Raw genomic sequence first — 288,358 nt, 5'->3', positions numbered from 1 at the left:
TTATTGAGAATGTTTATTAATTCTTCTTTTGACTTTTCAAACATATTTTCAAATTCCATTTTACACGGCTAGTAGGTTTTTTTCACATCTGAATTGTAAAAACAATACTTTCCGACTCTGTTCTTTACTCTCCGGCCACACTCAAGCAAGTGTCCCATCTTTTATTATTAATCGTTTTTCTTAAACGTATCGATACAATGTGTTTCTTAAGACTATCGGTTACATTGTTGTATTTTTGATTATCAGTTACTTTTGAATTTATTTACATTATTTACAAGATAAGACTTCGAAATTGGCAAGACTCTTCTCTGCAGCGATCCCGTGTTGCAATATCCGGGCTTCTCGAAACCATTCATTCTGACGATGGACGCTAGTAACGTGGCGATTGGGGCAGTTCTGTTGCTAGGTAGCTTAGGTAGTGATAGACCGATATCGTTCGTTACTAGAACGCTTTTGGAATCATAAATAAATTACTCCACGTTTAAATAAGAAGTGCTGACCATCACCTGGGCATCGATATACTTCCGACGGAATCCGAATTTCAGAAAAGGCCTTTAATGAGTTCGCTACAGTCGAACAAGCCCGACAGTGAAATATCCTGTATCCAGACAAACTTTCAGGACTGAGCTATATGCGCCCATACCAGAAGCAAACAGAAATAGAAGACATCAATTATTCTCTTCTGCAACTTGTGGGGGTAGTACTGGAGTGAAATTATATCTTACAATTTGGATAAAACATGAAAGAAAAAATAATTATTATATATATATATACTTCTAACAAGTTTGGTTTGACGTGTTGATGAAATTCTGTAGCCCGGAGAGGGGATAAATAAAAAACTCTCCTGGCCTAAGTTCATCCAGAACATGTCGAGATTGATTCGTCTTCGTCGCTTCCTTCTTCCTGTTACATACTTTGCACAAACCTATTATATCTTTTGTACCCTACGGGTACAGGGTATAACAAGACAAAAAAAAACACAGGATTAGGAATGGGAGTAATACTTAAAACTTTCTATTATTTTTTTCTTTCTTAAACATGCAAATTCACACACACAATGGCAGTAAATTTCCCATTAGAATCTTAGTATTCTGAGTTTGAGTTTCATCAAACAATCTTTGTTTGTCAACATAATTTAAATAAAATAGTGGATAGCACACGCGCACACCAAACAAGAGGTCGTGGGTTAGAGCACTACTTATGACGAGAGTATGACCCAAATTTTCTCCTCTCGAAAAAAATCTCCTAAATTAATGCCTTCAACGTCGTGGTCAATATGTACACCAAAAAAAATGCATCCACGCTATCTGGATAACACAATAAGACGCCTCTCCCCGGCGACAGGTGGCAGCCCCACCATTGGGATAAGTCGCATCTGGCCAATCACCAGATCCACTGACAACTATATGATTATGGAAATTATGCAAGAGAAATGAATCCATCCTTTAGGAATTATCATAGCAACGACACCACAAAAGTTCTTGTAGAACCTTAAGCTCCCAAGTGGGGTAAAGACACAACCACTGAAGGCCCAACCACTGAAGATCCAACCACTGAAGACTCTGAAGACGCGGTCTTCGAAATAAACAGGATGTGCAACGTAGTGCTACATGTTGAGCCGCACAAAAAATTTAATGACTTGGCTCTGTGCCACGGATGCCTGAACTTCGGGCACACTAAAACGGCTGTCTCCCATACAGGTGCATCAAGTGCGACGGTAGCTTGCCCAGTGACGGCTCCGACAACATGGACATCCTGTCGCGTCTGGTCACGTTCGTGAAGACGGTGGGGCCAGAATATCGCCCTCGTCTGAAACAGCTATCGGCCCACTAAGAAAGCGTCAGTGCCTGTGGTCATAGCCATCACCTTCGCGCCAGAAGCGTCACCGACGACAGGTGCAGCCATTGCTTAAGTGTGACCACAAAAGCAGCAGCTCTTCGTAGCCGGCAGTGGCCTCGAATATGACAGCTTCAGCGACCGTTTCAGCGGCATCTGCAATACCGGCTTCTCCATGGAGGCTATCGACAGTGATACCTACGGTAGCTGTAGGCACCGTAAATATTGGTGGATACCAACACCGTCAACCAACCCCACAGTACGCTCACCATTGGTGACCAGACGCTGATACACAGCCGATACACTGTCATGACAGCCACGAGAGGTGGACGGTCCACACGGAACCGGTGCACAGTGGGGCCTTAGGCCGAAACAGCTTGCGAAAATCAAAATTTTCATGAACGCTTTGGGAGTAATGAATAAACGTGTCTAATAGTTTTTTTTTCCAAAGATTACGAAAATCTTACTCTCAAAAAAATCGGAATTATAGTTTAGGACATATGTGCACTCAAAGTCGACCCTTTTTTAAGCTCGCAACAATTAATTCAATTTGATGCAAATACTTCATCTTTCAGGTATAATATTAGCTAAGTTATGAAACGAATCATTGATGTTTTGATTTGTATTGCTAGATGAATTAATTTTATGCATTATTTAATAAAAAATATGTCTTTTGTATTTGTAGTTATCTAGAAAACGTTATTTTTTAAACTACCTATTTTTAGGGTGTTTTTCAACTTTGATGGAAAATAAAAAAAAAGTACCCAAAAGTACCTCGCCCATATTTTCAAAATATGTTCCTTAAATATTCTTTTACCTAACGGATTAAAACTTTCATCCGCCCGGATCCGCCGGTGTGCACCAGAGCAAAAAGAGTGCCGCAACTTCGGAAAAAAATCAGCGAAAAAGGCGCTGCCGCGGGTATAAGAAGAAGAATGCATTGCAGGTAGATTCGCTGTAACGGCTATTAGGAACATTGTATTTAGCATTATGGATACAAAAATATACCTAAGCGGTCCTATTTGATCCACATTTAATATTGTGCAACCAAAATTATGCACAACATTTATTACAGGTAGTGTAATTTACAATATCAGGTGAAGGTCTTGCAATCTTTTTGACCCTTTCATGAATTGTAATTTCTTTGCTTTAAAGCATTTGAACAGGCAAAAAGAGGTTTTAGTTTATTATCTTAGGTATGCGTTTAGAAATGGTATATATTGCCAATATTTTTGGTGCAGCGTAATAGTCGAATTTTGACTTAAAAAGCAATCAGTTGTGTCTAACTAGCAGTGAATAGTATTTTTCAATATAATTTACGTTTAAATACCTTAAAAGTGATTTTTCTTTAACATGGTTGTGCAAAATGCAACATTATTTGATCTATTTAGGAATTCCAATGATGAGAAGGAATTTGAAGAAGCTGTTCTGGAAGAGCTGTATGATGCTCTGGAAAGTGCAGATCAGCAAAAAATGTTGAGAAATAAGCTTAAATTAATTTATTCTAAAATCAAACAGAAATGGATAAGCGTAGGATATAGCAAGCAGAAATTTGATTTAAAATATGAAATCTGGCTATCAACGACTACGTACTTGGATACATCAATGGACGATGTACCCTCTACATCAACTGGACGAACCAGAGGAAGACCAACGAAATCCATTGAAGAATGCTCGGATTTTACAAGAAAAAGAAAGCTTGTCGATGTCACAGAAGCCATAGCTACGGATCACTTGTCGGAGGCGCTGTCCATGAAATACACCAAGGATCAGGAAAAAATAAAATCGCAAATCACAAAAGCGGCTGCTGACGCAAGCCCAGTGCGACTTAAAAGGATCAAGGAAAGCATTCCTACTCCGCCAAACTTACTGCCAAAGCAGTTCAGTGCCGATGAGGCTTTGGCATTGTTTATGGATTTGGGATTGTCAAAGGAAAAATATCTAATATTGCGACATTCCCTAATTCGGCATAATGTTGATGTTCTTCCTGGGTACAAACAAATAGGATCGGCTAAGAAAGAGGCAGTACCTCAGCCCACAATAGTGACGGAACAGTCAGTGCAAGTAACACTTCAGGACCTTATGGATCACACAGCGAGACGTCTTATTGAAGGATTACCCAAAAATGAGATTGAGGCTTTTCCAGAAAGTCTTACACTTATCAGCAAATGGGGATGTGATGGATCTTCTGGTCAAAGTGCTTACAAGCAGACAATAGCCACGGACGATGAGACCATTACAGATGCAAACATGTTCATGGCTTCGGTTGTCCCCCTGCGATTGAAGAGTGATACTTCGGAATATTGGAAAAACCCGCGACCTTCATCTGTGACATATTGCCGCCCAATTATATTCAAATACGCCAAGGAATCCTCTGATGTAATTAAATCAACTGTAAGTGATATAAGCACTCAAATTGCAAATATAAGGCCAATGCTGCTTGAGATCAAGGAGGGAAAAGCGATTATTGTGAAATATGAATTTTTCCTTACTATGATTGATGGTAAGGTCCTCAATGAAATTACGGACACAAAATCGACATTGACATGCGCTATTTGTAAAAGACACCAGAAGGACTTCAACAATTTGGATGATTCACTAGTTGATGAGAAAACTCTTGAATATGGCATATCTCCATTGCATGCAAGAATTAGATGCATGGAGTTCATTTTAAAACTTGCATATACCATTCCACGGAAAGGAGAATCTTTTGAGGACAGCACACAAGCAAAGGAAAAACAAAATATCCGGAAAAAAATGATTCAGGATGAATTTTTCAAGGAACTTGGACTGAGAGTCGACTGCCCCAAATATGGATATGGCAACACAAATGATGGAAACTCATCTCGGATATTCTTCGATTCTGACGAAATAACAGCAAGAATCACTGGAGTGGACAATGAAATAATCAAAAGATTGGGCACCATTTTGAATGTCTTAAACTGCAAGGAAAAAATCAGCGGATCTAAATATGGTGAATACGCATCGAAGACTGCAGAGCTGTTATATCAAAAATATCCTGACAAGAAGCTAACTCCCACGGTACATAAAATTTTGGCCCATGGTCAAATTTTAATAGAATTTCAGTGTCTACCAATTGGAGAAATGTCAGAGGAAGCCCAAGAGTCGAGGAACAAGGACTATAAAAAATTCAGATATTTGAACACATGCAAGACGTCACGAATAAGGCAAAACGAGGATCTCTTCAATATGTTGTCAGCCTCTTCAGATCCACTGGTTTCATCCCTCAGACATGTGAGGTCTCACAAAGAATTAGTTAGTAATTATTTTTCGGACATGGTGAAATTATTAGATATTCCTTCGAATGTAGACGACTATTTTAAAGAATATTGTAAAAAAAATTTTCAATATTTTTAAATTAAAAAAAAAATTTGTAATATTTAAACAATTTTTTTTTCAATTTTTAATTTGTTAAAAACTAAAAATATAACATAACTGAAAATAATTGTATCATTAAATGTATTTTATTAGTTTGATTAGGCAAATATTGCACTGGCAACAAAATTCAACTTTGCGCAGCTCCTACAAATCACAGCACAATGTGCTATGACTTGTGTTAAAGCTTAAGAATTTTTCTTTCAAACAAAATTTGAATGACGAAAATTGCTTCAGCCGTTCAGAAGATATGATTTTTGCAACGAAAAAAGTCCGAAGGCCCCACTGTGCGGTGGTGCCAGCTACAGGCAGACGGATAAGGCGCCTGACAACAGCAATGCTCCACACCCCGAGAGGTACTGTAGATGCCATACCAGCGTCTCAAACCGCAACAATAAAAGGCTGGCAAAATTGCGGCCAGCAGCAGCGACTTCGTAGGTTCATTACCGCAGCCCAGACGAGGTAACACATATCTGCTAGTGCTCGTCGATAAGTTGGACGGAACTGGTCCCAATTCGCACGGACACAGCGGCGCAGTAAAACTAGCGCTGGGAGAGCGGATTCTGGTACAGTTTAGCACGCCGACAATAAGGCACAGTTCACGAGCCGCGCACTGAAACAATTCCTCACTGAGACGGGCATTGAGCAGTATCTGATAGTGCCATACACACCAAAGGAGAACTCCACAGCAATAGAACCATCAAAACTATCATCGCACAACTAGCTGATAGTCAGCATGCCGCGAGGGACGAACATCTGCCAGAAATCCATTTGGCAGGTAACACTGCACAATCGTAAGCTACAGGCTCGCCAGCATTCAACTTGTCCGGAAAGGACGGCCACATACGTTGCAGAAATACTTACCGAACGCCTCGGAACAGATTGCAGGCAACCAAGAAGTAGTTTTAAAATTGTATAAGTAGAAGTATAAAAAAGAGTTTTAGTCTAAGCTCAGTCACGAAGGCCTATGGTCGCTTTGTATTTTAAGCTCGGCTTTTGTATTTTGCACAGCGCCATTGAATGCCTTCCTTCCTTGACTTCATTTTTTGGGTGCTTATAATATTTTGTTGCGACTCTGGCCGGCGAGCAAATGCGGGTCAAAGCAACATTACAATCTTTAAACGTGCTAGTCTTTTTACAGCACGATATTTTCGACAACACAAGTTCATAGCGTTAAATAGGAAATAACACGAAATTTAAATCCGCGAGCACAAAGCTTGGACAGGGCTTGTTGTTGCTCTTTCACCTTATTTCTGTGCTGCATACATACACGCATATGCCCGATTCTGATGTAAATGTATGTATGCTGTTAAAACTGAATATAAACACTTATTTATGTATATATGTGTTGAATATTTTATATTTAATTTGATTAATTAATTACTTTTTTTAAAAATTAATTTTAAAAGCGAGCTTCTTGGAAAAGCTTGCAGCAGCCTGGCGTGTACAGGAAACAATGCAGGTCATAATTTTCTCGTGGAATTTTATATTGCAATTTTATTTGGCACGATGGCCCATGTTGGTTGCAATATTTTCGTTCTTGGCTTACAGAACTACACGATTATTTATTGTAAAAAACAAGTAAAAAAGCTAAAGTCGGGTGTCCCGACTTTGAAATACTCTGTACATATGTTTACAATAATTATAGAAAAAAATAAAAAAAAATTAGGAAAATAAAAAAAAAAATTTGATCGATTTTACCTCTTTTGGTATTCGAACTCACGTAAAGGGTGTATAATTGCACATATACAAAGCAATTGAGTCTATGTGAGTGTATGTATGTATATACTCGTATATTCGTGTCTGAGTAAACATGTTAGCAGATAACCAAACAGCAACACCAACAACAGCCGCGGGCAGCGCTTGGGCAGCGCTTGAGCAGCGCTGCAGCAGCAAATATATTTATGGCTATAACGTCTTGTTAAATCGGTCTATCATGATGAAACTTGGCGTACGGACACATAATTACTAACTGGGGGTATTCCCAGAATTTTAGTTCGAAATTCCAAGAATTACGGGAGCTAGAGAAAATCGCGGTTTGCGGTGGAGAGGGGGAAGAGAGGGAAATTTCAAAATGCACATTTTCCGCGTATTTTCATAAGGCACCTTGGACTAAAATTTGGTGTTCCTAGGTCTTATAGTCTCCGAGATATAGGCGATTATCGAAAATCGGGAAAACCCCCATAGGGGGGAGGTGGGGGGGAAAATCAAAAAAATAAAACAAACTCGTATAGAATACACACTTTAAGGCATAGTCTCTGAGATCCAGGTGTTCATACGGACGGACAGACGGACAGACAGACATACAGGGCTAGATCGACTCGTCTCGTCATGCTGATCAAGAATATATATACTTTATGGGGTCTGCCACACCTCCTTCTGCCTGTTACATTTTTCAGCTCCCACAAACCTAATATGCTTCTGTACATTTCATGTACAGAGTATAAAAACAAATGAACAATTAGCAAAAAAAAAAATGCAATCGAACACCAGTGCCAATACCGGCAATAATAATTATTGATCAAGGCAGGGGCTCTGATTTGAAAACACCGGTCAATGAACGCAATCAAACACGAGGGTTTCGATGAGTAGTTTATTTCATCTTTTTCTTGTGACAAACGCTGTTACATACACATACATATATTGTGCTTGAGACTGTACATGTGTGCATTGATATACAAGAATATATATATATACATTTTTCAACAATAATAATAATAACATGAATCGAACTAAAAGGCTGATTGTTTGGTTATTTAGCCGCAACAGATAAAATCCCACAAATCATAGTAGATACAGGGGTGCCACAGAAAACTCCAGTGTTTTCGGCTACAGTTGTTTTTGAAAAAAATAAGTCGGTGCCACAGAACTTCGAAAGATCTCTTTTTTTCGAACTTCCCCTCCAAGCCTGCTGTCAGCCGTGTGTCGACGCTCACATTTGACTGCCTAATTCTGTAAGAATCCTGTAACGCACTCAGTAACAACTGCCTGTCGACGAGTACATTTGACCGACTAATTGTGTTTAAATTCTGTAACGTACTATGTTAAATAGAAAAAAATATGACATTTGCATTAATATTAGCCTGCGAGCATTTCCGGAAATGCCAATTAATTGTTGAAAAAATACAGCACAACTGTTTAAGAAGCATCTGATCCCACAAACGAATGTTGCATATTAAAAATTAAATACATTTTACATTTTTTATAACATAATTTCAATTTTTTCGCAATAACGTGGTGTACTTCCATAAATTTGACGAACATTGCGTCCTGTTGTGGCGATCTATGTTTTGCACAAATTAGCATTTGAAATTGAATTCAGAAATTACAGAAAAATTACAAAAATGTACTTAAATTTTTTCCCTGGTCCTTATTCTATATTCAAATGGTAGTTTATGTGAATGGTCACATTTTTGCTAACAAACAGGAAGTTTCATACAATTATCGTCAAGTTTGTTTACTTAATACACAGTTATCTAGTACATATTTGAAACAATATTAGCGGCAAATATATATTTTATTTTTAGCTTTCGTTTAAATCACAAAATAAGACTTAATTCAGCAAAATGTGATGTTCGAAAAATGTCATTTTCTTGTTGAGCCAAGGGGGCATCTCTATTGCTTGGTTGTTTTGGATGCTGTGTGTGAATGCTGGTGTTTTAAGTATACATTTAGTTTGTTACGACTACGCTTTTCCTCTTGGACAACGCCGGCTGGCTCATCGGAATTCTCCTTGGGTGTGTGGTTCCAACCCTATGCCCGCGTGAGTTCAAAAATGTAAACAAACCAAAAATAACTAACATGACACAAACGAAACACTAACGTAACAAAAAAGAAACGGATCTACACGGATACGGACTCAAAAAAAAACAAAAGGAACTACATCTGTATGTGCGGACGGACAGGAATTGGTGGCATCGGACAACTGTATGGGATGCAGTTGTTGATATCCCAGGCGTACCCACCCTGCCTGTATCCAAAGGCAAAATGTTTCTTGGATACCCTAATTGGGCCGTGCTTGGGCTATTCCATGGCAAAGGTGAGTCTCCCGCCCCTACTGATGCTGCTTTAATGCATCATCATCAACGGTGCGACCATTAAAATTAACAATTAATTTTCAGTTTATATGGCTACAAACATACCTATATTTCAGTGTGATTGAGTGTGAGTGCAAACAATGTAAACATGGAACAAGAATTTATATAAAACAAAATAAAGAAGGCTTGCCAACGGCCAATGCGATTCTTTATGTGCGCCAACATGTAAGTATGTTTATGGCAAATAAATATGTAGATAGATATATGTGTATGTGTATGAAATATGTCTAACCAAATCCTAACGAGAGCTCTCGACGGTCATGGGCGCAATAGAAATATAAGGATACATATAAAACACTGCCCGCTACTGCAATTGGCAATCTTCGTACAATATAAGTGTGTATAAGAGTGTGAATTTTTTATTAATTAAATAGAGCGCCAAGCTCTGTCTTGGTGCCGCTTTCTGCCTCGTTTTCAGCTTAATTATATATGTATATATTTTTATTTTCTTTCTTTCTCCTGCAGAAACTTCAATGGGGCGGCGTGTGGGACCAGGCAGGTACAGCTCACATCAACATTATAGGGCAAACGGCGCGTGGGATCTCTGCCTGGTTGTTGCTGCTCAACCGCAAACAACAGGCACGGCGCGTGGCCAAGGCTTTTCTATCCTCCGCTGCTGATGGCGCAGACTGACGTGTCTGCTGTTGCGTTGTGGTGGCGCCGCTATTGCTGCTGCTACTTATTGGGTGGGCGCCTTTGCTCCGGCTGCCACTGTCGTTGCTGCTGCTGCCGTTGAAGATGCTGGTGCTGGATCTGCTGCTGTCGCTGTTGCTCCTGCTACGATGCAGCTCGTGCTGCTACTTATGACAGCCGCTGCAGCTGCTGTGTACGGTTCCACCGCTGTCCAAAAACTTGGCGATATGCCGGAAAATCTTCGAACGGCTTCTGGTTCTTCCTTTCCTTTTTCAGGTTTCAGCACCGCCTCCAGTTCACAAAAGAAAACACAGCCTCGTGGGTCTGCACAGTCGCCCCAAAAACAGGAATGGCGTGTTGCGGCTTGCCTTTTATAGGCCGGATGTCGTATGTCTGCGGACTTTTACGTCCTTGCGCATCCGTTCATCACGGCCTTGACGTTTCCCCACTTTGAGGTGCCATCGGGACACAACCCTGCGCCTGCGTGGCTGCAGTTGCCACCATGGTGCCTCGCTCGGTACCGCTAGATGGCGCTGCAGTGCCTTTATAAATTTTCGGCGCCTTCCGTAGCGCTGCCACCTTTTATTCTTCGTGACCAGCCCGATGCAACACCACCGGAAATATCCAAGTGGGCGGACGCTCGTGCCCCGAAGTGATATTTGCGCGCATCAAACGGCTGGTGTTGTTGGTGTCATCTGCTTCGAGTCCGGCGCCCAACGTAGGCCACACCCACTCTTGATCTTCAGGTGAGTAGCTCTGGCTGCATCCTCCTCCCTATATTCATCCATTCTGCTTTAGGACAGGCGTCACACTCGGATATCCTTTGCGTGGAATACCCCCAGCAAGTTTCCTTGCAAATCTTCCAGCTCGTATGCGTTGGTACCGATGGATTTCCTTACGCGAGCTTTTAGAAATTTCCGCGCGAATTTCGCATTGAACGCGCGGCTGAAATCACTCAATGCAAAGTTTCGCCGGTATACCTCCTGACCGGGCGCTAGTCTTAGCCGCCGCGCACGCCGGTTATAGCGAACGCTACTGCGCTCATACGCCGCGTGAAATTGTGCCTGGACTTTCTGTTGCACCAGGGATTGCCTGTTTGCTGTACTCAACGCTGCGAATTCGTGCTCGTCTAAGGACCTTAATTTCCTCGCCAATCGGTACTGCGAACCGTGCAACATCATATGTCGGCCGAATAGTGCGAAAAAAGGCGTTACTCCAGTCGCAGAATGCACGCTGTTTCTGATGGCCACTTCAATTTCCGGAAGGTGTAGGTCCCACTCGCGGTGATCCTGCTCCAGATACGCCCGTATCGCGGACAGTATCGTCCGGTTCACCCTTTCGGACGCGTTGCTTTGCGGCGAATGCACCGGTGTCCGCAGATGCTTAACACCGTAGCCCTCCATCATGTCTGAAAACTGCTTGGACGTGAATTGCTTACCATTATCGGAGTGTATGACTTCTGGAACGCCGAACGTATGGAACACTTCGTTCACCAAGAAGTCGACGACGCTCCGAGTGGTGGCCTCCCGCATCGCCTTCAGGAACGTGAATTTGGTGAAGTGATCTACCACTATGAATATGAAGGCGTGCCCCTTCCTTGATCGCGGATACTTGCCCAAGAAGTCTATGTACAGCTTTTGGAACGGCCTCTCCGTGACGACTTCTGCACCAATTCCCACCAGCATCCCGTAATTGGTGGCTTTCGTCTCTTTGCAGACCACGCATTTTCGGACCACTTCAGCAACGTCTTTGGCCATTCCCGGCCAATAAAACTGCCGCCGCAACCAGGACAACATCTTCAACACTCCTCCATGCGTTGACGCTTCGGTATGGGCCTTCGATATAAGCATGCCGGTTAGCGCACGCGGAACCCACAGTTTCCACACACTGCCTTCGAGCTGATCTTCTAGCCGATTGAAGGATGTCTTTTTGTAGATCACCCCGTTTTCAATTTTTAAATCAGGTAATTTAGGTCAGGTCTCCTGGAAAGAAATCCAACTCCTCTAAAGTTTCGGCTTCGGTGCTCCTGGACAGCATATCCGCCACGATGTTGTCGGAGCCCTTCCGGTGCGTGATTTCAAAGTCGAAGCCTTGGAGCAGCAACGACCAACGTGCCAATCGCCCGGACAAATCCTTCATGGACATCAGCCATTTCAAACTGGCGTGATCGGTTATGACCGTGAATGGCATCATTTCGATGTATGGCCGGAATTTTTGTATCGCCAATACCGCCGCCAAGCACTCCTTCTCGGTCACCGAGTAGTTCACCTGGTGCTTGTTCATCTTGGCAGAAAAGAACGCAATGGGCCTCTCGTTTCCCTGCAAATCCACCTGGAATAATACGGTTCCGACGCCAATATGGGATGCGTCACATTGTACAAAAAATGGGCGTGAAAAATCCGCGTGTACCAGCACTGGCGCAGATGTGAGCGCCTTCTTCAACGCCTCAAATGCTGCAATAGCTTCGCCATCGAGTGGGAACCGGCCTCCCGATCGCTTTTTCAAAGCCTCAGTGAGCGAAGCCGCTAAGGTGGCAAAATCTTTAATAAATCGCCTGTACCACCCGGCGGTTCCTAAGAAAGCTCGAACCTCCTTTACGGATCTTGGCACCTGTATGCGCTGTATCGCCTGCACCCGGATCTTTCGAAGCACGCCGCCGCCCACGATAAATCCCAGGTATTTCAACGTTTTAAAGCAAAACTTCGACTTTTGTAACCCTATCGTCAGATTCGCCTTCTTGAGGCATTCAGCGACTCTCTTCAGGTAATCCAAGTGCGTATCAAAATCAGCCGCGAAGACTACCAAATTGTCCAGATATACTTTAACGTTGGACCTCAGTTCATTCGGTATGACCTTGTCCATCAGCCGGCACAACCTTTGAGCGGCGTTACACAATCCAAATGGCATCATGCGGAATTGGTACAACGGTCGCCCTGGTACCGAAAATGCAGTGCACCTTCTACTGGACTCCTCCAACTCCACCTGCCAAAACGCAAATTTCAGGTCCACACTGGAAATATAATATGTCTGATCGATTCCAGATAGGATTCCCTCCACGCATGGTAGCGGATAGGCATCTTTGACTGTCAGTTTGTTCAACTTGCGGGCATCGAGGCAAAAGCGGTTCTTGCCCGGCCGTCGCACTATGGTGGTGCGGTTACTCCACGGACTATCGCTTACCTCGATGACGCCAAGCGCCATCATGCTGTCCACCTCATCCCACACAATCTTCTGCATAGCGGGTGATAGAGGGTAGTGCATGTCTTTCACTGGCTCTGCTCCGCTGACCAATTCAATACGGTGAGTCTCCAAAGTAGTCTTGCCTAATCCCGCTTCTTCGAAAGTTAAAAATTCTTTTTTTACTTGTTCCAATTTCAGCTTTTGTTGTTCATTCAATTCCCACATATCTGGTTCCGGCCTTACTTCATCCTGGTCCGCATAATGCGCCACTCTATCAGCTAGCAATTCATCGAGGACAAGTCCTTTAACGGCTGGCTTTTCCGGAGGAATTAATAGTGGTGCCAAATTAAACCGCCGCCAAAAGTCGATGCCGAAATACGCGTTCTGTTCAAGTGATGGTCATACGTAAAATTCCACTTCTTTGGCCTCCTCTCGATACACCACTGGTAAACGCACTCGCCCAATTACGGCTGTCTTCCCCGCCTGCTGTTTTAATTCTTGAAATGTATTTTCTGGGCTCCACGCCAATCTGTTTCAGCAGTTCGAGACCGCCTTTGCCTAGCACGTTTACCGAGGCCTCGGTATCCAGCAAACCGCGTAGCACATGGCCTCGTACCAGTACTTCAGCAAAAATCCTCGGATCTGCTGCTCCTTCGCGTCGCACTGCCTCGGCTACCAGCTTCTTCGTCTGCCTCCTCACTCGGAATCGTGCTCGGGCCTTTTTAACTTTGGCTGTCACCATCCTCATTCCATCTAACTGATGTTGAGCAAAAATTCTATTGCGCGCCTCCAGATATGCCCGCATCTTTTCCTCGTACGGTAAAAATTTCAACTTATTACTATATTGGGTATTTTTCTTATCAAATTGTTCTTTCATGACCGCTCCGCTGTCATCCTGGTGGGCACCTGTGTCGAGCGCGATTCGCCCACTTGCTCCGCACTCCGACGGCCGTTTCCCGTGCAATCGGGGCATGTTGGACTATAGGTGTCGGGCCTGCCACACTTATAACAGAAGACGCGCCTTTCCGGTGACATGCAGTCGCGGAAACTACGGCCGGCTTGTCTGCAGTTCCAGCAAACTAACGCCTGTTGCGGACGCCTTGCCATGCGCGCCTCTTCAACTATGCCGAAATCCGCCGACTCCTCGCCGTTAGTGTCGTCGACCAACTCCTCCACTGCCGGTGGACGGTTTCCGCCACTAAAACGTGTGCCGCTGCGTGTTGGGAACAAGCCTTCTCGCCGCTGGACCATAGCTTCCACCTCTACGCATTCGTCACGTAAGTGGTCTACCGTGTACACGCGCATCGCATACACATAACGAGCTAGTTCTATTTTTAATCCTTTTTTTTATATATTTCATCATCCCGTTTTCAGATGGTGCTGTGTGGAGACGCGACGCCAGTTTCCTCATGGCATGGAAGTACTCCTCCACGCTTTCGTTTGCCTTCTGCCTCGAATTCATCGGCGGCGCCTTTAAAACGGGACAGCATGCTTCGCTTTAGTTCTGGCCAGCTGTCTGCCCGGTGGTCCCTGACATATTGCCAGTACCACTCGCGAGCGTGCCCAGTTACTAACAGATGGAAACTGTTTCATACTTCGGACCATGCGCAGCGACACTGCCTCTGAAGGAACTTTATTTGGAAAACGAAGTCTTCAACAGCCATTTTTTCCTTATCGCCGCTGAAAACGATGTCCCACTTTTCAACGCGGCACCATCCGGATCTGCCATTCGCCGCTACATACGGAGGAGGTGGGTCCAGCTGACCACTCCAATCGTTCCGCCTGTTGCCTCTTCGACTGGCCGACTGTGCTGCGGGATTTTGCCAATTTCAAGCTGTGTTATCGCCGCTATTCGCTCGCGGTTGCAATACTTCTTTCAACGCGCCCATCAAGTCTTGAAACCCCATTCGGATTTCCTCCTGCAACACTTTGTTGATGCCCTCTTTTTGCGATTGGCGGCATGTTTCGTTCGTCTGGACCACTGCTGCTTCTACCGTCGACGCGACTGCTGGCTCGGCGTCCCAGTGTACTGCTGGTGCTATGGACGGCCTCGGAGGAGTGTGCATGAGGCCACCGGTGGAAAAACCCACGGCTCCTTCTAGGTGTTCCTCCAGATCATCATTTCTGGTTCTCGACCTGTTCTCGACCTGGTGTTATACGCACGCGCAGAATCTTTTTCCATTTCAATCCAAAAAAATACGCTCTGTTTTTTTATAATATTTATTTATATTTTGGATTATGAATTTGTTCAGCTTTCAAGCAGGCCCCGAAGAAAAATTCGTTATTCAATTGAATTGAAGTATATATATGTATTCCAAACAATGAAAATGTTTGCAAACGCCCAAACAACAAAACAAAACTGATTATGTATGATGGATAATTAAATAAATAAATAGGTACAACAATAAATAGATAAATATGTGAATTGGAATAAATAAATATGAATATAGTAGTAAAAAATAAAAAAAAACAAATCTTTAAATAAATTCACGTCCAACTTTGCACGGAAACCACAAAAAAAATATATACGCTCAACCACAAGACAAATGTAACATATGTATATGCACCAACCGTAACCAAAAAGACTTAATATAAGCAACAATTTAAACAAAAAAAAAACCCGATTTCAAACTATTAACAGGCACTAAAAAGTAAAAAATAATTGCGTTTTCTTCTACAACTTAATATTCAATATGTAATGTAGATACAATTATTGTTATTTTTGGAGTCGGTGTCAGCGGTCGCGCGCCGCGCCAGTCAAGAGAAAGAGGCCCTTCATTACGAACCATTTCAGATTCTTTTCTCTTTCTATATATACTACGTCATTCTTACGGTAATTCCTTGTGTTTAATGTTGACTATATTTTCGTATCAGCATTTCCTTGATTACCCGTATGTCTCAGCATAGTATCGTATTAAAATTCGTTTAATTCGTTTAACTAGGTACCGGTTTATTTGTTGTTTCAAGGTAGCAGATATTGTCACAGTAGTTATACGTGTATTGTCCTATAAAAGTTAATTTGAAATTGGGTTTAATTAGGTATTGGTAATCTATCACAGTATATTGTCGTTCGTATAAAAGTTAATTTGTAAAAAAAGTATTTCTTAAAGTATTCTCATATTATTACTGGTAGATTGATTGATTGATTGATATATTGTAGTGTTTCCTTGGCTGACACCGACTCCAAAAATAACAATAATTGTATCTACATTATATATTGAATATTAAGTTGTAGAAGAATACGCAATTATTTTTTACTTTTTAGTGCCTGTTAATAGTTTGAAATCGGTTTTTTTTTTGTTTAAATTGTTGTTTATTTTTGGATGTTTAGTGAATGTGAAGTACACTAACTAATGTGTATGAATATGGGTAGACCTAATAAACGTGTTTCTCATATGAGACAGCGCCGCTTAAATGAAGCAAAAGAAGTCATGGAGAAACTCCTCTTTCAACAGAGGAGTCTTGCGAACTTTTCATGTTCTAAAGAATTCGTCCTGGATATACAAAGACTGAATCGAGCATTTTTTGGTTAATAATAACCATCTTTACAGAGATGTTCGGGTGCATTTTGAGACAACCTTAAACATTAATACCTCACTTAGTCCAAATAGTCAAAATTCCTGAACACGATGCTGTTACTTTAGAATCATCATTGTATCACTTTAAATGACAACAAGGAATTAACAAACAAACATAAAATTCAGTCGAATTTAGAACATTCTCTTCTTTTGAATTTGTTAAATTACTTGGAACATTAATTCAAGGTGATTTAAATTCAATTTATTTTAAGGTAAGTGAATCTGAAGTACGTTAACGAATTTGTCTGAATATGGGAAGACCTACTAAGCGTGCTGCTCATATGAGACCGAGCCGCTTAAATGAAGCCAGCGAAGTCAAGGAGAATCGCCTATTTAAGCAAAGGAGATCTACCTTGAACATTTCAAAAGAGACTTGCGGAGAGCGCAAAAATAGACTTTCGAAAATGCGGCTTTACATGAAAAAACGTTTGAACAGTGAAAATATCGTAAGCCGTAGTCACCGTCTCAGCGTGATACACGATCGCCTATCTAATGAGACGGAGGAGCAACGTGCCCATAGAATCGAATTAATCCAAGATCGGCTATCTAATGAGACGGAGGAGCAACGTGCCCACCGACTCCGATTAATCCAAGATCGCCTATCTCATGAGACGGAGGAGCAACGTGCCCACCGACTCCGATTAATCCAAGATCGCCTATCTCATGAGACGGAGGAGCAACGTGCCCATAGAATCGAATTAATCCAAGATCGGCTATCTAATGAGACGGAGGAGCAACGTGCCCACCGACTCCGATTAATCCAAGATCGCCTATCTAATGAGACGGAGGAGCAACGTGCCCACCGACTCCGATTAGTCCAAGATCGCCTATCTAATGAGACGGAGGAGCAACGTGCCCACCGACTCCGATTAATCCAAGATCGCCTATCTCATGAGACGGAGGAGCAACGTGCCCACCGGCTCGGATTGATTCAAGATCGCTTATTAAACGAAACACCTGAAACTCATTCACTTCGACTTAGTAGAATGCGACATGTCAGGCATATCGCAAATGAACAATCTTTTGAAACGGCTATTAATATTTTCGCTGATGTACCTTGTGCCGTTTGCAAAAGAACTCTTTATCCACAACAGCATTCCAATTTACGAACAGGTTTGTATTGTACGATATTACCTGAAGAACTGATTACTTTAGGTACAATAACAACCTGCACTCGGTGCTACAATAATATAAGAAAAAGGAAAATTCCAGCAACTGCATATTGGAATAAAATGTTGCCTTCAGAAGTACCGCCAGAATTATCCAATTTGACACGCGTTGAAGAACGGTTTTTAAGTCGCATTACACCATTTTTAAAGATAGTAAAACTTAATAACCGGTTCTGTCAAAATTGGTGTAAAGGGCAAGTCATTTTATTTGCAAAGGATGTTGTGGAAATAGCTGAACAATTACCACTGACACCACATCAAGCTGGTTTAGTTTTGGTGGTGGAAAGCCTCGAGAACCTTTCATATTACAAAGAATTCGTCGTTGATATGGAAAGACTAACTCGAGCATTAACTTGGTTAATTTCTAATAACCCCCTTTACAGAGATGTTCAGGTGCATTTTGGAACTACTTTAAAAATACCTCATTTAGTCAAAATACAAGTAGCTGAAAATTGTATTTCTGAACCGGATGCTGTTAATACAGAATCATTAGCGAATCATTATGTATCTTTAAATGATTACAGGGCTATATTACGCGGATCATTTAATCAAGGTGATGTAAGATTCAATGTATCACGAGGTAAACAATGCACTGCAATAGCGGCTGTTGCTTGTGCAGCCTTCACAGTGTTGGATCCGAACAAGTGGTCCAAAAGCGATATCGATTACATTGTGATCGTTGGCGATAAATACTATAATGACTGTATTGCTCGTAGAGATAATCCTGCGCCCGGCGAAGTGAACCCTGAGTACCTTGCTGTAAGAGATCTTAGTCCAAGACTTATATACAACAGAGAAAATTTTTTCACATCAGTACTCGAGGAAACAAATTATAATGGTCATATAGACAATGACAACAGTTCGGATAGATTCCCTAACTTGAAAAATGCATTAGTAAGTTTTTTCGGCGAACACTCGAATGGTATACTTACAGCAAATGCCATGTCGATAGCAGTTCATTGCAAAACTTTGGGTGACAATCAAACTTACTTTTTGCTTGATTCCCACGCACGGGGTCCCAAGGGAGCTTCTGCTCCCATAAATGGCACCGCTTGTTGCATGCGATTTAATGATGTGGACGGTTTGCATTCAATTTTACGTCGCAATTTATTTCTGTCGCCAAATAAGGTGCTAAAAGGAAATTTTGGTGATACTCTTAATACATTCTCGCTAACATCATTAGTTATAGCTCGAGACACCCAAATACAGTCGTTTGCGCCCATATTGCAACAATCGACAATAGTAAGGGAAGAGAATCCAACAATTCCAGTAGCATCAAGCCAAGTTCAGTTACCAGTCAATGATTCCTCAGACACCATTTATGTCGAATCGACAAGTATGCTCCAAAAAATAGATGCTAATATACCGAATTTAGAAAATGTTGTAAATATGAATAACACTTCATCAGATGATATAATGAGATTGGCCGCTATCACAAGGAAAACTGCACCACCCTTAAATTTGGAGCGTGAACGCCGTATGGAGGAATTGTGTTGGTACTTTCTTTTTCCAAATGGCAAAAATGGCTTTGGCGAGGAAAGAGACAATGCCTGTACCCCCCTTGACTACTTCCAAAACCGGGTAATGAGTGTTGACAAGAGGTTCAACAGAAATGATTATTTATTTTATGCTCTATCCATTGTTGAATATTATCGTGCCAAATCAAGTGTATCTGTGTCATGTAGGATGCGACAAGGCCACAGAGAGCAAACACCACAGGGACTTGTGGATAACATGCATCTCACCATGAGAAATATTCGAGGTTCGGCATCATATTGGCAGAAATGTTGCTCTGAATTAATTGCAATGGTAAGAACTTTAGGGCCTCCCACATGGTTTTTAACATTTTCCTGCAATGATTTAAATTGGTCAGATATGATAAAAGCCTTGCTAATCGCCGATGGGGGTAACATTGATGACGCCGAACGCCTGTCATTCCCAGAGCGTTTGAATCTAGTGCAAAAACATCCGGTAGTGGTGGCACGACAGTTCACAGTGCGTGTTAACGCTCTCATGCGATTCTTAAGGAGAAATAATGTTTGCCTGGCTGGTCCTATGGAAGACTTTTGGTACCGAGTGGAATTTCAACACCGCGGAAGCCCACATCTGCATATGTTGGTCTGGTGTAGTAATGTTCCAGAATTTTCTACTCCAGAAGGAATTGCCGTAATTGAAAAGGTGGTTTCATGTTCACTAAATCCCAATGACTCTATGTTGCGTAAATTAGTCGAGGAATTGCAAATTCATAAACACACAGCGACATGTAAAAAAAACCGTCAAGCTGATGGTTGTCGATTTGATTTTCCAAGGCGAGCAAGTGATAACACAGTTTGTCTAGGACCAGATGAAGCACTTGCTAACAACGGACGATTCTGTTTATTGAAAAGAACCTCAAAAGAAACCATGGTCAACAATTATAATCCAGTTCTTTTAGGACTATGGAAGGGGAATATTGACGTCCAACCGTGTGGTAGTGTCACCGCTGTAGCCTACTACGTCGCAAAATATGCGAGTAAGTGCGAACCACATGATACAGGTGATGTAATTCGAGAAGCTATTTCGAATGCTAAAAGACAAGGTGGTGATATTTGGAAACAATTGTTTTCAGTATCAATGACTATTTTAAGTCAACGCCTGGTGAGTGCGCCCGAATGCGCATACAGATTATGCCATTTGCCATTGAAAATGTCGTCGCGAAAGACTGTTTTTGTAAATAGTTGCAGGCCGGAGGAACGTTTCAGACTTCTAAAATTCGATAGTGATGAAACCAGCATTTATAATAACATTTTTGATCGTTATATGTTACGCCCAAACGAGCTGGAGAATTTAAGCCTTGCGGAATTTTCCGTCCGTTTTGAAACTATCCCTAACACGACATGGTCAGAGGACAATGGAGATGCAGAACTGAGGGACGAAGATACTACACTAGTGAGGTACATCGGATTGCAGGACAACACTAGAATGCGTGTAAGAAATAGACCGGCAGTATTACGTACCCGCTATTATACAATTAATAGTGACAAAGAAGCATACTATTACAGTTTAATAGTATGCCACATACCATTTCGTAATGAAGGCGAGTTACTATTGGCAAATGAAACCACTGAAGGCTGTTTTATAAGGCGTCAAAGTGATCTTCGCCCGTTGCAGGGCAATATCAGCGCAGAACAATTCGGATACGCTGAACTAATTATTCAGCAGGCTGTTGCTCAAGCTACCGCACTTAATGCTGCGCGTGATACCAATGTCGACAATGCAGCCATTTTATGTGTTGGGGAACAAATTGTACATGACGATGATGACTTTTGTGAAGACATGGAAGAACGAGCCGTCATGACAGATGAATTGTTCCTGGGAGTCATTCGCGGATTAAATGTACAACAGAAGAATTTATTTCAGAACGTTTCAACGGCGATCGAACACGATTTGCAAAGACACGAAAGTCAGCTGTTACTTTTTATCACGGGCGGTGCAGGTAGTGGTAAATCATTTCTTTTAAAATTGATCGTGGAGCATATTAAGCGTTATTACGCACCAACAGTAAATATACTTTTGAAGCCTAACTTTGTAGAAGTTGGGTCTTTAACCGGAGTTGCTGCTCGTCAAATTTTTGGAAAAACGCTACATAGTATATTTTTTCTACCGATAGAAAAAACAAGTAAAAAAGCTAAAGTCGGGTGTCCCGACTTTGAAATACTCTGTACATATGTTTACAATATTTATAGAAAATAAAAAAAATTTAGAAAATAAAAAAAAAAATTTGATCGATTTTACCTCTCTCGGTATTCGAACTCACGTAAAGGGTGTATAATTGCACATTTACATAGCAATTGCGTCTGTGTGAGTGTATGTATGCCTATGCGCATCAATTCATGTCTGTGTAAGCATTTTCGCAGTCAACCAAACAGCAACATCAACAACAGCCGCGGGCAGCGCTTGAGCAGCGCTGCAGCAGCAAATATATTTATGGCTATAACTTCTTGTTAAATCGGTCTATCATAGTGAAACTTGGCATACGGACACATAATTACTAACTGGGGGTATTTGCAATTTTTAGTTCCAAATTCCAAGAATTACGGGAGTTAGAGAAAATCGCATTTGCGGGGGAGAGGGGGGAGGGAGGGAAATTCCAAAATATACATTTTCTGCGTATTCACACAAGGCATCTTGGACTAAAATTTGGTGTACCTAGGTCTTATAGTCTCCGAGATATAGGCGATTATACGAATGGAAAATCGGGAAAACCCCCATAGGGGGAAGTGGGGGGGAAAATTTAAAAAAATAAAACAAACTCGTATAGAATACACACATAACGCATCTTTGTGCAAAATTTGGTGTCTCTAGCTCTTATAGTCTTGAGATCCAGGTGTTCATACGGACGGACAGACAGACAGACAGAGCTAGATCGACTCGTCTTGTCACGCTGATCAATAATATATATACTTTGTGGGGTCTGCCACGCCTCCTTCTGCCTGTTACATTTTTCAGCTCCCGCAAACCTAATATACTCTTGTACATTTCATGTACAGAGTATAAAAATACTATGACATACAAAAAAATGACAGGTCAAAGACTCGAGAATGTAAGGCGTAAATGGCGCTATATAAATTGGCTAATCATAGACGAAATTTCTATGGTCTCTTATGAGAATCTAAGAATAATCCACCTGAGACTTCAAGAATATAAAAACAACGACAAATTATTCGGTGGAGTCAATATTTTGGTGTTCGGTGATATATTTCAGCTTCCTCCGGTGAAAGGGAATTGGTGTTTTGTGCAGCCATCGTGGTATTCAGCGGAGATTAATTTGTGGTATCAGTTTTCTTTTTGTGAACTAACCATAAACATGCGACAGCGGGATGACAGCGAATTCATCGATTTATTGAACAGCTTACGGGTAGGTGAATTGACGACGGCTCAGCTTGAGTTATTATGCGAGCGAACCCACGTGCCTTTAAATGGTGAATTTGCGGATGGAGCCGCCGTTCGCATTTTTCCCACGGTGAAGCAAGTCGACGATTATAACGACAAAATTAGCAAGGACAATGCAAAGCTGCATCGAACTTATCAAATCAACGCAGTAGATGAGTCTCGTGAAGTAGCGACATATGGAAGAACACCACCAGAGAACGTAATTCCCAAAGACGTTAATAGCTGTGGTGGTTTTCTGCCATCGATAAAAATTGGCGTCGAATCCCGAGTGATGTTGAGACGCAACATCGCCGTATCAGAAGGACTTGTGAATGGAGCTATGGGTATAATACAATATATCAAATGGCCGGCTTTGAGGAGAGATCAACTGGAGGATGGAGAGCTACCAGAAGCCGTGTACGTAAAATTTGATGACGAATCTCTTGGGCTTAGGCTTAAAGATAATAATGGTTGCATACCCATACCTCCATCTAGTACTACGTTTCAGGCATTGAGAGGTTACGGAGATGTGGAGCGCCGTATGCTGCCTCTAATATTAAGCTGGGCGGTTACAGTCCATAAACTACAGGGTACAACCCTCCAAAGAGCTGTAATCGACCTTGGTAAGAAGAACTTTGCAAAAGGGCAAATATATGTTGCACTAAGTCGTGTCAAAAGTTTGGAGGGCATAGCTTTATCAGATTTGGTTGCCAACAAATTATTAAATAGACCACACGATGATAGATCATTGACGGAAATGATGAGACTACGAAATCTGTCTTCCGACAGTGAAGATCACACTTAAATGAGACAGTGGAGTAGGCCTAAAGGGGATACCACGTTAAAAAAAGCGCATCGAATCCTCTACCTCTAAGGTGGTGTGGAAATGAGGAAATGTGATTGATTTGTTTAATTAAAATGCTATTTATATATAAGAATATGTAATCGAAGAAATAACTAATAAAAATAATAATACCTACTAGTAATCATATAATTTTGTTTTCATTTTATTGATTATATAAAAGCGCACCCTTTAGCTCTACGGTGGTGTGGAAAGGAGGAAATATTCAAATGGCCATTATATATTATGTAAGTCTGCAGCTCAATGCCAATAAAATAAGGATTGATAAGTTATAGTGGCTTTAGTTGTACGTTTATAGTTATCCAGAAAGAAGGGATTTTAAAGGTTCGGGTGGCGTAGGAAGAGGTGACAGCACAAGATTCCTAATGCGCAACACATACAGGTTGCTTCAATACGGATTTTATTGACATATTTTATCCATCGCACCAATTGTAATCCTAGAATGTGTACAGTAATTAATTAAATTGAATTAATTAACGCAAGGCAAAGGAATGATGCACGTGTAAAGGCACTACTGGCCTTCTTGTCTCTCTCTCTCTCTGTCGCTTTCACTGGATGTGCCTTTATTCAGTTTTCGCGCAGCTCTTGTTCTCAATATATTTTGTTGATTTGTTGAGTTGCGGCTCTTGTTGCAGTTTGTTCTTCTGACTTTTGAGCTTTTAGAACGCTGATAGATTTTTTCGACGGCATTATACTGAAATTGAAATTCTATTTCACATGATATCTCATTTAAATGTGACATTCATCTACCGGGTGCCTTCGCATGATATCTAAAACCCATGAACATTTTGTATGTTTTAAGAATTATATGGATTTCTCATGGATGCCATTGTCAGAATTGGACTAAATTGAAATGGGACCACATGGGAATCATCAGCTTTCAAATACAAAAGGAATCATCAAAATCGGTTTACACAGTCGAAAGTTCTGAGGTAACAATGAACAATACAGTCGAATTGAGAACGTCCTCGTTTGCAGAACCTAACCAAACTCTCATCAAAGTACCCTTGAAGTACATCCTTTCCAATAAAAAAAGAATCATCGAAATCGGTTATCGTGATATAAAGTTATTCGTTCATTTGTCTTGCACATACTTAATACAAATTTAAGACTTATGCTGTTTTCTCATGGATGCCATTGTCAGAATTGGACTAAATTTATATGGGACCATTCTGGAAGCACCAGCTTTCAAATGGTATAAGAACCATTAAAAACAGTTCACCCAGTCGAGTGTACCGAGGTAACAAACATAAAAAAAAACAATAATAATAATAAAAAAAAAAAAAAATACAGACGAATTGATAACCTCCTCTTTTTTGAAATCGGTTAAAAATGTAAGCAATCAACAAACAAATTTTCTTTTAAACTTCTGTATATAGGGGCTGAGACTCACACTCAGCCGGAACCCAAACACGGCTCCTATAATATATACGCCTGTTACAGCTGCCCTACGCCACAATCCTGCAATATTTGTTCGCTGCTACATTTCTCGCCTTGATGGCGATGAACGACAGCCAACAAATTAAATGGTTGCTTCTTGACACCCAATTCTGTTTTGTGCACCATCTGCTCTGGCTCACCGTGCGTAGCGGTGCATCGCAGGCGACTTTCCTTGTCATCCTGGGCCACCGGTACTCTACGTCCACCAGGCAAACACGATGACACCACAGCGACAGTGCACCAACAAATTGACGCAAGAAATACAACAAAAAACACTGAAACGAAATAACAAAAAAACACGCATTGGAATCCCCCCATAGTACCCATTGCCTAGCGTCGTTCCAAATGGCAGTCGCAAACGAAGGGCTCATACTCGCACCTTCGTGACTTACTGTCCATGTCACACACGCTTGCAATTGGTGCTATAAGGGATTCCGTCCCTAGCCAACCGATCAAGCGCACCCAGCCATCGGCTTCATTTGTTTTTTTTTCTCTCTCAATTCTCAGCCTGCGTACGGCGGCTGCCTAGACTCCTCCCCAAAAGTGGTACAGGGCCCTAAACAACTACACCTACTCCTTGGCATTAAAAATTCAAACATCAAATTGGGCGCCATATTGTTACGACTACGCTTTTCCTCTTGGGCAACGCCGGCTGGATCATCGGAATTCTCCTTGGGTGTGTGGTTCCAACCCTATGCCCGCGTGAGTCGTACAATAACCGATAACACGGTTCCTCCATCGATTTTAACCAAAATGCTATCACTTACAATAAATTCGACGCGCAACAAAATTCAAAAATGTAAACAAACCAAAAATAACTAACATGACACAAACGAAACAATAACGTAATAAACAACAATTTAAACAAAAAAACAAGAGAGAACGCTACAGTCGAGCAAGCCCGACAGTGTAATACCCTGTACCCAGGTAAACTTCCGTCACTGAGTTATATGCGCCCATTGCAGCAGCAAAAAGAGGAAGAAGAAGAGCGAACTTGTTGCTGCAGTTTGGGGGGGTTGTACTGGCGAGAATTTGTTTTGCTAATAACTTTATTTAGAATTGACCGAATTGAATACAATTTTGAACAACAGTAGACAATTATATATAAATTATGTGTGCAAAGTTTGGTTTAGGTAGCATTTGAAATGTGGACGCTATTGATGAAATTCTGTAGCGGGGGAAGGGGGGGAAAATTAAAAAAAAAAAAATAAACTCGTCCTTACTCGGACCTAGGAGAATCTGGATGCCAACCTTGGTTATTCTAGCTTTTAAAGTTTCTGAGATCCTCGCGTTCATCCAGACGGACGGACAGACGGACGGACGGACAGACGGACGGACGGACGGACATGTCTAGATCGATATCTCTCGTCATGCTGATCAAGAATATATATACTTTATGGGGTCGGAGATGCTTCCTTCTGTATGTTACATACTTTGCACAAACCTAATATACCCTTTTTACCCTACGGGTACAGGGTATAATTATTGTTATTTTTGTATTCAATTCGGTCATTTCTAAGAAAAGTTATTAGCAAAACAAATCCTCGCCAGTACAACCCCCTCAAACTGCAGCAACAAGTTCGCTCTTCTTCTTCCTCTTTTTGCTTTTTTTGGGCGCATATAACTCAGTGACGGAAGTTTACCTGGGTACAGGGTATAACACTGTCGGGCTTGCTCGACTGTAGCGTTCTCTCTTGTTGTATCTACATTATATATTGAATATTAAGTTGTAGAAGAATACGCAATTATTTTTTACTTTTTAGTGCCTGTTAATAGTTTGAAATCGGTTTTTTTTTTTTTGTTTAAATTGTTGTTTATTTTTGGATTTTTAGTGAATGTGAAGTACACTAACTAATGTGTATGAATATGGGTAGACCTAATAAACGTGTTTCTCATATGAGACAGCGCCGCTTAAATGAAGCAAAAGAAGTCATGGAGAAACTCCTCTTTCAACAGTCTTGCGAACTTTTCATGTTCTAAAGAATTCGTCCTGGATATACAAAGACTGAATCGAGCATTTTTTGGTTAATAATAACCATCTTTACAGAGATGTTCGGGTGCATTTTGAGACAACCTTAAACATTAATACCTCACTTAGTCCAAATAGTCAAAATTCCTGAACACGATGCTGTTACTTTAGAATCATCATTGTATCACTTTAAATGACAACAAGGAATTAACAAACAAACATAAAATTCAGTCGAATTTAGAACATTCTCTTCTTTTGAATTTGTTAAATTACTTGGAACATTAATTCAAGGTGATTTAAATTCAATTTATTTTAAGGTAAGTGAATCTGAAGTACGTTAACGAATTTGTCTGAATATGGGAAGACCTACTAAGCGTGCTGCTCATATGAGACCGAGCCGCTTAAATGAAGCCAGCGAAGTCAAGGAGAATCGCCTATTTAAGCAAAGGAGATCTACCTTGAACATTTCAAAAGAGACTTGCGGAGAGCGCAAAAATAGACTTTCGAAAATGCGGCTTTACATGAAAAAACGTTTGAACAGTGAAAATATCGTAAGCCGTAGTCACCGTCTCAGCGTGATACACGATCGCCTATCTAATGAGACGGAGGAGCAACGTGCCCATAGAATCGAATTAATCCAAGATCGGCTATCTAATGAGACGGAGGAGCAACGTGCCCACCGACTCCGATTAATCCAAGATCGCCTATCTCATGAGACGGAGGAGCAACGTGCCCATAGAATCGAATTAATCCAAGATCGCCTATCTAATGAGACGGAGGTGCAACGTGCCCACCGACTCCGATTAATCCAAGATCGCCTATCTCATGAGACGGAGGAGCAACGTGCCCACCGACTCCGATTAATCCAAGATCGCCTATCTCATGAGACGGAGGAGCAACGTGCCCATAGAATCGAATTAATCCAAGATCGGCTATCTAATGAGACGGAGGAGCAACGTGCCCACCGACTCCGATTAATCCAAGATCGCCTATCTAATGAGACGGAGGAGCAACGTGCCCACCGACTCCGATTAGTCCAAGATCGCCTATCTGATGAGACGGAGGAGCAACGTGCCCACCGACTCCGATTAATCCAAGATCGCCTATCTCATGAGACGGAGGAGCAACGTGCCCACCGGCTCGGATTGATTCAAGATCGCTTATTAAACGAAACACCTGAAACTCATTCACTTCGACTTAGTAGAATGCGACATGTCAGGGATATCGCAAATGAACAATCTTTTGAAACGGCTATTAATATTTTTGCTGATGTACCTTGTGCCGTTTGCAAAAGAACTCTTTATCCACAACAGCATTCCAATTTACGAACAGGTTTGTATTGTACGATATTACCTGAAGAACTGATTACTTTAGGTACAATAACAACCTGCACTCGGTGCTACAATAATATAAGAAAAAGGAAAATTCCAGCAACTGCATATTGGAATAAAATGTTGCCTTCAGAAGTACCGCCAGAATTATCAAATTTGACACGCGTTGAAGAACGGTTTTTAAGTCGCATTACACCATTTTTAAAGATAGTAAAACTTAATAACCGGTTCTGTCAAAATTGGTGTAAAGGGCAAGTCATTTTATTTGCAAAGGATGTTGTGGAAATAGCTGAACAATTACCACTGACACCACATCAAGCTGGTTTAGTTTTGGTGGTTGAAAGCCTCGAGAACCTTTCATATTACAAAGAATTCGTCGTTGATATGGAAAGACTGACTCGAGCATTAACTTGGTTAATTTCTAATAACCCCCTTTACAGAGATGTTCAGGTGCATTTTGGAACTACTTTAAAAATACCTCATTTAGCCAAAATACAAGTAGCTGAAAATTGTATTTCTGAACCGGATGCTGTTAATACAGAATCATTAGCGAATCATTATGTATCTTTAAATGATTACAGGGCTATATTACGCGGATCATTTAATCAAGGTGATGTAAGATTCAATGTATCACGAGGTAAACAATGCACTGCAATAGCGGCTGTTGCTTGTGCAGCCTTCACAGTGTTGGATCCGAACAAGTGGTCCAAAAGCGATATCGATTACATTGTGATCGTTGGCGATAAATACTATAATGACTGTATTGCTCGTAGAGATAATCCTGCGCCCGGCGAAGTGAACCCTGAGTACCTTGCTGTAAGAGATCTTAGTCCAAGACTTATATACAACAGAGAAAATTTTTTCACATCAGTACTCGAGGAAACAAATTATAATGGTCATATAGACAATGACAACAGTTCGGATAGATTCCCTAACTTGAAAAATGCATTAGTACGTTTTTTCGGCGAACACTCGAATAGTATACTTACAGCAAATGCCATGTCGATAGCAGTTCATTGCAAAACTTTGGGTGACAATCAAACTTACTTTTTGCTTGATTCCCACGCACGGGGTCCCAAGGGAGCTTCTGCTCCCATAAATGGCACCACTTGTTGCATGCAATTTAATGATGTGGACGGTTTGCATTCAATTTTACGTCGCAATTTATTTCTGTCGCCAAATAAGGTGCTAAAAGGAAATTTTGGTGATACTCTTAATACATTCTCGCTAACATCATTAGTTATAGCTCGAGACACCCAAATACAGTCGTTTGCGCCCATATTGCAACAATCGACAATAGTAAGGGAAGAGAATCCAACAATTCCAGTAGCATCAAGCCAAGTTCAGTTACCAGTCAATGATTCCTCAGACACCATTTATGTCGAATCGACAAGTATGCTCCAAAAAATAGATGCTAATATACCGAATTTAGAAAATGTTGTAAATATGAATAACACTTCATCAGATGATATAATGAGATTGGCCGCTATCACAAGGAAAACTGCACTCCAGAAGGAATTGCCGTAATTGAAAAGGTGGTTTCATGTTCACTAAATCCCAATGACTCTATGTTGCGTAAATTAGTCGAGGATTTGTAAATCCATAAACACACAGCGACATGTAAAAAAAACCGTCAAGCTGATGGTTGTCGATTTGATTTGAAAGAAACCATGGTCAACAATTACAATCCAGTTCTTTTAGGACTATGGAAGGGGAATATTGACGTCCAACCGTGTGGTAGTGTCACCGCTGTAGCCTACTATGTCGCAAAATATGCGAGTAAGTGCGAACCACATGATACAGGTGATGTAATTCGAGAAGCTATTTCGAATGCTAAAAGACAAGGTGGTGATGTTTGGAAACAATTGTTTTCAGTATCAATGACTATTTTAAGTCAACGCCTGGTGAGTGCGCCCGAATGCGCATACAGATTATGCCATTTGCCATTGAAAATGTCGTCGCGAAAGACTGTTTTTGTAAATAGTTGCAGGCCGGAGGAACGTTTCAGACTTCTAAAATTCGATTGTGATGAAACCAGCATTTATAATAACATTTTTGATCGTTATATGTTACGCCCAAACGAGCTGGAGAATTTAAGCCTTGCGGAATTTTCCGTCCGTTTTGAAACTATCCCTAACACGACATGGTCAGACAATGGAGATGCAGAACTGAGGGACGAAGATACTACACTAGTGAGGTACATCGGATTGCAGGACAACACTAGAATGCGTGTAAGAAATAGACCGGCAGTATTACGTACCCGCTATTATACAATTAATAGTGACAAAGAAGCATACTATTACAGTTTAATAGTATGCCACATACCATTTCGTAATGAAGGCGAGTTACTATTGGCAAATGAAACCACTGAAGGCGGTTTTATAAGGCGTCAAAGTGATCTTCGCCCGTTGCAGGGCAATATCAGCGCAGAACAATTCGGATACGCTGAACTAATTATTCAGCAGGCTGTTGCTCAAGCTACCGCACTTAATGCTGCGCGTGATACCAATGTCGACAATGCAGCCATTTTATGTGTTGGGGAACAAATTGTACATGACGATGATGACTTTTGTGAAGACATGGAAGAACGAGCCGTCATGACAGATGAATTGTTCCTGGGAGTCATTCGCGGATTAAATGTACAACAGAAGAATTTATTTCAGAACGTTTCAACGGCGATCGAACACGATTTGCAAAGACACGAAAGTCAGCTGTTACTTTTTATCACGGGCGGTGCAGGTAGTGGTAAATCATTTCTTTTAAAATTGATCGTGGAGCATATTAAGCGTTGTTACGCACCAACAGTAGATATACTATTGAAGCCTAACTTTGTAGAAGTTGGGTCTTTAACCGGAGTTGCTGCTCGTCAAATTTTTGGAAAAACGCTACATAGTATATTTTTTCTACCGATAGAAAAAAAAATACTATGACATACAAAAAAATGACAGGTCAGAGACTCGAGAATGTAAGGCGTAAATGGCGCTATATAAATTGGCTAATCATAGACGAAATTTCTATGGTCTCTTATGAGAATCTAAGAATAATCCACCTGAGACTTCAAGAATATAAAAACAACGACAAATTATTCGGTGGAGTCAATATTTTGGTGTTCGGTGATATATTTCAGCTTCCTCCGGTGAAAGGGAATTGGTGTTTTGTGCAGCCATCGTGGTATTCAGCGGAGATTAATTTGTGGTATCAGTTTTCTTTTTGTGAACTAACCATAAACATGCGACAGCGGGATGACAGCGAATTCATCGATTTATTGAACAGCTTACGGGTAGGTGAATTGACGACGGCTCAGCTTGAGTTATTATGCGAGCGAACCCACGTGCCTTTAAATGGTGAATTTGCGGATGGAGCCGCCGTTCGCATTTTTCCCACGGTGAAGCAAGTCGACGATTATAACGACAAAATTAGCAAGGACAATGCAAAGCTGCATCGAACTTATCAAATCAACGCAGTAGATGAGTCTCGTGAAGTAGCGACATATGGAAGAACACCACCAGAGAACGTAATTCCCAAAGACGTTAATAGCTGTGGTGGTTTTCTGCCATCGATAAAAATTGGCGTCGAATCCCGAGTGATGTTGAGACGCAACATCGCCGTATCAGAAGGACTTGTGAATGGAGCTATGGGTATAATACAATATATCAAATGGCCGGCTTTGAGGAGAGATCAACTGGAGGATGGAGAGCTACCAGAAGCCGTGTACGTAAAATTTGATGACGAATCTCTTGGGCTTAGGCTTAAAGATAATAATGGTTGCATACCCATACCTCCATCTAGTACTACGTTTCAGGCATTGAGAGGTTACGGAGATGTGGAGCGCCGTATGCTGCCTCTAATATTAAGCTGGGCGGTTACAGTCCATAAACTACAGGGTACAACCCTCCAAAGAGCTGTAATCGACCTTGGTAAGAAGAACTTTGCAAAAGGGCAAATATATGTTGCACTAAGTCGTGTCAAAAGTTTGGAGGGCATAGCTTTATCAGATTTGGTTGCCAACAAATTATTAAATAGACCACACGATGATAGATCATTGACGGAAATGATGAGACTACGAAATCTGTCTTCCGACAGTGAAGATCACACTTAAATGAGACAGTGGAGTAGGCCTAAAGGGGATACCACGTTAAAAAAAGCGCATCGAATCCTCTACCTCTAAGGTGGTGTGGAAATGAGGAAATGTGATTGATTTGTTTAATTAAAATGCTATTTATATATAAGAATATGTAATCGAAGAAATAACTAATAAAAATAATAATACCTACTAGTAATCATATAATTTTGTTTTCATTTTATTGATTATATAAAAGCGCACCCTTTAGCTCTACGGTGGTGTGGAAAGGAGGAAATATTCAAATGGCCATTATATATTATGTAAGTCTGCAGCTCAATGCCAATAAAATAAGGATTGATAAGTTATAGTGGCTTTAGTTGTACGTTTATAGTTATCCAGAAAGAAGGGATTTTAAAGGTTCGGGTGGCGTAGGAAGAGGTGACAGCACAAGATTCCTAATGCGCAACACATACAGGTTGCTTCAATACGGATTTTATTGACATATTTTATCCATCGCACCAATTGTAATCCTAGAATGTGTACAGTAATTAATTAAATTGAATTAATTAACGCAAGGCAAAGGAATGATGCACGTGTAAAGGCACTACTGGCCTTCCTGTCTCTCTCTTTATTCAGTTTTCGTGCAGCTCTTGTTCTCAATATATTTTGTTGATTTGTTGAGTTGCGGCTCTTGTTGCAGTTTGTTCTTCTGACTTTTGAGCTTTTAGAACGCTGATAGATTTTTTCGACGGCATTATACTGAAATTGAAATTCTATTTCACATGATATCTCATTTAAATTTGACACTCATCTACCGGGTGCCTTCGCATGATATCTAAAACCCATGAACATTTTGTATGTTTTAAGAATTATATGGATTTCTCATGGATGCCATTGTCAGAATTGGACTAAATTGAAATGGGACCACATGGGAATCATCAGCTTTCAAATACAAAAGGAATCATCAAAATCGGTTTACACAGTCGAAAGTTCTGAGGTAACAATGAACAATACAGTCGAATTGAGAACGTCCTCGTTTGCAGAACCTAACCAAACTCTCATCAAAGTACCCTTGAAGTACATCCTTTCCAATAAAAAAAGAATCATCGAAATCGGTTATCGTGATATAAAGTTATTCGTTCATTTGTCTTGCACATACTTAATACAAATTTAAGACTTATGCTGTTTTCTCATGGATGCCATTGTCAGAATTGGACTGAATTTATATGGGACCATTCTGGAAGCACCAGCTTTCAAATGGTATAAGAACCATTAAAAAAAGTTCACCCAGTCGAGTGTACCGAGGTAACAAACATAAAAAAAAAACAATAATAAAAAAAAACAAGTAAAAAAGCTAAAGTCGGGTGTCCCGACTTTGAAATACTCTGTACATATGTTTACAATAATTATTAAAAAAATAAAAAAAAAAATTAAGAAAATAAAAAAAAAATTTGATCGATTTTACCTCTCTTGGTATTCGAACTCACGTAAAGGGTTTATAATTGCACATTTACGGAGCAATTGCGTCTGCGCGAGTGTATGTATGCCTATGCGCATCTATTCGTGTCTGTGTAAACATACATATGTGCAGTCAACCAAAGCACCAGCATCAACAACAGCCGCGGGCAGCGCTGCAGCAGCGCTGCAGCAGCAAATATATTTATGGCTATAACTTCTTGTTAAATCGGTCTATCATAGTGAAACTTGGCATACGGACACATAATAACTAACTGGGGTATTTGCAAAATTTTAGTTCGAAATTCCAAGAATTACGGGAGTTAGAGAAAATCGCGATTTGCATTGGAGAGGGGGGAGGGGGGGAAATTCCAAAATATAAATTTTCTGCGTATTCATACAACGCATCTTGAACTAAAATTTGGTGTTCCTAGGTCTTATAGTCTCCGAGATATAGGCGATTATACGAATGGAAGATCCCCCATAGGGTGGAAGTGTGGAGGGGGGGGGGGGGGGGGGGGGGGGGGAAATCAAAAAACTAAAACAAACTCGTATAGAATACACACATAACGCATCTTTGTGCAAAATTTGGTGTCTCTAGCTCTTATAGTCTCTGAGATCCAGGTGTTCATACGGACGGACAGACGGACAGACAGACAGACAGACAGACAGACAGGGCTATATCGACTCGTCTTGTCACGCTGATCAAGAACATATATACTTTGTGGGGTCTGCCACGCCTCCTTCTGCCTGTTACATTTTTCAGCTCCCGCAAACCTAATATACTTCTGTACATTTCATGTACAGAGTATAAAAATACAGACGAATTGATAACCTCCTCTTTTTTGAAATCGGTTAACAAAAAAGAAACGGATCTACACGGATACGGACTCAAAAAAAAAACAAAAGGAACTACAACTGTATGGGATGCAGTTGTTGATATCCCAGGCGTACCCACCCTGCCTGTATCCAAAGGCAAAATGTTTCTTGGATACCCTAATTGGGCCGTGCTTGGGCTATTCCATGGCAAAGGTGAGTCTCCCGCCCCTACTGATGCTGCTTTAATGCATCATCATCAACGGTGCGACCATTAAAATTAACAATTAATTTTCAGTTTATGTGGCTACAAACATACCTATATTTCAGTGTGATTGAGTGTGAGTGCAAACAATGTAAACATGGAACAAGAATTTATATAAAACAAAATAAAGAAGGCTTGCCAACGGCCAATGCGATTCTTTATGTGCGCCAACATGTAAGTATGTTTATGGCAAATAAATATGTAGATAGATATATGTGTATGTGTATGAAATATGTCTAACCAAATCCTAACGAGAGCTCTCGACGGTCATGGGCGCAATAGAAATATAAGGATACATATAAAACACTGCCCGCTACTGCAATTGGCAATCTTCGTACAATATAAGTGTGTATAAGAGTGTGAATTTTTTATTAATTAAATAGAGCGCCAAGCTCTGTCTTGGTGCCGCTTTCTGCCTCGTTTTCAGCTTAATTATATATGTATATATTTTTATTTTCTTTCTTTCTCCTGCAGAAACTTCAATGGGGCGGCGTGTGGGACCAGGCAGGTACAGCTCACATCAACATTATAGGGCAAACGGCGCGTGGGATCTCTGCCTGGTTGTTGCTGCTCAACCGCAAACAACAGGCACGGCGCGTGGCCAAGGCTTTTCTATCCTCCGCTGCTGATGGCGCAGACTGACGTGTCTGCTGTTGCGTTGTGGTGGCGCCGCTATTGCTGCTGCTACTTATTGGGTGGGCGCCTTTGCTCCGGCTGCCACTGTCGTTGCTGCTGCTGCCGTTGAAGATGCTGGTGCTGGATCTGCTGCTGTCGCTGTTGCTCCTGCTACGATGCAGCTCGTGCTGCTACTTATGACAGCCGCTGCAGCTGCTGTGTACGGTTCCACCGCTGTCCAAAAACTTGGCGATATGCCGGAAAATCTTCGAACGGCTTCTGGTTCCTTTCCTTTTGCAGGTTTCAGCACCGCCTCCAGTTCACAAAAGAAAACACAGCCTCGTGGGTCTGCACGGTCGCCCCAAAAACAGGAATGGCGAGTTGCGGCTTGCCTTTTATAGGCCGGATGTCGTATGTCTGCGGATTTTTACGTCCTTGCGCATCCGTTCATCACGGCCTTGACGTTTCCCCACTTTGAGGTACCATCGGGACACAACCCTGCGCCTGCGCGGCTGCAGTTGCCACCATGGTGCCTCGCTCGGTACCGCTAGATGGCGCTGCAGTGCCTTTATAAATTTTCGGCGCCTTCCGTAGCGCTGCCACCTTTTATTCTTCGTGACCAGCCCGATGCAACAAGTTATGTGCTAATTTAACATGTAAAAAAGCTAAAGTCGGTTGTCCTGACTTTGAAATACTCTGTACATATGTTTACAATAATTATAGAAAATAAAAAAAATTAAGAAAATTAAAAAAAAAAAATTTGGTCGATTTTACCTTTCTCGGTATTTGAACTCACGTAAAGGGTGTATAATTGCACATATACATAGCAATTGCGTCTGTGTGAATGTATGAATGCCTATGCGCATCTATTCGTGTCTGTGTAAACATGTGTGCGGTCAACCAAAGCACCAGCATCAACAACAGTCGCAGGCAGCGCTTGAGCAGCCCTGCAGCAGCAAATATATTTATGGCTATAACTTCTTGTTAAATCGGTCTATCATAGTGGAGCTTGGCATACGGACACATAATAACTAACTGGGGGTATTTGCAAAATTTTAGTTCGAAATTCTAAGAATTACGGGAGTTCGCAATTTGCGTTGGATATAGGGAGGGAGGGAAATTCCAAAATATACATTTTCTGCGTATTCACACAGGGGATCTTGGACTAAAATTTGGTGTCCGTAGGTCTTATAGTCTCCGAGATATAGGCAATTATACGAATGCCACGCCTCCTTCTGCCCAAGGGCGTACGCAGCTTTTTGCAAAGGGGGGGCCAATTTTCTGTACAACTTTTTTTCCAATTTGTAAAGAATTTTATTTACATAGATAAGTGTAATTAAATTAAAGTAATAATTTTCTTGGGTTTTTAGAAAACTCATCCACGATTGAGTCTTCTAGCTCCGTCTTTTTTTCGGCAACTTCGCTTCCTGTGTACGCTTAACATACATAATCCTTTAAAAAACAGATATAAATATATTTAAAGGGCTATTACATTTAATTTATTTCATTTCAATTACCATTTAAGCGAGATACGGTCATTGTAGTTCGAAGCCATGTTTTGACTCTTCTCAGCGTGCTAAACGACCGTTCCACCGTGGTCGTTGTGCATGGTATAGCGAGCACAATTGTCAACGCCTGTCTGATTTTTGGATAAAACTCAGATTTTTCGTAGGCACCCGCCAAATCTACATCTGTTAACTTTTGGCAAGCATAAACCATAATTTAAGCTCATGCCTATGCCTTTTATACCGTAAAAAACTGTTGCACAATCTATTTTCGCTTTTGCTTCGTCTAAAGATAAATTTTTTATTAGTTTTGGGTGCAAAGTAGTTAAAAAAAAGCGGGATTATTTTCTTCTGAAAATCGAGGATATTAAGGAATCAAGGTACGGGACAAAAATGGCTCTCTGGTAAAACAGAAGCACTGATGTAAATGGTGGATTTGGTCTATTTTTTTGCTTTTGTACTATCCTTGGAGTAGTTATTTCAACTGATGCGTCATTTGCTAACTCTGAGGCATTTTTATAAATATCATTGAAAACTATATCTGCGGTGGATGTTGGAGCACCCTACTTAGCTTCTAAGCCCTTTCTTTGCGCTCTCTATCGCGCCCTTTACTGCGCTCTCTGTGGCGATCTCTTTGTGCATTACTGTTCTTATGCCGGCCCGCTGACTTGTAGCGGCAGCAGGCAAATCACTTGCTAAGTAATTCTCGCACGTTTAACATCGTTTGTACAATTTCCAAGCCATTAAAAGCCATATTAATAATCGAAGAATACCGCGTCTCATTTAATAAATAGTTAAATATTGTTTGTTGCAATCACTAAAAAGCTAGCGATTTTTCATTGGCGCCCGAGCAGGGACATCGGTTTTCATAAGATTATTTCCTCGTTTGTTTGCGGTCTTTGTGGCTTGGTTTTTGTGCGCGGTCGTGTGATTACCTCGTTTAATTTGGATCTGGATACCATATACATACATTCGTTTGGACTGTGGAGCTGCTGTCTGCCCTACTTGTGGTACTGTCGTTTCGCTTGGCTAATGGGTGATCGTCGCTCGGAATCCAGGGAAGTTTCGGTGGACTCTTTTGAGAGCTTGCAGGTATTCTGTGCCAACAATTGAGCATAAAGCATTAATAAGTTTAATTGCTGCAAATTCGTGCAAGTGTAAAGTGGAGAAATATCTATTTACATACATACATACGTATGTACATATAGTACGTGTGTGCTTATGTCGACTCAATTTTTGGCACTTGATTTATTTTGTGCAACAACATTACATACACAAATCATATTATATACATACATACGTCATACCTTGCACAATTTAACACATTATACACCTTCATAAACATAATTATTAACCAAATCTCGAGGCAAAACAAACAACAATAATTAAAAAAGGGCTGTTAAGCTGATTTTTTAACATAAAAAACAAATATTTTGAAGTTATTTTGGTTCTATTGTGTTGGTTTTTTGGTAAAGATTTGTTACATCAGCTGCATACATAGAAACATAGCTTTTGTTGTTGCTTGCGCCGCTAGCGTAGCATAAGAATTTTGTCGCTCTCTCTTTTGTGCGCGCCTTTTTTCGGCTACACTTGTCGCTGGGCCAACGAACTTCCCCCCGCTACCCGTTCGGATTAGCGTTGCCTACAAGCGTGCTTGCGGTAATCGACGCCTATTTTCTGAGTACAGCTGAGACTGCTTGCAGATTTCGTTGTTGTTTGTGCGGTCGCTTGGACTGCTACTTTGCTTGCGTGCATACTGTATTGAGTGCGTGTGTACGTAATCTGCGTGCATTTCAGTTTGTCTCTTACTGTTTTAGCGCGTTGTTATTTGCGAGGGCTGTTAGGAAAGTTCGGCTTTCATTTTCTTTGATTTGCAACTTGTTTAGAGTTTATTTTGGTTATACTCTACCATGTCGGAATCTGAAAAGCAACAAGTAGTAGCGAAATCTAGTTCTTAACTAGTACAATGCTTGCAGAAATTTGATAAGGTTAGCGCTGATATTGCTCGTATGAGAACAGCATTTCAGTTAAAGACAATTTCGTTTGAACAAACAGAACTCGAGTGTCGTCTCGAGCTGTTAGAAGATTACATAAAGAAAGCTATGGCGCTTCAGGCAGATTTGGATAGTCTCAATCCAAGTAATGATAGTAGGGGGCCACTTGAGGATTTGTGCATTTCAACTAAGGCGTTGTATGTGAAGGCAACGAAACAAAAAGTTGAAAGTCAGACTTCTCATGACTGTTCTATGATGGCCAGTCAACGGTCCCAGTTACCCAAAATGCGGCTGCCTACATTCAGTATTAAGAATATTCAGAATTTAAGAATATTATGTGCTTATTTGAAAGCCTAGTTCATGACGATCCTTCGTTGACCAACGTCGAGAAGTTTAATCATTTGGTGTCGTGCTTGTCAGATGAGGCTCTAGGAGTTGTGAAACCGTTTCAGTTAACGGACTGCAATTACTCGAAAGCCATTGCTAGCCTCAAGTCTGTGTACGACAACAAATGTTTGATATTTTTCGACACTATCTCGCAATTGTTTGACATCCCAAGTATGACCAAACCTAATGCGTCTACTTTGCGGTCCATCATTGACACTGTTTCTGCCATTTATGCGTCTTTAACTTCGTTGGGAAGTGAAAAGGACATTTCGAATGCAATGATCATACATATGGTTATGGCCAAAGTTGATCCTGCAACCAAATCTCGTTTTGAGGAACAGCTCGATTATGACAAGTTGCCTTCTTGGGATGACTGCGCTAAGCAGTTAAACAGGCGTTACCAATATTTAGCGGCTGAAGAGACAACTCGGGTTCCAAATAAACCACGAGTAGAACCTGCAAGAAATAGTAAAGCTTCGTTTTCTTGCACAAAGGGTCCTTCAAAGCCTTCAAAACCGATTTCGAAGTGCACATATTGTAGTTCTGCGGATCACAATATTTATTCTTGCCCTTCCTTCGGTTCTATATCTGTTATGCAGCGATTTGAGTTTGCTAAGACTCAAAAAATGTGCCTCAATTGTTTGAATGTGGGGCATATAGTTTCCAGCTGCGAAGCTTCCAAGTGTCGGGTGTGTTCAAAACCACCCCATTCGTTGTTGCACAGATACTCTGTAGCTGTGCCAAATTCACCCGCTCCACACGCAGTCGCACCTCCCTGCCGATCAAGTAATTCTTGCCACAGCAGTGGTAAAAATTAAAGATAGATTCGGCCATTACCATCCTGCTCGTGTGTTACTTGATGGCGGCTCACAGTTGAACCTCATGACTGAGAACCTTGCGAAGCGCCTTCGATTAAAGCGTAAAGACACAGCTGTGAGTATTGTAATGGCAGGTGGAACCACTACTGGTAGTAGGCACAAGGTATGCGCTGATATTCAATCTCGTTTGAATTCTCACATCTTTGGCACTGATTTTTGGGTTCTTAAATCCATATCTATTTGTCAGCCTGGTAACTTTGTGCCCACATCGAATAGGAAAATACCCGCAAACCTTGAGTTGGCTGACCCAGAATTCTATAAGCCAGCCAAGGTTGATGTTTGATGTTGGTGTTTGACGCTTCTAGTAAAACGTCAACGGCCCTATCATTAAATGACACTTTAATGGTTGGGCCGACTATTCAGAGGGAGCTTTATTCAACATTTGTAAATTTTCGGTTGAATAAATACGCAATTACTGCCGACATCTCCAAGATGTACAGGCAAATAAACGTGTCTGAAAAAGACAAAAAGTACCAGCTCATTCTCTGGCAAGAAAGCGCCTCTCATGAGCTGCAGTCCTTTAAGTTGAACACTGTAACATACGGGACTGCATCAGCGCCATTCTTAGCTGTGCGCTCGTTGTTTGAATTGGCAAATATTTATGCTCGATGTCACCATGTCGCGTTAAATGTCATTAAAAATTGTTTTTATGTTGACGACATGCTGGCTCCTCATAATGATGTATTTCGTTATCATCTGCATGAGGATAGCTTTACTTCGTTGAAGCCGACAAAGCGGGATATATTATCTCGTTTGTCTGAGCAACTTGGACCTTTGTGCCCCATCGTCACAGCGGCCAAAACTCTGTGGCAAGAGCTGTGGCGATTTAAGAGGTTAGTTGGGCTGCAAAAGCAACAGATTTGGGTGATAAATACTCGTAGGTTTTGCTCAGCAGTTTTACATAACTGCCTTCGATGCAAGCCCAAGTTAGTTGAGCAAATAATGAGAAATTTGCCAGGTGATCGCCTTCGAGAAGGTCGACCTTTCAGGGTTTGTGGACTCGAACTTTGCGGCCCATTCCATGGTAGCTATCGCATACGCGGAAGACCGCCCGTTACAAATTACGTAGCGGTATTCGTTTGTTTTGCCTCGAAGGCCGTTCACCTCGAACTGGTAGCTAATTTATCCACTGATACTGTCCTTAACGTCTTTACAAGGTTCATCGGGAAGCGCGGCCTGCCGGAAATGGTCTTTAGCGACAACGTGATGAACTTCGCGGGAACAAGCGGGTTGCTGAAGGACATGCCGTCGGCTTTCGAGCGGAGAAAGGACGCCCTGACGGACTATGCGGCAGAGCGATGTTGGCGGTGCTCCGTGTGGATTTGAAAGACCGGGAGTCCTTCAAAGGGGCCGGAATGTTGGAGCACCCTACTTAGCTTCTAAGCCCTTTCTTTGCGCTCTCTATCGCGCCCTTTACTGCGCTCTCTGTGGCGATCTCTTTGTGCATTACTGTTCTTATGCCGGCCCGCTGACTTGTAGCGGCAGCAGGCAAATCACTTGCTAAGTAATTCTCGCACGTTTAACATCGTTTGTACAATTTCCAAGCCATTAAAAGCCATATTAATAATCGAAGAATACCGCGTCTCATTTAATAAATAGTTAAATATTGTTTGTTGCAATCACTAAAAAGCTAGCGATTTTTCAGTGGATCTGTGCATTTTGAAGCATTCCAATATATGGCGCATATGTTCGGCGCATTTAAAGATGTCATTATTTTTAGATTGCATCATATTTACAACCGGTTCAATAATGCCGTAGTATTTTGATATAATGCATAGACTCATTATAAAAACGCTTTTACACGCAGCAGTATGTAGCAGAAATGCTTGATTTCTTGTGGATCCATTTCCTTCCATGCTCAGTTTTTCGAGTCCAACAATAATTTCGTTAAAATATTTTGTAAAATCGCGTATACTTGCATATTTTTCTGACCAGCGCGTTTCACAAAATGAGTGAACATTGGGTACATACTGACGACGAATGACCGATTCCTTCAAAAAGTTTATGATGTCCTTTATTGTCGAAATGGCGTTGCGAATTTCCGGAATAGAATTTAAATCGTTCAACACCAAATTTAGCCTGTGACTGGCGCAGTGAAAATATACGCTCTTAGTGAATGTTTTCTTTAAAACATGTTGCACTCCGCCAATTTTCCCAGCCATTATAGCGCATCCATCAAAACCTAGCCCCACACATTTGTCAGGATCAAGGTTTATTTCAGCAATAAAAAGTTTTATATTGGCGGCTATAGTGTCAGCGTTCATAGCTTTTAGCTCCACAAATCCGATGAACTCTTCCAGAATAAGCAGTCTCGTCTGCCAGTATACTGTAAGCTGCAGCTTTTCGTATGTCTTCACATAAAAATGACTTTAAAACATTTGCACAAATATGAATCAGCTCGTTTTGGATTTTTGGAGACATATAAGACGCATTTTTTTTTTGCCTCCGATAATTTTTTTTAATATTTCGTCTCCAGCATTTATTCTCATCATCAATAAGTCGTAAAGTACACCTGTAGATAAAACAAATATATTTAATAGATATTTTTACCGCAATAGGCAATAATAGGTACCTTCGTCATTTTGTTTTCCTCGTAACGGAAGATCATGCGTACCGCAAAATATTATTGTGGAAACAATAGATTTTAAAAATTGTCTATTCTGTTGAATTATTTTTTCATGCCCAGTTTGCATTTTGACATCAACTGGCATCTGTTCCAAAAATAATTTTACAGACTCTGCAGCTTCTTTGTGCACATTAGATTCTGCGTGAGACTTGCAGTACTCATGCATATTTTTAATCTTTGTGAACGGTCGTATCACGAAAGAAAAAACCGTTCCACGTATTTTGTGTGGTTTAAACAAAACGCAGTATTTGCAAAAAACTCCTTTCAGTCTGCGTGAATACACCAACCAAGGCTTATACATTTCAAGCCAATTATAATTAAATTTGCGCTTTAGGTGAGTGGCATCAGCAGCGAAGTCATAATTGGGTGGTGGCACCCAGCAGTTGACAAGTAACTCTCGATTTTGTGTGGAAGTTATCTCACTAGGTGTTTTAATCCACATCCCTATATCATATAAATGATAGCCATCTTCACAATTCTCAATGGTAGCTGTAGTTGGGGGTGAATGATCAAGACTTTTTTGGCTGCCATCGGAGTCGCTAGGGCTACGTCTTCTTTTTGATGCTACAACGCGTACAAGCTCTAAAATTTACTATGTTACAATGTAAAATATCACACTTACATGAATTACTAATAAACAAGAATAGAATGCTAAAGTCGAGCAAGCTCAACTTTTAAATATCCTCCTGTACCTCCCACAAAAAAAGAAAAAATGAAAAAAAAATTGTTTAATAATTAAAAAAAAGTATATTAATTAAATTATTTAATTAAATTAAAGACATGTTCATGTACAGTTTCAACAGCATGCATTTACATCAGAATCGTGTCTCTGCGTGTTTATATGCGTGTATGTATGCAGCACAAAGTTGAACCCAAGCAGCAGCAACAACAACAGCTGCGGGCAGCGCTGCCGGCAGCGGTACAAGCAGAGCATGGGCAGCGATTTTATTTATGGCTATAACTTTCTTCAGAATTGATGATCATGATGAAACTTGGCATGCAGACACATAATCACTAACGGGACGTAGCTACCTAATTTTAGTTCGAAATTCCAAGAACTACGGGAGTTATGGAAAAAAACACAAATTGCGGGGGAGTGCGGGGGTGTATCAGAATAAAAAAATAAACTTGACCTGCCTAGGGCTTATGGGAATCTGGATACCGAGTTTGGTTATTCTAGCTCTTGTACCTTCAGAGATCCTTGCGCTCATACAGACGGGCAGACGGACAGACGGGCGGACAGGCGGACATGGCTATATCGACTCGGCTTGTCACCCTGATCAAGAATATATATACTTTGTGGGGTCTGCCACGCCTCCTTCTGTGTGTTACATACATGCGCACAAAACTAGTATAGCCTTTCACCCTTTGGGTACAGGGTATAAAAAATATAATTAATTATATCCAACAAAAAAGTGATATATAATAAACAAGAGAGAACGCTACAGTCGAGCAAGCCCGACAGTGTAATACCCTGTACCCAGGTAAACTTCCGTCACTGAGTTTATGCGCCCAAAGCAGCAGCAAAAAGAGGAAGAAGAAGAGCGAACTTGTTGCTGCAGTTTGTGGGTTGTACTGGCGAGAATTTGTTTCGCTAATAACTTTTCTTAGAATTGACAGAATTCAAAAAAATAACAATAGATAATTATTTATAAATTATGTGTGCAAAGTTTAGTTTAGGTAGCATTTGAAATGTGGACGCTATTGACGAAATTCTGTAGCGGGGGAAGGGGGGGAAAATTAAAAAAAAATAAATAAACTCGTCCTTACTCGGATCTAGGAGAATCTGGATGCCAACTTTGGTTATTCTAGCTTTTATAGTTTCTGAGATCCTCGCGTTCATCCAGACGGACAGACGGACAGACGGACGGACATGTCTAGATCGATTTTTCTCGTCATGCTGATCAAGAATATATATACTTTATGGGGTCGGAGATGCTTCCTTCTGTATGTTACATACTTTGCACAAACCTAATATACCCTTTTTACCCTACGGGTACAGGGTATAACTAGTATACCCTTTTATCCTTTGGGTTCAAAAATATTAATTCTGTTTTATTTTTAAAAAGTCCTGTTTGTCATAGATAAAACATAAAAAATTAAGTAGATAAAAAGATAGAACGCTACAGTCGAGCAAGCCCGACAGTAAAATAGCCTGTACGCTCCACAAAAAGGAAAAATTAAAAAAAAAAAAATTAAATAAAATTAAATTATTAAAAAAAATGAATGAATTAATTAATTAATTAAAATAATTAGTTAAATTAAATTAGAATACATGTTTATGTTCAGTTTAAACAGCATACATTTACATCACGTACCTATGCGTGTTTATATGCGTGTATGTATGCAGCACAAAGTTGAACAAAAGCAGCAACAACAACAACAGCTGCGGGCAGCGCTGCCGACAGAGCTGCAGGCAGCGCATGAGCAGCGATTTTACTTATGACTATAACTTTCTTCAGAATTGACCTATCATGATGAAATTTAGCAGACGCACACATTAGTACTAACTGGATGTACCTACCAAAAGTGATTTCAAAATTCCGAGAATTACGGAAGTTATAAGAAAAAATACGAATTGCGGGGGAGTGGGGGGGTGTATCAGAAAAAATAAACAAACTCGTTCTGCCTAGGGCTTATAGGAACCTTGATACCAATTTTGGTTATCCTAGCTCTTGTACTTACTGAGATCCTTGCGCTCATACAGACAGACGGACAGACAGACGGACATGGCTATATCGACTCGTCTTCTCATCCTGATCAAGAATATATATACTTTGTGGGGTCCGCCACGCCTCCTTCTGTGTGTTACATACATGCGCACAAAACTAGTATAGCCTTTCACCCTTTGGGTACAGGCTATAAAAACAAGATAGAACGTTACAGTCGAGCAAGCCCGACAGTAAAATAGCCTGTACTCTCCACAAAAAAGAAAAATTAAAAAAAAAAATCGCAACCAAAATATTATACCACAGACAGTTTGTTGGCTAAGGCGACAACCAATTGTAAACTTTTTTTTTTTTTTGGATAAACAGTTACATTTTAAACAAGTAAAAAAGCTAAAGTCGGGTGTCCCGACTTTGAAATACTCTGTACATATGTTTACAATAATTATAGAAAAAACAAGAAAGAAAGAAAGAAACTAAAGTCGAGCAGGCTCAACTCTTAAATACCCTGTACCACCCCACCAAAAAGTAATAAAATAAAATAATTAAATTAATTAAATTAATTAACTAAATTAATTTAATTAATTAACTAAATATTAACTAATTAAATATAAAATATTCCATGCATGCATACATACATTTACATTTACATCAGAATCGTGCCTTATGCGTGTTTGTGTACTTGTACATATGTATGTATGTGTGCATTGGGCCTGGTTATATGGCTATAACTTTCTTTCCGATCATTCTATCATAATGAAACTTGGTATACGGATATATAATTACTAACCTAATGTGACTACCAAATTTTACATGAAATGTACAAAAGTATATTAAGTTTGCGCGAGCTGAAAAATGTAACTGGCAGAAGTAGGCGTGGTAGACCCCACAAAGTATATATATTCTTGATCAGCATGACAAGACGAATCGATTTAGCCCTGTCTGTCTGTCTGTCCGTCTGTCCGTCCGTATGATCACCTAGATCTCAGAGACTATAAGAGCTAGAGACACCAAATTTTGCACAAAGATGCCTTATGTGTGTACGCTATACGAGTTTGTTTTATTTTTTTGATTTCCCCCCCCCCACTTCCCCCCTATGGGGATTTTCCCGATTTTCCATTCGTATAATCGCTTATATCTCGGAGACTATAAGACCTAGGAACACCAAATTTTAGTCCAAGATGCCTTGTGTGAATACGCAGAAAATGCATATTTTGGAATTTCCCTCCCTCCCCCCTCTCCATGCCAATTGCGATTTTCTCTAACTCCCGTAATTCTTGGAATTTAGAACTCAAACTTGGCAAATACCTTCAGTTAATTATTATGTGTCCGTATGCCAAGTTTCACTATGATAGACGGATTTAACAAGAAGTTATAGCCATAAATATATTTGCTGCTGCAGCGCTGCCCGCGGCTGTTGTTGATGCTGGTGCTTTGGTTGACTGCACATACACTGCCGCTCAACTGAATAGGTTCAACGATTCTCAAAAGTTCAAATGGTTATATCTTTTCAACCAAATCGTCGATTTTGATCAAATAAAATTTTGTAGGAAGAATAGTTTATTGTTGATAAAACAGCAAAGTTTGGGGCTTAAGGCAATTTGTTTTCCATTATTTTTTTAAATTTTTTCAAAAACATAACATTAAATGCCTATTTTTTTTGGCTCAATTGAATAGGTTCAGTAACTTAAAAACTAAAAAAGTAAATAATAAACGCGTTTTTCATGGCTTTAATAACTTAAAACATAAAAATAAACTAAAATAAAAAATAAACTTGACCTGCCTAGGGCTTATGGGAATCTGGATACCGAGTTTGGTTATTTTAGCTCTTGTACCTTCTGAGATCCTTGCGCTCATACAGACGGGCAGACGGACAGACGGACGGACAGGCGGACATGGCTATATCGACTCGGCTTGTCACCCTGATCAAGAATATATATACTTTGTGGGGTCTGCCACGCCTCCTTCTGTGTGTTACATACATGCGCACAAAACTAGTATAGCCTTTCACCCTTTGGGTACAGGGTATAAAAAATATATGTAATTATATCCAACAAAAAAGTGATATATAATAAAAAACAAGATAGAACGTTACAGTCGAGCAAGCCCGACAGTAAAATAGCCTGTACTCTCCACAAAAGAGAAAAATTAAAAAAAAAAATCGCAACCAAAATATTATACCACAGACAGTTTGTTGGCTAAGGCGACAACCAATTGTAAGCTTTTTTTTTTTTTTGGAAAAACAGTTACATTTTAAACAAGTAAAAAAGCTAAAGTCGGGTGTCCCGACTTTGAAATACTCTGTACATATGTTTACAATAATTATAGAAAAAACAAGAAAGGAATGCTAAAGTCGAGCAGGCTCAACTCTTAAATACCCTGTACCACCCCACCAAAAAGTAATTAAATAAAATAATTAAATTAATTAAATTAATTAATTAAATTAATTAACTAAATTAATTTAATTAATTAACTAAATTAATTTAATTAATTAACTAAATTAATTTAATTAATTAACTAAATATTAACTAATTAAATATAAAATATTCCATGCATGCATACATACATTTACATTTACATCAGAATCGTGCCTTATGCGTGTTTGTGTACTTGTACATATGTATGTATGTGTGCATTGGGCCTGGTTATATGGCTATAACTTTCTTTCCGATCATTCTATCATAATGAAACTTGGTATACGGATATATAATTACTAACCTAATGTGACTACCAAATTTTACATGAAATGTACAAGAGTATATTAGGTTTGCGCGAGCTGAAAAATGTAACTGGCAAAAGGAGGCGTGGTAGACCCACTTTGTGGGTCTTGATCAGCATGACAAGACGAATCGATTTAGCCCTGTCTGTCTGTCTGTCCGTCTGTCCGTCTGTCCGTCCGTATGATCACCTAGATCTCAGAGACTATAAGAGCTAGAGACACCAAATTTTGCACAAAGATGCCTTATGTGTGTATGCTATACGAGTTTGTTTTATTTTTTTGATTTCCCCCCCCCCCACCCCACTTCCCCACTATGGGGATTTTCCCGATTTTCCATTCGTATAATCGCTTATATCTCGGAGACCATAAGACCTAGGAACACCAAATTTTAGTCCAAGGTGCCTTGTGTGAATACGCAGAAAATGCATATTTTGGAATTTCCCTCCCTCCCCCCTCTCCCACGCAAATGCGATTTTCTCTAACTCCCGTAATTCTTGGAATTTCGAACTAAAATTTTGCAAATACCCCCAGTTAGTTATTATGTGTCCGTATGCCAAGTTTCACTATGATAGACGGATTTAACAAGAAGTTATATCCATAAATATATTTGCTGCTGCAGCGCTGCTGCAGCGCTGCCCGCGGCTGTTGTTGATGCTGGTGCTTTGGTTGACTGCACATATGTATGTTTACACAGACACGAATAGATGCGCATAGGCATACATACACTCACACAGACGCAATTGCTATGTAAATGTGCAATTATACACCCTTTACGTGAGTTTGAATACCAAAAGAGGTAAAATATATCAATTTTTTTTTATTTTCCTAATTTTTTTTTATTTTCTATAATTATTGTAAACATATGTACAGAGTACTTCAAAGTCGGGACACCCGACTTTAGCTTTTTTACTTGTTTATTAAGGAGATGGCTCCTAGGCTTTTCTATCCTAACTACACCATATCTATACTACTTTTGATGCGATTCCAGCACTTCTTCGAAGTGCTCGAACGCATTAGCGAACCCTTCGGGTTCGATTGAGTTTTGTAATAATTATTAACGTAATAAATAAAATTAAACTCATTGATAAATATGCTTCCTGATTTCAATCTTCACAGTTTTTCTTAACGCATTTAAAGGTTGCTTTCCTATATATATACTACTTGGAGCTTCAGCTGTTAGCTATTGTTTACTGCTTGAGCACACAATGTGTTTCAATACCTGCAGAGTTATTTATGACCTTTCTTTGGGTTGATTTGAAAATGGTCAAGTGTTTTAACTGTCTCTGAAATTGACAGACCATAAAATGATGAGTTTATGATTTTTGAGTTTGGGGAAAATATATATGAAAGAAATAAAGAACACCGCCCTTCTAAGTCCATTGCTTCTTACCTGCTACTGAATAAAACGCGAGGAACTACTCCGGTTCCTTTGCAGTTTACTGTAAGCAGTGCGCTACAACACTCAACGTTTTTTTCAAGTCTTAAAAATAAATAAGAAAAATATTTTTCAAAGTGGTTTGCGGGTATAAACAATTCCAGTACAATTTTATTTTGTTCAAGCAAAAACCAAAAAAAATCTGCAGAAGCGTTAACGTGATTCAGTGAGAAAAATAAAACAAAAGTTGTGTTTAAAATTGTTAACATTTAAAAAAAAACTAAAAAACCAATACAAAAATGGCATTAGAAGTTGTTTGTGATCAATGCAATACCACCATTGAAGGCGTTGAAGGAACACGTTGAAGGAACACTTCACTGAGTGTTCAGGACCAAGGAACGCATTCACCACAATGATGGAGGCGGCAGCTAAAATTAGTAAAAGGGCCTTTTCTGAGCAAGAAGAGGAATCCGCAAGCTTACGCCCTTCGAAGAAAATGAAAGAATCTGAGTCCGAAGTAGATTGCTTGATATGCAAAACAAAAGTTCCTCCTAAATTTTATAAAATTCATTTGAGAAGCTCAGCTCATGAAGATACTGCTTTTAAGCAACTAGATGACAACAAGAACGTCCTTGTAATTTCACCAACAAGTAATTTTCGCTGCAAAATTTATCGCATTAAGGGTGAACGTGAAAATATAATAGACGCAAAAGAATTTTATAACCACACGAAGCAAGATATTAAAACTCTTCTCGAACTAAGCATCAATGAGCATAATGCTATTAAGTACAGCTTAAAACTGTTCGGTGAATACGTGAAAAATTCAGACGAAGGAACTGTTGCATCGTAAAAGCACTTTGCCACTACATTAAATAGCATCTATAATATCGATGAAATTGATGCTGAATTAGATAAAACAATTGAAAATCTTGCTTTATTATCAAGTGAGTTTCAAGAAAAAGATAGTGGATGGGCAATTCAAAAATTTACATATTTCGAAATGGTAGTTACGAAATTGGAGCAGATTCGGGCTTCATCGTACTGCCCTTTGCCATCCAATATCAGAACCAAAGGAGCAATAACAAATGTTAAGAATAATGATGCATATTGCTTTAAATGGACAGTTTTAGCTGCAATAAGGTTTCGCAAATATCCTGAAGAGCCTCTGCATTCGTTAACAGCTACAAAAACATATAGCATAAACGACATATCATCAAACAAAATAACATATGAACGGGAGACGTTGGATTTTACTGGAATGACTTTCCCTGTTGATAGAACAGATATAGCTCGTTTTGTGTTAATATCTTTGTTCTGGAAAAACGCACTGATGGAAGTTCGAAGATCGTTGGACCACTTATCATACGAAACAGAAAAAAGAATTTCATATAAGCATGCTGGCATTTTATAATGAAAAAAAGCATCAGTACCATTATGCACTGATAAGGCACACAAAAAGACTCCTAAAGGCACAGTTTACAGCGAGTCACTCATCAGGTGGTACTTTTTGCGAGTCATGCCTTCATTATTATACCCAAGGCCATAAAACTCATAATGAAAAAGAGTGTGGTAAAGTAAGAGCTAGCTATCCTGCTCCAGGATCGTCAATTAAGTTTGAGAACTGGCGTAAAAAACGATCTCCACCTGTCACCATCTATGCGGATATTGAGGCTGTTTTGGAGAGATATAGCGCATCTTTAAACTCGCCCAATGTTTCGTCCACTACAAAGGCTCAGAAGCATACTGCTTGCGCGGTTTCATTCAATGTAGTGCATAAATATAGACCTGCATTAAATGAAACATATGAAGGTAATTTATATCACCATTTATCGTTTAAACAAGCTTTGAAGTATCTGAAACCTTGGATATGTTTTGTCTAGCCTTACAAGCTACAACAGACAGACTGTATGACCTATACTGGTCAAAACCTGCTAAGCCATTGGAGGAACTCCACATCATAGATGCAATCCTACAGGAGTATGAAAAATGCTGTGCCTGTGAAAAGGACATTCCTGATGGTGACAGGCAAAAAGCGTATAATTATTTTAATGGCGAGTATATGGGGCCTATACATAGCACTTGTAAAAATGAATACAAATTTAAGTTTCCAGCTTTCCCTGTAGTTTTTCATAAATCATTCGGGCTTGGCCGAGGGCAAGGGCCTGGATCCCGGCCAAGCCCACAGAGCCCGCAAAGATTCTGGAGCTCATCCAACTTTTCAACACGAAGGCACTAACCATACAACATATAGATGCGTCATTTCATACAACGAAAACGTCCCATCAAAATTGTTAGCGACAGCTCCCATAGCTGTTCGGGTATTTGCCAAATGGGAGCTGTCGCACTTCGGCTAACCCGACTGGGAGCTGTCGCATTCGTGCTCTCTGTGAGCGAATTTCATTTCATTCGCAGAGAGGCAGTCAACAGAGACGGTCGGTTCACGCCGCTTATGCTCTTTGTATGTGTGCGTGCACATATATACATGTATATGTTTATATGTATTTGAGCATTTGGTCTTTTGCTGTTTGCGAGCAGCAGCTTCAATTTCGTTTTCAGATTTTACCTGCTACATGGGCATGAGAATTTCATACACTATTGCCATATTTCTGTCGCATTGTATTTTGGGATGCGTATGCAAGTGAAGTTTGTCAATAGTGTATGGGTTTCTCATAATGCCTATAAAAGCACACATACATACAATTACATACATATGTATGTGTGCAAATGTTGTGTTCATATGCAGACACTTCATATATGAACGCGTGGCAGTAGCCTTGACATTGTCATGACCTGCCTCAACTTATATTTATGCACAAGCAATTTTGTTGATAGACTATTTCTTATTTTTATTTGACTTGCATATTAATTACAAAATATTTGGTAAAAATGTCAGTTGGCATTTAATTCAAAAATATTAGTTTAAAAATATTTTATTTTATTTATGTTCTTGGTAAAAATGTCGGGTGGCAAATTAGCCGATATTTATTATGAAAATAAGTACATTAAAGGGTCGCAAAATGTGGTAAAATTTGTAAAACAAGTGTAATTAAATAAATAAAAATACATATATGTTTATATGTATGTAGGTACATCTTTTGATAATTTAATATATATTGTTTTTTTTTTTTTTAATTCGCCGCTCAAATTTGTTACCGATCTAATATTGTATATGTATGAGCAAACATATTACATCGGTATCCAGGGAACACCACGTGGAGGCCATCAACATTTTAATGGGGTCGTAAATTAATAGGACCTTTGAGTCGACTTGAAATGACTTAATTTCAAAAATGCATAACATTTTAATTACTATTTATAAGTGTTTGAAATTAAGTCAAATCCATGTTCCCCACTTAATATTACCTTATTTGGTGTATTAAAGCTACCCTGGAGTTGTTACTACCAGCAATCCCATCTGTTATCCATTTAAAATTTTTTCTAATTAAAATCAAAATGAACTCATTAAGCAATTGAGTTTTGTGATTATAACACGGACCAGACTCTGAAAACCAGCATGCGTATTTATCTAACTTAGATGTGATGAATACGCATTTTTGAACTATTGTTTTTTTCAAATGGAATCTGTGAGACTTTGTCTCGAAATACCGTTTAAAAACATCAAAGTGTATTTTAATTAAAGTAAAAAAATCATCGGATGGAGCTTTAAGTTTAAGGTTACTATTAACGTAACCGAAGTTTTTATTTAGTATTAAATACTCGGAAGTGCATTGGACTTCATCGGACGGTTTCAACAGATTTGAACACACTTTGCAGTCGTGTTTCTTCAAGAGCTTATTCAAGAGATACCCTGCAAAATAATGCAAAGCATTCTCATTGAAAGCGTCTTGAATATTCAAATCTGTTGCTTCTATAGCCAATTCTAATTCTAATTCGTCATCACTGAAAATCAAATCATCATCTTCAGAAGATGTTAGCACTGGTGATGATTGATTTGACCCACAGTCTTGTATAATGTTAATCAACATAGTATCTTCATCGGGGGCACAGTTCCCAGATACTGTTGTTGATGTCAAGACTTTCATGGACAACATTTTGGACATGATGAGATTAAACTCATACAGAGTGGGATTGCTGGTAGTAACAACTCCAGGGTAGCTTTAATACACCAAATAAGGTAATATTAAGTGGGGAACATGGATTTGACTTAATTTCAAACACTTATAAATAGTAATTAAAATGTTATGCATTTTTGAAATTAAGTCATTTCAAGTCGACTCAAAGGTCCTATTAATTTACGACCCCATTAAAATGTTGATGGCCTCCACGTGGTGTTCCCTGGATACCGATGTAATATGTTTGCTCATACATATACAATATTAGATCGGTAACAAATTTGAGCGGCGAATTAAAAAAAAAAAAACAATATATATTAAATTATCAAAAGATGTACCTACATACATATAAACATATATGTATTTTTATTTATTTAATTACACTTGTTTTACAAATTTTACCACATTTTGCGACCCTTTAATGTACTTATTTTCATAATAAATATCGGCTAATTTGCCACCCGACATTTTTACCAAGAACATAAATAAAATAAAATATTTTTAAACTAATATTTTTGAATTAATTTGATTTAAATGCCAACTGACATTAATACCAAATATTTTGTAATTAATATGCAAGTCAAATAAAAATAAGAAATAGTCTATCAACAAAATTGCTTGTGCATAAATATAAGTTGAGGCAGGTCATGACAATGTCAAGGCTACTGCCACGCGTTCATATATGAAGTGTCTGCATATGAACACAACATTTGCACACATACATATGTATGTAATTGTATGTATGTGTGCTTTTATAGGCATTATGAGAAACCCATACACTATTGACAAACTTCACTTGCATACGCATCCCAAAATACAATGCGACAGAAATATGGCAATAGTGTATGAAATTCTCATGCCCATGTAGCAGGTAAAATCTGAAAACGAAATTGAAGCTGCTGCTCGCAAACAGCAAAAGACCAAATGCTCAAATACATATAAACATATACATGTATATATGTGCACGCACACATACAAAGAGCATAAGCGGCGTGAACCGACCGTCTCTGTTGACTGCCTCTCTGCGAATGAAATGAAATTCGCTCACAGAGAGCACGAATGCGACAGCTCCCAGTCGGGTTAGCCGAAGTGCGACAGCTCCCATTTGGCAAATACCCGAACAGCTATGGGAGCTGTCGCTAACAATTTTGATGGGACGTTTTCGTTGTATGAAATGACGCATCTATATGTTGTATGGTTAGTGCCTTCGTGTTGAAAAGTTGGATGAGCTCCAGAATCTTTGCGGGCTCTGTGGGCTTGGCCGGGATCCAGGCCCTTGCCCTCGGCCAAGCCCGAATGATTTATGAAAAACTACAGGGAAAGCTGGAAACTTAAATTTGTATTCATTTTTACAAGTGCTATGTATAGGCCCCATATACTCGCCATTAAAATAATTATACGCTTTTTGCCTGTCACCATCAGGAATGTCCTTTTCACAGGCACAGCATTTTTCATACTCCTGTAGGATTGCATCTATGATGTGGAGTTCCTCCAATGGCTTAGCAGGTTTTGACCAGTATAGGTCATACAGTCTGTCTGTTGTAGCTTGTAAGGCTAGACAAAACATATCCAAGGTTTCAGATACTTCAAAACTTGTTTAAACGATAAATGGTGATATAAATTACCTTCATATGTTTCATTTAATGCAGGTCTATATTTATGCACTACATTGAATGAAACCGCGCAAGCAGTATGCTTCTGAGCCTTTGTAGTGGACGAAACATTGGGCGAGTTTAAAGATGCGCTATATCTCTCCAAAACAGCCTCAATATCCGCATAGATGGTGACAGGTGGAGATCGTTTTTTACGCCAGTTCTCAAACTTAATTGACGATCCTGGAGCAGGATAGCTAGCTCTTACTTTACCACACTCTTTTTCATTATGAGTTTTATGGCCTTGGGTATAATAATGAAGGCATGACTCGCAAAAAGTACCACCTGATGAGTGACTCGCTGTAAACTGTGCCTTTAGGAGTCTTTTTGTGTGCCTTATCAGTGCATAATGGTACTGATGCTTTTTTTCATTATAAAATGCCAGCATGCTTATATGAAATTCTTTTTTCTGTTTCGTATGATAAGTGGTCCAACGATCTTCGAACTTCCATCAGTGCGTTTTTCCAGAACAAAGATATTAACACAAAACGAGCTATATCTGTTCTATCAACAGGGAAAGTCATTCCAGTAAAATCCAACGTCTCCCGTTCATATGTTATTTTGTTTGATGATATGTCGTTTATGCTATATGTTTTTGTAGCTGTTAACGAATGCAGAGGCTCTTCAGGATATTTGCGAAACCTTATTGCAGCTAAAACTGTCCATTTAAAGCAATATGCATCATTATTCTTAACATTTGTTATTGCTCCTTTGGTTCTGATATTGGATGGCAAAGGGCAGTACGATGAAGCCCGAATCTGCTCCAATTTCGTAACTACCATTTCGAAATATGTAAATTTTTGAATTGCCCATCCACTATCTTTTTCTTGAAACTCACTTGATAATAAAGCAAGATTTTCAATTGTTTTATCTAATTCAGCATCAATTTCATCGATATTATAGATGCTATTTAATGTAGTGGCAAAGTGCTTTTACGATGCAACAGTTCCTTCGTCTGAATTTTTCACGTATTCACCGAACAGTTTTAAGCTGTACTTAATAGCATTATGCTCATTGATGCTTAGTTCGAGAAGAGTTTTAATATCTTGCTTCGTGTGGTTATAAAATTCTTTTGCGTCTATTATATTTTCACGTTCACCCTTAATGCGATAAATTTTGCAGCGAAAATTACTTGTTGGTGAAATTACAAGGACGTTCTTGTTGTCATCTAGTTGCTTAAAAGCAGTATCTTCATGAGCTGAGCTTCTCAAATGAATTTTATAAAATTTAGCAGGAACTTTTGTTTTGCATATCAAGCAATCTACTTCGGACTCAGATTCTTTCATTTTCTTCGAAGGGCGTAAGCTTGCGGATTCCTCTTCTTGCTCAGAAAAGGCCCTTTTACTAATTTTAGCTGCCGCCTCCATCATTGTGGTGAATGCGTTCCTTGGTCCTGAACACTCAGTGAAGTGTTCCTTCAACGTGTTCCTTCAACGCCTTCAATGGTGGTATTGCATTGATCACAAACAACTTCTAATGCTATTTTTGTATTGGTTTTTTAGTTTTTTTTTAAATGTTAACAATTTTAAACACAACTTTTGTTTTATTTTTCTCACTGAATCACGTTAACGCTTCTGCAGATTTTTTTTGGTTTTTGCTTGAACAAAATAAAATTGTACTGGAATTGTTTATACCCGCAAACCACTTTGAAAAATATTTTTCTTATTTATTTTTAAGACTTGAAAAAAACGTTGAGTGTTGTAGCGCACTGCTTACAGTAAACTGCAAAGGAACCGGAGTAGTTCCTCGCGTTTTATTCAGTAGCAGGTAAGAAGCAATGGACTTAGAAGGGCGGTGTTCTTTATTTCTTTCATATATATTTTCCCCAAACTCAAAAATCATAAACTCATCATTTTATGGTCTGTCAATTTCAGAGACAGTTAAAACACTTGACCATTTTCAAATCAACCCAAAGAAAGGTCATAAATAACTCTGCAGGTATTGAAACACATTGTGTGCTCAAGCAGTAAACAATAGCTAACAGCTGAAGCTCCAAGTAGTATATATATAGGAAAGCAACCTTTAAATGCGTTAAGAAAAACTGTGAAGATTGAAATCAGGAAGCATATTTATCAATGAGTTTAATTTTATTTATATTATTATTATTTATATGGAATCGCATCAAAAGTAGTATAGTGTAGTTAGGATAGAAAAGCCTAGGAGCCATCTCCTTAATGAAAAATCGCCTTCGCGCCATTTGTCTGCAATCATCGTTTATTGGTTTCTTCCTTTGTTACTTTCTTAGCACAGGCATTTTCCGTATGGGTGTCACTGCCACACAAGTTGCAATAAACGAGTTTGGTGTAACCATCTCTTGAGGGGTTTTTCTTAAAAATTTTATCCATGGTTTTTTTTTCTAATTGATGTATTCGTACTTCAATGCTTTATGCACTAGTGCAGCAGATTAACTAACACTTATTATTAACTTTCAAAAATATATAAACATTGCCTTGACCAAAACACCAATGAACTATCCATGTCCAAAAAGTATTTCAACGCCATGCCGATTTGGGTTTATTTAAAATGTAACTGTTTTTCCAAAAAAAAAAAATGTTTATAATTGGTTGTCGCCTTAGCCAACAAACTGTCTGTGGTATAATATTTTGGTTGCGATTCTAAATATTTTTACCAATTGGTATTGAGCTGTATGTGATATTTCCCCATACAAGTTCAAGCAATTAGGTTAGTGGATAGGATCATGCTCGTACCTAAAAGTAGAATGTACATATTTCGATTAGTGGTTCGGATCCTGATACAACTTGAAAATATTTCTTTATGTATTGAGGTTGATATATTCCCCATACAAGTTAAACTAATTGGGTTAGTGGTTTGGTTCATGAGCCAACTTAGAAATATTACATAATCGGATCAGTGGTTTGGATCCTGATACAACTTACAATTATTTTAGTAAGTTGGAGTTGAGTTGCGTAAGATATTTAATTAGACTCGAATTGGATCTCCAGTTGGAAGTGAAATATGGTAAGATACTTTGATATTGAGGGAAATATATTTGAACAAGGTCGTATTGAGTTGCATAATAGGTTTGATTAGTCTAATTGGGTCACCAGTTGGAAAGTAGTGGTGAATATCCTTTTAATATCTACCACACCACATGGTGGGCGCCTTTGCTAAATGTGGGGAGTTTAGGTGAAAAAGAGTAGCGGTCCCATATCTATACTACTACGAACGCATTAGCGAACCCTTCGGGTTCGATTGAGTTTTGTAATCATTATTAACGTAATAAATAAAATTAAACTCATTGATAAATATGCTTCCTGATTTCAATCTTTACAGTTTTTATAGCCTGTACCCAAAGGGTGAAAGGCTATACTAGTTTTGTGCGCATGTATGTAACACACAGAAGGAGGCGTGGCAGACCCCACAAAGTATATATATTCTTGATCAGGATGAGAAGACGAGTCGATATAGCCATGTCCGTCTGTCTGTATGAGCGCAAGGATCTCAGTAAGTACAAGAGCTAGGATAACCAAAATTGGTATCAAGGTTCCTATAAGCCCTAGGCAGAACGAGTTTTTATTTTTTCTGATACACCCCCCCACTCCCCCGCAATTCGTATTTTTTCCTATAACTTCCGTAATTCTCGGAATTTTAAAATTAATTTTGGTAGGTACATCCAGTTAGTACTAATGTGTCCCTGTGCCAAATTTCATCATGATAGGTCAATTCTGAAGAAAGTTATAGCCATAAGTAAAATCGCTGCTCATGCGCTGCCTCTGTCGGCAGCGCTGCCCGCAGCTGCTGTTGTTGTTGCTGCTTTGGCCTAACTTTGTGCTGCATACATACACGCATATAAACACGCATAGGTACGTGATGAAAATGTATGCTGTTTAAACTGAACATAAACATGTATTCTAATTTAATTTAATTTAATTAATTATTTTAATTAATTAATTCATTCATTTTTTTTAATTTTTTTTTTTTAATAATTTAATTTTTTTTAATTTTTTTTTTTTTAATTTTTCCTTTTTGTGGAGAGTACAGGCTATTTTACTGTCGGGCTTGCTCGACTGTAGCGTTCTCTCTTGTTCTTAACACATTTAAAGGTTGCTTTCCTATATATATACTACTTGTGTTAGATAAATTCTTAAGTTTCTTAACAATTCATTGCGCATTGTACTACGATTTCTAGAAGCTAAGTTGACATTAAGCAAGTGGAGAAGCTTCATTCGGGTGTCCCATTATTAAACAACTCTGTACATAAGTTAACATGTACAATAACCATACAAATTTAAACAAGTAAAAAAGCTAAAGTCGGGTGTCCCGACTTTGAAATACTCTGTACATATGTTTACAATAATTATAGAAAATAAAAAAATTAAGAAAATAAAAAAAAAAATTTGATCGATTTTACCTCTCTCGGTATTCGAACTCACGTAAAGGGTGTATAATTGCACATTTACATAGCAATTGCGTCTGTGTGAGTGTATGTATGCCTATGCGCATCAATTCGTGTCTGTGTAAGCATTTTCGCAGTCAACCAAACAGCAACATCAACAACAGCCGCGGGCAGCGCTTAAACAGCGCTTGAGCAGCGCTTGAGCAGCGCTGCAGCAGCGCTGCATCAGCAAATATATTTATGGCTATAACTTCTTGTTAAATCGGTCTATCATAATGAAATTTGGCATACGGACACATAATAACCAACTGGGGGTATTTCCAAAATTTTAGTTCGAAATTCCAAGAATTACGGGAGTTACGATTTGCGGGGTAGAGGGGGGAGGGAGGGGAATTCCAAAATATACATTTTCTGCGTATTCACATAAGGCATCTGGGACTAAAATTTGGTGTTCCTAGGTCTTATAGTCTCCGAGATATAGGCGATTATACGAATGGAAAATCGGGAAAACCCCCATAGGGGGGAAGTGGGGGGGAAAATCAAAAAAATAAAACAAACTCGTATAGAATACACACATAACGCATCTTTGTGCAAAATTTGGTGTCTCTATCTCTTATAGTCTCTGAGATCCAGGTGTTCATACGGACGGACAGACGGACAGACGGACAGACAGACAGACAGGGCTAGATCGACTCGTCTCGTCATGCTGATCAAGAATATATATACTTTGTGGGGTCTGCCACGCCTCCTTCTGCCTGTTACATTTTTCAGCTCCCGCAAACCTAATATACTCTTGTACATTTCATGTACAGAGTATAAAAATTGGGCAAATAAAAAACAAGTGGAGAAGCTAAAATCGTTTGTCCTGATTTTAAAATACTCTGTATATATGTATTGAATGAATGCCTTTTGTGAATACGCAGAAAATGTGTATTTTGGAATTTCCCCCTCACCCCCCGGTCCTACGCAATAAGTGATCTTCCATAACTCACATTGCAATTGGCAAGTACCTCCAGTTAGTGATTATGTGTCCATATGTCAAGTTTTATTATGATAGACCGATTTAACACGAAGTTATAGCAATAAATATAATTACTGCTCAAGCGCTGTGCACTCAAAGTTGACCCTTTTTTTAGTCCGCAATTTTATGCAAATACTGCATCTTTCTGGTATTATATTTGCTAAATTATTAAACGAATCATTGTTGTTTTGATTTGTATTGCTAGATTCATTAATTTTATGCATTATTTTATATTTGTAGTTATCATGAAAACGTTATTATTTAAACTACCTATTTTTAGGGTGTTTTCCACTTTGATGGAAAATATGAAAAATATACCTAAAGACACCTCGCCCATATTTTCAAAATATGTTCCTTACATATTCCTATACCTAACATAATAAAACTTTCATTCGCTAGGATCCGTCGGTGTGCACCAGAGCAAAATAAATGAGCAAAAAAGGCGCTGCCGCGAGTATAAGAAAAGAATGCATTTTTTTAATTTTTTATTTTTTTATTCTTAATATCAACAATACTACTGTCGATTATATTATTAAACTTAATATAACAAGTTAAACTAAACAAAATAAAAGATAAGAAAGCCTAACACAAAGCTGCACAATCTATTAATGCCTCCGACACGTTGGGGGAATTTTATTTGCCAATTGGCCAGCTATGCCCCGATTCACATCCATATGTGGTCAGAGACATTAAAGACCTAAAAAACTATACAAAAAGTAGATAAAGGTGAAATTAATTCTATTTAACAACTAATTAGATAAAGTACGAAGTAGAACGAGAAAGAGAAAAAGAAAGAAGGAAAGAGAGATAGAGAAACAGAAAAAGAGAAAGGTGGAAAGAGAGACGAAAAGAACCCGGCGGGGAAAATTTTAAATGCCAGTCCGGCAAGCTGTGCCCCAACTCACAGCAGTAAGTGGTCAGAGATTTCCCCGAAGATAATTATAAAGAATAGATTTGATAGAACAGAGAGAGAGTCCTGTCGAAAGTAAATGTGCAAAGTGTAATCAGTTGTGCATCTTGCCAATATGAACGGCAAATAATTCCTTGTTCCTTGTAGACCAGGAACTGAGAAATTAAAGCGACCTAAGAGGGCAGAGGAGTCAACCTCACCGATAACCAACTTGTGGAGAAAAACTAGAGCAGTGTAAAGAAGCTTAGTGGTATAAGGGTCATTAAATTCCTTGGACCACCGTTTAATGTATCCAAGTAATCACTTGGCCTTATTACTATTACAATACTAGATATGTGAAGATTTTTTTTTTAAGCTTTCTTTATTTATCGGAGTAAAATCTTAATCTAATACAGTTATTTAATTTATTACAATTAAATTTATTTTTTTTTACGGCCCTAACTGTTATTGCTGGGTGGGGAGGTCTCTTCGCCGGAGTCGTGTATGGCTAGCCTGACAAGTTAAATTCTGTGCAAGTCTGTTCGAATGTTTTCGAAGCTTAAGCTGGTACTTTGCTTTCACCTTGGCGATTTCATCTTTAACAGATCCCACATTTAAATCTTCGCGGATATTATCCCTTCTTATGTACCTGGGTGCCCCAGTGATGGTTCTCAGTATCCTCAATTGAGCTCTCTCGATTAACTCTAAATTACTAATGGAAGCGTTTCCCCATAATTCAGAGCCATATGTCCAAATTGGTTTGAGAACAGCATTGTACAAGAGTACTTTCTACTCCAGTTTTAGTCGTGAACGGACGTTTATCAGCCAATGTAGATTAATAGCTTTTAGTTTTAGTTGATCTCTCTTCTTTTTGATGTGCTCACGCCAAGTCTATCCAAATGGACACCAACGTATGATACTTCGGTTTCTTGTGGAATATTGATGTTGTTTAGCGACAATGGAGGGCAGGTTTGTTTGTTTAGGGTAAAGGTGACATGTTTGCACTTTAGCTCGTTCGTCTGCTAGCCATTCTTGTATGGCCACGAGGTGAGATGATAAAAGTCTGTAGCTCTTTTTGGGCACTTGCAGCGACTTAGGATGGCAGTATCATCAGCAAATGTCGAAATTGTTGTACGACTGTTTGTCGGTATATCTGCTGTGTATATAATATACAGTGTTGGTCCAAGCACGCTGCCTTGGGGTACACCAGCTTCAATTGGATGGTATTCGGAGAGGATATCTTTGCATCTAACTGCGAAACTTCTTTGCTGTAGGTATGACTCCAGTATTTTGTGGATGTTCTGTGGAAGTAATATTTTGATTTTGTGAATTAAGCCATCCAGCCAAACGCGGTCGAAGGCTTGGGCGACATCCAGAAAAACAGCGGAGCAATACTCTCGTTTTTCAAATGCATTTCGTATCTCAGATGTTATTCGGTTGACTTGTTCAACGGTTCCATGTTTTTCGCGAAAACCAAATTGGTACAATGGGATTGCACTGTTGGTGTGTAGGTGCTGTTTGATGCGATTCAGGATCAGTTTTTCGAATATCTTTGATAGACACGGAAGGAGACTGGTAGGTCTATATGATGATGGCTGAGACTTGTCCTTTCCAGCTTTATGGATCATTTTGATGACCGATTTTCTCCATTGTTGAGGAAAATAGCTCCATTTCATCATGCTGTTGAAAATAATGGTGAGAAGATATACTGCACAGCTCGGCAATTCGATGATCATTTTGGGGGAAATTAAATCGTTGCCCGGCGCTTTTTTTTTTGCTTTGAAACTTGGTCCTTAATGACACTTGTAACTTCTCCAACTTGAAATACGATAGGCGTGGTAGCTTCAAGATAATTGGTTGGTGGGAGCACAAAGCTATTTGTTGCTGGATGTGGTTTGAAGACTTTTTCTAAATGGGCGGCAAATACATTTGCCTTCTCTTCGTTGCTGCGAGCCCACTTTCCTCTTTGTGTACGTAATGGTGATTCACTTCCGATTGGTGGATATACCCCTGATTTAGCTTTCCACAATGGGAATCGTTTGCTGTTTGGGGAGAGTTGCTCCATATAATCCATTTGAGCTCGGTGTTTTTCATCTTCTAGGGCTTTGCGTAGTAGATGGTTGGCTATTTTTAACCGCTCCTTCGATTCAGGTGATCTGTGGCTTGCCACTCGGACACATAATAACCAACTGGGGGTATTTCCAAAATTTTAGTTCGAAATTCCAAGAATTACGGGAGTTACGATTTGCGGGGTAGAGGGGGGAGGGAGGGGAATTCCAAAATATACATTTTCTGCGTATTCACATAAGGCATCTGGGACTAAAATTTGGTGTTCCTAGGTCTTATAGTCTCCGAGATATAGGCGATTATACGAATGGAAAATCGGGAAAACCCCCATAGGGGGGAAGTGGGGGGGAAAATCAAAAAAATAAAACAAACTCGTATAGAATACACACATAACGCATCTTTGTGCAAAATTTGGTGTCTCTATCTCTTATAGTCTCTGAGATCCAGGTGTTCATACGGACGGACAGACGGACAGACGGACAGACAGACAGACAGGGCTAGATCGACTCGTCTCGTCATGCTGATCAAGAATATATATACTTTGTGGGGTCTGCCACGCCTCCTTCTGCCTGTTACATTTTTCAGCTCCCGCAAACCTAATATACTCTTGTACATTTCATGTACAGAGTATAAAAATTGGGCAAATAAAAAACAAGTGGAGAAGCTAAAATCGTTTGTCCTGATTTTAAAATACTCTGTATATATGTATTGAATGAATGCCTTTTGTGAATACGCAGAAAATGTGTATTTTGGAATTTCCCCCTCACCCCCCGGTCCTACGCAATAAGTGATCTTCCATAACTCACATTGCAATTGGCAAGTACCTCCAGTTAGTGATTATGTGTCCATATGTCAAGTTTTATTATGATAGACCGATTTAACACGAAGTTATAGCAATAAATATAATTACTGCTCAAGCGCTGTGCACTCAAAGTTGACCCTTTTTTTAGTCCGCAATTTTATGCAAATACTGCATCTTTCTGGTATTATATTTGCTAAATTATTAAACGAATCATTGTTGTTTTGATTTGTATTGCTAGATTCATTAATTTTATGCATTATTTTATATTTGTAGTTATCATGAAAACGTTATTATTTAAACTACCTATTTTTAGGGTGTTTTCCACTTTGATGGAAAATATGAAAAATATACCTAAAGACACCTCGCCCATATTTTCAAAATATGTTCCTTACATATTCCTATACCTAACATAATAAAACTTTCATTCGCTAGGATCCGTCGGTGTGCACCAGAGCAAAATAAATGAGCAAAAAAGGCGCTGCCGCGAGTATAAGAAAAGAATGCATTTTTTTAATTTTTTATTTTTTTATTCTTAATATCAACAATACTACTGTCGATTATATTATTAAACTTAATATAACAAGTTAAACTAAACAAAATAAAAGATAAGAAAGCCTAACACAAAGCTGCACAATCTATTAATGCCTCCGACACGTTGGGGGAATTTTATTTGCCAATTGGCCAGCTATGCCCCGATTCACATCCATATGTGGTCAGAGACATTAAAGACCTAAAAAACTATACAAAAAGTAGATAAAGGTGAAATTAATTCTATTTAACAACTAATTAGATAAAGTACGAAGTAGAACGAGAAAGAGAAAAAGAAAGAAGGAAAGAGAGATAGAGAAACAGAAAAAGAGAAAGGTGGAAAGAGAGACGAAAAGAACCCGGTGGGGAAAATTTTAAATGCCAGTCCGGCAAGCTATGCCCCAACTCACAGCAGTAAGTGGTCAGAGATTTCCCCGAAGATAATTATAAAGAATAGATTTGATAGAACAGAGAGAGAGTCCTGTCGAAAGTAAATGTGCAAAGTGTAATCAGTTGTGCATCTTGCCAATATGAACGGCAAATAATTCCTTGTTCCTTGTAGACCAGGAACTGAGAAATTAAAGCGACCTAAGAGGGCAGAGGAGTCAACCTCACCGATAACCAACTTGTGGAGAAAAACTAGAGCAGTGTAAAGAAGCTTAGTGGTATAAGGGTCATTAAATTCCTTGGACCACCGTTTAATGTATCCAAGTAATCACTTGGCCTTATTACTATTACAATACTAGATATGTGAAGATTTTTTTTTTAAGCTTTCTTTATTTATCGGAGTAAAATCTTAATCTAATACAGTTATTTAATTTATTACAATTAAATTTATTTTTTTTTACGGCCCTAACTGTTATTGCTGGGTGGGGAGGTCTCTTCGCCGGAGTCGTGTATGGCTAGCCTGACAAGTTAAATTCTGTGCAAGTCTGTTCGAATGTTTTCGAAGCTTAAGCTGGTACTTTGCTTTCACCTTGGCGATTTCATCTTTAACAGATCCCACATTTAAATCTTCGCGGATATTATCCCTTCTTATGTACCTGGGTGCCCCAGTGATGGTTCTCAGTATCCTCAATTGAGCTCTCTCGATTAACTCTAAATTACTAATGGAAGCGTTTCCCCATAATTCAGAGCCATATGTCCAAATTGGTTTGAGAACAGCATTGTACAAGAGTACTTTCTACTCCAGTTTTAGTCGTGAACGGACGTTTATCAGCCAATGTAGATTAATAGCTTTTAGTTTTAGTTGATCTCTCTTTTTTTTGATGTGCTCACGCCAAGTCTATCCAAATGGACACCAACGTATGATACTTCGGTTTCTTGTGGAATATTGATGTTGTTTAGCGACAATGGAGGGCAGGTTTGTTTGTTTAGGGTAAAGGTGACATGTTTGCACTTTAGCTCGTTCGTCTGCTAGCCATTCTTGTATGGCCACGAGGTGAGATGATAAAAGTCTGTAGCTCTTTTTGGGCACTTGCAGCGACTTAGGATGGCAGTATCATCAGCAAATGTCGAAATTGTTGTACGACTGTTTGTCGGTATATCTGCTGTGTATATAATATACAGTGTTGGTCCAAGCACGCTGCCTTGGGGTACACCAGCTTCAATTGGATGGTATTCGGAGAGGATATCTTTGCATCTAACTGCGAAACTTCTTTGCTGTAGGTATGACTCCAGTATTTTGTGGATGTTCTGTGGAAGTAATATTTTGATTTTGTGAATTAAGCCATCCAGCCAAACGCGGTCGAAGGCTTGGGCGACATCCAGAAAAACAGCGGAGCAATACTCTCGTTTTTCAAATGCATTTCGTATCTCAGATGTTATTCGGTTGACTTGTTCAACGGTTCCATGTTTTTCGCGAAAACCAAATTGGTACAATGGGATTGCACTGTTGGTGTGTAGGTGCTGTTTGATGCGATTCAGGATCAGTTTTTCGAATATCTTTGATAGACACGGAAGGAGACTGATAGGTCTATATGATGATGGCTGAGACTTGTCCTTTCCAGCTTTATGGATCATTTTGATGACCGATTTTCTCCATTGTTGAGGAAAATAGCTCCATTTCATCATGCTGTTGAAAATAATGGTGAGAAGATATACTGCACAGCTCGGCAATTCGATGATCATTTTGGGGGAAATTAAATCGTTGCCCGGCGCTTTTTTTTTTTGCTTTGAAACTTGGTCCTTAATGACACTTGTAACTTCTCCAACTTGAAATACGATAGGCGTGGTAGCTTCAAGATAATTGGTTGGTGGGAGCACAAAGCTATTTGTTGCTGGATGTGGTTTGAAGACTTTTTCTAAATGGGCGGCAAATACATTTGCCTTCTCTTCGTTGCTGCGAGCCCACTTTCCTCTTTGTGTACGTAATGGTGATTCACTTCCGATTGGTGGATATACCCCTGATTTAGCTTTCCACAATGGGAATCGTTTGCTGTTTGGGGAGAGTTGCTCCATATAATCCATTTGAGCTCGGTGTTTTTCATCTTCTAGGGCTTTGCGTAGTAGATGGTTGGCTATTTTTAACCGCTCCTTCGATTCAGGTGATCTGTGGCTTGCCACTCCCGCCGAAGTTTTCTCTTATTTCGAAGCAGCTCTTCAACGTGCCTGGGAACACGGCTGCATTTGTGAAGTTTATTAGCTGTAGTTATTGGAGTCGAATGTTTTGCCGCCAGTGACATTACGAACACTAATGCTTCAACTGAGGTATTTATGTCATTTTTACAATAAATGCCAGGGCAGTCATCAATATGGGAACTTACGTACTTCCTGTATTTAAGCTAATCTGTTTTTCTAGAAGTTAGAAAATGTGGGCGTTCCAATAACTATGGATGGTCACAAAGGTGCAGAAGGATCGGCGAGTGATCCGATGATAGGTCTGATAAGTGCTCCACACGAATCTGAGCCTGTGGCACTCTTCTTGTAACAGCAAAATCTATCAAGTCGGGTTGCTTCTTTGGATCTGTGGGCCAATATGTAGGCCAGCCTGGAGAAATAAAATCAAGCTTGTTTCTTGGTGTTATTATGGCGTTATATAGTTGTCTTCCTTTCGGGGTGATGAGTCGGGATCCCCAATGGGTGTGTTTGGCATTGTAGTCGCCAGCTGCTATAAACCGGTCACCTAACGAAGAATTTTACAAATTCTGCTTCAGAAACGGAGAAGCGCGGTGGGCAGTATACTGCTTAAGTAGCCGCTTTGAGTTTCGATTGAATTGTTGTGCCCTGTAAATAAGTTGTAGCAAATGATGGCAGCGGATAGTGTCTGATGCGATGCTTTATAAGAATGCCAGTACCTCCATGAGCCTTACCATCGGGGTGGTTTGTCGCATATAAGTTGAAGCCATTGAGATGAAAATAATTTTTGTTCGTTAGGTGAGTCTCTGATATGAGCATGGCGTCAATGTCATGATGATCGAGGAACTGCAAGAGCTCGCATTTGTGCTGTGAAATGCCTTTTGCATTATTATTTATTATTATTATTATTATTATTATTTAATTAGATTTCTGTTTGATAAGTAATTCCAGGAGGAGATTTTGATTGCGCATAATTTCCTGCATCGTTTGTTGTATTGCTACCATTGTATTTGTGAGAGTTGCCAGAATTGATTCAATTCCACTAGGCAATTGGGATGGATTCGCATTGGGCTGCTGAGCAGTCATTTCTGGCCTCTGTTGCGGTACCTGATGGTGCATTGTTCCTGCAGTGGTTTGTTGAAGTTTCGGTTTAGAAACTGAGGCATACGACTCGTTAGTGTTACTTAACGCCTGAGCAAAAGATACTCCTGGAATCGTAGTTGGTGGTATATACGGCAAGTTTTGTCGGATGACAGGGCTTCGAGCTGCGGTTTTTTGTTGGCTTATGCGACTTTTTAACTCTTTGTACACAGGGCAACCCCTATAGTTGGCAGTATGGTTTCCCCCACAATTGCTACATTTCTTCGCAGATGGGTCCTCCTTATTTACGGGGCAGGGCTCAGAGGGGTGTACATCTCCGCAGGCAACGCAGACTGAGCATATTATAGCGGGCGAGAGAGAGCGTGCTCTCTCCGTGTCAACTTGCAGTGATGCAGTTGTTTCAGGTGCCGTTACCTCTGGTGAGCGTATGGTGAAGTATGCGTTGTTGGTACGAACAGCTGAAAGTCGACGGTCGTCTTGTTGTTGTTGCTGCTGAGCACGAGTTTTGCTCATTTTTTCTTTGGTGTTTACCGAGCTTGTGCTCTTACTCAACAGCATTGCGCTCTTACTCAACAGCATTGCTTTATTTTAAGCAATATTCCACCCTTTAACAGATAATTTATATGGGTAACACGTGCACAGGTGCTCACGCGTACCCTAAGCGTCTTTTCTCGAATTAAATTGGTGTTAATTGCACTTTAAATTTGTTACACGGCGGAGCGATAAAAGAACACGTCCTTCGTCGCTCAACATTCGATGACGAATGTGAAGGTTAAAGTTCAATTTGGAATCAAAAAGAACCCCAAGGTCTTCAACAACCGATATACGTTTCAATGGCACATTGTCAATCGTATATGTCCCTAAATAAGGCAAGGTTCGGTGAAATGTCATGAACTTACATTTAGAGCTATTGAGGTGCAAGCACCAAGATTGCATGCAGTTCAGATCATCCTGCAGGCGATGAAAATGATAAGGGTCTTTGTAAGACAGAATAAGTTTCACGTCATCAGCATACATAAGAATATGAGAGTGTGACGAGGTAGCGGGGAGGTCATTAATAAATAATGTAAAAAGTAAGGGGCCAAGATGGCTACCTTGAGGCACACCTGATGATGCAAACACAGGCTTAGAAATGTGCGACCTAAGCAAGATCCGTTGGGTCCTATTTTTTAGATAAGACGAAATCCAACACCGAAAAGCGGAGGGAAATCCTATACGACTTAGCTTAAACAGCAGAAGATCATGGTTCACAGAGTCAATGCTTTACTGAAGTCAGTGTAAACGACATCAGTCTGCATTTTTAGAATAAATGCTTCATTTACCAAGGAAGTAAATTCCAGCAAATTGGTCGTAGTAGACCGTCTCTTCATGAATCCATGTTGAGCTGGAGATATGACATATAGTATTTACAGAGGTGCTGCAAAGTGCTGCAAACTATTTTTTCAAATAATTTTGGTATGGCAGACAACTTTGCAATTCCTCTGTAATTTTAAATATCAGACTTACCACCCTTTTTATAAAGAGGAATAATAAAAGATTCTCTCCAAATAGTTGGAAAGATTGAGGAACCAAGTGACAGATTAAAAAGTTTAAGTAATGGTTGTAAAAGGGAACTAGAACACTCCTTGAGAACACAACTAGGAATGTTGTCTGCTCCAGGAGAGTATGAAGATGTTAAGGATTTGATAGCAGAGAGTAGACAGCTATCAGAAATTATGGGAGCGTAAATAGTGTGGGAAGATGAAGTGCTATAAGGATAAGAGGTATTACTAATAGAGACAGAGGAATAAGTTGATTGGAAGAAGTTGGCAAACAAGTCAGCAGCTTCAGAATCGTTGCTGGCTTTTTTGTCACCAAGGAAAAATGACGAAGGAAGGCAAGCAGATTTACGTTTAGAGTTAACGAACTTATAGAATTGTTTAGGGTTCTGTGCAAATTGCATCTTGCATCGGGCAAGGTAATTATTACAACATCGTGAATTAAGGAGAGCAAAATTGGATTTCGCTAAAGAGTATTTATAGAAGTCAAGAGATAGGTCCGACTGCTTATACTTTTTAAAGCATCTAGATTTAACATTTTTTAAGTTTGAAAGTCTTGGTGAAAACCAAGGAGGTTTTGGTGACGCAGACGATATGACACTATTTGGGATACAGACATCAAAAAGAGCATTAATAGTGTCATAGAAAAACTTGACGGCTATGTTGATATCAACCGCACTATACAAAAAGGACCAATTAGTTGCTAAAATAAGTTCGTTAAGCAAAGAAAAATTTCCTTTGCGAAAGCAACGACGTGTTTTGTTAGAATTAAGTGTAGGAATAAAGGTGTGATTTGAAAATGATAGGGAGATTTGTAAAGTAGAGTGGTAAGTATCTTCAGGCACTGACAGGGGTAAAGACCTAGAGACTACAGCGTTACTAGGGTCAGTGACATAGACGAGATCAAGCATTTTGCTGAGGTGATTAGGTATAGAATTTATTTAAAACAAAGAAAGGTCCCACAGGCAATCCAAAAATTCATGTTCTGCTGAGGGCACCAAATAATTGGACTCATTGAAAAATGACCATTCTATGTTACGCAAATTAAAATCACCTAGCACAACAAACTCATCTCCGTCACGGAGATGAGTGGAAATTGCTTTAATATAAGTTATATGTTGCATATAACTTTGAATATCGGAAGAGGGAGGTATATACGAGCAAGTGACAGTAAGAGCCGGGGGCTGGGGCAGAGCAGCAACTGACGCACAATCTGGAGGAAGCTTTCTTAGAAGCTTTCGAGGCCACTACTGTCTTGTTTACTGCAGGAGGTTCTATCAACGGGGCTAAGGTGACCTAAGCAGGAGAAGGCACAGGGGAAATTTCAAACAAATTTCCAGGGGAAGCAGACAACGAGATTGCTGGCGATAGATCAAGATCTACTGGAGAACTTGGGCGTAATGAGGTTGGCCGCGCCGAGCAAGGCGGTACCTCTAGAAATTGAGGCTTTAACCTACGTTTGGGCGGAGACACAAACTTATATTGACTAAGCAACTGTTCTCCAGAGTCGAACTCAGTTGAAAGTTGCTTAGTAAACTTTTGCAATTTTAAAAATTTATTTCGCACGATATTACACATACGTGAGAAATTAAATTGGATTTCAATGCATGACCACCTCAAACCACAGCAGCCTTTTTTAGGTGAGTACTCTTTGTCGAGGTCACGCCCACTTAATCCTGCACATTTAATATGCATAAAATTCTCGCACAACCAACAGTTAACAAACCGAAGTTGATCAGAATCAACTGCATCTTTAACTGTGCAAGACTTGTTGCAGCAAAACATTGTGGGCAGAAAAAATATAAGGATGAATGACCTAAATAACGTAGCTAGCGCAAAGCTTAAGAAGAATGCTGTAAGCAAAAATTGAGCAAAAAAAACTGAGCGGCACTAAGATGAGCTTTTTAGTACTGCGACAAACTGCAAACATAAACAAAAACAGAAGGCTGAGTGAGAGCAAATTGCACAATGAGAGGGCTACCGCGAACACTCACACAAACCTTTTGCACGCAAAGGGAGCTGCTTAAAAGCAAAGTGCAAAATAATTGCAAAAACAAAATGCAGTGCACTGACGCCGACACTATAAAATTATAAAATAAATACCTGTTAAATGCACAACCACTAAACTGAGCACAATACGGGACAAATGTAAAACAAAAATTACAAATTAAAAGCTGCTTTAAAAGGCAAAAATAATAAAAAACACAGAGCTCAAGAAAAACATGTCTTTCACTGACAAGAACTCTCAACTTTAAACTATTTTCATTGCAGGTAGATTCGCTGTAACAGCTATAAGCTTATGTATGTACGCTATACGAGTTTGTTTTATTTCTTTTATTTCCCCCCCCCCCCACTTCCCCCCTATGGGGGTTTTCCCGATTTTCCATTCGTATAATCGCCTATATCTCGGAGACTATAAGACCTAAGAACACCAAATTTTAGTCCAAGATGCCTTGTGTGAATACGCAGAAAATGTATATTTTGGAATTTCCCTCCCTCCCCCCTCTCTTCCGCAATTGCGATTTTCTCTAACTCCCGTAATCCTTGGAATTTCGAACTAACTTTGGAAATACTCCCAGTTAGTTATTATGTGTCCGTATGCCAAGTTTCACTATGATAGACCGATTTAACAAGAAGTTATAGCCGTAAATATATTTGCTGCCGCAGCGCTGCTCAAGCGCTGCCCAAGCGCTGCCTGCGGCTGTTGTTGATGTTGTTGTTTAGTTGACTGCGAAAATGCTTACACAGACACAAATAGACGCGCATAAACATACATACACTCACACATTGTAAACATATGTACAGAGTATTTCAAAGTCGGGACACCCGACTTTAGCTTTTTTACTTGTTTAGTCAATGTGTTTTGTCTAAAGCGGGCGTCACACACGACAATTAAAGCAAGAACGATCTCTTTTTAAATGTACATATGTATATTTTGCCGCGCAGGGCCAATTATGTTTGTCTATAAACCGAATTGATATACACGAATTTAAGAGGCCACCAACTCAAATAGTTGAGCCTTTAAACAATATGCGCAAAAGTAGAAGTGCGTTGTCTCGTACAACAGCACAGCGAGAAGCGTTAGATTGGTACGGCGAATCTAGGTCAACTAACTTTGATTGCAGCTGCACTGGCAGCTGCAGAGACTAATAAAAGGATAGCAAAAGAAAATGTACAAAGTACATAATTATGCGTCTGCTGCGGACGACTGCGCTGCCTGCGCCTGCTGCTTGACCAAACATCCTCCCCCCGTTGGAAGGCACGGGCTTCCAACCTCATCCTCTTTTGGCAATGCACACAATTTGCGCACCGCTCGTCTAATAATTTCAGTTGCAGTCTGCAGCACCGCGACCCTCGATACACCGTCGGCTCCAGAGATCAGCTCGACGACTCTTGCCAATGGCCACTTTAGAGGCGGCAAGTTTTCATCCTTGACGAGAACCACGTCGTTGACAGCGACTCCAGGGCATGGAGTACGCTATTTTGAACGTTCTTGCAGTAAAGTGAGGTACTCTTCGCGCCAACGATTCCAGAACAGCTGTTGCAGATAGGTGACTCGCTGCCAACGGCCCAAACGATCGTAATTGAGCTTGGTAACATCAGGTTCAATATATGTCAGCACGTCAAGGTCTGAAGGATGCTCTGAAACTGGAAGTAATAGTCGGGAATTAATTATAGCGCCGATCTGGCAAACCAAGGTGCGCATCTCGTCGAAGTTGAGTATTGCAGGGGCAACAGCACGGTAAAGATGATGCTTTGCCGTCTTCACCGCCGCTTCCCAAAGTCCGCCAAAGTGTGCTGAACGAGGAAGTATAAATCACCAGTCAATCGACTCTGCTAGGCTGCAAATGTGGTGATTATAAATAAGCGCTCTTGTCACAGGATGCTGCCTGGGTAAAATTGCTGGATGCTTGGTTGCGAAATCCAACGGAGAATTTTTCAGCCGTCCGCCTACGCGAAGCAATCCAACCTCATCAATAAATGGCGCGAGCGAGGCCAGGGAACTGGAGGGTTTCACTCGCTGTCCCGCCCGTAGCGCCTTGTAGTCCTCGAAAAGCGTTGATAGTTGAATGGAACGTAGCAGAATGTGAGTTCCATGATGTAGGCAAGCCAGTGTTAGGCCAGAGCACCGGATACGATGAATAAATTTGTAGACGAAACCAAAAACCCAAGGCACTACAAGGTACCAATGTGCCAGCGCGACTCCTCACGTTGACAACGACGGTGGTGAGAAGCAGAACATCAGGTCTGAGATTCTGGGCTGAAATGATGAGATGTGGCAGTCATGATGCTTGGAAATGACGACGATGTTGGCAATTGCGTTACTGCTTGCTGAGAGGAATCAGAAACTTGGGCATCAGATGCAAGCACGTGCGCTACGGATCCTTCAAAATGCAGAAGGCTGTGATGCCTTGCACCGCAGACTCTACAGGATCGAGCCTTGCAGGTTCTATATTGATGGCCCTTTTGGAGACAATTGAGACAGAGGGAAAGCTTTCTGGCCTCCTTATGGCGCAGAACTGACGACAGATTTGCGAATTGGGAGCAGGTGTGTATTGAATGGTCCGTGGCATCACAAAATACACAGACTTTCGTACTAGGGTTAGTAGCAACAAAAGACATTCTATTGTTGTTAGTATTTTTGCTACTCTTTCCCACCTGTGATCCAGAATTGTACACTGCGGTAGCCTGTTCTATATTTTCCAACTTCTGACATCGCTTTTCCAGAAATGATCTGAACCGTGGGACAGTTTCTTCCCATTTGGTCTGAGTCGCATTGTCCAATCTCTGCAGCAGCGGCAACTTTAGCTCGGGCAAGCGAGACAGATTTCGAACCACCATAGTTTGAGTCTCTGTAGTCAAGTCATTCCGCATAGTTGACGAAGAGGGCGCTTGAAACCGGCGCTTCCGTAACTCTATTTCCAGCAGCTACAGGCGCGGATTTTTTGCCAAACTCCTCATGTAGGATGAAGCTAGCGTCAGCACAGTCGAACTCTTCCAAACTACTGAGCGCGCGGTTAAAATTAATCTTCTTATCCTCGAGCAGTTTTACAACACAGAGCAACTCATATTACCTTGAGACTTTCACAAAGATATTCACATTTGCGCTTGAAAAATATTACCCGATTTCCAGGCGCAGCCACGGCAGTGGGTCCACGTTCAATCTGACGCTCACACGGCAGTACAGATGAATCATCACCATCCATTATTAGTGCAGTGTTCTAATACGAATGAAATGTAATGCACAACGAAAACACAAGTCTCGGTTTGGCAGCAACAACAACACGCAAATTGTCACTCGCGCCAAACACCGGCATATAAGCAAAGGCGAATGACCGCACAAAGCAAAGGCGCTTGCTTGCGGTTTATATGTACAAAAACTATGCGCTTTGTACAGTCAATTATCTACACACATACGTGCACTGATGCTGCAGCGGTATGTATGTATGTATGCACACTAACTTTGCACACACTTAGTGCTTAGTTAGTACACCAAATATATATCGTTTTGAGCCACAAATTATGGCTTTTCAAGGTCACCGGTTTTTTAATGTAAATCACGTCGGGGCCACCAAAATGTTGAGGCACCGAGCTTTTTCGGGAGCCTTTTTTAGTATATGGGTTTTGTCTAAAGCGGGCGTCACACACGACAATTAAAGCAAGAACGATCTCTTTTTAAATGTACATATGTATATTTTGCCGCGCAGGGCTAATTATGTTTGTCTATAAACCGAATTGATATACACGAATTTAAGAGGCCACCAACTCAAATAGTTGAGCCTTTAAACAATATGCGCAAAAGTAGAAGTGCGTTGTCTCGTACAACAGCACAGCGAGAAGCGTTAGATTGGCACGGCGAATCTAGGTCAACTAACTTTGATTGCAGCTGCACTGGCAGCTGCAGAGACTAATAAAAGGATAGCAAAAGAAAATGTACAAAGAGATATTAAACGTTTAGCGCTTCTTGCTTCGCAGAGCAAGGTACAATTTGTATATATGAGTAATTATGCGTCTGCTGCGGACGACTGCGCTGCCTGCGCCTGCTGCTTGACCAAACAGGTACCACAATATACATAAGCGGTCCTATTTGACCCACATTTAATATTGTGCAACCAAAATGATGCATAATGTAAAACACATTTCACTTTACTTGTAGATATCAAGACATCCGTCTTCTTGAGTTGGCTTTATTCAATTAATGCGAGTATATTTCTTAAATTCTACTTAGCTTAGGGCAGCGTAGCTGCGCTGCCAGCAACGCCGGCAGCGAAGCGGCCGCATTTATGTGTTTAATATATATGTATGTATATATGCCCAGCGCTGCTGATAGCGGGTTCCAGGTTGTTCTATGTCTATGGTCAATGGAGTATTCAAAACTGTTGGAATTGAAATATCCAAGTTGAATTTGTCTTGAATCGATATCAAATTTGATCGAAGTCTGATCAAAAATTTGGATACCTGCGACCAATGTTGTTCTTTTATGCGTTCTCTATTTTCATGTATTAGTTTACGTGCCTCGTTAAAACACTCAACCAATATGGTCGCATGCTTATTCACCGTAGCTCCTAGGATTGTCCTATTTTGTGTAAGAGATTTGTATGATTTGTCAAATCTACTTTTATTTTCTTCTAATGATTTGTAAATTTCCTGCCATTCCATTATTGGTTTTAAGTTTTAAATACTACAAAGTCAATGACTCTGCTATGTTTTTGAACAGTCCATTAAGGGCGAAAACTCTAACTGAAATGCACCCATGTACATATATTCGAGCTCTAATATGCTCCTCGGGGTCGTTAAGACCATTTGTAGAATTCTTTTCGTAAAATGTGGGTCCCTACTATAAACTTTCCTAATTGCGTTTAGAGTTGTCATACTTGCCATGTAGATAATTTATATTTTGTCTAAATCATTAGCCTTACTCAAATATTTCTTTTTAATGCATTTATTGTGTAGCTTATAAATTTTGAAAAATACGTTGGCACACATAATAACAACAATTATTATCAACAGGGTATTAGTAAATCCTAAATCAATCTCTTTTGATTCCACTTTATTAATTACATTGGCAGTGGAATCCACTGTCCTGGTGTCCACTAAACCCATGTTGGTTATAATTCTTGCTTTTCTATGAAGAAATATGCCATTTATATATGGCTCATTATTGGTATCATTTCCTAATTTACTTATATTATTATCCCTCATTCATATTAATTGATTGCAAAATTTGATTTTTGGCATGCGCTAATTATTCCTTCATTAATTTTTTTCTGTATATTCAATATCAATTCAAATTTCAATTTCAAATCTAAATTTAGAAGAACAAATTTTTGATAACATGAAGATAGTATGTGTTAGAGCATATGGCCGATTTACATTGGTTTTGCTCTATATAATTACAATATCAGCCATATGTTTTTAGTAAAAGCCTAACAGATATTAGTATTTTACAAGCAGCGTTTGCACGCATCGACTTGTGGGTAGAAGTTTTATAGGTAAATTATTGGTAATTCAGGCATTGGCATAAATGCAGCCCATATTGCGTTACTTTGCATCGCAAAGATTCCTGTTTAGGTCCTCCAGTTGGTTTTTTAATTTGTCCTCGTCCTCGCTGTTTGTAGCTGCTCGTAGTAGGTCTTGGACCAACCTACGTTGCCGGAGCAGTTTTATGCGTTTTCCTCCCCGCTTCTTCTTTTTCTTGGGCTGTCGTGGCTGCTCGCGTGCCCGGTACTCAGCTATTGTGAGTGGGCGCGGTCCATCGGATGGAAAAGCCTCTAAAGCCTCCTTTAGACTCGGCTTGTCCCTTTGCTCGATAGGAGCAGCGTTAAGGAGATCCGTCTCCAGTTTGTTTCCAACGATGGCGTAAGGGGCGACAGGCCTCTCACGTTTATATTTGTACGCTGCAGTTGTCCGGGGCCTTTGGGCTCAGGCGGGGCCGGTGCCGGTCATCGCACAGGTCATCTAAGTACGCTCTATGTAGCGTTGTCATTTTATTTTTTTTGCGTGAGAACTGTTTTTGTAGAATTTTTCTCAATGTCACATTTCTTTTGCGTGTAAACTGTTTTGCAGAATTATTTTCTTAATGTCACATTGTAAAACACATTTCTTTTGCGTGTAAACTGTTTTGCAGAATTATTTTCTTAATGTCACATTTTTTTTACGTGTAAACTGTTTCTGCAGAATTATTTTCGTGCCTCAATGTCACGGTCGCCATGTAAAACACATTTCACTTTACTTGTAGATATCAAGACATCCGTCTTCTTGAGTTGGCTTTATTCAATTAATGCGAGTATATTTCTTAAATTCTACTTAGCTTAGGGCAGCGTAGCTGCGCTGCCAGCAACGCCGGCAGCGGAGCGGCCGCATTTATGTGTTTAATATATATGTATGTATATATGCCCAGCGCTGCTGATAGCGGGGGGCGCGAGGGACATGCATGCACATTCAAACGGATCATGTTTGGGTGCCGTCGGTTACGTGAAAGACGCCGACGTTGCACTCTTGTCCGCGAAGCATATTTGTGCGATCGTATTACCGTCGCACTCAAGTTATTTATGATTACCTAAACACTGCAAGAAAGTGTTACAGTGTGTTGTCCCTTAAGTACTCTTGGTACAGTGGGTATTTCCTATGCATGCATACTACAATAACATTTATTACTGTTAGTGTAATTTAAAATATGAGATGAAGGGCTTTGAGTTTGGTGCAGCGCAATAGTCTAGTTTTGACTTAAAAAGCAGTCAGTTGTGTATAAAAAGCAGTGAATAGTATTTTTAAATATAATTCACGGTTATTATTTCAAAAACCTAAAAAGGTGATTTTTTATGAACATGGCTTTGCATAATGCAAATGTTTCTACATCTTATAGTCTCTGAGATCCAGGTGTTCATATGGACAGAGTGACAGACAGATAGACAGACAGGGCTACATAGACTCGTCTCTTTTCAGCTCCCGCAAACCTAATATACTTTTGTACATTTCATGTACAGGGTATAAAAATACTCTGTGGTTTTTCAGCATTTTGCAAGCCCAGCCCTTTCACGACGCCTGCGAGAGCCAGGATGAAAAATGTGCGAAGTGTGAAGGTGCCGGTGTCGATGGCTGATGCCTCACGACGAGCAGTTTTCGAGGAGACGACGAAGACGATAACGATGGGTAACAAACGCATCGCAGTACCACTGCTGACACTGCCGGGCTTCGAGGACGAGCTCACACTAGCTCTGGATTACATCAGCCAGGCCCAGGGTATGCTCACCATCGGCGGTCTCAAGCTGGATTTACGAGATGCGTGTGGGCGATGACGGCGGAGAAGGCGTCAGTAGCGAAGAAAGGTACGGTGTGCAGCTCTAGTAACAGCAGAGCCAACTGAGGCTCAGTCAGCGGCCCTGCTGACAGAGCAACAGGCTGCCAGAGTGGCTGCGTTCCTTCAGGAGGAGTTGCCGCCCTTCGAAAACATTGATGGTGACACACCATGTCAGTGGCAACACACACGATCCGCGTTAAAGATGACAGGCCCATCAAACAGCGCTACTATCCGAGAAATCCTACGATGCAAGCGGTGATTGACCACGATGTAGACGAATTACTGGGAAAGGGCTGCATTGAACGGCCCGATACCGAATACAGCGCACCCATAGTGCTGGTACGTAAGAAGAATGGGGCGTGGCGGAGAGAATCCGAAAATCCAACATATTCTCGAACTGCTACGGCAGGCGAAGTACAACAGCAGCATCGACTTACGAAACGGATATTGGCAGATCTCCAAGAAGCGAGACAGTCGAAAGTATACAGCATTCACAGTGCCCGGACGGGTCGTTTTCCAATAACGGGTGATACCATTTAGCTTACACTCGTCCCCAGCCGTCTTATAACAGGCACTCGACATCGTCATCGACCCAGATATGGCTCCACACACGTTTGCCTATCTGGACGACATAGTTGTATTGGGAAGACATTCGAAGAACACCTATGCAACCTAAGGGAGGTGTTCCGAAGACTGATAGCGAAAAATCTACGGGTAAATCAAGATAAGTGTGAGTTTTTTCGCAGGTCCATGCGCTATCAGGGGCATCTGGTGACAGAAGACGGGATACAAACGAATCCAGAAAATCCAGCAATCCAGCAACCACACGTGAATTAAAACCCCCAACCAACTTAAAACAGTTGCGGAAGTTCGTGCCTAATTTTGCGACAGTCGGGCCGCTCACCGAACTGCTGATGAAGGGCCAGAAATGGGCATGGGCACATATGCAATAACAGGCGTTCGACAGCATCTAGCTCCTATTTCGGCTTGTCCCAACTTCAGCCAACGCTTCTGTTTACAGACAGATGCTAGCGAGGACGAGCTGGGCGCAGTGCTAGCACATAACAGATATGGCCAGGAACACGTAATGTCTTATGCCAGTCGTAAGCTGCAAAAGGCCGAATTGAATTACAGCGTCACAGAGAAAGAATGCTTGGCCATTATGTGGAGCATTCGGAAATTACGACATACCTGGAGGGATACAATTTCACAGTCGTGACAGACCACCTGGTACTACACTCCAAGAGGGGCAGTAAAACTGGCGCTGCAAGAACGAATTCTGGCCCACTTTGGCACGCCGAAACAACTTGTCACTGGCAATGGCGCCAAGTTCACGAGCCGCACACTGAAGCAATTCCTCACGGAGATGGGCATTAAACAGAAGCTCACAGCGCCATACACGCCATAAGAGAATCCGACTAAGCGCAGCAACAGAACGGTCAAAACCATCAATGCGCAGCTAGCGGATGGCCAGCTCGCCGCGTGGGACGAACACCTGCCGGAAATTCAGTTGGCGATTAACACAGCAAAATCAGAAGCCTCAGGCTACTCACCAGCGCTTATATTGTTCGGACGACAGCTAAGACGGCGTGAATGGTGACCCCGCATCGGCGACGAAGTGCTGGTCAAACACCAATATTTGTTCAACGCTGCTGAACAGTTTGCAGCAAAGCTGGCTCCACCCTATGACGGGCCATACACAGTGAAAGCGTCCGTATCACCGGTCATTGTGAATTTACGGCCAGTAGCAGAAGGCAGGGGCAGAACGGCACACGTGCGAGACATCAAAACCACGGCTGCCGAGGCACAACAGCATTCAAGCAACCTCGCCAGTGTGGAGGAGCTCTGCCCAGGTGAGAGCGAAGAAATACATCTACTCACCAGCTCACGCCCACGCGAGGCAGCGGAAAGTGCACAGGAGTAATAGCAAAACTTTAAAATTACCAAATCTTAAATTGCGAAAGTCCCACAATACATGGTCAACAGGTTGGCAGCTTTTCCCATAGAGCCCCAGTTGACTGCTGCAGAATTCCAACGCATGGGATGGGTAGCGCTGTTGCCTAACACAACAGCTGGTCAACAAAAACAAAACGCAGGTAGCAGCAGATCGCAACTCAAAAGGGAGAATATGGAGGGAAGAGCAGCAGCCGCAGGTGTTCACACCTTACTGCTCTAAGGAGAAGAATGCTGTAAGCAAAAATTGAGCAAAAAAGCTGAGCGGCACTAAGATGAGGTTTTTGGTACTGCGACAAACTGCAAATACAAACAAAAACAGAAGGCTGAGTGAGAGCAAAGTGCACAATGAGAGGGCTACCGCGAACACTCACACAAACCTTTTGCACGCAAAGGGAGCTGCTTAAAAGCAAAATGCAAAATAATTGCAAAAACAAAATGCAGTGCACTGACGCCGACACTATAAAATTATAAAATAAATACCTGTTAAATGCACAACCACTAAACTGAGCACAATACGGGACAAATAGACATTAACTTTACGAGTTTGTTTTATTTTTTTGATTTTCCCCCCCACTTCCCCCCTATGGGGGTTTTCCCGATTTTCCATTCGTATAATCGCCTATATCTCGGAGACTATAAGACCTAAGAACACCAAATTTTAGTCCAAGATGCCTTGTGTGAATACGCAGAAAATGTATATTTTGGAATTTCCCTCCCTCCCCCCTCTCTTCCGCAATTGCGATTTTCTCTAACTCCCGTAATCCTTGGAATTTCGAACTAAAATTTGGCATGGAAATACCCCCAGTTTCACTATGATAGACCGATTTAACAAGAAGTTATAGCCGTAAATATATTTGCTGCCGCAGCGCTGCTCAAGCGCTGCCCAAGCGCTGCCCGCGGCTGTTGTTGATGTTGTTGTTTAGTTGACTGCGAAAATGCTTACACAGACACAAATAGACGCGCATAAACATACATACACTCACACATTGTAAACATATGTACAGAGTATTTCAAAGTCGGGACACCCGACTTTAGCTTTTTTACTTGTTTAGTCAATGTGTTTTGTCTAAAGCGGGCGTCACACACGACAATTAAAGCAAGAACGATCTCTTTTTAAATGTACATATGTATATTTTGCCGCGCAGGGCCAATTATGTTTGTCTATAAACCGAATTGATATACACGAATTTAAGAGGCCACCAACTCAAATAGTTGAGCCTTTAAACAATATGCGCAAAAGTAGAAGTGCGTTGTCTCGTACAACAGCACAGCGAGAAGCGTTAGATTGGTACGGCGAATCTAGGTCAACTAACTTTGATTGCAGCTGCACTGGCAGCTGCAGAGACTAATAAAAGGATAGCAAAAGAAAATGTACAAAGTACATAATTATGCGTCTGCTGCGGACGACTGCGCTGCCTGTGCCTGCTGCTTGACCAAACATCCTCCCCCCGTTGGAAGGCACGGGCTTCCAACCTCATCCTCTTTTGGCAATGCACACAATTTGCGCACCGCTCGTCTAATAATTTCAGTTGCAGTCTGCAGCACCGCGACCCTCGATACACCGTCGGCTCCAGAGATCAGCTCGACGACTCTTGCCAATGGCCACTTTAGAGGCGGCAAGTTTTCATCCTTGACGAGAACCACGTAGTTGAAAGCGACTCCAGGGCATGGAGTACGCTATTTTGAACGTTCTTGCAGTAAAGTGAGGTACTCTTCGCGCCAACGATTCCAGAACAGCTGTTGCAGATAGGTGACTCGCTGCCAACGGCCCAAACGATCGTAATTGAGCTTGGTATCATCAGGTTCAATATATGTCAGCACGTCAAGGTCTGAAGGATGCTCTGAAACGGGAAGTAATGGTCGGGATTTAATTATAGCGCCGATCTGGCAAACCAAGGTGCGCATCTCGTCGAAGTTGAGTATTGCAGGGGCAACAGCACGGTAAAGATGATGCTTTGCCGTCTTCACCGCCGCTTCCCAAAGTCCGCCAAAGTGTGCTGAACGAGGAAGTATAAATCACCAGTCAATCGACTCTGCTAGGCAAAACTCTTGCACCGCCTGTACATGCTCAGCACTCAGGAACAGAAGCTTTAACTCTGCCAATTCATTTTTGGCGCCAACGAAGTTAGTCGCATTATCGGACCATATCCGAGCGGGTCGACCACGCGGGGAGATAACGCGTTTTAAAGCACCAAGAAAAGCAGCTGTGGACAGGTCCTTGACGAGCTCTAGATGCACAGCCTTTGTCGCGAAGCATATGTAGACGCTGAGCTGTTGCGAACTTCGCTCGGGTAGAAAACTGGGCAGCAGTAGTCAACGTCAGCCACTCGGCAAGTCGGCCATCAGCGGCTTGGTTCTGAAGCATACTGTGCACTTGCTGACAACAGCTGAAACCGTCTTTCGGCGGCCTATGGGCCAGTATTGTAGACGAATCGAGGCCAACAACGCACTTGGCCCAGCATGTAAGCTGCAAATGTGGTGATGATAAATAAGCGCTCTTGTCACAGGATGCTGCCTGGGTAAAATTGCTGGATGCTTGGTTGCGAAATCCAACGGAGAATTTTTCAGCCGTCCGCCTACGCGAAGCAATCCAACCTCATCAATAAATGGCGCGAGCGAGGCCAGGGAACTGGAGGGTTTCACTCGCTGTCCCGCCCGTAGCGCCTTGTAGTCCTCGAAAAGCGTTGATAGTTGAATGGAACGTAGCAGAATGTGAGTTCCATGATGTAGGCAAGCCAGTGTTAGGCCAGAGCACCGGATACGATGAATAAATTTGTAGACGAAACCAAAAACCCAAGGCACGACAAGGTACCAATGTGCCAGCGCGACTCCTCACGTTGACAACGACGGTGGTGAGAAGCAGAACATTAGGTCTGAGATTCTGGGCTGAAATGATGAGATGTGGCAGTCATGACGCTTGGAAATGACGACGATTTTGGCAATTGCGTTACTGCTTGCTGAGAGGAATCAGAAACTTGGAAGAAGAATCTGTATGCCCAGTCTGGTTATTCTAGCTCTTATACTTTCTGAGATCCTTGCGTTCATACAAACAGACAGACGGACGGACAGGCAGACGGATATGGCTATATCGACTCGGCTTGTCATCCTGATCAAGAATATATATACTTTGTGGGGTCTTGGGGTCTACCACGCCTCCTTCTGTGTGTTCCATGTACACTCGCACAAAACTAATAACCCTTCTACCCTTTGGGTACAGGGTATAAACAGACGGGATATGCTGTTTTTAACGGGGTGCTTTGTCAACTACCTGTACCTCAACTGTTCTAAATGCAAGTTTATGACTTTTCACCGGTCCAGACCATATCTAGGTACTTATGCGATTGACAATATACCATTGCAACGTATATTTACAGTTGAAGATCTTGGAGTACTTTTTGATCCCAAATTGAATTTCAATTTTCACTTCTTCACTATCGATAACGAAGCTAAGGGTGTTCTTGGTTTTATTAAACGATGGTCCAGAGAATTTAACGTCCCCTACACCACTAACTTACTGTACAGTTCTCTAGTACGGCCAGTGCTAGAATACTGCTCATGTAGAAATTGCATCAGGATCGCATTGAGTCGGTCCAGAAACAATTTCTTCTTTTTGCTCTTCGTGGTCTAAACTGGAATCCTAATCTGCGATTAGCATCCTACTCCAGTAGTCTTCTTCTTATTAACCTGCCTTCTTTAGCTCACCGTAGGATAGTTCTTGGTGTTCTGTTCCTCCATTGATTGTCGGAAATGTTGATTCCTCTATGCTTTTAGGTTCTATCAATTTTTCTGCCTCTTCTACATATTAGATGCACTAGTGATTACGCCATGCACAATCCTTTTCGAGTATTTTGCAATAATTATAATACTTTCACTTTTTAATCTCAAGAGAGCTCTCTCTCCCCTCACTAAAATCTTCTATTTTCAGCTACCTCCAGTAGAATCACTGATCACCACTGCTGTGAGTAGGGGCATAGCTTGCCGGACTGGCTAATAAATTTTCCCTCAACGTGTCAGTGATTCTTCACCTTTAATTTTTAATTATATTTTATCTTTTATTATTTAAGTATTTTAATCTTAATTTGTTTTCTTCTACTTCCACTTCTTTTTTGATAGGTCCAACGTATCTGACTACTTTCTGCTGTGAATCCGTGTCGGATTCGTTATTAGACATTTTTGTCATTTTTATTTCTTTAGTTTTATTTAGCTTAAGTTCTCTATGGTATTGATTTTTTTTATGTACATCGACTGTCTCGATGCTACGGTTACTCTGGAGGAACACTTCCAAGGAAGCAGTCGGGTCGACAGACCTAAAAGACGACAACCTGGCGGCAGATTACACTTCAGAATTTAACCCAGAAGTCCAGACAGACGGCTAGAAATTGAGAGTCAGATGGAAAAATGTTCTTGTAGAAGCCCTAAGCTCCCAAGCGGAGTAAAAAGGAATAATAAAAAACAAACTCTATCCATTCTAAGGCAAACAAAAGAAATTGCTTTTTAACAGATTCAATGCAATCTTGTGTTGGAGTCCTCCAATTCCTTCGCCCAATGTTTAATAAAGCCCAGAGTGCCCTTTGCTTTATTAACAATGGTGGAGATGTGATCGTAAAAACAAAGTTTAGCATCAAACAGTACAGCTTAGTCGCTAATAGTGTAAATCCGTTCTAAAGGAATTTATTTATTTAAATAATATAAAAGAGCACAGAAATGTGAATGCACTGATGGCAAGCAACAACAAAAAGTCACTTGTTCACTGCACTTGGAGGTTTAGCGTTTATTAGACACAATCTTCTGGACTACACAGCAAGCAACCATGAGGCCATACTCTTCGTAGTAGAAAGCGAGACCCTACAGCGACAAACAAACTAAGTACCATCTACTAGGGTGTTTCGAAGCGAACCGTTCAACACGCGTGCCTTCTCAGCATCATTAGACCACCTTAGCCCCATATATTGATGGAACATGTACAATGCCGATGAGAGCCAGACGGCGATCAAGATGCTCAGCCGACTTCAGCGTACTACAGGAGGACTACCGCCCTAAAAGAAGGGCTCTCAAAGAGCTTATATAGGACAGCAAAAGGAGCTGCTTTCTTGAGCTTTGTGACTCCGCCGAGCATGATTCCTGGGGTAAATCATACCAACTTGTGGTGAAAAGGCTCCGGCCCCTACGCGCTAATGGTACCGTCGGATGCGTCGACCGTATCACGCATAGTTTAAGTGCTTTTCCCATGCAGGCATAGCAACATAGCGACATGTGGTCCCACATGGAGCTGGTGGCCCAACCTTTTTCATTGAATCGTTGACGACTGATAAATTACTCGCTATCGCCGGAAGTCTTAAACCATCCAAAGCGCCAGACCAGACTCGATCCCAATCAGAACCCTAAGATTACCCATGGTACTCCACCGTGAGGCATTCGTAGACCTCTACAACTAGTGCCTTAGGGAAGGAGTGTTCCCGGATAGGTGAAAACGACAGCAGCTTATTCTTCTGCCGAAGCCTGGAAGAAGAAACCTCATCGTACAGGCCCTTCTCCCTACTGGACTCGTTAGGTAAGGTGTTGGATAAGCTCATTTGACAAGCAGGCTGAGCATGGCCCTGGGGAGTGCAGACGAACTATTTTCAAGCCAATTTGGATACCTCAAGGAAAGGTCAACGATGGATGCCATCGGCAAGGTGGTGAACATTACTACGGAAGCCACTGCGGGAGAACGCTGGCACGCTGCACGTAGTCGGCTTCGCCGATAATATTGCCATAATCACAGTGGCTATGAAATGGTCAGCTGTGCAGCTATTGAGCAAGTTGCGCCCCACAAAACCGAGGCTGTTTAAATTATCAGCGGGAAGAAGGTGGAGACTGCAAGCATTATGGTTGATGAAACGACTGTGTAGTCCAAAAGGGCCATAAAGTACCTAGGTGTAATGCTAGATACCAGACTATGCTTTCGCGAGCACCTGGAGTATGCAAACCGGAAGGCATCGGAGTCTGGAAGAGCGCTCGCATGAATTATGTTGAACTGCAGAGGACCGAAACAAAACAGCTGAGCACTGCTAACAAGTGGAATGAGGTCGGTATTGCTCTACGCTGCTCCAGTCTGGCCCACGCCTTGGAGAAGGGGTCCTACAGACGCAGCCCCGATGCGACATATCGTCTAAGAGCGATCAGGATCTGCAGCGGATTCAGGACGATTTCTGATGAAGCAGCACTCGTGCTAGAAGGAATGATACTCCTCGAGGAGCTGGCTTTGGAGGCTGCGTTCGAAGGTGCACGTGCCTTAGAGCCAGACAGTCGATCAGCGGCCACTTTGCGCTAGGAGGTAAGGCGCCTAAGTTTGGATCGATGGCAATGGTGTTGGGACGCCTCGACTAAAGGACGATGGGCGTATCGTCTGATATCCAACATCCAGAAGTGGATTAGCAGAAAGCATGGTGAGCTCAACTTCCACATTACCTACATACATTTGGACATGCCTCTTCGGCGGAGTGCACTTGGTGCCGTAAGGGCGTGGCAGAAGATGCGGAACTCATGTTACTAAATTGCCCCAGGTTCCTAGCATAGTTAGGTCAACGTCGTAGATGTCCGACGTATTTTTATTTCGCTCCGCCGTGTGTTAAAAATATAGTGCAATTAATGCCAAATTAACCAAATTAATTCGCGAAAAGACGCTAAGGGCATGGGCACATATGCTAGTGTGACCCATGTAAATTGATCATATATTGTGATTAGAACTAAAAAAAAAAACTAAATTTTGTGAAAAAAATAAAGTAATGCCAACGAGTAAGAGCATAAGCTCTGTAAACAACAACGAAAAAATGAGCCAGAATCGTGCTCGGCAGCAACAACAACAAGACGAACGTCGACTTTCGTCACTTCGTAACAACGCGTACTTTTATACGCGCACTAGATGTAACGGTACCAACAACAACTGCATTACTGCAAGCTAATTCGGAAAGAGAACGCTCTCTAGCCCCTGCGTTAATATGCTCACCCAGAACATTGCAAAGTGGCTCATGGAGTGCCCAGTGCCCGTCTCCAGACCCCTACTGTCTTACCAATGAATTGTTGATAACAACAACGACGAGTACAATGTCCTCGTATACAACTGTGTCTTCGACTTCGACAACGACAACTGCAAAAGTAACAACAGCAGTCTCTCAGCGGCCGGTATTGTCAACTCAATGCGAGCTCGACCTGTCCCAGCCGAAAAGTACGCAAAACGCTAACGGAGCGTTAATACAGACTGGGCTCGATCGCTATGTGCAAATTAAACGAAAACTAAGCCTACAAGCGACTAAGAAAAATAACGCATCCAAAATAATAAAAACAGCTTAAAACACTGTGCCAACTGATGCGCCGAAAAACAATAGATTCGCAATTCTCAGTTTACCTAAAGAAGATAACGCCGAAACAGCTAAGGCCAAGCAACTTAAGCCACCACCTATTTATTTGCGCCAGGCAAATTGTACAGAATTAGTTTAATACACACTACTAAAATTGGCGAAAACAAATTCTATATTACGTCTATAAAAAGGGGTAGCATAAATGAAACTGAAATACAAGTCAATGATGAAAATACCTATCGATCACTGGTCAAATACCTCGACGATGAAAAGACCAACCAATAATGATTCGTCAGACATCGCAACAGGGGCCAGAAACTACTACCCAACATACCACTACAAATCCATCCCAATTGCCTAGTGGAATTGAGTCAATTCTGGCAACTCTAACAAATACAATGGTAGCAATACAACAAACTATGCAGAAAATTTTGCGCAATCAAAATCTCCTCCTGGAACTACTAATCAAATAGAAATTTAATTAAATAAAATTAAACTTACTCGCGACACTTCTCACCGCACCGTGTCAGTTCCCCCAAACATACATACTATACATCAAACTTTTTTACCCATATCACATATACACAAGCATTGTACATTACACTAACCACCAACATTGTACAAGCATTCAATACATACATACGCACCAGTGTACATCAAACATCTTCAAATAAACACTCACACAAAACCACATACCAGCCGTCTTCATTTGGGAAGTGAAAAGGCCCCCTGCGATAATACAGCAACATTTGGGTCCTTCTAGCTTCCTAGCTTCGGTGGAACCACTGGATTCAAACCGATAAGTACACAAGTGCAATTCATTCCTCGTTACTATATTCCTTAGTTGCACTTTGCGAGTGCGTTCCAAAAATAAGCAATTCGATTCAGTGTCAAGTTAACCTAAAGAAAGGGAAAATTGCGATATATATATATATATATATATATATATATATATATATATATATATATATATATATATACATATTGTTTAGAGGAGGCACTGGTTTGTACCACCTTTGGCCCGATTATAATCAGTTTGGTTTAATTTAAAATAATAGGCCGCGCTACGTTATAATCAGTGTGTATTTGTGCGTGATCAAATTGGGAGTAGTCTGGCTACCGCGGCTGCAGCTTCAGCTGCATGCGAAAGCTCAGAATGGATAGTGGACAAATATTGAGTGCGAATATTGAGCACAATGTGAGAATGCAATTAACATGAGCGAAAGCTTAGACTATTGTTTACATATTTTGGGAGTTTAACATTTCAGCCAATATTCGTTAATTTTCAGCGTTCTGCTCCGAACATGCTCCCCCCGTTGGAAGAGGCATTCTTCCAACTGAAGTGGTCTCAACGGGCAGAACAGCGATCTTGCCAACAGCTCTCTTGACCAGTCCATTTGCTGTTCGGATGATGGCTACGCGAGCGACGCCATCATTGCCGGGAATGGTCGAGTCGACTCGGCCCAGATGCCATCGAAGCGGAGGAAGATTATCGTCCTTGAGCAGTACGATGGCGCCCACTGGAGGATTCGGTGAAGAGAGACGCCATTTGCCACGCTCTTGCAGCAATGTCAAGTAACTGGTGCTCCATTTGCGCCAGAACGTTTGCTGCATTTGACACAAGCGCTGCCAGCGACCCAAACGATCGATGTCTAGGTGAGTGACATCAGGCTCGTCAATTGTGGCGTACGCCGCAGCATTTACGCAGCATTTACGGCGGCCTCCCACAAACCACAAAAGTGCGGAGAACGTGGTGGGATGAAGTGCCAATTAATTCCAAGTGATATGCAAGCGTTATTTAATTCGTTATTTTGGGGGTCGCTAAAGTATAGTGCCCGCAACTTGTTCAGTTCATTTTTTGCCCCAACGAAATTGGTAGCGTTGTCCGACCAGATGGCATTCAGTTTGCCTCTGATGCTTATGAAACGCTTGAGAGCCGCAATAAACGATGGAGTCGAAAGGTCTTCCACCAGTTCCAAGTGAGCTGCCTTTGTGGCGAAGCAGATGAAAACCGAAATGTAGCATTTTCTCGGCGCCTTATTTCTGGCTTCCGCTTTATAGAAAAATGGTCCACAGAAGTCGATCCCCGTCACGTAGAAAGGACGAGTAAGCTGCACACGAGTAATTTGGGCTTAAGACGAAAGCATCGCACGCACTTATTGAGAATAGCAGCGATAGTTTTGCGTCCTCCAATTGGCCAAAACCTTTGTCGTAGGATCGCGAGCAGGCTTTGCGGGCCAGCATGTAGAAACCTGTGGTGGAAGAACATGACGATTGCATCAGTGACTGGGTGGTGCTTTGGAAGCAAGACGGGATGCTTCGCATCATAATCCAAGTCAGCGTTGTGAAGGCGTCCGCCAACACGCATAAGTCCAGTGTGATCAATAATCGGATGGAGCGACAGCAATCTGCTTTTTGATGTAAGTTGCTTCTGAGGGAGCAATAGATTGCGCTCATCACCAAAGTGTACGAGCTGTATAGCTTTGATGAGCAGATACGTGCCTCCCTTTATGTCTTGCAATGTTAATGATCCACTAGTGCGAGGGCAACCCTTGTTTTTGAGTGATATGAAGCGATGTACATAGCCAAATACGCGATGCAGCTTGCTAAACGAATTTTGGTATTTGCAGCTAAAAGAAATATATCCAGTTGCTTGGATGCGATTAAGGCCTTGCGACGGCGTTCCGGTAAATCCAATATAGGTGGTGCGGATGCTGGCCAGTCTGAAGTATCAGAGCGCAGAAAAGCTGGGCCGATGCTCCATAGGCTTGATTCTGCTAGCTCAAGAGGTGTACATCCACGAGATAGGATATCAGCTGGGTTCATCTGTGATGGCACATGATGCCAAATCATTCCTTTTGTCAGCTCTTGGATTTGCGCAACTCTGTTGGAGACAAAAACATTAAAATTTGATGGTGATTCTCGTATCCAGGATAGTGCAATAGTTGAGTCAGACCAACAGTGCTCTTTGTGTTCAAATGCAATGGACTGAGTAATGCTACCGAGCAACGCAGCCAATAAATGCGCTGCTGCCAACTCCAGCTTTGGAATTGTAAGCGCCTTTAGGGGCGCCACTCGGGATTTCGAACAGAGTAAGTGCGATGCGAATTTTCCGTTCTGTTCTGATCGGGCGTAAATGCAGGCACCGAATGCGGATATGCTGGCGTCACAAAATCCATGTATTTCCCACGTAGCTTTGGGCAACAATACAAAGAAAGGAAATTTGATTGACGTCACGAATGAGATTTGCGCTGTAAGCTCCAACCATATAGAGCGCAGGGATTGCGGCAAACACTCGTCCCAGGCGAGCTTTTCCTTCCACAAGACTTGAAGGAATATTTTCAGCCTGGTGATTATCGGCGATATTAAACCAAGCGGGTCGTAGATTCTGGCAACAACAGACAGAATTGTGCGTTTTGTGGTTGGCTCGTCAGCCAAGATTTGTGAAAAGTTGAACAGTAAATTGACGGAGCTGGGATCCCATGCTAATCCAAGCGCTTTGGCCACATCAGTCCCATCATGGAATTTTAGCATGCTTTCCCGATCTGAGGCTGCCTCACCATGCAGTGCAGCTGGTTCATTGGAGCACCATTTCCGAATTGGAAAATGGCCCCGCCGCAGCAGCTGCTTTACCTCCTGGCGAATTTGGGATACCTCCTCTATGGCATCGCCTCCAGAGATCAAGTCATCGACGTAGAAATCCCTCCGAACAATTTTGGCTGCCATTGGAAATGCAGCCTCCACGTCATAGGACAATTGGTGCATGGCTCTGATATCTAAGAATGCTGCTGACTTCGTGCCGTAGGTTACGGTGTCCAACGTGTAGGCCTTAATCTCTTCAGATGGATTGTTGCGCCATAGGATGCATTGCAGATGCTGATCTGGGTGCGTCATACGCACACAACGATACATCTTGCATATATCGCCGCATAATGCAACCTTGAAGAATCTAAAACGAAGAAGTGTGATGAGAATTTTTGGCTGTATTGAAGGGCCCGCTAATAACACATCATTCAATGAAGCGCCTGATGTTGTTTTAGCAGATCCATCAAAAACAACGCGTAGTTTTGTTGTTGTGCTATCCAACTTTTGGACACAGTGATGTGGCAGAAAATATTGAGGAATATTTGATTGCTAAAGCCAACGACATATGGCCCAAGTCTATGTATTCCTGCATAAATGCCGAATATTGTGATTTAAGCGATGGATTTTTATTAAGTTTTGCTTCGAGTGTCCTAAATCGGCGGAGGGCCCTGTCGTATGAGTTGCCGAGATTATCGAAGTTTGTTTTTGCTGGAAGCTTAACCGAATATTGCCCTGATCCAAGTCTTGTGCATCCTTTCTGAAATAGCAGCTCACAAAGCGCGTCGTCATCGGAAATGATCGAAGAAAGACCGCAGCAGCTATCTATTTCCCAGAATCGTTTAACAATATCGGACAGCGAGTCAGCGCCTGACTGCAAACTGGGCTCTTTGCTTAGTGCGGCTAATGTAGAATGCCTTTCTTTGCTGCTTGAAAGAATTCCAGATACAATCCAGCCTAGCCTGGTCTTCTGTAGTAGCGGCAGGTGATCTGCTATTCTAATTTGCCCAATGCAAAGAAGATCGAAAAACAGACCTGCGCTAATGAGTAGGTCTATACGTTGCGATTTGAAGAAAAGTGGATCGGCAAGATTTAAGTTGCCTGGTATGTTCCACTCTGTTGCGTTTAAGTCGAAGTGTGGTTGATAGTCGGTAATTGTGTGCGTTACAACAGCAGAAAATGCAGCACGATAGCTGGCGTCTCGAGATTGTGCAAAAATGTCAACCGATTTGTCTGATGAGAGAGGCGATTCTCCAATGCCCGATATAGTGATGCTTGTGCGATATGTTTTGAGTTGAAGCTGGTCAGCCAGACGAGCGGTGACGAAGTTCAGCTGCGATGTCGAATTGGCTTTCAGGGCTGCTGGTTCTGTTTGAAGCGAAGCGGTTGATGCAAATATTGACGCCGAATGTGGCTGCATGGCCGTTGCAGGTGCAGGCTGCACGCCGTTGGTAGCTGAATCTTCACCCATATGAAGTAGCGTGTGGTGCTTTCCTGGCAGCGTCTACAATGCCCTGACCTACACTGCTGCAGGGAATGGCCCTTGCGAAGACAGTTGAGGCACAGATGCAGTCGTTTTGCCTCCTTATATCGCAAGATGGCGTTTAAGTTTAAAAATCTTGGACATTTGGTCAAATAGTGGTCCTTAGGGTCACAAAATATGCAAAGTGCTTGCGTGAAGTTAGTCGATACCATAAGTGTGTTACGGCTCGATCTACTTGAGCTCTTGCCCACCTGTTGGCTAGGTGTCTTGTGTACCATAGCGCTTTCCAAATTTTCCATCATCCGGCATCTCTTTTCCAGAAATTGCGACATGTCTGCCCATTTTGGAAGTTTACCGGTGGGCAAGGCCTCCTCCCACTTCTTATGCGTATGCTGGTCCAATTTGCCAGATATTAGATGAATAAGCAAGCCATCAGCAAGCTCCTGTGTGGTTGCCATTGTGCTTAGTGCTCGCAGATGGGAATTGATTTTATCGCTTAATGTTCGTAGACTGCTTGCGGAACCTGACTCAACGCCTGAAAGACCAAATATAGACCGCACGTGTGCCTGAAAATGGAGTAAATTGTTATCAAAACTTTTGGTTAGCAGTTCTATAGCCTTGTCGTAGCTCTTTTCCGTAGGCTCAAGAGCACGTATTGTGTCGAGGGCGGCGTCATCCAGACACGAAGAAAGATGTTGAAACTTTTCCACTTTGGCAAGATCGTCATTGTTACCGACGGCGGAGTTGTAGACAGCGTAGAGGTCAGGCCAATCAATGTAGGCTACAGAGAAATGTGGGAGCTGCAATTCAGGCAAGCGGGACCTGCGGGATGTTGACCTTAACAATGAGCTGTGATTGTCAATGCTTTGATGAACTGTTGTAGAGTTGGAGACTGTGGCTCTGCGCAGATGGTCGAGCTGCCTAGAAAGCTTGGATTCTACCTCGTAATATATTTGCGCGAAGTTCTCCCTCGAGTCGCTCGCCAATTCCAACAGATCCAATTTCTCGAGAGTTGACTGCGCACGATCAAAATCAGCATTAATGCGTTCGACACCCTTTATGCGCACTTGTAGGTCAGCCTCATCCAAATGGCTAAGCTCATCAGGCAGAAGGAACTGGTTCATTGACACAAGTTGTTTGAACACTGCAGCAGCTTTCGCCTTGTAAAAGTCAATGTCACTCGCGGCCAGATTTGGCTGTGCAGTGGCTGCTGGATCTTGAGCGATTGCAGATTACGTATGCACTTGTTTGTATAATATAAAAATATAAACACGAGAGCTCTGCTAGTAGCACGCAATTGTTCAAAAGCGGATTAAATTCGCGGATTATTTAAGAACAGCGACGTAAACAATTGGCCGGCCGGCAGTGCTAACTATGTATGTTGTAAGCAATAATGTCAATTAGCAGCGGAGACGCGAGGCTGAATATACATACATATGCAAGCAGCAGGCAAAACGAACTAGCGAAGTTCAGTATGCGCGTTGTTCTTTATCACTCTCTTTGTGTTTGTCGATTACAGCTACGCCTATGTACGTATGTACGTCAGTGCGTGTTGTACAGTCGCACCAAAATGCAAAAGAAAAGTGGCGTGCTTTATGCGACCGAAAGCCTCTTGCATGTACCGCCTATGCGAATGCGGGTGTAGCAGCAGAACGATTGTGCGAATGTGTGTATATGCGTACGTATACGCGTAAATCACCGTTTGTATGTTATATGTGTGCGTGGTCTTTTCACCGAAATGTGGCAAGACGCTCAACGAAATGTATTTAATTGTACCGAATTGAAACAATTATGCGAAATTGACTCCCAAAAGATCACGTCGGGGTCACCAATGTTTAGAGGAGGCACTGGTTTGTACCACCTTTGGCACGATTATAATCAGATTGGTTTAATTTAAAATAATAGGCCGCGCTACGTTATAATCAGTGTGCATTTGTGCGTGATCAAATTGGGAGTAGTCTGGCTACCGCGGCTGCAGCTTCAGCTGCATGCGAAAGCTCAGAATGGATGGTGGACAAATATTGAGTGCGAATATTGAGCACAATGTGAGAATGCAATTAACATGAGTGAAAGCTTAGACTATTGTTTACATATTTTGGGAGTTTAAGATTTCAGCCAATATTCGTTAATTTTGAGCGTTCTGCTCCGAACACATATATATATATCGCAATTTTCCCTTTCTTTAGGTTAACTTGAACTTGCACAGACACTTGAATCGAATTGCTTATTTTTGGAACGCACTCGCAAAGTGCAACTAAGGAATATAGTAACGAGGAATGAATTGCACTTGTGTACTTATCGGTTTGAATCCAGTGGTTCCACCGAAGCTAGGAAGCTAGAAGGACCCAAATGCTGCTGTATTATCGCAGGGGGCCTTTTCACTTCCCAAATGAAGACGGCTGGTATGTGGTTTTGTGTGAGTGTTTATTTGAAGATGTTTGATGTACACTGGTGCGTATGTATGTATTGAATGCTTGTACAATGTTGGTGGTTAGTGTAATGTACAATGCTTGTGTATATGTGATATGGGTAAAAAAGTTTGATGTATAGTATGTATGTTTGGGGGAACTGACACGGTGCGGTGAGAAGTGTCGCGAGTAAGTTTAATTTTATTTAATTAAATTTCTATTTGATTAGTAGTTCCAGGAGGAGATTTTGATTGCGCAAAATTTTCTGCATAGTTTGTTGTATTGCTACCATTGTATTTGTTAGAGTTGCCAGAATTGATTCAATTCCACTAGGCAATTGGGATGGATTTTCAGTGGTATGTTGGGTAGTTGTTTCTGGCCCCTGTTGCGATGTCTGACGAATCATTATTCCTGCAGTGGTTTGTTTAGAGACTGAGGCGTACGACTCGTTGGTGTAGCTTGACGCCTTAGCAAAAGATTCTCCTGGAATCGTAGTTGACGGTATGTATGGAAAGTTTTGTGACTAGATTTCGAGCTGCGGATTTTTGTTGGCTTAGGTGCAGTAGATATTGTAGCTTATATATTGGGTGAACTTCATTTTTACTTATAGGCATACAGTCAATAGTCAGTTCTACCTTGAACATTGGTTGGGGAATTTTATTTCTATTTATTATGTTCATTGCCATTTTGACTTCAAAGCCCTTGTCTTTAAGTCCATCTTTTATCTCGCTTGACTCCTTTGATAACCACTAGTAATCCCTTCCTACTTTTAAGTTGGTAGGTACAGTAAGTAGTTCATTTTTTCATCGTCGAGGTATTTGGTCACTGATCGATAGTTATTTTCGTCATTGACTTGTATTTTAGTTCATTCATTAGTTCAAAAGGGGTAGCATACCCTTTTTATAGACGTAAATTAGAATTTGTTTTCGCCAAAGTAGTGAGTTTCTTAACTAATTCTGTACAATTAGCCTGACGCACATAAATAAGTGGCGGCTTTAGTTGCTGGGCCTTAGCTGTTTCTTCAGATAAACTGAGAATCGCGAATTTATTGTTTTTCAGTGCCTCAGTTGGCACAGTGTTTTTAGCTGTTTTTATTATTTTGGATGCGTTGTTTTTCTTAGTCGCTTGTGGGCTTAGTTTTCGTTTAATTTGCACATAGCGATCGAGCCCAGTCTGTATTAACGCCCCGTTGGCGCTTTGCGTAATTTTCGGCTGGGAGGGGGAGGTCGCAGTGAGTTGAAAATACCGGGTGCTAAGAGACTGCTGTTGTTATTGTTGTTGTAGTTGTCGTTGTCGAAGACACAGTTGAAAGCGAGTGCATTATACTGGTTGTTGTTGTTATCAGTAATTCGTTGGTAAGGCAGTAGGGGTCTGGAGACAGTCACTGGGCACTCCATGACCCACTTTGCAATGGGATGGGTGAACAAAGTCAACGCAAGTCGACGTTCGTCTTGTTGTTGGTGCTGCCGAGCACGATTCTGGCTCATTTTTCTTTGCTGTTTACAGAGCTTATGCTCTTACTCCTTGGCATTACTTTGTTTTTTTTTTTTCACAAGATTTAGTTCGTTTCTCTTAGTTCTAATCGCAAAATATGATAAATTTACATGAGTCACACGAGCATAGGTGCCCATGCATTCCCTGAGCGTCTTTTCGAGAATTAATTTGTTAAATTTGGCGTTAATTGCACTATAATTTTAAGACACGGCGAAGCGATATAAAAATACGTCCGACGTTTCGTGAGCCTCTGCAAAACAGCAACAAAAACAACAGCTGCTGGCAGTGCTTGGCTTGAGATAATATTAATGGCTATAACTGTAAATCGGCCTAACATAATGGAACTTCGCAAACGGACTAATAATCACTAATTGAAAGTATTTGATAAATGAGAGTCCGAAATTCTGAGAATTATGGAAGGTATATAAAATCACTGATTTCGGGGGAGAGGGTGTGGGGATGAAAATTCTAAAAAACAAATTTTCACTTCACAATTTTCAATTCACATAAGGCATTTTGGAATATGGTGATCGACTTGTCTTCTCATGCTAATCAAGAATACTCTTCGTGGGGTCTGTCAAGCATCTTTCTACCTGTTATATTTTTCACCTCGCGCGCACCTAATATAGATTTGATGTGCAGAATATAAAAATCAAAGCTACATACGAATGACCATACGCGCACGGACAAATAAACAACAAATAACAACATTTATTTTCATTTAGTTAGCTGTTACAAATGTGGGTTTTTGAAGTTTTGCTTTTAATTGTTTTATATGTATCCCATTTCACCAAAATGCTAGAATTTTTCTAAAATAACAAAAACTAAAAATACAAAAAATAACAAATTATGTTTAAACGAGTATGTATGTGCATATAGCTTAAAGTGTAAGGCCATATTTTGAAATCCAATTGAGTCCTTCTACTGTAGTGGCTTTTGGTGTATATTCACATCCGATCCAACCATCATAATCTAACTCCAAAATCTTTTCAAATATATAGCGATAATTTAGTTCTCCTTGTGTATCCGGCTCATTGCGGTTTGGTACTTGAGCAATTTGGAAATGCCCAATTTCCGCTTGATATTCCTCCAAAGCCTTGGTAACATTTCCCCTTATGTGTTGAAGATGATAGAAATCAACCATTAGTTTAATGTTGTCGTTGCTTATTTCTTTAATGGCCAAATACGCTAAAAATAAAAAATTAAAAATTAAAAATATAGAAACATAGTGGCAAGCCAAACATGCTCTTGACAATTAAAATGCTATCAATGTCTATTGATATGAGTCGTATTCATATAGATAATTATTAATATTTTTTTTAGCCTGTACCCAAAGGGTAAACGGCTCAGAATGTACAAAAGCTAGAATTACCAATCTTGGTATCCAGGTTCCCCTAAGCCCTAGGCAGGTCAAGTTTATTTTTATAACCTATACCCAAAGGGTAAAAGGGTATATTAGTTTTGTGCGAGGGTACATGGAACACACAGAAGGAGGCGTGGCAGACCCCACAAAGTATATATATTCTTGATCAGGATGACAAGCCGAGTCGATATAGCCATGTCCGTTTGGCCGTCTGTCTGTCTGTCTGTTCGTCCATCTGGACGAGCGCAAGGATCTCAGAAGGTACAATAGCTAGAATTACCAAACTTGGTATCCAGGTTCCCCTGAGCCCTAGGCAGGTCAAATTTATTTTTATACCCTATACCCAAAGGGTACAAGGGTATAGTAGTTTTGTGCGAGGGTACATGGAACACACAGAAGGAGGCGTGGCAGACCCCACAAAGTATATATATTCTTGATCAGCATGACAAGCCGAGTCGATATAGCCATGTCCGTCTGTCTGTCCGTCCGTCCGTCTGTCTGTCTGTCTGTCCGTCTGTCTGTCTGTCTGTCCGTCTGTCTGTCTGTCCGTCTGTCCGTCTGTCTGTCCGTCTGTCTGTCTGCATGAACGCAAGGATCTCAGAAAGTATAAGAGCTAGAATAACCAAACTTGGTATACAGATTCTCCTGAGCCCGAGAAAGGACGAGTTTGTTCATTTTTCCCGATGCACCCCCCCCCCCCACTCCCCCCCTATTCAAGATTTTCTATAACTCCCGTAATTCTTGGAATTTTAAACTAAAGTATAGTAGACACATCTAGTTAGTAATTATATATCCTTATACCAAGTTTCATTATGATAGGTTGATCAGAAAGAAAGTTATAGCCATATAACAAGCATTTTGTGTTATTTTTTTCTCTTGCTCTCTTCGCTCTTATTAATATAAGAGTCCACATATATCGCCGCTCAGTGAGTGTATATTCGTGTTCATTTACCGTAATTTCATTTCTGTGCGCTCTTGCATTTACTTACATTTCTAACCCTCTACTTGCTCGTGTCATAACGTCGTGCTGCAATAAGTCATGCACAATTAAGGATGCAATTGATTCCGAACAACAACGATTTGTAAGTTGTTGGTTGTGCGAGAATTTTATGCATATTAAGTGTGCTGGACTAAGTGGTCGTGACCTTGATAAAATTTACTCGCCTAAAAAAGGTTGTGGTGGTTTGAAATGGTCATGCCCTGTTTGCATAGACATACAATTTAATTTCTCTCGTATGTATGACAATGTGAGAAATAAATTTTTGAGCTTGCATAGAATTACTAAGCAACTCTCAAGTGAGTTTGACACAGGGTTCGACTTGCTTAGTAAATATAAGTTCGAATCTCCTCCCAAGCGTAGGCTTGAACCTCAATTCTTAGAGGTTCCACCTAGCTCGGCTCAGATAGATTCTCCGATTCCCTCGCTATTAAATGTAGATGTGTCGCCGGCAATTTCATTGTCTACTTCGCCTGGAAATTTATTTGAAATTTCCCCTCTGCCTTCGCCGGCTCATGTTATGTTGGCCCCGTTGGTAGCTCCTCCTGTGCCTAATATATCTAAACCTGTAAGAACAAGGGCTTCTTCTAAAACGTCGGCACCACCTCCTATAGTTTCTTCAGGAGCTGTAGAAGGTGCGGTAGTCCCAGCCCTTCCTCTGCCCCCGTCTCTTACAGTGGTAGCTCCTAGAAAGCAAGTTTTCGTGTCTCAGTTGTCCCCTGATACTTCTTGTGAGACTATCGCTGCCTATATCGCAAGTAAGTCGACAGCTGCTGTAAAACAAGTAAAAAAAAATTAAGAAAAAAAATTTGATCGATTTTACCTCTCTCGGTATTCGAACTCACGTAAAGGATGTTAAATTGCTCATTTACATAGCAATTGCGTCTGTGTGAGTGTATGTATGCCTATGCGCATTTATTCGTGTCTGTGTAAACATGTGTGCAGTCAACCAAAACACCAGCATCAACAACAGCCGCGGGCAGCGCTTGAGCAGCACATATATTTATGGCTACAACTTCTTGTTAAATCGGTCTATCATAGTGAAACTTGGCATACGGACACATAATAACCAACTGGGGGTATTTCCAAAATTTTAGTTCGAAATTCCAAGAATTACGGGAGTTAGAGAAAATCGAGGGAGGGAAATTCCAAAATATACATTTTCTGCGTATTCACACAAAGCATCTTGGACTAAAATTTGGTGTTCCTAGGTCTTATAGTCTCCGAGATATAGGCGATTATACGAATGGAAAATCGGGAAAACCCCCATAGGGGGGAAGTGGGGAGGAAAATCAAAAAAATAAAACAAACTCGTATAGAATACACACATAACGCATCTTTGTGCAAAATTTGGTGTCTCTATCTCTTATAGTCCCTGAGATCCAGGTGTTCATATGGACGGACAGACGTCATGCTGATCAAGAATATATATACTTTGTGGGGTCTGCCACGCCTCCTTCTGCCTGTTACATTTTTCAGCTCCCACAAACCTAATATACTTCTGTACATTTCATGTACAGAGTATAAAAATAAAAAAATTTAAAAAAATTTGATCGATTTTACCTTTCTCGGTATTCGAACTCACGTAAAGGGTATATAATTGCACATTTACATAGCAATTGCGACTGTGTGAGTGTATGTATGTTTATGCGCGTCTATTTGTGTCTGTGTAAGCATTTTCGCAGTCAACTAAACAGCAACATCAACAACAGCCGTGAGCAGCGCTTGGGCTGCGCTTGAGCAGCGCTGCAACAGCAAACATATTTATGGATATAGCTTCTTGTTAAATCGGTCTATCATAATGAAACTTGGCACACGGACACATAATAACCAACTGGGGGTATTTCCAAAACTTTAGTTCGAAATTCCAAGAAATTCGGAAGTTAGAGAAAATCGCATTTGCGGGGGAGAGGGGGGAGAGAGGGATTTATAGGATTTCCCTCCGCTTTTCGGTGTTGGATTTCGTCTTATCTAAAAAATAGACCCAACGGATCTTGCTTAGGTCGCACATTTCTAAGCCCGTGTTTGCATCATCAGGTGTGCCTCAAGGTAGCCATCTTGGCCTATTACTTTTTACATTATTTATTAATGACCTCCCCTCTACCTTGTCACACTCTCATATTCTTATGTATGCTGATGATGTGAAACTTATTCTGACTTATAAAGACCATACTCATTTTCATCGCCTGCAGGATGATCTGAACTGCATGCTATCGTGGTGCTTAGCTAACCACTTGTACCTCAATTGCGCTAAGTGTAAGTTCATGACATTTCACCGAACTTTGCCCCATTTAGTTACGTATACGATTGACAATGTGCCATTGCAACGTATATCGACTGTTGAAGACCTTGGGGTTCTTTTTGATTCCAAATTGAACTTCAACCTTCACATATCTAGTATTTTCAATAAGGCTAAGGGGTTACTTGGATTCATTAAACGTTGGTCCAAGGAATTCAATGACCCATATATCACTAAGCTTCTTTACACTGCACTAGTACGCCCTGTGCTTGAATACTGCTCATGCGTTTGGTGTCCGCAGTATAGAAAGCAACAGGAACGTATTTAGTCTGTTCAGAAGCAATTCCTTCTTTTTGCTCTACGTGGTTAAAGCTGGGATCCCAACCTCCGCTTGCCATCGTACTCTAGCAGGCTGATGCTTATAAACCTTCCTTCTTTAGTAAATCGTAGGACTGTTCTTGGAGTAGTTTTTCTCCACAAGTTGATTATCGGCGAGGTTGACTCCTCTTCCCTCTTAGGTCGCCTTAATTTTTCCGTTCCTTGTAGACCAACAAGGAATTATTTGCCATTCGTCTTGTCTAGGTGCACAACCGATTACGCTGCGCACAATCGTTTTCGAGTCATTTGTTCCAATTATAATGAGCTTTCTCATTTACTTTCAACAGAACTCTCTCTTTATTCTATGAAAGTTCTTCTTTATAGTTATCTCCGTGGAAATCTCTGACCACATACTGCTGTGAGTCGCGGCATAGCTGGCTGGACTGGCTTAAAACTTTCCCCCACCGGGTTGGATATTTCCCTCTTTCTCCTTTTGTCTTTCTTGTTCCATCTTTCTCTTTCCCTGTTTCTCTCTTCCTCTACAGCTTTTTCGTAGACTTTCTTATCTTTTATGTTGAGACTATGTTATATTAATCATATTTGAATTTTTAATTTTAAATCTTTATATATATATATATATAAAATGTTATTACCTATATATTGTTATTGAAAAAATCGACAGATCCACTTGTTGATTTAAATAAATAAATAAAAAAAAATAACCATACCCAATGCACACATACATACATATGTACAAGTACACAAACACGCATAGACACGATTCTGATGTAAATGTAAATGTATGTGTGCATGTATGGAATATTTTATATTTAATTTAGTTAATTAATTAAATTAATCAAATTAAATTAATTTAAAATATATATATATATATATATATATATATATATATATATATATATATATATATATATATATATATATATATATATATATATATAATTTATTTTTTGTGTGGTGGTACAGGGTATTTAAGAGTTGAGCCTGCTCGACTTTAACATTCCTTTCTTGTTTTATTCTGATTCTCCCATTCCACTTCCCCGTAATTCTTGGAATTTTGAACTTCAAATTTGGCATATACATTATGTGTCCGTATATTAAGTTTTTATCATGATTGGTCAATTCTAAAAAAAGTTATAGCCATAAATAAAATCGCTGCCCGTGCCCTGCCTGCAGCTCTGCCCGCAGCTTTTGTTGTTGTTGCTGCTTTGGGTCAACTTTGTGCTGCATATATACACGCATATAAACACGCAGAGACACGATTATGATGTAAATGTATGCTGTTGAAACTTTACATGAACATGTCTCCACATTTGTATATATGTATTAAATAATTTGTATTTAATTAAATTAAATAATTTAATTAAATTAAATAATTTAATTAAAATATATATTTTGTAATTAATTAAATTTTTTTTAATTTTTTCCTTTTTGGTGGAAGGCACAGGGTTTTTATACTCTGTACATGAAATGTACAAGAGTATATTAGGTTTGCGGGAGCTGAAAAATGTAACAGGCAGAAGGAGGCGTGGCAGACCCCACAAAGTATATATATTATTGATCAGCGTGACAAGACGAGTCGATCTAGCCCTGTCTGTCTGTCTGTCCGTCTGTCCGTCTGTCCGTCTGTCCGTCTGTCCGTCTGTCCGTCCGTATGAACACCTGGATCTCAGAGACTATAAGAGATAGAGACACCAAATTTTGCACGAAGATGCGTTATGTGTATATTCTATACGAGTTTGTTTTATTTTTTTGATTTTCCCCCCCACTTCCCCCCTATGGGGGTTTTCCCGATTTTCCATTCGTATAATCGCCTATATCTCGGAGACTATAAGACCTAGGCACACCAAATTTTAGTCCAAGATGCCTTGTGTGAATACGCAGAAAATGTATATTTTGGAATTTCCCTCCCTCCCCCCTCTCCCCCGCAAATGCGATTTTCTCTAACTCCCGTAATTCTTGGAATTTCGAACTAAAATTTTGTAAATACCCCCAGTTAGTAATTATGTGTCCGTATGCCAAGTTTCACTATGATAGACCGATTTACCAAGAAGTTATAGCCATAAATATATTTGCTGCTGCAGCGCTGCTGCAGCGCTGCCCGCGGCTGTTGTTGATGTTGCTGTTTGGTTGACTGCGAAAATGCTTACACAGACACGAATTGATGCGCATAGGCATACATACACTCACACAGACGCAATTGCTATGTAAATGTGCAATTATACACCCTTTACGTGAGTTCGAATACCGAGAGAGGTAAAATCGATCCAATTTTTTTTTTATTTATTTTTTTTTTTATTTTTTATAATTATTGTAAACATATGTACAGAGTATTTCAAAGTCGGGACACCCGACTTTAGCTTTTTTACTTGTTAAGAGTTGGACCTGCTTGACTTTAGCATTCCTTTCTTGTTCGTAATTTTAGTAAATTAGCTACTTAACTTCAAATATTATTAATGAGTTTTTTAGACAATTAAACAGCTCTCGTTTCACTCATAAAAATCATCAACATAAAATTTAAAGTTATTTATTTATTTTAAAGTCAAACCATGCAATTCAGATTCTGTCACACAGGGCTGTTCTGTTATGCATAGAATTTATAACAACGGACTTGCCCATTCACCAAGACTCAATTTGCGCCAAGTTCTTTTAATTAATATGCAGTATATTGGTACTTATTTGAAACAAGAATTGCGCCTAATATAAATTTTATTCTTAACTTTCGTTTGAGTCACAAAAAAAGACTTTACTCAGCAAAATGTGATGTTCAAAAAATGTAATGAGCTTTGTCTTTGTTAATGTTTTTAATAAAATCTCTAGGCAAAACATAAGATATTTTAAACAGATTTCTGTGCCACCGAGAATTAGTTTTAATGCGAAACTTGGGCGGAAGAGATTTCTGTAGCACCCCTGAAAATATAGCCCCGAAAAGACTACGACTACAAGGAGCCACTCCTATGCAGGGTCTCCAAATCGGCTGGGCCGCAAACGACCATTACACTCAATGGGACAGCACTATACAATTCAGGATCAGATCCTACTTTTGGGATAAAGACCGAAGCCAGATACTCGACCTTACCATCGTCACCTTACCAATCACTTTATACAATAGCATTAAAGAATGAGAAGTTCTTTCCGAATACTCGCTCTCAGGCCACAGATACATTCAATTTGAAGTACCTCTAGGAAACAAGAAACCAATTGCGACTATCATCGAGAAATCCTCGCTCAAGGCCCAGGTACGGTTGCGTTCACCTCAACTCTCATAAACACGTTAACTACAGCTGGTAGAACTACTTTACAAAAATCATGCCCCGTAGGCAAGCTAAGGAAAAAACTCAAGCCTCCCTGGTGGACTCCCCACGTCGGGGAGTCAAGGAAAAATTAATTGTAAACGAGGGCACAGATGCTGTAATCTCTAGATCTTCACCTCTATCTATTCCCGAAGATCCGTATCACCCTACTATTGAAATTTCGATTTCTCTTTACGAAACCTCTCCTCCATTGGCTCATAAAAGTACACGCCGTTGTTTTCGGAAAGCCGATTTTAATAAGCTCAACAGACTTATTTCAGAAACTGATTGGTGATTTCTATACGAATCCGTTGACATTGAAATCGCGTCTACTTTTTTTATGAGACCATTTTCTATTTTTTCGATGCATTCACTATAGCATTCTACTATCTTCCTCCTTGGTTTAATCGGCAACTTTCCAATTAAAAGAATAGGAAATCCGGGTATTTTAAAAAATTCAAGCAAACTGGATCTTGTGTGGACTTTTCAAAATACTCTATAGGCCAATCGAACTTTCTTCTTCTCAATTCTAAGTGTTACACTGATTATCTTGAGCGCTGTAAAGCTCAATTTGTTCAAGACCCTAAACAGTTTTACAATTTTGCGAACTGCAAGCGTAAATCGTCAAATTTGCCTTATTCTTTTTTTCTTCATAATAAAAATGCAAGCAATGATTCGGCTATTGTTGACTTATTCGCTTTTTTCAGTCAACTTACCCTTATAAAATTCCTAATTCTAATTATATTTTTTCACCCATAATTAGGAGTTCCTGCATTCTGTCAGGTATTAAGGCAGTCAAATCTTCATACTCTCTTCGGCCAGACAACATTCCCAGTTGCGTGCTCAAGGAGTGTTCTACCTCCCTGTGCCAAACGTTGCTGAAGCTTTTCAATTTGTCGCTTGATTTTATGAAATATTGTTCGACAACATCCAATTTGCTGGACTTTACATCATTCATAACTGATGCATTCCTAGCTAAAGTGCAAACTCATGTTATTTATACTGATTTCAGTAAGGCATTTGATCCAGTGAATCACGACCTACTCCTGTTAAAGCTTGATCGTATTGGGTTTCCTTCAAATTTTTTGCTTTGGATTTCATTTTGGCCCATTGTTATTCGCTCACATACTGATGTATGCTGATGATGTGAAGTTCATTCTTTCATACAAGTATAACGATCCTCTCCTCCACATTCGTTTGCAGGATGATCTGAACTGCATGCAGAGATGGTGCTTGGTTAACCAATTGCACCTTAACTGCTCTAAATGTAAGTTTATGTCCTTTTATCGGACCAGACCTCATCTTGTCACCTATACGATTGACAATGAATTATTGCAACGTATTTTTACTGTCGAAGATCTTGGAGTTCTGTTTGATTCTAAATTGAACTTCAATCTTCACATTTCTTGTATTATAAACAAGGCTAAGAGCGTTCTTGGATTCGTTAAACGTTCGCCGAAAACTACTTTACAGTTCACTGGTACGGCCTATTCTAGAATACTGCTCATGCGTTTGGTGTCCGCAGTACAAAACGCATCAGGATCGAATCGAGTCTGTTCAGAAATAATTCCTTCTTTTTGCTTCCTTCTTCGCGGTTTAAACTGGGATCCCAACCTTCGTTTGCCGCCTTACTCGAGCAGACTTCTGCTTATTAATCTTCCGTCATAGGCTAATCGGAGGACTGTCCTTGGTGCTGTATTTCTCCACAAACTGATTGCCGGTAGTGTTGATTCTCCTTTCCTTTTAGGTCGTCTTAATTTCTCAGATCCTTCCAGAACGACAAGAAATTATCTTCCCGTTTTTCTTAGTAGATGTACCACTGTATTTTCACCTGCTCTCAACTGAACTGTCTCTTCCTATAATAAAAGCCTCTCTTTTCAGCCATCTTCGGAATCTCTGACCTGGATCGGCTGTGAGACGGGGCATAGCTTGCCGGACTGGCTAATAAATCTTCCCCCACCGGGTCAGACATTCCAATTTTTTTTCACTTTTTTCTTTTTAAAATTAGCTTTTAAGTATTTCTAAGCTTCTGCTCTCTGTTAAGCTTTTCTTTTTTTTATATCGGTTGATCTATTGACGCCACCGACCACACTTGGCTGTGAGACGGGGCACAGCTAGCCGAAGGGCTAATAATATTCCCCCACCGGGTCGGAGGCGTTAATTAGATATTATTGTAATTTTATTAGATTTCTCCCTCTTAGGCTTTTCTAGCTTATGGTGCTTTTTATAATTTTTATGTACTATTTCTTATGTCGACAGTCAATGTTTGTTAGCATAAATAAATAAATAAATAAAAATCATTTGAAACGGCCTCCATGCTGTTTTTTCAAATATTGAGAAATCTTTCAATATCAAGGAATATACTCTTGTCACCTTCTTAGATATAGGTCCTTTTAACAACCTATCCCCAAACAACATTACACGATCAGGCACTGATCTGGGCGTAGAGAACTCCGTCGTAGAACTTGTTAGACAGTCCTTAACCGAGCGGTCCAGCAGGGCTACGCTGGGATCGTCCACATTATCCAGTTTTCACCAAAAATATATCGCTTGAAACGCTAAATAAAGTTCAACGACAGGCTGTGCTCTTACAACTACACCATTCTAGATATACTCTCTATAATCATTTATGGGCATGACGTACACCACCCCGGCCGCATGGCACATGAGAGAAACTAAACAGTGGTCAGAAGGAGGCGCTGGCCACGCCAATATATTACGGTGAAACGACCTCATCCCCTCAGTCATTGACAACTGCATCAAGGAGTTAGCAAGATACGGCACCACTATCCTTCCTGATAAGGAATACAAAGAATACAATTTTCTTAGATAAAATTAACAGTGATTTGTATAGCCTACTTAACCTATTTTTATAAGATTAATTTTATTAATACAAAAATTTATGGTTTTTCCCTTTTTTTTTCTCTTGTTGTTATCATAGTAAAAGATCATAAGTAAAGCCAAATGAATGTCAATGTATTAGAATAGGTTAAGTGCTTTTTACTTTTTTCATTAGTTATACAACGTGCGTTCCAAAGTAAAGAGGACTTTTTGAATCTAGCGCCCCTGGTGGCGCTATCTATATGTCGACTGGTGCGTTAGAATCTGCTATCTTTATCGATTATCCAGTGAGAATTTCATGAAATTTCATCGATTGGAAGTGAAGTTATTGCGTTTTAACTTTAACCGAAACGTTTCAATTGATGGATCAAGTTTATGGCGATGATTGCCTATCCCGTAGCAGAGTGCACGAGTGGTTTCAACGTTTTCAAAGTGGTCTTGAAGACATAAATGACGATCAACATGTGGGCCAATCAAAATTCGTGATCACCGAAAATTATATCGAAACTGTGCGTGAATTCATCAAAAATCAGCCGAAATCATCATTGAAATTGATGGAAATGGAATTGAACATCTCCAAAACATCGATTTATTGCATTTTGACCGAACATTTGGGCTTACGAAAGGTGTGTGCACGGTTTGTTCCGCACAAATTGACTGACGACCAAAAATTGCTCAGAATCGATCGACGCTTGTGACCGATTATTTGACCAAAAATCACATTTTAACCATTAACCACTCGCCGTATTTACCTCATATGGCACAGTGCGACTTCTACCTTTTCGGAAAAATGCATTTGCCCATGAAAGGAAAGCGTTATGCAGACGCAGAGGCCATTCAAAAGACTTGCACCGGCATACTGGCGGACATACCGGCCAACGAGCTAAAACACTCCTTCGACATGCTTTTGGATCGTGCAAAAAGCTGTATTGAAGCAGAAGGAGACTATTTTGAATAAAATAAATTGATTTTGCCGAAAAAACCATTCGTTGTTTTTTTTTTTAAAGTCCTGTTTACTTTGGAACACACCTTGTAGTTCTAAGCTCGTTCCACAGACGAACAGCAAAGACGAAAAAGTGCCTTGCTGAGCTGGATAATCTATATCTTTTGCAAACTATATTATTGGTTCTCCTTGATAAACTAAATGAAATTTTTCCATACAGATAATTCGGTTCTTTTCGATTAATGGTTCTATGCAAGAAAATTAGAGTCCTAAGTTTTATCCACGAGTCCGTTTAATGCCATAGACATATCGCGCAATGCTGTTGAAGGCGACTCTTAATTTATTCTGTTTTGCGGCATCGCAGTTTCCGAATAATTCATCCCCATAATGAAGTTATCAGGTATGACTTTGCAATAAGGAGCTTGAGTTTGGCTGGGAGGAAATTCTACGTCAAAGAGAGATGCTTTAGTGCACTATATGTTCTTCCTACTGCATTATTGACGTGATTATGCCAGGATAGTGTCTCATTGAGATTATGCCTAAATTAGTTGCCTTCTTTACGTATTCGATATGATCATTGCTAAGTTTCCACTTCTCTAGATTGAGTGAGTTAATCTTCTTTTTATATAATACCAACCATATAGATTTTTCCGGATTTAACTGTAGATAATTAATTCTCGCCCATTCACTGATTTTTAACAGATCGTCATTACAGACACTAACACATTCTTCTATTCTATTTATCAGACGACTAACATATAGCGGGACATCATCTGCGTACATGTGAATCTCGCAATTTGATACGAAACATGGAAGGTCATTAAGATATATAGAAAATAACAGAGGCCCTAACACTGATCCCTGTTGGACACCACGTTTTACTAACATAAAAGACGAAAAACTTTACGAAGTGACAACTGCTTGATGGCAACAGGATAGGTACGATTCGACTACGATTGGACTGCCGAGTCAGAGAAGTTGAATAATCTTTTTAGTTTTGTGCAAAGTATGGTAGGGTTTACCGTTTCAAAAGATTTAGAATAGTCAAGAAGTGTTAGAAAAGTTACCAACTTGTCAACTTGCTCTGTAATTTTTGAATTTAATGGACGACTCTACCGCTGGTATTAAAACAACCGTGGCGTCTTTCGTGTCAACGGAAATGAACTTGCAACAACATGCAACATGGAACTGGAGAACTTAGATCCAGTATTTGATGTTGATGGGCCGTCCTCTTTCATGCCAGGGAGAGAAGTACCAACCCCACAGCAAATGAAAAAGAGCAAGGCGCTTGTGCAGAGGCAGCGTTATTCCCAAACTAAGAAGATAATCGAAATTGAAGAGCAACGGACCGAAGAGCTGAAAGGCATAAGAAAAGCTTGGGAACAATCGAATGAAATACAAATTGAGCGCAATAAACTGCTAAAGGAGCTTATTTCCACAATATCGAAAAAAGATTGAAATAAATGAAATAATAAAAGTATAAAAATTTATGTTTATCAATTTATTTAAAAAAAATTATAATTGTCCCTTTATATTGTTGCGTGTTGTTGCTAGTTCGGTGTTTTCTCTTGGATTTTCGGGAGCATATTCATCCGAATCAACTTCGTTGGATTCGAAGTCTTCAATGAAGTCATCGATATCACCGTTATTAATTATAAAACAAGTAAAAAAGCTAAATACTCTGTACATATGTTTACAATAATTATAGAAAATAAAAAAAATTAAGAAAATAAAAAAAAAAATTTGATCGATTTTACCTCTCTCGTTATTCGAACTCACGTAAAGGGTTTATAATTGCACATTTACATAGCAATTGCGTCTGTGTGAGTGTATGTATGCCTATGCGCATCTATTCGTGTCTGTGTAAGCATTTTCGCAGTCAACCAAACAGCAACATCAACAACAGCCGCGGGCAGCGCTGCTATAACTTCTCGTTAAATCGGTCTATCATAGTGAAACTTGGCATACGGACACATAATAACCAACTGGGGGTATTTCCACTGTGTACTTGGATCTTGTAATATGGCAATAATACTATTGTGCATTTCAAAATCAACCACGTTGTCATTTAATTCATTTAAAAACAAAGCGACTTCGATTTTCAACGCACTTGCTAGTGGCGAAACAAATACATGCATATGCGTATACAGCTGATCATCACAAATGTACCACTCTATTTATACTCTGTACATGAAATGTACACCATGCCAAGAGAGATCATATCATCCCTGCGATGATGTTCAGTTAACATATTGCTGTTAAAATCTCCAGCTAGGATAATATTGTTGTGTTTTAAAGAAACCGATTGAAAGGTGTTCATGAAATCGCTATAATCCGTTAACCTGTTTGGTCTACTATATAAGTACAACCGACAAGGAAGCTTTCAGTATTGCTGCGAGTTGTTATTTTCAAGAACATATTTTCAATATTGCTGCCCAATGGCTGTTTGCTAATCATTTGACTGTTTTTTACATATATGGCCACACCCCGCATGACCCTCATGATCAGAACGATAAACATTATACCCATCACAACATACAGATTGACAGGACTGCCTCCGATTTGTGTGGAGCCAGTTCTAAGTCCACTGCATTTATTCAGTCGTTGATCCTGCTGATGGCAACATTGCATTTGTTGTCGGCCTCTACCAGATCCTTCGCCACCGCCGCAACGTCGTCTGCGAATCCGATTGCTTCAGTACCTGTTGGTAGCAAAACGTCATCGTACATTATATTCCACAAGAGTGGCCCCAGTACTGAGCCTTGGGGTACGCCTGCGGAAATCTTGTGCGTCTTGATGCCTGTAGACGTTTCATACCGGAGCACCCTATTGTTGAAATAGCTTCGGATGAATTGGAATAGGTAAGCGGGGATGCCGTGTGCTGCAAGTGCGTCGAGGATGGAGACCCAGTCTGCGGAATTTTACGTCTGACGTACCACCAGGCAATACTTCTTGGTGCCACCCTTCCAGCGCGTCCCTTCAATAGCGTTCGAGGCTATCTCGACGACTTTACTGATGGCATCAATCGTTGATCTCGCCTTCCGGAATTCATCAAAAAATACAGCGAAGTAGCGGGGATGCAGCAATAGTGCCATCTTATGCGCTCGGTTTGGGATGGCGTCCGAGCACGGTGCCTTGTCCTTTAGACAACTTGCTACTGCGAGATTACCCTACGACGATTTGCTACGTCGAACATCAGCTCATCCAAGGCTGCTACAAACTCGCTGATCGTTAAGCTAGGGGCCAGGTAGCAGCTGTACAACCATAGGACACAAAATCTTGCTCGCACAAATATCGTGCATGCCCGGATCTCCTCCAGATAAATCTCTCGATATCCACAAACCCATAGCACCGCTTTGCCAGATTGGTCAGTACAAGTCATTTACAAGTTTCTGAGGCTCGCTCAGGATATCCAAGTCAACCGAGAGCTCCTGAACTAATTTGCACAGCAAGTCTTTTGCCGCACTGCAGTGGTTAAATTTCAGCTGGATGAAGCCATCATCCATTAATGTTCTTTTTTCTCAATGGAATCTGCGAGACTTTGCCTCTAAATACCGTTTAAAACATCATGTAGCTTTAAGTTTAAGGTTTCTTTTAACGTAACCGAAGTTTATATTTAGTGTAAAGTTAATTGGGCAGCAGTTGGGTATGCTTATCGTTGCTATTAGCACAGGAACTAATGACAGTTATACTGTCACAGCTGGCACTTTTGACCAGGTGGACTCAAAGTGGTTCTATGTTACAAAGAACACGCTGAGTTTTACTGCTAGTGGTGCCTTTATGTAGTAACTTTTAATGTACAACTGATTAGCTTAAAGATAGTTATGCTATTTATACATATTTGAGATGGGTCAGTTCTGCCGTAGCAGCGGCTCCAAGCGGCAGCATTGATGATGGTGGTAGCGTAGACGGCTGACAGCCGCAGTGGTTTGATTGCTGTGAATGCCACGGTAGCGACGTATTGTACAAGAACCGTTCCAAAGTAAACAGGACTTTTTGAATCTAGCGCCCCCTGGTGGCGCTATCTATATGTCGACTGGTGCATTAGAATCTGATATCTTTATCGGACAATCGATAGTGAGAATTTCATTGATCATTTCATCGATTGGAATTGAAGTTATTGCGTTTTAAGTGTCAGTATGTTTGTGTTATCGGTTCGAAAATGAGCTTCGAACAAAGAGCCAACATTAAATTTTATTTTAAAATTGGTAAAACTTTTACCGAAACGTTTCAATTGATGGAACAAGTTTATGGCGATTGATTGCCTATCCCGTAGCAGAGTGCACGAGTGGTTTCAACGTTTTCAAAGTGGTCTTGAAGACATAAATGACGATCAACATGTGGGCCAATCAAAATTCGTTATCACCGAAAATTCCATCGAAACTGTGCGTGAATTCATCAAAAATCAGCCGAAATCATCATTGAAATTGATGGAAATGGAATTGCACATCTCCAAAACATCGATTTACCGCATTTTGACCGAACATTTGGGCTTACGAAAGGTGTGTGCATGGTTTGTTCCGCACAAATTGACTGGTGAACAAAAATTGCTCAGAATCCAGCCAATTGTGACCGATTATTTGACCAAAAATCACATTTTAACCATTAACTACTCGCCGTATTCACTTGACATGGCACCGTGCAACTTCTACCTTTTCAAACCCCCGACTTTGAAATACTCTGTACATATGTTTGAATAAAAAAAATTTTTTTTTTAAATTTTAGGCATCTGAGAATAGTATTTGATGTCCCTCCATAGGTGTGAAGGGGGGAGGGGGAAATCAAAAAAAAAAAAAAAAAAAAAAACTTGCACAGCGTACACACATAAGGTATCTTTGTGCAAAATTTCGTGTCTCTAGCTCTTATGGTCTCTGAGATCCAGTGTTCATACGGACAGACAGACGGACAGATAGACATAGATCGACTCGTCTTGTCATGCTGATCAAGAATATATATACTTTGTGGGGTCTGCCACGCCTCCTTCTGCATACTGCATAATATACTCTTGTACATTTAGTGTACAGAATGTAAAAGCTACAAGTATTAGTATAGAGAAGATAGACACCTATGTACTAACACAAACACTGTACGATGTATTTTTCTTCTCTTTTTTTTTATCGAAACAAAAGCAACTCAATAGAAATACACGGTTCAAATTGCATTAAATTTTAAAGATTTGTTTACCTTTCTCATATGAATTGAGGAAATACGTTGATATAGCATATTTATTGATAGGTTCAATAAGACCAATCATATTGGACTTATTTAAGATTTCCGAAGCAATTTTAAGATTTGATATGTAGACTTTCAACTGTTCAGTGTTTAATCCGTTAACTACAATTCCGGCCATCAAGTGAATTCTGAAAAAATATAATATTCGAAAAACTATAATTGTGTACAACAGCCATTTGAAACAAAATATGCAATGAGAAATATTATATTCTGTAAAAAAGTCGAACAAGCTCAACTCTTAAATACCCTGTACCTCCCACCAAAAAGGAAAAAGTTAAAAAAAAAAATTTAAATAATTAAAAAAAAGTATATTAATTAAATTAAAAACACGTTCATGTACAGTTCCAACATATACATACATGTGAATCGTGTCTCTGCGTTTTTATATGCGTGTCTGTATACAGCACAAAGTTGAACCCAAGCAGCAGCAGCAACAACAACAGCTGCGGGCAGCGCTGCCGGCAGAGCTGCAGGCAGCGCATGAGCAGCGATTTTATTTATGGCTATAACTTTCTTCACAATTAACCTATCATGATGAAACGCGGCACACGGGCACATTAGTACTAGCTGGATGTACCTACCAAAATTAATTTCAAAATTCCAAGAATTACGGAATTTATAAACAAAAACACGAATTGCGGGGGAGTAGGGGGATGTATCAGAAAAAAAAAAAAGTTGACCTGTCTAGGACTTAGGGGAACCTCGATACCAAGTTTGGTTATTCTAGCTCTTGTACTTCCTGAAATCCTTGCGCTCATACAGACAGACGGACGGACAGACAGACAGACAGGGCTAGATCGATTCGTCTTGTCATGTTGGTCATGAATATATAAACTGTGTGGGGTCTGCCACGCCTCCTTCTGCCTTAATTTTTTTAAAATATATATTTTTTAATTTTGCTTCTTTGTGGAGAGTTCAGGGTATTTCACTGTCGGCCTTGCTCGAGCGTTCTATCTTGTTTTTCCTTGGAGTCTGAATTATTGAGGCCTTCATGGGGAACAAAAGGAAACAGCCCACTGCCCAAACGGTAAAAGCTAGGAAGCTGATATTTGGAACCAAGTATCCTTTTACAGTGTACGTGTGCACTAAGAAGGGGTTTTGGAAAATTCGTTTGAAAAATCTTTAATTAATCACCGATCACCTATGGCTTTTACAAGAAGTGTTCCATAGTAAACAGGACTTTTTGAATCTAGCGCCCCCTGGTGGCGCTATCTATATGTCGACTGATGCGTTAGAATCGACGCTTGTGACCGATTATTTGACCAAAAATCACATTTTAACCATTAACCACTCGCCGTATTTACCTCATATGGCACAGTGCGACTTCTACCTTTTCGGAAAAATGCATTTGCCCATGAAAGGAAAGCGTTATGCAGACGCAGAGGCCATTCAAAAGGCTTGCACCGGCATACTGGCGGCCATACCGGCCAACGAGCTAAAACACTCGTTCGACATGCTTTTGGATCGTGCAAAAAGCTATATTGTATGGCGATGATTGCCTATCCCGTAGCAGAGTGCACGAGTGGTTTCAACGTTTTCAAAGTAGTCGTGAGGACATAAATGACGATCAACATGTGGGCCAATCAAAATTCGTTATCACCGAAAATTCCATCGAAACTGGGCTTACGAAAGGTGTGTGCACGGTTTGTTCCGCACAAATTGACTGATGACCAAAAATTGCTCAGAATCGATCGACGCTTGTGACCGATTATTTGACCAAAAATCACATTTTAACCATTGACCACTCGCCGTATTCACCTGATATGACACCGTGCAACTTCTACCTTTTCGGAAAAATGCATTTGCCCATGAAAGGAAAGCGTTATGCAGACGTAGAGGCCATTCAAAAGGCTTGCACCGGCATACTGGCGGACATAAGGGCCAACGAGATAAAACACTCCTTCGACATGCTTTTGGATCGTGCAAAAAGCTGTATTGAAGCAGAAGGAGACTATTTTGAATAAAATAAATTGATTTTGCCGAAAAAACCATTTGTCCTGTTTTTTTTTTTAAAGTCCTGTTTACTTTGGAACACCCCTTGTATGAAACACGGCACTCGTGTCCACGCAGAGCAGCGATGTACCACGAACAATAAAAAGCACCGACTTTGCCCATCTATATTTGTGTCTGTGAGTGTGTCACTGTGTAAGTGTGTTTATCTGATGTCCCCAACTGTTTGATATTTTGCGTTCTTTGTTATTTATTGTTGCTGCATATGGCAAGTAAAAAACATATTTCTGTAGTTCGAAAATCGTTGAATGTCACTTTGTAGATATACTTGTAGTTATGTTGATTACGGATACAAAATTTGAAATCGATCAGACAACATTAATAACACAAGCTATTATTTGAAAACAAGAAAGGAATGCTAAAGTCGAGCGAGCTCAACTCTTACCTGTACCTCCCACCAAAAAGGAAAATTGGAAAAAAAAAATTGTTTATTAAATTTTACAAAATTATATAATTAAATTATTTAATTTAATTAAATACAAATTATTCAATACATATATACAAAATTGGAGACATGTTTATGTACAGTTTCAACAGCATACATTTACATCAGAATCGTGTTTATATGAGTATAGCGTGTAGCATGGGCAGCGATTTTATTTATGGCTATAACTTTCTTCATAATTGAACATACGGACACATAATCATTAACTGGATGTAATGACCAAATTTGAATTCAAAATTCCAAGAGTTACGGGAGTTATTGGAAAAACACGAATAGTGTGGCGGTGCATCGAAAAAAAAACTCATACTCGTACTTTCTCGCACTTAGGAGAATCTAGGTACAAAATTTTGTTATTCTAGCCCTTTACTTTCTGAAATCCTTGCGTTCATACAAACGGACGGACACACGGACATGGCTATATCGACTCACCTTGTCACCCTGATGAAGAATATTTACTTTGTGGGGTCTGCCACGCCTCCGTCTGTCCGTCCGTATGAACACCTGGATTTCAGAGACTATAAGAGATAGAGACACCAAATTTTGCACAAAGATGCCTTATGTCTGTACGCTGTGCAAGTTTGTTTTATTTTTTTTGTTTTTTCCCCCCACTTCCCCCCTATGGGGGTTTTCACGATTTTCCATTCGTACCAAGTCCAAGATGCCTTATGTGAATACGCAGAAAATGTATATTTGGGAATTTCCCTCCCTCCCCCCTCTCCCATGCAAATCGCGATTTTCTCTAACTCCCGTAATTCTTAGAATTTCGAACTAAAAATGCAACTACCCCCAGTTAGTAATTATGTGTCCGTATGCCAAGTTTCATCATGATAGACCGATTTAACAAAAAGTTATAGCAATAAATATATTTGCTGCACCCGGCGCTGCTCAAGCACTGCTCAAGCGCTGCCCAGGCGCTGCCCGCGGCTGCTGTTGTTGCTGGTGCTTTGGTTGACTGCGAACATGCTTACACAGACACGAATATACGAGCATAAACATACATACACTCACATAGACGCAATTGCTTTGTATATGTGCAATTATACACCCTTTACGTGAGTACGAATACCAAAAGAGGTAAAATCGATCAAAACATTTTTTTTTTAATTCTCCTTTTTTTAATTTCTATAATTATTCTAAACATATGTACAGAGTATTTCAAAGTCGGGACACCCGACTTTAGCTTTTTACTTGTTTTTTCAGTGCTGGAGTTTATTTTTATACTCTGTACATAAAATGTACGAGAGTATATTAGGTTTTCGGGAGCTGAAAAGGTAACAGGCAGAAGGAGGCGTGGCAGACCCCAAAAAGTGTATATATTCTTGATCAGCATGACGAGACGAGTCGATCTAGCCCTAACTGTCTGTCTGTCCGCCTGTCCGTATGAACAACTGGATCTCAGAGACTATAAGAGCTAGAGACACCAAATTTTGCACAAAGATGCCTTATGTGTTTACGCTGTGCAAGTTTGTTTTATTTTTTTGTTTTTTCCCCCCACTTCCCCCCTATGGGCGTTTTCCCGATTTTCCATTCGTATAATCGCCTATATCTAGGGACACAAAATTTTGGTCCAAGATGCCTTATGTGAATACGCAGAAAATGTGTATTTTGGAATTTCCTTCTCTCCTGAACGTGTGTGCGTGAGTGTGTGTATGTGATGTCCCCAACTGTTTGATATTTTGCGATCTTTGTTATTTGTTGTTGCTGCAAGTAAAATCATATTTCTATATTTTGAAAATCGTTGAATGCCAATTTGTAGATATAGTTATGTTTATTACTGATACCAAATTTGAAATCGATCAGACAACATTTATAACACAAAATTTTCATTTGAAAAATAGTGAAGAAATATTAAAACAGCAATAATTCAAGCTCCAATACAAATTTCGAAAAACACGAGTATGCAGTTTGGTTTGTATTTTTTTATAGATTATAAAAGTTGATCGGTGCAGAAATTCAGAATTTTCAAACAAATTTTGGAGCTCGTTTTCCCCCCTTTGGAGCTCGAATTTTTGAAAATCTTTTTTTATTGCTCACCTACACCATAAACCAACTTGTGTTTAAATTTCAGCTTCCTAGCTTTTACCTTTTGGGCTGTGCGTTGATTGCACATAGCTTTTCGTGTCCCGATTTTTCCACGGGAATATCCCTATAATTCTAACCCCAGGAAAAATAACAAAAAACCAAGTATACAGTTTTTCTTGTATTCTTTTTGAGAGTATACAAACTAAAATTGTAGATTTTTCATACAATTGTTGGAGCCCGTTTTCCTGCCTTTGGAGCTCGCATTTTCCAAAAGTGCTCACTTTCACTGTGAGAGGGATCTTGTGTCCAAATTTCAGCTTCCTAGTTTCTACCGTTTGGGCTGTGCGTTGGTTGCCAATCAGTCAGGACACACTGTTTTATATATATACATAGATATACTAGCATGTATTGCCCGTCTTAACCCGACTCAATATAATGTTTCCAATTGTATTTATTTTGTGTGTACATGACCTACCCATATGTTTTCACCTAATTAGTTACCAGTAGGAAGTCATTTAAGGTATTTAAACGAACATTACATCACATACACTGTGATATATAATACGAAAAGATACTTGAGTCCAAATATTAGGATCCTAACTTTTACCGTTTGGCCTGTGCGTTGATCCCCAATCAGTCAAGACAAACTGTTTGATATATATAGAGATAACGTAACGTTTTAATATAGACTATGTGCAAAAAAGGGGGATAATTATAAGAGTATATCCTAATTTTAAATCCACATTTGTGTCTTTTGGTACCTTATTGAGTCAATACGATCACGCACGAACTCGGAATATTGAACACGGCACTCGTGTCAATGCAGTGCAGCGATGAGCCACGATCAAAAAACACTGACAATTCTCATCTCAATTTGCTAGAGTAAAACTTTCGATAGTTGAATCCACCGATACTATCGATATCGATACATCGAAGTTTGAATGCAATAAACGGAATATCTAAATAATAACATCTTATAATTTATTGAGATCAATTAGAACAAATCATATACATATGTACATACATACATACATATACCCGCAATGCGAAGCAGAATATGCGTAGCTTCGTTATTCGGTTTCTGCTTTACTATCGCTTACTCAGTCGTTGCCTAGCGACGGTAACTGTAAACTTTGGGCATTTTGCCTTTGCAGTTAAAAGGCGTAGATGATCAAAAAATGTGACCGAAAGAATAAGAGCGTGCCAATGACTTGCAGTTTTTTTTCGTTTTAAAAATTTCGTTTATGATTTAAAACCATAGAACATTATTTATTACAATTAAACAACAGTGTTCGATGGACCACTGTATATGTATATACAAACATAAACATACAAGTATATGTATATACAAACATATACCTATGTACATTTGTGTATGTGTTAAATATATATGTATATACATATGCATGCGAGGGTTTTGTTTTGTTTCTCTTCACTGTTTTAACCGTACGTAGAGGACCGTGTATCGTATGAAAAACAAGTAAAAAAGCTAAAGTCGGGTGTCCCGACTTTGAAATACTCTGTACATATGTTTACAATAATTATAGAAAATAAAAAAAATTGAAGAAAATTAAAAAAAAAATGTTGATCGATTTTACCTCTCTCGGTATTCGAGCTCACGTAATACACCCTTTAATTGCACATTTACATAGCAATTTCATTTGTGTGAGTGTATATATGCCTATGCGCATCTATTCGTGTCTGTGTAAACATGTTAGCAGCTTGAGCAGCGCTTGGGCAGCACCTGAGCAGCACATATATTTATGGCTATAACTTCTTGTTAAATCGGTCTATCATGGTGAAACTTGGCATACGGACACATTATAACCAACTGGCGGTATTTCCAAAATTTTAGTTCGAAATTCTAAGAATTACGGCAGTTACGATTTGCGGGGGAGAGGGGGGAGGGAGGGAAATTCCAAAATACACATTTTCTGCGTCTTCACATAAGGCATCTTGGACTAAAATTTGGTGTTCCTAGATCTTATAGTTTCCGAGATATAGGCAATTATACGAACGGCGTTACGGAAAAACCCCCATAGGGGGGAAGTGGGGGGGGGGGAATCAAAAAAATAAAACTAACTCGTATAGCGTACACACATAAGGCATCTTTGTGCAAAATTTGGTGTCTCTATCTCTTATAGTCTCTGAGATCCAGGTGTTCATACGGACGGACAGACAGATAGACAGACAGGGCTAGATCGACTAGTCTTGTCACGCTTATCAAGAATATATATACTTTGTGGGGTCTGCCACGCCTCCTTCTGCCTGTTACATACATTCGAACAAAACTAGTATAGCCTTTTACCCTTTGGGTACAGGCTATAAAAATAACGAAACCGAAAGGTATTAGAAAAAAAATACAAACTCGTCCTTTCTCGGACTTAGAAGAATGTGGATACCAAGTTTGGTTATTCTTGCTCTTGTATTTGCTGAGATCCTTGCGTTCATACAGACGGACGGGCAGACTGACCATGGCTATATCGACTCGGTTTGTTATCCTGATCAATAATATATATACTTTGTGGGGTCTGCCACGCCTCCTTCTGCCTGTTACATACATTCGCACAAAACTAGTATAGCCTTTTACCCTTTGGGTACAGGCTATAAAAATAACGAAACCGAAAGTTATTAATGAAAACGCTAATGCTAAGTGTACTACACAACAAAAAAACAAGTAAGAAAGCTAAAGTCGAGTGTCCCGACTCTTTACATACTATAATAATTATAGAACTTAAAACAAGAGAGAACGCTACAGTCGAGCAAGCCCGACAGTGAAATCCCCTGTACCCAGGTAAACTTCCGACACTGAGCTCTATGCGCCACTAGCAGAAGCAAAAGGAAGAAGCGAACTTCATGCTGCAGCTTGTGGGCGTAGTACCGGAGTGAAATTGGTACTTTTCTTAGAATTAACCGATTTAGATGAAATTTGCAACAAAAGTACATTATTTTGTATAAATTATTACTTGTTTTTGTATTCTTTTATGAATCACAAAAAACAATTTGAAGTTGATCGGGGAAAAACGGGTGATTTTTCAAACAAACCTTCTAGGTCGTTCCCCCCCATTTGGAGTTCGAATTTTTAGTCTCCAAGATCAAGGTATTCATATGGACAGATAGACAGACATAGATCGGCTCGACTTGTCAGGCTAATCATGACATGCCTCATTCTGCCTGATACCTTTTTCACCTCCCTCAAACCTAATTGTGAGAGTATTGTACTTACTTTTTACAATTGACCAATGTTGCAAATTCAATTGTTTTATCCAATTGTTTTTTAAATAGGATTTCTTCTCCAGGTATACTTGCGGAACCAAACTTTAGATCATCGCGGGTTTTATCTAGAACAAAAATGAATTTTAATTTATAACATGTTAGCCTGAATAAATATTCGTTAAACCTGATTGACAAGAATGATTTGTAAACGTCGAACAAGACCGATTTGCGCTTAGCCGTTTCCGAAATCCAGGCATTCAACCAGGCGGACGGACGGAAGATGATGTCTAGATCAGTTTCTCTCATCATGTTGATACATGTATGATACATGTTACATACTTTGCAGAAACCTAATATGCGCTTTTTACTTTAGGGGACTAGGGTAAAAAAATATACATTTAGTGTGTTGGTGACGAGTAGATCTCTGCCCTGCTTGGGCAGGATCCTTCAAATAGCAAATAGTCAAGCAAGGTGTATATGTGAATAAGTTCGAGTTTTATGCAAAAAGAAGGTCAGCGCAAGAAGAGTTTGGCATAGATAAGACAATAGAAAGGCAAAATGCGAGATAAGTTCGAAAAGTTTCTAGTCAGGCTATAAAAACGATTTTCTTTATTAACCAAACTTTGGGACTATGTGTAACCACAGCCGAAAACATCGCCACAATTCACAATATGATTGTGGACGACCGTCAAATCAAAGCAGGAGAGATAGCTCAGATCACCATGGTGTCTAAAGACCGCGATTTCTATATTTTGAACGAATTGGACATGAGAAACAAAATTACAATCAAAACAGCAGATTGTGAACGGGGATCCGCCTCCAAAACAGACAATTATGTTATTTCGCCTGAAAAGGTGGTGGCGATAGTTCTTTGGGATAGTCGTGGTGGTAAAGTATATACCGATTATTTGGACAAACGAAAATCTACCCATCGCATTGGATAAGCTAAAGATAGAAAAAACTGCCTCAATTTCAGATTAAATACCCTCCTTATTCTCTAGACCTAGCCTAAAGTGACGTATTTTTATTCCTCAAAGTTGGGGTTAGCGGACAGAAATATGCATCAAAGTAGCAGGTCTTGTCCGTCTTTGCTGGCTCAGTATTTGTGCTTATACGTTTATTTACTATATGATATTTCTCTTCCGACACTCTCTAAAGTTTCTAAAGAGTTCATTTCCCAAATAGCAAATTACTTTGATACGATTCGAGAGCTAGGCTATAAAGTACAATAAATACTATGTATGGTTATATATGCATACATATATATATATATTTTTTTTCTGTTTAATCAAAGCATTGAAGCCGTGCATTCAGATTAGCACCTTAACAATACATTTTAACAAATATAAAATAGCCCAACCATACATAAGGTGCGCGAAATAATTAACTGGGACACTACGTTTTAGAGTATAACAACTAAACCGTTCAATTTATTTTCATGAAACAAATTACTGCTTAAACTTAATAAAATTATGAATAGACTTCAACTAAAATAAAACAAATAAAACTTAAGAAAATATATTAAAAAAATTAAACAAAATATTTTCAAACGAAATAATTAACTGGGACAATTTCATTATTTGTATCTTAAAACTGAAAATGAGTAAAACAAAGAATTTTAAACTATGAATATATTCTAAATGGAACACCCGTTGTTGTTTAACACCTTAATTATTCGCCCTGGCGTTGAATTGACCAAGTTTTGGAGCATTTGAATGTCCAATTTTTCCCATTCCCTAATTTTGGCTTCTTTGGTGAGATGTGCAGTATGAATTGGTGCATTATCCTGCTGAAAAGTCCAGGAATCACCGAAATAATTTTCTCCAAATTGCACTAAAACACTCTCCAATAGCTGTACATAATTTTGTGCATTCATTTTATGCGTTATAAAACACATCGGTGTCTATCCTTTGCACCCAAACGCTGCCCATATTATGGAAGTTTCGTGACACGCGGACTTTTTTTGGGCTTCGCACATCGCGGTAATAGTAACGGTAACCATCAGGACCATCCAAATTGAACTTTTTCTCATCAATAAAAATGATATTTTGCCACTCTAAATCCCAAAATTTGTACTTGTTGGCAAACTGCAATCGAGCAGTTTTGTGTCGTAGCAGTAGCTCCGGTTTGAGTAGTTTTTTTTCAGATATAATATTCTCTGAGCTTCTTAAAATTTGCTGCACACGTCTCGTGGATATCTCTAGAGACATTTTGCTGCATATTTGCGATGCGCTGATGTTTTCCTTGACCGCTAGATTTTTAATACGCCTTTTGTCCCGGTTATCAACCAAAGGAGGGCGTCCGGAATTGGTCTTTTTTCCATGGTTTTCGGGATGTTTTAACAGATTTTCCACCGTGTTCTTATTTCTGCCAACATTTACTGCAATTTTGCGTATTGACATCCCCATATCATGCAGTGCCAATATTTTTCCACGTTCTTCATTGCTTAAACGGGCGAAACTCGACATTTCTTAACAAAAAAAATCAGTTAGGAATTGCTACAAATAATAATTTTTGTTGAAACTTACTTATTTTTAATTAATATAATAGATTAAACAGAATTCTGTATAAAAAGTTTAAATTTTACGTCATGAACTATTCGCAAATGAAAGCAAACTAATCTGTCCCAGTTAATTATTTCGTTCACAAGCGTCAGCATTGTCTTCTAAAAATAGACATAACGGGACAACCTTGCGGTACTTTTGCAAAATTCTTTGCTTACAGCTCAAGCATACTACAACCAAAATATAGGAGGAAGAGGGAAAAAAAGAATTGCATTTTGTGGACAATATAATGTGCCAAGTCTTTGTCCCAGTTAATTATTTCGCGCACCTTATGTATATTTATGTATATAGTATGAAAGGGATACATCAAGGCAAGTAATTTCTAGAATTAAAAGCTGTACAATTTGGCAACGTTTTTTGGTAAACTTATGCAACTGTACAACATTTATCATAATTATTTCTTCTATTCTTTAATGAAAGGTTACAAAAATACAACGCAGTTTATTCTGTATTCTTTCTCAGAGTAAATACATAAACTAAGTTTAAAGTTAATCGAATTTCTAATTTTCTAAAACCACTTCTTGGTGCACCTACACTTTGAAGCTTTTTAACGCTTACCATTTGGTTTATTATAGCCTGTACCCAAAGGGTAAAAGGGTATATTAGTTTTGTGCGAGGGTACAGGGAACACATAGAAGGAGGCGTTGCAGACCCATGTACACTCGCAACTATTTTATATACATATATGTATGTACATACATAAACATGTATATACATAAAATATGCATGTACATACATATACACACATATAAGTGTATGTATGCAATTGTACAGCTCAACACTTATCCATATGAGTTTTTTGAATATGAATGTTGTGAGTGTATAATGCGTGTTTCTGCTTTTGTAAATCGCAAGAATACATTCACAGAAACCGCAATCCATAACTGCCGTATTTCTTGGAATTTCGAACTCAAACTTGGCATATACCTCCAGTTAGTGATTATAGGTCCAAATGCCAAGATTCCCCGCGATTTGCGGTGGAAATTCCAAAATACACATTTTCTGCGTATTCACAAAAGGCATCTTGGATTAAAATTTGGTGTTCCTAGGTCTTATAGTCTCAGAGATGTAGGCGATTATATGAATGGAAAATCGGGAAAACCCACATAGGGGAAAAGTGGGGGGCGGGGGTAAATCAAAAAATAAAACAAATTTGCACAGCGTATACACATAAGCCATCTTTGTGCAAAATTTGGAGTCTCTAGCTCTTGTAGTATCTGATATCCAGGTGTTCATAGACGGGCAGACACGGCTAGATCGACTCGCCTCGTCATGCCGATCAAGAATATATATACTTTGCGGGGTCTGCCACGCCTCCTTCTGCCTGTTATATTTTCAGCTCTCGCAAACCTTATATACTCTTGTACATTTCATGTACAGAGTATAAAAAGTTTGAGACCATCCCTCCACAAAGGCCGGAAGGAACTGAAAGTTCTGCATCCAGAGAAGCCGTGTCTCAACCACGCTCCGACGTTATAAAGACGAAGCAGAGCCAAAATGGCAAGCCCAGTCACCATGCTCAACCCTTCACCGCCAACCCAAAGCCCGTTCCGAGCATATTATCCACAATGAGCCCTCGGCTGCTGGCGTGCCCGAGGGAAAAGCGATGGGTGGGAAAATAGAAGCACAGATGCCAAGAGTAGGTCCGGAGGTGGCCGGATACAGCGAGCAACGCGCGGCAGCTCGGATCCTTCGTCAAGCCGACGCTCCAATCACGCCGGAGCAAACGAAGAAAGAAGAATTCGAAAGAATCCAAGCGGACATTCTATGAACGAAGCGGGTGTTACCAAACTTCGTATACAAACTTGAAGTAAGGCACCAGTGGCGTTGGATCCAAGTAGCGATAGCTACGGTCGCAGTGGAGGTGCTGAGGGACAACCCTGGTGAACACCCTCAGTGCACTGATACTGGATAGTACCAGGGCGGTGTGAAACTCATAACATGTGATGACGAAAGGTCGGCTGCGCTATATAAGCAGGCGATCAGCAGAGTGGGGGAGGTATAGGTGGAGAAGCCGACGCGACGCTCACGGAGGAGAAGATGGAGAACACCGATGATGCAGGTCCTCCAAATAAGCCTGCTTCACAGCAGCAACAGTTGCCTTGATGGTTCGTCTGGCAGCAGGCGATGCGGACCTAGTCCTAATCCAAGAGCCCTGGGTAAATAACAGCACAATCCGGGCTCTTGGATCACCAAGCTTCTGTAAGAGCGGTAAGGGTAAACATAGAACATGTATTTCAGCTAAGAAAGAACTTAACGCCATTCTAATTCCTCAATTCAGCGACGACAACCTAACAACGATGGGTCTACGAATAAGGGACAAAAATGGTGAGGCTAAAACTACCATACGAATGGCTTCTGTCTATATTGCCCACGACCAAGAAGGCAGACCCCCTCGCAGCTGCTGAAAGCCCTAGTCGGCAATAGCAGCGAAAAGAAAATTAGTACGATCCTGGGTAGCAGTGACATTAATGAAAGAGGTGAGTAATTATACGACAATATTATTAGTAGTAATCTACTGATCTGCAACATAGGGAACGACTATATTATTAGTAGTAATCTACTGTCAGGATTCCCGCTCGAAAAGAATGGGATAGCGTCCCACATTGCCAGAACAACGCCATCAACTTCTTTACAGATGGCTCGAAAATGAATCAGCGAGCCGGCGGTGGCATCTTTTCTCCAGACCTGGGGATACGGCTGTCATTTCGTCTCCCAGATCATTGCAGCGTCTATCAGGCAGAAGTGCCTGCGATACAAGAGGTCACAAAGCGCCTATCCTCCGACATAGCAGGCGGCACGCCGATTTTTATTTTTTCAGACAACCAGCGCTTAAAGCGTTTGACTCCAATGTGGATAACTCAAAAGTCATCACTGACTGCCGCAAATCTCTCAACGAGATGGCCCAGCAGGTCAGTACCAGCCTCATATGGGTACCAGCACACCGGAATATTGAGGGAAACTGCATTGAAGAAACGCAACCATTCTTCCCGACAGGGAAGTTTTGGAAATGCCGTTAGCATCCTTTCGGCTCCTTTCGCGCAACTATGCACGTTATATCGCACAGCAGTGCTGGGAGAGCAAAGCTCATATGTTCGTGCAAGACTTACTTGGCCATCATTTGATGTAAAAAGGGCTTGTAAAACTGAGAATGACAGAGATATCCATGGTGGTGGGAGCTTTCACGGGCCGCTGTCCGATTGGCAGACATGCATCAAGACAACATACCGTTCAATGACTTCTGCAAAAGCTAGTGAGACGAGGAGGAGGAGGAGAGTGTGGAGCACCTCCTCTGCTATTGCCCGGCGCTGCGCAGTCGCACCCTAGGAAAACCATTCATAAACGACCTCTCGGACATGAAAAATGTGGAGCTCTTTGACTTGGTAAAATTTCTAAATACCACCGGGTGGCTGAAGGCTGACCGGCAAAAGTAGGGACTATATGGTATCACAACGGGCCTGCTATGCCTAAGTGGGCGGTGATTATCTTCACCTCCGCCATTTCAACCTAACCTAAGTAAACCATGCAAGAACCACTAGCACCGGGGCCACTTTCCGAGACTAACATGTCTCAGGTGGCATACCAAATCCAGAACGTTGAAAGGTTCCACGGTGACCTGCATACTTTCTATACGTTCATAAAGCGTATGGACTTCATCATCTCGCTGTACCCGACCAATGATGTGAGGCAAAACGTTTTAATTTTTGGTCACATTCAGCACACATTTCTGGCAAAGTCATGCGAACCATTGGCATTATCAACCTTAATAGGTGGCACGAGTTCAGACGTTCGCTGATACTTAAATACAAGCCCCAGACGCCCAATCACGTTCTGCTGGAAGACTTCCGAAGTACACCATTCAGAGGGAGCGTGCCATCGTTCTTTGAGGAGGAAGAGAGAAGGCGACTATTGCTTACAAATAAGCTAGAATTAGAGGATAGTGTTGCAGAGACAACACTTTTTACATGATTAATTAGAAATAGTATTGAAAGTTTAGTTCAGAAATTACCAATTAACATTTATTTACGCGTCAATTGTCACTCATAATAATCCAGACCTAACGTCACTTATAAATTTGCTGCAAGAAAAAGGAATATATAATGATATAAGCGCTGTAAATAAAAACAACCGAACAAATAATTCGCCAGAAAAACCATATAAGCCATATTATACAAAACCAGTTTACAGCCAACCAAAATTTCCTACCCCATTCCAACCAATCATTATAACCCAATCATGCATCGACCGAATGTGCACTATAACCAAACTAACTGTACCAATCCATACCAACCATCATTCCAGTCTCATCTACACTAGCATCCAAATATTAATTATCAGCCAAGACCAATTCCACCGGCACCATTTTTTTCAAGACCCAATTCTATTGGGAGTAGACAACATACCCAGATTATTATGATCAACAACAGTAAAACTATGACAGCTATTACCCAAATATGTACGACCACCCATGCTCAAATAAAGAAAATCAGCTGGCACAGAGTATGGTGGAGGACGAAGGTGAAAAACAAGAAGTAAAGCTAGAGCAAGCAGCCTCGGAGTCAGTCAGTACATAGAAATTATATACAAAGGGAAAGAGCTCAAGTGTTTAATAGACTCCGGTTCCATCGTAAATATGATGACATGCAACATTTTCGGCTAGCCAGTGGCAACTACACAGTGTTATCAAATAAATTTTCCAAGAAAATCACGAATTCTTACTGCACCCGTTCTCCGAAAACTATGACATGCTAATAGGTATAAAAATGCTTTCGCAAGCAAAGGCCGTCATAAACTATGCACTGTAGTTCTGAATGATGAGAAATACAAGTTAATTAATAACACCACATCACCTGGCCAAAAACAATCCCAAGAAGAAACGAACCACAAGCTAGAACATTACCATGATGTACTGGTAATAGTGCAGAAACAATTATAAGACATCAACGATGTCTCATATCCAATCCAGCCTGACTTAGAGCCCTACCGTTTGGAGCATTTGAATTCGAAAGAAAAATCAAAATTGCTTCACTTATACAGACATATAGAATATCATGAGGGAGATAAGTTCACATTTACTAACAAAGAGAAAAACACTATAAACACAGTACAAAATTCACCTTTCTATTCAAAATCATTTGGTTACCCGCAGTCTTACGAGCAAGTGGTAGAAGAGCAGGTACAGGGCATGTTTGACCATTCGCACCAGTAACTCGCCATACAATAGTCCTATATGAGTGGTACCCATTCCTAATATGGATGAAATACTTCGAAAGTTAGGAAGATGTAATTATTTTACAACAATAGATATGGTGAAGGGCTTTCATTAAATCGAAATGGATCCTAAGTCCATACTCAAAACAGTTATAAAAAGTGGTCATTACGAATACTTGCTATGCCATTTGGCCTCAAAAATGCACCAGCCACCTTTCAGCGTTGTATGAATGACATACCTCGCCCTTTCTTAACAAAAATTGTCTAGATTATCTGGATGGCATAATCATAATTTCCACATCTCTCGATGAGCATCTGCATTCTCTGCAACTGGTTTTCGAAAAATTGGCGGACGCAACCTTAAAGTTGCAGCAGAGAACGCTACAGTAGAGCAAGCCCGACAGTAAAATAGCCTGTACTCTCCACTAAAAAAGAAATTAAAAAAAAAATATTAAAAAAAATTAAATCATTTTAACAAAATTTAATTAATTAACTAAATTAAATAAAATTTATTTAATTTATTTATACATAGAAGACATGCTTATGTACAGTTTCAAAAGCATACATTTACATCATCGGGTCTATGCGTGTTTATATGTGTATATGTATGCAGCACAAAGTTGAACCAAAGCAGCAACAACAACAACAGCTGCAGGCAGCGCTGCGGGCAGAGCTGCAAGCATGAGCAGCGATTTTATTTATGGCTATAACTTTCTTCAGAATTGACCAATTATGATTAAACTTGGCACACGGACACATAATCACTAACTGGATTATGGAGTTATGGAAAAACACTAATTGCGGGGGATTGGGGGGTCGCATCAGAAAAAAAACACAAACTCGATCTGCTTAGGCTTAGGGGGCTTGACATTCAGGCAAGTTTGGTTATCCTAGATATTGTAGTTGCTTAGATCGTTGCGCTCATACAGACAGACGGACGGACGGACAAACGGACATGGCTATATCGACTCGACTTGTCATCCTGATCAATAATATATATACTTTGTGGGGTCTGCCACGCCTGCTTCTATGTGTTACATTCATTCGCACAAAACTAATATAGTCTTTTACCCTTTGGGTACAGGCTATAAAAATGCGAACAACCGTGAAAAAATGCGAGTTTTACAGAAGTATCCCGTGCCAACCAGGGAAGTAAAAGCTTTGCTGGGCTTAACAGGTTATTATCGCTAGTTCATACCGAATTTCGCAGACATTGCTAAAGCTATGACCAATGTGTTGAGAAAAGGCTTAAAAATAAACATAAAGGACCCCAAATACATCCAAGCTTTTGAAAAATTAAAACGATTAATTTCTGATGACCCTGTTTTGAGAATGCCCGATGTCAATAGAAAATTTGTTTTGACCACCGACGCAAGCAATGATGCATTGGGATCTGTACTGTCACAGGACGGTCACCCCCTCAGCTACATCAGTAGAACATTAAATAAACACGAAATTAACTACAGCGCGATTATTAATCCTCGCGCGGAAGTGCTCGAGGTTGGGCTACTTTATATTTGTAAAAATGTATTGTTAAGGTGCTAATCTGAATGCACGGCTTCAATGCTTTGATTAAACAGAAAAAAAAACTACAGCGCGATGGAGAAGGAAATTTTGGCCATAGTTTGGGCTACCAAAACTATCTGACACTATCTGTTGGGCAGATATTTTGAGATAGCTAGTGATCACCAACCGTTGTGTTGGTTGTTTAAGATGATAGACCCCAACTCAAAGCTCGAGGGTGATTTCGACATAATGTACATAAAGAAAATTACGTGGCTGATGTGCTGTCACGAATAAAAATAGAACAAATATATTTCTGAGAACAAACACAGCATAGTGCTGAAGATGATGGTGGCAACCTCATATTTTTAACCGAGAAACCCAGTAACCACTATAGCAGGTAGATTATATTTTTCAAGGACCAGATTGCATTACATACGAAACAAACTATAAAAAGCCGATTTTTTTTACATTATTCTTTATTTATCGAATCTTTTCTTTCGGAGACTTACGATAAGTAGGCAAATCTTAATTTAATATAGTTATTTAATTAGTTACAATTAAGTATTTAAATTACGGCCCTAACTGTTTTTGCTGGGTGGGGAGGTCTCTTCGTCGGAGTCGTGTACAGCTAGCCTGCCAAGTTAAATTCTACGTAAGACTATTTGGATGGTTCCGAAGCTTAAACTGGTACTTTGCTTTCATCTCGGCGATTTCATCTTTAACAGATCCCACATTTAAATCTTTGCGGATATTTTCACTCCGTATGTACCTGGGTGCCCCAGTGATGGTTCTCAGTATCTTCGATTGAGATCTCTCGATTACTAATGGAAGCGTTTCCCCATAGTTCAGAGCCATATGCCCAAATCGGTTTGAGAACTGAATTGTACAAGAGTACTTTGTAGTCCAGTTTTAGTGGTGAAGGGACGCTTATAAGCCAATGTAGATTAATAGCTTTTAGTTTCAGTTGATCTCTCTTCGCTTCGCTTGCGCCAAGTAATCCGTCTATCCAAATGGACACCAAGGTATGTTACATCGTTTTTTTGTGGAATATTGATGTTGTTTAGCGACAATGGAGCACAAGTTTTTTTGTTCAGGATAAAGGTGTTTGCACTTTTGCTCGTTTACATGTATGCGCCAGTTTACGAGGTGAGATGATAAGAGTTCTGTAGTTCTTGTTGGGCAGCAAATGTCGAAATTGTTGTATGATTATTTGTCGGTATATCTGTTGTGTATATAATATACAGTGTCGGTCCGAGCACGCTCCCTGGGGGTACACCAACTTCAATTGGATGGAATTCGGGGAGGAAATCTTTGCATCTAGCTGCGAAACTTCTTTGCTGTAGGTATGACTCCAGTATTTTATGGATGTTCTGTGGAAGTAATATTTTAATTTTGTGAACTAAGCCATCCAGCCAAACGCGGTCGAAAGCTGGGCGACATCCAGAAAAACAGCGGAGCAATACTCTCGTTTTTCAAATGCATTTCGTATCTCAGATGTTATTCGGTTGACTTGTTCAATGGTGTGCTGTTTGATGCGATTCAGGAGCAGTTTCGAAGGGCACGGCATGAGACTGATTGGTCTATATGATGATGGCTGAGACTTGTCCTTTGACAAGTCAATGATCCTTTTGGGGGAAATTAAATCGTGACCCGGCGTTTTTTTTTTTGCTTTGAAACTTGGTCCTTAATGACACTTGTAACTTCTCCTGCTTGCTTCAAGATGATTGGTTAGTAGGAGCATAAAGCTATTTGTTGCTGGATGTGGTTTGGACGTTATCTAATTGGGCGTAAAATTGATTTGCCTTCTCTTCGTTGCTGCGTGCCCACATTCCTCTTTGTGTACGTAATGGTGATTCACTCTCGATTGGTGGACATACAACTGATATGATTCTTTTTGTATGTGAAAGCTGGTTCTTCCTGAATGGTCCCATGTCAATTTAGTCCAGTCTGACAATGGCATCCATGAGAAAACCATATAATTCTTAAAACATACAAAATGTTAATGGGTTTCGGATATAATGCGAAGGCACCCGGTAGATGAGTTTCAAATTTAAATGAGATAAAATGTGAAATAGAATTTCAATTTCAGTATAATGCCGTCGAAAAAATCTAAACTTAACAATACGTGTAACAAAAATACAGCGTACTTAGAGCTCAAAACTCAGAAGAACAAACTGCAACAAGAATCGCAGATCAATAAATCAAAACAGAAGATATTCACAGACGAGAATCTTAAGAACAACGTGATGAACGTTTGCGACAAAATATATTGAGAACGAGAGCTGCGCGAAAACTGAATAAATACACATTCAGAGAATTAATTACTCTGCACACCCTAAGATTGTTTTTGCATATACACGACGAATTCGTTAGGAAATGAAAAGGGTGAAAGGATCTCAAGACTCCTCTGTTGAAATAGACGTTTTCCCTGACTTCGTTTGTTTCATTTAGATGGCACTGTCTCATATGAGCAGCACGATTAGTAGGTCTACCAATATTCAAACCCATTAGTTAGTGTACTTCACATTCACTAAAAATAAAAAATAAACAACAATTTTAACAAAAAAACCGACTTCAAACAGTTCTAACACAAATTAAGATGCACTAAAATGTAAACAACTAGTTATGTATTCTTCTATAATAATGTAGGTAGAATTATTGTTATTTTGGACTCGGTTTCAGCCAAGGAAACACTACAATATACCTAGCAATAATAATATGAGAATACTTAAAGAAATATATTTTTACAAATTAATTAGAAAATATAAAATAATAAAATGACACAATATCTGCTACCTTGAAACGACAAAAATACCGATATGTAATCAAACCAAACAAACGAAATTCAATAGTACACTATACTTCAGTCTTGCTAATGCTATCATAGCTGATGGTTGTATCGGCGTCCGTATCGTTCGATATAATCATTGTCATTTTATCGCTTTGTTTTTGCACACGCAAACATTTTTCGAAAACATCGACTCAAGCCGGTGTGTGTAGCAGTCTAACGAAAAGTTTGCAAAGGTTTTGCTTGCACACTGGCCGTACTAATTTGTGTTTACATTGTTGGCGCAATATTTGTGGACTGAGAAAATCAGTGATGAGCTATATCACTAGCCATACAACATATAGATGCTTAATTTCATACAACGAAAACGTCCCAACAAAATTGTGAGCGACAGCTGCCTTAGTTGTTCGGATATTTGCCGAATGGGAGCTGTCGCATTCGTGCTCTCTGTGAGCGAATTTCATTTCATTTGCAGAGAGGCAGTCAACAGAGATGGTCGATCTGTGCCGCTTATGCTCTTTGAATGTGTGCGTGCACATATATACATGTATAGGTTTATATGTATTTGTTCTTTTGCTGTTTTGCGATATGGATCATTCCTTTTAAACAATATACTTCCGGTGGATACTTACATTCTTGTAAGTATGTTCGCATATCCAGCAGGGTTTGATGAACTATATTATTTTGTTTTAAGGCACATCTATAAGGATTTTTGTCATATAAAACAATTATAAACAAGAAAGGAATGCTAAAGTCGAGCAGGCTCAACTCTTAAATACCCTGTACCACCCCACAAAAAATAATTAAATTAATTAATTAATTTAATTAAATGAATTAACTAAATTAATTTAATTAATTAACTACATTAATTTAATTCATTAACTAAATTAATTTAATTAATTAACCAAATTAATTTAATTAATTAACTAAATTAATTTAATTAATTAACTAAATTAAATATAAAATATTCCATGCATGCATACATACATTTACATCAGAATCGTGCCTTATGCGTGTTTGTGTACTTGTACATATGTATGTATGTGTGCATTGGGCCTGGTTATATGGCTATAACTTTCTTTCCGATCATTCTATTATAATGAAACTTGGTATACGGATAAATAATTACTAACCTAATGTGACTTCCAAATTTTAGTTCAAAATTCTAAGAATTACGGGAGTTATAAAAAATCGGTAATAGGGGGGGAGTGGGGGGGTGGATCAGAAAAAATGAACAAACTCGTCCTTTCTCGGTCTCAGGAGAATCTGTATACCAAGTTTGGTTATTCTAGCTCTTATACTTTCGGAGATCCTTGCGTTCATACAGACAGACAGACGGACAGACAGACGGACAGACAGACGGACAGACAGACGGACAGACGGTCAGACGGACAGACGGACATGGCTATATCGACTCGGCTTGTCATGCTGATCAAGAATACATATACTTTGTGGGGTCTACCAAGCCTCCTTCTGTGTGTTCCATGTGCACTCGCACAAAACTAATATACCCTTGTACCCTTTGGGTACAGGGTATAAAAATAATTAAGGAGTAGAATTTTTTCTTTTATTATTATTATTTGGCATAAACAACCCTATTGGGTCTCTGCCTGATGCACAATTTCCCTCCACGCGCCTCTGCTTTGCGCGCGTCTCCTCCAATTGGTAACACCAAGTGATGTTAGGGCTTCAGTCACTTGGTCCTTCCAACGTATTGGGGGTCTTCCTCTCCTCCGTTGTCCTCCAACTACCGCATCAAATACTTTTCGAGCTGGAGCTTCTTCTTCCATACGTACGACATGACCTAGCCAGCGAAGTCTCATCGTATTTATTCGCCTGACTACGTCAGTGTCACCGGACAGCTCATACAGCTCATCGTTCCATCTGATACGGTATGTATCGCCAACGCAAATAGGACCGAAGATCTTGCGGAGAATTTTCGACACCCCAAGAGCAGCTGCATCTGATTGTGTGGTTGTCCAGGTCTCAGCCCTATATAAGAGCACCGGAAGGATGAGCGTCTTGTAGAGCGTTATTTTCGTCTGCCAAGAGAGAGAGCTCTACTGTTCAATTATCTACTGAGCCCATAATAGCACCTGTTGGCAAGGATTATTCGCCGCTTAATCTCCAGGCTGATATTGTTGCTGTTGTCAAGAGCAGAGCCAAGGTATATCAATTCCTTGACAGATTCAAAGTTATAGTTCCCTGCTATCAGATGAGAATCAAGACGCCGCGATTCTCTGCTAGGGCACACCATAAACTTTGTTTTGCTCATATTTACCGCCAGACCTACTTTGGCCGATTCCCTTTCGATCGCTCCAAAAGCACCAGTGCTTGGTCCGACCAATGATATCAATATCATCGGCATATCCAAGGAGCTAGACACATCTTTTTGTCAATATTGTGCCCGTCCGATGTACTCCGGCTTTCCTTATAATGCTCTCCATAAGAAGGTTGAAGAGCATACATGAGAGCGAGTCACCATGTCTGAGACCTCGCTTGGTAGTGAAGGTTTCGGAGAGGTCGTTTCCTACCTTAACGGAGCTGATGGTATTGCTCAACGTCATTCTGCAGAGCCGAGTTAGCTTAGCAGGGATACCAAGCTCAGACATGGCAGCATATAGGCGATCTCGCAATGGGCTATCAAAGGCAGCATTGTAGTCAACAAAAAGGTGGTAGGTGTCGATCTGACTTTCGTAGGTATTTTCCAGGATCTGGTGCAGTGTGAAGATCTGGTCAATGGTGGACTTGGCCGGTCTGAAACCGCACTGATAAGGTCCAATCAGTGTCTTTGCATGTGGCTTCAATCTCTCACACAGTACGCTCGAAAAAATCTTATATGCGATCGGAAGAAGGCTAATACCACGATAGTTGGTACGTAGAGTGGCATCGCCCTTCTTCAGAGTAGGGCAGATCCTTCTAAGGCTCCAATCTTCGGGCATATTCTCCACAAGCCATATCTCGCAGATGAGTTGGTGCATGGACCTTACTAACTCATCACCACCAGATTTAAACAACTCAGCAGGCAGTCCATCAGCACCTGGGGCTTTGTTGTTCTTAAGCCGCTGTATTGCAACCTTAACCTCCATATGGCTTGGAACCGGTACTTCTATACCATCGTCGTCGATTGGGGTTCGTGGATCGTCATTTCCGTCTGCAAGTAGACTTGAGAAGTAATCCCTCCATAGCCTTAGCACATTATCTGCATCCGTGACCAGGTTTCCGTCATCATCTTTGCAGGCAAATGCGCCCTTCCTAAAGCCCTGGGTCAGACACTTAACCCTCTGGTAGAAGTTTCGGGCTTCATTCCTGTCTCTGCTTCGCTCCACAATCTCACACTCACGCTTTTCAAGCTCCTTTTTTTTCCGTCTGAAAAGTCGCTTCTCTTCTCTCCTCTTTATTCTATAAGCCTCTACTACAGCTCGAGTAGCACCAGCCTGCAATGTTCTTCGGTATGCGACGTCTTTTGCTGCTGTAGCTTCACGACACTCCTGGTCGTACCATGGATTCCGTGGTGGGGGGCGCTGGAACCCAAGTACGTCTTCTGCTGTAGCACGTAGGGAGTGGGATATTTGCGCCCACATATCACTGATGTTTGCAGGCGTGGGAGAGTGCTGGCTGAGCATGCCAGAGAGTTGAGTGGAGTATGCGTCCTCTGTCTGTAGTGATTGCAGCTCCCCGATGTTCATCTTCTTCATCATACTTCGACGCGGCGTTTTGGGCACACATAGCCGCGTGCGTACCTTGGCTGCAACAAGATAATGGTCCGAGTCAAGGTTAGGACCCCGACACGAACGAACGTCGAGTATGGTGGATGCATGCCTTGCATCGGTCACAACGTGATCAATCTGGATCCGCGTTAATCGATCAGGAGACAGCCAGGAAGCCTTGTGGATGTCAGGATGAAAAAATCTGGTACTACTAACTACCATGTTATGCGCTGCAGCAAAGCCGATAAACCTCAGACCATTGCTCGAGGTGGTCTCGTGGAGACTAAATCGGCCGACTGTTGCTCCAAAGACACCTTCTCGCCCAACCTTGGCATTGAAATCCCCAAGAAGGATTTTAATGTCATGAGCTGGACAGCGGCCGTAGGCACGGTCGAGCTCCGCATAGAAGGCATCTTTGGTCCCGTCGTCCTTTTCTTCAGTGGGGGCGTGCGCACAGATAAGGCTGATGTTAAAGAATTTGGCAGTAATTCGGATCGTTGCCCGTCTCTCGTTTATTGGCTGAAAGTGAGAGACACGGCGTCGTAACAGAGCGCCAACAACGAAGCCACAACCAAACTCATGCCGTTGCGGGTGGCAGCTGTAGTATATGTCACATTTGTTTTTCTTTATGCAGCCCTGGATAGCAGTAATGTCAGCCTTACATTTTTCGAGAGCATCCGATAGTTGTTGAGCGGCACCAGGCCTGTACAATGTTCGTACATTCCAGGTGCATACTCTCAAATCATTGTCCTTTTTACGTTTGCCATGATCGTCAACTTTGTTTTGAATCCTATCCGAGGCTCCTCTTGCATCTTTCATTGAATTAGGGTTTTTATGTGGGTGGATCTCAAGTCCTACGCCACAACCTAGATTATGGTTCTAGGGAACCCGCCGCGCACTTTAGTTTGCCACCCAACGGGTGTTACGTGGCAATCCAGGAGGAACCACGTGGAGGTAGTGCATCAACTTAGAGAGAGTATTGACAAGGATCATGCTGGCATTCACCAAGTTGAATGCAATCAGTCACTTTGCTTTGTATAGTCAATCTCATCCGCATTTTTTCTTACTTTATGTTTAAATAGTTGCAAATATTTACTTGTAAGTTAAGAAACTAAATAATAAATAATATTGAGTGGGGAACATGGATTTGACTTAATTTCAAATATTAAAATGTTATGCATTTTTGAAATTAAGTCATTTCAAGTCGACTCAAAGGTCCTATTAATTTAGGACCCCATTAAAATGTTGATGGCCTCCACGTGGTGTTCCCTGGATACCGATCCCATTCGGCAAATATCAGAACAACTATGGGAGCTGTCGCTCACAATTTTGATGGGACTTTTTTGTTGTATGAAACGAAGCATCTATATGTTGTATGCTTAGTGGCTATATCAAATAGATAAGACCTAACAACACAAGTAAGGCCACGACGATCGTAAAGAAAAGGGAGAACTACGACTGCGTTTTATAGTTAAGAACATATACGTTTACTCAGGTGAAAGGCTTGCGAAGGACTGACGATGTTAAATGGAATATGCGAACACATCGCGATCTTGTTACATTGGGAATGGAACATTTAGCTTGAATTAACGACTAGAAGCATTTAACTTGCATATTTCAACACTTCCTCTCAAGTTAAATCCTCCTTTATAATTTAATTTACTCCTTCAAACCAAGCATTTTTAAATATTTTTGATGGCTAAATTTTTGCAAATTTGTAGTAAATATATCAGCCACATTTTCTTTACTGGGAACATAATTCATAGAAATTTCATTATTTGCTATAATTTCTCCAATGTGGTGATACTTTATATCGATGTGTTTAGTTCGTTTATGGTGCACCGGATTAGTTGCAATTTGTTGTGCACTCAAATTATCACCTTTGATTTCGATCGGCTCTGATGATGGATGGCATCGGATGTCTTCTAGCAATCGACGCAAATAAATAGCTTCTTTGGAGGCGGATGACATGGCCACATATTCCGCCTCAGTGCTGCTAAGGGCGACCAATGCCTGCTTCTTGGACTCCCAGTCTGCGTCAACATAACCATGCAATTGTTGATCAATTTTGCGATAATGAAGTTTTAAGTCGACCGTTGTCGACAAGTATCGCAAAATATGTTTAGCGCCCGACATATGCTCGATATGAGGATTGGAGTTACGTTGAGCCAGTTTGCTCACTGAGTGAATAATGTCAGGTCGAGTAGATATAGCCAGGTACATTAAGGATCCAATCAGTGACTGATTCTCGGTCGTATCCGCCTTTGTATATTTTTCTTCGACGCAGTCAATTTGACATCCTGGATCCAAGGCCTTTAACACAGAACGACACACGTTCATGTTGTATTTATCAAGCAAACATAGTATGTATTGTTTCTGACACACAGAAATAGCACCAAGCTCACCCTGTCGACATATTTCCAAAGTGATGTAGGGGCCCATTGTCGTGGATTTCGAACCTTTCGCAAAGCTTCCTCTTAATCCTCTCAAGATCATCTTTTTTCGAACACGGTTTCATTGATTCCTCCCACTCAAACGAATGTTTGCCTGTTAGCGCTTGTTTGACTGTTAATGGGGTTGCTATATCATGGTCAGCAACGATGATGTTAGGACTGCCTGGACCACGGCGACCTGCAGTGTTGTCTTCATCATCAGAAATGTGCGAGGAACCTGCTTCCTCTCCATCATACTAATTGCTTGAAGGATCAGTGTTGTCATCGAAGCTTTCAAAATTGTCATCAGTGTCGAGCACCGAATCTTCATCTCCTGGTTGTGGTTGAGTTTCGATTTCTGCCATCGTTTCTTTCGGTGTAAAGTATAGGATATAAGTTACTGGTTCATTAGTATTCGATTCATTTCTCTACGCCTTGCTTTGCATATCTGTCATACAGCCGATAAGCCTTGGCGGTAGGAGAGTAACCAACGACTACATACACTTTACCTTTAGGTCGAAATTTGAAATTATGCTTTTTATCGAGTGCATACGCAAGCGAACCAAATGTACGAAAATGTTTTACATACGGCTTGCGAGCACTCCAGACTTCAATTGGTGTGATGCTATTCTTCAGTGTTCAGGAGGGACATCTATTGCGTAAATAAACTGCTGTTGCGACTGCTTCTGTCCACAGTGACTCCTCGACACCTGCATGTACCATCATACTGCGCGCCATTTCAACAAGGGTTCTGTTTGCCCTTTCAGCAGCACCATATTTAAACTGGACCAAATGTCCGTAGCACATTGCTTTACTAACGGAAAAGAAATTCATTTGCAAACTCGGAACATATAGCACATCTTTTAACATGAATTCGCATTCACTTGTTTTTATACTCACTGCACCCTTTCCTTTGGACTCTATAAAATTGTTCGCAGTTAACATAATTTTTTCCGGTTGCTCTTCAAACGACACAAAAAATTTATTTTCGCAACACATATGCGAAGTTACACCACTGTCTAGGCACCATGTATTTTCCGAAACATTTACTTTATGTATAGCAGTGAAAACGGAATACGAAATTCTATTCTCGCTTTGTTTCTGTTCTTGTGAATTCGCCTTTTTCGCTTTGCATTTACCACAAATAAAACAATTGCCGACGAATTTACTATTTTGCTTTCTGTTCTTTCGTTGCTGTTTCTTTGCACCAGCATAGAATACTTGCTGATCCTTATTTTGACCGCATTTTTGCTGTATTCTTTCTGCTTCTTCTAGAAGCTTGACCTTGATAATATCAAATGCTGGAAGTATATCACGCGGTTCCATGGCAATAACGAACTGTTCATATTCTGCGCCCAAGCTGCCCGCTTGTAATGTACACGTCACGCAGCTTGTTCTAAGCCTCTTTAGCTGTTTTTGCGTTTTTTATGTAGTTTAACTGCGACGTTTTTACATTCAATATTAAGCATGCTAATTCCTAACGACACAAGTAAGGCCGCGACGAACGTAAAGAAAAGAGATAGCTACGACTGCGTTTTATAGTTAAGAACATATACGTTTATTCAGGTGAAAGGCTTGAAGGATGTGAACACATCGCGAACTTGTTACATTGGAATCATTTAATTTGAATTAACGGCTAGAAGCATTTAACTTGCATATTTCAACAGTTTACTCAGAGAAAGCAATTTTAGGCAATTGTAAAACCCCCACTTCTTCACAGCAGAACACTCTGCTGCCCGATTTTGAAGGATATTGCTGGTATAACATCCTCGGAACTATGCACTGAAATACGAGCCTTGATTAACCACATGCAGCAGCTGGGCTCCAACAACATGCAGTACTATATGCACTCTGACGTCGACAAGCTCCAGCTTCATACACCATTATAACATCCTTAAGTGGCAGTGTGTGCTTCACCTCAAGGTTTGTGGCATCAAATGCAGCTTTTTATACCCCGGAAGTAGAAAAAGCGAGTCAGAACACACCAAGCTGACAGACCCCCAAAACTAAACGCTAAGTGTTCAGTTCGCCCAAGCAAGGTAGAAAAAAAGGACGGTTGCTTAATTGTCATGCAGCCACGACCACTCCCACCAAAAAGGGCCCATCAACTTCCAGAAATCAATTCGCACTGCTGGAGGATCATAATCCAACGGATGCTGAAATCGCCCATAACGAGGCGCTCGCTGAGGAGAAGGAAGTTGAGAAAACCGATGGCAAAAGAGAAACCGTAACTGAACGTGGTACTTGGCATCATTTCTCCTATCAATTAAAAGAAGACAAGGCTTACAAGCTTATAGTTCGAAATCTGAGGAACAAATCAAGGAGGTATTCAGGCGGCATGGACATAGCGTCATCCGTGTCTATAACTCTCCTCCAAAAAAGCTTTCGCTTAAAGGAAATGGTGAAGTGCTTGAGGAACTTAGTCCCAACAATTTGTATGCTCTGTACTTAAAATGTACAAGAGTATATTAGGTTTGCGGCAGGTGAAAAATGTAACAGGCAGAAGGAGGCGTAGCAGACCCCACAAAGAATAAATATTCTTGATCAGCATGACAAAACGAGTCGATCTAGCAATGTCTGTCCGTCTGTCCGTCCGTATGAACACCTCGATCTCACAGACTATAAGAGCCAGACACACCAAAATTTTGCACAAAGATGCCTTATGTGTGTACGCTATACGAGTTTGTTTTTTATACTCTGTACATGAAATGTACAAGAGTATATTAGGTTTGCGGGAGCTGAAAAATGTAACAGGCAGAAGGAGGCGTGGCAGACCCCACAAAGTATATATATTCTTGATCAGCGTGACAAGACGAGTCGATCTAGCCCTGTCTGTCTGTCTGTCTGTCCGTCTGTCCGTCTCTCCGTCCGTATGAACACCTGGATCTCAGAGACTATAAGAGATAGAGACACCAAATTTTGCACAAAGATGCGGTATGTGTGTATTCTATACGAGTTTGTTTTATTTTTTTGATTTTCCCCCCCACTTCCCCCCTATGGGGGGTTTCCCGATTTTCCATTCGTATAATCGCCTATATCTCGGAGACTATAAGACCTAGGAACACCAAATTTTAGTCCAAGATGCCTTGTGTAAATACGCAGAAAATGTATATTTTGGAATTTCCCTCCCTCCCCCCTCTCCCACGCAAATGCGATTTTCTCTAACTCCCGTAATTCTTGGAATTTCGAACTAAAATTTTGCAAACACCCCCAGTTAGTAATTATGTAGTATAGTCCGTATGCCAAGTTTCACTATGATAGACTGATTTACCAAGAAGTTATAGCCATAAATGTATTTGCTGTTGCAGCGCTGCTCAAGCGGTGCCCGCGGCTGTTGTTGATGTTGCTGTTTGGTTGACTGCGAAAATGCTTACACAGACACGAATAGATGCGCATAGGCATACATACACTCACACAGATGCAATTGCTATGTAAATGTGCAATTATACACCCTTTACGTGAGTTCGAATACCGCGAAAGGTAAAATCGATCATTGAATTTTTTTTTATTTTCGTAATTTTTTTATTTTCTATAATTATTGTAAACATATGTACAGAGTATTTCAAAGTCGGGACACCCGACTTTAGCTTTTTTACTTGTTTTTTTATTTTCCTTCCCCACTTCCCCGATAATGGAGTTTTTCCTTAACGCTGTTCTTATAATCACCTATATCTCAAAGACTATAAGACCTAGAGACATCAAATTTGAAGTCCAAGATACCTTATGTCAATACGCAGAAAATGTATTTTTTTTTAATTTCCCTTCCTCCCTCCTCTCCACCGCAATCACTGATTTTCCATAACTCCCGAAATTCTTGGAGTTTTTCATTAAAATTCGGAAGTAAGGAGGCACTCCAAATTAAACAAATTGGAAGTCAAAGGGTCATAGTTGTGATACCAAGATACAAGCTCGAGAGAGTTGGTTGTGTAGTCTTTAGCCTGATATTTAGAAACCGTGGAAATAAATTCATCATTGGAGGAGACTTCAATGCCAAAAGCAGACTCTGGGAAACTTTAGAACGGATACGAGGAGCACAAAAAATGACCAACTTCTTGCTAAAGCTTCCACTAATGCAACCTCAAGGCATTCACTGTGGACTTTGGCTAAAAAGTACAAGCAGCAAGTGACTCCATAGTTTCCAAACAAAACGCCTGAACTTTCAATTTGGGTTTCGAAAATCCCACGGAACACCAGAACAATTAAATAGGGTAGTAAATTTCACTAAGGAGTACGTGGTGGCGGCGTACTTGGACATAAGGCAGGCTTTTGACAGGTCTCACAAAATTTTTTTCAACTTTTCTGGATACTACGGAGCTACCTCGCAGACAGGATTTTCACGGTGGTGAAGGCAGCGTCTTGGAGCCCACCCTCTATACCTTATTTACACACGATATGTCCAATGGCACTACGATTCCTATTGAAGACCCGCTAATCGCTACCTACGCAAATGGCACAGCCATCCTGACTAGAAACAATCGCATATTTGAAGCTACAGATATTTTGCAGCAGTACCTAGAGAGCTTCGAAATGTGGGCAAATCGCTGGAATATTGGCATCAACGCAAGCAAATGCGCCAATGTCACCTACGCTCTGCGCTAGATGAGCTGTTCTGGCGTCCCATTGCAGGACCAGCTGTTACATCATTTCAAGAGCTACAAATATTTGGGCGTACATTTGGACAGGCGCCACACGCGCCTAAGACACTAAGTGATAGAACTAACAAAATGAGATGGCTCCTAACCAGCAAAAAACTATCACTTAGAAACAAAATCACTGTTTATAAGTCCTGCCTCGCTCCCTCTTGGCGATCTGACTTGCAAGTATATGGAATCGCTGTAAAATCACACCTGGAGAAAATCCGGATCCTGCAAGCGAAAACCCTTCGCCTACTAACAGGTGCCCCCTGGTACATGAAAACGGGACACATAGAAAATGATCTAGGGGCGCAAAAGGTTGACGACATGCTAAATAAGCAGGCTGCTCAATATATGGAGTGCCTGCGAACAGACGCAAATGTATAAGCAAGGCGTCTGCTGAAACGACGAAGAAAAAGAAGAAGAATAGTGAGAAGGAGCCTAATCTTGCCAATATATATATTTATATAAAGTATAAATAATTAATAATTAAAGGAAATAAATAATTAAATAAGAATAAAATCTCAGTTTAAACTGCATTTGTATTTTTCTATAAGTTTAATTAAAGTTATTTTAAATAATAACAGTATAATTAAAATTTTTAAATGTAATAAAAAAACACTGTGCCGAGACATAATCTAGCAAATGGTGATGCGAAAATGAAGCCAACATTAAACACAAGGAATTACCGTAAGAATGACGTTGTAGATATAGTAAGAGAAAACAAGAAAGGAATGCTAAAGTCGAGCAGACTCAACTCTTAAATACCCTGTACCACCCCACAAAAAAGTAATTAAATTAATGAATTAATTTAATTTAATTAATTAATTAATTAATTTAATTTAATTAATTGACTAAATTAATTTAATTAATTAACTAAATTAAATATAAAATATTCCATGCATGCATACATACATTTACATTTACATCAGAATCGTGCCTAATGCGTGTTTGTGTACTTGTACATATGTATGTATGTGTGCATTGGGCCTGGTTATATGGCTATAACTTTCATTCCGATCGTTCTATCATAATGAAACTTGGTATACGGATATATAATCACTAACCTAATGTGACTACCAAATTTTTAATTCCAAGAATTACGGGAGTTATAGAAAATCGTTAATAGGGGGGGAGTGGGGGGGTGGATCAGAAAAAATGAACTAACTCGTCCTTTCTCGGGCTCAGGAGAATCTGTATACCAAGTTTGGTATAGCTCTTATACTTTCGGAGATCCTTGCGTTCATACAGACAGACAGACGGACAGACGGACATGGCTATATCGACTCGGATTGTCATGCTGATCAAGAATATATATATTTTGTGGGATCTACCAAGCCTCCTTCTGTGTGTTCCATGTGCACTCGCACAAAACTAATATACCCTTGTACCCTTTGGGTACAGGGTATAATAATCTGATATGGAGAAGCACGCGACCGTTGACACCGACTCAAAAAGTAACAATCATTCTACCTACATTATTGTAGGTGAATACACAATTATTTGTTTACTTTTTTTTTTAGTGAATGTGAAGTACACTAACTAATGTGTTTGAATATGGGTAGACCTACTAAACGTGCTACTCATATGAAACAAAGATCCTTTCACCATTTTCACCATTTCCTAACGAATTCGTCGTGGATATGCAAAGACAATCTTAGGGTGTGCAGAGTAATTAATGTCTGGTGCATATTCGAACGCAAAGCGAATGTTAATGCACTACTGGTTTGCTGCCTCTCTCTGTGGCGTTCTCTGAATGTGTCTTTATTCAGTTTTCGAGCAATTTATGTTAGAATTGTTTGAAGTCGGTTTTTTATACTCTGTACATGAAATGTACAAGATTATATTAGGTTGAGCTGAGCGGGAGCTGAAAAATATAACAGGCAGAAGGGGGCGTGGCAGACCCCAAAGTATACATATTCTTGATCAGCATGACAAGACGAGTCGATCTATGTCTGTCTGTTCGCCTCTCCGTATGTATGAACACATGGATCTCAGAGACTATAAGAGATAGAGACACCAAATTTTTGCACGCAGATGCGTTATGTGTGTACGCTGGGCTGAGACTATAAGACCCAGGAGCACCAAATAAAAAAATAAATAAAAATAAATAATAAATAAATAAAAATAAAAAGTTCAAGATGCCTTATGTAAAAATGTAGAAAATGTGTTTTCTGGAATTTTTTTGTTGGTCCTATTTATGTCAACCTACCGATATCATGGATTTATAAATAACTTTACTTTTAAATAATTAGCTGAAGGCAGTATGAGTCGAGGGACTTCGAACACCACCCACTAGCCGACGAACTCAAGCCGGAACCTAATAATAGCGTGCGTTTTCAATCATACACACACCACCTCGTCTAATCCAATGGGCTATTTTCTATACCCGTTACAATTTTAAGCTTTAGCTGGCCCACACCGGCCAGGGTACAACCCCTCGAGATTCTTTAGGAAACTGGTAGGAGACAGCTTAAATATCAAGTTGACTCCATCCTTAGTCAATATCCATCACGTCTAATGGAGCTGCAATTACATTAATCAAAGAGGTAAGTCCTCATTCGACAACGTATTAATTTATAACCTACTTATATGCAATAGCGGGAACGACCTAACATTCATCACTAAAAGTCCTTATTATGAAACTAGGGCACCACCACCTAGAAACCCAAAAAATATGAATTATGGGGTATTATGTGCGACTACTGACTAAGAACAACAGTGGGACTGTTGGGACTGCTGAGCTGAACAACTTGGTTGGTCTCTGCAAATACCTGTTTGGATTCGCTCTATAAGGTCTGTCCTAGTACGTCTCATAAGGAAAACCACAAGCCGCCTGGTGCTTAATTGATTTAGACATGTAGCTTGTCTAACAATCGACAGGATAAATCAATTTAACGAAGCTGATATACTCGCTCTAGAAACCAACTGGGAGCGCACTATATGGGAAATTTTCTTCTCCTCGCCATCCTTGCTATAGGATGAAGGCGGCAAATGGTTGGAGTGCTATTAGGGTTCACTCAACCCTCTCTTTCCGGGGTGATGAGATGGTAGGAGTTTCTCTCCCAGTATTATACTCTGGATTTATCTGACCATAATTCGACCTTTATTACTATGCAGGGACATATTGCGGTGGCCAGCGCTAGCGAATTGTACAAAAGCACTGAACAGAGCTTAATTACAGAGTTGAAGAAGGGGTCTACTTCCCAGGCCTGGGAAATCCAAATGTTTACATTGCAAAAACTCAATTTATGTTTGTCGCATAAATAGCAAAATATTTAAAATAAACAAAAAATATCTGAGTATCCTGCAAAGCGTGATTTTCCAGCCAAGAGCGGTTTCATCCGTGCATCTGAATAAATTAATTAAATGTCAATGGTAATCAGTGTTACCAACTTTTTAAAAGGAACTCCCGCCATTTGATTTTAAAACAACCAGATTTGACGGGAAAAAAGCCAAATTGGCAACACTGGTGGTGATCAACAATTTTATTTGTTGTTATTAGTTCTGTTCTTTTCCTTACCCAAAGCAATATTTATTAAGGAAACACATATTCCGGTCTCGTTAGTAGCCTTCACCACATCGTCAACTTCATGTTCAGGATATGGAATCTCAACTGCTTTAAACCCATAAATGTGTGCCTTTCTAATCCGTTCTGCGATTGAAGTTGATGATTCACCGAAAAGAAAATTAAGGTTTGCTGCAAATCTTAGCGTCATTCTGAAATGAAAGATGAAATTTCAGCATGGAAAAGGTCTAATAAACATAACAAACATAACATAATTAAATTTTGTGCAAAGTGCACAATATATCAGACAGAAGAATGTAGGACAGACCCCATCTATATATATATATATAAAACAGTTTGTCCTGACTGACTCATTGATTGGTGAACAACGAACAGGCCAAACGGTAAGAGCTAGAAAGCCGAAATTTTGGCTCAATTATTCTTTCATAACGAGGCGATAAGAAGCGGATTTGGACTCCAACGTTTGTATGAAAAATCCGCATTTTCAACCGATCGATTTCAAACTTAGTTTGTATACACTCACGTTCTTAGCTTTTTCAAATAGACACTCAGAAAACATGTATTCTTAGTTTTTTCTAATAGACTCCAAACTTTGTTTGAAACAAGAAAGGAATGCTAAAGTCGAGCGTGCTCAACTCTTAAATACCCTGTACCTCCCACCAAAAAGGAAAAACAGAAAAAAAAGGTTTAATCAATTTTAAAAAATTATATTAATTATATAATTTAACTATACATGTTCATGTATAGTTTCAACGGCACACATTTACATCAGTATCGTGACTCTGCGTTTTTATATGCATGTATGTATGCAGCACAATGATGAACCAAAGCAGCAACAACAACAACAGGTGCGGGCAGAGCTACAAGCAGAGCATGGGCAGCGATTTTATTTATGGCTAAAACTTTCTTCAGAATTGCCCTATCATGATGAAACTTGGCATACAGACACATAATCACTAACGGGATGTAGTTACCAAATTTTAGTTCAAAAGAATTACGGGAGTTATGGAAAAAACACGAATTGCGGGGGAGTGCGGGTGTATCAGAATAAAACAAGAAAGTCGAGCGGGCTCAACTTTTAAATAGCCTGTACCACCCCACAAAAAAAAAACAATTTAATTAATTAATTTAATTAAATATAAAATATTTAACACATGCATACAGACATAATTGCTTATGAACAATTTCAACAACATAGATTTACATCAGAATCGTGTCTATGCGTGCTTGTATGCAGTAAAAAAATAAGTCAAAGCAGCAACCCCTGTCGGCAGAGCTTGGGCAGAGATTATTTTTATGGCTATAACTTTCTTCATAACTAACCTATCAGAATGAAACTTAGCACACAGAGTACAAAATTCCAAGAAATACGGAAGTTATGGGAATAACACGAATTTCGGGGGAGTGGGGGATACCAAGTTTGGTTATTCTTGCTTTTGTACTTCCTAAGATCCTTGCGTTAATACAGACGGACGGACAGACAGACATGGCTATATCGACTCGCCTTGTCATCCTGATCCAGAATATATATACTTTGTGGGGTCTGTCACGTCTCCTTCTGCCTGTTACATACATTCGCACAAAACTAGCATAGCCTTTCACCCTTTGGGTACAGGCACGAACCTGAAAATGCGATAGAAACAAAAGCAACACGACCAAAATATAATTTAAAGTTGTTTTAATATTTATTTAATATTTATTCCAGTTTTTTGCACAAAGCGCTGCAGCAGCAAATATATTTATGACTATAACTTGTTAAATCGGTCTATCATAGTGAAACTTGGCACACGGACACATAATAACCAACTGGGAGTATTTGCAAAATTTTAGTTCGAAATTCCAAGAATTACGGGAGTTACAATTTGCGGGGGAGAGGGGGGAGGGAGGGAAATTCCAAAATATACATTTTTGGCGCATCTGGGACTAAAATTTTGTGTTCCTAGGTCTTATAGTCTCCGAGATATAGGCGATTATACGAATGGAAAATCGGGAAAACCCCCATAGGGGGGAAGTGGGGGGAGGGGGAATGAAAAAAATAAAACAAACTCGTATAGAATACACACATAAGGCATCTTTGTGCAAAATTTGGTGTCTCTATCTCTTATAGTCTCTGAGATCCAGGTGTTCATACGGACGGACAGACGGACAGACAGGGCTAGATCGTCTCGTCATGGTGATGAAGAATATATATACTTTGTGGGGTCTGCCACGCCTCCTTCATGTACACAAATTGTGGGGGAGTGGGCCTCCTTCTGTCTGTTACATACATTCGCACAAAAGTAGTATAACCTTTCACCTTTGGGTACAGGATATAAAAATTCTATTCATAAAACTTTTATAATTAAATTAAATACAAATTATTCAATACATACAAAGTAAACAGGACTTTTTGAATCTAGCGCCCCCTGGTGGCGCTATCTATATGTTGACTGGTGCGTTAGAATCTGCTATCTTTATCGATTATCCAGTGAGAATTTCATGACATTTCATCGATTGGAAGTGAAGTTATTGAATTTTAAGTGTCAGTATGTTTGTGTTATTGGTGCAAAAATGAGTTTCGAACAAAGAGCCAACATTAAATTTTATTTTAAAATGGTAAAACTTTTACCGAAACGTTTCAATTGATGGAACAAGTTTATGGCGATGATTGCCTATCCCGTAGCAGAGTGCAAATGGTCGTGAGGACATAAATGACGATCAACATGTGGGCCAATCAAAATTCGTGATCACCGAAAATTCCACCGAAACTGTGCGTGAATTCATCAGAAATCAGTCGAAATTATCATTGAAATTGATGGAAATGGAATTGAACATCTCCAAAACATCGATTTATCGCATTGCGACCGAACATTTGGGCTTACGAAAGGTGTGTGCACGGTTTGTTCCGCACAAATTGACTGATGACCAAAAATTGCTCAGAATCGATCGACGCTTGTGACCGATTATTTGACCAAAAATCACATTTTAACCATTGACCACTCGCCGTATTCACCTGATATGACACCGTGCAACTTCTACCTTTTCGGAAAAATGCATTTGCCCATGAAAGGAAAGCGTTATGCAGACGTAGAGGCCATTCAAAAGGCTTGCACCGGCATACTGGCGGTCATACCGGCCAACGAGCTAAAACACTCCTTCGACATGCTTTTGGATCGTGCAAAAAGCTGTATTGAAGCAGAAGTTGACTATTTTGAATAAAATAAATTGATTTTGTCGAAAAAACCATTTGTTCTGTTTTTTTTTTTAAAGTCCTGCTTACTTTGGATATACAAAAGTGGAGACATGTTTATGTTTAACAGCAACATGTTTAACAGCACACATTTACATCAGAATCGTGTCTCTGCGGGTTAATATGCATATTCGTATGCAGCACAAAGTAGAACCAAAGCAGCAACAACAACAACAGCTGCGGGCAGCGCTGCGGGCAGCGCTGCGGGCAGAGCTACAAGCAGAGCATGAACAGCGATTTTATGTATGGCTATAACTTTCTTCAGAATTGACCTATCATGACGAAACTTGGTACACGGACACATAATCACTAACGGGATGTAGTCACCAAATTTGAATACATGATCAAGAATATATGTATTTTGTGGGGTCTACCACGCCTGCCTCTGTGTGTTACATACATTCGCATAAAACTAATATAGCGTTTTACCCTTTGGGTACAGGCTATAAAAATTAAAAGAATTAAAAAAGAATTTGATCGATTTTACCTCTCTCGGTATTCGAACTCACGTAAAGGGTGTATATTTGCACATGTACATAGCAGTTGCGTCTATGTGAGTGTATGCATGTCTTTGTGTGTCTATTCGTATCTGTGCGAACATGTTTGCAGTCAACCAAAGCACCAGCATCAACAACATCTACGAGCAGCGCTTGAGCAGCAAATATATTTATGGCTATAACTTCTTGTTAAATCGGTCTATCATAGTGAAACTTGGCATACGGACACATAATCACTAAGAGGGGGTATTTGCAATTTGAATTCGAAATTCCAAGTATTACGATTACGATTTGCGTGGGAGAGGGGGAGGGAGGGAAATTCCAAAATACACAATTTCTGCGTATTCATATAAAATTTGGAAAATAGGGAAAACCGCAAGTGGGGAAGGGAGGGGGGAAATCAAAAAAATAAAACAAACTTGCACAGCGTACACACATAACGCATCTCTGGGCAAAGTTTCGTGTTTCTCTGAGATGCAGGTGTTCATACGGTCAGACGGATGGACAGACAGACGGACGGACAAATGGGCATGGCTATATCGACTTGTCCTGTCATCCTGATCAATAATATATATACTTTGAGGGGTCTGCCACGTCTCCTTCTGTGTGTTACATACATTCGGATCTCTGCCCGGGTGGTCTAACCCCTTCTCCGCCACACGTGGGAACCTAATATATATACAAAATGAACACTTCAACGCCAAATAAACAAGACAACAAAACAAGCAAGAAAAAAACGGAGCGACGCACAGCGGCTCGGATTCTTCGACGGCTTGCCAATAATGCAAGAGCAAGTGTCGAAGGAGGACTATGAGAAGGTCCAGGAGGACATTCGGTGGGCGAAGCTAGTTGTTACAAATTAATTTTAGTTTGAATTTGTACTGGTTTTAATTTGAATTTGAAAGTACTTGCCGATTAGTTGTTTATGAAACTCTGTAATATTCGATCATTAGTTTAGAATTAATTATCGAACTATCGCGTCAGTATTCAAGACGAAGTGAAAGGATTGGTATGTAAGCGCGTAAAAATATATAATTTGTAAAACAAAACTACTTTATAGATAATAAACCACCACCACAACCGCTCAAGATTTTCATTATAATTGCCAAGTGAAGTTGGGTTGGTTGTCGTTTTCGTTATTCGCGGACCCTTCGGAGACTGCTCAACATTTTTTATTATCAATCGCCGCCATCTTGGGAGACGCCGATCTAGTGCACCTGTCGCCGCGCTGTTTGGAGTTTGTTTTTTGGGCATTGTCTGCCGCCCAGTATTGGACTAATTCAGGAATGTGCATCGCCGCCGCACGATTAAGGAAACCTGAAGAAGTCACGTAAATATCGGAGTCTACCAAATATATCTACGTGCACAGTGAATTGCCTGCCGCACAGTGGTGGATATATAAGCAGTGGTGAAAAAGTTTTGTGCATTGCCCGCCGCACATCGACTCTTATGCCAAGAGTCAGTCATCGAACAACTAAAGGAAAGCCGCCAGTCCGTTTAGGACTTGAACACAACATGTCTCAAAGGTCAGACAATGAAGATGAGCTCGACGCTACCGTGGTTGCCCCCTGCAAGGTTGAGCAACTACAGCAAAAGGTTCTGGACTTGGAAAAGAAGTTCACAGAGGTGCTCAAGCGTAATGATGAGCTGAGTAAGTCCCTAGAAGAAAAACTGAACCGTAATGATGCCGAAAGTAAAGGTATGTTTCAAAATGGAATGCCCTTAGTAGATCATAACATTTTCCCAGAAAAGCAATTAAAAAGCCAGCAGCATGTAGTTAGAAATAACGAACCATATAATACCATTACAATGCCGCCACCGCCAAAACACACTGTTCTACAAGCTGCAAATGCTATGCCGCCACCGTCAGATTATACGCCTCTACAAGCAACGAATTTTTTGCCGCATTCGTTGCAACCTGTCCCTCATATCCCGCCGAGGTCTCCGTATACATCTTCGTCATCACAGAATAATAATTATGAAGACAACTCACACAGTCAACCTTACTTACGTAAACTACAGGATTTGCCTGAGTTTTCTGGAACACCAGAACAGTGGCCTATGTTTTACGTAGCCTATAAAGAAACATCGAAAGCGTACAAATATACTAATTTGGAAAACTTGACGCGCCTTCAAAAAGCTCTTGTAGGTGCTGCCCGGAATATAGTTTCGTCTTTGCTTATACACTCTGAGAACGTCGAAATCGTTATTGCCACTTTGAATCAGTATTATGGTCGCCCTGAAATTTTAATCCGAAGCCAAATTGCCAAAGTTCGTGCCTTTCCGACAGTAAAATATAATAAAATAAATGACTTAATTGAATTTAGTGTATTAGCCGCGAACTTGACAGCATTTTTAGAAAATTGTAATGCTATGCCGCATTTAAGTAATCCAACTCTCATTGACGAGTTGGTTAGTAAACTGCCTATGTCTAAAAGAGAGGAGTGGGCAAAATATACGACAGAAAAAGGATTGATATACCCAACAGTAAGGAATTTCTCAGATTGGCTGCAACAAGTTGCGAAATACTTAACAATTGCATTAGAAGCAACAACCGTCAAAGTTCAAACGAATGAATTGCGAGAGAAAAGACCTGAACCAAAGCAAACATTCACTTTATATGAAAATAACACGAAGTCTCAAAAGTGTCTCCTATGTAACGCCGAGCATCAACTCTATAAATGTAATGTCTTTCGCCAAAAAGAATTGGCCGATAGATGGGAATTTGTCAAAAAGAACCGATTGTGCTTTTGTTGCCTAAGTCTAGGCCACTCACTACAAAATTGTTCACGCCGAAGAGATTGTAATATCGACTCTTGTACTAAACCACATAATCGTTTGCTACATTATAACGCCGCGATGCAAGGTAAAAGGAAAATACATCCTACAACTATATCCGAGGAACCAAAATCAGAAGCCAGTGTTGTTATTACAACGGTCGTCGAAAAAGACTTGCCCGATAAAACGCTTCTTAAGTTTCTGCCTGTAAGTGTTTCGGGTCCAAAAGGTACATGCGAAATTATTGCATTCATTGATGAAGGATCAACTATTTCCCTGATTGAGAATGACGTCGCTGAATTAATAGGAGCTAAAGGAAATAAAAGCCTAATGACGCTAAAGTGGATTGGTGACAAATCCGTAAGCGAAATGTCGGAACAAGTTAATATAGAAATCAGAGGTATAAGCTGTGGGCCTATATCCTACAACTTGAAAAATGTTCGCACAATAAACAATTTGCTTTTGCCAAAACAGAGCCTGAACTTAAATAAATTTTACTCTCATTTCTTATCTTTGAGAAACTTACCAATTGAGAATTACACTGACGCCGCCCCTAAAATGTTAATTGGAATGCCACATACAACGTTGATAAGGCCGGAGAAGGTCATAAATCTTAATAACAATTTTGCCGTACACAAAACAAAACTGGGCTGGACACTTTTTGGTTCTAACGAATCAAAAGGTGGAGAAATCGTATGCCACTTAGTAAACGAAAATGACATTTCTACAGAGCTGCAAGAACTGATGAACGAATACTTGAATATAGAAAGCTTTGGGGTAAAATCGTTTAAGCCCGTTAAATCTAATGCTGATATTAGAGCCGAAGAAATTTTAGAAGTTACAACGAAGAAAATAGAAAATTACTATGAAACCGGATTATTATGGAAAGAAGATAATATTGAAATGCCAAACAACTATGAGATGGCATTGAAGCGCCTAGAAGCTATGGAAAAGAAAATGAATAATGACAATGCGCTTAAGAAGTGGTACACGGAAAAGATATCGGACTACTTGAAAAAAGGATATGTACGCAAGCTTTTACCAGAAGAAGAAAGACAAAGAGGACACAGAACATGGTACCTTCCACATTTTGCCGTCTGCAACGCAAATAAAAACAACAAGCTGCGTCTTGTGTTTGACGCCGCTGCTATGATGAATGGAGTGTCTCTTAATACGAACTTAATGAAAGGACCAGACGCTTACCAACCCGTACCGTTACCAACAATTTTAATGAAATTTCGCGAAGGAAGCATTGGCATATGTGGAGACATCAAGGAGATGTTCCATCAGATCGCCATTCGAAAAAAGGACCAGGGTTCGCAAAGATTTCTGTGGAGAGATAGTAATGTCAGCACACCTAGCACATACGTTATGCAAGTAATGATTTTTGGATCAGCCAGTTCGCCTTGTTCAGCGCAGTATGTTAAAAACACAAATGCCAAAACCTATTTAGATAAAAACAGTAGAGCCGTGCAAGCCATAATAGAACGCCATTATGTTGATGACTATGTTGATAGCTTTAGTAATATACATGAAGCTTATTCCGTTGTAAAAAAGGTTATTGAAATTCACGAAAATGCTAACTTCGAGCTTCGTGGTTTCGTTTCAAACTCAGAACAATTAATGCATTTGTTAAATAACAAAAATATATCACAGCTAGCAAACCTAACAGACCTTAATCAATGTAAGCCAATTACTGAAAAGATTTTGGGCTTACATTGGAATGCAAAAGACGATATATTTTGCTTTGTTCTTAAATTTAACAAAATACCCGAATCAGTCGTTAAAATGAAATCATATCCCACAAAGAGACAGGTACTGTCTATTATTATGTCTATTTTTGACCCATTTGGATTTATCGCACACTATGTTATAAAAGGAAAATTACTTATACAAGAGCTGTGGCGCTCTAAGACGCAGTGGGACCAGGTTATACCCGATCAACTAAAAAATTTATGGAATAATTGGTATACAATGATTAACGTAGTAAACTCAATACGAATACCCAGATGTTATCACTCGAAGTTTTTGGAAAATAATTGCATAATACAACTGCATATTTTTGTTGACGCCAGCGAAGAAGCCTATGCCGCCGTTGCTTACTGGAGGATTGAATATTGTGACGAAGTAACAGTTGCCTTCGTTTTAGGTAAAGCAAACTGTAGCCCTTTAAAGCAGCTATCTATTCCTCGATTAGAACTTCAGGCAGCCGTATTGGGAGTTCGCCTTAAAGATGCTATTGTCAACAGCCACGACATAAAACCAGACGAAGTCTTTTTATGGTCCGATTCAAAAACAGTTATCAATTGGATTCAGTCAGACAGCCGCCGTTATAAACAATTTGTCGCTCATCGCATATCAGAAATATTGGACAGCACTGAAGCACGCCAATGGAAATGGATACCTGGATCGCAAAACCCTGCTGATGTTGCCACTCGTATGGACTCGAATGTAAAATCAAAGAAATGGCTAGAAGGACCTTTATTCCTAAGAAACGACAGCGAAAGATGGCCTGTTTTAAACGAGAACATAAAGCAGTACGATCAACAAAATGAACAACGAATAAAATTCTTGTTTTCGACCGTAGAAGAGAATGGTCCAATATTTAGTTTAATTGAAAAAACATCTAAATACGAAAAGCTAATAAGAGTGTACGCCTATGTTCTTAGAGTCGTGGACACGTTCAAAAACAGAATTGGAAAAACTTCAGCATGTCTTCAGACATCGTTGATATTATCAGCAAGAGAATTACACCTTTCTGAAAAGCTTTTATGCCGCCTGGTTCAGCGTCATTGTTTCAGAGCCGAAGTAGCCGCACTTCAGAACGGACAATCCGTACCAAAAGCCAGTAAAATAGTTTGCCTAACCCCAGTAATGGACGAAGATGGAGTTATGCGTGTATCCGGTCGAATTAACAATGCCAACTGCGTGGATGACAATGTAAAAAGACCTTTGATATTGCCAAAGAATCATAAGTTGACATATTTAATTGCACAGCACTTTCACGAACAATGTAAGCATCAGAATATGGAAACTATAATATCAAATATAAGAACAAAATTTTGGATACCATCTGTTAGAGCCTTGGTCAATAAAGTAAAGTCAGGTTGCCAAGTTTGCAAAAATACGTACATATGTCCGAAGCCGCCATTGATGGGTCAGCTGCCCATAGATCGACTTTCACCATATGTAAGAGCCTTTACGTATACTGGATTAGATTATTTTGGTCCTATTGGAAGACGTCAAGAGAAACGCTGGGTTGCTTTGTTCACCTGTATGACCACTAGAGCAATACATTTGGAACTCGCTAAGGATCTCTCATCGGACTCTGCTATTATTTGTTTGCAAAATTTTTGTTGCCGCAGAGGCTTACCGCAGAAAATTAGAAGCGACCAGGGAACAAACTTTATTGGTGCAAGCAAAATACACTGGATTGAAGCCGTGAATGGGATGTCATCAGAGTGTGGCCGGTGCGGCATTGAATGGGAGTTTAATTCACCTGGTAATCCTGCTGCTGGCGGTGCTTGGGAGCGCATGGTGCGCAGTGTTAAAAGGGTACTAGCATTTACATTGAAACAAAAGGTACCGCAAGTTGAGACTTTGCAGAGCTTATTAATAGAAGCTGAAAACTTGATTAATTCTCGGCCATTAACACATATTCCTATTGAAGATTCCGAAGCAGAACCTCTCACTCCTAATCATTTTTTAATTGGTTGCCCTAACCTAATTCAAACGCCGCATATTGACGAGCGGCAATGCTTGAGAAAACAATGGCAAATACGACAACAGCTGAAACAGACATTTTGGAAGCGATGGATTTTAGAATACCTGCCAACATTGACTCGCCGAACCAAGTGGTTTCGACGCGTGGAACCAATTAAAGTTGGAGACATCGTAATCATCTGCGATGAGTCTGAAAGCCGAAGCCAGTGGAAGCGAGGTAGAGTAACTGCAGTGCAACTAGCTCGAGATGGACAAGTACGCAGCGCTTCAGTGAAGACGGGAACTACAACGCTTCAAAGACCAGCATCTAAGCTGGCAGTCCTCGACGTGTTTGGTGAATCTCCGGCTCCGCCTTTGTCGATTCACGGGGGCCGGAATGTTACAAATTAATTTTAGTTTGAATTTGTACTGGTTTTAATTTGAATTTGAAAGTACTTGCCGATTAGTTGTTTATGAAACTCTGTAATATTCGATCATTAGTTTAGAATTAATTATCGAACTATCGCGTCAGTATTCAAGACGAAGGGAAAGGATTGGTATGTAAGCGCGTAAAAATATATAATTTGTAAAACAAAACTACTTTATAGATAATAAACCACCACCACAACCGCTCAAGATTTTCATTATAATTGCCAAGTGAAGTTGGGTTGGTTGTCGTTTTGCTATTCACGGACCCTTCGGAGAGTGCTCAACACTAGTGCTTCCCAATTTCGTATACAATTTGGAAACTAGCAACTCCAAGCGGCAGCGCTCTATGGACGAGGACCTACAGAGAGCTACAAAAAGACCTAAGACGCAGGGAAAGTCCTGGTCTAAATCCTTTCCGGCCCTATAAATCTCCTGGGCCAGACGGCATCGTCCCGGCCCAACTCCAACACTCCCTGACGCACATCATGCCGTGGCTACTGACAATGCTCAGAAGCTGCCTAGGAATTAACCACATTCCAGCCAGCTGGAAAGAAGTTAGAGTGGTGTTCATCCCCAAAGCGGGAAAGGCATCACACGTCAAACCTAAAGATTTCAGGCCTATCAGCCTATCGTCTTTCCTATTAAAAACTCTGGAGAGACTTATAGAAATATACCTTAGGCAGACAATCAATCCGGTTCTAATGTCGAGTTCGCAGCACGCGTACAGCAAAGGCAGGTCCACGGATACGGCACTCCACTCTCTGGTCTCTAAAATAGAGAACTCACTTTCGGCTAAGGAGTATTCACTAGTAGCCTTTCTGGACATCGAGGGCGCCTTCAACAATATACTACCCTCGGCAATCACCCAATCCATGGCGGATCTTGGGGTGAACGTCTTCCTAATCGACTTCATCAGCCAGCTGCTCACTAGCAGGGCTGTGAATGCCGAACTGGGTGGACAGTCCTGCAGAAAGTTGGTAAGCAGGGGCACTCCACAGGGTGGAGTCCTCTCCCCACTACTATGGTTGCTAACAGTCAACCAGTTGCTTCGGCGTATGGAAGCGGAAGGCCATACGGTCATAGCCTATGCCGATGATGTGGCCATAATATGCAATGGTAAATACCCGCAGACACTGTGTTACCTAATGAAGGCGGCACTGTCGACGCTCTCGCAATGGGCGTCCCCTTGTGGTCTGGGAGTAAATCCCACAAAAACGGAGCTAGTACTCTTCACTAGGAAGTACAAGATCCCGGAACATGAGGCACCCACTCTAAAGGGGGTCCCCCTTAGATTCAGTCGTAGTGCTAAGTATCTGGGAGTCATCCTGGATAGCAAATTGCACTGGAACGACAACATAAATGAGCAAGTGAAGAAAGCTACGATTGCACTCTACACTTGCAAGAGAGCCATAAGCACCAGTTGGGGGTTATCGCCAGGCATAGTGCATTCGATTTACACGGCCATCATCCGACCGATTCTGCTCTACGGGATCTTGGTATGGTGGCCTGCGCTAAATAAATCGACCGCCCTCACCCTACTCAGCAGGGTGCAGAGATCGGCGGAAGTGAGCATCAGCGGGGCGCTCCGAACTACACCAACAGAGGCCCTTAACATATTTCTTAATCTTCTCCCATTGGACATCGCAGGGAAAGAACTAGCCACGAACTCGGCCCTACGGCTGAGAGAAACCTCTGCTTGGAAGAGCTCAACAAGAGGACATGCCAGCATACTCCGTCTGCACCCGAGGGTTCCCACCTACACGGACTACTGCATACCCAAACTTATTTTTGAAAAAGAATACGTAGTCAAAATTCCCACTCGGACAGATTGGGAAACCCTCCCACACAGGAGAGACAACGCCATCAACTTTTACACGGATGGCTCCAAGCTAGATCGGAGAGTAGGTGGAGGCGTCTACTCTCCGGACTTGGACATACGATTGTCCTTTCGCCTCCCAGATCACTGCAGCGTCTACCAGGTCACAAGGCACCTAGCACCCAGTATGACAGGTGGCAGACCGATATTCATATACTCTGACAGCCAAGCGGCCCGGGCACCGGGACATCGAGGGAAATTGCATTGCAGATGAGCTGGCAAGGAAGGGAACTACTGCATGCATCTTTTCAGACAGGGAAGGAACGGGCATGCCGTTAGCCTCCTTCCGGCTTTGACACGCAACCATGGGCGGTCTATGGCACAGCAGCGCTGGGAGAACACCAACACATGTGTTCGAGCAAAGCTCACCTGGCCAGTCCTTGACGCAAGCAGGACGCACAAGCTTGTAAAACTAAAGCGAACGCATATCTCATTGGTAGTGGGGGCGCTCACGGGTCATTGCCCGATTGGCAGGCACGCTGCGAGACTGGGAATCCCATAAATTGACTTATGCAGAAGCTGCAGAGACGAAGAGGAGGAAGAGAGCGTAGAGCACCTCCTCTGCTACTGAGTTAGAGAAAATCGCATTTGCGGGGGAGAGGGGGGAGGGAGGGAAATTCCAAAATATACATTTTCTGCGTATTCACACAAGGCATCTTGGACTAAAATTTGGTGTTCCTAGGTCTTATAGTCTCCGAGATATAGGCGATTATACGAATGGAAAATCGGGAAAACCCCCATAGGGGGGAAGTGGGGGGGGGAAATCAAAAAAATAAAACAAACTCGTATAGAATACACACATAACGGCACAAAGCAGGCGTAGACTACTTACCCTAGGGAAACCCTTTCTAAACGATCTCTCAGAAGCAACCAACATTGAGTTCGTGTGCCTAATTAGATTCCTAAAGACCACCGGGTGGCTAAGGGTAGACTAAGAAAGATTATATGGCATCACAATGGGCCTTATAGGCCTAAGTGGGAGGGTGAGCGCTATCACCCCGACCATTGCAACCTAACCTACATACATTCGCACAAAACTAGTATAGCCTTTCACCCTTTGGGTACAGGCTATAAAAATAATGGTAATGTTAGCCACATTTGCATTAAATAAATTAATATTTTACGAAAAAGTAATATTATGTACATATATCGGTCCTTGGAAATTGGACTACCTACCATATACACATGTATACAAGTATAAATTAAATATCGACCTTCTCCTAATTATTCGATTTACAATGAATAATTTGTGTGTTCATTCACCGTGGATGCACTTTCCTGTTTTTTGTATAGCCAATTACGTGATCGTGCAGTAAGTAGCCGAAAAAAGCCGACACATGCCCATCTCTAGCATCACAGCTGATCGCATATTTACAAGCGATTCATCGTTTGTGTTAAACGGTTTCGTCAGCTAACATCGCTACATATGTATTCCAAAGAAATCTAGGAGTATTTTGCGTTAAGCTTAATATGTATTCTTTCGATTTAAAAAGCAGAAACACGCCTTTTACACTCACAAGATATTATAATACATATTAGTGTTAAAGTGCAAAATTGAATACCTACATAGATAGCACCTGCATGAAAAAATAAAATAACTGTGTGTATTTATCAGCGTTGCCGGACGTTCCGATTTTTAAATCAAAATGAAATGTCCCGCGCGGGACTTACTCAGTCCCGCTTTTTGGGAATAACTCGATCGTGCGTGCAGCGTGCTGAGGAAGCGCACTGATAAGTGAGGGCTGGCAGTCTGCCCGGTGCGTAATGCAGTTATGTATATGTATGTATGTACGTATAACTAGTTTTGGAGCATTTGAATGTAAAAATTTTTCCATTTTCCAATAATGACTTCTCTTAACTGATTGCCTTTCGTTGACTTAAGGTTCGGGCCGGGTGCTGGCCACTCTAAAAGGGGAATTTTTGAATCTGTGCAGTATGAATGAGTGCATTATCCTGCTGGAAAATCTAGGAGTCGCCGAAATAATTTCTCCAAATTGGACTAAAACAGTCTTCAATAGGTCCACATAATATTGTACATCAATTTTATGCATTATTAAACACATTGGTATCTTTCCATCAAACCCAAAGGCAGCCCATATCATGAGGGACCCACCCTAGGGCACGTGTACTATCGGGATAATAGTATCGGTAACCTACAGGGCCCCCTAAATTAAACTTTTTCTCACTTCCAATCCCAATAAATAAATAAAATCTAGCTTACTCATTCAGCTGATTTAATAGGTTTATAAACCATTTTTATAAAAGGCTATACTAGTTTCGTGCGAATGTATGTAACAGCCAGAAGATGGAGACGTGGCAGACCCCACAAAGTATATATATTATTGATCAGGGTGGCAAGCCCACTCAATAAAGCCATGCCCGTCCGTCAGTCTGTCCGTCTGTATGAACGCAAGGATCTCAGTAAGTATAAGAGCTAGAATAACCAAACTTGGTATCCAGATTCTCCTAAGTCTAAGAAAGGACGAGTTTGTGTTTTTTTTCTGATGAATCCCTCACTCCCCCGCAATTCATACTTTTCCCATAACTCCCGCAATTTTTTGAATTTTGTACTCAGATTTGGCAAATAGCTTCAGTTAGTGATTATGAGTCCGTATGCCAAGTTACGATACGTGTATTATGAAGAAAGTTATAGCCATAAATTCTTTGCCGAAGCTCTGCCCGCAACTCTCTGCTGATGCTCTGCCCGCAGCTGATGTTTTTTTTGCTGCTTCTACTTATTCTTGTACTGGATACATACATGCATATAAACACGCATAGACACGATGATAAACATATGTCTCCACTTATGTATGTGTCGGAGTTGGGTCTTGGGCATTTGGTTCTTTTCCATATATTCGCTGCAATAGTATTTAGTACTTAGCGTTCTCACTCCCACGCACTGTAAATGAAGCCACACTCAACGTCAACATAAATGACGTCCCGCTCTTGTTGAATTCGCCGCTTCAATTCAAAGGAAACGGAATAAAGCCGTAATTCGCAGAATACCGAGAACAATGAATATGACACAACAGCTGTTAAACATTGTGAAACAACTGATACTCTACGTAATCGCCGACATATGTATGTATTGAATATACTTTTGTTAAATTTAATAAAAATAATTAAATTTATTTTAACTTAATTCAAACATTACAAAAAAAATGTTTGTTGTTGTGGGCGTGAGTACAGGAGCTTTCACTTTCGGGCTTGCTCGGCTGCAGCGTTCTCTTTTGTTTTAATTTGAAATATTCCCTGAGGTTCTTAAAATTTTGTACACGTCTTGTGGATATCTGCAGAGACAAATTTCTACGTATTTGCGATGTGCTGATATTTTTATTGGGGTGCATCCGGAATAGGGTATTTCCATAAATTTCGGCGTCCAATTTTCCCACCGAGACACTATTCCTGCCAACATTTTCCCCATTTGGGCGAATTGACATCCCCATATCACGCAGTGCCAATACTCTTCCACGCTCTTCATCTCTTTAACGGACGAAAACTCGACGTTTCTTAACAAACAAAATCAATTACGAATTACTACAAATAATTATTGTTAAAATTCAAGTATTTATAATTATTCTTATAGTTTGTAAGGAATTCTATATAAAAAGATCTAATTTGACGTAAAAAACTGAAAATCCGCAAATGAAAACAAAATAATCTGTTAATTGTTTCGTTCCCAAAAGTCAACGTTGCGGTACTTTTGCAAAATTCTTACTTATAGCTCAAGCATGACACATAGGCAATGTATAACCTGGCTGAAAATAGCGATAACATGGAGCATACTAGCGACGATGAATAGACGTCGACGCAAAAAGCCCCACCGAGGACACGGAGCAGGAGCATCTCGACGTAACTGACAGAGGAGCCGATGCGACTATTGCATAGGTGGGGTCCTTCAGATTAACCTGACCACAGAAATGCAGCGACCTCTGTTCAGGAACCCAGGGATCAAAACCAACACTTGGAGGCGATGCCAATGCCCACCACACACGGCTAAGGACACGCAATCATGCGCTTTCAATGACGCTGGGAAGATTCACATATGTGTGGTCGCGCACGGCTAACCTGTACACAGATGCCCTGTGATACATGCCCCACTTCCTCCCTATGGGGAATTTTCGGAAACGCCTTTCGTATAATCATTAATATGTCGGGGACTATACGAGCTAGAGACATCAAGATGCCTGATATGAAAACGCACAAAATACGGAATTTCTGAACTTTCCTCCCTCCCCCACTCCCCCACAATTAGTGATTTTAAGTGTATTTATTTATTTAAGAAAAAATCAACAAATTATGAAGATTACTATAAGATGATACAGATTACTATAAAATGTTCTATACTATATTACTGTTTGGTCATCCGGCCAAAAACAGCCAAAACAGGGTGCTGCGCAGCCGCCACATGTGTACTAATTATTCTTGCTAACTCTGCAAGTGAAGTTTCGTTTTCGTTATCGCATCTGGTACGGAGAAGCTTAGCTTTCCGTCTACCAGCATAAACTTTGTAAATCGCGCAAAACACACAAAATCGTAGTCGGTGATCGCTACCTATGCAAAATAAACATTTGTGAACCTCTTTTAAATTGAACACTTTCGTTTTCGCTTATTTTGCAATTATTTCGCCAACATCATTTCGCATATTTGGAATCATAAAAAAGCTTATGATTATACATTTGGTGACCCCGACGTGATTAATAATTCCACAAAACCTTGCTTAATCGCGTTAAAAAACAAAAGTGGACTTAATTGAGTTCATGTACACAAAAAAGATTCAAGTACATACATAAGTGCAAAAGTATAAGTTCAAAGTGCCTACTATACCGCCAATAAGCAGCCGTGTGAAGCGACGTTTTTGAGGACAACGAACATCAGAAGATAAAACAGTTATTTGCGCGCGTCATTTATCTCTGCTATTTTCGGTTCTCGTTCTCTCTCGCGTTCATAATGTCTGAGAGCGACGGTCAAATGCGCGCCTACCAAGCTGTCGCATCAGCTGCTGCTGACGCAGCTGATGCAGCAACGCCTGCGCCAACAGTTTCGACGTCAACAACTGTGGGCAATGCAGTGCAGGCTACAAACAATAATGTTGAGTTTTATAAGCACAAAGCGCAATCATTATATGCGTGGGCGCTTTCTATTCAAAATAAAATAAATGATTGTGAAATTGACAATATTTCAGAAAGTGAGCTGCGAAAACGTGTGGAAATGCTGCAAAGTATTCAGGCCTCTTTTAATTTGGTGCATGACAAATTAGAGGAGCTGGACTTTGACGAGATTGGCAGCAGTTTGCGCTGCAACTTTGCTGAGCTGGTGGTCTGCTTGGAGGGCCGCCTGCTAAATGCAATACAAAGGATGCAATCTGGCGCGCCGCCGTGTTCGACGCTTCGTCTACTATTGTGATAAATCGGTCTCGTATGCTTAAGTTGCCTACATACAGTGGTGGATATACTGAATATGCAGATTTCGCTTCGATGTTCACATCAGTGATTGCGAAGGATCCAGATCTCTCCGATGTGAAAAAGTTGCAGAATTTGAGGTCAAGCTTAAGAGGATCTGCGTTAGACACGATTCGTGCACTTCAGATAAGTGGTGCAAATTATTCAGTGGCGTTAGAGCTACTCGACAAGCGGTTTAACAATAAGCGTTTTATTTTCCAGGCACACATCTCCGAGATTTTGGGCATTAAAAAGGCTGAAACTACAAGCAAGCTGCGAGAGTTGTCCGACAAAGTCAACGCAAATATGCGTGCACTTTTGAGCTTGGGCAATATGCAAGATGTAGCTGGCAGCATCGTCGTTCAGACAAATTTGGGCAAGGTGGATGCTGCGACACAGGCAAAGTGGGAGGAAGCCGCCCCATTAAACGTCATACCGTCATGGGAGCAATTTGCGACGTTCTTGGATAACAGGTGCCAAAAATTGGAAAACATCGAGCATGCAATGGCATCATATTCGTCGAATTATCAGGTGGGAAAGAATAAAAACACTAACACCAAACGCTCGTTTGTCGCCACTAACCCATCCGCAAATGGTTGTCTGTTTTGTGACAATAATGCACACGAAATATACAGTTGCCCACTTTTTGGTAATTTGTCGCCTGTACTTCGTTTAAAGGAAGCAAAACGCCTCTCTCTGTGTATAAATTGTCTTAAAAAAGGACACAGAATGAAAACTTGCAATTCTGGATCGTGCAGAACCTGTGGTGCCGTAAATTTGATGCCTGAGCAATCGTCCGCTTCTGACTTACAGTCGCGGCTGTCTTCATCTTTACTGCCACGTAGCGCTCTCGCAGCTGTTTCGCCATCATCGCTTGCTTCATTGCCTGCCAAAAATCTCAGCTCAGATGTTGTGCTCTTGGCCACCGCTGTCATCAGCATTCAAAATCGCGCTGGGACTTGGGTACCCTGCCGTGCACTGCTCGATTCCGGATCACATTTGCACATTATAACTTCGCGATTCGCTCACCGGCTCCAACTTCGAAAGACCAAGTCGTCGGCCTCTGTGTCTGGTCTTGGTGACGTCAGTTTCAAGTCTGATGGTTGCACTGTGCACTTATGCTTGCAATCATTGGTCACTGACTATTCCGCAAATATTACTGTTTTGGTCGCTCCTTCCATTACTTAGAACCATCCAAATTTCACGGTTGACATATCTCATTGGAATATACCAAGCAATGTCCGCTTAGCTGATCCGGCGTTCTTCAAGCCACAGCAAATTGATATGCTTATCGGTGCCAATTTATTCTACGAGTTGTTGTGCGTAGGTCAGATTAAACAGGCTGATGGCCTGCCACTTCTGCAAAAGACTCGTTTTGGCTGGATAGTTACTGGAGGTGGCTTGCAGCGTCAGAAATCTGCTTTGGTTGCATCCAAGTATCCGTCTACACAGGATTGCAATACACGAATCGAGCAGATGGTTCGTTCTTTTTGGGAACTCGAAAGTGGTGTCGATCCGGCTGTAAAACTTACAAAAGAAGAGTTCGACTGCGAGGAGCATTTCATGGCTAATTACAGGCGCCTGCGTACTGGCGAGTATCCCGTCCGACTGCCTGTAAAGCTCAGCACAGATCTGCTTGGCGATTCCTATACGCAAGCCTATCGTCGGTTTATAAACTTAGAGCGAAAGTTAGAACGCAATCCACTTCTCAAAACACAGTACTCTGAATTTATTAAGGAGTATTTAGAGTTGGGTCATATGTCGCTTGTATCGCCAGTTTCGCTAAACTTGTGCAAGTATTTCCTTCCGCACCATTGCGTTCTGAAGGAGGACAGCACAACAACAAAGTTGAGAGTCGTGTTTGACGGTTCCGCATCCACATCCTCTGGTCATTCTTTAAACGACATCCTAATGGCTGGTCCTTCCATTCAGTCAAAGCTCGCAAACACGCTTGTTCGATTTCACACGTTTCCTATCGCTTTAACAGGAGACATCTGCAAGATGTACCGCTGCGTGCGAGTATCAAATCCAGATAGCTATTTTCAATGCATTCTATGGCGTGACTCGCCTCAAAAGGATATTCAAGTTTTCGGTCTTGATACCGTCACTTACGGTACAAAGCCTGCGTCGTTTCTCTCCGTTCGCACTATGCATCAGCAGGCTGAAGATGAGCATGAGCTATTTCCTATTGGCTCCGATATCTTGCGTCGCGATTTTTATGTTGATGATTTAATCACTGGTGGTGCTTCTACAAACGGAGTCATAGAAATTATGAGACAAACCACAGGGCTACTTGCCAAGGCTAATTTCAAGCTAAGGAAGTGGTGCTCCAGCAATCCTGATGTGCCCAAACAAGTTCCGGAAGAGGACAGAGAAACTCTAGTTAAGTTTGATGATGGCAGTAACATCACAAAAACTCTAGGACTGTCGTGGGATCCTGCAACGGATTTATTCATTTTCACGTTTCTGCCAACATTGACATCTGGTCGAATTTGCAAGCGCACTGTTTTGTCGACTATTGCCAGATTTTATGATCCGGTTGGCCTTATTGGACCAGTAATCGCAAAGGCTAAAATATTCCTGCAGGCGCTTTGGAGAGAAAAGCTTGATTGGGATGAAAGCCATTCAGCATCATTGACAACATCTTGGCATAATCTTATTGCAGATTTTGAGCGCACAAAGCAGCTGAAATTTCCAAGGCTGGCACTTTCTTCTGGTGGTTCCATTGAAGTGCATGGTTTTAGTGATGCCAGCATAGATGCCTATGGAGCTTGCGTCTACATCATTTCGACCACGCAAGGCCAATCTCGTGCGGAGCTGCTGTGTTTCAGATCTCGTGTGGCGCCACTCAAATCGTTGACCGTGCCCCGACTAGAGTTGTGCGGAGCCGTTTTTCTGACACAACTCATAAACGAAATATCTCGCATGGAGTTATTCGACTGCAAGTTTTATTGTTGGTCTGATTCTGCAGTAGCGCTATCTTGGATTCGCAGCGAGCCATCCAGGTTTAACATTTTCGTTTCCAATCGCATCGCAACTATTCCAGAGTTGACCTCTGGCATGGAATTGCGATATATTCCGATTTGAATCCTGCGGACATACTTTCACGTGGAGCATTGCCCAGCGAATTAGTCCAGTCCAACTTGTGGCTACATGGTCCCGCATTTCTGACGAAAGGTAAATCTTCTTGGCCAGAGTCTTGCAATTCCGTCTCGTCGCTTCCTGAGCAGCGCTCTAAAGTGTTTGTAAGCACCACACTGTGCGAAGACATTGCACAGTAATGCAAATATGTTAACACATTTGGAAAGCTGCAGCGCGTGTTTGCATATGTATACAAGTTCCTGCATCGTGTACGAATTCCTGGGCTATCGGTGGACTGCATTCGTATTGGAACACTGCTGTTGATGCGCTCAATTCAAATGTCTACGCTTCGAGACGAATACAAGGCCTTGCAGGCCGGATACACTTTGAAATCGTCTAGCTCCTGTCTTTCCTTATCTCCGTTTCTCGACAGCTCTGGATTGATGTGCGTTGGTGGCCGTCTAAGTAACTCTGCGCTCGACTTTGGAGCCCAGCATCCAATTATACTTCCAAGGCGTCATGCAGTCACGCGTTCAGTCATTATGCACTACCATGTCCGTAACCTGCATTCTGGACCTCGTGCATTGCTGGCCTCAATTCGGTTGCAGTATTGGCCAATTGGCGGTCGGAAAACAGTGTGCAGCGTAGTCAGCAAATGCACTATTTGTTTTCAAGCCAAGCCTCGTCTTGTGGAGCATGTTATGGCTGACCTGCCAAAGGATCGAGTTGATGCTTCATATACCTTTATGGTCACTGGTGTGGATTTTTGTGGGCCGTTTTTCTACAAAAGCGTGGTCCGCAATAAGGCACCAATAAAATGGTATATTTACATTTTCATTTCCTTTGCCACCAAAGCTGTGCATTTTGAGTTGGTGAAGGATTTAGCCACCGGAGCATTCTTAAATGCACTTAAACGTTTTATTTTGACGCGCTGTCGACCTACGAGGATCTGGTCTGACAACGCTACAAATTTCGTTGGCGCACGGAACGAGATGGCGGAGCTAAAGCGTCTTTTTGAATCCAGCGAGCACCTGCAGGCTGTGCAAGAATTTTGCCTTGCTGACTGCATTGATTGGCGTTTCATTCCGCCGCGCTCGCCTCACTTTGGTGGTCTATGGGAAGCGGCGGTGAAGACTGCCAAGCATCATTTCTACAGATCCGTTGGATTATCGCTGCTCGAATTTGATGAGCTGCGCACACTTATATGCCATATCGGGGCAATTATTAATTCTCGCCCATTGTTACCGTTCGTATAATCATCTATATCTCGGAAGCTATAAGACCTAGGGATATCAAAATTAGGTCCAAGATGGCTTATGTGAATACGTAGTAAATTTATATTTTAGAATTCCCCTCCATCCCCCTCTGAATTTTCCATAGCTCCCGTAATTCTTGGAATTTATGTGATACGTTTCATTATGATAGGCCGATTTAAAGTAAAGTATATGCTCAAACGCTAAACGCAGCTGTTGTTGTTGCCGCTGCTTTGGTTGAACTTTGTGCATCATACATGCTTACACAGACACGAATAGACACAGCCATGCATACACTCATATCAACAAATTTAATGTTGAATTGATGTAAACAATCAAAATTAAATAAAGCCCTGCCAACAGCTGTTGTTTTTGTTGGTGCTTTGGTTCAAATCTGTTCTGCATACATGCTCATCACACAGGCACGCATAAGCTCACATAGAAACAATTCCTAAGTATGTAAATGTGCAATTATACATCCTTTACGTGAGTTCGAATACCAAGGGAGGTGTTTAAATATAAACATGCTCAATACCAAGGTATTGTTTTTATGTGAAAATGTAAAATATTAAGTGAATGCAGTTCCCTTGTTGAAACCAGGCACAAATAGATACAAAAGTCACTTGCTCATACATATACATGAGCAAGTAGGTCGTAAATACTAGTACAAGAGATTTCAAGGAAAAACGGTCACTGAAACCCAAGCTAGACAGACCATAAGCAATGTAAGCATCTGGTATCGATTAGTGCGATATATGCAGGTCACAGATAGTTTAAACAACCAATAGGAAACACAGTCCACATCCACATTAGAGATGGAGTTATATAACAAATGTAGATGTAGAAGATAGAAAATAAGTGTAGATCCTAAGTAAGAATCTATATATAAAACAGTATGTCCTGACTGACTGACTGACTGATTGGTGATCAACGGACAGCCCAAATGGTAAAAGCTAGAAAGCTGAAATTTGGGGTCAAGTAAGTGCTATAGTGTAGGTACGCACTAAGAAGGAATTTTGGAAAATTCGAGCTCCAAAGTGGGAAAATAAACCCCAAAGTTTGTTTGAAAAATCTTCAGTTTTTCACCGACGAACTTCAAATTTAGTTTTTGCGATCTATAAAAGAATACAACAAAAAACTGCTTAGGCGGTTTTTTGAAATTGGTCTTGGAGCTTGAATTATTGGGGTTTTCATATTTTTACACTATTTTTCAAATGGAAAGTTTGTGTTATTAATGTTGTACGATCGATTTCAAATTTGGTGTCCGTAATCAACATAACTATATCTACAAATTGGCATTCAACGACTTTCGAAATATAGAAATATGTTTTTTACTTGCCATATGCAGCAACTATAAATAACAAAGATCGCAAATTATCAAACAGTTGGGGACATCACATAACCACACCTACACAGTGACACACTCACAGACACAAGTATAGATGGGCAAAGTCGGTGCTTTTTATTGTTCTTGGCACATCGCTGCACTGCGTGGATACGAGTGCCGTAATATATATGTATGTATATATTTTTTTTTATTAAATACAAAATTCTTAAGGTAAACCTAAAAACTAGCTTCGGCTGCTGAGGCCTTTAGCTACTTAAGAGTAAATGAATTACACATTATGAGTAGTGATTAAAATAAATGAGTGTGTACAAGAATGTATGTATGTATATGTATGTATATGTATGTATATATTAACACATATTAAGGCTTTTATATTAATTTGCATTATGAATAGTTATATGTAACAAAAGTTGGTGTTAAACAGAGAGCTTATTAAATCATTTTATGGAATATATCTGCGTGTCTTAGGAACCACAAAATCGTATGTTAATTGGTATCATTATGGTTTTCAAGTAAAGATATGGGGTTTTCCCCTTAAAAATATAGTTTCTAGATTGGGTGAGTGTAGGACAAGAAGTGAGTAGTTGTTTTATATTTGTGGTGAGGGGTTCATGACAAAGTTGGCAAGAGTTGGGAAAGTTCTGTTTCAAGTAGTGTTCGTGTGTAAGTTTTGTGTGACATAGTCTAAGGCGGATTATTTTGATGTTTGAAATGTGTGAGTTTGGTACCAGTTTGTAGTTAATTTTCATATGTTTTTGTGTATTTTTTTGATTCAATTGCTATGTAAATGTGCAATTATATAAATGTGCATTATCAAAAACCCACGTAATACGTGTATTGTTTTTGCATCAGTCTGCTTGTGCGTCTGATTGGTGCCGCTTGTGTTACAGGAAAGGTTGCCGTCCGAGCCGACAAAACCCTGAAATAAGACGTTTCACTTCAAAAAAATTTCAGCATGACTGTACCCAAAGGGTAACAGGCTATACTAGTTTTTTGCGAATGTATGTAACAGGCAGAAGGAGGCATGGCAGACCCCACAAAGTATATATATTATTGATCAAGGTGACAACTCGATTCGATATAACCATCTCAGTCTGTCCGTCCGTCTGTCTGCGCAAGGATCTCAGAAGGTACAAGAGCTAGAATTACCAAACTTGGTGCCCAGGTTCTCCTGAGCTATGGCTCAGATCAAGTTCGTTTTTTGTATTGTGATTCACAACTCCACTCCCCCGAAATTCGTGTTTTTCATAACTCCCGTAGTTCTTGGAGTTTTGAACTCAAATTTCGCATATACATCCAGTTTGTGATTATCTGTCTGTATGCGAATTCTGAAGAAAGTTGTAGCCATAAATAGAATCGATGCCCATGCTCTGCCCGTATCTGCTGTTGTTGTTGCTTCGGTTCAATTTTGTTCGGTATACATACACGCATATAAACAAGCAGAGACACGATTCTGATGTAAATGAATGCTATTGAAACTGTACATGAACACGTGTCCACTTTTGTATATGTGTTAAATAATTTGTATTTAATTTAATTAAATAATTTCATTAATATAATTTTTGAAAATTAATTAAACACGTGATGTAAATGTATGCTGTTAAAACTGAACATAAACATGTCTTCTAATTTAATTTAATTAATTAATTCAATTTTTTGTTAATAATTTAATTTAATAATTTAATTATTTTTAATTTTTCCTTTTTGTGGAGAGTACAGGCTATTTTACTGTCGGGCTTGCTCGACTATAGCGTCCTCTCTTGTTATTAAAGAACATGTACTCATCTATATTTGACCTGAGAAGCCGAGCTCGTAGATTATTTAAAATTGCTACTCGTTTACTTGTTTGAAAAGCTGTCAGGGATATTGACTATATGTCTTGATATTTGCCTTAGCAATTCCAATTATATTTATTTTTATTGTTTGGCCGGCTCGAGGTCAGAGTAAGAAAAACCAATTTATTTAATTTTCTTTTCTTTTTCCGATATATTTCGGTTACGCCACGGTAACCGTCTTCAGGGCAACTACAAAACATATAACATAATTAACATATTGAAACTATAACACAAAAATTTTTATATAATTACTTATTTAAGCAAGTCTGCTCTGTTTGACTTGGAGTTACTAACTAACAGGTGTCTGTAAATATGCGCGCAATTTTCGGTGTCTGCTTTGTAGTTAATTCTGTATTTGTTAGGTGTGTTGATAATGTGTAGCGTTTCGAGAGTGAATCGCTTACTGTAGTGTCGTTCTTGTTGAAGTACTTTCGTTTCTTCAAAGTTGGGGGTGTGTCCAGTCTCTATGCAGTGGGTTGTTAGAGCAGTTTTTTGTGTCAATGTTTGATGCCTTAGTTTGTAGTCTGACTTGTGTTGTGATATCCGTGTTTTTAGTTTCGACTTAGTGGTTCCAATGTAAAATCTCCTACATGGGTTGTCGCTGTCTCCGTCACATGGAATTTTATAGACGTTATTCAGGTCCATTTCTGCAATTTTTGCCTTAGTCCTATTAAAAATGTTCCTAAGTGTATTCTCCGGTCTGTGCGCAATTTGTATATCCTCTTTTTGATAGCAGTCTGACTGGGTGAAGCGTTCTGAGAACCCAGATACGTATGTCAGAGATTTGTAGATTTTTGGTGCTCTTGGTTCTTTTTTCTTTGGGTTCTTATGGTTCTTGATTAGGGAATACGTCAATTTGATAGGGAAGTCGTTTTGTGTCAGTATCCGTTTAATTTCTTCCTCTATTTGTTTATGGTAAAATTTGTCACTTGTCTCGAACATCCGTCTTATACAGTTCTTGGCTGTATTTATTATCATATTTTTCGGATGTTTCGAGTGATAGTTAATCAGCCTACCCGATGCCGTCGGTTTCTGGTACCATTTTGTTTTTAGCGTATTCCCACATCTATTTATAGTCAAATCCAAATAATTAAGTTTCTCGTCATTTTCTGTCTCTAATGTAAATTGGATGTCTTTGTGGTATATGTTGAGGGCGTCTAATGTCTTTTGCACCTGTTCCTTGTCAATAATTGCGAACAAGTCGTCAACATATTTGGTCAGGAGTCTTGGTCTATGGATCAATTTCGATGTTGTGTTTTCCAGAAGCTCCTCCATGACTATGTCCGCTATTACAGGGGACGCCGGGGATCCCATCGGTAGTCCAGGAATACGCTAAAAACAAAATGGTACCAGAAACCGACGGCATCGGGTAGGCTGATTAACTATCACTCGAAACATCCGAAAAATATGATAATAAATACAGCCAAGAACTGTATAAGACGGATGTTCGAGACAAGTGACAAATTTTACCATAAACAAATAGAGGAAGAAATTAAACGGATACTGACACAAAACGACTTCCCTATCAAATTGACGTATTCCCTAATCAAGAACCATAAGAACCCAAAGAAAAAAGAACCAAGAGCACCAAAAATCTACAAATCTCTGACATACGTATCTGGGTTCTCAGAACGCTTCACCCAGTCAGACTGCTATCAAAAAGAGGATATACAAATTGCGCACAGACCGGAGAATACACTTAGGAACATTTTTAATAGGACTAAGGCAAAAATTGCAGAAATGGACCTGAATAACGTAGTCTATAAAATTCCATGTGACGGAGACAGCGACAACCCATGTAGGAGATTTTACATTGGAACCACTAAGTCGAAACTAAAAACACGGATATCACAACACAAGTCAGACTACAAACTAAGGCATCAAACATTGACACAAAAAACTGCTCTAACAACCCACTGCATAGAGACTGGACACACCCCCAACTTTGAAGAAACGAAAGTACTTCAACAAGAACGACACTACAGTAAGCGATTCACTCTCGAAACGCTACACATTATCAACACACCTAACAAATACAGAATTAACTACAAAGCAGACACCGAAAATTGCGCGCATATTTACAGACACCTGTTAGTTAGTAACTCCAAGTCAAACAGAGCAGACTTGCTTAAATAAGTAATTATATAAAAATTTTTGTGTTATAGTTTCAATATGTTAATTATGTTATATGTTTTGTAGTTGCCCTGAAGACGGTTACCGTGGCGTAACCGAAATATATCGGAAAAAGAAAAGAAAATTAAATAAATTGGTTTTTCTTACTCTGACCTCGAGCCGGCCAAACAATAAAAATAACTATGAGGAAGGTCACCAAAATACTCAACAATTCCAATTATAGTTATATATTTCAAAATCTATTCTTGACCTGCCAGAAATTTTTTTTTGCATTATTAGTTTCCAAAAATTAAGAAAAGTCGTGTTGGCTATTTTTTATTACTAGAGTTGTTAATTTTTTTCGTGTTATATTCGTGATTTTTCGTGTTTGCTCGTGCGTGTTTTGTCGTGCCTTTTTAGTTCAACACGAACACGCACGGCCACGCACGAAATCGGAATTTGAGACAAGAACACGCGGGCCCAAGCGTGGCACGAAGTCCCACGACCGAAAACACGACAAAGGTTTATCAAATGATGACATTGAGAGGATTATCAGCTTCGATTGGGATGCCTCCACTGACGAAAAAAGTGCTGATCGAAGAAGAATGTAACCAGGAACCTAGTGCTGTGACTAATAGTTGCTTTGAAAAAGTTGATCCCAAGACACTAAAATGGAGGAAAAGGCAATTTGAAGCTCCAGGAAGTAATTGGATAGAAGGCGATAAACTCCAACTCGATAACGTGATGACACCCCTAGAGTATTTCTACACCTTTTTTTTTTTAAATAAAAGTAATTAATTTGATAACAAAGCAAACGAATTTGTATGGATTGCAAGAGCCCCGCATAGAGATTCCATGCACTGGAGATCATATCAAGAGATATATTGGAATTTTGTTATATTTGGGTGTAATAAAAGTTCCGCAACGTAAAATGGCTTGGTCAAAAGATTTAAAGCTTACTGCTATATCAGATTCAATGCCACGAGGAAGGTTTGAAAAAATCAAACAATGTTTACACTTCAATGATAATACTAAACAATCAAAAAAGGAGCTTTAAACTATGATAAGCTGTACAAGATACGTCTTTTACTAGATATTCTCAAAGATAGTTGTGGGTATACTGCCTCAAGAAGAACATCAAAACGTTGATGAGAAAAGGATTGCGTACAAAGGTATTCAAATTTAAATTTTATTAAAAGCTATATATTCAATTTAAATTTTGTTTTCAGGTCAATCGTCATATAAAAAATACAACCCGCTGGAACATATGGATTAGCTTCCTACTTTACGATGTATGTTAGTGAAGGCACCTGCCCTTGTTATGGATTGGGAATATCATCGGATGTAGTGTTGTATTTAGCAAAAGGACTTCCCAAGGCAAACCTTTCAAGCTTTATTTTGACAATTGGTTTACGCCAGTTAGTCTTTTGATTGCATTGAAGGAAATGGGTATATTTGCAATTGGAACTATCCGCAAAAATCTCATAAGCAATTGCACAATTCTTTCAGATGCAGAATTGAAAAAACGTGGAAGAGGATCTTTTGATACAAAATATGAAGTTAACAATAATCTTGTTTGTGTTAAATGGCTTTGCAATAAGTCAGTAAAACTTCAATCTTCGTGTGAAGACCATCAATCAGTTGGGATATGCAAACGATGGATTCCAAAAGAAAAAGTTTACATTAATGTATCAAGGCCTGCTATTGTAGCTTCTTACAATAAGGGTATGGGAGGAGTAGATTTAGCGCACATGGTCATGGAGTTGTACAAAGTCAACCACCGTTCCAGAAAGTGGTACATCGGAATTTTTTATTGGTGCTTGGGAACATCAATGACAAATGCATGGCTACTGTACAGAAAGCATTTACATTTGATAAACCTGAACCAAAAGTATATACCGTATATAAAATTTCAAATGGAAGTATCTCAAGAGCTGCTACAATATACTGACTCTACTTCGTTTAAAAAACAAGTAAAAAAGCTAAAGGCGGCTGTCCCGACTTTGAAATACTCTGTACATATGTTTACAATAATTATACAAGGTGTGTTCCAAAGTAAACAGGACTTTTTGAATCTAACGCCCCCTGGTGGAGCTGTCTATATATCAAGTGCGTTAGAATCTGCTATCTTTATGGATTGTCCAGTGAGAATTTCATGACATTTCATCGATTGGAAGTGAAGTTATTGAATTTTAAGTGTCAGTATGTTTGTGTTATCGGTGCAAAAATGAGCTTCGAACAAAGAGCCAACATGAAATTTTGTTTTAAAATTGGTAAAACTTTTACCGAAACGTTTCAATTGATGGAACAAGTTTATGGCGATGATTGCCTATCCCGTAGCAGAGTGCACGAGTGGTTTCAGTGGAAATCATCATTGAAATTGATGGAAATGGAATTGAACATCTCCAAAACATCGATTTATAGCATTTTGACCGAACATTTGGACTTACGAAAGCTGGGTGCACGGTTTGTTCCGCACAAATTAACTGACGACCAAAAATAGGACATCATTAAAGAGGTCAAAAAGGACAAAAACGTACTTTACAATATTGTGACTGGTGACGAAACGTGGTGTTTCCAATATGATCCCTAAACGAAACGCCAGAGTGCTGAATGGAAGGCACCGGGCGAGCCGAAACCCAAAACATCGCGCATGGAGAAGTCTAAAGTGAAGACAATGCTGATTTGTTTTTATGATTCCAAGGGTATTGTCCACAAAGAATTTGTTCCACCCGGCCAAAATGTTAATGCGGTATTCTACCTTGGAGTTTTGAAGCGTTTGGTGCGCCATATTCGACGTGTTTGGCCCGAATATCGCGAAGATGAAAGTTGGCGTTTTACCCCTTTTGACGATAATGCGCTGTCTCATCGATCGACGCTTGTGACCGATTATTTGACCAAAAATCACATTTTAACCATTAACCACTCGCCGTATTCACCTGATATGGCGCCGTGCGACTTCTACCTTTTCGGAAAAATACATTTGGCCATGAAAGGAAAGCGTTATGCAGACGTAGAGGCCATTCAAAAGGCTTGTACCGGCATACTGGCGGCCATATCAATACGGCTTTTGGATCGTGAAAAAAACTGTATTGAAGCAGAAGGAGACTATTTTGAATAAAATAAATTGATTTTGCCGAAAAAAACATTTGTTGTTTTTTTCTTTTAAAGTCCTGTTTACTTTGGAACATACCTTGTATTTATTAATGACCTTCCGTCTATCCTACTGCACTCCCGTAGATGTGAAGCTAATTTTTTCGTATAAAGATCCTCTTTATCATTCTTGTCTGCCGTACGATCTAAGCTGCTTTCAACGGTGGTGCTTGGTCAACCACCTGCACCTTAACTATTCTAAATGCAAGTTTAAGACTTTTCGCCGGTCCAGACCATATCTAGGTACTTATGCGATTGACAATATACCATTGCAACGTATATTTACAGTTGAAGATCTTATATATATATATATATATATATATATATATATATATATATATATATATATATATATATATATATATATATATATATATATATATATATATATATATATATATATATATATATATATATATATACATGACATTAAAGCAATTTACTAAAAATCTGTTTTAATATTATGACAAATTTTGGTCTGTTTATCTTAACAGTATGTAATGCTAATGAAAAATTAAAAAAATGTTCATCAAACTTGTATTTAATGGCTTTTTTCGATATATTCTTGTTACATGTTTCCACCGATGTGGCAACACTATATTATATATAGGCCTAATGATGATTTTGAGACCAGAACTTATGTTTTGACCATTTCGAGGACAGTGTCCCCACAATTTACGATGTGTGTAGTTCTTCACTGTTCTCAGGAACTGTTCCCAGTCCTTAAAATTATCGTTACGTCTGAAAATTTACTTTTGATGGAAAATTTCGTATTTCACATATGTATATACATATATAGTACATAATAAGTTTGATTAAAGTGGAATATATTAAGGTGCTTATACTTGTAGTATATCAGTGGTATATATGTATATACGAACTTGCTGAGAAAAATAATAAAATGACTGTAAATACTTTTCATAAAATACGTGCGTTTTAACTTTCCAACATGAATTAAAAGAACAGTTTTTATACCCTGTACCCGTAGAATAAAAAGGGTATATTAGGTTTGTTCAAAGTATGTAACAGGCAGAACGAAGCATCTTCGACCCCATAAAGTACATATGTACATATATTCTTGCTCAGCATGACGAGAGAACAGAATTTCGTATAATATTCATATTTCAAAAGCAACATAACCCAAACTTTGCACACGTAATTCGTATATAAATATCTAATTTTATTTTAAATATCATCCACAACGGTCAATTTTAAGAAAAGCTATTAGTGAAACAATTTCACTCCAGTATCAAGTTCGCTCTTCTTCTTCTTTCGGCTTCTGTAACGTTTTCTGTTGTTTTAAAATACAGTGATTTAAGCACCAATTGTTCCTTTGAATGCTATACCATATAGTGCTCCGAATTTGAAGCCATTTCAGATTATGTTAAGGCATAATATGAAATCCGTAAATAGATTTCAATGAGAAAATCATAATAAACCATATAGTTTTCTAAGACTAAGAGTGATTTATTCACCAATCGTACTTATGACAGTTATATAACATGCTGCTCAGATTGTGATGAACCTTCAGATTATGCTTAAGCATAATAAAAAAACCATAAATACACATTTTGGTGGAAAACTCGTCATATGATATACAGTTTTTAAACTAAAAGTGACTTATTCACCAAATGTTCCTTTGAATGCTATATGATATGTTGAGGCATAATAAGAAATCCGTAAATAGATTTCAATGAGAAAATCATAATAAAACTTATAGTTTTCTAAGAGTAAGAGTGATTTATTCACCAATCGTACTTATGGCAGTGATATAACATACTGCTCAGATTGTGATGAACCTTCAGATTATGTTTAGGTATAATAAAAAATCTATAAATAAACATTTTGGTGGAAAACTCTTCAATGATATACAGTTTTTAAACTAAAAGTGACTTATTCACAAATTGTTTCTTTGAATGCTATACGATATGTTGAGGCATAATAGGAAATCCGTAAATAGATTTCAATGAGAAAATCATAATAAAACTTATAGTTTTCTAAGAGTAAGAGTGATTTATTCACCAATCGTACTTATGGCAGTGATATAACATACTGCTCAGATTGTGATGAACCTTATTATGCTTAGGCATAATAAAAAATCCATAAATACACATTTTGGTGAAAAACTCGTCATATGATATACAGTTTTTAAACTAAAAGTGACTTATTCACAAATTGTTCCTTTGAATGATATACGATATAGTGCTCCGACTTATTCACAAAATGTTCCTTTGAATGCTATATGATATGTTGAGGCATAATAAGAAATCCGTAAATAGATTTCAATGAGAAAATCATAATAAAACATATAGTTTTCTAAGAGTAAGAGTGATTTATTCACCAATCGTACTTATGGCAGTGATATAACATACTGCTCAGATTGTGAAGAACCTTCAGATTATGCTTAGGCATAATTAAAAATCCATAAATACACATTTTGGTGGAAAACTCGTCATATGATAAACAGTTTTTAAACTAAAAGTGACTTATTCACAAATTGTTCCTTTAAAATGCTATATGATATGTTGTTTCTTTGAATGCTATACGATATGTTGAGGCATAATAGGAAATCCGTAAATAGATTTCAATGAGAAAATCATAATAAAACTTATAGTTTTCTAAGAGTAAGAGTGATTTATTCACCAATCGTACTGATGGCAGCTATAAATATGCATACTGGTTCAATTTGGATCAATATTTCAAAAGCAATATTAACCAAACTTTGCACTTGTAATTTATATATCAATATCTACTCTTGTTTTAAATTTTCAAATCGGTCTATTCTAAGAAAAGTAATTAGCAAAACAGTTTTACTCTAGTACTACGCCCACAAACTGCAGCTTCAAGTTCGCTCTTATTCTCCTTCTAGAACGACCCTAGGCATAAGCTTCAAATTAAATTATGAAAATCTTTTTTATACCCCGTACCCGTAGGGTAAAAAGGATATATTAGGTTTGTGCAAAGTATGTAACAGGCAGAGGGAAGCATTTCCAACCTCATAAAGTATATATATTCTTGATCAGCATGACGAGAGAAATCGATCTAGACATGTCCGTCCGTCTGTCTGTTCGTCTGTCTGGATGAATGAATAGAAACTATAAAAGCTGGAATAACCAAAGATGGTATCCAGATTCTCCTATGTCCGAGAAAGGACGAGTTTATTTTATTTTTTTGAAATTCCCTCCCCTTCCTCCGAATTTCGTCATTTCAAAAACTGCATAAACCAAATCTTGCACACGCAATATAATTAACTACTTTTGTTTCAAATTTCATCCCATTCGGTCAATTCTAAGAAAAGTTATTAGCGAAACAGTGTCGCTCCCGTACTTCGCCTCCAAGCTGCAGCATCAGGTACGCTCTTCTTCTTCTTTTTGCTGCAGCTAGGGGGCGCATATAGCTCAATGTCGGAAATTCACCTGGGTACAGGGTAACACTGTCTGTGCTCGACTGTAGCGTTCTCTCTTGTTTTATATTAAATTGGCTAAGGCTGTTTTATTGGTAATAATATTGTTAACAAAATGTTTTTAAATTAATTGTCCTTGTGTTATTTTATACGAAGATCTCGACTGCTATTAATGTACAGAAAGTTCCAAATAACCGATTCATAAAATAATAAGTATAAACTAAAAATATATTTCGAACAAATTTTTTACGTAGATGTAGCGCTTTCTGATGACGAAAACTTCCAGCCCGCAAATAATGACATAAATTATGAGGAGTATTGCCCGCAAAAACCTCTCGGTAAGTTTCTATTAGTATTTTTTTAAACCCTGTCTTAACCCAGACAGATCCAGTTTGTTCATTTTTTCTGATGCACCCCCACTCCCAAGCAATTAGATAAAATAGAGTAAAGCTCTCCACAAAAAAGGAAAATTTAAAAAAATGTATTTTAACAAATTTAATTAATTTAAATAATTAATTAAATTAAATATAAAATATTCAACACATGCATACATACATACAAAAGTGTTTATGTACAATTTCAATAGAATAAATTTACATCAGAATCGTGTCTCTGCGTGTTTATATGCGCGTATGTGTATGCAGCACAAAGTTGACACACAATCACTAACTACCAAATTTTAGTGCAAAGTTCCAAGAATTACGGGAGCTATAGAAAATCGGGAATAGCGGGGGGAGTGGGGGGTTATTCTAGCTTTAATATTTTCTGAGATCCTTGCGTTCATACAGACAGACAGACGGATAGACGGACATGGCTATATCGACTCGGCTTGTCATCCTGATCAAGAATATACTTATATACTTTATGGGGTCTGCCACGCCTCCTTCTGTGTGTTAAATGTACACTCGCACAAAACTAATATACCCTTTTACCCTTTGGGTATAAAAACACACCAAAAATAAATGCATTATTTTTCTTTTTGTGGTAGATGATGATCTCCTTTCTGAAGAAGAAAATGTTTGTAAGCCTGACAATCACAATACCAAAAATAATGATGAGGAATTTATTAAGCCCATACGCAAGCGCCGAAGCAGTAAGTTTGAAATTACCATTATTTATGTACAGTAGCCGCTAAACTGTAACAAACTATTATTGTATATCTATAAGATTAATTTTTTCGTATTATAACCCAGAACATGCATTATAGTCATATCATTATAATAATCACTTTTAAGCTCCATTCAGTACTGGTCGATGGTAACCATATTCAGGGAATCGATATTTAGGAAATTGGCCTGAGTAAGAAGAAATTTTTTAAATTCCATCAGAAAAGTAGGATTTATCGGCTGGCCCTATTTAAATGAAATCTCTTTTGACCTCGTCGTTTCTTTAATTTTAGAAAAATATAATACCCACAGGGCAGAAGAATGAAAAAGATGTAAAATTCATTCGAAGTCATGACGACTATGCAGGCAAGGCTTATTGAAAACAATTTTTTCCTTGCTATATGCAGTTAGTTTTGTATTAAATCCAGAAGAGATCTATCCAATAACTCATAATACATTCATCTTTTTTTCACCAGAAAATATCTTGGGTCTTTTCTGAGCTATCCAATATAATCTTGCCTAATAGCATCATACAGCAGTTTTCTAGATCTGTCCAGTACAAGCCAGTATTAAGTACAAGTAAGACTAGATACAAGTATTCTTATAGAAATATAAAATATTGGCATATGTAAAAAAGCGTTCAAACTATTATTTGCGGCGCAGCTGAGGAAAGCTGAGGCGAGAAAGCACATATAATGCTAAGAAATATGATTAAATTTCGTTTCTTTTTTGTAATAAACAATAAAATTGATATACCACACATATGTACGAAATCTATGTTATACAAGTATTAAGTACAAGTAAGACTAGATACAAGTATTCTTATAGAAATATAAAATATTGGCATATGTAAAAAAGCGGTCAAACTATAATTTGAGAGTGACTTTTCTATTGATTCTTTTATCTCACGATGGCTTTACTATGTTGGATAGAGGGAGAACAATGTACCGCCTACTGTTTTGTGAGTACTATTATTTAAAAAAGATTTTCATATTTTGTACCAAACTTGCATTATATGTTGTTTTCAGCAATCAATATTGTTCTACTAAAAAACCTTCCTTAACCACTGTAATGGTTGTATATACAAGTATATATGTACTATTTTGTACCAAACAATCATTATGGGGACTGGGAACAGTAAATAGGAACAGTTTCTGGGAACAGTATATATTTATTTGCTATGTATCGACAATTTTGGGGACTGCGGAGGGAAACGACACTATCAATTCAGGGACCCCCTCGGTCCTTAAAATTAACCTTTCGCATACTTATAAGCATCGAGTGGCAACTGCACATTTTTGTCCCCATAATCAACTTTACACATAATTTTTTTTTATACATATATTTGAGCTGTTGCGCAGTGCTGATTTCAGGGACGCCGCCCCAAAAATATACGTTACATAAGGTGTCCCCGAAAAATACATCTGGCCACATTATTACCTTTATTTTCCGACACAACAGTTCAATAGGTCCAAAATTTTGTGAAAGCCATCTTAAGTGCTCAATTTATATAATTTTATAAAAAAAATGGCAAAATTTAATGGTCCCCAAAATACATATTATACATATATATATATATATATATATATATATATATATATATATATATATATATATATATATATATATATATATATATATATATTATTACTATTAAGCCTGTACCCAAAGGGTGAAAGGCTATACTAGTTTTGTGCGCATGTATGTAACACACAGAAGGAGGCGTGGCAGACCCCACAAAGTATATATATTCTTGATCAGGATGAGAAGCCGAGTCGATATAGCCTTGTCCGTCCGTCCGTCTGTCCGTCTGTCTGTCCGTCTGTCCGTATGAACGCAAGGATCTCAGAAAGTATAAGAGCTAGAATAACCAAACTTGGTTTCCATATTCTCCTAAGACCGAGAAAGGACGAGTTTATTTTTTTTTTTTTTAATTTTCCCCCCCTTCCCCCGCTGCAGAATTTCGTCAATAGCGTCCACATTTCAAATGCTACCTAAACCAAACTTTGCACACATAATTTATATGTAATTGTTTAATTCAATTTAATTTAATTCAATTCTGTCAATTCTAAGAAAAGTTATTAGCAAAACAAATTCTCGCCAGTACAACCCAAACTGCAGCAACAAGTTCGCTCTTCTTCTTCCTCTTTTTACTTCTACTATGGGCGCATATAACTCAGTGACGGAAGTTTACCTGGGTACAGGGTATTACACTGTCGGGCTTGCTCGACTGTAGCGTTCTCTCTTGTTTTTTTTTTCTTTTACATCGACTGCATTGTTTGTCGATGTAATAAATAAATAAATAACAAGATAGAACGCTACAGTCGAGCAAGCCCGACAGTAAAATAGCCTGTACTCTCCACAAAAAAGAAAAATTAAAAAAAAAATTTTTCTTAAAAATTAAATTATTAAAAAAAGTTAATGAATTAATTAATTAAATTAAATTAGAATACATGTTTATGTTCAGTTTTAACAGCATACATTTACATCACGTACCTATACGTGTTTATATGCGTGTATGTATGCAGCACAAAGTTGAACCAAAGCAGCAACAACAACAACAGCTGCGGGCAGCGCTGCCGACAGAGCTGCAGGCAGCGCATTATACACACATATATATATATATATATATATATTATTACTATTAAGCCTGTACCCAAAGGGTGAAAGGCTATACTAGTTTTGTGCGCATGTATGTAACACACAGAAGGAGGCGTGGCAGACCCCACAAAGTATATATATTCTTGATCAGGATGAGAAGCCGAGTCGATATAGCCTTGTCCGTCCGTCCGTCTGTCCGTCTGTCTGTCCGTCTGTCTGTCCGTCTGTCCGTATGAACGCAAGGATCTCAGAAAGTATAAGAGCTAGAATAACCAAACTTGGTTTCCATATTCTCCTAAGACCGAGAAAGTACGAGTTTGAGTTTATTTTCGATGCACCCCCCCCACTCCCCCGCAATTCGTGTTTTTTCTTATAACTTCCGTAATTCTCGGAATTTTGAAATCAATTTTGGTAGGTACATCCAGTTAGTACTAATGTGTCCGTATGCCAAATTTCATCATGATAGGTCAATTCTGAAGAAAGTTATAGCCATAAGTAAAATCGCTGCTAATGCGCTGCCTGCAGCTCTGTCGGCAGCGCTGCCCGCAGCTGTTGTTGTTGTTGCTGCTTTGGTTCAACTTTGTGCTGCATACATACACGCATATAAACACGTATAGGTACGTGATGTAAATGTATGCTGTTAAAACTGAACATAAACATGTATTCTAATTTAATTTAATTAATTAATTCATTAACTTTTTTTAATAATTTAATTTTTAAGAAAAATTTTTTTTTTAATTTTTCTTTTTTGTGGAGAGTACAGGCTATTTTACTGTCGGGCTTGCTCGACTGTAGCGTTCTATCTTGTTATTTATTTATTTATTACATCGACAAACAATGCAGTCGATGTAAAAGAAAAAAAAAACAAGAGAGAACGCTACAGTCGAGCAAGCCCGACAGTGTAATACCCTGTACCCAGGTAAACTTCCGTCACTGAGTTATATGCGCCCATAGTAGAAGTAAAAAGAGGAAGAAGAAGAGCGAACTTGTTGCTGCAGTTTGGGTTGTACTGGCGAGAATTTGTTTTGCTAATAACTTTTCTTAGAATTGACAGAATTGAATTAAATTAAATTGAATTAAACAATTACATATAAATTATGTGTGCAAAGTTTGGTTTAGGTAGCATTTGAAATGTGGACGCTATTGACGAAATTCTGCAGCGGGGGAAGGGGGGGAAAATTAAAAAAAAAAAAAATAAACTCGTCCTTTCTCGGACCTAGGAGAATCTGGATGCCAACTTTGGTTATTCTAGCTTTTATAGTTTCTGAGATCCTCGCGTTCATCCAGACGGACGGACAGACGGACGGACAGACGGACGGACAGACGGACGGACATGTCTAGATCGATTTCTCTCGTCATGCTGATCAAGAATATATATACTTTATGGGGTCGGAGATGCTTCCTTCTGTATGTTACATACTTTGCACAAACCTAATATACCCTTTTTACCCTACGGGTACAGGGTATAAAAACAAGAAAGGAATGCTAAAGTCGAGCAGACTCAACTCTTAAATACCCTGTACCACCCCACAAAAAGTAATTTAATTAATTAATTAATTTAATTAAATTAATTAACTAAATTAAATATAAAATATTCCATGCATGCATACATACATTTACATTTACATCAGAATCGTGCCTTATGCGTGTTTTGGTACTTGTACATATGTATGTATGTATGTGTGCATTGGGCCTGGTTATATGGTTATAACTTTCTTTCCGATCATTCTAACATAATGAAACTTGGTATACGAATATATAATCACTAACCTAATGTGACTACCAAATTTTAAAATTCAAAATTTTCAAAATTCCAAGAATTACGGGAGTTATAGAAAATCGTTTATGGGGGGGAGTGGGGGGTGGATCAGAAAAAATGAACAAACTCGTCCTTTCTCGGGCTCAGGAGAATCTGTATACCAAGTTTGGTAATTCTAGCTCTTATACTTTCGGAGATCCTTGCGTTCATACAGACAGACAGACGGACAGACAGACGATTTAGCCAATCGACATAAAACTTGGTTTCTGAAATCAATAAATTATTTGAATTGAATTGAATTATTGGGGTTTTCTTGGGGCACAAAAGGAAACCGCGTCAACAGCCCACAGCCCACACGGTAAAAGCTAGGATGCTGAAATTTGGGCTCAAGTATCCTATCATGGTGTAGATGCGCACTAAGAAGGGATTTGGGAAAATTCGAGCTCCAAAGGGGGAAAACGAGCTCCAAAGTTTGTTTGAAAAATCCGCATTTTTTAGCCGATCGACATAAAACTTGGTTTCTAAAATCAATTAAAGAAAACTGCATACTTAGATTTTCGAAATTTGGATTGGAGCTTGAATTATTGGGGTTTTAATATTTATTCACTATTTCAAATGAAAAGTTTGTGTTATAAATTTAGTCCGATCGATTTAAAATTTGAGTAATGTAATCTACGTAACTAAATCTACAACTTTGCATTCAAGGATTTTCAAAATATGCATTTTACAAAAGCAGACAGAACAAACAATACAAAATATCAAACAGTTGGGGACAACTAAGTATACATACACACACACACACATACAAACAGCTGTTCGTGTAGTTGCGTGCAAACGATTGAAATAGCCAAAGCAAAATGTGAGACACTAATGTGTGAATGTCCATACATACATATGTGCACATCTATGTATGTACATATGTATCTACATATGTATGTATGTACATTCGTCTTGCACTGACAGAGCAAGAAATGTTAATTAATTGAAAACTATATAACATTTTTAAAAGTAATTTTTTCTTTGTTTAGTGCATTTGGCATTAGGGTTTTCATTAATAACTTTATGCAGCAACAACAAATATCAAATAGTTGGGGACATCACATACACACACAACAAGCAACAGTTCGTGTCTATGTGTGCGTTTCTCTACGTACGGTTGAAAAAGTAAAGAGAAACATACATATGTATGTACGTATGTATGCCTGTGTATAAATATAGCATGTATGTATGTACATTCGTATTAATGTATACATTGGACAATCGAACACAGTGGTTTGATTGTAAAAAAAATAATGCTCTAAAAACAACAACAACTGCAAGTCATTGGCTCGCTCTTCTTCTTTCGTTTTGACCATTTAATGTTAATTGCAAAGGCAAAACGCCTAAAGTTTACAGTTACCGTCGCTAGGCAACGACTGCGTAAGCGATAGTAAAGCAGAAACCGAATAACGGAGCTACGCATATTCTGCTTCGCATTGCGGGCAGATGTATGTATGTATATGATTTGTTCTTATTGATCTCAATAAATAATTAGATTTTATTATTTAAATATTCTGCTTATTGCATTCAAACTTCGATATTTTTATGGTATCGGTGGCTTCAACTATCGAAAGTTTTACTCTAGCGAATTGAGATGAGAATTGTCAGTGCTTTTTGATCGTGGCTCATCGCTGCACGGCATTGACACGAGTGCCGTGTTTCATATTCCGAGTTTGTGCGTGACCGTATTGACTCAATATGGCACGAAAAGACTCAAATGTGAATTTAAAATTAGGATATACCCTTATAATTATTCCCCTTTTTTGCATAGTCTATCTTAAAACGTAAAAGATTAAATTTGGACTCAAGTATCCTTTCATAGTATCCATTAGATTAAATTTGGACTCAAGTATCCTTTCATAGTATCCATCATAGTGTAGGAGTACACTAAGAAAGGCTTTTGGAAAATTCTAGCTCCAAAGGGGGGAAAACGAGCTTTAAAAAATATTAGTTATAGTGGCCATGTTCGTTTAACGAAATAGTTTGGCAACAACAAAAATGTAACGGACTACTGAACAATTTTTTGTCAAGAACAGAAAATGTTAATTTAAATACCTTAAATGCCTTCCTACTGGTAACTTATAAAGTGAAAACATATGGGTATGTTATGCACACACAAAATAAATACAATTGGAAACATTATATTGAGCCGGGTTAAGACGGGCAATACCTGCTAGTTAGTACATATGTATATATGTAAAAAAAATAAATAAACTCGTCCTTTCTCGGACCTAGGAGAATCTGCATGCCAACTTTGGTTATTCTAGCTTTTACAGTTTCTGAGATCCTTGCGTTCATCCAGACGGACGGACAGACGGACGGACGGACATGTCTAGAACAATTTCTCTCATCATGCTGATTCAGAATATATACACTTTATGGGGTCGGAGATGCTTCCTTCTGGATTTTACATACTTTGCACAAACCTAATATACTCTTTTTACCTTACGGGTACAGGGTATAAAAATTGCCGAGTGCGAGAGAACCCAATATTCAATTGATCGCTAAAATTTGGTGGTGGTCTTGTTGTGATTGCATTGATCTAAGTATAAGAAGGCCATGAGTATAATCAACACCACATCATTTTTTATGCGGTGTTTTGCATGATCGTGAATGAAATATTCTAAGTACGTATGCGGTGTACTTATTGTTGCGGTGCACCGCTGCAGGTCTCTGATGCATACAATGAATACACATAGCAATGTAAATCAAAACAACAATTATGCGTCACATACAGGGGTCCCACAGAAATCTCTTTTTCTCAAAACAAAATGTCGGTGCCACAGAAATTTTGGGAGTTTTCAAATATGTTTTTACTTATAGTTTTTCTGAACAATCTGCATATAAAATATTTTGCGTATCCTTTGTAAATATTAACATACAGCTTCCAAAACAAACAAATAATAGATATGCCAGCTTCGCCCAAATACAAAATTATATTTTTAGAACATCACTATTTTGTTTGCTGAATTAAGTCTTATTTTGTGACTCAAACGAAAGTTAAGAATAAAATTTATATTATACCCAATTCTTGTTTCAAATAAGTACCACATAACTGTGTATTAATTAGACAAACCAAAGACGACTTCTACGCTGCTCTCACAACTACTCTCACGGAAATACACCGAGGTGACATCACTATTCTCATGGGTGACCTTAACGCGAAAATTGGTCCCAAAAACAATCAGCAATGAAACGCATTTTAGAAATAGAATTCATGCGCACTATCAAGAAAATACCTAAATGAAATAAAGTAAGAGCACAATATTAATACATTTACACTTAGTAGGCAACATTTTTGGTCAGATTATAAAATAATAATAATATTAATAATACGAACCAAATACACTTTAAATTTATGTATAATTAAAATGTATCTAATATAAATAGGTTAAGTACTTGAATTTTAATAATATCTAAGGAAATTTAATTAATGTGACTAGTGCATTAATTTATAAGAATCATTCTTGTAGCACTAGGAATAAATAAATAAATAAATAAACAACCGACTACTGAGATCAGTCATGGGCCAACATAGAATCGGGACTCGTAATAACAATGGTGAAAGACTTACAGAACTTTGCCAGACATTCCAACTGGTCATTGGCGGCAGTTTATTCCCTCACAAAGATGTCCACAAATACACCTGGACATCTCCAAACGGGAATACACGCAACCAGATTGACCACATATGCATAAGCAGGAAATGGAGGCACTCGCTACTAGATGTACGGAACAAGCGGGGAGCATCGATAGACAGCGATCACGAGCTGGTCATAGGCGAACTTTCAATTAAGTTGAACCGGAAACGACCACGGATCGCGAACACCACAAGCCCACCGTTCCCCCTCAACCTTCACCTATTCGGCGACAACAACATCACTGCAAGACTGGCATCTACATTACGAGCACACCTGGCACCGCAACAAAATCACCCCTGGGAACAAACATGCAGGACGCTGAGGATGATTATTGGCACTCAACAACGCAGAATAACCAATTGGATATCTGACAGGACATGGGAGCAGGAGATTGTTGTGATTGCATTGATCTAAGTATAAGAAGGCCATGAGTATAATCAACACCACATCATTTTTTATGCGGTGTTTTGCATGATCGTGAATGAAATATTCTAAGTACGTATGCGGTGTACTTATTGTTGCGGTGCACCGCTGCAGGTCTCTGATGCATACAATGAATACACATAGCAATGTAAATCAAAACAACAATTATGCGTCACATACAGGGGTCCCACAGAAATCTCTTTTTCTCAAAACAAAATGTCGGTGCCACAGAAATTTTGGGAGTTTTCAAATATGTTTTTACTTATAGTTTTTCTGAACAATCTGCATATAAAATATTTTGCGTATCCTTTGTAAATATTAACATACAGCTTCCAAAACAAACAAATAATAGATATGCCAGCTTCGCCCAAATACAAAATTATATTTTTAGAACATCACTATTTTGTTTGCTGAATTAAGTCTTATTTTGTGACTCAAACGAAAGTTAAGAATAAAATTTATATTATACCCAATTCTTGTTTCAAATAAGTACCACATAACTGTGTATTAATTAGACAAACCAAAGACGACTTCTACGCTGCTCTCACAACTACTCTCACGGAAATACACCGAGGTGACATCACTATTCTCATGGGTGACCTTAACGCGAAAATTGGTCCCAACAACCGACTACTGAGATCAGTCATGGGCCAACATAGAATCGGGACTCGTAATAACAATGGTGAAAGACTTACAGAACTTTGCCAGACATTCCAACTGGTCATTGGCGGCAGTTTATTCCCTCACAAAGATGTCCACAAATACACCTGGACATCTCCAAACGGGAATACACGCAACCAGATTGACCACATATGCATAAGCAGGAAATGGAGGCACTCGCTACTAGATGTACGGAACAAGCGGGGAGCATCGATAGACAGCGATCACGAGCTGGTCATAGGCGAACTTTCAATTAAGTTGAACCGGAAACGACCACGGATCGCGAACACCACAAGCCCACCGTTCCCCCTCAACCTTCACCTATTCGGCGACAACAACATCACTGCAAGACTGGCATCTACATTACGAGCACACCTGGCACCGCAACAAAATCACCTCTGGGAACAAACATGCAGGACGCTGAGGATGATTATTGGCACTCAACAACGCAGAATAACCAATTGGATATCTGACAGGACATGGGAGCAGGAGAAACAATCTGAAGACTATAGCAGTCCAAAACAGCCACAATCGTGATGAACATCGCAAACTGTGTAAAGCTGTAAAGAAGTCCGCCAGAAACGATAAGAGAGCTCTAATGGATAGATTTGCAAACGATGCAGAACGAGCAGCCGGCGAAAACAACATGCGCTCACTATACCAGTTAGTAGCACGAATCTCTGGAAGCTACCAAAGGCAATCCCAACCAGTAAGAGACACACATGGAAACCTGCTGACCAATGATGAAGCCCAAATAGAGAGATGGCGTCAACACTTCATGGAGATCAGCAACACTGCCACACCAAGCAGTAGTGATGACTTCAGAGGTATTGCACCAACAAATGGGATACTGAGAATCTCGTCCGCACCACCATCAACCAGAGAAATCGGCAACGCAATAATGAAGCTGAAGCACAACAGGGCAGCTGGAGAAGACGGCATACCAGCCGAACTCCTCCAAGTTGACACCCAGCTGATGGCGGAAATACTGCATCCACACTTCGCAGGCATATGGGAGAGCGAACAGATTCCAATTACCTGGAAAAGCGGAATCATTGTAAAACTAGCCAAGAAAGGTGACCTTAGCGACTGTAACAACTGGGGAGGAATCACACTGTTGAATACGAGCTATAAAGTTCTAGCCACACTACTGAACGAGCGTCTTCAGGTAAAAATTGATGGCTCAATACGTGATGAACAGGCAGGATTTAGACCACACAGGAGTTGCGTAGACCAGGCAAACACACTACGCATAATTACCGAACAAGCTGTGGAATGGCGGGCCCCACTGTACCTCCTGTTCATCGATTTCAAGAAGGCCTTCGATTCAGTGGAAAGAGCGGCAAAATGGGGCGCACTTGCAAGGAGAGGAGCACCGACCAAAATTATCGCCATAATTAAGGCGATGTATGATGATGCCAACCTGGCGGTCTTGCACAATGGAGAAACATGTGCACCTTTCCAGACAAACACAGGAGTCAAGCAAGGCTGCCCTCTATCGCCACTGCTCTTCAACATCGTGGTAGACGAACTCATGAGGGAAATATGCAAGTCCAAGCGTGGCATCACGTGGAGCTTCAACAGACATCTTGAAGACTTGGACTATGCGGACGACATCTGTCTGATCTCTCACAGGCTCTGTGATATTCAATCCAAAGCTGATGACCTCGTGGAGTTAGCCAGTCGGGCTGGAAATAAACACGGCAAAAACAAAAGCGATGCGCTTCAATCGGCACCATTATCTCCAACAATGGTGGCGTAAACGAAGATGTGTCGAGCCGTCTTACCAAAGCCCGATCAGCATTCAAAAGACTGTATCGCATATGAAGCGGACAGTTAAGCAGAAAAACCAAACTCCGAATTTTCAATGCCTGCGTGAAATCCACATTACTGTATGGGAGCGAGACGTGGCTGACCACACAAAGAATGATCCAACCGCTGCATGCATTTATAAACAAATGCCTCAGAATTATATGCGGGGTATTCTGGCCGAACAGAATATCAAACGCAGACCTGTGGAGCATGACTGGTGAATCTCCAATCCACCTCCAGATAAGGAAGAAGAAATGGATGTGGATTGGCCACGCACTGCGAAAGGACCCACACAGCATTGTAAGGATGGCGGTAGACTGGAACCCCCAAGGAAGCAGGAATTATCCCATAACAACATCACATGGGACACAGCTAGACAGACGGCCAGAAATAGAGTTCGATGGAAAGTACTAGTAGAAGCCCTAAGCTCCCAAGTGGAGTAAAAAAGGAATAAAAAAAAAAAAAAATTAGACAAACTTTGAAAAAATGTGTTATGCCAAATGGGCAGGTCCGTTGTTAAATATGCTGTGCGAATCAGGACTATCATGTGAATTGTATAGCTTGTCGGAAAATAACTTTAAATTTACACAAGAGCCAGAGAAATCTCTCTCCCAAATTTCGCCCGAAAATCAAATCTCGGTGGCACAGATATTTTTTTGGGACTTTTCAAACCTAGTCTGTTTTGCCAGGAGTTTTGATTATAAGCACTAACAAATTCGAAATAAAAATAATCATTGGAATATAAATCTTAGAGTTTTTCTGAACAATCTGCATTAAACAATATTTTCCATATCCTATGAAAATATTATTAAATTAGCAATTACTAAATGTATACTTAAAACACCAGCATTCACACACATCATCCAAAACAACCGCACATAGGGGCATCTCTATTGGCCCAAATAGAACATTACATTTTTCGAACATCACATTTTACTGAGATAATTCTATTTTTTTTTTTGCAGGGGAAAACATAGATCGCCTGAACAAGACATCTCGGAACAAACGGAAAGCAGAATGCATGATGACAGATCAAGATAATACATTGATGACAGCAGTACCGAGATCCCACTCGAGACCGCATCCGAGAAGCCAAAAGGGAGATTTTGGCCATTCGTTTTGTGCATCGTTATCGTTACCAGTCTCATTATATGCATTGACTGGGATATCTCAGGGAAAATTAGATTCATTCCGTTGTCGGCAAATATTGTGCGGAGCACAGCACACATTAAAAATACAATTCCTTTTAATGGATGGTACAACAAAAAGCCAAGAATTGACTTAATTATACTTCTGAGTACACAAATCGTCCATTGCAAACGTCTCTTATATAGGTAATTATAGCGAAAGCTGTAAATATATGTACAGCTGTTGACAACTAATTAACAACTAGAATTGAAGGGATTTTTCGACTCTCATAATAACAACAATTTATCTAACGGTACCTAATCACCACTTATATCTTCTTTAACTATTCCTTTTTATAAATGTGTCGCAGTTTTAATAAGCACGGAAACTTTATTAATTTCGATTTTGAAGTTGAGTTTTTGTCATTTTGCCGTGCCAGCTAATTAGCAACGATTTCAAAAAAGGTTAAAATTTTTGTATAAAATTTCGGTATATTTTTATACAAATCAAGTAAGTTTTTGTAGATTATAGGTCTGAGAACGCATTTTTATCAAATTTTATCAATAGAAAATATGTTGGATATTATAACCTTTGGTGGCTATAATTTTAGAGCAGTTGGAGGAAGAAGTGAGACGCAGTTGCTTTAAAGTGTTTAGAGGTTATACATATTTTATTATACGCTTATGCGCGAGTTCATTCCTTAGCAAACGATTGATGAGAACTAACCTGTTATAGATACATAGCACAAAGCATAATGACAAAACAAGTGTGACCAAATATCAAGTAATAATAGTTGCCTTAATCTAACGGATTTCAATACTCCTTCTCAACCATTATTTACTTGATTTACATAGTACTAATAACAATTCATCTCATTGATACATTTCACATGTTTGTTTCTTTGCAAATTCTTAGTTAAAACATCTGAAATCATATCGTTAGTACATATGTATTCGACATCTATTTCATTGTTAGTATACATTTCTCGAACATGGTGGTATTTGATGTCAATATGCTTACTACGGTTGTGCAATGTTGGGTTTTTAGTTAAACATTGCGCACTCTGATTGTCACAATACAATTTTATGCAATTGACATCGTTGAAACCCATTTCAACTAACAATTTTTTCAAGTACGCTGCCTCTCGTGCTGCTGTAGACAAAGCGACGTACTCCGCTTCAGTGCTGCTCAACGCCACCAGACTTTGCTTCTTGGACTCCCATGAGATAGCACCGCCTGCTCCAATGAAGACGTATCCACTATACGACTTACGATCCGTGGTATCATTCGCCCAGTCTGCGTCGACGTAACCATGGATCGGTTTTCCCGTAGCGTTGTAATGAAGTTTCAGATCAGCTGTGCCTTTTAGATACCTTAGCACACGCTTTGCTGCAACTTCGTGTTCCTTATGGGGGTTTGCATTTCGTTGTGCCAACTTTACGACGGAATGCAAAATATCTGGCCTTGTCGTTATTGCCAAATACATCAAAGAGCCTATCAACGACTGATAACTCTTTACATCAACGGGTGTGCAGCCACTGTCATCACACTTTACTTGATCACCGGTTTCTAGGGGTGTAGCAACAGGCTTACACGTTGACATGCCCCACGCATGCAGCAGGTTTTCCACGTACTGCTTGTGACCAATAGTTATGCCGCCAGTTTCACCTTCGCGTTCTACTTCTATGCCCAAGAAGTGGTTTAGCTGGCCGCCATCAACTACATCAAACTCATCGCCAACTGATGATTTTATGTCTTCTAGGTCATCTTTCGTCGAGCTAGCAATTAAAAGATCGTCTACATATACAGCAATTATATTCATATTACCTTGCCTATTGCGTATATAGACACACGGCTCGCTCACACATGGCACAAAGCCCAGCTTTTTCAGCACATCATTTAGCCTGGCATTCCACTCTCTACCGCTTTGCTTCAGCCCGTAGAGAGATTTCTTCAACCTCAGCACCTTGCCTGGATGTTCAGCGTTTACAAACCCATCTGGCTGCTTCATGTAAACCTCTTCAGATAACTCGCTGTGTAAATAAGCAGACGACACATCCATTTGGTGCAGGAACAACTTTTTCTCCACTGCCAGCGCTATGATCATCCTGACGGATGAATATCTCACCACCGGTGAGAACGTTTCGAAGTAGTCGACTCCAAATAGTTGCGCGCACCCTTTTGCAACTAATCTTGACTTGAAGCGCTCTACGTTGCCATCCTTGTCAGCCTTTACTCCGAAGACCCATTTGCAGCCTATCGGTTTCTTGCCCACTGGCAAATCTGTCAGCTCCCACGTTTTGTTGGCTTCAAGAGAATCAATCTCCTTCTGAATCGATTCTGACCATTGCTGACACATTTCTGACTTCATGGCCTCTCTTACAGTTGTTGGAATCGGCACGTCTTCCACTCTCAATACATTTACCATATTGTATTGCTTACGAGGTCTACCTGGTTGACCTGTTCTGACGATTTTGAGCCGCCCTGGCCCACGGACTTCACTTCTTGCAGGCGACATCGCCTCATCGCTATTTGCGCTCTCGAATTCATCGCTGCCATCGGATGTGCTACCCTCTTCGGATACTTCAATGTCACCAGCATCTTGCTCACACACAAGACTTTCATTGCAGATCACCTCTGCACCCGCTGATTGACCCATGTTACTTGATGGCACACATTCGTCGAACAATGTTGTGTCCCCTACGCCCATTTTGCGTTCGCCATCATTACTTTCCATGAAAATAACATCACGGCTTTCTATAACCGTCTGCGACTTTGGACAAAACAGTCGATATGCTTTAGAAGTCCATGAGTACCCTACCATTAAGTACTCCTTGCCTTTTGCACCAAATTTCTTTTTATGCGCTTTATTTAGTGCCACTGCTTTCGAGCCGAATACCTTTAAATGCGCCACACTTGGTTTTTTACCAGTCCATGCCTCATACGGCGTTTTGTTGGCTAAACTTCTTGTTACTGACCTATTGCGTATATAGGCTGCAGTCTGCACTGCCTCGCCCCACAAACTTTCATTTACGCACGAATATACCAACATACTCCTAGCCATTTCTACAAGTGTGCGATTCGCTCGCTCAGCCACCCCGTTTTGCTGTGGGGTATACGGTACACTTAGCTGTCTCTGTATTCCGTTTTCCGACAAATATTTTTCAAATTCACGACTAACGTATTCACGACCGTTATCGCTTCGAACAGCTTTTACCCTTTTACCACATTGTTTTTCGGCAAACACCACAAAGTCTTTAAATGCCGCAAAAACTTGATCACGCGTTTTCAACATATACACAAAAATATAGCGTGAGTAATCATCGATAAATGTTGCGAAATATCGAGCGCCACCGGCAGACGCCTTGCTTATCGGCCCACAAATGTCTGTATGAATTAAGCTCAGTAACTCTGTTGCGCGATTCTCTGCCTCCTTTGGGAATGCCTTTACACAAATTTTGCTTTTCGCACATGTCTCACATAGGACGTTTTCTAAGTTCACTTTATTGTTAATCGCTTTTAACCCATAGACCATTTCGTCACATGCCATTTTCTTAATACTTTTCATATTCAAATGACCCAACCGACAATGCCATTTCCACAGTTCATCACTACTAGCGTTTGTATACATGCACTTCTTTTTGTGAATATCAGCAATGAACAAATCATTACACTTGTTTGCATGTAGAATATTCTCGTTTTGCTTGTCCTTTATTATCGCGCTTTGTTTATCAAAAATCACTTTATAACCCTTTTCGACCGCTCTGGAGACCGATATAAAGTTTGTTTGCAACTCTTTGACGTATAATACGTTTTCCATTTTAATGGTAGAGTTCTCATAGTTCACACACACAGTACCAATGCCATCGGCATATATGAAACTCTCTCCAGCAAGTAAGATTTTCTCTTTATGCTCTCTTAAATCGTCAAACCACGATTTGTCACAACACATGTGTTCAGTGGCGCCGCTATCTAGGCACCAAGTTGCTTTTGATAAACAGTTATTCTTTTGCACATTCGCTATGATTGCAAGCGCTTTATCACTGTCCTTCTTGTTCTCGCCACTTCTTACATTTTGCTTGCACTGAGCAATAAAATGCCCCTCACGGCCGCACTTGTAACATTTTCTGCTATGCTTCGCGCCGTTCTCATTTTGCGAGTTCCTTTTGCCTCTGTTTTGGGCACGCGTTACTAAGACTTGCTGTACACTGCTATCCACCTCTTCGGTGTTCACGCGTTGTCTGTCTCCCTCTTCTAACACTTTAACCTTGAGATCAGACAATGACGGCAACTGCTCGCGTGTCTCGACAGCTACCACAAAGTTTTCAAACGGCTTACTTAGCCCCGACAGCAACACAATTGTTAGAATGTCTTCAGAAATATCCATGCCTATTTCCTTGAGCTTGTCCACAACGTCAGAAAACTCACTTATATAGTTTTTTACATCTGAACCCTCTGACAAGCGTAACCGAAGCAATCTTTTAAACAATTAAATTTTTCTTGCAGGCCCACGCGGCTGATATACAGCTGCAAGCTTATCCCAAGCTTCTTTTGCCGAATTACAGTTCTTTATGAAATTAATTTCCGACGCTTTTACACCTAGTAAAATGTTTGCTAATGCCTTTTCGTCGCGCGTATCAAACTCAGCCTTTTGCTCAGCCGTATCGGACTCATTTTTTACCGATCTACCACACACGATTGGCCATAGGTCGTACTGTACCAACACACTTTTCATGTGCACCGACCACACCGCATAATTTTCACCATCCAACTTTTCGATGGAATATAACCCCTGCGCACTCATGTTTGCCTTTTCCCGATTACACACAGTAATCCACAAAACACTTCTGTTTGTCTTTACTTCTTCGCGGTCACACACAGTAATCCACGAAGCACTTCTATTTGTCTTTATACTTTCGCGATCACACACAGTAATCCATAAAGACACTTCTCACTTCCTCTATAGCTCTGGGCCCTGTTGGATATTATAACCTTTGGTGGCTATAATTTTAGAGCAGTTGGAGGAAGAAGTGAGACGCAGTTGCTTTAAAGTGTTTAGAGGTTATACATATTTTATTATACGCTTATGCGCGAGTTCTTTCCTTAGCAAACGATTGATGAGAACTAACCTGTTATAGATACATAGCACAAATCATAATGACAAAACAAGTGTGACCAAATATCAAGTAATAATAGTTGCCTTAATCTAACGGATTTCAATAAAATATAATCAATCATGGATGATGCACCCCGGCCTTACGTAAAGCAATTTTGAGCTTCAGGACATTGGCACGTCCTATCAGGAAATATCAACAGACCTAAGTTGCTTAAAAACGATGGTTTTCAATGATCGTAAGCATTTGCAAAAGTATGACACAATAAAAAATATTCCACGCAAAAAGAGACCACGCAAAACATCGGAGCACAAAGATAGCAAGGTTGTTCAAATGGGCAATTTAGATCCTCGTAGGGGATCTGTAGACATCCAGCTTGAATTTTGGTATCAAAACGATGCAACATGCAGTCGCTGGTCGTTTGCTTGAGGCTAGGATCCAGCGGCGAAACTTACGCATCACGCAAATGGTGACAATTGCGCAAAGACGACGACGCTGAAACCCATGTTGATTGAATTTTTAACAAATGGAAATATTTAGTCCGGACTTATGAAATAATTATTAACCGACTTGGTATTGATGGTAGAAAATTTATACGAACCCAAAAAGTAGTAAATCTTAATCCAAAGTGTATGCAACTGTCGTCAAGTATGGTCGAGGCGAAAAAAATATTTCAGAGTGTTTCTCATGGAACAGAGTTGGTCTCATATTCCGCATCGATAGAATTGTAACTTGGGAGAAGTAAGTCGATATATTGAGGGATGTCTTGATGGCATAGGCGAATATAAAAAAATTCCGGGTGCTTGGGCCTATAAGCAAGATAATGACTCTAAACTTGCGGCGCGTCCAACAAAACAATTATTGGACACAAGTTTTGTTTGGGCTCTTGAATGGCCATCGTGCAGTCCTGATCTGAATCACATTGAACATTTATGGAACAACGTTAAAAAGTGATCCCCCAACAGAATGTAGCAAATTTTGACAAATCATTCCAAAAAACAAGTAAAAAAGCTAAAGTCGGGTGTCCCGACTTTGAAATACTCTGTACATATGTTTACAATAATTATAGAAAATTAAAAAAAAAATTTGGAAAATAAAAAAAAATTTGATATATTTTACCTCTTTTGGTATTCGAACTCACGTAAAGGGTGTATAATTGCACATTTACATAGCAATGGCGTCTGTGTGCCTATGCGCATCTATTCGTGTCTGTGTAAACATATGTGCAGTCAACCAAAGCACCAGCATCAACAACAGCCGCGGGCAGCGCTTGGGCAGCGCTGCAGCAGCAAATATATTTATGGTTATAACTTCTTGTTAAATCGGTCTATCATAGTGACACATAATAACTAACTGGGGGTATTTGCATAATTTTAGTTCGAAATTCCAAGAATTACGGGAGAGGGGGGAGGGAGGGAAATTTGGTGTCTCTAGCTCTAGCTCGCGCAAACCTAATATACTCTTGTACATTTCATGTATATAAGAGGTAGAGACACCAAATTTTGCACAAAGATGCCTTATGTGTGCACGCTGTGCAAGTTTGTTGTATTTTTTTGATTTTCCACCCACTTCCCGCTATGGGGGTTTTCCCGATTTTCCATTCGTATAATCGCCCCTCCACTCCCCTGCAATTCGTTTTTTTTCCATAACCTCCGTAATTCTTGGAATTTTGAAATAAATTTTGGTAGGTACAGTGGTAGTTAGTGATAATGTGTCCGTTTCATCATGATAGGTCAATTCTGAAGTTATAGCCATAAATAAAATCGCTGCCCATGCGCTGCCTGGAACTCTGCAAGCAGCTGTTGTTGTTGTTGCTTGTTTTGTTTCACATTTGTGATGCATACATACACGGATATAAACACGCATAAACACGTGGTATAAATGTATGCTGTTAAAAGTGTACATAAACATGTCTTCTATGTATTAAGTAAATTTTCTTTACTTATTTAATTAATTAATTCAATTTTTTTATTAATTTATTTTTTTTTTAAATTTTCTTTTTTTGTGGAGCGTACAGGCTATTTTACTGTCGGGCTTGCTCGACTGTAGCGTTCTCACTTGTTTACTTGTTTTTACTAATCAAGTAAACGTTGTTAATTAGTTGTCTCGGTTAAACCCGTTGTATGGACAAGACATCACTCATAAAAAATATTTGAGTTAGAAATTTGAACTCGACTGTGGTTTGTTTTTAAGTTCATGGGTCTCACATATAGAATATGTAAACATTAAAAACATTTTAAAAAAGGAGAAAAATGATGAAATCCTCAACCGGCACCATCGTTGTTAATTAGTTGTCAACAGCTGTAAATATACCCTGATTTATGATTTGTAACCAGAAATAAAAAATTAACACATGCTATCTGAACTTGCAAAGGGATCAGATGCACTTCTTAAACATTTGCGTTGTATTTTTTCAACATTTAATTGGCGTTTTCGCACATTCTCGTTGGCTATTATTATTGCAAGTGGTATATTAGTGCTTAAGGGAATTTAAACACAGTCAAATGTAAACGTCGACACTCAGCTGTTAAAAGGGAAGTTCGAAAAATGAAATCTCTCAAAGTTCTGTAACACCTACGAATTTTTCGAGAGATTTAAAAAAAACCCCTAGCCGAAATCTCTAGAGTTTCTTGTATATTGAGATTTTTCATGAGTAAAGCAAGTGCTGTTTCAGGCAATCTTTAATATTTTACGTTATGTAGCAAATTTACTAATAAATGTGAAAATACGGAACTGCTAGGTTTAATTTCGATTCTCATAGACTACTTCATAGTCAGTCAATTGTTGGCTTACAAGGGAAGAAAAAATGAAAATTCTCGAAGTCCTGTGGCGCCGAAGGATTTTTTTTTAGATAATTTATTAAATATAATACCAGAAAGACGCAGTATTTGCACAAAATGGAGTATATCGTTGCCGACTAAAAAAAGGGTCAACTTTGAGTGAACATATGTATCTCCTAAACTTTCATTTCGATTTCTTTGAGTAAAATTTTCGTATTTTACTATTAGATACGTTTAAGCATAATCCTCAAAGCGTTCATAAAATGTTTGGGTTTTACACGCTGTTTTGGCTTGAGGCCCCACAGTGCAGCGGTCCACCGGGTCAACCTAACCTAACCCTTCTAACTTTAGAGAATCTAAAGTCGGGTTTCCTGACTTTGAAGTACTCTGTAAATTAAAACAGTATTCAAACTCACGTAAAGGTTGTGTAACTGCACATTTTTATAGGAATTGTGTCTATGCGTGACTATGTGGGAGCATGCATGCAGTAAAGAATTGAATCAAAGCAGCTACAGCAACAGATGGTTACAGATAACATGACTCTTTAAAATTGACATATCATGCAAAAACTTTGTAGTTCCATCTGCATTGTCCAGAGTTCAAAAGCTACATATGTATGTATGTATGTACACAAAACTAGTATATACATAACTAGTAACCCTGGGTAGAGGGATTAATAATTAATTATTTAATGTATGAAAATTAAATTATTCTGCATTGGCTTTTGAAAAAGTTCTCCACCATATGTACACTGTATACATTTGTATATGTATGATTATGTATTTATGTTTATACATACCTTTCCCAGTATATTTCAATACCAAAATCGAAAACTGTTTAAAATTCAAATAAACAAAGAACAATTTAAGAATCTGAATGGGTGTGACACGCGGTTTGATTTTCAGTTCTAATTCATAGCACTTCTCGTGCACTCAAATACATACATACATACATACGTATTTTTTTAATAAATATGCATGTGTTATCTTATCAGAAACCAAAAAATTTAATAACTAGGATTCCAGAGATGTATTACATTACAGCGTCATTACTTAACATCATAACGTGGCTGTTCTCATTTCAGGGAAAAATTAGTCAATATCGAATTGACAAAAAGTTAAGTTTTCACAAATACGATTTTTCCATGAAAGTCCAATTCGTTCAAAGTTGCTTGTAAAAATTGTAAAAACAATCCAATCATGACAAAATGTCTCTTCTTTTATATTGGATTTTACACCAACTTATCGATATATGTGAGCAGTTTCGAATTTAATGTTAAGGTAGCGCTGCTATTTGTCATCGATTAGAACTTTGTTAACCCATTGAAACCCAATGACCTTTAAAACCAACAGTTTTCCGTTTGAAAGTAACAAAAGCTACATAAATAAATTGAAAAATAATGTGTTACATTAAGAATTAAGTTGGTTTTTGACCTTGCAACTAGCGAGATTGGCCAAATACATACCATATTTTTTTCATTTTACGCAGTGCCATTTCGCATTGTTAGCCTATCTATTTTGACAGTGCATATTGGGCCAGAAGTCCAATTTTTTGGCATAAATTCCAAAATTTCATGGAAACAAATTAATATTCTGATATTACTTTCTTAAAACACATACCCTAACTACAATAAAAACATAAATATTTTTGATCTTTATGCAACAATGTAATGTTGATAACACTTCAAAGTCAGTTGTTCGATCTGCAAGGCGTTTTGGTAAAAAAAAAAAACACGCGTACAAGCTCTGGAATGACGGGCCCCGTTGTACTTCCTGTTCATCGATTTCAAGAAGGGCTTTCATTCAGTGGAAAGAGCGGCGGGGAAAGGAGTACCAATAAAAAAAAAAAATTCACTTTTCCAGACAAACACAGGAGTCAAGGAAGGCAGCCCTCTATCGCCACTGCTGTTCAACACCGTGGTAGACGAGTTCATGAGGGAAATATGCAAAACAAAGTGTGGCATCACTTGGATCTTCAACAGACATCTTGAAGGCTTGGTCTATGCGGACGACATCTGTTTGATCTCTCACAGACTCTGAGATATCCAATCCAAAGCTGATGACTTCGTGGACTTAGCCAGTTGAGTCGGGCAGGAAATAAACACGACTAAAACAAAATCGATGCGCTTCAATCACGCCAGGCAAGGAAACTACATATGTGGGAACCCAATCGAGTTTGTCGATTACTTCCCATACCTCGGCGCCATTATCTCCAACAATGGTGACGTGAACGAAGATGTATCGAGCCGTCTTACATATGGAAAAGCGGACAGTTAAGCAGAAAAACTAAACTGCGAGACGTAGCTGACCACACAAAGAATGGTCAAACAGCTGCAGGCATTTATAAACAAATGCATCAGAATCATATGCGGGATATTCTGGCCTAACAGAATATCAAACGCAGAACTGTGGAGCATGACTGGTGAGTATCCAATCTACCTCCAGATAAGGAAGAAGAAATGAATGTGGATTGGCCACTCACTGCGAAAGGACCCACACAGCATGGACCCACATAACCTGGCGACGGACCACCCTTCAGGAATTATCCCATAATAACATCAAATGGGACACAGCTAGACAGATGGCCAGAAATGGAGTTAGATGGAATGTACTTGTAGAAGCCCTAAGCTCCCAAGTGGAGTAAAATAGGAAAAAAAATGTATACCAACTAAAACCATTTTTGTCTATTCAAATTCACTATTTAACTAGCAGGTCTTGCTCGTCTTTTCTGGGCTAAGTAAAATGTGCTTATAATTATAAGTTTATTTACTATATGATATTCTTCTTTCGACGCTCTCTAAAGTTTTTTAAAGAGTTAATTTTCCAAATAGCAAATATAGTACAATAAGTACTATGTATGGTTATACGTACATACATACATATGTACATATATTCGTTACGCACCGGGCGAATGCCAGTCCTGACTTAACTGTGTGCTTCCTCAGCACGTTGTACGCACGGTCGAGTTATCCCCGAAAAGTCCGACGCGGGACATTTAATTTTGATTTATAAATCGGGACGTCCCACCAAAATTGGTGCGTTCATTTAAATTTTTCATGCAGGCGTTATCCGCCTATATACATACATACATACATATATAAGTATGTATTAAATTTTTTAATTCAACACTAATTTGTGTCTTCAATTCCAAATATGATTGTTGTGAATGTAAAAGGTGTATTTCTGCTTTTGTAAATCGCATGAATACACTCACAAAATTGGCTTAACGGTAAATGACTCTTAGATTTCTCCAGAATACATTTGTAGCGTTGTTAGCTAACACTAAAACGGTTAGTAGCTGTAAATATGCGATCAGCTGAGATGCTCATGTATCGGATGCTCTATGTGGTAGAGCATCAAAACGATCGATAGTTGAATCCGTCGATACAATCAATAATTCCATCGAAGTTTGAATGCAATTAACACTACATTTATAATCTTATAATTTATTTAGATCAATTAGAACACATCACATACAAACATATATATGTACATCTGCCCGCAACGCGAAGCAGAATATGCGTAGGTCCGCTTTCGGTTTATGTTTTACTAATGTGAGAACATTTTGCTTTGGCTATTTCAATCGTTTGCATGCAACTACACGAACAGCTGCTTGTATGTGTGTGTGTGTGTGTGTGTGTGTATGTATACTAAGTTGTCCCCAACTGTTTGATATTTTGTATTGTTTGTTCTGTCTGCATTTGTAAAATGCATATTTTGAAAATCCTTGAATGCAAAGTTGTAGATTTAGTTACGTAGATTACAGTCCCCAAAGTTGAAATCGATCGGAAAAAATTTATAACACAAACTTTTCATTTGAAAAGGTAAATAAATATTAAAACCCCAATAATTCAAGCTCCACCACAAATTTCGAAAATCCGAGTATGTAGTTTTGTTTGTATTCTTTTATAGATTATATTATATTACTAAATTTAAAGTCGATCGGTGCAGAAATGCAGAATTTTCAAACAAACTCGTTTTCCCCCCTTTTGAGCTTGAATTTTCCAAAATCCCTTATTAGTGGGCACCTTCACTATGATAGGATCCTTGAGCCCAAGTTTCAGCTTCATAGCTCTTGCCGTTTGGGCTGTGGGCTGCCCCATTTTTTTTACAGGAAAACTCCCATATTACAGTCCCCAAAAAAAAAATTTAAAAACCAAGTATACAGTTTTTCTTGGAATGAAAGTATATTTCTGAGAGTATACAAACTAAATTTGAAGTTAATCAGATGAAAATTGTAGATTTTGAATGCAAACTTTGGAACTCGATTTCCCCCCTTTGGAGCTCGAATTTTCCAAATAAAAGTGGGCACCTACACTATGAAAGAATACTTGAGTCCAAATTCCAGCTTCCTAGCTTTTACCGTTTGGGCTGTACGTTGATCACCAATCAGTCAGTCAGGACAAACTGTTTTATATATATATAGAGATGGATCAAAGAGCATTCAGGAAAGGGTGGAATATGTTACAAACGGTATTAATAACAAAATAATTATACGCATAGTTTAGGTTGCACAATATTTGATTTAGGCTAAATAGGACCCCTTAGTTAAATTTTGCTAACCATAATGCAATTAAACCCATAACAGCGAATCTATCTGCCAAGCATTTATGCTCTATATAGTACATGAAATGTAGAGTATACTAAATTTGCGGTTGATAAAAAATTTAAAATGCAGAAGGACGCGTGGCAGACCCCACAAAGTATGTATTATATTCTTGATCAGTATGACAAGACGAGTCGATCTCGCCCTGTCTGTCCGTATAAACACCTGGATCTCAGAGACTATATAGACTATATAAACTATATAGAGATATATATTTGCCCATATCTCGGAGAATATAAGGTCTACAACGGCCATTGCTAGAATACTGCTCATGTGTTTGGTGTCCTTAGTATAAATTGCGTCAGGACCGAATTGAGTCGGTCCAGAAACAAGTTGTTCTTTTTGCTCTTCGTGGTCTAAACTGTTCTTGGTGTTCTGTTCCTCCATAAATTGATTGTCGGAGATGTTGATTCCTCTATGCTTTTAGGTCGTATCAATTTTTCTGTTCCTTTCAGACCAACAAGGAACTTTCTGCCTATTCTACTTAACAGATGCACTAGTGATTACGCCATACACAATCCTTCTCGATTATGCGCTAATTATAATACTTTTTACTTTTAATCTCAAGTGAGCTCTCTCTCCCCTTACTAAAATCTTCTATTTTCAGCTACCTCTGGCAGAATCACTAATCACCACTACTCAACGGGTAAGTGATTCTTCACCTTTAATTTTTAATTATATTTTATCTTTTATTATTGAAGTATTTTAATTTTTCTTCTATATTTTATTGCTATATTTTTTCATCTCCACTTCATTTTTGATAGGTCTAATAACGTAGCTGACTACTCTCTGCTGAATCGGGGCATAGCTGGTCGTTTGGCAAATAAAATTTTCCCACCGTGCCGGATTTTATTTCGTTTAAGCTCTATATATATATATATATATATAGTATATATATATATATAATTATTTCATAAGTCCGAAATATATATATATATATATATACACTGCATTGTTTGTCGATGTAATAAATAAATAAATAAAAACTAGGGACACCAAATTAGCACTGCGTACTTGACACAAATAGACACGCATAAACATGCATACACTCACATAGACATAATTCCTATGTAAATGTGCAATTATACACCATTTACGTGAGTTCGAATACCAAGGGAGGTAAAATCGATCAAGTTTTTGTTTTTTTAATTTTCTTAAACTTAGACTTTAGCTTCTCCACTTGTTTGTTCGCGAAGTTGCTGCAGTTTTTTGCTATAGAAGCCAAAACCGGATCAACACAGATGTATATTTTTTTCGGGATATATAATATATTTTGAAAATATGAGCGAGGTAGACAAGGGTAGTTATTCTTCTGTCCACCAATAAATAACAAGTGCCACAGATATCTCTTTCTCCCAAATTTCGCCCGAAAACCAAATCTCGGTGGCACGGACATTTTTTTGGGACTTTTCAAACCTCGTCTGTTTTGCCAGGAGTTTTGATTAAAAACACTAACAAAGACATTATTCGAAATAAAAATAATCATTGGAATATATATCTTAGAGTTTTTCTGAACAATCTGCATAAAAAATATTTTCCATATCCTATGAAAATATTATTAAATTAGGAAATTACTAAATGTATACATAAAACACCAGCATTGACACACATCATCCAAAACAACCCAATAGAACATTACATTTTTCGAACATCACATTTTACTGAGAAAATTATATTTTTTTTTTTTTGAAGGGGAAAACATAGATCGCCTGAACAAGACATCTCGGAACAAACGGAAAGCAGAATGCATGATGCCAGCTCAAGATATACATTGATGACATCAGTACCGAGATCCCACTCGAGACCGCATCCGAGAAGTCAAAAGGGAGATTTTGGCCATTCGTTTTGTGCATCGTTATCGTTACCAGTCTCATTATATGCATTGACTGGGATATCTCAGGGAAAATTAGATTCATTCCGTTGTCGGCAAATATTGTGCGGAGAAAATATAATCAATCATGGACGATGCACCCCGGCCTTACGTAAAGCAATTTTGAGCTTCAGGACATTGGCACGTCCTATCAGGAAATATCAACAGACCTAAGTTGCTTAAAAACGACGGTTTTCAATGATCGTAAGCATTTGCAAAAGTATGACACAATAGAAAATATTCCACGCAAAAAGAGACCACGCAAAACATCGGAGCACAAAGATAGCAAGGTTGTTCAAATGGGCAATTTAGATCCTCGTAGGGGATCTGTAGACATCCAGCTTGAATTTTGGTATCAAAACGATGCAACATGCAGTCGCTGGTCGTTTGCTTGAGGCTAGGATCCAGCGGCGAAACTTACGCATCACGCAAATGGTGACAATTGCGCAAAGACGACGACGCTGAAACCCATGTTGATTGAATTTTTAACAAATGGAAATATTTAGTCCGGACTTATGAAATAATTATTAACCGACTTGGTATTGATGGTAGAAAATTTATGCGAAGCCAAAAAGTAGTAAATCTTAATCCAAAGTGTATGCAACTGTCGTCAAGTATGGTCGAGGCGAAAAAAATTTTTCAGAGTGTTTCTCATGGAACAGAGTTGGTCTCATATTCCGCATCGATAGAATTGTAACTTGGGAGAAGTAAGTCGATATATTGAGGGATGTCTTGATGGCATAGGCGAATATAAAAAAATTCCGGGTGCTTGGGCCTATAAGCAAGATAATGACTCTAAACATGCGGCGCGTCCAACAAAACAATTATTGGACACAAGTTTTGTTTGGGCTCTTGAATGGCCATCGTGCAGTCCTGATCTGAATCACATTGAACATTTATGGAACAACGTTAAAAAGTGATCCCCCAACAGAATGTAGCAAATTTTGACAAATCATTCCAAAAAACAAGTAAAAAAGCTAAAGTCGGGTGTCCCGACTTTGAAATACTCTGTACATATGTTTACAATAATTATAGAAAATTAAAAAAAAATTAGGAAAATAAAAAAAAATTTGATATATTTTACCTCTTTTGGTATTCGAACTCACGTAAAGGGTGTATAATTGCACATTTACATCGCAATGGCGTCTGTGTGCCTATGCGCATCTATTCGTGTCTGTGTAAACATATGTGCAGTCAACCAAAGCACCAGCATCAACAACAGCCGCGGGCAGCGCTTGGGCAGCGCTGCAGCAGCAAATATATTTATGGTTATAACTTCTTGTTAAATCGGTCTATCATAGTGACACATAATAACTAACTGGGGGTATTTGCATAATTTTAGTTCGAAATTCCAAGAATTACGGGAGAGGGGGGAGGGAGGGAAATTTGGTGTCTCTAGCTCTAGCTCGCGCAAACCTAATATACTCTTGTACATTTCATGTATATAAGAGCTAGAGACACCAAATTTTGCACAAAGATGCCTTATGTGTGCACGCTGTGCAAGTTTGTTGTATTTTTTTGATTTTCCACCCACTTCCCGCTATGGGGGTTTTCCCCATTTTCCATTCGTATAATCGCCCCTCCACTCCCCTGCAATTCGTGTTTTTTCCATAACCTCCGTAATTCTTGGAATTTTGAAATAAATTTTGGTAGGTACAGTGGTAGTTAGTGATAATGTGTCCGTTTCATCATGATAGGTCAATTCTGAAGTTATAGCCATAAATAAAATCGCTGCCCATGCGCTGCCTGGAACTCTGCAAGCAGCTGTTGTTGTTGTTGCTTGTTTTGTTTCACATTTGTGATGCATACATACACGGATATAAACACGCATAAACACGTGGTATAAATGTATGCTGTTAAAAGTGTACATAAACATAAATTTTCTTTACTTATTTAATTAATTAATTAAATTTTTTTATTAATTTATTTTTTTTTTAAATTTTCTTTTTTTGTGGAGCGTACAGGCTATTTTACTGTCGGGCTTGCTCGACTGTAGCGTTCTCACTTGTTTTACTTGTTTTTACTAATCAAGTAAACGTTGTTAATTAGTTGTCTCGGTTAAACCCGTTGTATGGACAGGACATCACTCATAAAAAATATTTGAGTTACTATTTGAACTCGACTGTGGTTTGTTTTTAAGTTCATAGGTCTCACATATAGAATATGTAAACATTAAAAACATTTTAAAAAAGGAGAAAAATGATGAAATCCTCAACCGGCACCATCGTTGTTAATTAGTTGTCAACAGCTGTAAATATACCCTGATTTATGATTTGTAACCAGAAATAAAAAATTAACACGTGCTATCTGAACTTGCAAAGGGATCAGATGCACTTCTTAAACATTTGCGTTGTATTTTTTCAACATTTAATTGGCGTTTTCGCACATTCTCGTTGGCTATTATTATTGCAAGTGGTATATTAGTGCTTAAGGGAATTTAAACACAATTAGTCAAATGTAAACGTCGACACTCAGCTGTTAAAAGGGAAGTTCGAAAAATGAAATCTCTCAAAGTTCTGTAACACCTACGAATTTTTCGAGAGATTTAAAAAAAACCCCTAGCCGAAATCTCTAGAGTTTCTTGTATATTGAGATTTTTCATCAGTAAAGCAAGTGCTGTTTCAGGCAATCGTTAATATTTTACGTTATGTAGCAAATTTACTAATAAATGTGAAAATACGGAACTGCTAGGTTTAATTTCGATTCTCATAGACTACTTCATAGTCAGTCAATTGTTGGCTTAAACGGGAAGAAAAATGAAAATTCTCGAAGTCCTGTGGCGCCGAAGGATTTTTTTTTAGATAATTTATTAAATATAATACCAGAAAGACGCAGTATTTGCACAAAATGGAGTATATCGTTGCCGACTAAAAAAAGGGTCAACTTTGAGTGAACATATGTATCTCCTAAACTTTCATTTCGATTTCTTTGAGTAAAATTTTCGTAATTTACTATTAGATACGTTTAAGCATAATCCTCAAAGCGTTCATAAAATGTTTGGGTTTTACACGCTGTTTTGGCTTGAGGCCCCACAGTGCAGCGGTCCACCGGGTCAACCTAACCTAACCCTTCTAACTTTAGAGAATCTAAAGTCGGGTTTCCTGACTTTGAAGTACTCTGTAAATTAAAACAGTATTCAAACTCACGTAAAGGTTGTGTAACTGCACATTTTTATAGGAATTGTGTCTATGCGTGACTATGTGGGAGCATGCATGCAGTAAAGAATTGAATCAAAGCAGCTACAGCAACAGATGGTTACAGATAACATGACTCTTTAAAATTGACATATCATGCAAAAACTTTGTAGTTCCATCTGCATTGTCCAGAGTTCAAAAGCTACATATGTATGTATGTATGTACACAAAACTAGTATATACAAAACTAGTAACCCTGGGTAGAGGGATTAATAATTAATTATTTAATGTATGAAAATTAAATTGTTCTGCATTGGCTTTTGAAAAAGTTCTCCACCATATGTACACTGTATACATTTGTATATGTATGATTATGTATTTATGTTTATACACACCTTTCCCAGTATATTTCAATACCAAAATCGAAAACTGTTTAAAATTCAAATAAACAAAGAACAATTTTTAAGAATCTGAATGGGTGTGACACGCGGTTTGATTTTCAGTTCTAATTCATAGCACTTCTCGTGCACTCAAATACATACATACATACATACGTATTTTTTTAATAAATATGCATGTGTTATCTTATCAGAAACCAAAAAATTTAATAACTAGGATTCCAGAGATGTATTACATTACAGCGTCATTACTTAACATCATAACGTGGCTGTTCTCATTTCAGGGAAAAATTAGTCAATATCGAATTGACAAAAAGTTAAGTTTTCACAAATACGATTTTTCCATGAAAGTCCAATTCGTTCAAAGTTGCTTGTAAAAATTGTAAAAACAATCCAATCATGACAAAATGTCTCTTCTTTTATATTGGATTTTACACCAACTTATCGATATATGTGAGCAGTTTCGAATTTAATGTTAAGGTAGCGCTGCTATTTGTCATCGATTAGAACTTTGTTAACCCATTGAAACCCAATGACCTTTAAAACCAACAGTTTTCCGTTTGAAAGTAACAAAAGCTACATAAATAAATTGAAAAATAATGTGTTACATTAAGAATTAAGTTGGTTTTTGACCTTGCAACTAGCGAGATTGGCCAAATACATACCATATTTTTTTCATTTTACGCAGTGCCATTTCGCATTGTTAGCCTATCTATTTTGACAGTGCATATTGGGCCAGAAGTCCAATTTTTTGGCATAAATTCCAAAATTTCATGGAAACAAATTAATATTCTGATATTACTTTCTTAAAACACATACCCTAACTACAATAAAAACATAAATATTTTTGATCTTTATGCAACAATGTAATGTTGATAACACTTCAAAGTCAGTTGTTCGATCTGCAAGGCGTTTTGGTAAAAAAAAAAAACGCGTACAAGCTCTGGAATGACGGGCCCCGTTCTACTTCCTGTTCATCGATTTCAAGAAGGGCTTTCATTCAGTGGAAAGAGCGGCAGGGAAAGGAGTACCAATAAAAAAAAAAAATTCACTTTTCCAGACAAACACAGGAGTCAAGGAAGGCAGCCCTCTATCGCCACTGCTGTTCAACACCGTGGTAGACGAGTTCATGAGGGAAATATGCAAAACAAAGTGTGGCATCACTTGGATCTTCAACAGACATCTTGAAGGCTTGGTCTATGCGGACGACATCTGTTTGATCTCTCACAGACTCTGAGATATCCAATCCAAAGCTGATGACTTCGTGGACTTAGCCAGTTGAGTCGGGCAGGAAATAAACACGGCTAAAACAAAAGCGGTGCGCTTCAATCACGTCAGTCAAGGAAACTACATATGTGGGAACCCAATCGAGTTTGTCGATTACTTCCCATACCTCGGCGCCATTATCTCCAACAATGGTGACGTGAACGAAGATGTATCGAGCCGTCTTACATATGGAAATGCGGACAGTTAAGCAGAAAAACTAAACTGCGAGACGTAGCTGACCACACAAAGAATGGTCCAACAGCTGCAGGCATTTATAAACAAATGCATCAGAATCATATGCGGGATATTCTGGCCTAACAGAATATCAAACGCAGAACTGTGGAGCATGACTGGTGAGTATCCAATCTACCTCCAGATAAGGAAGAAGAAATGAATGTGGATTGGCCACTCACTGCGAAAGGACCCACACAGCATGGACCCACATAACCTGGCGACGGACCACCCTTCAGGAATTATCCCATAATAACATCAAATGGGACACAGCTAGACAGATGGCCAGAAATGGAGTTAGATGGAATGTACTTGTAGAAGCCCTAAGCTCCCAAGTGGAGTAAAATAGGAAAAAAAATGTATACCAACTAAAACCATTTTTGTCTATTCAAATTCACTATTTAACTAGCAGGTCTTGCTCATCTTTTCTGGGCTAAGTAAAATGTGCTTATAATTATAAGTTTATTTACTATATGATATTCTTCTTTCGACGCTCTCTAAAGTTTTTTAAAGAGTTTATTTTCCAAATAGCAAATATAGTACAATAAGTACTATGTATGGTTATACGTACATACATACATATGTACATATATTCGTTACGCACCGGGCGAATGCCAGTCCTGACTTAACTGTGTGCTTCCTCAGCACGTTGTACGCACGGTCGAGTTATCCCCGAAAAGTCCGACGCGGGACATTTAATTTTGATTTATAAATCGGGACGTCCCACCAAAATTGGAGCGTTCATTTAAATTTTTCATGCAGGCGTTATCCGCCTATATACATACATACATACATATATAAGTATGTATTAAATTTTTTAATTCAACACTAATTTGTGTCTTCAATTCCAAATATGATTGTTGTGAATGTAAAAGGTGTATTTCTGCTTTTGTAAATCGCATGAATACACTCACAAAATTGGCTTAACGGTAAATGACTCTTAGATTTCTCCAGAATACATTTGTAGCGTTGTTAGCTAACACTAAAACGGTTAGTAGCTGTAAATATGCGATCAGCTGAGATGCTCATGTATCGGATGCTCTATGTGGTAGAGCATCAAAACGATCGATAGTTGAATCCGTCGATACAATCAATAATTCCATCGAAGTTTGAATGCAATTAACACTACATTTATAATCTTATAATTTATTTAGATCAATTAGAACACATCACATACAAACATATATATGTACATCTGCCCGCAACGCGAAGCAGAATATGCGTAGGTCCGCTTTCGGTTTATGTTTTACTAATGTGAGAACATTTTGCTTTGGCTATTTCAATCGTTTGCATGCAACTACACGAACAGCTGCTTGTATGTGTGTGTGTGTGTGTGTGTATGTATACTAAGTTGTCCCCAACTGTTTGATATTTTGTATTGTTTGTTCTGTCTGCATTTGTAAAATGCATATTTTGAAAATCCTTGAATGCAAAGTTGTAGATTTAGTTACGTAGATTACAGTCCCCAAAGTTGAAATCGATCGGAAAAAATTTATAACACAAACTTTTCATTTGAAAAGGTAAATAAATATTAAAACCCCAATAATTCAAGCTCCACCACAAATTTCGAAAATCCGAGTATGTAGTTTTGTTTGTATTCTTTTATAGATTATATTATATTACTAAATTTAAAGTCGATCGGTGCAGAAATGCAGAATTTTCAAACAAACTCGTTTTCCCCCCTTTTGAGCTTGAATTTTCCAAAATCCCTTATTAGTGGGCACCTTCACTATGATAGGATCCTTGAGCCCAAGTTTCAGCTTCATAGCTCTTGCCGTTTGGGCTGTGGGCTGCCCCATTTTTTTTACAGGAAAACTCCCATATTACAGTCCCCAAAAAAAAAATTTAAAAACCAAGTATACAGTTTTTCTTGGAATGAAAGTATATTTCTGAGAGTATACAAACTAAATTTGAAGTTAATCAGATGAAAATTGTAGATTTTGAATGCAAACTTTGGAACTCGATTTCCCCCCTTTGGAGCTCGAATTTTCCAAATAAAAGTGGGCACCTACACTATGAAAGAATACTTGAGTCCAAATTCCAGCTTCCTAGCTTTTACCGTTTGGGCTGTACGTTGATCACCAATCAGTCAGTCAGGACAAACTGTTTTATATATATATAGAGATGGATCAAAGAGCATTCAGGAAAGGGTGGAATATGTTACAAACGGTATTAATAACAAAATAATTATACGCATAGTTTAGGTTGCACAATATTTGATTTAGGCTAAATAGGACCCCTTAGTTAAATTTTGCTAACCATAATGCAATTAAACCCATAACAGCGAATCTATCTGCCAAGCATTTATGCTCTATATAGTACATGAAATGTAGAGTATACTAAATTTGCGGTTGATAAAAAATTTAAAATGCAGAAGGACGCGTGGCAGACCCCACAAAGTATGTATTATATTCTTGATCAGTATGACAAGACGAGTCGATCTCGCCCTGTCTGTCCGTATAAACACCTGGATCTCAGAGACTATATAGACTATATAAACTATATAGAGATATATATTTGCCCATATCTCGGAGAATATAAGGTCTACAACGGCCATTGCTAGAATACTGCTCATGTGTTTGGTGTCCTTAGTATAAATTGCGTCAGGACCGAATTGAGTCGGTCCAGAAACAAGTTGTTCTTTTTGCTCTTCGTGGTCTAAACTGTTCTTGGTGTTCTGTTCCTCCATAAATTGATTGTCGGAGATGTTGATTCCTCTATGCTTTTAGGTCGTATCAATTTTTCTGTTCCTTTCAGACCAACAAGGAACTTTCTGCCTATTCTACTTAACAGATGCACTAGTGATTACGCCATACACAATCCTTCTCGATTATGCGCTAATTATAATACTTTTTACTTTTAATCTCAAGTGAGCTCTCTCTCCCCTTACTAAAATCTTCTATTTTCAGCTACCTCTGGCAGAATCACTAATCACCACTACTCAACGGGTAAGTGATTCTTCACCTTTAATTTTTAATTATATTTTATCTTTTATTATTGAAGTATTTTAATTTTTCTTCTATATTTTATTGCTATATTTTTTCATCTCCACTTCATTTTTGATAGGTCTAATAACGTAGCTGACTACTCTCTGCTGAATCGGGGCATAGCTGGTCGTTTGGCAAATAAAATTTTCCCACCGTGCCGGATTTTATTTCGTTTAAGCTCTATATATATATATATATATATATATATATATATATATATATATATATATATATATATATATATATATATATATATATATATATATAGTATATATATATATATAATTATTTCATAAGTCCGAAATATATATATATATATATATATACACTGCATTGTTTGTCGATGTAATAAATAAATAAATAAAAACTAGGGACACCAAATTAGCACTGCGTACTTGACACAAATAGACACGCATAAACATGCATACACTCACATAGACATAATTCCTATGTAAATGTGCAATTATACACCATTTACGTGAGTTCGAATACCAAGGGAGGTAAAATCGATCAAGTTTTTGTTTTTTTAATTTTCTTAAACTTAGACTTTAGCTTCTCCACTTGTTTGTTCGCGAAGTTGCTGCAGTTTTTTGCTATAGAAGCCAAAACCGGATCAACACAGATGTATATTTTTTTTCGGGATATATAATATATTTTGAAAATATGAGCGAGGTAGACAAGGGTAGTTATTCTTCTGTCCACCAATAAATAACAAGTGCCACAGATATCTCTTTCTCCCAAATTTCGCCCGAAAACCAAATCTCGGTGGCACGGACATTTTTTTGGGACTTTTCAAACCTCGTCTGTTTTGCCAGGAGTTTTGATTAAAAACACTAACAAAGACATTATTCGAAATAAAAATAATCATTGGAATATATATCTTAGAGTTTTTCTGAACAATCTGCATAAAAAATATTTTCCATATCCTATGAAAATATTATTAAATTAGGAAATTACTAAATGTATACATAAAACACCAGCATTGACACACATCATCCAAAACAACCCAATAGAACATTACATTTTTCGAACATCACATTTTACTGAGAAAATTATATTTTTTTTTTTTGAAGGGGAAAACATAGATCGCCTGAACAAGACATCTCGGAACAAACGGAAAGCAGAATGCATGATGCCAGATCAAGATATACATTGATGACATCAGTACCGAGATCCCACTCGAGACCGCATCCGAGAAGTCAAAAGGGAGATTTTGGCCATTCGTTTTGTGCATCGTTATCGTTACCAGTCTCATTATATGCATTGACTGGGATATCTCAGGGAAAATTAGATTCATTCCGTTGTCGGCAAATATTGTGCGGAGAAAATATAATCAATCATGGACGATGCACCCCGGCCTTACGTAAAGCAATTTTGAGCTTCAGGACATTGGCACGTCCTATCAGGAAATATCAACAGACCTAAGTTGCTTAAAAACGATGGTTTTCAATGATCGTAAGCATTTGCAAAAGTATGACACAATAGAAAATATTCCACGCAAAAAGAGACCACGCCAAACATCGGAGCACAAAGATAGCAAGGTTGTTCAAATGGGCAATTTAGATCCTCGTAGGGGATCTGTAGACATCCAGCTTGAATTTTGGTATCAAAACGATGCAACATGCAGTCGCTGGTCGTTTGCTTGAGGCTAGGATCCAGCGGCGAAACTTACGCATCACGCAAATGGTGACAATTGCGCAAAGACGACGACGCTGAAACCCATGTTGATTGAATTTTTAACAAATGGAAATATTTAGTCCGGACTTATGAAATAATTATTAACCGACTTGGTATTGATGGTAGAAAATTTATGCGAAGCCAAAAAGTAGTAAATCTTAATCCAAAGTGTATGCAACTACCGTCAAGTATGGTCGAGGCGAAAAAAATTTTTCAGAGTGTTTCTCATGGAACAGAGTTGGTCTCATATTCCGCATCGATAGAATTGTAACTTGGGAGAAGTAAGTCGATATATTGAGGGATGTCTTGATGGCATAGGCGAATATAAAAAAATTCCGGGTGCTTGGGCCTATAAGCAAGATAATGACTCTAAACATGCGGCGCGTCCAACAAAACAATTATTGGACACAAGTTTTGTTTGCGCTCTTGAATGGCCATCGTGCAGTCCTGATCTGAATCACATTGAACATTTATGGAACAACGTTAAAAAGTGATCCCCCAACAGAATGTAGCAAATTTTGACAAATCATTCCAAAAAACAAGTAAAAAAGCTAAAGTCGGGTGTCCCGACTTTGAAATACTCTGTACATATGTTTACAATAATTATAGAAAATTAAAAAAAAATTAGGAAAATAAAAAAAAATTTGATATATTTTACCTCTTTTGGTATTCGAACTCACGTAAAGGGTGTATAATTGCACATTTACATAGCAATGGCGTCTGTGTGCCTATGCGCATCTATTCGTGTCTGTGTAAACATATGTGCAGTCAACCAAAGCACCAGCATCAACAACAGCCGCGGGCAGCGCTTGGGCAGCGCTGCAGCAGCAAATATATTTATGGTTATAACTTCTTGTTAAATCGGCCTATCATAGTGACACATAATAACTAACTGGGGGTATTTGCATAATTTTAGTTCGAAATTCCAAGAATTACGGGAGAGGGGGGAGGGAGGGAAATTTGGTGTCTCTAGCTCTAGCTCGCGCAAACCTAATATACTCTTGTACATTTCATGTATATAAGAGCTAGAGACACCAAATTTTGCACAAAGATGCCTTATGTGTGCACGCTGTGCAAGTTTGTTGTATTTTTTTGATTTTCCACCCACTTCCCGCTATGGGGGTTTTCCCCATTTTCCATTCGTATAATCGCCCCTCCACTCCCCTGCAATTCGTGTTTTTTCCATAACCTCCGTAATTCTTGGAATTTTGAAATAAATTTTGGTAGGTACATCCAGTTAGTGATAATGTGTCCGTTTCATCATGATAGGTCAATTCTGAAGTTATAGCCATAAATAAAATCGCTGCCCATGCGCTGCCTGGAACTCTGCAAGCAGCTGTTGTTGTTGTTGCTTGTTTTGTTTCACATTTGTGATGCATACATACACGGATATAAACACGCATAAACACGTGGTATAAATGTATGCTGTTAAAAGTGTACATAAACATGTCTTCTATGTATGTATTAAGTAAATTTTCTTTACTTATTTAATTAATTAATTCAATTTTTTTATTAATTTATTTTTTAAATTTTCTTTTTTTGTGGAGCGTACAGGCTATTTTACTGTCGGGCTTGCTCGACTGTAGCGTTCTCACTTGTTTTACTTGTTTTTACTAATCAAGTAAACGTTGTTAATTAGTTGTCTCGGTTAAACCCGTTGTATGGACAGGACATCACTCATAAAAAATATTTGAGTTACTATTTGAACTCGACTGTGGTTTGTTTTTAAGTTCATAGGTCTCACATATAGAATATGTAAACATTAAAAACATTTTAAAAAAGGAGAAAAATGATGAAATCCTCAACCGGCACCATCGTTGTTAATTAGTTGTCAACAGCTGTAAATATACCCTGATTTATGATTTGTAACCAGAAATAAAAAATTAACACGTGCTATCTGAACTTGCAAAGGGATCAGATGCACTTCTTAAACATTTGCGTTGTATTTTTTCAACATTTAATTGGCGTTTTCGCACATTCTCGTTGGCTATTATTATTGCAAGTGGTATATTAGTGCTTAAGGGAATTTAAACACAATTAGTCAAATGTAAACGTCGACACTCAGCTGTTAAAAGGGAAGTTCGAAAAATGAAATCTCTCAAAGTTCTGTAACACCTACGAATTTTTCGAGAGATTTAAAAAAAACCCCTAGCCGAAATCTCTAAAGTTTCTTGTATATTGAGATTTTTCATGAGTAAAGCAAGTGCTGTTTCAGGCAATCTTTAATATTTTACGTTATGTAGCAAATTTACTAATAAATGTGAAAATACGGAACTGCTAGGTTTAATTTCGATTCTCATAGACTACTTCATAGTCAGTCAATTGTTGGCTTACAAGGGAAGAAAAAATGAAAATTCTCGAAGTCCTGTGGCGCCGAAGGATTTTTTTTTAGATAATTTATTAAATATAATACCAGAAAGACGCAGTATTTGCACAAAATGGAGTATATCGTTGCCGACTAAAAAAAGGGTCAACTTTGAGTGAACATATGTATCTCCTAAACTTTCATTTCGATTTCTTTGAGTAAAATTTTCGTAATTTACTATTAGATACGTTTAAGCATAATCCACAAAGCGTTCATAAAATGTTTGGGTTTTACACGCTGTTTTGGCTTGAGGCCCCACAGTGCAGCGGTCCACCGGGTCAACCTAACCTAACCCTTCTAACTTTAGAGAATCTAAAGTCGGGTTTCCTGACTTTGAAGTACTCTGTAAATTAAAACAGTATTCAAACTCACGTAAAGGTTGTGTAACTGCACATTTTTATAGGAATTGTGTCTATGCGTGACTATGTGGGAGCATGCATGCAGTAAAGAATTGAATCAAAGCAGCTACAGCAACAGATGGTTACAGATAACATGACTCTTTAAAATTGACATATCATGCAAAAACTTTGTAGTTCCATCTGCATTGTCCAGAGTTCAAAAGCTACATATGTATGTATGTATGTACACAAAACTAGTATATACATAACTAGTAACCCTGGGTAGAGGGATTAATAATTAATTATTTAATGTATGAAAATTAAATTGTTCTGCATTGGCTTTTGAAAAAGTTCTCCACCATATGTACACTGTATACATTTGTATATGTATGATTATGTATTTATGTTTATACACACCTTTCCCAGTATATTTCAATACCAAAATCGAAAACTGTTTAAAATTCAAATAAACAAAGAACAATTTTTAAGAATCTGAATGGGTGTGACACGCGGTTTGATTTTCAGTTCTAATTCATAGCACTTCTCGTGCACTCAAATACATACATACATACATACGTATTTTTTTAATAAATATGCATGTGTTATCTTATCAGAAACCAAAAAATTTAATAACTAGGATTCCAGAGATGTATTACATTACAGCGTCATTACTTAACATCATAACGTGGCTGTTCTCATTTCAGGGAAAAATTAGTCAATATCGAATTGACAAAAAGTTAAGTTTTCACAAATACGATTTTTCCATGAAAGTCCAATTCGTTCAAAGTTGCTTGTAAAAATTGTAAAAACAATCCAATCATGACAAAATGTCTCTTCTTTTATATTGGATTTTACACCAACTTATCGATATATGTGAGCAGTTTCGAATTTAATGTTAAGGTAGCGCTGCTATTTGTCATCGATTAGAACTTTGTTAACCCATTGAAACCCAATGACCTTTAAAACCAACAGTTTTCCGTTTGAAAGTAACAAAAGCTACATAAATAAATTGAAAAATAATGTGTTACATTAAGAATTAAGTTGGTTTTTGACCTTGCAACTAGCGAGATTGGCCAAATACATACCATATTTTTTTCATTTTACGCAGTGCCATTTCGCATTGTTAGCCTATCTATTTTGACAGTGCATATTGGGCCAGAAGTCCAATTTTTTGGCATAATTTCCAAAATTTCATGAAAACAAATTAATATTCTGATATTACTTTCTTAAAACACATACCCTAACTACAATAAAAACATAAATATTTTTGATCTTTATGCAACAATGTAATGTTGATAACACTTCAAAGTCAGTTGTTCGATCTGCAAGGCGTTTTGGTAAAAAAAAAACACGCGTACAAGCTCTGGAATGACGGGCCCCGTTGTACTTCCTGTTCATCGATTTCAAGAAGGGCTTTCATTCAGTGGAAAGAGCGGCAGGGAAAGGAGTACCAATAAAAAAAAAAAATTCACTTTTCCAGACAAACACAGGAGTCAAGGAAGGCAGCCCTCTATCGCCACTGCTGTTCAACACCGTGGTAGACGAGTTCATGAGGGAAATATGCAAAACAAAGTGTGGCATCACTTGGATCTTCAACAGACATCTTGAAGGCTTGGTCTATGCGGACGACATCTGTTTGATCTCTCACAGACTCTGAGATATCCAATCCAAAGCTGATGACTTCGTGGACTTAGCCAGTTGAGTCGGGCAGGAAATAAACACGGCTAAAACAAAAGCGGTGCGCTTCAATCACGTCAGTCAAGGAAACTACATATGTGGGAACCCAATCGAGTTTGTCGATTACTTCCCATACCTCGGCGCCATTATCTCCAACAATGGTGACGTGAACGAAGATGTATCGAGCCGTCTTACATATGGAAATGCGGACAGTTAAGCAGAAAAACTAAACTGCGAGACGTAGCTGACCACACAAAGAATGGTCCAACAGCTGCAGGCATTTATAAACAAATGCATCAGAATCATATGCGGGATATTCTGGCCTAACAGAATATCAAACGCAGAACTGTGGAGCATGACTGGTGAGTATCCAATCTACCTCCAGATAAGGAAGAAGAAATGAATGTGGATTGGCCACTCACTGCGAAAGGACCCACACAGCATGGACCCACATAACCTGGCGACGGACCACCCTTCAGGAATTATCCCATAATAACATCAAATGGGACACAGCTAGACAGATGGCCAGAAATGGAGTTAGATGGAATGTACTTGTAGAAGCCCTAAGCTCCCAAGTGGAGTAAAATAGGAAAAAAAATGTATACCAACTAAAACCATTTTTGTCTATTCAAATTCACTATTTAACTAGCAGGTCTTGCTCATCTTTTCTGGGCTAAGTAAAATGTGCTTATAATTATAAGTTTATTTACTATATGATATTCTTCTTTCGACGCTCTCTAAAGTTTTTTAAAGAGTTTATTTTCCAAATAGCAAATATAGTACAATAAGTACTATGTATGGTTATACGTACATACATACATATGTACATATATTCGTTACGCACCGGGCGAATGCCAGTCCTGACTTAACTGTGTGCTTCCTCAGCACGTTGTACGCACGGTCGAGTTATCCCCGAAAAGTCCGACGCGGGACATTTAATTTTGATTTATAAAAATTGGAGCGTTCATTTAAATTTTTCATGCAGGCGTTATCCGCCTATATACATACATACATACATATATAAGTATGTATTAAATTTTTTAATTCAACACTAATTTGTGTCTTCAATTCCAAATATGATTGTTGTGAATGTAAAAGGTGTATTTCTGCTTTTGTAAATCGCATGAATACACTCACAAAATTGGCTTAACGGTAAATGACTCTTAGATTTCTCCAGAATACATTTGTAGCGTTGTTAGCTAACACTAAAACGGTAAGTAGCTGTAAATATGCGATCAGCTGAGATGCTCATGTATCGGATGCTCTATGTGGTAGAGCATCAAAACGATCGATAGTTGAATCCGTCGATACAATCAATAATTCCATCGAAGTTTGAATGCAATTAACACTACATTTATAATCTTATAATTTATTTAGATCAATTAGAACACATCACATACAAACATATATATGTACATCTGCCCGCAACGCGAAGCAGAATATGCGTAGGTCCGCTTTCGGTTTATGTTTTACTAATGTGAGAACATTTTGCTTTGGCTATTTCAATCGTTTGCATGCAACTACACGAACAGCTGCTTGTATGTGTGTGTGTGTGTGTGTGTGTGTGTGTGTATGTATACTAAGTTGTCCCCAACTGTTTGATATTTTGTATTGTTTGTTCTGTCTGCATTTGTAAAATGCATATTTTGAAAATCCTTGAATGCAAAGTTGTAGATTTAGTTACGTAGATTACAGTCCCCAAAGTTGAAATCGATCGGAAAAAATTTATAACACAAACTTTTCATTTGAAAAGGTAAATAAATATTAAAACCCCAATAATTCAAGCTCCACCACAAATTTCGAAAATCCGAGTATGTAGTTTTGTTTGTATTCTTTTATAGATTATATTATATTACTAAATTTAAAGTCGATCGGTGCAGAAATGCAGAATTTTCAAACAAACTCGTTTTCCCCCCTTTTGAGCTTGAATTTTCCAAAATCCCTTATTAGTGGGCACCTTCACTATGATAGGATCCTTGAGCCCAAGTTTCAGCTTCATAGCTCTTGCCGTTTGGGCTGTGGGCTGCCCCATTTTTTTTACAGGAAAACTCCGATATTTCAGTCCCCAAAAAAAAAATTTAAAAACCAAGTATACAGTTTTTCTTGGAATGAAAGTATATTTCTGAGAGTATACAAACTAAATTTGAAGTTAATCAGATGAAAATTGTAGATTTTGAATGCAAACTTTGGAACTCGATTTCCCCCCTTTGGAGCTCGAATTTTCCAAATAAAAGTGGGCACCTACACTATGAAAGAATACTTGAGTCCAAATTCCAGCTTCCTAGCTTTTACCGTTGTACACATGAGCAGTATTCTAGCAATGGCCGTTGTAGACCTTATATTCTCCGAGATATGGGCAAATATATATCTCTATATAGTTTATATAGTCTATATAGTCTCTGAGATCCAGGTGTTTATACGGACAGACAGGGCGAGATCGACTCGTCTTGTCATACTGATCAAGAATATAATACATACTTTGTGGTCTGCCACGCGTCCTTCTGCATTTTAAATTTTTTATCAACCGCAAATTTAGTATACTCTATATTTCATGTACTATATAGAGCATAAACATAATGCTTGGCAGATAGATTCGCTGTTATGGCTTTAATTGCATTATGGTTAGCAAAATTTAACTAAGGGGTCCTATTTAGCCTAAATCAAATATTGTGCAACCTAAACTATGCGTATAATTATTTTGTTATTAATAGCGTTTGTAACATATTCCACCCTTTCCTGAATGCTCTTTGATCCATCTCTATATATATATAAAACAGTTTGTCCTGACTGACTGATTGGTGATCAACGTACAGCCCAAACGGTAAAAGCTAGGAAGCTGGAATTTGGACTCAAGTATTCTTTCATAGTGTAGGTGCCCACTTTTATTTGGAAAATTCGAGCTCCAAAGGGGGGAAATCGAGTTCCAAAGTTTGCATTCAAAATCTACAATTTTCATCTGATTAACTTCAAATTTAGTTTGTATACTCTCAGAAATATACTTTCATTCCAAGAAAAACTGTATACTTGGTTTTTAAATTTTTTTTTTGGGGACTGAAATATCGGAGTTTTCCTGTAAAAAAAATGGGGCAGCCCACAGCCCAAACGGCAAGAGCTATGAAGCTGAAACTTGGGCTCAAGGATCCTATCATAGTGAAGGTGCCCACTAATAAGGGATTTTGGAAAATTCAAGCTCAAAAGGGGGGAAAACGAGTTTGTTTGAAAATTCTGCATTTCTGCACCGATCGACTTTAAATTTAGTAATATAATATAATCTATAAAAGAATACAAACAAAACTACATACTCGGATTTTCGAAATTTGTGGTGGAGCTTAATTATTGGGGTTTTAATATTTATTTACCTTTTCAAATGAAAAGTTTGTGTTATAAATTTTTTCCGATCGATTTCAACTTTGGGGACTGTAATCTACGTAACTAAATCTACAACTTTGCATTCAAGGATTTTCAAAATATGCATTTTACAAATGCAGACAGAACAAACAATACAAAATATCAAACAGTTGGGGACAACTTAGTATACATACACACACACACACACACACACACATACAAGCAGCTGTTCGTGTAGTTGCATGCAAACGATTGAAATAGCCAAAGCAAAATGTTCTCACATTAGTAAAACATAAACCGAAAGCGGACCTACGCATATTCTGCTTCGCGTTGCGGGCAGATGTACATATATATGTTTGTATGTGATGTGTTCTAATTGATCTAAATAAATTATAAGATTATAAATGTAGTGTTAATTGCATTCAAACTTCGATGGAATTATTGATTGTATCGACGGATTCAACTATCGATCGTTTTGATGCTCTACCACATAGAGCATCCGATACATGAGCATCTCAGCTGATCGCATATTTACAGCTACTTACCGTTTTAGTGTTAGCTAACAACGCTACAAATGTATTCTGGAGAAATCTAAGAGTCATTTACCGTTAAGCCAATTTTGTGAGTGTATTCATGCGATTTACAAAAGCAGAAATACACCTTTTACATTCACAACAATCATATTTGGAATTGAAGACACAAATTAGTGTTGAATTAAAAAATTTAATACATACTTATATATGTATGTATGTATGTATATAGGCGGATAACGCCTGCATGAAAAATTTAAATGAACGCTCCAATTTTTATAAATCAAAATTAAATGTCCCGCGTCGGACTTTTCGGGGATAACTCGACCGTGCGTACAACGTGCTGAGGAAGCACACAGTTAAGTCAGGACTGGCATTCGCCCGGTGCGTAACGAATATATGTACATATGTATGTATGTACGTATAACCATACATAGTACTTATTGTACTATATTTGCTATTTGGAAAATAAACTCTTTAAAAAACTTTATTAATTAATTATTTATTGTAATTAAACGCCAAGACAATAACTCATTTGAAAGAGTATCACCGTTTATCATAAAAAAATCTATTGACTATGCTTGCGGTGGAGAAGTTGAGGCATGCAAAAAAAAAAACAGAGACGGCAACCTTTTGGTCAAAACCAAAACTAACCTTCAACCCACAAAACTATTAAAGCTAACCAAAATTGCAGAAATGGAAGTAACATCAACCGAACACAGAACACTAAAGATCTCGAAAGGTGTTATTTACTATAATGAGTTGCGACCAAAGCACCAGCATCAACAACAGCCGCGGGCAGCGCTTGGGCAGCGCTTGAGCAGCACTGTAGCAGCATATATATTTATGGCTACAACTTCTTGTTAAATCGGTCTATCATAGTGACAGAGTGGCATACGGACACATAATAACCAACTGGGGGTATTTCCAAAATTTTAGTTCGAAATTCCAAGAATTACGGGAGTTAGAGAAAATCGCATTTGCGGGGGAGAGGGGGGAGGGAGGGAAATTCCAAAATTTACATTTTCTGCGTATTCACACAAGGCATCTTGGACTAAAATTTGGTGTTCCTAGGTCTTATAGTCTCCGAGACATAGGCGATTATACGAATGGAAAATCGGGAAAGTCCCCATAGGCGGGAAGTGGGGGGGGGGGGGGGGAAATCAAAAAATAAAACAAACTCGTATAGCGTACACACATACGGCATCTTTGTGCAAAATTTGGTGTCTCTAGCTCTTATAGTCTCTGAGATTGTAGTAGCCGATTCAAATATAATGCTATTGTAATGATTCAATTTACTTTAATTATAAAACCCTGACCAACCCTACTTTTATTTATACAAGAACCGCTACGTGGCTAGCGCCAGTATCGTATGATTATACCGTTAGAGGGAGACCAAAAGCTCAGCTTAACACGCGGTTCAGACGGTCGCTAAACTGAGGCGGTCAAATGTTCAAAGCCCTTAGTCAAGTGCGGACGTACATGGGTAGTGAGAACCGAAGTAAACTAAAGTTTCCACGTGCCTTAATCAGTTGCATAAAATTTTATAAGTGCCATAAAGGGGCGAGACGGACACATATTGAGCCTTAACAAACAAATAGAGTGCAGTGATTTTCTTCTTTGAGCGAACCCCAAAATAGAAAGGTATGGATGAGTGTTTCCAAAGTTCATTAATTACAAACATAACTTATTGTAGTCCAGTGCCAGTCTAGCCGCCTTCTGCCAACATTTGTCATCAGTTCGGCAGCGTAGAAGGGTGGGGCTGGAGAATTGGCAGCGTTTTAGAGTCGACGCGGGCTTCGCTGAGATATCGGTGACTACGTGACCTTGAACACGTGCCCGACACCTAGTACTCCACAGCTGTACCCGACCTGTACGCTCCCGCACTCCTACAATTTGGCGATAGTGGTGCCCACGCGGCTACATCATTCACGTTTGGGAAGCTACACCAAAGCAGACGTCGGAGTAGATTCTTTTGTTACCACTGTATCCGCAACACCTCCCGTACCCGAAAAGCGGAATAATTGAGTATAGACATATATATATATTTCGTTCATACCCGTACCCAAAAGCTTTGAAGTATCAGTCGGTCGTAGCGAAGCGAAGTTTAAAAGTAAAAAATGTAAAAGATGCACCTAGGTGAATGATGTACCAATAGTTGGTGTTGTTTTTTTTTGTCTTCCTTTTGGTTTCTACCGAAGCGATAAGATCGTCAGCTGCTATTATTTTTGCCTTAAGCTATAATATTTACAATATTTTTAATATTTAAGCGGATAACTATAACCGCCAGGATGGTTATGATAAAGGAAATGCGATATTTATTTTGATTGATTTAAGTCTTAGTTTTAATTCTGAAGTACAAACTAACTGATACTTTGCGCCATGGGTATATAATTCAATATCTCCACATTTATAATGATTTTGTTGTTAAACAGCGCGTCATCGTCATCTTGGGCCCAACGATTGCGACCGGAATGCTGAGTGAGTAAAAATTAATGGTACCTATTACAATATATATATTACCATAATGTGATAAATATGGAGATTTAAATTCTTTTGTCGATTTGGAGTAACAAACAAATAAATAATAATAATAATATACATATATACTTATATATAAATTTGATACCCGACTCAAGTAGAATGAATTAGCACGTTCAAGCGAAATTCTATTGCATTTTCTTTATTTTGATTAGTATTCTTTTTTTTCCGTGCGACAATGATTTAATGTTAATGAATTGAAATTTTGTTATGAACGAAAACGAATCTCTATGACATGAAATAATCATAATGTATGTTATATGAAATATTATCCTCTAGATAATTTAGTTAGGTAAATCTAAGGTTCTTTTTATACCCTGTACCCGTAGGGTAAAAAGGGTATATTAGGTTTGTGCAAAGTATGTAACATGCAGAAGGAAGCATCTCCGACCCCATAAAGTATATATATTCTGAATCAGCATGACGAGAGAAATCGATCTAGACATGTCCGTCCGTCCGTCCGTCTGTCCGTCTGGATGAACGCGAGGATCTCAGAAACTATAAAAGCTAGAATAACCAAAGTTGGCATCCAGATTCTCCTAGGTCCGAGAAAGGATGAGTTTATTTTATTTTTTTGGATTTTGCCCCCCTTCCCCCGCTACAGAATTTCGTCAATAGCGTCCACATTTCAAATGCTACCTAAACCAAACTTTGCACACATAATTTATATATAATTGTCTATTGTTGTTCAATTTTATTTAATTCGGTCAATTATAAGAAAAGTTATTAGCGAAACAAATTCTCGCCAGTACAACCTCCCCAAACTGCAGCAACAAGTTCGCTCTTCTTCTTCCTCTTTTTGCTGCTGCTATGGGCGCATATAACTCAGTGACGGAAGTTTACCTGGGTACAGGGTATTACACTGTCGGGCTTGCTCGACTGTAGCGTTCTCTCTTGTTTTTCTTTATATACACATTCTTTTTTCTTCTTTTTGTAAAACTCAACCAAAAAAACAAAAATGTTCTTTATTAAAAATATGAATTATTCTTGAATTGAAATAATCCTTAAGTCCTTAAGTTTGTTACTTAGTCTGTCGAGTAGTCACGATGAATTCTCACAAAATACGATGAAGAGGTAAAGCCTTTACATAGGGGGCAACCCAAATTTAATTGGCTGTTGTCATGGTTGGGGGGGTAAAGCAGAGGGACAATACCACCTGAGTTCCCTCTTTCAGGCGTAAATAGATGGCAACAATTTAACTTTGTATGGTCGGTTCCTGAATATTGCATTTTTTTTTATTTTATTAATCCTTCACATCCTATAGACTTCTTCTGTATGCGCATTTTTATTTTGGATGTGTAACCCGTATAGTTCGGTGAGAAAAAACCCCGACCGATCCGACGAGCTAGACCTGAGCACAGCAAGAATGCGCAACCTCGAGCCCTACTACACAGTCAACCTTTTGAGGTATCGTTTCCTCAGGGGGAGGGAGATTAGTGGTACACTACACATTTAAATGGCGCACAACGTGGGGCTAGATCATACGTTTGTTTAGAAAATATCTGGAAGAACAAACTTGCTTTCAAATAAGGTAACAAAGTAGAAACTGGAATTTAGCCCGTCTAAGCTCTAAAAGACCAGCCAAATTAAGATCACATAGATTTTGCATTACGAAGCTCGGAAGTGTTTTTTTTTTTGGTATCTAGAAACTGTTATGGATTAGGCGATTTCAATTCGGATTTGAGGATTGGTCGACCAAAGTAGATCTAGGTAGCCAGGTAAATACATCTTCAGGAGTTTTTTTTATATAAATAGAAATACTAAGTCGGAAGCATTCTCGAGTTGTTATGGATTACAATGTTCTGGACAGTTCGGACGTTGTCCAACAATTCAGTATACTCTCCAATCAAATTAACAATAGCCACTAGTTTTAATAGTAGTAAATTGTACCGTATCTATTTCGGCCTGATTTTTGAATATTTTGTGAGTATCAGTAGTAAGATGAAAGACAGATTGCGTGCTAAGACAATATTACATTTGGAAAAATTTAAACGCTGTTCTTAATTGAATCACGGCGTTGACTTAAACAGATTTGAGAGAATGCCGCTACATCATAGTAACGAAAATATAGAAGCTGCCCTGGAGAGGCAGGACCCTTTTTGTGGTATATGTAATGAGGTTATGACAGCAGCAGATCTGGCGGCAAACACTCCTTGCAAACACAGATTCCACAAGAACTGCATTGTCGAAGTTATCAGGGCTAAACCTAAGTGCCCGATATGTGCTGTAGATTGTACGTTTATGCAATTAACGTACTCAAACAATAATTTAGCGGCTGAACTAAGTTCAGCAGGGGCAATACCGCCTAACGGTGTAGAATCGTTGGAGGTTACGGATAACTCATGGGTATCTAAAGGGGCTTCCAAACATAAGCGAGGGAGAGGTAGGGGCGCTACTCCTAAAATAGGGATGTCCACTAGATCGACGTCGCGAGTAAATTTAGGTCCAGTACATAATGAACCACCTTCACAGAGTAGTGCATACCTCAATTCGAAGGATGAGATAGAGAACTATGTACGATCCGCCATGTCAGTCCAACAAGCACAGATGCTAGAAGAATTACAGTCTATCTTCAGCCAAAATTTAGAGTCGTGCATTCAAAGGCAATTAGCTAATCTTCAGCTGAACCAATCAGAATCAGCAACGTCGAATTACACAAGAGGGATACGAGAATCTCCTCCCATTTTAGAGGTTGATAATAGTCATTCGTCTAATACTAGAAATCAGAGTAGATCCAGTTTACGGTTAGCCGATTTGGATATTTGGGAAGATATCAGGAAAAGACGCCAAGGGGAGAATGAACCATTTGACAATTTCCAATACGCTATTGAAGATCTAGCAGATAGACTTCAAAGGAGTATGTCCGAAGAGCAGCTGGTAGACATTTTAATCAGAAACTCTAAGCCCAATCTTCACTATGAACTATTGCATTTAAAAATTTCGAAAAGGCCTCAATTGCTTGAAGCGGTTCGTAGGCATGAACAGTTTTATTCAGAAATGAAGTCTTACAGGCCACGGGCTCTTCGGTCACATGTGACTGAACTAACAACAATCACAGAGAACCAAGCCAACATTGACAACGCAGAATTTTCAGAAGAAGTTCTAGCTATACAAAGAAGGTCCACGACGACCATCTGTTGGAACTGTGACCAAGCTGGTCATAGATTCGATGATTGTCTCGAGCCAAGAAATATATTTTGCTATGGGTGTGGTGCCAAAGAGATCTTTAAACCAAGATGTCAAAAATGTAACCCAACGGGAAACTAACGGGAGGATGTGTCACAAAACAGCAAATAGACACATCCGGTGAACTTGCGCAAAATGATGTACAGTCAAGGATTCAATTATCAGTTCTCAATTCAGCTGAGAGTACCCCTTGTACTAAATTCATTCCTTATCAAGTTAGATTAGACAATTACAATAAAGCGCGGGAAAGGATCTTCGCTGATGTAAATCATATATCGTGTAGAATTAATTACAAGCCTAAACGCTTCACGCAACGCTTAAGATCATTTTGGAAAACTATTCGAGCCAACTATAAGAAGATAGTATCAGCTGTTTTGCTGAATGCAGACAATCGTCTATATACGGAAGTGGAGATTGAAGGGGAAAAATATTTAGCATTGCTTGATTCAGGCGCTACAATAAGTTGTATGGGAGGAACTGCAGCGACGGCATGGATGGCAAACCACAAAGTTAAAAGATGTTGTGGGAACATTCGTACTGCCAACGGAACGGAAAGCAAAGTGGTAGGAAAGTTTACTGCTAAAGTAACACATTGTAATGACGCGTTGCGTAGCGGGCAGCCGCGCGTCATTACGAGTAGTTGTAAGCGAACAAGTATTTTTGTAAAGATTAGGAAGCCACGAAGGCGAGTAATTTTAAGTTCAGCTAGTTTGTTAGTCTTTCTTTTGGTCTCGCCCAACACGCACTGAAGCGCGGGCTGCATTTTGTTATTTTTGATTAATTAAAGACACGTGGAGAAGTTTAGGCATACCGCCCTCTTTTATTTGTTGGACACCTCGGCACTTTGGGGTGCCTAATTTACTAATTTATTTCAGCATACTCTGGCCGGCGAGCATACCCGCGGCAGAGTAACAACGTTACAATACAATTTCATTATCCCTGGGCTAAAACAAAACGTATACTTAGGGATTGATTTTTGGAGCAAATTCGGTCTGCTTAACAAAATAACGACTTCAGTAGAGGTGTCTGAGTTGGATGTAGGGTCCGCCAGTAGCGCAGACGAGTCACTTAAATTACATGTGTTGTCGAAAGAGCAGCAGCAGCGTCTCAATTCAGTAATAGACATTTTTCCTTCATTCGCTAAGGCAGGATTGGGACAAACCAACTTGATTAAACATTCCATTGATGTAGGACCAGCAGTACCCATAAAACAACGTCATTGGCCAGTTTCGCCAGCGGTAGAAAAGCTCATGTTTGCGGAGGTAGCCAACATGTTGTCATTAAACGTTATAGAAGAATCGAGTAGCCCCTGGAGCAGCAATTGCGTACTAGTAAAAAAGGGTGAAAAATATCGACTATGTCTGGATTCCAGAGAAGTAAATAAGGTGACGAGACGGGACGCCTATCCGTTACCACACATAGATGGCATCTTAAGTCGGTTGCCACCAGCAAGCTTTATCACCGGCTTAGACATGAAGCATGCATATTGGCAAATTCCTCTTGATGAACAATCACGCCAATATACTGCCTTCACCGTGCCTAACAGACCTCTTTACCAATATAAAATGATGCCTTTCGGATTGTGTAATGCCGCACAAACCCTCTGTCGCCTTATGGACCAGGTAATACCAGCCCATCTGCGCACAAGAGTCTTTGTATATTTAGACGATTTGTTAATTCTTTCGGAGGATTTCGATTCTCATCTTGTTTTGCTGTAGGAGATAGCCTTGTCTTTACGTAAGGCAAATCTAACTATTAATGTAGAAAAATCCAAATTCTGTATGCGAGAGATCAAATATCTTGGCTTTATCATCGGACAAGGACGTATAATGACAGACTCTGATAAAATCAAATCGATCAGAGAGTTCCCAGTTCCTACCACAGTGAAACAATTGCGTCGGTTCTTAGGTTTGGCCGGATGGTATCGACGGTTCGTCGAAAATTACGCCACCGTAAGCTTTCCATTGACAGAGCTGCTAAAGAACAAGAAGTCGCTTAAATGGAGTGCAAATGCTACACAAGCATTTGAAGCATTGAAGAATTGTTTAACTGTAGCCCCTATATTGATTACACCAGATTTTTCGAAGCAGTTTATTTTGTTATGTGATGCTAGCACATATGGCATTGGGTGTGTGTTAGCGCAGGAACAAAATGGAGTCGAATTACCAATAGCCTACATGTCAGAGAAATTAACAAAAGCTCAGCGTAATTATTCCGTTACCGAGTTGGAATGCTTAGCTGTGTTAAAGGGTATTAAAAAATTTCGGGCGTACATAGAAGGTCAAGACTTCGTTGTTATCACTGATCATGCCTCGCTACAATGGTTGATGCGACAAAAAGATTTATCGGGTAGACTAGCTAGATGGTCCATGAAATTACAAGCGTTCACTTTTACCATAACCCACAGGCGCGGGTCAGAAAACGTCGTTGCAGATGCATTATCACGTCAGAATGAACCAGCAGTGAAGGAGTTCGTATTTAACGGTCCTATGGTTGATCTTCAATCTACACACTTTCAATCGGCTGAATATTTGAGCCTAATAGAACGAGTTAAAGTTAATCAAGCCAAACTACCCGATTTGAAGGTTGTGGATAATTACGTGTATAAAAGAACAGATTTTAGTAACGGCATTTCGTCTCAAGATAGCAGTGCTTGGAAACTGTGGGACCCTCCTGCGTTAGTCCCTGATATTTTATTTCAAGCGCATGATTCACCAAGCTCAGCCCACTGTGGAATGGCAAAAACGGTAGAGAAACTAAGACGTTATTTGTTTTGGCCTCGAATGGTCACCAAAATACGAGCTTATATATCGGACTGTGTCGTTTGTCGCACCACAAAGAGCCCCAATATAGTCTTAAAACCTCCAATGGGTAAACCGTTAACATCTGATAGACCATTTCAGAAACTTTATTTAGATCTACTAGGTCCGTACCGAAGAACTAAAAATGGCAATATTGGGTTACTTATCGTCGTGGATCACAATACGAAATTTCATTTTCTCAGTCCGCTTAAGAAGTTTACAGCACCTAAAATATGTGAGTACTTAGAAAGCGCCATATTTTATACTTTTGGAGTTCCAGAAGTCATTCTGACAGATTATGGGAGTCAATTTAGGTGTAGTATTTTTGAAGCGTTCTTAACCCAGTTTGGCGTAACGCATCGCTTTACGGCTGTATACTCACCGCAGGCTAATGCCAGTGAAAGATTAAATCGATCAGTTTTAGCAGCTATACGCGCTTATATCGACCACGAACATGAGAATTGGGATTGTCATCTGAGTGCTATAAGTGGTGCACTAAGAGCAACTCTGCACCGAAGCACCGGTTATTCGCCCTATTTCTTGGCATTTGGACAAAACATGATTCTTAATGGGAAAGATTACGCGAGATGACGTGAGAATTGACCACAAGGATATACTACAATTGGCCCGACAAGATGCTAAACATAACATAAACAAAGCTTATGACGACAACGCGCGCAGGTACAATCTGCGCAGTCGCGATGTTGAACTGCGTACAGGTGATGAAGTTTTTGCTAGGAATTTTGCCCAGAGTAAGGCCATCAAAAAGTTTTCTTCGAAATTAGCCCCGGTTTTTGTTACCGCCAAAGTTTCCAAGAAACGGAGTCCCTATTATTATGAGCTCACGGATACTACCGGAAAGAAACTAGGTGTATTTCACCTGAAAGACATACAAATCAAACGGAAGATTTAAGATGGGCATTCTTCAGACAAAGCTTCTTCGAATGAGTCTTGCCGCTTTATCTGTGGTGTAGTAGCCGATTCAAATAGAATGCTATTGTAATGATTCAATTTACTTGAATTATAAAACCCTGACCCACCCTACTTTTATTTATACAAGAACCGCTACGTGGCTAGCGCCAGTATCGTATGATTATACCGTTAGAGAGAGACCAAAAGCTCAGCTTAACACGCGGTTCAGACGGTCGCTAAACTGAGGCGGTCAAATGTTCAAAGCCCTTAGTCAAGTACGGACGTACATGGGTAGTGAGAACCAAAGTAAACTAAAGTTTCCACGTGCCTTAATCAGTTGCATAAAATTTTATAAGTGCCATAAAGGGGCGAGACGGACACATATTGAGCCTTAACAAACAAATAGAGTGCAGTGATTTTCTTCTTTGAGCGAACCCCAAAATAGAAAGGTATGGATGAGTGTTTCCAAAGTTCATTAATTACAAACATAACTTATTGTAGTCCAGTGCCAGTCTAGCCGCCTTCTGCCAACATTTGTCATCAGTTCGGCAGCGTAGAAGGGTGGGGCTGGAGAATTGGCAGCGTTTTAGAGTCGACGCGGGCTTCGCTGAGATATCGGTGACTATGTGACCTTGAACACGTGCCCGACACCTAGTACTCCACAGCTGTACCCGACCTGTACGCTCCCGCACTCCTACAATTTGGCGATAGTGGTGCCCACGCGGCTACATCATTCACGTTTGGGAAGCTACACCAAAGCAGACGTCGGAGTAGATTCTTTTGTTACCACTGTATCCGCAACACCTCCCCGTACCCGAAAAGCGGAATAATTGAGTATAGACATATATATATTTCGTTCATACCCGTACCCAAAAGCTTTGAAGTATCAGTCGGTCGTAGCGAAGCGAAGTTTAAAAGTTAAAAATGTAAAAGATGCACCTAGGTGAATGATGTACCAATAGTTGGTGTTGTTTTTTTTTGTCTTCCTTTTGGTTTCTACCGAAGCGATAAGATCGTCAGCTGCTATTATTTTTGCCTTAAGCTATAATATTTACAATATTTTTAATATTTAAGCGGATAACTATAACCGCCAGGATGGTTATGATAAAGGAAATGCGATATTTATTTTGATTGATTTAAGTCTTAGTTTTAATTCTGAAGTACAAACTAACTGATACTTTGCGCCATGGGTATATAATTCAATATCTCCACATTTATAATGATTTTGTTGTTAAACAGCGCGTCATCGTCATCTTGGGCCCAACGATTGTGACCGGAATGCTGAGTGAGTAAAAATTAATGGTACCTATTACAATATATATATTACCATACAATGATAAATATGGAGATTTAAATTCTTTTGTCGATTTGGAGTAACAAACAAATAAATAATAATAATAATATACATATATACTTATATATAAATTTGATACCCGACTCAAGTAGAATGAATTAGCACGTTCAAGCGAAATTCTATTGCATTTTCTTTATTTTGATTAGTATTCTTTTTTTTCCGTGCGACAATGATTTAATGTTAATGAATTGAAATTTTGTTATGAACGAAAACGAATCTCTATGTCATGAAATAATCATAATGTATGTTATATGAAATATTATCCTCTAGATAATTTAGTTAGGTAAATCTAAGTTTCTTTTTTTTCTTTATATACACATTCTTTTTTCTTCTTTTTGTAAAACTCAACCAAAAAAACAAAAATGTTCTTTATTAAAAATATGAATTATTCTTGAATTGAAATAATCCTTAAGTCCTTAAGTTTGTTACTTAGTCTGTCGAGTAGTCACGATGAATTCTCACAAAATACGATGAAGAGGTAAAGCCTTTACATAGGGGGCAACCCAAATTTAATTGGCTGTTGACATGGTTGGGGGGGTAAAGCAGAGGGACAATACCACCTGAGTTCCCTCTTTCAGGCGTAAATAGATGGCAACAATTTAACTTTGTATGGTCGGTTCCTGAATATTGCATTTTTTTTTTTTTTTATTAATCCTTCACATCCTATAGAATTCTTCTGTATGCGAATTTTTATTTTGGATGTGTAACCCGTATAGTTCGGTGAGAAAAAACCCCGACCGATCCGACGAGCTAGACCTGAGCACAGCAAGAATGCGCAACCTCGAGCCCTACTACACATTCAACCTTTTGAGATATCGTTTCCTCAGGGGGAGGGAGATTAGTGGTACACTACAAGATCTAGGTTATCATACGGACGGACGGACAGACAGGACTAGATCGACTCGTCTCGTCATGCTGATCATGAATATATATATTTTGTGGGGTCTGCCACGCCTCCCCCTGCCTGTTACATTTTTCAGCTCGCGCAAACCTAATATACTCTTGTACATTTCATGTACACAGTATAATTAAGGATGCATGGTATGGAATACCTGTGGAAAGATGCTAGCGCTTTATAATGTCCTTTCAGCGCCGATGTGCAGCTGTATTAAAGCAGAAAAGCTTTCCAACCCAAAATTAACGTTGTAAAATGTAAAACTATAATTTTATTGAATTTTTGCTTAAGTTCTTATATTTTTATACTCTGTACATAAAATTTACAAGAGCATATTAGGTTTGCGGGAGCTGAAAATGTAACAGGCAGAAGGATGGGGTCTGCCACGCCAAGTATATATTTATTTATTTATTTAAATCAACAAGTAGTTCTGTCGATTTATTCCAAAACAATATATATGTATTAACATATTATATAATATATAAAACAGTTTGTCCTGACTGACTGATTGGCAATCAACGCACAGCCCAAACGGTAAGAGCTAGGAAGCTGAAATTTGGACACAAGATCCCTCTTATAGTGAAAGTGAGCACTAAGAAGGGGTTTCGGAAAATTCGAGCTCCAAAGGGGGGAAAACGAGCTCCAACGTTTGTATGAAAAATCTACAATTTTTATCCGATTAACTTCAAACTTAGTTTGTATACTCTCAAAAAGAATACAAGAAAAACTGTATACTTGGTTTTTCACCATTTTTCCTGGGGCATGAAAAAAGGGGGGTTTTCCGTGGAAAAATTGAAACACAATCAACACCCCACAGCCCAAACGGTAAAAGCTAGGAAACTGAAATTTGGGCTCAAGTATCCTATCATGGTGTAGATGCGCACTAAGAAGGGATTTTGGAAAATTCGAGCTCCAAAGGGGGGAAAAGTAGCTCCAAAGTTTGTTTGAAAATTCTGCATTTTTGAATCGATCAACTTTAAATTTAGGTTTTATAATCTATAAAAGAATACAAACAAAACTGCATACTCGGTTTTTCAAAATTTGTGTTGGAGCTTGAATTATTGGGGTTTTAATATTTATTCATTTTTTCAAATGAAAAGTTTGTGTTATAAATTTTGTCAGATCGATTTCAAATTTGGGTAATATAATCTACGTAACTTAAATTACAACTTTGCATGTAACGATTTTTAAAATATGCATTTTACAAATGCAGGTAGAACAAACAATACAAAATATCAAACAGTTGGGGACAGCTAAGTATACATACACACACACACACACATACATACATACAAGCAGCTGTTCGTGTAGTTGCGTGTAAACGGTTGAAGTAGCCAAAGCAAAATGTGAGACACTAATGTGTGAATGTTCATTTGTACACATGTATGTACATACATACATACATATGTATGTACAAAAGTACATTCGTCTTGCACTGACAGGGCAAGAAATGTTAATTAATTAAAAATTATTAACATTATAACATAAACATTTTTATGCTATTTTTTCTTTGTTTAGTACATTTGGCATAAGGAGTTTTTAGGACAACGGACTACAAGGGCGTACGCAGGTTGGGCAGGGGGGACATTTCTCCCCTTAGAAAGAATTTCGCATTATGAATTACGCCAGCACCATATGTATTACATACGTACATACGTCTGTATGTATAGCATGTACATATGTATGTATGTACATCAATAAGTATGTATGTACGTTCATACATTCCTATATATGTACATATATAGGTTTGTATGTACAAGTATGCAGTGGGCTATCGAACACTGTTGTTTAATTGTAAAAAATAGTTTTCTATGGTTTCAAATCAAAATTTTTAAAACAACAACAACAACTTCAAGTTATTGGCTCGCAAATCTTCTTTCGTTTTGATCATTTACGCCTGTTCATTACATACGCAAAATGCCAAAAGTTTACAGTTACAGTACACATACAAATAAATTTGTATGTATGTATGTGTACAGTGTACAATCGAATACAGTATTATAATCAATAACTCTCAAACGATGTTTTTCGATGTATTTGTATTCGACATGTATTACGATATATCAACACAAGTATCGATATTTTCGATATATCGCATTTAATTTTATTATTGGGGTTTTAATATTTATTCACTTTTTCAAATGAATAGTTTGTGTTATAAATTTTGTCCGATCGATTTCAAATTTGGGTAATGTAATCAACATAACTATATCAACAAATTGGCATTCAACGATTAAAATATAGCAATATGTTTTTTACTTGTCATATATCAAATATCAAATAGTTGGGAACAGTTCGTGTCTATGTGTGCCCATGCATACATACATATGTACAAGCATATGTATCTATGCCTGTATATGTATGAAGCATGTAAATACAAAACAACAACAACAACTTCAAGTTGTTGGCTCGCTCATCTTCTTTCGTTTTGACCATTTAATGTTAATTGCAAAGGCAAAACGCCAAAAGTTTACAGTTACCGTCGCTAAGCAACGACTGCGTATGCGATAGTAAAGCAGAAACCGAATAACGGAGCTACGCATATTCTGCTTCGCATTGCGGGCAGATGTATGTATGTATATGATTTGTTCTTATCGATCTCAATAAATAATTAGATTTTATTATTTAAATATTCTGCTTATTGCATTCAAACTTCGATATTTTGATGGTATCGGTGGCTTCAACTATCGAAAGTTTTACTCTAGCAAATTGAGATGAGAATTGTCAGTGCTTTTTGATCGTGGCTCATCGCTGCACGGCATTGACACGAGTGCCGTGTTTCATATTCCGAGTTTGTGCGTGACCGTATTGACTCAAATGTGAATTTAAAATTAGGATATAATTATAATTATTCCCCTTTTTTGCACATAGTCTATCTTAAAACGTTGCGTTATCTCTATATATAAAACAGTTTGTCCTGACTAATTGGTGATCAACGCACAGCCCAAACGGTAAAAGATGAAATTTGGACTCAAGTATCCTTTCATAGTATCCATCATAGTGTAGGAGCACACTAAGAAAGGCTTTTGGAAAATTCTAACTCCAAAGGGGGGAGGTTTAAAAAAATATTAGTTATAGTGGTCATGTTCGTTTAAAGAAATAGTTTGGCAAGAACAAAAATGTAACGGACTACTGAACAATTTTTTGTCAAGAACAGAAAATGTTCATTTAAATACCTTAAATGCCTTCCTACTGGTAACTTATAAGGTGAAAACATATGGGTAGGTTATGCACACACAAAATAAATACAATTGGAAACTTTATATTGAGCCGGGTTAAGACGGGCAATACCTGCTAGTTATATATATATTAAGATTAAAATTAAAAATACAAATATGATTAATATAACAAAGTCTGAACTTACAAGATAAGAACGCCTACAAAAAAGCTGTACAATAACGTCTAAAAATGCCCCCGACACGTTGGGGGAATTTTATTTGCCAGTTGGCCAGCTATGCCCCGATTCACAGCCATATGTGGTCAGAGACATTATAGACCTGACAATCTAAACAAATAGTATGTAGAAGAGGAAAATTAATTCTACTTAGGAGCTAATTAGAAAAAGTAAGGAGTAGAAAGAGACAGAGGTAAAGAGGGAGAGAAAGGAAGAGGAAGAGAAAGGGGAAGAGAGAAACAGGGAAAGAGAAAGATGGAACAAGAAAGAAAAAAGGAGAAAGAGGGAAATCTCCAACCCGGTGGGGGAACGTTTTAAGCCAGTCCGGCTAGCTATGCCCCGACTCACAGCAGTATGTGGTCAGAGATTTCCACGGAGATAACTATAAAGAAGAACTTTTATAGAATAAAGAGAGAGTTCTGTTGAAAGTAAATGAGAAAGCTCATTATAATTGGAACAAATGACTCGAAAACGATTGTGCGCAGCGTAATCGGTTGTGCACCTAGACAAGACGAATGGCAAATAATTCCTTGTTGGTCTACAAGGAACGGAAAAATTAAGGCGACCTAAGAGGGAAGAGGAGTCAACCTCGCCGATAATCAACTTGTGGAGAAAAACTACTCCAAGAACAGTCCTACGATTTACTAAAGAAGGAAGGTTTATAAGCATCAGCCTGCTAGAGTACGATGGCAAGCGGAGGTTGGGATCCCAGCTTTAACCACGTAGAGCAAAAAGAAGGAATTGCTTCTGAACAGACTAAATACGTTCCTGTTGCTTTCTATACTGCGGACACCAAACGCATGAGCAGTATTCAAGCACAGGGCGTACTAGTGCAGTGTAAAGAAGCTTAGTGGTATATGGGTCATTGAATTCCTTGGACCAACGTTTAATGAATCCAAGTAACCCCTTAGCCTTATTGAAAATACTAGATATGTGAAGGTTGAAGTTCAATTTGGAATCAAAAAGAACCCCAAGGTCTTCAACAGTCGATATACGTTGCAATGGCACATTGTCAATCGTATACGTAACTAAATGGGGCAAAGTTCGGTGAAATGTCATGAACTTACACTTAGCGCAATTGAGGTACAAGTGGTTAGCTAAGCACCACGATAGCATGCAGTTCAGATCATCCTGCAGGCGATGAAAATGAGTATGGTCTTTATAAGTCAGAATAAGTTTCACATCATCAGCATACATAAGAATATGAGAGTGTGACAAGGTAGAGGGGAGGTCATTAATAAATAATGTAAAAAGTAATAGGCCAAGATGGCTACCTTGAGGCACACCTGATGATGCAAACACGGGCTTAGAAATGTGCGACCTAAGCAAGATCCGTTGGGTCTATTTTTAAGATAAGACGAAATCCAACTCAAAAAAGTGGAGGGAAATCCTATACGACTTAGCTTAAAGAGCAGAAGATCATGGTTCACAGAGTCAAATGCTTTACTGAAGTCAGTGTAGACGACATCAGTCTGCATTTTTAGAATAAATGCTTCATTTACCAAGGAAGTAAATTCCAGCAAATTGGTCGTAGTAGACCGTCTCCTCATGAATCCATGTTGAGCTGGAGATATGACAGATTTACAGAGGTGCTGCAAAGTGCTGCAAACTATTTTTTCAAATAATTTTGGTATGGCAGACAACTTTGCAATTCCTCTGTAGTTTGAATCAGTTTGATCAGACTTACCACCCTTTTTATAAAGAGGAATAATAAAAGATTCTCTCCAAATAGTTGGAAAGATTGAGGAACCAAGTGACAGATTAAAAAGTTTAAGTAATGGTTGTAAAAGGGAACTAGAACACTCCTTGAGAACACAACTAGGAATGTTGTCTGCTCCAGGAGAGTATGAAGATTTTAAGGATTTGATAGCAGAGAGTAGACAGCTATCAGAAATTATGGGAGCGTAAATAGTGTGGGAAGATGAAATGCTATAAGGATAAGAGGTATTACTAATAGAGACAGAGGAATATGTTGATTGGAAGAAGTTGGCAAACAAGTCAGCAGCTTCAGAATCGTTGCTGGCTTTTTTGTCACCAAGGAAAAATGACGAAGGAAGGCAAGCAGATTTACGTTTAGAGTTAACGAACTTATAGAATTGTTTAGGGTCCTGTGCAAATTGTATCTTGCATCGGGCAAGGTAATTATTATACAATTGTGAATTAAGGAGAGCAAAATTGGATTTCGCTAAAGAGTATTTATAGAAGTCAATAGATAGGCCCGACTGCTTATACTTTTTAAAGCATCTAGATTTAACATTTTTAAAGTTTGAAAGTCTTGGTGAAAACCAAGGAGGTTTTGATGACGCAGACGAAATGACACTTTTTGGGATGCAGACATCAAAAAGAGCATTAATAGTGTCATAGAAAAACTTTACGGCTATGTTGATGTCAACAGCACTATACAAATAGGACCAATTAGTTGCTGCAATAAGTTCGTTTAGCAAAGAAAAATTTCCTTTGCGAAAGCACAAACTAGTATTTTTGGGAATAAGTGCTGGAGTAGAAGTAGGGTTTGAAATTGAGAGGGAAATTTGCAAAGTAGGGTGGTAAGAATCTTCAGGATCAGCAGGATCTTGATCAGCATGACGAGACGAGTCGATCTAGCCCTGTTTGTCTGTCCGTATGAACACCTGGATCTCAGACAATATAAGAGGTAGAGACACCTCGGCACTTTGGGGTGCCTAATTTACTAATTTATTTCAGCATACACATCCACACATAGATGGCATCTTAAGTCGGTTGCCACCAGCAAGCTTTATCACCGGCTTAGACATGAAGCATGCATATTGGCAAATTCCTCTTGATGAACAATCACGCCAATATACTGCCTTCACCGTGCCTAACAGACCTCTTTACCAATATAAAATGATGCCGCACAAACCCTCTGTCGCCTTATGGACCAGGTAATACCAGCCCATCTGCGCACAAGAGTCTTTGTATATTTAGACGATTTGTTAATTCTTTCGGAGGATTTCGATTCTCATCTTGTTTTGCTGTAGGAGATAGCCTTGTCTTTACGTAAGGCAAATCTAACTATTAATGTAGAAAAATCCAAATTCTGTATGCGAGAGATCAAATATCTTGGCTTTATCATCGGACAAGGACGTATAATGACAGACTCTGATAAAATCAAATCGATCAGAGAGTTCCCAGTTCCTACCACAGTGAAACAATTGCGTCGGTTCTTAGGTTTGGCCGGATGGTATCGACGGTTCGTCGAAAATTACGCCACCGTAAGCTTTCCATTGACAGAGCTGCTAAAGAACAAGAAGTCGCTTAAATGGAGTGCAAATGCTACACAAACATTTGAAGCATTGAAGAATTGTTTAACTGTAGCCCCTATATTGATTACACCAGATTTTTCGAAGCAGTTTATTTTGTTATGTGATGCTAGCACATATGGCATTGGGTGTGTGTTAGCGCAGGAACAAAATGGAGTCGAATTACCAATAGCCTACATGTCAGAGAAATTAACAAAAGCTCAGCGTAATTATTCCGTTACCGAGTTGGAATGCTTAGCTGTGTTAAAGGGTATTAAAAAATTTCGGGCGTACATAGAAGGTCAAGACTTCGTTGTTATCACTGATCATGCCTCGCTACAATGGTTGATGCGACAAAAAGATTTATCGGGTAGACTAGCTAGATGGTCCATGAAATTACAAGCGTTCACTTTTACCATAACCCACAGGCGCGGGTCAGAAAACGTCGTTGCAGATGCATTATCACGTCAGAATGAACCAGCAGTGAAGGAGTTCGTATTTAACGGTCCTATGGTTGATCTTCAATCTACACACTTTCAATCGGCTGAATATTTGAGCCTAATAGAACGAGTTAAAGTTAATCAAGCCAAACTACCCGATTTGAAGGTTGTGGATAATTACGTGTATAAAAGAACAGATTTTAGTAACGGCATTTCGTCTCAAGATAGCAGTGCTTGGAAACTGTGGGACCCTCCTGCGTTAGTCCCTGATATTTTATTTCAAGCGCATGATTCACCAAGCTCAGCCCACTGTGGAATGGCAAAAACGGTAGAGAAACTAAGACGTTATTTGTTTTGGCCTCGAATGGTCACCAAAATACGAGCTTATATATCGGACTGTGTCGTTTGTCGCACCACAAAGAGCCCCAATATAGTCTTAAAACCTCCAATGGGTAAACCGTTAACATCTGATAGACCATTTCAGAAACTTTATTTAGATCTACTAGGTCCGTACCGAAGAACTAAAAATGGCAATATTGGGTTACTTATCGTCGTGGATCACAATACGAAATTTCATTTTCTCAGTCCGCTTAAGAAGTTTACAGCACCTAAAATATGTGAGTACTTAGAAAGCGCCATATTTTATACTTTTGGAGTTCCAGAAGTCATTCTGACAGATAATGGGAGTCAATTTAGGTCTAGTATTTTTGAAGCGTTCTTAACCCAGTTTGGCGTAACGCATCGCTTTACGGCTGTATACTCACCGCAGGCTAATGCCAGTGAAAGATTAAATCGATCAGTTTTAGCAGCTATACGCGCTTATATCGACCACGAACATGAGAATTGGGATTGTCATCTGAGTGCTATAAGTGGTGCACTAAGAGCAACTCTGCACCGAAGCACCGGTTATTCGCCCTATTTCTTGGCATTTGGACAAAACATGATTCTTAATGGGAAAGATTACGCGAGATGACGTGAGAATTGACCACAAGGATATACTACAATTGGCCCGACAAGATGCTAAACATAACATAAACAAAGCTCATGACGACAACGCGCGCAGGTACAATCTGCGCAGTCGCGATGTTGAACTGCGTACAGGTGATAAAGTTTTTGCTAGGAATTTTGCCCAGAGTAAGGCCATCAAAAAGTTTTCTTCGAAATTAGCCCCGGTTTTTGTTACCGCCAAAGTTTCCAAGAAACGGAGTCCCTATTATTATGAGCTCACGGATACTACCGGAAAGAAACTAGGTGTATTTCACCTGAAAGACATACAAATCAAACGGAAGATTTAAGATGGGCATTCTTCAGACAAAGCTTCTTCGAATGAGTCTTGCCGCTTTATCTGTGGTGTAGTAGCCGATTCAAATAGAATGCTATTGTAATGATTCAATTTACTTGAATTATAAAACCCTGACCCACCCTACTTTTATTTATACAAGAACCGCTACGTGGCTAGCGCCAGTATCGTATGATTATACCGTTAGAGAGAGACCAAAAGCTCAGCTTAACACGCGGTTCAGACGGTCGCTAAACTGAGGCGGTCAAATGTTCAAAGCCCTTAGTCAAGTACGGACGTACATGGGTAGTGAGAACCAAAGTAAACTAAAGTTTCCACGTGCCTTAATCAGTTGCATAAAATTTTATAAGTGCCATAAAGGGGCGAGACGGATACATATTGAGCCTTAACAAACAAATAGAGTGCAGTGATTTTCTTCTTTGAGCGAACCCCAAAATAGAAAGGTATGGATGAGTGTTTCCAAAGTTCATTAATTACAAACATAACTTATTGTAGTCCAGTGCCAGTCTAGCCGCCTTCTGCCAACATTTGTCATCAGTTCGGCAGCGTAGAAGGGTGGGGCTGGAGAATTGGCAGCGTTTTAGAGTCGACGCGGGCTTCGCTGAGATATCGGTGACTATGTGACCTTGAACACGTGCCCGACACCTAGTACTCCACAGCTGTACCCGACCTGTACGCTCCCGCACTCCTACAATTTGGCGATAGTGGTGCCCACGCGGCTACATCATTCACGTTTGGGAAGCTACACCAAAGCAGACGTCGGAGTAGATTCTTTTGTTACCACTGTATCCGCAACACCTCCCCGTACCCGAAAAGCGGAATAATTGAGTATAGACATATATATATTTCGTTCATACCCGTACCCAAAAGCTTTGAAGTATCAGTCGGTCGTAGCGAAGCGAAGTTTAAAAGTAAAAAATGTAAAAGATGCACCTAGGTGAATGATGTACCAATAGTTGGTGTTGTTTTTTTTTGTCTTCCTTTTGGTTTCTACCGAAGCGATAAGATCGTCAGCTGCTATTATTTTTGCCTTAAGCTATAATATTTACAATATTTTTAATATTTAAGCGGATAACTATAGCCGCCAGGATGGTTATGATAAAGGAAATGCGATATTTATTTTGATTGATTTAAGTCTTAGTTTTAATTCTGAAGTACAAACTAACTGATACTTTGCGCCATGGGTATATAATTCAATATCTCCACACTTATAATGATTTTGTTGTTAAACAGCGCGTCATCGTCATCTTGGGCCCAACGATTGCGACCGGAATTCTGAGTGAGTAAAAATTAATGGTACCTATTACAATATATATACTACCATACAATGATAAATATGGAGATTTAAATTCTTTTGTCGATTTGGAGTAACAAACAAATAAATAATAATAATAATAATATACATATATACTTATATATAAATTTGATACCCGACTCAAGTAGAATGAATTAGCACGTTCAAGCGAAATTCTATTGCATTTTCTTTATTTTGATTAGTATTCTTTTTTTTCCGTGCGACAATGATTTAATGTTAATGAATTGAAATTTTGTTATGAACGAAAACGAATCTCTATGCCATGAAATAATTATAATGTATGTTATATGAAATATTATCCGCTAGATAATTTAGTTAGGTAAATCTAAGGTTCTTTTTTTTCTTTATATACACATTCTTTTTTCTTCTTTTTGTAAAACTCAACCAAAAAAACAAAAATGTTCTTTATTAAAAATATGAATTATTCTTGAATTGAAATAATCCTTAAGTCCTTAAAGTTTGTTACTTAGTCTGTCGAGTAGTCACGCTGAATTCTCACAAAATACGATGAAGACGTAAAGCCTTTACATAGGGGGCAACCCAAATTTAATTGGCTGTTGTCATGGTTGGGGGGGGTAAAGCAGAGGGACAATACCACCTGAGTTCCCTCTTTCAGGCGTAAATAGATGGCAACAATTTAACTTTGTATGGTCGGTTCCTGAATATTGCATTTTTTTTTTTATTAATCCTTCACATCCTATAGAATTCTTCTGTATGCGCATTTTTAGGGGGAGGGAGATTAGTGGTACACTACAAGATCTAGGTTATCATACGGACGGACGGACGGACAGACAGGACTAGATCGACTCGTCTCGTCATGCTGATCATGAATATATATATTTTGTGGGGTCTCCCACGCCTCCCCCTGCCTGTTACATTTTTCAGCTCGCGCAAACCTAATATACTCTTGTACATTTCATGTACACAGTATAATTAAGGATGCATGGTATGGAATACCTGTGGAAAGATGCTAGCGCTTTATAATGTCCTTTTAGCGCCGATGTGCAGCTGTATTAAAGCAGAAAAGCTTTCCAACCAAAAATTAACGTTGTAAAATCTAAAACTATAATTTTATTGAATTTTTGCTTAAGTTTTTATATTTTTATACTCTGTACATAAAATTTACAAGAGCATATTAGGTTTGCGGGAGCTGAAAATGTAACAGGCAGAAGGATGGGGTCTGCCACGCCAAGTATATATATTCTTGATCAGCATGACGAGACGAGTCGATCTAGCCCTGTTTGTCTGTCCGTATGAACACCTGGATCTCATACAATATAAGAGGTAGAGACACCAAACTTTGCACAAAGAATTTTGAAATAAATTTTGGTAGGTACATCCAGTTAGTGATAATGTGTCCGTTTCATCATGATAGGTCAATTCTGAAGTTATAGCCATAAATAAAATCGCTGCCCATGCGCTGCCTGGAGCGGTGCCCATGCGCTGCCTGGAACTCTGCAAGCAGTTGTTGTTGTTGCTTGTTTTGTTTCACATTTGTGATGCATACATACACGGATATAAACACGCATAAGCACGTGGTATAAATGTATGCTGTTAAAAGTGTACATAAACATGTCTTCTATGTATGTATTAAGTAAATTTTCTTTACTTATTTAATTAATTAATTCTTTTTTTTTATTTATTTAATTTTTTTTTTAAATTTTATTTTTTGTGGAGCGTACAGGCTATTTTACTGTCGGGCTTGCTCGACTGTAGCGTTCTCTCTTGTTTTACTTGTTTTTACTAATCAAGTAAACGTTGTTAATTAGTTGTCTCGGTCCAACCCGTGGTATGGACAGGACATGACTCATAAAAAATATTTGAGCAAGAAATTTGAACTCGACTGTGGTTTGTTTTTAAGTTCATAGGTCTCACATATAGAATATGTAAACATTAAAAAAAAGGAGAAAAATGATGAAATCCTCAACCGGCACCATCGATGTTTATTAGTTGTCAACAGCTGTAAATATACCCTGATTTATGATTTGCAACCAGAAATAAAAAATTAACACGTGCTATCTGAACTTGCAAAGGGATCAGATGCACTTCTTAAACATTTGCGTTGTATTTTTTTAACATTTAATTGGCGTTTTCGTACATTCTCGTTGGCTATTATTATTGCAAGTGGTATATTAGTGCTTAAGGGTATTTAAACACAATTGCTCAAATGTAAACGTCGACACTCAGCTGTTAAAAGAGAAGTTCGAAAACTCTCGAAGTGTGGCGCCGAAGGATTTTTTTTTAGATAATCTATTAAATATAATACCAGAAAGACGCAGTATTTGCATAAAATGGAGTATATCGTTGCCGACTAAAAAAAGGGTCAACTTTGAGTGAACATATGTACATATGTATCTCCTAAACTTTCATTTCGATTTCTTTGAGTAAAATTTTCGTAATTTACTATTAGATACGTTTAAGCATAATCCTCAAAGCGTTCATAAAATTTTTGGGTTTTACACGCTGTTTTGGCTTGAGGCCCCACAGTGCAGCGGTCCACCGGGTCAACCTAACCTAACCCTTCTAACTTTAGAGAATCTAAAGTCAGGTTTCCTGACTTTGAAGTACTCTGTAAATTAAAACAGTATTCAAACTCACGTAAAGGTTGTAAAACTGCACATTTTTATAGAAATTGTGTCTATGTGAGTCTATGCGTGTCTATGTGGGAGCATGCATGCAGTAAAGAATTGAATCAAAGCAGCTACAGCAACAGATGGTTACAGATAACATGACTTTCTTTAAAATTTACATTTTTTTTATATTCCTGTTTTACTCCACTTGGGAGCTTAGGGCTTCTACAAGTACTTTCCATCAAACTCTATTTCTGGCCGTCTGTCTAGCTGTGTCCCATGTGATGTTGTTATGGGATAATTCCTGAAGGGTGGTCCGTCGCCAAGTTATCTTAGGTCTGCCGTCTGCTTCCTTGGGAGTTCCAGTCTATTGGATTGGAGATTCACCAGTCATGCTCCACAGGTATGCGTTTGATATTCTGTTCGGCCAGAATACCCCGCATATAATTCTGAGGCATTTGTTTATAAATGCCTGCAGCGGTTGGATCATTCTTTGTGTGGTCAGCCACGTCTCGCTCCCATACAGTAATGTGGATTTCACGCAGGCATTGAAAATTCGGAGTTTGGTTTTTCTGCTTAACTGGCGTGATTGAAGCGCATCGCTTTTGTTTTTGCCGTGTTTATTTCCAGCCCGACTCGACTGGCTAACTCCACGAGGTCATCAGCTTTGGATTGAATATCACAGAGCCTGTGAGAGATCAGACAGATGTCGTCCGCATAGTCCAAGTCTTCAAGATGTCTGTTGAAGCTCCACGTGATGCCACGCTTGGACTTGCATATTTCCCTCATGAGTTCGTCTACCACGATGTTGAAGAGCAGTGGCGATAGAGGGCAGCCTTGCTTGACTCCTGTGTTTGTCTGGAAAGGTGCACATGTTTCTCCATTGTGCAAGACCGCCAGGTTGGCATCATCATACATCGCCTTAATTATGGCGATAATTTTGGTCGGTGCTCCTCTCCTTGCAAGTGCGCCCCATTTTGCCGCTCTTTCCACTGAATCGAAGGCCTTCTTGAAATCGATGAACAGGAGGTACAGTGGGGCCCGCCATTCCACAGCTTGTTCGGTAATTATGGGTAGTGTGTTTGCCTGGTCTACGCAACTCCTGTGTGGTCTGAATCCTGCCTGTTCATCACGTATTGAGCCATCAAATTTACCTGAAGACGCTCGTTCAGTAGTGTGGCTAGAACTTTATAGCTCGTATTCAACAGTGTGATTCCTCCCCAGTTGTTACAGTCGCTAAGGTCACCTTTCTTGGCTAGTTTTACAATGATTCCGCTTTTCCAGGTAATTGGAATCTGTTCGCTCTCCCATATGCCTGCGAAGTGTGGATGCAGTATTTCCGCCATCAGCTGGGTGTCAACTTGGAGGAGTTCGGCTGGTATGCCGTCTTCTCCAGCTGCCCTGTTGTGCTTCATCTTCATTATTGCGTTGCCGATTTCTCTGGTTGATGGTGGTGCGGACGAGATTCTCAGTATCCCATTTGTTGGTGCAATACCTCTGAAGTCATCACTACTGGTTGGTGTGGCAGTGTTGCTGATCTCCATGAAGTGTTGACGCCATCTCTCTATTTGGGCTTCATCATTGGTCAGCAGGTTTCCATGTGTGTCTCTTACTGGTTGGGATTGCCTTTGGTAGCTTCCAGAGATTCGTGCTACTAACTGGTATAGTGAGCGCATGTTGTTTTCGCCGGCTGCTCGTTCTGCATCGTTTGCAAATCTATCCATTAGAGCTCTCTTATCGTTTCTGGCGGACTTCTTTACAGCTTCACACATTTTGCGATGTTCATCACGATTGTGGTTGTTTTGGTCTGCTATAGCCTTCAGATTGTTTCTCCTGCTCCCATGTCCTGTTAGATATCTAATTGGTTCTTCTGCGTTGTTTAGTGCCAATAATCTCTTCTGCGGTCATCCTCAGCGTCCTGCATGTTTGTTCCCAGGGGTGATTTTGTTGAGGTGACAGGTGTGCTCGTAATGTAGATGCCAGTCTTGCAGTGATGTTGTTGTCGCCGAATAGGTGAAGGTTGAGGGGGAACGGTGGGCTTGTGGTGTTCGCGATCCGTGGTCGTTTCCGGTTCAACTTAATTGAAAGTTCGCCTACGACCAGTTCGTGATCGCTGTCTATCGATGCTCCCCGCTTGTTCCGTACATCTAGTAGCGAGTGCCTCCATTTCCTGCTTATGCATATGTGGTCAATCTGGTTGCGTGTATTCCCATTTGGAGATGTCCAGGTGTATTTGTGGACATCTTTGTGAGGGAATAAACTGCCGCCAATGACCAGTTGGAATGTCTGGCAAAGTTCTGTAAGTCTTTCACCATTGTTATTACGAGTCCCGATTCTATGTTGGCCCATGTCTGATCTCAGTAGTCGGTTGTTGTTGGGACCAATTTTCGCGTTAAGGTCACCCATGAGAATAGTGATGTCACCTCGGTGTATTTCCGTGAGAGTAGTTGTGAGAGCAGCGTAGAAGTCGTCTTTGGTGTCTTCACTGGCGTCTTCTGTTGGGGCATAGCATTACACGATGGTGATGTGTCTAGCTTTGCATCTAAACCTGGCCTTGATGAGTCTATTAGATACGGGGGTCCAGGAGAGTAGTGTCTTCTTCATCCTCCTGGCCACGAAGATTCCTACCCCGTATTTGCTGCCGTCACTGTTGCCACTATGGAGAACTAAGTTGCCGTTTGATGTTGTTGTCGTCCCATTGCCACTCCATCTCATCTCACTGATCCCCGCTATTGCTATCTGCAGCTTGTCCATTTCTCCTTCAAATTGTGCTAGCCTGGATGGTTCCTTTAGAGTTCTCACGTTCCATTGTCCGATTCTTGTCCGTTTCGAGATGCCTATGGTCGTCAACGAAGTGGTGCCGTTTGGATTTATTTCTCTTGTATTAGTTTCGGTAATCATTGAATTGTCAGTCGAACTGGTGATTGGCCAGATGCGACTTATCCCAGTGGTGGGGCTGCCACCTGTCGCCGCCGGGGAGAGGCGTCTTGGGGGGGTTACTGTTGATGTTATCCAGATAGCGTGGATGGATATGTTTTGTGGTTATTATTAAAATGACCACGACGTTGAAGGCATGTATTCCGGAGAGTTTATCGAGAGGAGAAATTTCGGGGGTCATGCTCTCGCCATGAGTGGGGCTCGAACCCACGACCTCTTGTTTGGTGTGCACGTGCGCTATCCACTACGCCACCGAGGCAAAAAAATTGACATATCATGAAAAAACTTTGTAGTTCCATCTGCATTGTCCAGAGTTCAAAAGCTACATATGTATGTATGTACATACATATGTATGTATGTATGTACACAAAACTAGTATATACATAACTAGTAACCCTGGGTACAGGGATTAATAATTAATTATTTAATGTATGACAACTCCTTAAATTGTTCTGCATTGGCTTTGAAAAAGTTCTCCACCATATGTACACTGTATACATTTGTGTATGTATGATTATGTACTAATGTTTATACACACCTTTCCCAGTATATTTCAATACCAAAATCGAAAACTGTAATGTAACAGGCAGAAGGAGGAGTGACAGACCCCACAAAGTATATATATTCTTGATCAGCATGACGAGACGAGTCGATCTAGCCCTGTCTGTCTGTCTGTCCGTCCATATGAACGCCTGTATCTCAGAGACTATAAGAGATAAAGACACCAAATTTTGCACAAAGATGCCTTATGTGTGTATTCTATACGAGTTTGTTTTATTTTTCCCCCCCACTTCCCCCTTATGGGGGTTTTCCCGATTTTCCATTCGTATAATCGCCTATATCTCGGAGACTATAAGACCTAGGAACACCAAATTTTAGTCCAAGATACCTTGTGTGAATACGCAGAAAATGTATATTTTGGAATTTCCCTCCCTCTCCCCTCTCCCCCGCAAATGCGATTTTCTCTAACTCCCGTAATTCTTGGAATTTCGAAATTCGGGAATTACCCCCAGTTAGTAATTATGTGTCCGTATGCCAAGTTTCACTATGATAAACCGATTTAACAAGAAGTTGTAGCCATAAATATATTTGCTGCAGCGCTGCCCGCGGCTGTTGATGCTGGTGCTTTGGTTGACTGCACACATGTTTACACAGACACAAATAAATGCGCATAAACATACATACACTGACATAGACGCAATTGCTAAGTATATGTGCAATTATACACCATTTACGTGAGTTTTCACAAATACGATTTTCAATGAAATTCCAATTCTATCAAAGTTGCTTGTAAAAATTGTAAGAACAATCCCATCATGACATCGGAAAATCTCTTCTATCGTTAAGCTTATTCCGTGAATGTATTCTTGCGATTTATAAAGCAGAAACACGCCTATTACACTCACAAAATTCATATTCAAACAAGAAAAGAATGCTAAAGTCAGCAGGCTCAACTCTTAAAAAACATAAAAAAAATGTATTAAATAATTAATTTAACAAAAGAGAACGCTACAGTCGAGCAAGCCCGACAGTGAAATACCCTGTACCTAGGTTAATTTCCGTCACTGAGTTATATGCGCACATAGCAGAAGCAAAGAGAGGAAGAAGAAGAGCGAACTTGTTGCTGCAGTAGAGAATTTGTTTCGCTAATAACTTTTCTTAGCATGAACCGATTTAGATGAAATTTGAAACAAAAGTAGAAAATTAGTATGCAAAGTTTGGTTTAGGTAACTTTTGAAATGTGGACGGTATTGACGAAATTCTGTAGCAGGGGAAGGGGGGAAAATTCAAAAAAAAAAACAAGAAAGGAATGCTAAAGTCGACCAGGCTCAACTCTTAAATACCCTGTACCGCCCCACAAAAAAGAAATTAAATTAATTAATTAATTTAATTTAATTAATTAACTAAATTAATTTAATTAATTAACTAAATTAAATATAAAATATTCCATGCATGCATACATACATTTACATTTACATCAGAATCGTGCCTTATGCGTGTTTGTGTACTTGTACATATGTATGTATGTGTGCATTGGGCCTGGTTTTATGGCTATAACTTTCTTTCCGATCATTCTATCATAATGAAACTAGGCATACGGATATATAATCACTAACCTAATGTGACTACCATATTTTAGTTCGAAATTCCAAGAATTACGGGAGTTACAAAAAATCGTTAATAGGGGGGAGTGTTGGGGTGGATCAGAAAAAATGAACAAACTCGTCCTTTCTCGGACTTAGGAGAACCTGAATACCAAGTTTGGTTATTCGAGCTCTTATACTTTCTGTGATCCTTGCGTTCATACAGACGGATGGACGGACGGACAGACGGACAAGGCTATATCGACTCGTCTTCTCATCCTGATCAAGAATATATATACTTTGTGGGGTCTGCCATACCTCCTTCTGCCTGTTACATACATTCGCACAAAACTAGTATACCCTTTCACCCTTTGGGTACAGGGTATAAAAATAAACTCGTCCTTTCTCGGACCTAGGAGAATCTGGATACCAAATTTGGTTGTTCCAGCTTTTATAGTTTCTGAGATCTTTGCGTTCATCCAGACGGACGGACAGACGGACGGACGGACATGTCTAGATTGATTTCTCTCCTCATGCTGATTCAGAATATATATACTTTATAGGGTCGGAGATGCTTCCTTCTGCATGTTACATACTTTGCACAAACCTAATATACCCTTTTTACCCTACGGGTACAGGGTATAATTAGTTAATTAAATTAAATGTAAAACATTCCATACATACATTTACAGAAAAAATTAACAAACTCGTCCTTTCTTGGGTTCAGGAGAATCTAGGTACCAAGTTTGGTTTTTCTAGCTCTTATGCTTTCTGAGATCCTTGCGTTCATACAGACAGACGGACAGACGGACATGGCTATATCGACTCGGCTTGTCATCCTGACGAAGAATATATATACTTTGTGGGGTCTGCCACTCCTCCTTCTGTATGTTCCATGTACACTCGCACAAAACTAATATACCCTTTTACCCTTTGGGTACAGGGTATAAAAAGATGAAAAATTTTGCGATGTAACAACTGCTTGGGGACGACAGGACAGATAAGTCTGGACAAAATAAATAACTGAGTCAGAGATATCATAAAGTCTTATCAATTTCGTGCACAGTATGGTAGAATTGAGTTTGGCCTAAGGTCATTGCTTTCTTTCGGAATAGGAAAATTTTTCCTGATTTCCACTTGTACGGAAAGAACGTGTCGTACGCACTGAGTTGAATATTGTTATGTGCGACGCGGCAGTATTGGGAAACCTCAAATGGCGTCGGACGGAGGGGATGGCAACTCGCGCATTAGCAGCTGGCGCTGGCCGATATCAACACCGAGTACTCGTGCGTGAGTGGAGTGGCCAAGTGCTACCAATTGTATTATAGAATCGATATAGGGTAGCATCGGGGATAAGGGAAATTATCGGCTCCATCAAGAGTAGCAGGCTGTGCCCTTTGTCAAGGGCAGAAGGAAAAAAAAATTAAGAGGAGTGTCAAGTAAAAAAAAATTTGAGGCGCCAAAATTTATGAAAAGTGGTGCAAATTGGAGATCAAAATAAAAAGAAAGAAAGAAAAACGAGAAAGGGAATGGAGGGATCGGACAAAGGTGTACGCGCAGAGGATAAAAGGCAAAGCGCGAAGGCAGACCAGTGCACTAGGCCAGGGGAAGGAGTGTGAGGACGTCGGCACAGCAGGTGCGAAGCCGTAAACGTGCGACGAGGCAAGCCGGAGGGACGGCGTTCTGGAAGAGAGAGGCGCTTGCTGGGCTAAGTACCCCTAAGACACAAAACTTATATACATACCCATACATGCATACATCTATGTACATATTCCATTCAAACATACAATACAAGAATTTATATACACCGCACATATACATAGCCAATTCATATACACCCAATTCAAACATACAACACAAGAATATATATACACCCCACATATACATGTGATGTTGTGTATCATAGAATGTTTATTATTGGTAACGATACCAAGATATATGATATAGTTTAAAATAGGAATATAAGGTAAAATGATGATGGCGAATATTAGCATATGCAGCTAATTCACTCTGGTTCGACGGCTGACTTCTCTGATGGCTTCTCTCTGCTTCTTCTTCTGGCTGCTGACTTCTGCTTCTTTCTTTACGGCTGACGACTGTGTTTGTAGTGCGTCTGACAACTTACTACTGACAACTAAGTACATTTTTACTGACTGCTTAAAACCAAAATGAGTACCGCTTCTAGTTGTTCCGCCATCACTATCCTGTATATATATATATATATATATATATATATATTGTACCATATTATCGATTATTACTTCTTGATATAATATCCTGTGTGGACACACTGCTAAACTCTTTTCTTAGGCTAAGATCTCTTTTGTAAGCGCATCGACAGTTAGTCGTGCGTGAATAGGCTAACCGAACGCATGTGAATAAATAAACTGTGTAGAAAACATTAAAGTGTCGACTTTGTTACAAACATACATACAAATATACACACACACACCTACATAAATACCCCACATATCGGTCTCCTACAAATCAGAAGTGGTCCGAACTAAGTGGCAGAAAAATTTTGATATGGACTTAAACGAATTATCGTTGTCGACACTAAAAAAGTGGTTGGTTATACTAAACATGCCATCCACGGGCAACAAAGCCGAAGTAATTGCACGATTAAATGCGATACCGGTGGAGAATCGTGGAGATCCCAATTTGCTGGCCAATGTGATGAAGGAAGATTCAGATGAAGGGCTTCCACTGGTAGCGTTGGACGAAATCGGCATGGCACAAGAGCAAAGAGCTTATAATGCAGCGAGTCAAGCGATGTCAGTGGAGTTAGAAAGGGACGATACGATTGGAAAGCTGCAGCAGTTAATGAGTCAGTTCGAGAAGCATCTAATGTTGTTCGAGGCGTCAAAGCAGCAACCGGCAACAACAAATAGCAGCGTGCAAAATACTGTAGCGACTGTACGTAACGGTAAAACATCAGCAGAAGAAGCGACAAACGGAGTGGCAACAGCACAAAGCGCAAGAAAAACACACGACGACGAAGCGACAAACGACGTGACAACAGACGAAGGCAAGGCGACAACAAGAAACGAAGAAACGGCTCTCAATAAAACAACAGAGAGCGAAATGAGTGAAAAATACAGCACCTAAATATGTGAGTACTTAGAAAGCGCCATATTTTATACTTTTGGAGTTCCAGAAGTCATTCTGACAGATAATGGGAGTCAATTTAGGTCTAGTATTTTTGAAGCGTTCTTAACCCAGTTTGGCGTAACGCATCGCTTTACGGCTGTATACTCACCGCAGGCTAATGCCAGTGAAAGATTAAATCGATCAGTTTTAGCAGCTATACGCGCTTATATCGACCACGAACATGAGAATTGGGATTGTCATCTGAGTGCTATAAGTGGTGCACTAAGAGCAACTCTGCACCGAAGCACCGGTTATTCGCCCTATTTCTTGGCATTTGGACAAAACATGATTCTTAATGGGAAAGATTACGCGAGATGACGTGAGAATTGACCACAAGGATATACTACAATTGGCCCGACAAGATGCTAAACATAACATAAACAAAGCTCATGACGACAACGCGCGCAGGTACAATCTGCGCAGTCGCGATGTTGAACTGCGTACAGGTGATAAAGTTTTTGCTAGGAATTTTGCCCAGAGTAAGGCCATCAAAAAGTTTTCTTCGAAATTAGCCCCGGTTTTTGTTACCGCCAAAGTTTCCAAGAAACGGAGTCCCTATTATTATGAGCTCACGGATACTACCGGAAAGAAACTAGGTGTATTTCACCTGAAAGACATACAAATCAAACGGAAGATTTAAGATGGGCATTCTTCAGACAAAGCTTCTTCGAATGAGTCTTGCCGCTTTATCTGTGGTGTAGTAGCCGATTCAAATAGAATGCTATTGTAATGATTCAATTTACTTGAATTATAAAACCCTGACCCACCCTACTTTTATTTATACAAGAACCGCTACGTGGCTAGCGCCAGTATCGTATGATTATACCGTTAGAGAGAGACCAAAAGCTCAGCTTAACACGCGGTTCAGACGGTCGCTAAACTGAGGCGGTCAAATGTTCAAAGCCCTTAGTCAAGTACGGACGTACATGGGTAGTGAGAACCAAAGTAAACTAAAGTTTCCACGTGCCTTAATCAGTTGCATAAAATTTTATAAGTGCCATAAAGGGGCGAGACGGATACATATTGAGCCTTAACAAACAAATAGAGTGCAGTGATTTTCTTCTTTGAGCGAACCCCAAAATAGAAAGGTATGGATGAGTGTTTCCAAAGTTCATTAATTACAAACATAACTTATTGTAGTCCAGTGCCAGTCTAGCCGCCTTCTGCCAACATTTGTCATCAGTTCGGCAGCGTAGAAGGGTGGGGCTGGAGAATTGGCAGCGTTTTAGAGTCGACGCGGGCTTCGCTGAGATATCGGTGACTATGTGACCTTGAACACGTGCCCGACACCTAGTACTCCACAGCTGTACCCGACCTGTACGCTCCCGCACTCCTACAATTTGGCGATAGTGGTGCCCACGCGGCTACATCATTCACGTTTGGGAAGCTACACCAAAGCAGACGTCGGAGTAGATTCTTTTGTTACCACTGTATCCGCAACACCTCCCCGTACCCGAAAAGCGGAATAATTGAGTATAGACATATATATATTTCGTTCATACCCGTACCCAAAAGCTTTGAAGTATCAGTCGGTCGTAGCGAAGCGAAGTTTAAAAGTAAAAAATGTAAAAGATGCACCTAGGTGAATGATGTACCAATAGTTGGTGTTGTTTTTTTTTGTCTTCCTTTTGGTTTCTACCGAAGCGATAAGATCGTCAGCTGCTATTATTTTTGCCTTAAGCTATAATATTTACAATATTTTTAATATTTAAGCGGATAACTATAGCCGCCAGGATGGTTATGATAAAGGAAATGCGATATTTATTTTGATTGATTTAAGTCTTAGTTTTAATTCTGAAGTACAAACTAACTGATACTTTGCGCCATGGGTATATAATTCAATATCTCCACACTTATAATGATTTTGTTGTTAAACAGCGCGTCATCGTCATCTTGGGCCCAACGATTGCGACCGGAATTCTGAGTGAGTAAAAATTAATGGTACCTATTACAATATATATACTACCATACAATGATAAATATGGAGATTTAAATTCTTTTGTCGATTTGGAGTAACAAACAAATAAATAATAATAATAATAATATACATATATACTTATATATAAATTTGATACCCGACTCAAGTAGAATGAATTAGCACGTTCAAGCGAAATTCTATTGCATTTTCTTTATTTTGATTAGTATTCTTTTTTTTCCGTGCGACAATGATTTAATGTTAATGAATTGAAATTTTGTTATGAACGAAAACGAATCTCTATGCCATGAAATAATTATAATGTATGTTATATGAAATATTATCCGCTAGATAATTTAGTTAGGTAAATCTAAGGTTCTTTTTTTTCTTTATATACACATTCTTTTTTCTTCTTTTTGTAAAACTCAACCAAAAAAACAAAAATGTTCTTTATTAAAAATATGAATTATTCTTGAATTGAAATAATCCTTAAGTCCTTAAAGTTTGTTACTTAGTCTGTCGAGTAGTCACGCTGAATTCTCACAAAATACGATGAAGACGTAAAGCATTTACATAGGGGGCAACCCAAATTTAATTGGCTGTTGTCATGGTTGGGGGGGGTAAAGCAGAGGGACAATACCACCTGAGTTCCCTCTTTCAGGCGTAAATAGATGGCAACAATTTAACTTTGTATGGTCGGTTCCTGAATATTGCATTTTTTTTTTTATTAATCCTTCACATCCTATAGAATTCTTCTGTATGCGCATTTTTAGGGGGAGGGAGATTAGTGGTACACTACAAGATCTAGGTTATCATACGGACGGACGGACGGACAGACAGGACTAGATCGACTCGTCTCGTCATGCTGATCATGAATATATATATTTTGTGGGGTCTCCCACGCCTCCCCCTGCCTGTTACATTTTTCAGCTCGCGCAAACCTAATATACTCTTGTACATTTCATGTACACAGTATAATTAAGGATGCATGGTATGGAATACCTGTGGAAAGATGCTAGCGCTTTATAATGTCCTTTTAGCGCCGATGTGCAGCTGTATTAAAGCAGAAAAGCTTTCCAACCAAAAATTAACGTTGTAAAATCTAAAACTATAATTTTATTGAATTTTTGCTTAAGTTTTTATATTTTTATACTCTGTACATAAAATTTACAAGAGCATATTAGGTTTGCGGGAGCTGAAAATGTAACAGGCAGAAGGATGGGGTCTGCCACGCCAAGTATATATATTCTTGATCAGCATGACGAGACGAGTCGATCTAGCCCTGTTTGTCTGTCCGTATGAACACCTGGATCTCATACAATATAAGAGGTAGAGACACCAAACTTTGCACAAAGAATTTTGAAATAAATTTTGGTAGGTACATCCAGTTAGTGATAATGTGTCCGTTTCATCATGATAGGTCAATTCTGAAGTTATAGCCATAAATAAAATCGCTGCCCATGCGCTGCCTGGAGCGGTGCCCATGCGCTGCCTGGAACTCTGCAAGCAGTTGTTGTTGTTGCTTGTTTTGTTTCACATTTGTGATGCATACATACACGGATATAAACACGCATAAGCACGTGGTATAAATGTATGCTGTTAAAAGTGTACATAAACATGTCTTCTATGTATGTATTAAGTAAATTTTCTTTACTTATTTAATTAATTAATTCTTTTTTTTTATTTATTTAATTTTTTTTTTAAATTTTATTTTTTGTGGAGCGTACAGGCTATTTTACTGTCGGGCTTGCTCGACTGTAGCGTTCTCTCTTGTTTTACTTGTTTTTACTAATCAAGTAAACGTTGTTAATTAGTTGTCTCGGTCCAACCCGTGGTATGGACAGGACATGACTCATAAAAAATATTTGAGCAAGAAATTTGAACTCGACTGTGGTTTGTTTTTAAGTTCATAGGTCTCACATATAGAATATGTAAACATTAAAAAAAAGGAGAAAAATGATGAAATCCTCAACCGGCACCATCGATGTTTATTAGTTGTCAACAGCTGTAAATATACCCTGATTTATGATTTGCAACCAGAAATAAAAAATTAACACGTGCTATCTGAACTTGCAAAGGGATCAGATGCACTTCTTAAACATTTGCGTTGTATTTTTTTAACATTTAATTGGCGTTTTCGTACATTCTCGTTGGCTATTATTATTGCAAGTGGTATATTAGTGCTTAAGGGTATTTAAACACAATTGCTCAAATGTAAACGTCGACACTCAGCTGTTAAAAGAGAAGTTCGAAAACTCTCGAAGTGTGGCGCCGAAGGATTTTTTTTTAGATAATCTATTAAATATAATACCAGAAAGACGCAGTATTTGCATAAAATGGAGTATATCGTTGCCGACTAAAAAAAGGGTCAACTTTGAGTGAACATATGTACATATGTATCTCCTAAACTTTCATTTCGATTTCTTTGAGTAAAATTTTCGTAATTTACTATTAGATACGTTTAAGCATAATCCTCAAAGCGTTCATAAAATTTTTGGGTTTTACACGCTGTTTTGGCTTGAGGCCCCACAGTGCAGCGGTCCACCGGGTCAACCTAACCTAACCCTTCTAACTTTAGAGAATCTAAAGTCAGGTTTCCTGACTTTGAAGTACTCTGTAAATTAAAACAGTATTCAAACTCACGTAAAGGTTGTAAAACTGCACATTTTTATAGAAATTGTGTCTATGTGAGTCTATGCGTGTCTATGTGGGAGCATGCATGCAGTAAAGAATTGAATCAAAGCAGCTACAGCAACAGATGGTTACAGATAACATGACTTTCTTTAAAATTTACATTTTTTTTATATTCCTGTTTTACTCCACTTGGGAGCTTAGGGCTTCTACAAGTACTTTCCATCAAACTCTATTTCTGGCCGTCTGTCTAGCTGTGTCCCATGTGATGTTGTTATGGGATAATTCCTGAAGGGTGGTCCGTCGCCAAGTTATCTTAGGTCTGCCGTCTGCTTCCTTGGGAGTTCCAGTCTATTGGATTGGAGATTCACCAGTCATGCTCCACAGGTATGCGTTTGATATTCTGTTCGGCCAGAATACCCCGCATATAATTCTGAGGCATTTGTTTATAAATGCCTGCAGCGGTTGGATCATTCTTTGTGTGGTCAGCCACGTCTCGCTCCCATACAGTAATGTGGATTTCACGCAGGCATTGAAAATTCGGAGTTTGGTTTTTCTGCTTAACTGGCGTGATTGAAGCGCATCGCTTTTGTTTTTGCCGTGTTTATTTCCAGCCCGACTCGACTGGCTAACTCCACGAGGTCATCAGCTTTGGATTGAATATCACAGAGCCTGTGAGAGATCAGACAGATGTCGTCCGCATAGTCCAAGTCTTCAAGATGTCTGTTGAAGCTCCACGTGATGCCACGCTTGGACTTGCATATTTCCCTCATGAGTTCGTCTACCACGATGTTGAAGAGCAGTGGCGATAGAGGGCAGCCTTGCTTGACTCCTGTGTTTGTCTGGAAAGGTGCACATGTTTCTCCATTGTGCAAGACCGCCAGGTTGGCATCATCATACATCGCCTTAATTATGGCGATAATTTTGGTCGGTGCTCCTCTCCTTGCAAGTGCGCCCCATTTTGCCGCTCTTTCCACTGAATCGAAGGCCTTCTTGAAATCGATGAACAGGAGGTACAGTGGGGCCCGCCATTCCACAGCTTGTTCGGTAATTATGGGTAGTGTGTTTGCCTGGTCTACGCAACTCCTGTGTGGTCTGAATCCTGCCTGTTCATCACGTATTGAGCCATCAAATTTACCTGAAGACGCTCGTTCAGTAGTGTGGCTAGAACTTTATAGCTCGTATTCAACAGTGTGATTCCTCCCCAGTTGTTACAGTCGCTAAGGTCACCTTTCTTGGCTAGTTTTACAATGATTCCGCTTTTCCAGGTAATTGGAATCTGTTCGCTCTCCCATATGCCTGCGAAGTGTGGATGCAGTATTTCCGCCATCAGCTGGGTGTCAACTTGGAGGAGTTCGGCTGGTATGCCGTCTTCTCCAGCTGCCCTGTTGTGCTTCATCTTCATTATTGCGTTGCCGATTTCTCTGGTTGATGGTGGTGCGGACGAGATTCTCAGTATCCCATTTGTTGGTGCAATACCTCTGAAGTCATCACTACTGGTTGGTGTGGCAGTGTTGCTGATCTCCATGAAGTGTTGACGCCATCTCTCTATTTGGGCTTCATCATTGGTCAGCAGGTTTCCATGTGTGTCTCTTACTGGTTGGGATTGCCTTTGGTAGCTTCCAGAGATTCGTGCTACTAACTGGTATAGTGAGCGCATGTTGTTTTCGCCGGCTGCTCGTTCTGCATCGTTTGCAAATCTATCCATTAGAGCTCTCTTATCGTTTCTGGCGGACTTCTTTACAGCTTCACACATTTTGCGATGTTCATCACGATTGTGGTTGTTTTGGTCTGCTATAGCCTTCAGATTGTTTCTCCTGCTCCCATGTCCTGTTAGATATCTAATTGGTTCTTCTGCGTTGTTTAGTGCCAATAATCTCTTCTGCGGTCATCCTCAGCGTCCTGCATGTTTGTTCCCAGGGGTGATTTTGTTGAGGTGACAGGTGTGCTCGTAATGTAGATGCCAGTCTTGCAGTGATGTTGTTGTCGCCGAATAGGTGAAGGTTGAGGGGGAACGGTGGGCTTGTGGTGTTCGCGATCCGTGGTCGTTTCCGGTTCAACTTAATTGAAAGTTCGCCTACGACCAGTTCGTGATCGCTGTCTATCGATGCTCCCCGCTTGTTCCGTACATCTAGTAGCGAGTGCCTCCATTTCCTGCTTATGCATATGTGGTCAATCTGGTTGCGTGTATTCCCATTTGGAGATGTCCAGGTGTATTTGTGGACATCTTTGTGAGGGAATAAACTGCCGCCAATGACCAGTTGGAATGTCTGGCAAAGTTCTGTAAGTCTTTCACCATTGTTATTACGAGTCCCGATTCTATGTTGGCCCATGTCTGATCTCAGTAGTCGGTTGTTGTTGGGACCAATTTTCGCGTTAAGGTCACCCATGAGAATAGTGATGTCACCTCGGTGTATTTCCGTGAGAGTAGTTGTGAGAGCAGCGTAGAAGTCGTCTTTGGTGTCTTCACTGGCGTCTTCTGTTGGGGCATAGCATTACACGATGGTGATGTGTCTAGCTTTGCATCTAAACCTGGCCTTGATGAGTCTATTAGATACGGGGGTCCAGGAGAGTAGTGTCTTCTTCATCCTCCTGGCCACGAAGATTCCTACCCCGTATTTGCTGCCGTCACTGTTGCCACTATGGAGAACTAAGTTGCCGTTTGATGTTGTTGTCGTCCCATTGCCACTCCATCTCATCTCACTGATCCCCGCTATTGCTATCTGCAGCTTGTCCATTTCTCCTTCAAATTGTGCTAGCCTGGATGGTTCCTTTAGAGTTCTCACGTTCCATTGTCCGATTCTTGTCCGTTTCGAGATGCCTATGGTCGTCAACGAAGTGGTGCCGTTTGGATTTATTTCTCTTGTATTAGTTTCGGTAATCATTGAATTGTCAGTCGAACTGGTGATTGGCCAGATGCGACTTATCCCAGTGGTGGGGCTGCCACCTGTCGCCGCCGGGGAGAGGCGTCTTGGGGGGGTTACTGTTGATGTTATCCAGATAGCGTGGATGGATATGTTTTGTGGTTATTATTAAAATGACCACGACGTTGAAGGCATGTATTCCGGAGAGTTTATCGAGAGGAGAAATTTCGGGGGTCATGCTCTCGCCATGAGTGGGGCTCGAACCCACGACCTCTTGTTTGGTGTGCACGTGCGCTATCCACTACGCCACCGAGGCAAAAAAATTGACATATCATGAAAAAACTTTGTAGTTCCATCTGCATTGTCCAGAGTTCAAAAGCTACATATGTATGTATGTACATACATATGTATGTATGTATGTACACAAAACTAGTATATACATAACTAGTAACCCTGGGTACAGGGATTAATAATTAATTATTTAATGTATGACAACTCCTTAAATTGTTCTGCATTGGCTTTGAAAAAGTTCTCCACCATATGTACACTGTATACATTTGTGTATGTATGATTATGTACTAATGTTTATACACACCTTTCCCAGTATATTTCAATACCAAAATCGAAAACTGTAATGTAACAGGCAGAAGGAGGAGTGACAGACCCCACAAAGTATATATATTCTTGATCAGCATGACGAGACGAGTCGATCTAGCCCTGTCTGTCTGTCTGTCCGTCCATATGAACGCCTGTATCTCAGAGACTATAAGAGATAAAGACACCAAATTTTGCACAAAGATGCCTTATGTGTGTATTCTATACGAGTTTGTTTTATTTTTCCCCCCCACTTCCCCCTTATGGGGGTTTTCCCGATTTTCCATTCGTATAATCGCCTATATCTCGGAGACTATAAGACCTAGGAACACCAAATTTTAGTCCAAGATACCTTGTGTGAATACGCAGAAAATGTATATTTTGGAATTTCCCTCCCTCTCCCCTCTCCCCCGCAAATGCGATTTTCTCTAACTCCCGTAATTCTTGGAATTTCGAAATTCGGGAATTACCCCCAGTTAGTAATTATGTGTCCGTATGCCAAGTTTCACTATGATAAACCGATTTAACAAGAAGTTGTAGCCATAAATATATTTGCTGCAGCGCTGCCCGCGGCTGTTGATGCTGGTGCTTTGGTTGACTGCACACATGTTTACACAGACACAAATAAATGCGCATAAACATACATACACTGACATAGACGCAATTGCTAAGTATATGTGCAATTATACACCATTTACGTGAGTTTTCACAAATACGATTTTCAATGAAATTCCAATTCTATCAAAGTTGCTTGTAAAAATTGTAAGAACAATCCCATCATGACATCGGAAAATCTCTTCTATCGTTAAGCTTATTCCGTGAATGTATTCTTGCGATTTATAAAGCAGAAACACGCCTATTACACTCACAAAATTCATATTCAAACAAGAAAAGAATGCTAAAGTCAGCAGGCTCAACTCTTAAAAAACATAAAAAAAATGTATTAAATAATTAATTTAACAAAAGAGAACGCTACAGTCGAGCAAGCCCGACAGTGAAATACCCTGTACCTAGGTTAATTTCCGTCACTGAGTTATATGCGCACATAGCAGAAGCAAAGAGAGGAAGAAGAAGAGCGAACTTGTTGCTGCAGTAGAGAATTTGTTTCGCTAATAACTTTTCTTAGCATGAACCGATTTAGATGAAATTTGAAACAAAAGTAGAAAATTAGTATGCAAAGTTTGGTTTAGGTAACTTTTGAAATGTGGACGGTATTGACGAAATTCTGTAGCAGGGGAAGGGGGGAAAATTCAAAAAAAAAAACAAGAAAGGAATGCTAAAGTCGACCAGGCTCAACTCTTAAATACCCTGTACCGCCCCACAAAAAAGAAATTAAATTAATTAATTAATTTAATTTAATTAATTAACTAAATTAATTTAATTAATTAACTAAATTAAATATAAAATATTCCATGCATGCATACATACATTTACATTTACATCAGAATCGTGCCTTATGCGTGTTTGTGTACTTGTACATATGTATGTATGTGTGCATTGGGCCTGGTTTTATGGCTATAACTTTCTTTCCGATCATTCTATCATAATGAAACTAGGCATACGGATATATAATCACTAACCTAATGTGACTACCATATTTTAGTTCGAAATTCCAAGAATTACGGGAGTTACAAAAAATCGTTAATAGGGGGGAGTGTTGGGGTGGATCAGAAAAAATGAACAAACTCGTCCTTTCTCGGACTTAGGAGAACCTGAATACCAAGTTTGGTTATTCGAGCTCTTATACTTTCTGTGATCCTTGCGTTCATACAGACGGATGGACGGACGGACAGACGGACAAGGCTATATCGACTCGTCTTCTCATCCTGATCAAGAATATATATACTTTGTGGGGTCTGCCATACCTCCTTCTGCCTGTTACATACATTCGCACAAAACTAGTATACCCTTTCACCCTTTGGGTACAGGGTATAAAAATAAACTCGTCCTTTCTCGGACCTAGGAGAATCTGGATACCAAATTTGGTTGTTCCAGCTTTTATAGTTTCTGAGATCTTTGCGTTCATCCAGACGGACGGACAGACGGACGGACGGACATGTCTAGATTGATTTCTCTCCTCATGCTGATTCAGAATATATATACTTTATAGGGTCGGAGATGCTTCCTTCTGCATGTTACATACTTTGCACAAACCTAATATACCCTTTTTACCCTACGGGTACAGGGTATAATTAGTTAATTAAATTAAATGTAAAACATTCCATACATACATTTACAGAAAAAATTAACAAACTCGTCCTTTCTTGGGTTCAGGAGAATCTAGGTACCAAGTTTGGTTTTTCTAGCTCTTATGCTTTCTGAGATCCTTGCGTTCATACAGACAGACGGACAGACGGACATGGCTATATCGACTCGGCTTGTCATCCTGACGAAGAATATATATACTTTGTGGGGTCTGCCACTCCTCCTTCTGTATGTTCCATGTACACTCGCACAAAACTAATATACCCTTTTACCCTTTGGGTACAGGGTATAAAAAGATGAAAAATTTTGCGATGTAACAACTGCTTGGGGACGACAGGACAGATAAGTCTGGACAAAATAAATAACTGAGTCAGAGATATCATAAAGTCTTATCAATTTCGTGCACAGTATGGTAGAATTGAGTTTGGCCTAAGGTCATTGCTTTCTTTCGGAATAGGAAAATTTTTCCTGATTTCCACTTGTACGGAAAGAACGTGTCGTACGCACTGAGTTGAATATTGTTATGTGCGACGCGGCAGTATTGGGAAACCTCAAATGGCGTCGGACGGAGGGGATGGCAACTCGCGCATTAGCAGCTGGCGCTGGCCGATATCAACACCGAGTACTCGTGCGTGAGTGGAGTGGCCAAGTGCTACCAATTGTATTATAGAATCGATATAGGGTAGCATCGGGGATAAGGGAAATTATCGGCTCCATCAAGAGTAGCAGGCTGTGCCCTTTGTCAAGGGCAGAAGGAAAAAAAAATTAAGAGGAGTGTCAAGTAAAAAAAAATTTGAGGCGCCAAAATTTATGAAAAGTGGTGCAAATTGGAGATCAAAATAAAAAGAAAGAAAGAAAAACGAGAAAGGGAATGGAGGGATCGGACAAAGGTGTACGCGCAGAGGATAAAAGGCAAAGCGCGAAGGCAGACCAGTGCACTAGGCCAGGGGAAGGAGTGTGAGGACGTCGGCACAGCAGGTGCGAAGCCGTAAACGTGCGACGAGGCAAGCCGGAGGGACGGCGTTCTGGAAGAGAGAGGCGCTTGCTGGGCTAAGTACCCCTAAGACACAAAACTTATATACATACCCATACATGCATACATCTATGTACATATTCCATTCAAACATACAATACAAGAATTTATATACACCGCACATATACATAGCCAATTCATATACACCCAATTCAAACATACAACACAAGAATATATATACACCCCACATATACATGTGATGTTGTGTATCATAGAATGTTTATTATTGGTAACGATACCAAGATATATGATATAGTTTAAAATAGGAATATAAGGTAAAATGATGATGGCGAATATTAGCATATGCAGCTAATTCACTCTGGTTCGACGGCTGACTTCTCTGATGGCTTCTCTCTGCTTCTTCTTCTGGCTGCTGACTTCTGCTTCTTTCTTTACGGCTGACGACTGTGTTTGTAGTGCGTCTGACAACTTACTACTGACAACTAAGTACATTTTTACTGACTGCTTAAAACCAAAATGAGTACCGCTTCTAGTTGTTCCGCCATCACTATCCTGTATATATATATATATATATATATATATATATATATATATATTGTACCATATTATCGATTATTACTTCTTGATATAATATCCTGTGTGGACACACTGCTAAACTCTTTTCTTAGGCTAAGATCTCTTTTGTAAGCGCATCGACAGTTAGTCGTGCGTGAATAGGCTAACCGAACGCATGTGAATAAATAAACTGTGTAGAAAACATTAAAGTGTCGACTTTGTTACAAACATACATACAAATATACACACACACACCTACATAAATACCCCACATATCGGTCTCCTACAAATCAGAAGTGGTCCGAACTAAGTGGCAGAAAAATTTTGATATGGACTTAAACGAATTATCGTTGTCGACACTAAAAAAGTGGTTGGTTATACTAAACATGCCATCCACGGGCAACAAAGCCGAAGTAATTGCACGATTAAATGCGATACCGGTGGAGAATCGTGGAGATCCCAATTTGCTGGCCAATGTGATGAAGGAAGATTCAGATGAAGGGCTTCCACTGGTAGCGTTGGACGAAATCGGCATGGCACAAGAGCAAAGAGCTTATAATGCAGCGAGTCAAGCGATGTCAGTGGAGTTAGAAAGGGACGATACGATTGGAAAGCTGCAGCAGTTAATGAGTCAGTTCGAGAAGCATCTAATGTTGTTCGAGGCGTCAAAGCAGCAACCGGCAACAACAAATAGCAGCGTGCAAAATACTGTAGCGACTGTACGTAACGGTAAAACATCAGCAGAAGAAGCGACAAACGGAGTGGCAACAGCACAAAGCGCAAGAAAAACACACGACGACGAAGCGACAAACGACGTGACAACAGACGAAGGCAAGGCGACAACAAGAAACGAAGAAACGGCTCTCAATAAAACAACAGAGAGCGAAATGAGTGAAAAATGGAGTGGCACTATCGCACAACAGGGTGCCTCCGTTCAAGCTATTTCATCAGTTCATAGCAGTGACATATCATTGAGGTTGGCTACTGAGATTTTGAGCGAATACAATGGCCAAACGTGTGCACGAAAATGGATTATGCAAATGAAAAATATTGCTAATATTTATGGCGTTCACGGTGTTTCTTTGCGTATGCTACTCGTAGCGAAGCTAAAGGGCAGTGCTTGTGTTTGGTTGCATGCAAACCCAACTCGTGCGTTGCAGCCAATAGAGGATTTATGCGAGCAACTAATATTTACCTTTGGCGAAAAAAACTCAAAAGCAGAGGCAAGACGCGAGTTTGAGGCACGTATATGGAAATTTAATGAGAAGTTTGCAACATACATGGACGACAAGTTGATGTTATCACACAACATCAATATTGATCAAGAGGAGTTACTTGATCGAGTTATCGAAGGCATACCGCATGAAGGGTTACGCACTCAAGCGCGCATTCAATGTTTCGGCGATATTGCGCAAATGAGGCGTTCGTTTGCTCAGGTGACCTTACCTACAGTTCGAGCGGGCAATGTTGGAAGAGCGGTGGTGGCTGGAGAGAGACGCAGTGGAAATATTCGGTGCCACAATTGTAACTCGCGAGGTCATTTAGCTAAGGATTGTCTGAAACCGAAAAGGGCACCTGGAACGTGTATTGCATGCGGCGTGATGGGGCATTGGGTGGCTCAATGTCCACAGAACAAAAGCGGCGGCGGAAACAGCGTCAAAAATATGGGTGGAAGCAGCAACAACTATGTAAGATTATTTAAAATTCATTTTAAGAATTCTATTAATGACCCATTAATTACAGAATGCCTCATAGATTCGGGAAGCCCCATCTCGTTTATTAAAATATCTATTGTACCACAAAATATATTGAAATTTCCAGTATTAAGTTCATACTATGGTTTAAATAAAAGTCGTCTAAAGACGCATGGAAAAATTTTATGTTACGTTTTCAAAAATTTAAATAAAGTATATTTTCATTTAACGATAGTGGCGAACGAATCATAATGTGGTATTGGGCAGGAATTTTATGGAAGCATGTAATTTAAACTTGGACCTAAACACCTTGAAAATGGTTACGTTGGAAGAAGTTGAAACCACAAATGAACACGCTGAAATTAAAAAAACAAAAATAAGCACGGAGGAGCAAAATGGTGAAATGGTTAGTAATGAAAATGTTAGAGGAGAGAGTCATAAAATTGTTAGTAATGAAAATTCTGAAATGGTTAGTGATGAAAATGATAAAAATGTAAATAAAGCAAATGTAAACAAGATAGAACGCTACAGTCGAGCAAGCCCGACAGTAAAATAGCCTGTACTCTCCACAAAAAAAGAAAAATTAAAAAAAAAAAAATTAAAAAAAAAATTATTAAAAAAAATTAATGAATTAATTAATTAAATTAAATTAGAATATATGTTTATGTTTAGTTTTAACAGCATACATTTACATCACGTACCTATGCGTGTTTATATGCGTGTATGTATGCAGCACAAAGTTGAACCAAAGCAGCAACAACAACAACAGCTGCGGGCAGCGCTGCCGACAGAGGCAGCGCATGAGCAGCGATTTTACTTATGGCTATAACTTTCTTCAGAATTGACCTATCATGATGAAATTTGGCACACGGACACATTAGTACTAACTGGATGTACCTACCAAAATTGATTTCAAAATTCCGAGAATTACGGAAGTTATAAGAAAAAACACGAATTGCGGGGGAGTGGGGGGGTGCATCGAAAAAAAACTCAAACTCGTACTTTCTCGGTCTTAGGAGAATATGGAAACCAAGTTTGGTTATTCTAGCTCTTATACTTTCTGAGATCCTTGCGTTCATACGGACAGACGGACAGACAGACGGACAGACGGACGGACGGACAAGGCTATATCGACTCGGCTTCTCATCCTGATCAAGAATATATATACTTTGTGGGGTCTGCCACGCCTCCTTCTGTGTGTTACATACATGCGCACAAAACTAGTATAGCCTTTCACCCTTTGGGTACAGGCTATAAAAAGTTGAGCGACGAAACTGTTAGAAAGGCATATGGTGGAATTGATTGTATAGTAAGTGACGAAAAGGAAACTAAAGCAGATGATAAAATAGTTAACAAGAAAGGTATTAATAAATTAACAAGTAAAAAAGCTAAAGTCGGGTGTCCCGACTTTGAAATACTCTGTACATATGTTTACAATAATTATAGAAAATAAAACAAGTAAAAAAGCTAAAGTCGGGTGTCCCGACTTTGAAATACTCTGTACATATGTTTACAATAATTATAAAAAATAAAAAAAAAAATAAATAAAAAAAAAATTGGATCGATTTTACCTCTCTCGGTATTCGAACTCACGTAAAGGGTGTATAATTGCACATTTACATAGCAATTGCGTCTGTGTGAGTGTATGTATGCCTATGCGCATCAATTCGTGTCTGTGTAAGCATTTTCGCAGTCAACCAAACAGCAACATCAACAACAGCCGCGGGCAGCGCTTGAGCAGCGCTGCAGCAGCGCTGCAGCAGCAAATATATTTATGGCTATAACTTCTTGGTAAATCGGTCTATCATAGTGAAACTTGGCATACGGACACATAATTACTAACTGGGGGTATTTGCAAAATTTTAGTTCGAAATTCCAAGAATTACGGGAGTTAGAGAAAATCGCATTTGCGGGGGAGAGGGGGGAGGGAGGGAAATTCCAAAATATACATTTTCTGCGTATTTACACAAGGCATCTTGGACTAAAATTTGGTGTGCCTAGGTTTTATAGTCTCCGAGATATAGGCGATTATACGAATTGAAAATCGGGAAAACCCCCATAGGGGGGAAGTGGGGGGGAAAATCAAAAAAATAAAACAAACTCGTATAGAATATACACATAACGCATCTTCGTGCAAAATTTGGTGTCTCTATCTCTTATAGTCTCTGAGATCCAGGTGTTCATACGGACGGACAGACGGACAGACGGACAGACGGACAGACAGACAGACAGGGCTAGATCGACTCGTCTTGTCACGCTGATCAATAATATATATACTTTGTGGGGTCTGCCACGCCTCCTTCTGCCTGTTACATTTTTCAGCTCCCGCAAACCTAATATACTCTTGTACATTTCATGTACAGAGTATAAAAATTAAGAAAATAAAAAAAAAATTTGATCGATTTTACCTCTCTCGGTATTCGAACTCACGTATAATTGCACATTTACATAGCAATTGCGTCTGTGTGAGTGTATGTATGCCTATGCGCATCAATTCGTGTCTGTGTAAGCATTTTCGCAGTCAACCAAACAGCAACATCAACAACAGCCGCGGGCAGCGCTTGAGCAGCGCTGCAGCAGCGCTGCATCAGCAAATATATTTATGGCTATAACTTCTCGTTAAATCGGTCTATCATAGTGAAACTTGGTATACGGACATATAATAGCCAACTGGGGGTATTTCCAAAATTTTAGTTCGAAATTCCAAGAATTACGGGAGTAACGATTTGCGGGGTAGAGGGGAGAGGGAGGGAAATTCCAAAATATACATTTTCTGCGTATTCACATAAGGCATCTGGGACTAAAATTTGGTGTTCCTAGGTCTTATAGTCTCCGAGATATAGGCGATTATACGAATGGAAAATCGGGAAAACCCCCATAGGGGGGAAGTGGGGGTGAAAATCAAAAAAATAAAACAAACTCGTATAGAATACACACATAACGCATCTTTGTGCAAAATTTGGTGTCTCTATCTCTTATAGTCTCTGAGATCCAGGTGTTCATACGGACGGACAGACGGACAGACAGACAGGGCTAGATCGACTCGTCTCGTCATGCTGATCAAGAATATATATACTTTGTGGGGTCTGCCACGCCTCCTTCTGCCTGTTACATTTTTCAGCTCCCGCAAACCTAATATACTCTTGTACATTTCATGTACAGAGTATAAAAAGTTATGATAATGAGTTCCGAATGAATGAAAAAACACTGCTAAATGAATCGGTGTTGAGTGATATTGAGAGAGAATTGTTTAATATAAATATTCTTCACGATAAGGTTGAGTATAATATAAATGAAAATGTCGAATATGAAGTTCGTTGTCAATTTAAGCAGTTGTTGGAAGATATGTATATAAATAAGCAAAGGCCAAATAAGCCAGATGTGAGATGTGAAATTAAATTAAATTTGGAACAGTCGAAGCCCTTTAGTTGTTCACCTAGAAGATTATCATATACAGAGAAAGAAAAATTACAGGTGCTCTTAGATGAATATTTACAAGAAGGTATTATAAGGCCAAGTGAGTCAGAGTATGCGTCACCAATAGTTTTGGTAAGAAAGAAAAACGGGGACTTAAGATTATGTATTGATTATAGGAAATTAAACAAAGTAACAGTTAAGGATAATTATCCGTTGCCGTTAATTGACGATTTGCTTGATAAGAAAGCTGGAAAGAAAATATTTTCAAAATTAGACTTAAAGCACGGTTACTTTCATGTATTTGTAAATGATGAAACAGTTAAATATACAGCATTTATGACACCGTTGGGGCAATATGAATTTTTATACTCTGTACATGAAATGTACAAGAGTATATTAGGTTTGCGGGAGCTGAAAAATGTAACAGGCAGAAGGAGGCGTGGCAGACCCCACAAAGTATATATATTCTTGATCAGCGTGACAAGACGAGTCGATCTAGCCCTGTCTGTCTGTCCGTCTGTCCGTCCGTATGAACACCTGGATCTCAGAGACTATAAGAGATAGAGACACCAAATTTTGCACAAAGATGCGTTATGTGTGTATTCTATACGAGTTTGTTTTATTTTTTTGATTTTCACCCCCACTTCCCCCCTATGGGGGTTTTCCCGATTTTCCATTCGTATAATCGCCTATATCTCGGAGACTATAAGACCTAGGAACACCAAGTTTTAGTCCAAGGTGCCTTGTGTGAATACGCAGAAAATGTATATTTTGGAGTTTCCCTCCCTCCCCCCTCTCCCCCGCAAATGCGATTTTCTCTAACTCCCGTAATTCTTGGAATTTCGAACTAAAATTTTGCAAATATCCCCAGTTAGTAATTATGTGTCCGTATGCCAAGTTTTATAGATGATAGACCGATTTACCACGAAGTTATAGCCATAAATATATTTGCTGCTGCAGCGCTGCTCAAGCGCTGCCCGCGGCTGTTGTTGATGTTGCTGTTTGGTTGACTGCGAAAATGCTTACACAGACACGAATAGATGCGCATAGGCATACATACACTCACACAGACGCAATTGCTATGTAAATGTGCAATTATACACCCTTTACGTGAGTTCGAATACCGAGAAAGGTAAAATCGATCATTGAATTTTTTTTTATTTTCTTAATTTTTTTTATTTTCTATAATTATTGTAAACATATGTACAGAGTATTTCAAAGTCGGGACACCCGACTTTAGCTTTTTTACTTGTTAAAAATGCCGATGGGACTAAAGAATGCACCGGCAGTGTTCCAACGGTTTATAAATAAAATTTTTGCTGATATGATTAGAGAAAATAAACTCATTGTTTATATGGACGACATAATGGTAGCAAGCAAGGATATGAAGGAACATTTAAAAATTATGGAAGAAGTTTTTTATAGATTAGTGAACAATAAACTAGAGCTTAGAATGGACAAGTGCGAATTTTTAAAATCAAGTGTAAAATACCTAGGTTTTCTAATAACGGGTGAAGGCATTCGGGCTGATGATAAGGGGATAGAAGCTATTCAAAACTTTCCGGTACCAGACAAGGTACATGGGGTTAGGAGCTTTCTTGGGCTATGCTCTTACTTTCGGAGATTTATAAAAGACTTTTCAACGTTAGCTAAGCCCTTATATGATTTACTAAAAAAGGACAAAGAGTTTGTTTTTATGGAAAAAGAAGTAAATTGTTTTAACTATCTTAAGAAAAAGTTAATTGAAGCTCCAGTGTTAGCGTTGTATGATTATAAAGACGAAATAGAACTGCACTGTGATGCTAGAGCAATAGGTTTTGGCGCTGTACTATTACAGAGGAAGGAAGACAAGAAGTTACACCCTGTATTTTATTTCTCAAAGATAACAACTAAAGAAGAAGCAAAATATCATAGCTTTGAATTGGAAACGTTAGCCATTATTTATGCGTTAAGAAGATTTAGAATATATGTACAAGGAAAGCGTTTTAAAATTGTTACAGATTGTAACTCGTTGACATTAACTTTGAATAAAATCGAACTAAACCCAAGAATCGCCAGGTGGGCTTTAGAGTTATCAGAATACGATTTCGAGTTAGTGCACAGATCAGGAAAGCGAAAGCAACATGTAGATGCCCTTAGCAGAAGTTCAAACATTTTAATTGTAGAAACAAATAGTTTTGAAGAGAATTTGGTTATCTGTCAGGCTCGGGATAAAAAGTTAAATATAAAAGTAAAATTGGAAAATTCAGAAGATAAGTTGTTTGAAATGAGAAATGGGGTAGTTTATAGACAGTAGTATAGTATAGTATAGTTTATATGACAGTAAACTGTTATTTTACGTACCAGAAGAGATGGAAGATAAGGTATAGACGGATAGACGGTTTTACGAAGTTTATAAGATTGTACCCCACAAAAACAACAAATACACAGGAAGCAATTGCGTCATTAAGAGATTATTTTAGAGCGTACATCAGGCCTTCGTATATTGTTTCTGACAGAGGAAGCTGTTTTACATCAGAGGAATTTCGACAGTTTCTGGAAGAGTGCAATGTAAAACATGTTAAGATAGCAACGGCTTCCCCGCAAGCAAATGGACAGGTGGAAAGGGTTAATCGGAGTCTAGGACCAATGATAGCGAAATTAGTAGAGCCTGAAAAAGGATTGCATTGGGATACGATTATCGAAAATGTTGAATATTCATTAAATAATATGGTTCAAAAAAGTATAAATCAGACGCCCAGTAAAATGTTGTTTGGAACGGAGCAAAAAGGAAATGTTATTGACGAGCTAAGAGAAAAGCTTGAAGAGTTAGTAGTTGATAAAAATGTTAGAAATTTGGAAAATATTAGAAAAGAGGGAAAACAGAATCAAAAACAGGCACAGACAAACAATGAAAAATATTACAACCAGAAAAAGAGAGAAGGAACTGTATACAAAGAAGGGGATTACATAATGGTCAAAAATTTTGAAAGTACGGCGGGAATTTCGAGAAAGTTAATACCTAAGCACAAAGGGCCTTATGTAATTCAGAAGGTCTTAAGAAATGATCGATATTTAATAAAAGACGTGGAAGGATTTCAACTGTCACGTAACCCTTATCAAGGAGTTTGGAGTGGCCAAAATATTAAGTATTGGATAGGAAAAGATAAATAAATAAGTAAATAAATTCATGTAAATCTTAAATATAGAAATAATAAGTAACTAATCAAATTGTCATATAAGTTCACAGAAAAAAAAATAATAATAGTAACAATAATAATAATAATTGTATTATTAAAGTCTAGTATGTCTAGGCATTTAACAAAACCAAATTAAAGATCAGGGGATCTTAGAGGTCAGGAAGGCCGAATTGTAGCATATTATCGATTATTACTTCTTGATATAATATCCTGTGTGGATACACTGCTAAACTCTTTTCTTAGGCTAAGATCTGTTTTGTAAGCGCATCGACAGTTAGTCGTGCGTGAATAGGCTAACCGAACGCATGTGAATAAAATAAATTGTGTAGAAAACATTAAAGTGTCGACTTTGTTACAAACATACATACAAATATACACACACACACCTACATAAATACCCCACATATCGGTCTCCTACAATATATATATATATATATATATATATTTATATATATATATATATATATATATATATATATATATATATATATTACAAAAAATATATATATTATTATATATATATTATAATTTCATAATTAACCATCACGGGGCGGTGCATATGATTTGCGTTCTAAATTTTCATTAGATGCACCATAGCTACTAAACTCGAGGACAGAAAGGGAAGCACAAAAAAAGGAAAAAATAAATAAATAAATGAAAGGATAAGAGAAAAAAAACATTATATGATAAAAGGTCTCCTCATCGTCCCGAATGTCAAAAATAACCGAATATGTCATAAATATCTGTATGTGATTATGAATCTGGAGTAGAGTCCATTTATGGGGTAAGATGGGGTGACGAAAGTCACTGAACAATAGGAAAATCAAAACAAGCACGTTAAAGAGAGCCGGCAATAAAATGCCAAGACCGGTTCAAGGCAGGGAGGGCCACGCGGCTACAAAACATCCACGTAGCCACACCACCACCAAATTCTACCGGCGCCTATAACAGCCGGCAAAATGAGTAGGTGTGTTGGAGAAAAATATAAATTACGATTGTTAGACCCGCCGCATCCCTGTCGCGGTCGAAACTGACCCTTGGCCACAACCTAGCATTATGTGAGTTATATACTTCAGAACTTTAAGGAGTAATAATTTTAAAAATTTGGGGTGTAACTCATCTAGGCCTATGGCGTTGGATTTAACTTTGATGGCTGCATCTAAAATATCACATTGTCGCACATAAAACTAAAGCAAGTATCACAGTTTAATAACGATGTGAAATTCAGGTGAGCATTTTCAAGGACTTCTGGTACTGCTAGATGTGCAAATTTATTGTTCAATTCGTTTACATCTACAAGGTACATAAAATGTACAAGAGTATATTAGGTTTGCGGGAGCTGAAAATGTAACAGGCAGAAGAAGGCGTGGCAGACCCCATAATATAGCCATGTCCGTCTGTCTGTCTATCTGTCTGTATGAACGCAAGGATCTCAGAAAGTATAAGAGCTAGAATAACCAAACTTGGTATACAGATTCTCCTGACCCCGAGAAAGGACGAGTTTGTTCATTTTTCCCGATACACACATCCAGTAATGGATTTCTCTCGCCACCGTCTTCTACTAGTAGCAGTAACTGTGCTTTGCAACCCATCGCTAGCTAGTGTTAACCATATTTATATTAGGTTTAAGTATAGGCTAAATTGCTCAACTTATCTAAGTGTTAATGTATGTAAAGTGTACAGTGTGTCTGCTCTAAACAAAGTTCGTATGCAAACGATTATTTTTAGATTCAATGTTAAATAACAGAATATCCGGCTCCACAGCGATCAGCCAAATTATGTTAAAGATTCTAAGTAAGCAAAAGAATGGTATACATATATGTCACCTTAACGCACAGAGTTTAGTAAAAAACAAGAAAGGAATGCTAAAGTCGAGCAGGCTCAACTCTTAAATACCCTGTACCACCGCACAAAAAAATTCATTCATTTAATTTTATTAATTTAATTAATTAACTAAATTAAATATAAAATATTCCATACATGCATACACACATTTACATTTACATCGTGTGTATGCGTGTTTGTGTACTTGTACATATGTATATATGTGTGCATTGGGCATGGTTATATGGCTATAACTTTCTTTCTGATCAACCTATCATAATGAAACTTAGTATACGGATATATAATTGCAAAATTTTAGATCGAAATTCCGGGAGTTATAGAAAATCGCGATTTGCGGGGGAGAGGGGGGAGGGAGGGAAATTCCAAAATACACATTTTCTGGGTATTCACAAAAGGCATCTGGGACTACAATTTGGTGTCCGTAGGTCTTATAGTCTTTGAGATATAGGCGATTATATAATGGAAATTCGGGAAAACCCCCATAGGGCGGAAGTGGGGGGAAATCAAACAAATAAATCAAACAAAATTTTGTGTCTCTACCTCTTATAGTCTCTGAGATCCAGGTGTTCATGCGGACAGACGGACAGACAGACAGACAGGGCTAGATCGACTCGTCTCGTCATGCTGATCAAGAATATATATATACTTTGTGGGGTCTGCCACGCCTCCTTCTGCCTGTTACATTTTCAGCTCCCTCAAACCTAATATACTCTTGTACATTTTATGTACAGAGTATAAAAAGTTCCCCCTTGTTAACGGAAAGTCAAACCCAAGCATTTTCAAGCTTAGTGGTTTTTTTTTCCTCGCGACGGTAATCTGCAACTGCCCTTAGCAACGTGGTTATCTCTTAAATGTTTTCGAATTTTATGATTATGTCGGGATCTCCCTGAGATACCTGTCATCTTCTTGTTCGGAAAATTTCCCGTGCTCTCGACGGTGGTGTTGTATAGTTTTAAGCATAAATACTGATCCAGCAAAGACGAGCAAGACCTGCTAGTTATGTATAAATTATGTGTGCAAAGTTTGGCTAAGGCAGTTTTTGAAATATGGACGTTATTGATGAAATTCTGTAGCAGTGGAAGGGGGGGAAAATTCAAAAAAATAAAATAAACTCGTTCTTTCTTGGACCTAAGAGAATCTGGATACCAACTTTGGTTATTCCAGTTTTTAAAGTTTCTGAGATCCTTGCGTTCATCCAGACAGATGGACAGACGGACGGACGGACATGTCTAGAACGATTTATCTCGTTATTCTGATTCAGAATATATATACTTTATGGGATCGGAGATGCTTCCTTCTGCATGTTACATACTTTGCACAAACCTAATATACCCAATTTTACCCTACGGGTACAGGGTATAAAAAGTAGAGAAGCTAAGTTCGGGTGTCCCATTTCGGGTGCCTCCAGTTTGTGATTATGAGTCCGTATGCCAAGTTTCATAATGTTAATCCGATATAATAGGAAGTTATAGTTACATATGTATATTTGACCGAAGTATCTTTTAAGAACGAACGATCAGCAGTGACAAGAAATCCTAGACCCACCAACAGGTCATCGTATTCAAATCAAATAGGTAAGCTATTATCAGATTACCCACCTTCGGGCCCAAACACACTCGAGTTCACCTCGACTCTAATTACCAAATTCACTACTGCATGCGGAATAACGCTGCAGAAGTCATGACCTATTGGGCAAGGGGCAAACTCAAGTCTTCCTGGTGGACTCCACAAGTAAATGAGTCAAGGAAAAAGGCCAGGAAACTTTTCAATGCACCCAGATCCCAGGGGGGGGAGCTACACTGGTGTGCGTACAAACAAAGTCTGTCAGAGTATAAGAAAATACTCAGACAGGCTAAACGCTCGTCTTGCCAAGACTTCTGCTCTGACATCGAGAACACCACTGACGCCGCAAGGCTCGAAAGGTTCTCCAGAAGCCAGATAAGTCATGGATAACTTCAAGTGAAGAGTCACTTGGTCTGCTTCTAGGAACCCATTTTCCCAGCTCCACTAGCGATAAACCATCCAGCAGCGCGCCAAGTGCTGGTCCTAAGAATAATATCAGCTGGGCAATAAAAGCTTCAAGCCATACAAATCAGCGGGGCCGGATAACATAATTCCGGCACAGCTTTTGCACGCAGGAGATACAGCCATCAGATGGCTGACCGACATCTTTAATAAAATAATCCTAACAGGAAACATACCAGAAACGTGGCACAGATCAAAAGTTGTCTTAATACCCAAAGCGGGTAAGGCCACGCATACTACCCCGACATTCATACTTATTAGTCTTTCGTCTTTTCTCCTAAAAATGTTCGAGAGACTACTAGGTCTCTAATTAAGAAGCAAGATCCCGCTTTCTGACCTCTCATGCTCACAACATGCCTACTGCAAAGTCAGAAACGGCACTCCATGCCGTTAACTCGAAAATTGCTTTCCTAGACATAGAAGGCGCTTTTAATAACGTGTTCCCAAACGCTATCATGAACTTGCTTACGGACCTGGGAATAGACAACTCCATCGCAGAATTGATAAGACAGCCGCTCACCAAGCGGTCTATCAAGGCTACGCTGGGGTCGTCCACTATATCCAGATACGTAAGTTGCGGAACACCTCAGGGCGGCATTCTCTCACGCTTCCTTTGGAACGTGGCGGTCAACACACTTCTCCGATCCATGAAGAGAATAGGGGGATGCCAAGCTGTAGCCCACGCAGATGACGTAACCATCTCCTTTTCGGGTAAATTCCCCCAAACACTGTGCGAACGCATGTCTGATGCATTAAGCACACTGTCAACTTGGGCAACGTCAAGTGGCCTAAGTGTAAACCCTAGCAAGACAGAGCCAAGACCACCAATGATGACGTTGGCGATGCCTGGGATGCAGGAAGGTAGCAGTCGAGAGGCAGCGAACCGGATGATGACACAGGACTCACATGTTCCGGGCGACGCTCGACGAGCATGCACGAATTGTGGCCAGCAGGGCCATTTCCAGGATCAGTGCCGTAACAGACGGGTACTGTCCTGCTGGGAATGTGGTCGGCGAGGCGTACGAACCCTTGCCTGTTGCCCACAGCGAGCATCGGGAAACGAGCAGCGTCTCCGCTCAACAGGGGTCCAGCGGGGACGGTACATGGAACTCCCCAGTCCTAGACAACAAAAGAAATTAATGATGGCCTGCGAGTTGCGATGTGCCGAACGCGGTGCGCACGGCTGCAGCTCCGACCAACACATCATTGCCCAGCACAGGATAGCCTGTGAGTTGCGATGCGCCGAACGCGGTGCGCATGGCTGCAGCTCCGACCACCTCTTCATTGCCCAGCTCAGGATGGCCTGCGAGTTGCGATGCGCCTACTACTACATCGACTACTACGACTGCGGAAGCCAGTCTACACGTCACTACTGGTGTGGCTAAAGAACACGAGAAATCTGACTACGACTCGGTGACGCGACAAGAAGCAGCAGAGCCACGGCCGCAGATTATGAAGCCCAAGGCCCAGGGAGTTCTAGTTCAAGAATTCCGGTCGGATACTTTTGATTAATCTATGTATCTAGAATTAAGCCCAGCAAACCATGTCAGCTAAATTTTAATAGAATGTGCTAGACGTACCTATTCAATGATTCCAGATGTCCAGGTCCACGGAAGGGCAGATATCCGCTAAACCGGCCCCCCGAAGAAAGGAGAGGGTGTGACGCAGTTAAAGTCTGCGCCACAAATTATAATTATTATATTGAATTTGCTATTTTATATTTTTGAATATTGCACATTGTTTTACTATCCTAAAGTTTCCATTGAATATTTCTAGATCTAAGACTCCATATTTTGCTATTTATACTCTGTACATGAAATGTACAGAAGTATATTAGGTTTGCGGGAGGTGAAAAATGTAACAGGCAGAAGGAGGCGTGGCAGACCCCACAAAGTATATATATTCTTGATCAGCGTGACAAGACGAGTCGATCTAGCCCTGTCTGTCTGTCTGTCTGTCCGTCTGTCCGTCCGTATGAACACCTGGATCTCAGAGACTATAAGAGATAGAGACACCAAATTTTGCACAAAGATGCGTTATGTGTGTATTCTATACGAGTTTGTTTTATTTTTTTGATTTTCACCCCCACTTCCCCCCTATGGGGGTTTTCCCGATTTTCCATTCGTATACTCGCCTTTATCTCGGAGACCATAAGACCTAGGAACACCAACTAGGAACACGAACTAAAATTTTGCAAATATCCCCAGTTAGTAATTATGTGTCCGTATGCCAAGTTTCACTGTGATAGACCGATTTACCAAGAAGTTATAGCCATAAATATATTTGCTGCTGCAGCGCTGCTCAAGCGCTGCCCGCGGCTGTTGTTGATGTTGCTGTTTGGTTGACTGCGAAAATGCTTACACAGACACGAATAGATGCGCATAGGCATACATACACTCACACAGACGCAATTGCTATGTAAATGTGCAATTTTACACCCTTTACGTGAGTTCGAATACCGAGAAAGGTAAAATCGATCATTGAATTTTTTTTTATTTTCTTAATTTTTTTTATTTTCTATAATTATTGTAAACATATGTACAGAGTATTTCAAAGTCGGGACACCCGACTTTAGCTTTTTTACTTGTTTTGGTTGTTTTTTTCTGCTCATTTGTCTGACTGCTTGTTTTATTAATACTCTAATATTGCATATTGTTATGATACGCTAAGACTAAACAGGAACACATGAAGTTAAATATTTAGTTATAATTAGTATATTGCGCATTATCCATTTCTATAATTGTCATGAAGGACCGGTATTATTTGAATTTGCACAACGAGAGGTATTTTATTAGTGTTGTAAATAGAGAGAGAACAGGCGAGCTGGCATCACCGCCCACGCAGAGAGCGAAAAGGGACGCAAGAAAACGAGGTTAGAAGGGTGAGCAAAAATGTAAGCTCGCTCTCTTCTCCAGTGACCTCAGCAGCGAATAGACGTGTAAGTACCAGCCGCAAAGCATTACACGATCAAATAAAATCCATGTAAGTTGAAAGCATCCTGGTGTTAAGTTTGTGTAGCATAGGGCCGGCGGCATTTAGAGTAGGAGTACAACGAAGTGGGGCTAATATTGCGTGGGAATTATGGCATGTTAGTGGTTATATCTGCTGGGCCATTAACAGGCAGATATAACGCTAAACTGCGCTATAAACTGCGAAATCGGCAGAGCCAGATTGGAGACGTCTTGTAATTGCAGTGTCGTTAACCACAATTGCAAGACGGCAGCAGTTTGGTAGATGCGTCGAACTTTCGTTCATCGGGCATCAACCAGTGAACGCAAATTCCACGTGTCGCTGCCAATAGTCCCCTACAGCGTGAATTGAGCCCTTTTGGTCGCAAGGTCCCGCAACTTACAAATTTTCTTGTAAGGGATCCTGGACAGCTGAGCATTACCTCGGCTGGAAACATAACTTCTTTACAACCTGTCGGAA

General features: G+C 39.5%; 1 protein-coding gene across 3 annotated transcripts; it reads right to left on the bottom strand.

Moving 5' to 3' along the window:
• Positions 1-98,655: 98,655 nt before the first annotated feature.
• Positions 98,656-205,572, bottom strand: LOC115629549 (putative hydroxypyruvate isomerase). 3 transcript variants are annotated; one of them, XM_030526031.1, is made up of 5 exons: positions 205,246-205,572; positions 149,241-149,437; positions 122,883-122,997; positions 115,132-115,307; positions 98,656-99,123 (listed from the first exon to the last, which is right to left on the bottom strand). In XM_030526031.1, the coding sequence occupies exons 2-5, from the start codon at positions 149,434-149,436 to the stop codon at positions 98,816-98,818; spliced, it is 795 nt and encodes a 264-aa protein (XP_030381891.1). In that variant the 5' UTR covers position 149,437; positions 205,246-205,572; the 3' UTR covers positions 98,656-98,815. The 3 variants fall into 3 exon arrangements, with proteins under 3 accessions (XP_030381891.1, XP_030381892.1, XP_030381893.1); XM_030526033.1 differs by lacking the exon at positions 115,132-115,307 and having other exon boundaries at positions 99,093-99,123; positions 205,246-205,268; XM_030526032.1 differs by lacking the exons at positions 115,132-115,307; positions 122,883-122,997; positions 205,246-205,572.
• Between the last annotated feature and the right edge of the window lie 82,786 nt (positions 205,573-288,358).

This window comes from Scaptodrosophila lebanonensis, unplaced genomic scaffold (assembly GCF_003285725.1).
Source record: "Scaptodrosophila lebanonensis strain 11010-0011.00,11010-0021.00 unplaced genomic scaffold, SlebRS2 tig00000157-arrow-arrow-pilon, whole genome shotgun sequence".
Taxonomy (NCBI): Eukaryota; Metazoa; Arthropoda; class Insecta; order Diptera; family Drosophilidae; genus Scaptodrosophila; species Scaptodrosophila lebanonensis.
The sequence above is the reverse complement of the archived record's forward strand: the minus strand, read 5'-3'. Positions and strand labels throughout refer to the sequence as shown.

What these genes read in the sequence shown, in the direction of transcription:
- LOC115629549 (XM_030526031.1), bottom strand. Translation starts at nt 149,436, where the DNA reads ATGACGCTAAGATTTGCAGCAAACCTTAATTTTCTTTTCGGTGAATCA. An exon ending in CTTAATAAATATTGCTTTGG is followed by an intron (nt 122,998 to 149,240) that starts GTAAGGAAAAGA and finishes TTTTTGTTCTAG; the next exon opens with ATAAAACCCGCGATGATCTA. An exon ending in CCTCAATTCATATGAGAAAG is followed by an intron (nt 99,124 to 115,131) that starts GTAAACAAATCT and finishes TTTTATTTTTAG; the next exon opens with CGTATTTGGCCATTAAAGAA.